The sequence below is a fragment of the Telopea speciosissima genome, chromosome 4 (assembly GCF_018873765.1).
Source record: "Telopea speciosissima isolate NSW1024214 ecotype Mountain lineage chromosome 4, Tspe_v1, whole genome shotgun sequence".
Classification (NCBI taxonomy): domain Eukaryota; kingdom Viridiplantae; phylum Streptophyta; class Magnoliopsida; order Proteales; family Proteaceae; genus Telopea; species Telopea speciosissima.
In genome coordinates, this window is record NC_057919.1 from 66,776,213 (window position 1) to 67,009,712 (window position 233,500).

At 39.2% G+C, this 233,500-nt stretch overlaps 10 protein-coding genes and 1 pseudogene across 13 annotated transcripts; 6 read left to right on the forward strand and 5 right to left on the reverse strand.

The window, feature by feature from the left end:
• Positions 1-2,225: 2,225 nt before the first annotated feature.
• LOC122659564 (pentatricopeptide repeat-containing protein At5g66520-like) lies at positions 2,226-3,998 on the forward strand. Its single transcript, XM_043854668.1, has one exon. It carries the CDS (start codon positions 2,226-2,228, stop codon positions 3,996-3,998), a length of 1,773 nt encoding a protein of 590 aa, XP_043710603.1.
• A 5,056-nt stretch (positions 3,999-9,054) lies between these two features.
• LOC122660360 (nicotianamine synthase-like) lies at positions 9,055-10,221 on the reverse strand. Its single transcript, XM_043855629.1, has one exon. The coding sequence runs from the start codon at positions 10,107-10,109 to the stop codon at positions 9,150-9,152; it is 960 nt and encodes a 319-aa protein (XP_043711564.1). The 5' UTR covers positions 10,110-10,221; the 3' UTR covers positions 9,055-9,149.
• Positions 10,222-23,711: 13,490 nt separating this feature from the next.
• Positions 23,712-26,324, reverse strand: LOC122659565 (annotated as a pseudogene).
• A 10,958-nt stretch (positions 26,325-37,282) lies between these two features.
• Positions 37,283-44,150, forward strand: LOC122659566 (disease resistance protein RPS2-like). Its single transcript, XM_043854669.1, has 5 exons — positions 37,283-37,803; positions 38,082-38,594; positions 38,928-38,989; positions 39,026-41,265; positions 44,061-44,150. Exons 1-5 carry the CDS (start codon positions 37,283-37,285, stop codon positions 44,148-44,150), a joined length of 3,426 nt encoding a protein of 1,141 aa, XP_043710604.1.
• Positions 44,151-48,762: 4,612 nt separating this feature from the next.
• LOC122659567 (probable disease resistance protein At1g61300) lies at positions 48,763-55,429 on the forward strand. The gene is made up of 6 exons (XM_043854670.1): positions 48,763-49,369; positions 52,143-52,152; positions 52,764-52,957; positions 53,076-53,938; positions 54,227-54,568; positions 54,665-55,429. Exons 1-6 carry the CDS (start codon positions 48,850-48,852, stop codon positions 55,427-55,429), a joined length of 2,694 nt encoding a protein of 897 aa, XP_043710605.1. The 5' UTR covers positions 48,763-48,849.
• A 4,515-nt stretch (positions 55,430-59,944) lies between these two features.
• On the forward strand, positions 59,945-60,530 carry LOC122657454 (calvin cycle protein CP12-2, chloroplastic). The gene has a single exon (XM_043852160.1). It carries the CDS (start codon positions 60,024-60,026, stop codon positions 60,423-60,425), a length of 402 nt encoding a protein of 133 aa, XP_043708095.1. The 5' UTR covers positions 59,945-60,023; the 3' UTR covers positions 60,426-60,530.
• A 2,590-nt stretch (positions 60,531-63,120) lies between these two features.
• Positions 63,121-63,707, reverse strand: LOC122658849 (bZIP transcription factor 53-like). Its single transcript, XM_043853983.1, has one exon. It carries the CDS (start codon positions 63,654-63,656, stop codon positions 63,162-63,164), a length of 495 nt encoding a protein of 164 aa, XP_043709918.1. The 5' UTR covers positions 63,657-63,707; the 3' UTR covers positions 63,121-63,161.
• An 11,322-nt stretch (positions 63,708-75,029) lies between these two features.
• Positions 75,030-80,426, forward strand: LOC122657535 (DNA-directed RNA polymerases II, IV and V subunit 9A). Its single transcript, XM_043852264.1, has 4 exons — positions 75,030-75,105; positions 75,311-75,386; positions 75,866-76,024; positions 80,280-80,426. Exons 1-4 carry the CDS (start codon positions 75,077-75,079, stop codon positions 80,358-80,360), a joined length of 345 nt encoding a protein of 114 aa, XP_043708199.1. The 5' UTR covers positions 75,030-75,076; the 3' UTR covers positions 80,361-80,426.
• A 5,804-nt stretch (positions 80,427-86,230) lies between these two features.
• LOC122657536 (DNA-directed RNA polymerases II, IV and V subunit 9B-like) lies at positions 86,231-92,156 on the forward strand. The gene is made up of 4 exons (XM_043852265.1): positions 86,231-86,289; positions 86,410-86,485; positions 86,964-87,122; positions 92,006-92,156. Exons 1-4 carry the CDS (start codon positions 86,261-86,263, stop codon positions 92,084-92,086), a joined length of 345 nt encoding a protein of 114 aa, XP_043708200.1. The 5' UTR covers positions 86,231-86,260; the 3' UTR covers positions 92,087-92,156.
• Positions 92,157-94,041: 1,885 nt separating this feature from the next.
• Positions 94,042-195,358, reverse strand: LOC122657394 (PH-interacting protein-like). Of its 4 annotated transcripts, XM_043852090.1 has the most exons (27): positions 195,137-195,357; positions 194,856-194,961; positions 191,146-191,151; positions 173,223-173,594; positions 171,386-171,540; positions 170,938-171,174; positions 152,504-152,613; positions 152,328-152,405; positions 152,136-152,242; positions 149,356-149,450; positions 149,142-149,257; positions 148,913-149,016; positions 147,536-147,613; positions 147,325-147,403; positions 146,983-147,151; positions 144,314-144,384; positions 125,547-125,627; positions 125,389-125,459; positions 102,852-102,948; positions 102,687-102,746; positions 100,165-100,219; positions 99,658-100,058; positions 98,831-99,582; positions 97,642-98,596; positions 96,880-97,452; positions 96,631-96,689; positions 94,042-94,368 (listed from the first exon to the last, which is right to left on the reverse strand). In XM_043852090.1, the coding sequence occupies exons 4-27, from the start codon at positions 173,576-173,578 to the stop codon at positions 94,173-94,175; spliced, it is 5,055 nt and encodes a 1,684-aa protein (XP_043708025.1). In that variant the 5' UTR covers positions 173,579-173,594; positions 191,146-191,151; positions 194,856-194,961; positions 195,137-195,357; the 3' UTR covers positions 94,042-94,172. The 4 variants fall into 4 exon arrangements, with proteins under 4 accessions (XP_043708025.1, XP_043708023.1, XP_043708022.1 ...); XM_043852088.1 differs by lacking the exon at positions 191,146-191,151 and having other exon boundaries at positions 173,223-173,593; positions 194,903-194,961; XM_043852087.1 differs by lacking the exon at positions 191,146-191,151 and having other exon boundaries at positions 173,223-173,593; positions 194,903-194,961; positions 195,027-195,357.
• On the reverse strand, positions 190,444-210,528 carry LOC122657395 (DNA replication licensing factor MCM7). Its single transcript, XM_043852092.1, has 16 exons — positions 210,354-210,528; positions 210,198-210,265; positions 210,061-210,120; positions 209,720-209,943; positions 209,184-209,361; positions 208,754-208,876; positions 208,477-208,566; positions 207,942-208,084; positions 206,703-206,880; positions 206,078-206,269; positions 202,865-203,037; positions 202,432-202,635; positions 201,564-201,729; positions 201,196-201,417; positions 199,625-199,737; positions 190,444-190,458 (listed from the first exon to the last, which is right to left on the reverse strand). The coding sequence occupies exons 1-15, from the start codon at positions 210,526-210,528 to the stop codon at positions 199,633-199,635; spliced, it is 2,301 nt and encodes a 766-aa protein (XP_043708027.1). The 3' UTR covers positions 190,444-190,458; positions 199,625-199,632.
• Positions 210,529-233,500: the final 22,972 nt, after the last annotated feature.

A 233,500-nucleotide genomic window follows, 5' to 3' on the forward strand; every position in this document is an offset into this window, starting at 1 on the left:
TAATCTAGAGCGTCTGTTCTTGGGAGAGTGCACAATAACATCTAGAGTACAAATACACATGTATAGATATTCATATCTAACACGTGATTGATCTAGATCATATTTTTTCTATTCAATTGTAGAAATGAAAAGGCATTGACACATAATACCAAGACTTGTCACGCCCCCAATGCACAAACTCGGTGGGGCCTACAGTACCAGATCCGGTTGGGACCGTACAAGGAAAAGACATCGCATGACTTAAACATCTAAATCATATAGGGTGGACATAAACTGCCTAGAACTCCATTCATTAATCAGTCATATATATCAGAGTCATTTGTAACCATGGAACAAAATCTTAGTCGAAATTGATCGAAATTTTGGAGATATCTTTGTATAAGAAATTGAGACGAAACTTCAAAGGAGTTTGAAAAGTTATACGTTTTTACTAGTTTTGACTAAGATGTTGGTAATTTTGTAAGTTTCGACATTTATGTCCATCGAAACTTGGGGAAACCTGGTTCGAAACCAGTACAGACATTTATGTATGTTAGAGACCAGAAACCAGGACATACAATTATTTATGTTCAATATCAGTTAAGTATATGTTTTTGCCGACTCCATTTAGTTGGGATAAGGTTATGGTTGTTGTTGTATTAGTTAAGTAAATGTTTTTATATTTGTTATTTCATTTTATTAAGATATTATTCATAAATAAACAAATATCCTCTATTTGAATCCAATAAAATTAGTTAAAAAATCAAATTCCTAAAGGATAAAAAGTCAACCCTCAGTTAATGAACAAAAATTGGATTTTCAACGGTATTTCCAATTTTCAATTTTCTAATGTTGAGTTTTTTTTTTTTTCTCAAATCTATAACTTTCATAAAATTTAATACGGTAAAACATTGCTAAAAACAAAAAATATAGTGAAATATTCATTTGTTTTGATGTCTAAATTATTTTCATTTAGAGCCATTTTGATAGCATTCGTGTACACCAAATTAACTTTGATCGAAATATAACTCCTTCAATATAAATCAAATTTAAAGAATCTTGGATATGTTGGAAAGCTTCGAATATTTCCTGATCGTCGTTCAAGTTACTATAGGTTTTTGTATATTTTTGGCAATTCTCTTATCTTATGGCACTCCTATCAATTGTTTCTTGTTCCAGTAGTGAAGCTGAGTATCATACGTTTACCGATACTACATCTGGAATAATTTGGCTCTGATGGCTCTTACAAGATACGAGTGTTTTTGTGTCTTCACATACTCCACGTCTCCACTTTACTGTGATAACATGAATGCTATTCAAATCAGTCATAACAAAGAGAGATTGATTGCGATTTTGTTTGGCATCATTTTCGTCAAGGAACGGTTCTTTTGACACACTTTCCCTCCAAATATCAATAGACAAACCTTGTTATAAAGGCTCACACATCTATGTGTCTACGGTTTCTAACATCAAAACTTCAAATGGTCTCTCATGAACCATCTTGAGTTTGAAAAGGCGGCAGGGGGGTGTTAGCTATAGACATTATCTTGTCGCCATATATTATAAGTAGTCAACCTACCTTGTATAGATCCTGCATATATCTTGTCTGAGTTAGCCTATCTTATATAACATACCTTGTATAAGTTATCTCTCCTTGTATTTATATCTTTCTACTTAGTGAATACATACACACAAAATTACAGAAATCTCATATGTTATCATGATTATAGTTTGATAGACACTCGACTAGGATGGTAATCGACCATTAGAGGTAGATACGGACCCATGTGGAGTATGATCTCATTATTCGTCCTTCGTGGGCACTGTAAAAAATGCCCCATTCAAATCTTCAATGTCGAGTTTGAATCCCTCTCTTTAATGTTTTCTCTAATGAATAATAGAGAAAAAGAATGCTTCTTGGTCGTGTGGCTTATGTTGCTTCTTCGCCTAGACCTAGAAGCAAGTGAAAATACTGCATTGCCCCCATAAAACAAAAAATGACACATATATTCATGTCTTTGCGTGTGTTCTCATTGGTATCTGCACTGGTAGAGAGGCTACATGCCTAGACAGCAATCTCTTGCCCGTAATAATAACTTGTGATTTTCTGTGCTGGGCTTGAAATGGGAAGGGCTGATCAGACCCGACTGGACCGATCTGTTGACGACACTATTTAATAATCCGATTATGCCAAGTAGAACCAGTCTCGTCACCGACATCTCTCTTCTTCTTCGTGTCGACGAAAAATGAACGTGTCTCTAAATCTTCATTCCCTAGCAAAACCAGTCCAAAGAGTTGTACTCGGCAACCAGCAACAACTACAATCCCCAGCCCAGCAAAGAGAAAAACGACAGTCGCCACAGAAGAAAACTGATGCCGCCATTTCGCTCCTGCAACTTTGTAAAAATAGCAAAGAACTTGTCCAGGTACACTCCCTCCTCATTAAAACCTCACTCATTCGAGAAAAACATGCATTTGGTCGCCTACTTTCCTTTTTCGCGGCCTCTTCCGAACCGGGTACTCTTGATTATGCCCAAAGGCTCTTTGACAATGTTGATTTTCCGAGGAATTCCTTCATCTACAACACCATGATCAAAGCTTATCTGATTCGGGGTAATCCGAGGATCAGTTTTCTTGTCTACTACCAAATGTTATGCGAAGGCTCCATTTTTCCTGACGAGTTCACTTTTACTTTCGTTTTTGCTGCCTGTTCTAAGTTGTCCTCTGTTTCCGAGGGTAAGCAGGCCCATGCTCAGATGGTAAAATACCCACTTCGGTTCGGAACCCAATCTTGGAATTCGTTGTTGGATTTCTATGCGAAGATAAGAGAGATGGGATCGTTGGGGCAACGATTGTTTGATCAAATTGAGGAACCCGATATCATTTCTTGGAATTGTTTGCTTGATGGGTTTGTGAAATCAGGGGAGCTTGATGCTGCACGGGCGATTTTCGACGTAATGCCTCAGAGGGATACTGTTTCTTGGACCAGTATGCTTGTGGGTTTTGCCAATGCGGGCTTGATGAGCGAAGCTTCTAAATTGTTTGATAATATGCCAGAGCGCAACTTGGTTTCTTGGAGTGCGATGATTAGTGCGTGTGTGCAAATGGGTCGATATAGGGAGGGGTTGGATCTTTTCAAACAGATGCAAGTTGCAGGCATCAAGACAGATAAGATCACGATGACGACATTGCTGTCTGCTTGTGCGAGGTTGGGAGCGCTTGATCAGGGTCAATGGTTTCATGCCTATATAGACAAATATATGATAGAAATCGATGCCCATCTATCTACTGCTTTAGTTGATATGTATGCTAAATGTGGGAAGATTGATATTGCTCTCAAAGTCTTTCGACGTTCAGGACATAAGAAGGTGTTTTTATGGAATGCCATTCTAGGAGGCCTTGCTATGCATTCGCGTGGGAGGGAAGCTGTTGAACTGCTATCGGAAATGTTAGAGGAAGGGATAAAGCCCAACCAGATCACCTTCCTTAGTGTTTTAGCAGCATGTAGCCACTCGGGTCTAGTTGATGATGGGTTGCGAATATTTCACATTATGATGAATGACCACAATATTAGGCTTACCATGGCGCACTATGGATGCATAGTGGACCTTTACGCCCGTGCGGGCTTGTTGAATGATGCAAAACGGTTTATAGAAACCATGCCAATGGAAGCTGATGGAAGTGTATGGAGAGCGCTCCTTGGTGCTTGTAGACTTCATGGTAATGTCAATTTGGGAGAGCACATAGGGAGGATCTTACTTGAACTGGAGCCATCAAATGATGGAAATTACGTGCTTCTATCAGATATTTATGCAATTGGTAAGAGGTGGGAGGATGTTGGTAAGCTGCGAAGGGAGATGAAGGTGAGTGGGGTTCGGAAGATGCCCGGTTGCAGCTCCATTGAGTTAAATGGTGTCATCCATGAGTTTGTTGCAGGTGACGGTTCCCACCCAGAGAGTCTTAAGATTTATAGAATGTTGGATGAGATGGCCCCTTTACTAGGTGCCAGGCATGCATAGTGTGCAGGAAGTATAATGCCTCTACTGATTTGGATGCCAATTGGCTTTCACAGTGACCTCTACTTGACTGGTTTTTCAGTTTACAGGTTGCCAAGCCATATAGCTTTATTTCATTTTTGTTGCTGGATGCATGGGGCTTTAGAAGTTGGTTTCCTGAATGGTGCCAGGATTGTGTGATAGAAAAGAAGAGATGGGAAGCACTCATACTCAGTTGATCTCAAGGTTCCTTTACAGGGACGAGAAGAAGTTACCTGTATATTGTACAGCCCTTAGATCTATATACTGTATATCATAATTTAGAGCTCCTTTTCCAATGGTTCCTCTTTAGGTCTGAGTTGTTTCTGTCACAAGGAATGACGAGGCTTGTCTCAACATAGAAGAAGTAGAAAATTTCGTCAAGACTAGCCCCTGCAGGAAAAAACATGTGAGTTGAAGATGTAATGTAATTGTAATAAGGGTTTTTTTCAATTACCATCCCAAAATCTTTCATATTTATTATTATCCCCCCAAAAACTTTGAAACAACTGTTACCTCCTCTGTTGTATATTAATAACTAATTGGTCTCCACCGTTACATACCCGTAACAGAGGGGGTTAACCGTGAGCATGTACCGTTGTCACATTTTTTAGGACCAAAATACCCTTTTTGGGGTGGTAATTATAAAAAACTCTCACCCCATCACCGTCCCTCCTCCTCCTCCTCCTCCTCCTTTAGAGTCTTGGGAATATTCTGAGATTGAGAATAGCTTCTCCTTCACGCTCAAGAAAGGATCAAAATTTTGAAATCCCGCCCCCCACCCTCACCCCCACCCCCCATTCAAGCTCTTCATCTATATATAAAAACACATCTATCCCAGCCTTTCCACTTCACCAACTGAGCTAATCGTACTGGTTAGAATCACTAACCAACTTCAGAGCAGAGAAAGATTGGAAGAAACTTGGGGTGTCAATACCCAACCCGAATCGATGAAACCGGCCCGAACCAGCCCGAACCACACTGGACTGAACTCTTAATGGTTCAGTTCGGTTTGTGGATCCAGAGAGGCAAACGGTTTGGTTTGGTTTGGGCTAGCCCGACGGTGCATCGTTAGGCCCGAACCCAAACCGAACCGACCTAACCCGATAAATGAGTAAATTAGTAAATGCCTAATGCCCCATTGCCCCCTAAATGTGTTGTGATAGTTTCTCACTTTATCTCATATCCTTTGTTAGTGATTACCCAACCAATTGTATCCATAGGCCATAGGACATAGGATACAAAAATGCATTGTATTTGAAATATTTTATGTACTTATAAGAGAAAGAGAAGAAAAATTAGCACTAACCGAACCTTACTAGTTATATAAAACCGGTACCAAACCGAATCCAAACCGATATCAACCCGTTATCATAAACCGAAACCGACACGAAACCAAACTGCACCGAAACCGAAACCGCACCGAAACTGAACATTTCTTAATGGTTTGGTTTCGGTTTCTATAAAAGTCACACCAAAATCGAAAAGCTCGAACCGAAACCGGCCCGAACCGGCCCGTTGACACCCCTAGAAGAAACTATCAGAGATGGAGGGTAGATCTGGTGAAGGAGCCGTTCAGTATCAAGCCAAGGCACCCAGCTGGATCGATTTGCAGAAGAACAAGAAGAAAGGGTCATCAGTACTTCCACCAAGGAGGAGGTCGGTGAAGAAGCAGATGTATGATTATATAGCTCAAGTCTTGATTTCTGCGCTAAATAGTTCCCTGTCCGAAACAGAGATCAATCATCGATGATTATTGTGTACACTACAGATATGTGAGCAAGAGATTTTGAGAATTTCAGTAGTTATGAAGTGTTAGATTAAAAGAGTCAGATTTCGATTTTCCATTTGTTGTACATAAAGAGATGTAGATTGTTGTATCAGTGAATGTAAATGAAGTGTTTTTTTTCCTTTTCTTTCGTTTTGGCCCATCATTCCCCTATCATTTCCGTTGTGCTAAGAAAAGAAAAGGGTCTGTCATGATGTTGGAACTTGAAATTCTCCCCTGTTTTTTGAGAGAGAAGAAAGAGGTTTGATTGTTACAGTGACCAGAAGCCGCCAATTTGTAGTTGCAGAGTAGAGCTTTAACATTATTTATCATGATGTTGGAACTTGAAATTCTCCCCTGTTTTTTGAGAGAGAAGAAAGAGGTTTGATTGTTACAGTGACCAGAAGCCGCCAATTTGTAGTTGCAGAGTAGAGCTTTAACATTATTTACCACCGAGGAGGAAGAAGAAGAAGGAGGAGGAGAAGAAGAAGGAGAAGGAGAAGGAGATGGAGAAGGGACGGTGATGGGGTGGGAGTTTTTTACAATTACCACCCCAAAAAAGGTATTTTGGTCTTAAAAAATTCGTGACAACGGTACACTCTCACGAGTAATCCTTCCCGTTACGGGTCTGTAACAGTGGGGCCAGTTAGTTATTAGTATGCAAGGGAGGCTAACATTTGTTTCAACGTTTTTGAAGAGGTAATAGTAAATATGAAAAATTTTGGGATGGTAACTGTAAAAAACCCTTGTAATAATGGTAAATATGTACATTTATGAATTAATTTACTTATTATAAGAAGACGCCTCTTACCAGTGGTTTGAGAGATCTGATAGTGATACAACATCCAGTGTTCTAATCTGGTGACTCAACACAAGCTTCTCCATATATAAGGTCCCTGTATAGTGTGGCAAACTTTACCTTAGAGCAGGTCTCCCATACATTCATAAAGGTGAAAGATGATGAAAACATTTAGAAACGTAGTACAATTTGTCGACACCATGTAGTTGAGATTTTCTTGATTTCTGGGTTATTTTCCTTCCTCTTACTTTTATGTTTCATTTTCCATTTTTCACTTTTCTTATCTCATTTCTTCATTTTTATTCTTCATTCCTCTTACTTTCATTTCCCTTTGTTAAGACCTCAGTTTTCCCTACTTTGTTTTTGAAAGGATTCATGTGATTGACCCCATTTAGTTGGGATAATGCTGAGTTGTTGTTGTTGCCTATTGGAAAAGGCTAAGCAGTATATTCCTGTGTTTTATAAGAAAAAAACCTTTATGTGAAACCAGAGAAAGGAAAGAGAAAAAGGCAAGAGTCCTTCACCTGAAATAAAAACCTCTCATGATTCCAGTTTATACTTTGACAAGTAGGCAGTTAAGAATGGGATATGTTAAATGAAAGAATAGGATTTGTGGGCAACTAAAAGTAGTTTTTTGTGAAGCTTAGGGGGGTTGAGTGGAGTTACTATGCATCCAAGTTGGGTGGGAAAAATCTGTTCTGAAGTGATGGGTTAATTGAGATGGATGTGAGAATCGTTTAAGAAGGTCAACCCAAATGATGGTGGGAAGTTTTGAAGATAGGAGTCAGTCTCACTATTCAGAATTTCAGATTCGAGAATTAGGAATATCATGATAGAAGGTAGGGACTACAATTTGATTTAGTTTTTATTAAAGCAACTCAATATCCTAACTACTAGCATCATGTACTGTTAAACAACTTAAATCATTGCACTAATTATGCATTTTTCTCACTATTCAAATCCACTCCATTTGGGCCCTCTACTTGTCCTTAACAGTTTCAAGTTGGACTATATCATCCTTTGTCATTTGTACAGTCATTAGTCTTCATTATACATTATGACTCTCCCCAGGCCCCTTATTGGCAGGAGTCTCGTGCACTGGGTACGCCCTTTTTTTTTTTCCTTACCAGTGCTACAATCTGGTCTGGAAAGAATTCATATATATGGTGAGATCACTACTCTCATTCAAATACTCCTGAAAACTTTCACAATATGCTTGAGAATTATGGCTTCTCTAGTTCCAAAAGGGGAAAAAAAGTATGGCTTTTCTATGGGCCAAATCCCAATCTTTTAAACTAAAAGTCATTAGTAAACTAGAAATTTAGGGAATTATTTGATTTTAACATGACAAGATATCCCTAGTGACTAAGTGCAAAGGAGTAAGGTATGATTAGATGTCTTGATCTACTAAGGGCAAAAGAAAATTTTCTGAACTTTCAGCTCTTCTGCAAATCCACATTAACATGTCAATCATAAATGAACTAGAAAATAGGGTCTGGAACCAACATTTCATGACAGCAGCTTATATGTTTACCAATGCAGAATACAGTATACAGAATGCAGAATGAGCCCCTCTTCACAAACCTACAACTGGTACATAACAGTTACAAAATTTTCTTACAACTATCTAGCTTAGGAGTGAAGTACAAAGGAAAGATAAGAGCTATACTAACCAGAAGAAAGAAAGTGATGTAAACAATTCCTGTTAAGGGTCAAAATCGCAATTAGCAAGTGCGTAGAAAGCCTTTCCAGGGGAGAAATTGCTTAGGACATAAGTAGTCATATTAGGTCATACTATGCTTTTGTTCTTGTGGCACTTCTGGCATCCTGGAAGGCCTGCATAAAATTCTTGAATCCAACAAAATAAACATCCTTAGTGAGTGAAAAATGAATTTGTCAATCACATACAAAGACGACAATGGGAAGTAAGGCTGCGTACATTTGGCCCTCCCAGACCCTGCAATAGTGAGAGCTTTTTGTATTGGGACACTCTTTTTAGTGGGTAAGCCTTGGCGTAAAGGTTAAATTGTGCTATTGCAATCACTAGGTTGTGGGTTTGAAACATGGAAACAACCTCTCCATGAAGTAGGGGTAAGACTGCGTATATTTGCCCCTCCCAGACCCTGCAATAGTGGGAGCCCTGTGCACTGAGACGCTCTTTTTAATACAAAGACAACAACAAAAGAGTAATCATGCAGCCGTAAGAAAGTGAATTCTGTTTGAGATATCTGTAGTCTGATGTGCTTTACAATATTTTGGTTTCATTTTCAGAGTTTCTCATCTCCTCATCTTCATCTAATAATGGGAAAAGAGAAGGAAGACATAGAGATATATATAAATGATTTAGTCATAAAGACTATTCTTATTCATTGAAAACCATGAGAACACAGAATACTTGAGAAGGAAACATTGATGCAAATACATATATAATGAGTCAGGAATGCCTAAAAATTTCTTTTTCTTTTTTGTAAAAAGGGGGGAGAGGGAGGTGAACAGTCAAAAGAAGGATTCATAAGAATGAAGATCATCATGGATGTTGATCATCATGTGCATGCATTCAAAAGATCAATCAAGAAGTTTGCTCCTCAATAGCCAACTCTTCAATCATGTTGCCATGGTTGAGGGGATTAAAAGCTTGAATCTCAGAACACTTGCCAGGTAGAATTATAGGTCCAAGGCCTTGTTGATCCAATGAAAGGACTGGAACTGGGTATTTGCGAGCGATCACCACCGAGTTTATCACTTCGTCGGTTGGATGATAAATCGATAACACCTCAAAGCCTCGAAGATCACAGGGTTCAACAATTGGGTAGAGGAAAGCCCTGGCACCATGAGCACTCCTAAGCATGAGGAGAGCACCAGGAGCCATATGCTTGTTAAGGTGTTCGATGATTTGGGTCTTCTCTTCCTTGTCCATACCCACAAGGGCTGCCAAGAAAACAACTTCATAGTCTCTAAGAGCAGTGGAAACCTCCATGATATCACTAGTATGGAAGAACATACGTTGAGAGAGGTCAGGATCAGAGGAAATCAAATTAAGGGCAAGTGAATTGGCTGAAGCATCAATATCATAGTTATGGAAAGTGGTGGTTCGAAGGTGATTGGAAGCCAAGACTATGGAGGTGAGGGGAAGAGGACCAGAGCCGATGAAGGCAACACTAGTAGGGACATGGGTGAAGTGGTCGATGAGGAGAGTGAATTCAAGGTGACTGAGTTTGAGGTAATTGGAGTAGTAAGGGAAGAGTTTGATATGGTCAAGTGGGTTATGGAAAGAACCCAAAAGGGAAGAGAAATGAGATTCCAATAGACCCTCAGCTTCTCCACAGAGTCTAATGAGTTTGGACCGAATGTGTTGGACATGGTTGGAAAGCTTGGCGACATCGATTGGGATTGGTGGGATACATGTGTGAACAAGCTGTGTGAAGAGCATGTCGACATGTTTTGATGGTTTCAGGGATTCGAGGTTTGAGATGCTTTGGTAGATCTCACAGATCTTCTCTACAACTATGTCTTCATCTTGGCAACCCATGTCGACACTATGAACACACTATGAGGTTAGAAAGTCTTCTTCCCCTTCTCTGTTTTACTTTGAAAGGTAAACTAAACCAGGCAGGACACACTTCAATATCTCCAATGTGGGTCTTTATTTAAGAACACAAATAATGTGGGACCCACATAAACAAAGAGAAAGAGAGATATGATTGGTTGTGTAATTATATAATTATGAGACGAAGCCTTTGTTTATTATATTATGTTATGTGTACTATTTTAGGTCATGACATGTTTGCTTAAAAGAATGAAAGAGAGAATGAGCACATATATATATGTATTTATGATAAAGAGAAATATATTAAAAACAAACTAAACGAAAAATGTAAAGATTTTTTAGTCTGGGCATGCTTCGCTAGATTAAAGGCTATAGTTATACAAAAGTTGTCTCCCTGTCTGTTATAGCATATATCTTGGGATATTAGATATATAAATTAAGTCTTTTATAAGATGCCAAGGCCAAGGAGATTTGGTTGGAGATGGAAGAACATCAGTGATCTATTGGTTGGAGCACCACACTTCTTTTATCTTCAACCCCATACTGATAGCATGGTCGAGGCCTGATCGGATGCTCATTAGTTCTAGTTCCATATGAGTAGTAGCAGTTATATGCCCAGCAGCAAAACATCTGAACTTTCCATCTAACAAAAAGATATAGGACCATCCTGCCAAAGTTAGTCCAGGTGTATGGTATCCTGCACAGATTAAAATAGGAAAGTTAAGTTTTGGTAATGAAGAGAAGGAGTCAAAAGATGGACTTAAGAAATCCTCCTCAGAACTACAATATGCATTATGGGACGAAATTAATGGTGGGGATACTTTCAAATCAGCTAACCACTGTTTAACCTGTTTCAACACCCAAATTGGATCAGGCTTTTCTGACCCAATGACTACCTTGTTCCTGATTGTTCAAATAAAGTAACAAGTAATAATAAAAACACTAAAAAATAAAATCAGAGATTGTTTATCTAAAGTACGGTTGAAAAGGATTGCCAAGCAAAAATCTTTTAGGGATGGATGATCCAAAAACTCAGTTCACAGCCCCAAAGGTCCAGCTACCCAAATATGTTTAACCCAATCGCAAGATAGGAATAAGTGCCATAAGGATTCAACACAATTCCCACATAGAGCACAGGAGGGGTCAATCTGAAGCCATTTGGATAGAGTAGCCTTGATTGGAAGACCAGCATTTAGCACCCGCCAGAAGAAGATTTTAAATTTGGGGTGAATCTTAAGCTTCCAGAAGAATTTCCACCAAGAGGCGATAAAAAAGTAATTATTGGTAACAAAAACAAAAATTAGCTCTTTAGCAGCCAGTTTAGTGCTAAAAATTCCATTCTTGGCCCTGGTACACCAACTGTCCTCAGAAGTAGATGGAATTACCTGTTGAATGTGAGATGAGATGTGCAAAGGTAGTAAATCGTTTAGTAAATCAGATTTCCATCTAGATCCCATGGTAACAAAATCAACCTTCCTAATTCGATCAGAAGGATTAATGGAGTTCAACGGATAGTTTATCAGCCTACCAGGCTGAGAAGGGATCCAATGGTCAGTCCAAAAAAAAGTAGATTTGCCATTACCTATTTTTCGGACCACGATTTTCTCTAGGGATGGAATGATATGAGAGATACTGTTCCAAGTCCAGAAGCCCTTCCTCGCACGAGTTTTGGGATCAAAGATTGAGAGTTTAGGAAAGTATCTAGCTTTTAGAACACGAGACCATAAAGAAGAACAATCAGTGATAAGTCTCCAACCTAATTTCATTAGTAAGGCTTTATTGTGGTATTCAGCCTTATGAAACCCCACTCCCCCCTCTAGCTTTAGGGAGACACATTTTATCCCAGGAAATGAGAGCAGATTTTTTCTTCTTTTTCCCCAAATTTCCCAACCAAAAATTAAGACAAATAGAGTCAATATTACGACAAACTTTAAGGGGAAACAAGAAATAATTCATTAAATATGCTGGAGTAGAAGTTAGCACAGATTGAATTAAAACATTATGCCATGCATAAGATAAAAAATTGGATTTCCATGAGGAAAGCTTTCTCTCCATTCTTAAAACAACTCCACTCAATTCCTTCACTTTAGACCTGCAATGGAAAAGGTTAGTTCCCAGATAAATGGAGTCTTTAGACATTTCCTTAATACCCATTAGAGAACTAAGGTGAATTTTGTCCCTGGAGGAGACATTCCTGCTGAAGTGAATTCCACTCTTGGAGAGAAATGGGGTAGTTTAATTAAGAGGTATGGGCTGAGGGGACATCCCTGTCGGATACCCCTCGAGGTAGAATGAGCACATATTTGCTATAACATGTTTGGTTAAAAGAAAGAAAGAAAGAGAGAGAGAGAGAGATTGGTCCCCACCAATTTTGATCTGAACCATGGTTTGAGGAACCGGTAACGGATCGGTCGATCCGACCAATTTGTATCCGTATCAGTGGAGATCAATACCAATCCCTGACCGATCTCGTATTAGTGGATCGGTATGGACAAGGGTAGAAATGAAAAAAAAAAAAAAAGTATTTTTTTTTATGAAAATAGAGCGGATCCAGGCCGATATAGCCGATCCAGATCGGTTGATCCAAACGGATACAGCCAATCTAGATCGGTATCGACAAAGGCCGATACCGATACTGATACATAAAACCCTGATCTGAATTGGTCCCAACAACCGTTCTCAATTTTTGATAGGTCCTATTCTATTCTATTTTAAAGGAAAACAGATGTGAATGACGACTTGAACCTTATTAAGACCTCCTAGTAGCAATTAGGGGTGTAAATGAATAGCCAAAATCCGTTTCTGTATCCGTGTCCATATCCGTTTAGCACTATCCGAATCCATCTGAAAGCTAAACGGATGCAAATACGGATAGACTATAGCTATTCGAAAAGCTATATTTACATGTAAATTAACAAAATATCTAATCCGTATCCGTGTCCATATCCATTTAGGGATATAACACTATCCAAACTGAATCCGATCCGTTTACATCCCTAGTAACAATGGGCTTTTAAGCACCACAGCTACCATTTGTTCACAAAAAGTATAAGACCCCACAAAAAGGATTGTTTGAGTTAAACAGTGAAAGAAGAGCAGAAACTACAGCCAAAGAGGAAGTTGCATGATATTGTTGACCAATTGGGATCAAACCCATGGGGCCACGAGGCCTCATAACCATGAGACCTAATTGTGTGAAGGGGGCAGTCACTAGTGGCACAGGCATTTTGGGCCTTCAGGTCAATACCAGTAGGGTTGGTATCAGTGAGGATTTGAGGTCCTTGTCTACCCCACTTGTGAGAAAAGGAACCAAATCTGTGAAAAGTATTGAGAAGTCGCTATTTGTTACTCGCTTAAATCTTAAGCCGTCTCAAAAGCTACGAGGACTATGTGGGTTATGCCAGGGTTCTCAACATGTGTCTCCTGCTCTCCTTCCTCTTTAGAAAAGATCTCTTTGTCCTCTTGTGTCTAGTCTTACGATTGGTGTATGCCACTAGTTTACCAAAAGCTGGCAACATGGCCAATCAATAAGGAACCGATTTGGGTTGGTATCGGTAATATATCAGTTTCGATCTGATTTTCTATGTTTGGTTTATTTCTGATTGATTTGGTGCTGTCCCGTTTCAGCCAGTCTGATAAGAAACCGATTCGGTTTGGGTGAATGCTTTCGATCAGTTTGACCGGTTCATTTTTGGGTTTGACACCTCCAGCTAAAACCATCCGGTCTTATATGGATGGTTTAAGTAATCGGAACCAGATTGGGTGCATTGCCCGATTTGGATTTTTTTAAAAAAAATTTGATCCTGATTTGAGTTGATTTTTTAAAATCTTTTGTTGAATAGGTGGTGAATCATGTTTTGTCTTTGTTTTTTGTTATTGTTTCCTTCTTTTATTCGGTATAATAGCAGAAAAACCAACAAAATTTATCTCTTGAAGATTTCCAATTGTATTGAATTAAAAATTTTATAAATACAGAATTTGAAACTTTTTTGTTTGTTTGTTTGTTTGTTTTTTTTTTCTGAGTCCAATTTTTAGGGTTTCAACTGATTCTCGGGTTCTCACTGGCTGATTTGATCAATCTAAATTATTAGATTGGAATCGGTGGAAGTCGATCCAATGTTCCATTCCGTGTACTTGAGCCATACTAGTATGAGGGAAGAAAAGAAAGGTATTTAGGGGTATTTCTATAAAGGTAAAAGATTTGTACAATGCTAGTTTTATTTCAAAATTACATGCTGGCACCCTCATAAGATTGAGATTAACGTAGTACACCCCCTGTAAAATGTCTCATATGCCCCTTATTTTTGTTGTCCCATATGCCCCTCTTCCAAGGCATGAAACAACGCACTGTCTGTGTAGTAAACCCTCTCCCTTCTATAAATATAAATACATCAGGTTGACTAAGGTACCCTTGACACTTCTTTTTTGCTCTTGATATGTTGATTTTAAATGAATTGAAAACAAGTTTTAAAATACCTTTGTTTGTCTTTCACAAATGTTGAATCCACAATCTTCGATGTTGCTTTTAGCAAAGTATATGACTGGGAGAACTTTAGTCTCACATTAGAAATGGAATAGAATGAAGTGAGCTTTATATATTAAAATGAGAACTATAAGGGTAGGGTTTCATGAAATTAAGTAAGGTGCATTATGCTCTCTTATCTATGGGGTTTGGGGTTTATTTCTACATACATGAGCCGAGCCAGGGCATGATGCAGTGTGGTGCTATTGTGTGGTTTCTTTTTTGTTGGCGGTTCAATGCATAAAATTGTTCTTTTTTTTTATCTACATTGGATTTTATTTTTTATACGTTGGCCACAATACGACAACATCAACCAAGGAATATCTCTCCTCTATATATAGAGGACGTCCTTAACACTTTAGATAGAAATTTCTTAGTGCTCTCTCTCTCTCCCCCCTATTGTGTGTGTGCATTCAAGATACACATTACTATTTTCTATTCTATTTTACCAATTTTGTTTCAAAACTTTGTTCGAGCTTGAGCACAACTTTGTAGAACTTGAAGGGAAAGGGGTATCTCTCCTCTATATATAGAGGATGTCCCTAACACTTTAGATGGAAATTTCTAAGTGTTTTCTCCCTCTCTACTCTTGTGAGTGAGTGTGCATTCAAGATACACACTACTATTTTTCATTTTGTTTTGCCAATTTTTTTTTTCAAAGTTATTTTGGGTTTGAGCACAATTTTATAGACCTTGAGGGCAGACACGAGGAGAGTGTACTACTACTTGCAGAAGCCCATGATTGTTTATCATAGAGATCAATTCACACCTATTGTATTTGCACCATTTGGAGCATGTATGATGACGTAACTTAGCACAAACAAAGTTGACAAAGTGACAAAATAACATGTTGGAAAGTCCAAGACTATAGCAGGGTGCATGCAATAAATGAATAGCTAAAAAATTATAAGGGAAGATGACAATACATTGAACGGTTTATAATTGACTTTGAATCGTAGTTGGAAAACCAGGTTTTGATTAGGGCCGAGTCTTTCGAGTGAGTCAAAATATTCGAAAACCTGGTCAAGAGTCGTGTTGATTAGGCTGGGGTAAAAAACGAAAAGAATCGGTCACAACTCATCCAAGTCAAATGAGACTTTGTTTCTTCACCCAAGTCACCAACAAAATCGGTGACTTTGGTCAATTTTAAAAATCCCATAAAATTGTTCTACTTGAATTGAGTACAATGGTAAAAACCCTCAAATCCTCTTGGTCGATAGTTCATTAAGTGAAAATAAAATCCTAAGTTACTCTGCAACTTCTCGACGGATAACAACCGTGAAACTCTTTCCTTTTCTTCTCTCCAATTTATCAAATTATTCTTGAATCGAACAGTATACAAAATGAACCTGTATAGAACTTACACTACAAGAATACATGTCTGTTTAATCCATCACATTGGTCCTCATGAATGAAGCTCCACCCCTTTTTTGGAGGGGTGGGGATGAGGGAGAGGATTCTATTTATGTTTTTCCATTTGATGAATTATTATTCACTTATAAACAGAAAATTTAGATGAACACCGAATTCGTAACATATACAACAAAAGCTTTAAGAAACTTCAACCAAACTTTTCAATGAAGAAGAACAAGTTCATGGTGTGTTTTTTTTCTTCTGGTTTTTTTATATTTTTCATGTATTTTTCTGATTTCTTTTACTAATTTATATATATTTATCATATTTAAAAATAAGAAAAACGTGACTCACCTTGACTAGGTTTAACTGGGCCAAGTGACCAGGTTTTTTTGAAAGACGAGTCGAGTTAGAAAATCTGGTTTTCCATCTATCCTTTGAATATAAATTTAATACAATGGTTAGTTTACCACATCACCCTTCCACGAGGCAGAATTAAATGTGCAGTCTAAAGGCACTCTGTACAACGCTAGTTTTTCCTAAATACTTTTTTTTTTTTTTTTTGTAAAAGATAATTCATTCAAGAGGAGATCAACCTAAGGCCTCATGAACAATAAGTTCATGAAGCCAAGGAACGGAATGTGGCCATTCTATCTTGCACGAAATCGATAGGGCCTTCCTGGCCAGGTTATCAACAATTCCATTACTAATCCTGAAAATACAAAAGAATGAAATTGAATAAAATGTAGCGGCTACAAAAGTTACATCATGGTTAATTGGTGCAATGGTGAGATGAAATGTGCCTTTTCTCTGGATTGGTAATTGAGGAAAAATGTCTCTGAATCAACAGGGTTTCTTATATCCCCTCGTGTGAGGTTTTATTAAAATTTTTCTCTACTTAGAAAATAAATATAAAAAACCCACATGAGGAGGTGTATGAAAAGTTGTTGGTTCAAAGAACTTCTTCCCTAATTTTTTTCTTTTTCATGAGGATCATCCTAAAACGATAAATCTAGGCTTAGGCCACATTTGGTATGATTTATATTTCGATTTGGATTGATTTCATGAAATCGTTAACAAATAGAGTTTTGGTTAAAAAACTGAAATCATTTTGGTTGCATCAATCTTAAATATTTTAAGAATAAAAAATCCATTTGATAGTTCAATTTCTAAGAATAATTCTTTATTTTTTTTTAGGAGAGGTTGATGGTGGTGGTGAGACCATTAAGAGATGAAGGGTGTGGTTTTATTTTTAACATGAAATTATAGTTTCGCCCATCAAATTAACCATGTGCTAAAGAGCAATAATAAAATTAGTTTCAATTTCAAAACAGAAATGGCTCGTCAGCTATTTAAGAATTGTTATTTCTTTTGATTTCTATTTCATTGAAATAAAATGTAAAAATCATACCAAATCAGGCCTTAATGATGGTCATGAAAATGAGATTTAATTGATTAATATATGACATTGTACTTTTAGGCACGCCTTGATGGTATTACCATAGTAGGATTATCTGGGCTTTATTTATTTATTTATTATTTTTTAAAGATGGAAGAACCAAACTAATTAATCTGGACCAGTTTAATTGCCTAATTCAGCTCACATTGGGTGACTTGTTTTAAGCAATAAATTAATGGTAATTAGGAGCGTTTCTAGATTTCTTTGTTTCTTTAACTAATTCTTTTTCATTAAATTAATAAAGCATATCCCTTTCTTTTATTTGGAATCTATGACTTCGTTCACAACAGCTGACCACCCTTCCATGTTATCCATGAGAATATATATATATATAATCATCATACCTAATATCCTGCATTATAACTTGACAAGTGTTGCATTGTGACAGTATTATTAAAAGGGTTTCAAAAAGCGAATTAGAAGAATAAACCATGGATCAGCTTTAACAAAAGTCGTACCAAACAGTTTTAACGAATTTCTTGGGAGTGGAATGCAACTTACGCCACTCCCCCCCACATTAATGGTTACCAAAATTTCGTGTGTGTTTGTAAGTTTGTTAAGAGTGGTATTACTTCTAATACTTTCGCGTGTACGAAATAAAAAGAAAAAGCTTTCTTAATTAAATACAGCCGTGCATGTGTGGTTTTATAAGACGAGAGTAGGCGACAACAAAATCAAAACATGGACAAGTAATATTCTCTCTCTCAATTTGGATCCTTTATTGCCGAGTTGCTCGGTAGGATCGTGTTGTTCAAACACGATATTACATGCAATGATCGTTTTACCATTACTCGGGTAAGATGCTCGAGAAGAGGTAAGATGGACATTATGCATGACACTGTGTCTGAGCAGAACGATCTTACCAAGCAACTCGACACTAGAGGATCTGAATCCTTCTCTCTTCTCCCCTACATCTGGTTCTTCTTATGACTTCTCCTGTGCTTTCATTGGCTTGGTTTGGCTTAGATATTTTATCCCACGATGGCTACATGTCAATTCTTTATTTTATTTTAAGGCTGGGCATGCCATGCACACGCGTGCCACACATTAGTAAGAATTATGTCTACCACCCTCTTGCCCCCTTAGGAATGACCTTGTTCCTCGTATATGATGATTCGTCCTGCACCTTCATTGGTGTCGTCCGCTAGCGTGAGCAAATCTATTCCTCTCCCATATTTAGAGAGAGAGAGAGAGAGAGAGAGAGAGAGAGAGAGAGAGAGAGACTCTTTTCTCTATAAAGGGATGGGGGGAGGGATTGAAAATCATGCACATAATCCAATCATGGATGAATAGTTGTGTATTGAGATTATGGTTTTAGGGATTGGTATTGGATCACCGGAGTTAGGACTACAACAGGTTTGGGTTGGGCTGGGCCTTTTAAAGCCCCAGTTCAACCCTGAATTCCCTTAGCTGAGTCCAAGCCTGATCCAACCTTGACTCAGGGCCAGAAAAATCCAATCTTGATCCGCCCTCAGGATTGGGTCGGGCTGACCCTGATTGGTCCTGACCATGGGAGAGAGGGAGATGCATGGACTGGCTAGGTTGGGAAAGGAAGATGCATGGGTTGGTCAAGCTAGGAAGAAAAAGAAGAAAGAACCAAAAGAAGAAGACAGGGTCAGGTTGGGCCAGATCGGCAAGACTCAACCCAACCCAAGGCCTCAACCCTGACCCAGCCCGACTCTGACTCAGGGCTAAAAATTCCCAATCCTGACATGCCTTCAGGGCCAAGATATCTCAACCCAAGCCCTGTTTGGGATCAGGGTGGGCTTGGGCCATTAGGGCCAACTTGCATCCCTAATCAGAGTTGCCCGATCCGTATTGTTATTGACAGTCAACGATACTAATTCTGGGGTAATCTTCGATAGATCGGTACAAACCAAAGGTAAAAGATTTTAAACAAAATGGTGATTTTTATTGAAAACCAAAGGTAAATCTGTCCAATATGAGTTAATCTAGATCGATATCCTCCGAGACGGATCCCCCATCTGATATTGATTCCTAAACTATGATTGGGACTTGGGAGTTGGGAAGCACTTGAACAGTTGTCTCCAATAAGCCACAAAAATAGGAGTTCAGATCTACTACGATGTGGATTTCACACCCCCATGGAAGGGTCAGATCTATCACCACGCGTACGTCCCCATGTGAGTAGCTGATCCGAATTCGAAAAATAGGTGTCCTTAGACAATCCGGAATGGCCATCTTAAGAGCCCTATGATAACATATTATATTATGTCAACATCTGATGATGTCAGACATGACACCTTACAACATGTCCCTCTAATTAAAATTCCCCCGTACCCCCGCCCCTGCCCCTTCCATCTATCTTCGAGTCCTCCCTTACGTCAGAGATACTGTGATGGTGATGTGGGTGGGGTATTCGTTTACTTATCTAAGCCTCCCATTTTCTTGATTGTTTTGTTGAAGTCCTTAAAAATATATCTACTTTTCCTACCCTCCTCTGTTTTCTAAATTTCAATGATGCAAAAGGGACGTCTAGCAATGCCTTTACACGATTGCTGCCTTTCCACTCCATTTTCCGCAGACCTTGCATGTTTCCTAATTATTTGACTTTTTGAATGAAACCCACCAAATAAAAAGTCTTCCCTTAAGATGTAGACATTTCCGTTTATATATGGCAATGTGTGATGTCATGACATTATATTTATGAATCATAAGTCATAAGTGACTTTTGGTGTGGTCTAACGAGATTTGCCTTGTAATTTTCAAAAACATTACTAGCACATTGATGTTGCTTGTGATTTTTGCATAAAAGAGTGAAAATCAAAATGCGATATTGATAGATTGAGTATCTGTTGGTATTCTGACAATTCACATTATTTGAGTCCGCGTTGTTGGAATTGCAATAAGTTCAATAGCGAAAAAGATCAATCAATACATCTGTTAGGGTTTAGGGCTTAAGCACAAGGTTGCTTAAAGCAATACACCCTGCATATCAAGTTTTGGAATAAGCAGGTTGCTGCTTCCAGCCAATATTTATAGGAAAAATTAGGATTTTAGGTTAGATGAGTTTTATCTAGTGGGACCCACTATAGCCAGATCCTTTATTCAAGTAAACTTATATTAGAACATATATTAGGATTATAGAATATACCCAAACAACATCAAGCATTACACTTAGATTTATTAGGTTAATTTGTTACTACAATATCAGTATCAAACCCGAAACTCTTTGCAAATGGCCAGTAACCAAATGTTATTATGTGAGATTAGTAAACATATTTGAGGAGCAGGACCATTAGGGTTTATAACTGAATATTTAATTAGTAGTTATACTTTATCCCAACTCTTTCATCATATGGTGGATAATTCTTGTTTTTCCAAATCAGACGGTGCTTAACAATACTAGTCGGAATCCTACTAAAGTTCATAATTTGATTTTACAATTTGTGTACATTTCAATACTTTTTTCTACTCATAGTTATAATCCTCTATCTACGATTGATAATGATAAAGATGTATCTTTGTCAGTCAATTCTGGTCTTGTGATACTTGAAGGATTATCATTTGTGGATTGGTTGATTACCATACTTGATGGTAGCTATGATCAACAAACACGAGAGGTTTGCTTGTCATCTGTATTCCTTTATAAGTCTTAATTACTTGTGCTTTTAACAAATTATGGATTTGCAGGGAACACAAAAGATTCAGATATCGGAAGAATTCTGTAAGGACTACAACCGGCCAAAAACAATGATGGAAAGAGGTAGACATTTTTTTTTTTTGATTGAAGAAAGATGTAGACATTTGAACTGATTGTAAAAAGGGAGTTAGTTGATTAACCCAGGAGACTAAAGAGGGATGGATATGATGGCCATGAGATCTTTTTGTGTTGTTAATTGAGGGTGTTAAGACTATGAACTCATTTAAGTCTATAAAATTTGCAAGATGGATAGGTTGCTTATAGATTTGGCTCAAAACTTAACCATGAGAGTTAGGTTAGGTATTATAAGTTAAGCTGTGTATGATGATTTGTATTTAATTTTTTGTCATAAAAAGAACTGTCGGGGTTTTCTACCCCTTCTCACATGAATTTTGTTAACCATTTCTCTTTTTCTTAAAAGTAATGAATAAAAACATTTCATGTGAAAGGGCATAGGAAACCCTTGTTCTAAAAAGCTAGGGAAAATTGTCTCCATGACATGAGTACAATTTTCTTCACATATTTTTCTCTTTTTTGCATTGAATATATGGGTCTCATATGAATGATGCCATTTTAAGAACAAGTATTAGCGTCACATGTAAATTTCTTTCCACACTAGCATTGTTGGAAACTCTCTTCCTTATGAAAAGAGGTTCTCTCAACCATTAAGGTAGGATATACCATCTATTTGTATGTCTATCTTTTTTTCATACATGAAATAATTTCACTACCCTCCAATATAAGATACCATTTTACCACATTTTATTAGTGCGTTCCTGTATGACCGTTGCCCCTTTCTTAAAGTTATATACAAAAAAAAAAAAGTTGAAAAGACAGGTCTCTTTCTTTAGTTACTTTAGTATCCGTATCTTCTCTTCTTGGCCAATACGAGCACTTTCACTCTTTTGGAAAGAAGATTAATGCGACTATTCGACGCTGAGACTCTGTGGACCCCCTTTTTGTCTCCTTAGAAACGGAGGTCAGAGAACCCCTTTTTTTTAGGGCGTTTTTGCTTCCAATCCTTTTTCATGTTTTTTGCTGCCTTATGCTTTAAAAAGCAACGGTGAAGGTCCTTCTTGTTTGAGAATCAATGATTAGCCAGATAAAAGTTTCTAACAAGCACTAGCCACTCAACAAGATCCTGATTCAACGATTCGCCCGAGTTAAACCCGTTGACCAGGGTTTAAATAAGTGGAATCGGCAATGGATTGCTGAATCAGCTTCATCCGTTCCAATTCTGATTTGGCCGAATTGGCTGGTATGGGTCTGAAACAGTGAAACCTGGCTAGATATCTTTTTTGTATTTGTTTATTTGTTTTAGGATGTTTCAACTCTTTAACTCACATGGATACATTTTATAAAAAAATTTAGATTAGGTTTGAGAACTGTGGATTACGGCTCTAATTGTCAAAAAAAATTGAGAGACTATTAATGCACTTGTAAATTAGTTAAGGTCCACACATTTCAAACGATGAATTTTTATAATTTTGACTATTGCAATATTATTGATTTTAAAAAGTCATCTTGATCTGATCATAATATTTTATGATATGCAGAGATCGACTTTACACGAAGGCAAAAGGTTTTATATACGATCGTGTATGTACATGGTCGTGCCTTGAATCGTTAGATGGGGGGGGGTCAAGAGGGGAGGTGTTATCCACCCAACTCCATCCAACAGTTGAAAGGCACGATCATGTACATTTTATTCAAACTAGCATAATTAGGATAATAAATATGAATTTATGATAGTACATAGATATCATTTAAACAAAAAAAAAAAAAAATATAACATAATTAATAGGCCAAATGTTCTCTGTGTAGTAGCGCAGGCTGCACCTAGACACATGAGAGTGGGCGAAATGACCACCCTGCAACCCATGTGTCTGGGCACAGCCTGCGTTGCTGCACAGAGAACTTCCGCCCTAGAATTAGTGATTAAGGATCAAATTAAAATTATAATTATTAATAAAAGGAAAAAATATTCCAACACGCTTCACTTGGAAGTTGATCAGCACGCCTGCTATTTTTTTGGCATGTGGAATAATGATGTGAAAATTATGACCATCAGGTGTTTACAAAATGGCATGGATGGATTACTTGTTAAATTTTATCGAGATTCAATACATCCTCTCATATGCAGGCATACCCTCCCCCCTCCCGTATGTCCATGCGGATCCACATCCTCTACTTCCAAAGTTGGTACTTCCATCCTACTTCCCTTAGCTTACAGTGCACCACCTGGCCTAATATCCATCCAACGGTTGATGTTAAATAATTCAAAATATTTTGAAAAGCACATGAGATGGTTGTTTGAACTACCTTGAACCCCAAACCAAACCCATCGACCGGTTCAAATTCAACTAAACCCATTTCACTCCAACCAAATCCATCAACACTCTTCTCTCTTCTCTACCTTTCTCTGCAATCCCCTGGCGGTGCTACCTACAACCCCTTCTTGCTTAGAATTAACCATGTCAGTTCCTGGGTTCACCGCCGTTAGAGTTCTCCTTCTGTTTCTTCTTTTTCTTCATCCCCAACAGGCGCTTGAACCATCTCATTGCTCTTCCCATTTTCCGAAAAATCTCAATTGAAGAGACCTTGAGGAAGTGCTGGTAGATATTCGATGAGAGCCTCTACAGAGCAGGAAATTAGCTCGATAAGGAACAAAATGAGAAAACCCAAGTCCAGCTTTCCATGTTGCAAACGGGGAACTGAGTAAGCTGACAATTCAAGAGTAGAGAAAAAATTAAATTACGTGCAGCAAAATCTTAAAATAATCAGAGAGAGAAAGGATTAAAAGAAGAAAATGGGAACCCTGCATAATTTTGTGAAGAACTAACTACATTAGAAGACAAAAGAATGTCACGGAAAGATACAGAGACTTTAAAATAAAACCTTGACACTCAAATTAAACAAATGAATTATAGACGAAACCCAATACCCAGCACAGAGAGCCACTAATTGCAGAGAGAAAGACCAATCCACCTTCTGAAATTTCAGGGGTAGAAAAAAAAAATCAGAATTTTTCCCCTTTGTTCAATCCGCTTTCAATCCGCCTGTCTCTCTTTCACCCTCCTCCCCTCACAGTATTCCCTTCCTACACTTTTTAACCCTCAAACTTTCTAGAACGATATGTCCTCTAAAATAGTAAGATACCTCAACGTTCACAGCCACTGACGCTCTCGTGAATCTCTTCAGTTTCTCTATGATTCGCACTTTTTACCCTCTTCTTTTTTTTTTTTGGTTTTCTGGTTTCTTAGTATGTATTTCCTTTTGGGTTTCTTAGTATAATGAGGATCGAGTGAACCCCGGAACTGACATGGTTGATTCTAAGCAAGAAGGGGTTGTAGGTAGCACCGCCATGGGATTGCAGAGAAAGCTAGAGAAAGAGGAAGGTAGAGATGAGTGTTGATGGATTTGGTTGGAGTGAAATGGCATGGGTTTGGTTGAGTTTGAACCGGTCGGGTGGGTTTGGTTTGGGGTTCAAAATGGTTCAAACATCCATCTCTTGTGTTTTTCAAAATGTTTTGAATTTTTTTTAACATCAACCGTTGGATCCATGTCAGGCCAGGTGGCACACTGTGAGCTCAGGGAAGTAGGATGGAAGTACCAACTTTGGAAGTAGAGGATGTGGATCCATGTCCATGCACAACCTCATAATCCCTTATTTTTAAAATACATTGTTTTGCCACTTGACAAACTGTCATATGAAAAGAAGACCTTGCCAATCCCCTCTATCATATTTATGTTAAGGAGAAGTTCTCTGTGGAGTAGTGTACCACCATGCTTAGACAAGGGGTTGAAAAGACCACCCCACCCCTATGATGCCAATGCACATGTTCTCCTTAATCCCCGCATTCACACTAGACCGCGATCCCCCAAAGAGAATGCCAACCCTTATGTTAACTAATGAAAGGGTAAAGTACACATACCCCCCTATAATGCACCCAATATTCCTCGTAACCCCCTAAGCTTCTGATAAGTCCACGTACCACCCCTCACTATTCCACGTACCACCCTTTCTTTACCCCCCTAATGCCATTTAAGTTCACACCAGGTATTAAATGCTATAAAATAACCAAACTATCCTTTCTTCTATCTTTTCTAAAATTTGAAAAGACCTAATTACCCTGACCTATTTGCTAAAATTTGAAAAGACTAAAATACCCTCATCTTCCCCAAATCATCATCTTCTTTTACATACCCACCACCACCACCACCCCCGCCACTATTGTTATATTCTCGCGGATCGAGTTCATTCGGTGCCGTGTAACTATAAATAAAGCGGTAAACTCCGATCCGCAAAAACATTGTCAGCTCTAGATCATCCACTCCCATTTCATGAATCCTCTCACCTTCCCATGGTTCACCCTCCCGCTCTCAAACTCGAACTTCGGTCCTCGCTTCCAACTTATCCCTCCACGCTCTGTAGCGGGGTCGTAATGGGTCGAGTTCATCTGAGCCACAAGGGGCTTCACCAGATTGAACGTAGGAGACGCCGGAGCTGCAGAAGGTGATGATGCTGCCGTTTGAAAGCTGACCCATCTGCCGGAATCAACAGTAGAGGAGTCGGATTCGTCGCATTCGGGAATGGTGGCAGGATGGAAATGGTGGCCACGAGTTGGGCTTGCAGGGGCTGAGGCGGCAAACAGTGGGTGGCGGAAGGAGGCCATGGAGGAACTGTTGGAGAGTAAATCCCAGTCAGGGACGGGTCTCATCTTTGGAGTTCTGGAGGTAGGGGATGAGAGTGGCGGAGTGACAGGTGCGCTGTTGGAGATGCGTAGAGGTGGAAGTGACGAAGGGATGGAGGCCAGGTTTCGGAGAAATGGTAGGAGATAGGAGGAGGACGAAGCGTTGGCATCATAACGAGAAGGGCTTGGGAAGGAAGAAGAAGCTGGGCTTGCATGGTAAGAAGGAACAGGGCTTGGGAATGAAGAAGTTGCTGGGCTTGGTTGGTGTGAAGAACATGGACTGATGTTGGTTGAAATGCCCGCGGCTTCAGTTTGGGGTGGCTTGCATCCCTGTTCAAGAAGAAAAAAAAAACAGAAATTTAAGCAATGTTGTGAGAAGAATAGCATGAATGACTGAATGGATTGTTCAAATGGGTTCACTGATTCCTCCCTTCTTCAATCCCAAATCCTATTAAATTCGGGAAGGAACCAGAGATCACAAACTTGCAGTTCCGGCCAAGATTGTTGTCAGATCCAAAACAGAACACCAAAAAGGGGAAAAAATCATCGGAATTTTCAATACCATCCATTTCAGCTCACAGAACGGACAGCCAAATAGGGATTTTGTTTTCAAGAGCCAAAATATACAAGATCTCCCGAATACGATAAGTTTGCTAGCGATTTCCAAACACCAAAGCCGAAAAATTCGAAGAACACAAGGAGGAAATGTTAAAAAGGGGGAAATTTTCCAACCTCCATAGGAAAACCAATAAGAGATTGGCCAGAAACCATTTCCTGTTCCCAAATTCGAATTACATCTAAGACCTTACATATACACTAATATGTTTTTGCGGATCGGAGTTTACCGCTTTATTTATAGCTACAGGGCACCGAATGAACTCAATCCGCGAGAATGTAACAATAGTGGCGATGGTGGGTATGTAAAAGAAGATGATGATTTGGGGAAGATGAGGGCATTTTAGTTTTTTCAAATTTTAGTAAATAAGTCAGGACAATTAGGTCTTTTCAAATTTTAGAAAAGATAGAAGAAAAGATAGTTTGGTCAGTTTATTGTATTTAATACCTGATGTGGACTTAAATGGCATTAGTTTGGTCATTTTATAACATTTAATACCTGATGTGGACTTAAATGGCATTAGGGGGTAAAACAGGGTGGTACGTGGAATATTGAGGGGTGGTACATGGACTTATCAAAAGCTTAGGGGGTACGAGGAATATTCGGTGCATTATAAGAGGGTAAAGTACACTTAAATGGCATTAGGGAGTAAAACAGGGTGGTACGTGGAATATTGAGGGGTGGTACATGGACTTATCAGAAGCTTAGGGGGTACGAGGAATATTCGGTGCATTATAGGAGGGTACGTGTACTTTACCCTTAATGAAATGATGAAATGACATGAAGTTATGTTAAGTTAGACTTTGGAACAAGAGGGAATGGTCCATTAGATCGACATGGATACAACTATTGCAAAATGTTTAGATTGTGAGCTAATATATGAATTGAAAGATCAATATGAGCATAAAGCAAAACCATAAGCATGATATCGGAATGAAATCGGCCGATTCAATTCAAAATCAGCTGACCACAATTCCTATTATACCCGATTTCTGAACACTTATTTAGATTCAAATTATAAGTACACTTGGATCTTCATTTTTTGCTTTCTTGTTTTTCTTTCAATCAAACAGTAGAAAATCTACCAAACTTACCCTCTATTACCAAATTTACAAATCCTTTCTATAAAAAACAACTCTAAAAAATCCAAATTTATGAAAATTCTTATTTCATATTTTCGATTTCAATTTCTAGGTTTTGGCCAACTCTGGGCCAGTTCCGACTGATTCTAATTCGCTTAAATCGAAATCTATGGAAGCCGATCCCATGACCGATTCCTGGCTTTTAAACCTGCTTGACTACATGTGTATGAGTAACCCAAAAAAACTAACCATATTTATTGACACAGGACCCTTGATATACTATGACAGAGATCAAATGGCCAAGAACCAAGTCTATCTCTACCAGTTGTTACTTAGCCAACATTCGCAAATGAAATTATTATCAGGTGGAGAAGGGGCAAGATTTAAAAACACAGAATCAGGATTTGTAAAGGTCCCAATCGATTATGCTCTGATCCGGATCAAAATCGGCGTGGATTGCCTTTGAAATCGGTGTTTTAATGTCCTCTAGGGTTTTTCCATACAAGGATCAAAGCCGGATCAGTCAAAATTGGGATCAACCTCGACCGATTCTTATCCGAATTGACCAATCTGGCTTAGACTGTCCAATTGGTGCCGCATACTAGCTACCGCACACGGGCGGTAGCTAGTGATGTGACCTAATGACTGAACTAAGAAACGATATTTCAGACCTTCAACAACAATAATCCGTGTTGCACACTTGCACAATGAGGATGGGCCGCTTTGATAAAAAATGGGCTGCTCAAATAAAAATTGGACAAGAAGGTGAGAAGATGATTTGGATAAAGGAGAAGGGGCCGTTTCCAAAGGGAGAGGAGAGAGGATTACACATGCTAGACACCCTAGTGGAGTGCCCATCCTTTTTCCTTGTATTTTTGACATTCATATATGTAGGGCTAGATCGATCAAGGTTCATCCTTAGGTCTCAATCCTGGCCCAACCCAACCTTACCTTACCCTGGGCCTAGAAATCTAAACCCTAGCCCAGCCTGTGGGCTGAAAAGCCCAACCCAAGTATGGTTAAACTGCTTAGAACCTTGACCGTGGAAGCCATTCTGTCGCTATGTGTGCTAAAGCTTGGCAAGAAGTATGTGATTCCACATTTTTTTTACCTTAAATCTTTTTTTCTTTTTATCGTTGGCTTTGGTCATTTACCTTGAGAAAGAATAAAGGCATCACGCCCGCTACATTTTTGAGTTTTGGGCTTAGAGACCTCATTGGATTGGACAATGGGCATTTGGGCTCCCATTGCAATTTGTACAGGATTACGAAGAGTATTGAAATAGGAAAAGTTACTATTGAAATTCAAGCAAGAGTTATATGTGGAGACAGAGGCTACATATGTTTCAAGCGATGAACAAGTGCAAGTCTAAAAAGAAGTGGGTATCTTTCACTTCGTATTTTATAAGTGATAGTAATCTCTTTGAGTGGGTTCTAGTGGTAGGAGAGCTAGAACCGAGTCTATAGGTACTGCATTTTGACACCTTGGGAGACCTTATTTATCCTTTTTAAGCCTGTGCGTAAAGTTTCACCAAAATCCGACACCTTTAATGCATTTTGCCCCTGGTACTTTCCTCGATTTGAGCCAAAACTCTCCATTTAACCTCATATGGCTATTTTAAGCATGTAAAGTTTCGTTCAATTCTGACGTTGTTTGATGTTTCATAAATTATAAATTGACCATATTTTGCCTTTAGTACTTTTCTCGATATCCTTCCAGACCATTGGATGTAACCCTAAACCCTTCGGAAGACCTTATTTGATCATATTAAGCCTGCACACAAAATTACATGTAATCTCGGTACCATTTGGACCTTGATGGACGTAAAACAACATTTTTACTCTTTTCGCCATTTTAGTGTCACTATTCCATAGCATCTGGCCATAGCCACCAAACGGATGGAAAGTATGTGCCGAGAACTTCATGACGACATGTGACACGTCAAAATTGGTCACACGAATTGGGAAAAATTGATGCTTCGTGTCTCATATTCGTCCCAATGTTGGTGATGAGAGTGACGTGATCGGCCATTCTAATCCGATAGTCGACAATCTCTGTGAATGCTATTACGATAGCGTCTTAGGTTAGTTCTAATGTTCGGTCTCACATTACCACATTTTACAGTATTTAATGATTTTTTAATTCATTAAATTTTTCTTAGATATATTTGATTTCTTTGATACACCCGATCTGAGAATAGACCTGAACAAATTCATGACAATGATGATCCTTTTGGCGGATTACCATCCGGTGAAAGAAGACGACAATAGACTCTCCCTGAAGATTCTTATGCCTGGATTGGCCAAGGAACATGTGAAAGTTTATGTGGAAGATGTTAGGGTTAGGGTTTAAGCATAAGGTTGCTTAAAGCATTATACCCTGAGTATCTAGTTTGGAATACCCAGACTGCTGCCTCCAGCTAGTATATATAGGGAAACTAGGGTTTAGATCAGATGAGCTAATTATTAGATTGCCCTTCACAGCCTGGGCATTAACACAAGTAGTATTATATTAGAACATATGAAAAGATATTACATAAATACCCTTACAGAAGATAACACAATCATATCGTTAAAGATGAATCTAGCGGGGAAGGAAGAAGAAAGTATCTCACCAATAGAGAATTTTCCATAAAACGAGAGACAAAACCATTTTGAAGAAGATGAAGTTAAAAGCTGGGTAAACGTGGATGCATGCAAGAAGTAATTTATATAGGGGAAGGAGAATGGATTTTTATTCCCCTACAGGGAATCTCTACAATATTGACGAAATCAAGATGAACATGAAAAACTGGAGATATGAAGTTGAATCTTTCCAAGCTGAATGAGGATCGGAGGATATGAATGAAGTGTAGTACGTTGGTATAATACTATAATGGGTTATTCAGTAGATTATCTAAAACTAACTATTAAACCAATCTAATACGAGGCATTCTCTTCACAAATTATATGAAAATCAGAATATAAAATTAGGAACAAAATCAAAGCAACACACAAAAACAGAAGACAATACAGCAAGCATATATAATACATAACAAGCTCAGAGAATGAATCAAACATAAAGGGAAGAAAAATAATATATTGAACATGGAATGCAGCACAGATAATGAATCAAACATAAATAAATCAAGAGCAGCGCGCATGGACAGAGATTCAAAGCAGAGGGTATGGGGGTCATTGTTCATGAACAGAAAAGGGAAATAAAGCTCAAAAGAGTTTAATGGATTACCTGAACGATTGAAGCTCCTCCTGCTCAGCAGCAAGCTTGCGATGAAGCCCGAAGACAGGCTAGCAGATTGAACAACAGGGGAATGGGGGGTTTATTACAGACCAAATAAACTGAAATCAAAATACAATGTAGCCAAAGAAGAGGTGAGAAGAGATTAGTGGTTGCTGGACAGCTGGAGTTGAATCACCGTACGTCCAGAGTATTCGGGCTTTTGCTGGAGGAGTGAGCATCGTTTTAGTGTGAGTAGCCGAGTATAGGCCAGGTCAGTTTCCAAAATGGGTGTCGTATCAAATATTCGTATTTGTCTGTATTGGCCGTATCAAATCAAACGTTTTTGTCCTTTATCATCTCTGTTATGTGTCTATTTTTATTTAGGTGTAGTTCTTTGTGATTATAGTTAGTTATTATAAATTTATTATTAATTATATGTATATACGGGATGGTGGTTATTTATTATATGTAGTTATTAAAAATGGGATAAGTTTAGAGAGATATTTTAGGAGTTAGAGAGAAATTGTAGGAGTGGGGAAGTGGATAATAAATATTAGCAGTGTATTTATTGATGTATGAAGAAGTAGAAAAGAATGAGAAAAATATTAATTAATTCTTGTGTTTATCTTGAGAGAGGATTGGTGACCTCTCAATTGCGTCAGGAAACCATTGCTTCGTCTCTAAAGCAAAACTCTATTTCAAATTTATCTATCTTCCTCTCTTTCCATCCCTACTATTTCTTTTTTATTTTCAGATTATTTTGCTCGTAACAAATCATCGATCTTATATTGACAAGTATGGCATAGTATAAATAAAATCGATTCAATCTCCCTTTCTTTTCTTTTCTTCTTTTTTTTCTTTTTTTCCTTCTTTTTTTTTGTTTTTTTTTTTGGGGGGGGGGGGGGAAGGTGGGGGGTGAGGGGAGTGGTTGACTTGGGTGACTAGTCAAAAATAGGTAAAACCTGATCAAGAGTTACATAGACTCGATCAAGGTGAAAAATGATCAGACTCAACCTGAGTTTGCCCTGAATCACAAGAGACTAGGTGTTTTTACCCGTATCAACTAAAACCCGCCGAGTCCAGACATCTATCGTGTCTATGTTTCTCTCTCTCTCTCTCTCTCGAAGGGGTTTATGAATAGCAATAAACACAAGGGGTGGGGAAGAGAGAGACTTTTTTAAATAATGAAAACAACAATAAAAGAAAAAGAGAAGAAAAAAAAAAAGGTAAAGGCATCACGCCATTGCCAAATAATGAACCACTTTTCTTAAAGAATGAAAACAACAAAAGAAAAAGAGAAGAAAAAAGAATAAAGGCATCACTCCATTGCCCAAATAATGCCTCTACACTTTTTGAGTTGTGATACAGTCATTGGATTGCACAATGGGCATGTGGGCTTTCCATTATTGTAAGTTCTTTAGAATTGTAGGGAGTGTTGAAACAGGTTGTTACTATTCGAACTAAAACAAGAGGTATAGCTGGACGAAAGAGACTGTAGATGATTTAAGTGATGAACAAGTGCAAGTCTTAAAAGAAGATGGTATCTTTCACTTTGGATTTGGAAAGTAGGAGTGATCTCTCATAGCAGGTTGTAGCGATAGGGGAGGTGGAACCACATCATATCGTGCGACGTCGATAGGTTGTATCAGACACCCTCGGGTGGGGGTGTAATGTAGTTTAGTGTAAGTCGTGCTAGTTTAAATTATGACGGATAGGTTAAGACAATGACGGAGTTTGCAGAATCAACAACAACATTAGTCTTCTTCAGAGTGGCTTACATAATCCAAGCCAATGTGGAGATTGTTGAGTTTTCTATCTTGTAATCTGTAGTGGTCCACATAATTATTGTTGGGCTTGTATTTGTAATTAGGTCAATTTTGGGTCCATTCCATGTATGAGGGTAAAACTGTAATTGTGTGGGATTAGGATTCTAGGGTATTTATATATTGTCTCTGTGTTACATACAAGCAATGTGAGTTTACATTGTCAGGTGAAGAATGGTGTAGAGAGTTTTTTCTGGATTAATGAAAAATCTCTGATACTCTCGGGTGATAAAGGCATTCGTAGCAAACTACGTTAAATTTCTCGTATTTTATATGATTGTTTGCTTGGTTTCTTCTTCGTGCAATTTGTGCATTTGTTCCCCAACCATATAGAGGAGTGGTCAAAACACTGAATTTATCATTTCCTCTGTTGAGCATATTTGAATATGGGCATTTAAAGTTCAATAGTTGCAGAGAATCATAGTGGCAAATATTATAAAAAAAATTGGGAGAATGTTCTTTGTGCTGGGGGCACAGGCTGCACCCAGACACATGGGGGTGGGCACAATGACCACCCTGCCCCCCTGAGTGGCAAGCCCATGTGTCTAGGCACAGCCTGCGCTGCAGCACAGAGAACATGAGCCCAAAAAAATTATACTACTATGACATTGATTATGCGTGTGTTGGTAGAGGCAAGGAAAAAAAAAACCACTAATACAATATTAAATAAATAAAAAAAAATCCTTTGTTCTCCCATTTGACATCTCACTTGTGAATCTTTGTTCCCAATAACTAGAAGGATCTCCTTATAGGGATCTTAGGTTAAACTTTGGCATGACTTGCAGTGTGTTGCTCGTAGGAGGTGGGCCATAGTAATATCACTACACTTCTACTTCAACTTCAGCAATAGCTAGTTTGGTCATGGTATGTTTCATTTTGAATTGGTAAGTGACAGTGATCTCTGCAAGCAGATCGTAGAAATAGGAGAGATGGAGCCACATCACATCGTACGACAGCAATGAGCTATACGGGACACCCGGGTGGGAGTGTGAGCCATGCTAGTTTGGTTATGGCGAATAAACGAAGACGACAATGGAGTTTGTAGAATCAATAGCAACATAAGTCTTCATTAGGATGACTTATAGAAACCAAACCAAAGTGGAGACTGTGGGTTTTATATTTGTATTTTGTAGTGATCCACATAATTATTATTGGATTATATTTGTAATTAAGTCAGGTAATAGGTCTATTACATTTACAAGTGTAAAATTATAATCGTGTGGGGTTAGGATTTTGGAGTTTCGTATATATTGTCTTTGTGTGAAAAAACCTACATACAAGCAATGTGAGATTATATTGTCAAGTGGAGAATGGTGTAGAGAGTTTTTCTGGATTATTGAAAAATCTATGGTTCTTTCGGATAAATTTAAGCATTCATACTGAATCACGTTAAATTTCTTGTGTTGTGTGTGATTGTTTGTTTGATTTCTTCCTCGTGATTTGCATATTTATTTCCAACCATACAGAAAAGTGGTCATAACACTGAATCTATACATTTCCTCTGCAGAGCTTATTTTAATGTGGACATTCAAAGTTCACCAGTTGCCAAAGAATATGGTGGATCAAAAAGTTATATTGAAGTGCAATTTTTTATCTTTCTTATGACATCCAACACAAAGACCACCATGGTTATAGTTGTCTAATTTCTTATTTAAATTGTGGCCATGGATTTTGTTAGAATTGTTTGTTTACTTGCATATAGGTTTAACAATCACAAGTGGGATGGCCCCGCTCTTTGTCTATGGTCTATTTTATCTTTTATATTGAAAATGAAGGCTGCCAGTAATGTGTTTTGTCGGGGAAAAAAAATCAAAAAACAAGTGATGGATAATTAAATGCCTTTTTACACCCCCCACGTCACTTTTTTTCCCCCCTTTAAGATTACATAGCTATTTAGGTGGTCACTCTCTTGAGTTATGCTTAATTTTTAAGTAAATTTCAGGCCAATCATATGAGACTTGTGAAGAAGGGATATAAAGTATTAGAATTAAAGGGTGTTAAACGGTTCGGTGCAAGTTTTTTTAAGGTAAAACTAAAATCAAACTACTTAATAAACAGTTTCACATGTTGAAATTGAAATCATTTATAACTAATTTTGGTATAATCGGTTTTAAACGGTTTTATCAGTTTTTTTTATTTTTTATTTTTTATTTATTCAAATGGCTACTTTCCCTACGTCTCACGTAGAGAATATTTCTTCATTTATTAATTATTTTACAAAGTAGGAAAATATGTATAAATTACCAAAATTTACGAGTGAATCTATAATTTTACTTTACCTCATGGAAATACACGTAAATGACCCATAAAAGAAAAAAAAACCCCAATGATAAAGCTTCTGGTTATCTGTAAAAAAATTTATGGAGGTCTGTCTAATTTACTTTTTTTAAAATCCTTTGGGAAAAAGATCTCTGTCCGGGAGTATGGTCTACATCAGCACTCCCACGAGTCTATCTCTTTTTTTTCTATGTGAAAAAACACATCTGCCCCCTTGTTTTAAGGAGAGAGATAGACACATCGGAGTGCTAGCGTAGGCCACACTCCCGGACAAAAAACTACTTCCCAAAACCTTTTAGAGGTTCCACTCTTTTTCTTAGTTTTCTTTCTAGAGAAAATTTTCATACACGTGCACATGCACGATCATGCCCCCTCTCACACAAAGAGTTGAAAAAGTCATAAACCTCCACCCCCTATTAAATAAGGCCAAAAGGTCGCAGCGCCCATTATAAAATAATGATGACAACGCTCCATCAATCTCAGTCATTGATTTTCTGACATAAAATTTGAGCCATTTAATTTTGTAAAGTACAAACAAAATGGTGACTTATTCTTTACCCACATAAATTGGGTTATTTTCAAATGCTCCCTATGTTATAATGGATTCCAGTTTTTGAACATTGATGGACCATTCTGTCGTTGATAAACTAAAGTGACAAAAATACCGTTACCTTAAAAATAAAAAATAAAAAAAACCCTGCAACTCCTTCCCTTATTGTTTAAGGTTTGATAAAAGGGAAAAAAATTTGCAGGTTTTTAGTTTTAGCTCTTGGTGGTTTCCATCGACTCCATTCTCACTGACTCTGGCCTCTCCTTAAGCCCCCTTTATTACCGTCGCCTTCACCTTTTCCCTCGTCATCAGCTTCGTCGTCCTTCTCACCATCTTTTTCTTCTTCTTCTTCTACGTCTTCGCCTCTTCCCCCTGCGTTGCCTTCTCCGGTTCTGCCTTCGAAGTCACCAATCCACTGGGGGAAGGACGATGTTCAGCTCTCCGTCTCTCCTCTCCATCCGCTATTTCGAGAACTTAATAATTACTGTTCTCTTCTAATCGATTCTTTCCCCTCCCCATCCTGGGCGTTAGCCCTAGTTATCCTTCTCTTTGACGTTGCTTCTGTTGATATCTGCCTGCTCTTATTTTTCCTTTTTTTTTTTTTTCTAGGATTTCAATTTTACTTCTAGATAAGGGTTTCTTCTGATCGGATCTATAAAATCTTAATATGATATTTGATGGTATCATATTTTGCAGCTCGCCTTGTGTTTCGTTTGTTACTTTCAAGGATTGGTGGATGCTGTTGTATAAATGAATCAGTCAAGTTTCTTCTCTTTTGAGTCTCTCATTGATCTTATATTTCTCTTATCTTTATTTTTGTCTGAGCTTTCTAAAAATTCATGCTTTGACAAATTGGGGTTTGGATATGAAACTAGAGATTTTTGGATCTGCAGAGATTGGCCTTCCCTGGGTCACGTTTCTTAATCAGCGATGTTCTGAGACCATCCATGCTAACCCGCTTGAGTGTCCAGCTGTGAAAGATGCGGATGGGGCTAGGGTTTTACGATCTGGGAGACGGTTGTGGTCTGAATCTACTGACGGGATGCCAGGGAAAGGTTCAGAAGCTGCGGTGTGGTTTTGGCTGCTTCATCATTCTGGCGATGTGGATGATGTTCTCTATTGCAAGAAATCCCTACAAATCTAACCAATCTTAAGGAATGAAGAGAATATATTAAAAGAAAAAAAAGAAATGGGTTATGATTTGCAGGGATGATTGCAAATGGGTTCAATTGAAGGGGTTTGCAGGGATAATTGCAAATGGGTTGAAGGTTATGCAACTCATCTTCCACAATCGATTTGGAGAAGATGCGTTACAGATTTTTTTAGTTTACAAGTAAGGGTATTTTTACCATTTTATTTTATCAAAGGGCAGAATGGTTTATAAATATTCAAAAACTAGGATCCGTTAGATGGGAGGGACTATAGTGGTATTTAGTTTGAAAAACAGGAGTGTCCATGAAATTAGGGAAAATTCAGGAAGGCTATTTGGATAAAGAGAAGGTCATCATTTTATTTGTGCTTTAAAAAATTGAACGACTCAGATTTTATGTCAAAAAATCAATGATTGAGATTGATGGAGTACTGCCATCATTGTTTTATAATGAACGCTGCTATCGCTTGCCCATTAATTAATGTCTTGAAACTCCCACCAGCCGGTTATAAAAACTTTCCTGTTTTCTCAAACTCAAACTTAAAAAAGTACTGTATATACTTCTGAAACCAATTTAAAACATTGATAATGATGTTAGGTGACTTTAACCCATCCTTCTCAGTTTTCAACTTTCACATTCGCAACAAAGCTCTGCAACTCTGTTTCATATTGAATTTAAACTGCAACTCTGTTTCAATATACCCCATCCTCCCCCAATAAAAGAAAAAGCTCTGTTTCAGATTTTAATGGCTGCCGCGCCCACTGCCGTCCCGTCTTCTTCATCCTCATCCTCCGTCTCTCTATGGACTTATGATGTGTTTTTGAGTTTCAGAGGAGAGGATACACGGAAAAACTTCACAAGTCATCTCTATGCCGCCCTGGTCAGGAAAGGAATCGAAACATTCAAGGATGACGAGAAACTGCAAAGAGGAGAGCTGATCTCTGAAGCCCTCGAAAAGGCAATCAAGGAATCCAAGTTTTCCGTTATCATATTCTCAAGAAACTATGCTAATTCGAGATGGTGCCTACAAGAACTCGCCTTGATTATGGAGGAATGCTGCAGGGAAAAGCATCATGTCCAAAAGGTTTTTCCAGTTTTCCTCACGGGCGTGGATCCTTTGGACGTACAGCACCAGAAGGGGAGCTTTGGAGAGCCTTTTAGAGAGCACGAAAAGCGCTTCAGCCCTGAGATGGTGGGAAGGTGGAGGTCAGCCCTAAGTGCAGCTGCTCAACTCTCCGGATCCGGATGGAGTTTAACAGATTTTGGGTAATTACTTCGTCGCAGAGCCTCTCTTTTATTTATTTATTTTTCTTTTATTAAAACATAATTTACTGAAAATTAATTCAAGTAGATTTGTCTAATGGGAACTGATTGGAGGAGGGTGGAGGGAGGGTCAAAAGGTAAGGAATGGAGTGGGACCGCGTGTACTGTAAGCAGCTTTACTTTCATCTGAATATCTAAATAAGAGAATTCTGTGAGCCATTTCGATTCAGAGTTCTAAACCTTTAGAATTTTCGGATCAAAGTTCTGCAACTTTGCTTTAGATTGATGGCAACTCACACTGTTATCCCATCTTCTTCCGACTGTGGATGGAATTACGATGTAATATTGAATTACAAAGAAGATGAAGAAACGGGAAACAATTTCGCAAGTAACCTCTACGCTTCCCTGGAGAGGGCCAATTTCAAAACATTTCTCAAGGACCACCATGAGAACTCGAAGAGAGGAGAGCAGATGATCTCTGAGGAGCTCAAGAAAAGAATCAAGGAATCAAGATGCGCAATTATCATATTCTCTAGGAACTATGCTTCTTCAAGACGGTGCCTTGAAGAGCTTGCCTTGATAATGGATTGCAGGAAAAATCTTGGCCAAAGGGTAATTCCTGTTTTCCTCATGGGTGTGGAAGGATCGGATGTACGGCGTCAAAAGGGGAGCTTTGAAGAGCCTTTTCGCAAACACCAAGAGTGCTTCGAGGGAGAGGTGGTGGAAAGGTGGAGATCAGATTTGAAATTAGCAGGTGAACTCTGTGGGTTGAACTTGAAAGACTTTCCTAACGGGTAATTAATATTTACTTATTCCTCCTCCCTTAAGACATTTTTATTATTAATTTCTTCCGTAGTTGTTAGAGATGGAGAATCATGAATATTGTTATATAAATTGGATTCTCATGCATTTGAAGAGCTTAATTAGCTGAAAACGTTTTTAATCGAAATCTTTAGGGAGAATTGAGACAATAGTGTTTTATGTTAAGAGGAGGAAGGAGGGTGGGGGTGAGGACTGTAATCTTTGGTTACTTCAGTTGTTTTGTCTTAATTTCAGCTATGTAATTTTGGCTAATTTTATCTGCTATTTTCGTTTCCTTTCTATTCTATTGTGGATTCCTATTGCAGGGATGAAGAGAAGTTGATTAAAAAGATAGTGAAGGACGTCTCCAATGCGCTGGGTATGATCCCATTTGCCAAAAAAAGAAAGCGAGTGACAAGGCCGTCTTCTCCAAAGCCTGTGATAGAGATCCCAGCCGAGGCAATTATAATCGAGAATCAGTCATCTACTCAACGCACACTACAACAGATGCTTGATTGCATAGGTGATCCTGATCCACGTTTTGGCATCATTGGAGTGTATGGTATGGGGGGAGTAGGTAAAACCACTCTTGCCAAAGAAGTAAACAATCACTTCGAAAAAGATTTGGCCAGAGGATTAAAGATACCTTTTGAGACTGTGATAATGGTCACAGTGTCTGCCATTCCCGACATACGAAGTATCCAAACCAATATCAGTAAGCGCCTGGGATTACAAAATAATAGTGAGGCTGATGCATTGTTTGAAGTCCTAAGGAAGAAGAAATTTCTTCTAATTTTGGATGATGTGTGGTGTGAATTAAAGCTCGAGGATGTTGGAATCCCTTACCCTCCAAACGACAAAGGGAGCAAGATCCTAGTGATTAGTCGGATTCAAGATACTTGCACTGATATGGGTGCTAGTAAAACAATAAAAGTGCATCCATTATCTAATGCCGAGTCGTGGAAGCTCTTCGTTAAAAAAGCTGGTGAACATGTTGCTGCTGATGATATAAAGCTTTTAGCTGAAAAAATTGTTGGAAGGTGTAAGGGTCTTCCTCTTGCAATTGTCACTGTTGCTCGAGCAATGGCAAATCGACATGGAGTTCGGGTGTGGGAGAATGCCTTAAGGGAAATGAAGCAATCAGCAAAAGATCTCCGAGGTATGATAGATAAAGTATTTGTTCCTTTGAAATTCAGTTTTGATAGTTTGGAGAATGATATGGTAAGGAGTCTATTTCTTTACTGTGCCTCTTTCCCTGAAGATTATAGCATATTGAGGAACCCCTATTTCCCTGACCTAGAGGGAAACGAGTTTTTAAATTATTGCGTTGCAGAGGGATTAGCAGATAAATTAGGGAGTTTGAAAGCTGCTAGGGATAAAGTTGAGGATCTGATTGAGAGCTTGAAAATTGCTTGCATGTTGGAAGAAGGAGAGTCTAAAGGCAGTGTGAGGATGCATGATATGATGCGGGAGCTTGCACTTTGGATTGTTTCTTCAGATGCTAATAGTAGCCCCAATTTCTTGATAAGGAGTGGTGCATCAATTAAAGAGGCACCACAAGCTCACGAGTGGCTAGATGCAACAAGGATTTTGCTACTAGAGACCCGGATAGAAAAGTTGCCGGAGTTGGGAGAGACGTGTCGAAAACTAACAACTTTGTTGTTCACGCAGAATAAGAGCCACATTGTTATCCCCCCAACAAATTTCTTTCAACACATGGATCATCTTATCGTACTCGATCTATCTTACTCATTTTTGGAATCTCTCCCAGATTCCTTGTCATGTTTAGTGAAACTTCAGGTGCTTAGGCTACTGTATTGTAAAAGGTTGAGAACATTGCCTGCAGTGGGAATGCTTCGACAGCTCCAAATTTTAGATTTATCTGGTTGTGATATGTTAGACCAGAAAATCCTCGGATCTGAATGCATGCGAGGTGTAAGTAATTTAAGATACTTAGATGTGCGATGGAGCAAGGTTTCTATTCTAGTTGGGGTAATTTCTTGTTTGCACAAATTGGAGGAATTGAGAGTGTGTGGTGCTGATAAAATAAAATGGAGGGTGAGTGTTGCTGAAGATGAAAAGTGGGATGAGAGTGGGTGTAGTGACGATCATCAACCCTCCATCATCGATGTGGGGGAGTTGTCCCAATTGACCTATTTAACATCTCTTTCCATTTCCTTGGAAGATATCATTATTTCTGATTGGTTCAAACCTTTGGCCAAGAAGATTATGTGGTTGAGTCTAACACGTTGCAGAGTCATTAAACAAGAAGCTCTAGAAGCTCTCAATGAAGCCCAAAATCTGCAAGACTTATGCATTGAGGATTGCTCAGGTGTGACAAGTGTGCGCATTGCTACTCTGCATACTACATTGATAAACTGTGAAGACTTGGAGTTGGTGTGGGATCATGGAGCAGAGTTCTACCACCGAGATTCCTTTACAATATTAGCCCTAACAAGATTACCAAAATTGAAAAGGATATGTGTTAGTCTCGCACCACCACCAAATTGCTTTGGCCAACTATCGTGGATAGAAATAGCCCAATGCAATAGCTTGAAGATGGTCTTTATGAGGGGAATGCCACGCTTGTTCAACAACTTAACACACTTTGCTGTTACTGAATGTGATAGAATGGAAGTAATAATTGAAGCAGAGGAAGAAGATGTTAATGGAGGAGGAGGAGGAGGAGGAGGAGTTGGAGGTGTCATCATCTCACCGTTCCCAAGTCTAAAGACTTTAAATCTACGTAACCTACCAGCATTACATGATGTGTGCAGCAGCAACCACATCTTGCATTGCCCCCTTATAGAAAGTGTGACGGTGAGAAACTGTCCGAGGTTAAAGGATGATCCTCTCAACATACGAAATGTGGATGGGTTACTTGTCATTGAGGAGGAAGAATGGATAGAAGGCAATAAGGTCATAGAGGAGGAATTGAATTCTTGATTTACAGAGATAATTCAAGCTCCTGGTTCAGTGCTGTGCTCACCTCACTACATTTCTGTACTTGAACTCTTTTTTTTTTTTATAATTCTTCATTGCAAAATTGTGCTCAATTTTATATGTGGCAATTCCGTCAAGATCTCTTCGTTAGTTGAGGAGATTTTTTGAAGAACGTATCCAGAGAGAATTGACTTCACTATAATTACATTGTTGAGTGACTTGGGTCTTGAAGTCTCAGTATCTGAGTGGGAGAGGCATCTCATTGCACTCATCCTCTAGTTTTATTTTTTTTATTTTTTACTTTTTCTCAATGGCAATGCTCTTGCGAGTCCTTTTGATACTGGAGGATGGAGGTCCACCCATGGTTTTAAAAATCAGGAATCGGATGGGTGAATCAGTCAATTTAGATTGGAATTGATAATCACAGATCCTGATGCTAACCGATTCAAGTCGCTCGTAGATGTATCGGAATCGGATCGGTCAATTTGTTCTCATAACTATTTCATATTATCAATCAATTATCATAATGTGCAAGTAATATAAAAATTAGAATAACATTTATTTCATTAATCAGAAAAGCATAACAAAGATTCAAATAACATTCCCAACAACCAGTTAAATCTTCAGAGATCTCAAATTAAACTTTGGCATGACTTGTGCGTAGTACGTATTTGAATTATAGTAATATCTCTTTAGTTTTACTTCAACTTCAGCAATTGCATGTTGCCGACCTTCCCAGCTTGGCTGACTCTCTGGCAAGCAGAGCTCTATCAGTGATGTGTTGACTTGGCCCATTTTCGATTCGATCCATGGCTTGTTGAAATGTGTACTCTTCAGTCATGAGTTTTCACGTTTCATTCAATAAATTCATCTTACAAAAAAAACCTTCCCAGTAACTAAGTAGGATCTCTTCATCAGAAAGGCATATTTTAATATAGCATCATGATCAAATTATTGCAACATTGGCCAAATTGTGTTGCACACATGTTCTCGCTAGTTTTAGCTTCTTTTTTATACTTAATATGGATCGTAGTTCGGTACGTATATGCTAAATCCTGCAACAACACCTGTGTGCCATAACCAAGTTTCTATTGGATGAGAACCTTAGGCCCTGTTTGTTTTTTGGGGAAGATGGGGTGGGAGACTTATTGAAGTGTGGCCCATGTGTTGATGGGGTCACCAACCGGGACCGGGGTGATGAAGCCAAGGGATATTCCACTTTCCCAATTCTATCCTGTGTTTGATTACGGGGAGGAGGGGGGTGGGAACTTTCTGGAGAGAGAGAGGGAGGGGGCAACAGGGGGGGTTCCTAACAAGGGGCTGGCACAGGGATCAGGTGATATCAGCTTCATTTTCCTATTCGGTCCATTTCCCAAGTTCCTCTAAGTATGATTAAATCTCTTACCATATTTAATTATGATACATTTTACATGTAATTTTAATTAAAATTTTTAAACCAAAAATAAATTTATGCATAGTATAGTGGATAGATACGGTATTTCAAAAAATTTCTTCGGTAAAATATTTCAAAATGCTTTTTTTTTTGGTAGAAAAAATATTTCGAAATTTCAAAATTTAAAAATTAAAAATTTTAGAGGCCAAGAAAAACCTACATGGTCATTGAAGAGGATTCTTCTCCATTAATGCTCTCCTAAGGCCACGTTTCATAGACGTTCAAGGAGACTTAACTTCGTTTCCTCATTCTTTTTTCTTTTTTTCTATTTTTCTATTTTTCTTTTTCCTCTCTCCCGCTTTTTAAGGAATCCATAAAACGTGATGAACTTTGAAGAGGAAATAAGTAATTAAATCCGGAATCTTATCTCAAATCTAAATCTCTCTCTCTCTCTCCTTATGCGAAACAACTCGACAACTCACATTGGTTCTGATGAACAACTACCGATTTGGTCCTGCATAAGGATGGCAAGGAAATTATATTGTCGGAGTGTTTACTAATGCTGGATCGAGTATTGGTCGCTTGAATCGGATTGGGTATCGATCACCTGTAAAATCGATATGATATCGATATGGCATCGACACTGATCGGTTGTATCAGATAACTTTACCCCCTGATTTTCTTTAAAAAAAAAAATTGGTTTTTTTACTACAATACTTTTTGTCTGTACCATTTCACCAATACGGTATCAACACAATATCAAGATCATAGTTTGAAGAATCAATATCGGATTGGTCGATTCGCATCAATATCGATTGAGACCATTACCGATTCCTTGCCGATCCAGTCTCTATGGACTATAAGAGATGGACTTTGGAATGAATTCTCCCCCTTATCGTTTCTTGTGATAAGGTGAGGTATTTATAATTGTATTTCAAATATTTACAACAGCTATCTCAGTTACAGTGGATAAGAATCCCTTCTCATCTCTTCCTATCTTGTAGGAGTGAGTTTGGCTTGAGGAGTTGGGGTGTCTCTATCGGACTCTGACTTGATCAACGTTGTATTTGAATTGATCATGTTTGAATTCAAATTTGAATTATCTGTTACACTCCCCCTCAAGCGAAGTGGCCGCTCGCAGACGGTGAGCTTGTCCTTTAGTAGCTTGAACCATGGTGCTGATAAGCCTTTGGTGAGAATGTCTGCTACTTGATCTTAACTAGGCACAAACCGAACACACAGTCGATTAGAGGCCACTTGTTCCCTGACAAAGTGGTAGTCTATCTCGATGTGTTTTGTGCATGCATGAAATAACGGATTGGATGCTAGATACGTTGCTCCAATGTTATCACAGTATAGAACTGGTGTTGTAATGTTAACACCTAGATCAAGCAGAAGCTGGCGAAGCCATATCAACTCAGCCGATGCATTTGCCACACCCTTATACTCTGATTCGGTTGATGACCGGGCAACCGTATGCTGCTTTTTTGAGCTCCAAGAAACCAAATTATTTCCAAGGTAGATGCAATACCCACTTGTGGATCGTCTGTCATATGGGCAACCTGCCCAATCGGCATCCGTATAGGCATATAGTTGGACTGCTTTTGAAGGGCGAATTTGAATTCCCTGGCCAACAGTGTCTTTTAGATAACGGAGAATTCTCTTGTCTGCGCCCCAATGCTCCACTGTGGGTGAATGCATAAACTGGCATACCCTATTGACAGAGAATGCAATGTCTGGCCGAGTTAACGTCAGGTACTGCAATGCTCCCACAATACTTCGATACTGTGTGGGGTCTTCAAAGGCCGATCCAGTACCGGGTACGAGTGTTGTTGTAGAACTCGGGGTAGGCATCGGCTTAGCAGCAGCCATGTTTGCCTTCTGCAGGAGATCCAATGTGTATTTGGTCTGGGACAAATGTATCCCGTCGGAGGTCTTGAGTACCTCAACGCCTAGGAAGTAATGTAATTCCCCTAGGTCTTTAATAGCAAATTCATCGCCAAGCTTGTGGATGAGATCCTGCAGTTGGGAAGAGCTTGCTCCCGTTAGGATTATGTCATCAACATATACTAACAAATACATGGTATGATTCCCGATTGTGTGAACAAACAATGTCGAGTCTGATGATGATGGGCGAAACCCAATTGAAATTAGAAACGTGCCAAGCCTGTTGTTCCAAGCCCGTGGAGCCTGTTTAAGGCCGTAGAGAGCACGCTTGAGGTGGCACACATGATTTGGATAGGCTGCATCAATGAACCCTTGGGGTTGTGTCATGTACACATTTTCCTGTAGGGAACCATTGAGAAATGCATTCTGAACGTCCAATTGGCGCAAGCTCCAGCCACGTGACACTGCAATAAAAAGGACAGTCCTGATTGTGGTCGGCTTTACCACAGGGCTGAACGTGTCAAAGTAATCAATCCCCTCACGCTGATGAAACCCCTTGGCCACCAACCTTGCTTTGTAGCGTGCGACTATGCCATTTGAATTTCTCTTGATCCTATACACCCACTTGTTTCCAACCAAGTTCATGTTGGGTTGCTTGGGTACAAGCTGCCAAGTGCCATTTTTTAAAAGGGCATGTAATTCTTCACTCATGGCTTCTCTCCAGCGTTTGTCTTTGCTGGCCATGGTGTAAGAAGTTGGCTCAATGTCATTTGGGTGGGCTTGGGCTAGGTGTGCTGATGGGATAGGATACCGGGTAGCAAAAAGATTAAGTTTGGCTATTGGTTTAGTTACACCTGACCTAAGGCGAGTAACCATGTGGTGATGGGCTGGTTTAGGTGGTGGGTGGTTTGATTCGGTGATTTGTGGAATTGGTTCAGATAAGGTAAGAGGTGGTTCGGGTAAGGAGAGAAGTGGCTCGGCTATGGTGGGAATTAATTGAGTTGAAGGCTGAGTGATCAATGGTTCAGGTATTTGAGGACTAGATGGAGTGGGCCTTAATGGAATGGGCTGATTAATTGTTATTGATGAAGGAGTATGGGTCTGCACAATATTGTCATTAGTGACAATAAGTGGTAGGGAAGGCTTGGCTAATGGTGTAGGACTTGCACTTGGTTGCATGGCATAAGGGAAGCACCTCTCATCAAAGGTAACGTGACGTGAGATGTAGGTTCTGCCCATTGAAGGATCGAAGCATTTATACCCCTTGTGATTGTTACTGTAGCCAATAAAGGTGCACTTGGTGGATCAAAATTGGAGCTTATGCCTTGTACGGCCGTAGCCAAGGATAACAAGCGCAGCCATACGTTCTAAGCATTGTATAGTCAGGGTCCTTCTTGAACATCACTTGGTAGGGAGATTGATCATTTAGGACTAGCGTTGGCAGTCGATTTATTAGATACATAGCTGTATCAAAGGCCGAGGCCCAAAACTTCATAGGAACAGAGGACCGTGCCATTAGAGTCAGACCCATCTCTACTATGTGTCTGTGCTTGCGCTCTGCCCTTCCATTCTGTTTAGACGTATGAGGGCAGGAATATTGATGTACTATTCCATTTGCTTTAAAAAACCTGTCAAATGATTGATATTCCCTTGCGCCATCTGATTGGAAGAATTTCAGTTTACGCTTAAAAATATTCTAGACATGAGCATAAAATTGCATAAATATTGATAATGCTTCAGATCGAGCTACAAGTGGGAAAATCCATGTGAAACGACTAAAATCATCAATGAATGAAATATAATAACGAAAGCCCTGAACTGAGGTAGTTGGTGCAGGTCCCCAGATGTCAGAGTGCACAAGTTCAAACGGTGCAGAAGCAATGGATTTATTGACGCCAAAGGGAAGTTTGTGAGCCTTTCCCATTTGGCATGAGACACAAACAGAAGAGGTGGTTGATGCTTGTAGTGGAAATGATGCCTGATGGAGCAAGTGGTTCATACACCTTGATGAAGGGTGACCTAGTCGATCATGCCAGATTGACTTTGTGACTCGTTCGCCAAGATGAACGGTGGGCAACGGTGGTGTTTGTGGAGATGAGGATGGATGTGGAAGCCGATAGAGCCCATCTTTAATCGGTCCTTTGAGCAGGGTGATCCCTATTTTTGGATCCCCGTTTCCAACTCGGACCAGATCTGAACCTGTGTAAGGATGACTAATATTCAGATTAGCCATATCATTTGTGATATGATGGGTTGCACCCGAATCCGGGTACCAAGCTGCATCAAAGGATGTTGATGGAGCAGCTAACAAGGCTTCAGACTGGACCGAACTTTCTGTTGAAGATGAAGGTTGATAATTCTGATTAAACCTGCTGTAACAGGTTGCTGCAGTGTGATTGGTCCTATGGCAGATTTGACAGCGTGAACCAAATTGCACTTGGCTGTTGGTGTAACCTCTTCCACGACCTCCATTGTAATATGAATTTCTATTACCTCGACCTCTGTGGTAGTGGTTATAGTGACCACGGTTTCTTCCATTGTTGGAAGAGTTGTTGGCTGAACTCCGAGATATATTATTGACTTCTGCAGTTGGAAGATTGAGAGGAGCTGATCGTTGCTCTTTCAAGATTTCTTGGCTAAGGAGTAAGCCAGTGAAGACATCTAAAGGTAATGGTTCCAACCTAGTGGTGATGGAGGTGGCAAAAGACTCATACTCTGGGCCAAGCCCTTGAAGTATACTAAGTATAATGTCTGATTTAGAGACTGGTTGGGCGGCAGCGGCAAGGTTATCAACCAAGCTTTTGATGTGTTGCAAGTACTCCACCATTGAAGAGGTGCCTTTCTTGAGTTGTAAAAGCTGATATTTCAGCTGCATCACTCTAGCTTGAGAGGTTGATGCGTAGGTCTTTTTTAGGGTACTCCACGTAGCATGGGCAGAAGTGAGGCCAACTATTTAGGCCAATGTACTCTCAGTCAAGGAGGAGATGATCCAGCGTAGTATTATCTGGTCTTGTCTTCTCCAAGCTAGGTAGGCTGGGTTAGGTGTGGAAGGATCTATGGAGGTAGATGTGGGAGAGGGAGATAGGGTTTGAGGTGGAATAGAATGACTACCATCAACATACCCGTAGAGATCATGGGCATGAAGAAGGGGTAGAAACTGAGACTTCCACAGGAGATAATTATTTTTGTCCAGTTTGACAAGGAGATGGGTGACGATATTGGTAGGAGAGATTAGGGCATTTGGAGCGGCGGTGGTTGCAGCGGTGGTGGTTGAGTTGTTGGAGTCACCCATTTGATCGTGTTGGACGTTAGTCACTGGCCGATGATACCATATAAGAGATGGACTTTGGAATGAATTCTCCCCCTTATCGTTTCTTGTGATAAGGTGAGGTATTTATAATTGTATTTCAAATATTTACAACAGCTATCTCAGTTACATTGGATAAGAATCCCTTCTCATCTCTTCCTATCTTGTAGGAGTGAGTTTGGCTTGAGGAGTTGGAGTGTCTCTATCGGACTCTGACTTGATCAATGCTGTATTTGAATTGATCATGTTTGAATTCAAATTTGAATTATCTGTTACATGGACCACTACAGACAAGGGTAAAATTTTAAATTGGATTTAGAGAGAAGAAATTATATTTCGTCTAATCATCTCTGCCTTTGCTTCATAGAAACACTAGTTGATCTTCGCCGAGGTAACTGGCTTGCCGATTCCACTTCCATAGCTCAAAGAATAGTCGATCGTCTCTATATCTGCAGGGCAATACCTGGTTTCTTCCTCGCTTCGACTTCACCTTAGAGTGGTTCCTCCCCTTTTCCTCATTTTCTCAAAGGTGACCCCGGGAAAAACAAAAAAATTTAGAAGGAAGTTGCCAAGAAGGCAACAAAAAGAAAGAATACCCCCACCCATATATAACTCCACTCCACTCCAAGTAGGAGATTGGCTTTCTCCCAATCTTTCTCAATTCTCAACTTTCACACTTTCTTCACAGCAAAGTTCTGCTACTCTCTGTTTCAGATTGATGGCTACCATGCCCACTGTCGTCCCGTCTGCTTCATCCTCCTCTGGATGGACTTACGATGTGTTCTTGAGTTTCAGAGGAGAAGACACCCGCAAAAACTTTACAAGTCACCTTTATGCCGCCCTGGTTAGGAAAGGAATCAAAACATTCAAGGATGATAAGGAAATAAAAATAGGAGAGGTGATCTCTGAAGCACTCCAAAAGGCAATCAAGGAATCAAGGTCTTTCATTATCATATTCTCGAGGAACTATGCTGATTCGCATTGGTGCCTAGATGAACTCGCCTTGATTATGGAAGAATCTCATGGCCCAAAGGTTTTTCCAGTTTTCCTGGAGGGCGTCGATCCATTGGAAGTACAGGACCAGACGGGAAGCTTTGGAGATGCTTTTGGGGAGCTTGCAAAGGACTGCGACGGAGAGACGGTAAAAAGGTGGAGGTCAGCCCTTAGAGCGTGCTGCTCAACTCTCCGGATCCGGATGGTGCTTAAAAGATTTTTGGTAATTACTTTCCTCTCGCTATGTATGTGTGTTTTTGTTTTTTTTTTAAATAAAACAGATTTTATTGAAAATCAATTCTAGTAGATTTGCAAATCCACCAACCTGCCTACTTTAATTTTTTTTCGCCAAACAAAAAAAAGTGACAGAACCAACTGACGCCCACTTCTTCCCTGTCCGGTCAGGTTCGTAGGTTCCTCTCATAGGGGATTGGAAATGATGACCTCACCCCCTACCCGAACATACTACCTGAGTGAGGTGAGATCATCATTTTCGCCTTCCATATTTGAGGAACCTACGAACCTGACCGGATAGGGAACCTGAGAGGAGAAAAATTCCACTTCTTTGCAAAAAAGAAAGATAAAGTAGAAGAAAATGAGGAAGTGACTGGGTACCAGTAGGGGAGGGTCAGAAGTTACGGCGTTATTTGAGGTCCAGCTCAAAAGTTGAAGAAAATTGAGTAAGCTTCTTTACATTAATGTTCGTTATTTTGTTTTTATTTTTATTTTTTTTGATGAACGTGTAATCACACAAATCACACATCAATCCCAAAAGGTTAATGATTTTTAAGATAAGACCGTGGAATGACGAATATATACAACACACATTATACTCACACACCCGATGTGGGACTAAACCCCTGTTCGTTATTTTGTTGAACTCGCCTAGGGTTTTTTTATCAATAAATTCACTCCTTATATTCGGGGTGGGTCAAAAGTTACGCATTATTCGAGGTTCAGTTCAAAAGTTGAAGAAAATTGAAGAGTTAGTGGTAGGTTAGGTGGGGGTTTGGGGAATAGGGTCAAAAAGGTAACGCGTGCAGTACTGAACCACGTATAAAGTATTAGGAAGTAGTTTTCTGTCCGGGAGTGTGGCCTACGCCAGCACTCCCATGTGTCTATCTCTCTCCTCCTCAAAATAAGGGGGCAGAAGTGTCTTTTCAAATGGGGAGGAGAGAGATAGACTCATGGGAGTGCTGGCATAGGCCACACTCCCGGACCATAGTTAGTAAGTTCGGGAACGGCAATAATACGGGAACGGATACGTACGACAGTCAAACGGACTATACGACAATAATACTTTTCAAAAAAATCCGATATAATAATACGGTACGGTAATAATATAGTACGTGTATAATACGGTTGCTATGTAAAAATCCGGGAACAAAAATACGGGCATATATTCTCTATGCAATAGACATGTACACCTAATAAACACAATAATAGCATTTACTGATGTGCCTAAATATATAGTTTGATTGGTTAACAAGCCTAGATTCATTACATTCTTTATTGTAGAGATTAGAATGACCAATCAAAAGGGATGATTGAAATGAATATTGCTTATAAAGAGTCTTTTTAGCTTTTATGTACCAAATAAGAAGTAAGATAACATGACTTCTTTTCATTCATAAAATCTTGTCGTCTCTGGAACAAGATAAACGTCTCTCCCGCAGCACTCTCCCCCCCCCCCCTCTTATATTTTTCTTTCTAATTTCTTCTCTAGTTTCAGATTCTATTTTCAATTTCTAATTTTAGGTTTCGGTTCTGCTGCTGAATTGAGTTTTGTTATTAAATATTAACTAAATCTGAGTTTATTTCATGCTTCATGGGTTTTGGACTTTAATAAATCCCAAAGTTTGTCTCTTTGACCGTCAAAAACAGAAAGAATGGATGGTTCTGAATCTATAGTGATGGAGTTTTTAGCTAAGAAAAGTTTTGAGTTCTCACAGATTGTATATGTTTCGTTTGGTTGGGTTTCTTGAAAAAATCGAACGAGTTGTCTTGTGTTGTTGTTGGGCTTCAATTTCTAAGCCCTCCCAGCAATTCTCCTCCATAGAATGGATGGGAAAAGGTTTCTGAAAAATACCTTAAGAACTGTCGCTTCAAGTGCACTGCTGCAATCGCCGGTAGAACGCAAGAAGTGGAAGAAGAGAAAGAGGAATGGAGAAGGGGAACCAACCACTTGAGGTTTGGTTTTCCGCTGGAGAAGAAACGAGGGTTTGGTAGATTTTAGGTTTTTTTTAATCTAACGGTTAGTATTAGGAATTGGTTTAACGGTTAAGATAGATTTTAGTTTTTTTTTTTAATATATATGTAAACGTATTATACGTATATTATATGCATTTTATTCAAGTATCATACGACGACCCTTAAAATACGTATATTTTACCGATTCTAAAGTATTATACGCAATACGGAGTTTTTTTCATTCATACGTTCCGATACACATATAATATACATATAATACGTGTATTTACTAACTATGTCCCGGAAAGAGAACTTTCTCCCAAAGAGTACTGAATCGCGTGTACTGTACTGTAACCAGTTTTACCTTCATCATCTGAATATCTCTACCTACTGAAGAGGGAGAAATCTTTGATCGATCATCTCATCGAATCTCACTTCGGAGAGTTCTAAATCTTCTTGGATCAAAGTAATTAAGTTGTGCAACTTTGGTTACTTCAGATAGATAGATAGATTGATGGCAACCCACACTAAGGTTATCCCGTCCTCTTCCACCTCTGCTGGATGGAATTACGATGCAATATTGATTTACGGAGGAAGAAGAAAAAGGGAACATTAATTTCGTAAGTAAGCTCTACGCTTCCCTGGAGAGGGCCAATATCAAAACATTCAAGGACAATGATGAGAACGCGAAAAGAGGAAGAGGAAGAGGAGGAGAGCAGATGATCTCTCCGACGATCGAGTAAGGAATCAAAGAATCAAGATGCGCAATTATCATATTCTCGAGTAAATACGATGCCTTGAAGAGCTTGTCTTGATGATGGATTGCAGGGAAAAGCAGGTTTGCCAAAGGCTAATTCCTGTTTTCCTCATGGGTGTCGAACCTTCGGACGTAAGGCATCAAAGGGGGAGCTTTGAGGAGCCCTTTCGCCAGCATCAACAGTGTTTCCAACCAGAGGTGGTGGAAAGGTGGAGGTAACTTCTCAAAAAGGCAGGTGAACTCAGTGGGTTGGTATTGAATAACTTTCGGAACCGGTAATTACTTATTCCTTCCTTAATTACAAAGATATATGTTTTTTTGATAGAATCCGTAGTTGTTAGTTGTTAGAGATGGAGAATGAATGATTATATAAATAAATTGATATAATTAAGTTGGCTTCAGAGATCATTCGTGGAAGAGCTTAGCTGAAAACATACAATTTAAAAGTCGAAATCTTTAGGGAGAGAGAGAGAGAGAATTGATAGAATAGCGTTTTTGTTAAGAGGGAGGGGAGCCGTAGGATTTCATGTTAGGATGACCAGCTAATAGCTATATATCAAGATTATTTAGGCCTTTTCTAGCTGCCGTTTGGATCAGTTGGTGAGTCCGGTCCCAGTATTTTGGTGTCCTTTTTCTATTCTATTATTTATATATATATATATATATATTGAATGTGTGTCTTTCTATTGCAGGGATGAAGCGAAGTTGATTGCACAGATAGTGGAAGACGTCTCGGGTGGGCTGAGTGAGATCCTTTCTCCAAACCCTGTGATAGAGATCCCATCGGAGCCAATTAAAATTGAGAACCAGCCATCTACTAAATCCGCGCTGCTACAGATGCTTGATTGCATAGGTGATCCACGTTTTAGCATAATTGGAGTATATGGTATGGGGGGAGTGGGTAAAACCACTCTCGCCAAACTAGTAATTAAACAATCACTACTTGGAAAAAGATTTGGCCAGAGGAGTAAAGATATCTTTTGAGACTGTGATAATGGTTACAGTGTCTGCCACTCCGAATTTGAGAAGTATCCAAGACAGTATCAGTAAGTGCCTTGGATTACCAGATAATAGTGGGGCTGATGCATTGTTTAAAGCCCTAATGAAGAAGAAATTTCTTTTAATTTTTGATGATGTTTGGTGCAAATTAAAGCTCATGGATGTTGGAATCCCTCACCCAGTTCTAAACAACAAAGGAAGCAAGATTCTTATAATCAGTCGGATTCAAGATATCTGCACTGATATGGATGCTAGAAAAACAATAAAAGTAGAGCCATTATCTGATGCCGAATCATGGGAGCTCTTTGTTGATATAGCTGGCGAACATGTTGCTGCCAATGATATAAAGCGCTTTGCTGAAAAAATTGTTGGAAGGTGTAAGGGGCTTCCCCTTGCAATTGTCATTGTTGCTCACGCAATGGCAAATCGACATGGAGTTGGGTTGTGGGAGAATGCCTTGTGGGAAATGGAGCTCTCAGCCACTGAGATTCGAGGTATGAAGGAAGAAGTATTTGTTCCTTTAAAATTCAGTTTTGATAGATTGGAGAATGATATGCTTAGGAGTCTATTTCTTTATTGTGCGTGTTTCTGTGAAGACTATAATTTTGAAATTGGGGGATACGAGTTGTTAGATTATTGCATTGGAAAAGGATTAGTAGATAAATTAGGGAGTTTGAAAGCTGCTAGAAATAAAGTCGAGGATCTAATTGAGAGCTTGAAAATTGCTTGCATGTTGGAAGATGGAGATCATAAAAGTAGTACTGTAAAGATGCATGATATGATGCGAGAGCTTGCATTGTGGATTACATCTTCAGAGTACACTGATAATAGCAGCCTCAACAAGTTCTTGATAAGGACTGGTGAATCAGTGATAGATACACCACAAGCTCATGAGTGGTCACACGCAACAACGATTTCCCTAATAAATACCCGAATAGAGGAGTTGTCGGAGTTAGGAGAGAGGTGCCAAAAACCTAACCACTTTGCTATTCAAGGACAATTTTCCAAATCTGAGGAACAAAATTCACAGTGTTATTCCCTCAACAAATTTCTTTGAATACATGGATCATCTTAGTGTACCTGATCTTTCCAATACATGGATAATGAAATATCTCCTAGATTCTTTATCACGTTTGGTGAATCTTTGGGTGCTTAGGTTACAGATTTGTTCAAGGTTAAGAGAATTGCCTGTACTGGGAATGCTCAGACGGCTACAAGTTTAGTTCTGTTTTATTGTGAAATGTTAGATCAACAAATCCTCGGATCTGAATGTGTGGAAGGTTTAAGTAATTTGAGATACTTGAACCCGGAAGGTACCAATGTTTCTATTCCAATGGGGATAATTTCTTGTTTGCACAAATTGGAGGAATTGAAATTGAGTCGAGCAAAAAAAATAAATTGGAGGGTGAGTACTGATCGTAAGGGACAAAGGGATGAGCAGGAGAGAAGTGGTGGGTGTAGTAGTAGTATTGATGACTACTCCATCAGTATGATTGATGTGGGGGAGTTGTTCCACTTGACCAATTTAACATCTTTTTCCATTTCCTTCCAAGATATCATTATATTTGATTGGTTCAAACCTATGGCCAAGTAGATTGTGGGATTGGAGCTGAGACGTTGCAGAGTAGTAAGACAAGACGCTCTACAAGCTCTGATCAATGAATCTCAAAATCTACAGTTCTTAACTATTGAGGATTGCCAGGGTGTGACATGTGGGCGCATTTGTGATACCGGTACTAAATTAATAAATTGTGAAGACTTGGAGGAGGTGATGGATGGATTAGTGGTCGACCACCAATGTCCCAATGGATTGTTAATACTAATAGAATTGCCAAAATTGAAGAAGATATGTGTTGGTCTCGCACCAATAAATTGCTTTAATCAACTAATGTTGATAGATATAGAGCGATGCCATAGCTTGAAGATGGTCTTCACGAAGGAAATGCGACGACACTCGTTCAAGTACTTGTACAGTATTCTTGTTAGTGATTGCGAGAGAATGGATGTAATAATTGAAGCAGATGATGATGATGCTAAGGAAGAAGAAGTTGGGGAGTTGTTGGAAGAGAATAATAATAATATTAATGGTGAAGTCATCTCACTTTTTCCAAAACTCAGATTTTTCATTCTAGTAAATCTACCAACACTAGCAGAGGTGTGCACCAATCACATTTTGCATTGCCCCCTTATCAATGAAATGAAGGTGAGAAACTGTCCGAGGATAAACAAGGATCCTCTCCCCATACAAAATACGGATGGTTTACTTGTCATCATCGAGGGGGAAGAAATGTGGAAAGAAGGGAGCAATAATAAGGTCGTGAAGAAAAGGAAATTTAAGGAAATTCAACCTGGACCCTAATCTTCTACAGCTCAGTTGTCCGAGCGGTCATAGCAGTGCAGATCATGTGAGGCGTGCATTTATCGCCTTACCCCTGTCCAAGCATTTTGCCCGAGCAGGGATAAGGCGGCCATTTGCACGCCTCATTGTGCCTGCACTGCTATGACCGATCGGGCAGCTGCGCCGTAAAGGATCTGTTTCGATTCAACCTTCTATGTGAACATGCATCACATCACATCACATGAGAGATACCAATTCTGGGTGAGTCCCACATCTTCTTGATTGGTTCCCTGCTGTATTGTGTGCTCACCTCTCTCTCTCTCTCTCTCTCTCTCTCTCTCTGTATTTTACTCTTTTTGTATTGAATTTTTTTTCCATGCCTGTGTACTTATATATGTAGTTATCTATAAATATCTATTTTCTTTTTATCCTTCTTAGATTTATTTATTGTATATACATATTTTGATTATTATATTTTGACTTAACCAATCCATCATCACCAATGAATGGGATGAGGAGGCAATGAGGAGCCAGATTACGTATGAGAATGACTCGCAGCCGTTTAGGTGGAATCCATTGTGTCGGATCCACATTGAGTAGATTCCATCTCAACGATTGTGAGTCATTCTCATACATGAAATTCTAAATTCCATATAAGTAACAACAATATTGTTAATGTTATCCATTGTAATGATGTTGGGGTAGTAATCTCATATTACATAACTCAACTATATCTTATAAATCTAATTTTTGAGTAGGTGGTAGCAGAATAAAGCAGATCATCATCCTCTCCAGTTCTCTACTAGGCTCAGTTCCCCCAGTGCCTCTAATAAGGGGGACGCAATGACCACCCTACCCCTGTCTGAACACTCTGCTCGGGTGGGGTTCACACCCCCTTATTAGAGGTACTAGGAAACTGGAGGTGATAATATTCTGAATAAAGCTGTACCATGTTTGCCTTAAATCTTTTTCCCTTGTTTTTTTTTATCATTGCCTTTGTTCATTCTTAAGATCGTGTCTCTTTAGGGAATGGAAAATAAGTAATTTGTTTCTATTTGGCAGGTCAAATAGGGCCAGTTAAAATCAAAATGATTAAAATAAAATAAAAAAAAAAAGAAAACAAAGAGGAAAACCCCAGACACGAATACGTACAATAAGGATGTTGAACTATCATTAATCAACAATTAATCATCATCATCTTCTTCTTAAATCCAAACCAGTATTAATCCAACTATGCAATTCCAATATATCCAAGCTCACATCTTCAAACAGGCCAAACTGAAGCTAACCAGCAAGTACTCAGAGTATATGTCAAAAAAAGGGTCGGTGGTAGTGAAACATGACAAGAAATGATTGTTCTCAGGGGAAAAAAAAACACTTACAAGAAAGAGTGTTGGTAAAAGACTGCGAGACTAATAGGGACAATATGGAGTTACAAGAGTTAGCGAATGGAGAAAGTTAAAAATAATGGAATAGGTAACATCACATTCTCGGAAAATAAATTCACCAGAGAAGTTAAAGAGACCAGCTGGTTATTGACTATTAGATTCATTCGATGTGTAGACACCTCATTTTTGTTACCCCAGAGGACATGCATAACGATGATAAACAAGTCTAGCTCCATGAACGTGGTTTAGGCTTTGGTTGAGTAATTTTATGTTCTCCTACGCCACAGACTTCACTTACAACATCTTTCTGAACATTTTGCATGAACTATTGAAAATGCCCTTAGCAGGGGTTGTCGGATCCAAGCTAGGTTGGTTGGTCAATGTTTTATATATTTTTTAAGGGTAGATTAAACATCACCCCTTGGTTTTCAAATGAAACTCAAATCAACCCCTGGTTTTTGAAAATACTCTTCCGTCCCCCTCTACAGTAACGGTGTTAGTCTGTTGTTAGTTATTGGGGTGAAAGGACTATTTTACCCTTGTATTAAAACATTATAATTAAATTTAGAATACTATCCTTCAAAATAAATGTTTGGATGTCAAGGGTAGTTTAAGGATTTAAATTTATTTAACTAGCTAACATCATCACTTAACAGCATAAAACTAACGGTACGAACTAATTTGTCATATTGGGGTCTAATACAAGGGGTGATTTGAGTATTTTAAAAAATCAGTGGATGATTTGAGTTTTGTTTGAAAACCAGGAGGTGACGTGTAATTTACCCTTCATTTTATAAAACTAATCATTTTCATCCTAATTTGATAGATTATCCTGGTCTAGCTGGAGTCTGGACCTACAATAAGGGGGTTCAATCCTTGGAATCGACATGCAATAACACGAGAATGGATCATCTGCACGTACCAACAGGTGATCGACATACGATAAGGGGGTTCACTGTTGATACGTCCAAAGGAACCGCTTGTCGACATCCAATGGAGACTTGTCGACCTCGATTGAAAGCTAGCCAACGGCCAATCGACGTCGACTAATCCCCATCCAGTGCCGACTGTCTACCCAGGCATTTTTAAACATTCAAAATGTTAGAATTAAATGATCATGTAATGGTTAGTGTTGTAAAAAAGCTGTTTTATGATGTTATGTTCATAAAATTGGATTACTTCTCGATCGACAAATCACCCAAAATAATTCATACTTTCCATTGTCATGTTCAAGAGTTCATTTTCTTGAATTGCAGGCCCAACCACTCAACCAGCAATGGTAGGATTCTTTAGGACAAGTAAATATTGGATTACTTCTCGATCGATACACTCAAACCTGAATTTGCATGTCTATGTTAATTGTCTTGTGTACATGTTCTCTCAGACATTTAGGCTGCATTAGGTATGCATTCTTGGTTGACTTTGCCTTTTGAGATGGGTTTTAGTTGCGCTGTTTGTTTCGATTTTTGCACAACAAATTTTACATGTTGAAAATTTTTTTAATATTTGTTTTCATTAAAAAACAAACATTGGAACACTTTTCAACGTTTAAAATTTTACATCTAAGTTTTTTTCAAGTGAAAATTTTCAAATAAAATTTTCGAAGTAACGAGGAAACACGGAGAATAGAGGAATAAGATAGATTTTCCCCTCCTTTTAGTTCTTTGACTGAGGTTGGTTTGGGCCTTGGTTTGGGCTTTCACTTGGGTTTGTTGGCTAAGATTTTAATCTACAAACGGGGATGAAGCCAGTTTATTTTTTTAATTTTTTTTTAGTAAGGCGGGTAGGATGGGAAGAGGCCTTGGGTTGAAGAAGAAAAGAAGTTTTCAACTGTTCCGAAACAATCGATTCTAAGGTTTTGGGATTGGATCGTTGGGTTTTGGATCTGTTAGAGCAAAACACCAACCAAAGCACGAAAAGAAACTAAAACATAGCAAGATGACATAGAGATTTAATGTGGTTCACACACACCAGTATAGTGTGCTACATCCACGAGCGAAGGCAAAGCTGTTTCACTATGTAAATCGGAGAAAATTACAATGGAGAACTCTCAAGAACACCCAAAATGGTGCTGCTGCTCTCTTCCTGAAACCCTACAACGAAAACCCCCAAATCTTACTCTCTTTACAATAAAGCGGGTAAAGAACATAAATACTCCTCCATCAGATCCGGGACAATCCATCTGGTTGGGTCAAATTGTACCACGGGAGCTTCGCCCCTGCACCCCCAATGAGATCAGTGATGGGCTCCGGGCTTCCAAGCCCTCCGCTACCATCACAGATCTCAGAAAAAGTTCCATTAAGGTCGCCACCAAAAATGTCGAAGCGGGTCATTCTTCGAAACAGATCCAAAAATTCGAGACATGTACAGAACAGGATCTAGTAGGCTGATTCTAGGTTTTTGGGATTGACTCCAGTCGATTCCATCCCCGATTCCAAGTTTAAAATCCTTGCCAATGAGCCATGTGTAGGCATTGTAAAGAAATGTTCGGTATGTGAGTGAGATTGGTAGGGCTTTTTTTTCTCTTTTTCTTTTTTGATGATGAATGGTCATACTATGGACAATCTTAAGGGTGTGAAATATCAGTTCAGCTTTGTTATTTTGTACTGTAAGCAAGACCCTCCATTACTATTTGGATGATCTTCTTACGCCACAGAAGTCTGGAAGGCTGGGACTCCCTTGATAGTTCATCCTGATCTTCTACTGCCGAGCTGCCCCGCAGAACCCTACTGCCAAGACACAGAAAGGTGGTAAATTACCGTCTTACCCCTGCCTGAGTGCCTTGTCCGAATGGGGGTAAGACAGTCATTTACAGCCTTGCTGTGACTTGGCAGTAGGGTCCTGCCAGACAGCTCGGCAGTAGTGGATCCAAATTGGTTCGAACTTGCATTTTCATTTTACGATGACTAAAATGTCCCTGTTTAACAAAACAAACAAGGGTGGGACAAATGATACAGCCAATGGGAGGTTAAGGGCAAGATGGGATTTTCACTTAGATGAGTCTGTGGTGTTTAGACTTGCCAACAATAATATAAGAATAATATATATCTTCAAAATGGTCAACACGTGGAGGTATTTGGTTGGTAATGATCCGATAAGAAGTGTGTGTACATAGAGGAAGGAGACGCAGCTATATTGCTAGCTTGCTACTTTCATCTCATCAAAACAATCTCAATTTGATTTCAATTAGAAGAGAAAGAAGAGTAAGAAGAAAAAGAAGAACAGAAATGGCAACAACACTAGGTGGTATAAGTCTATCTTCCACTAGAGGAATTATGGCTAAGGCAGATTCACCCAACAAGACCCAAAAGATGGGAATTTCCCCATGTTTTGTGAGAATGAACATGATCAACATGAAGCGAAACTTTGGAGGAAGAGGATTAGATCGCATGTTAGTGAGGAGTGCACCAGAGAAGATATCGGAGAAGGTGGTGGAGAGCATAAAGAGTGCAGAGGAGACTTGTGCAGGGGACCCAACGAGCGGCGAGTGCGCAGCGGCTTGGGATGAGGTAGAAGAGGTGAGTGCAGCTGCTAGCCATGCTAGACAGAAGAAGAAAGACTCCGACCCTTTGGAGACCTACTGCAAGGACAACCCTGAAACCGTTGAGTGCCGCACCTACGAAGATTAATGAAGGATTTAATCTCTCCTCCTCCTACATGGGTTTGAGGGTTTCCCTTCCTTTTTCTTGCTTCTTCTTCCTGTAATCATTTCTAAGACTACTCTGATGGATGACTTTATCCTTATCTGTTAGATTTGCAGTTTTTTTGTTTTTTTAAATAATTTTAGGGGTCTTAAAGTGTAGAGAGGAGATCACTCAAATTGAAATCCTGATAATATGATTAAGTGATGTTGGTTCGATGCTGTAACTGTACTGTGTTCTTGAAATGTTGAATTCCCATAAATATAAATTGAAATCGGTGATCCCTTTGTGTGTAGTGTGATTAGTGATTAATAATTTCTTGAGCTAAATTTCGGGTTTTAACTTTAGATACCACTACCAGTATGGATCGGGCTGATTCAAAATCAAAAATCCATTTTTCAATAAAAATTTATTGTTGCACTCTAATTGTAGGATGGTTAATTAAGGCCTTTGTGTTTTTTGTTTCTACGTACACAGGGTTTTAAAACAAGGAATTGGTATCAGAATCAGGTTTAGCGGATTTTGGTTAGATTCCATTTTGAAACGGCCAGAATAGATTGGAACAAATCATAATCCGTCAGAATATGCCTAAACTTTAGAAATGCTCTATTAATCATCCCTTGCAGGAATTGGGATCAGGTTCTGCCCATTCATCTGATCTGATTCTGATTTTTAAATATGTACCTTTCAAAAAAGGGATGGAAAATTGAATAAACCAAGGTGAATTTGTAAATTTCTCGATTAACACATCATCAAGCTTAAGGTATAGGAATTGAGAACCGAATGCTGATTCTGATTTGATTCCCATTAGAATTGACTAGAATCACCTGAATCCTATAATTCTCATCACAAATTAGTATGTATCAGCCGTGAATTTTAATTCTTCAAACCATGTTCATTATAGTGGAGTTTTTTGCTTTAGAGAAGTATACCATCTCCAACAAATATGCTTGCTATTTGATTTTGAAAAAAGAAAACGATCACTTAATCAGTTCAAATGTTTTAATTGGATTTAAGAGTTTATTAATATTTGTAAAAGGGACTACAGCAAAAATCAGCACCATTTTCTATCTCACTTCTTTGATCGAGATTTATTTCTAGGAATCCCATCCATCATTCAAACAAAGAGAAATACTAGTCACTGCTATGGGTGGTTTACGATATTAATTAGTTGTAAAATTCAATTGATGCACAATAAAACTTTTTGGAAATGTGTTCTTTGTACGGGAGTGTGGCCTCTAGGTTAGTAGGGGGCCAATGGGAGTGCTAACAAAATCATCAATAGCAACAGAATTTTCACTTTTCATGGAGGTTAGGCAATCATTTCACCCCATCTTATGTCTGAACGCCAGAGCCACACTCCTCAACAAGGTCCTTTTTCTCAAACATTATGTATCCTGATTGAAGCTTTCATATTTTAAGGAATTCAGATAGAAGGTTAAAAGGGGCTTCAAATTAAAAGTGGTCAATATTTAATGAGAAACTAAAATATTTGAATGGAGAAATGACCATCCTGTTTCCAATGAAATGAAAAATCCAACACTTTTGGATCCCGCTCCTTGTTGGTACAGAGGTCACACAGCCTGGTAAGGATCTCCTCCCTAATTTTTTAAGGGGAAGGGATAGGCACGAGAGCAGCGTGCCCATCCCGTCTTTCATTGGGGAAGGAGAGGGAGTGAGTGAGGATGTAACCTACCCACATGTTTAGTAATCGAATGTTCCAGTTTCAAGCTTTAACCATTCGATTCAAATGGGGCCTACTGATGCAGGCCACCTTTAGATACACCTACAAGTTGGTACGTTCTTTATTAAACTCTATAAACACGAATCGTTATCCCCTCCGATTCTTCACATGGGGCAGAAATGATTATCCTACCCCTTGCCCGAAAACACTGTCCCAGATGGGATCCCCTCCCCCTATTAGAGGAATTGAAGGTGCCCACCAATTGGGAGTAATAATTATTCCTATAAACACTGCCGGGGTGTATAGCTCACTTACACTGTCTCTCCATCCAAAATTCAAACTTAATTACCATGGGCATGGGAGATTCCACCCACACCGGATCCAGCACAGAAACTACAAACTGAACCCTAATCTTCCAAATTCCAATGATCTTCAACATTTTAAAAAAACCACATCAATGAAACTCTGCAACTAACTATTCCATACAAAGCCTGCCTGATTCAGTAATTAGGTTTTGAAAATAAGAATCTGCCAAATTAAATTGATGCAGCAAATCTCGACAAGATTCATACATAAAAACCTACTTCATCCATTGATAAGGTCTTATACCAACAAGATCGATTGAAATCTCCTAAATCAAACAGCAGAAGAAGCCACCCAACCAGACAATCATCATCAATCCATCCATAAACTCCAACACAAACCCAAGTAACTCAGAATTCCAATTTCCACCTGTTTACAAAACCACTTGTACATATTTTAAGCAAAATAGTTAAAAAAAAAACATTCCATCTCCATAAACAAATGATCATTAACATCTAAAACACATCAATGTATGAAACCAGGAAGAAGGAAAAAACCATAATTAAATGTTAATACGATCTGGAATCAGAGTTCTGGATACAGAAACCATAGATCCCAAACAGTTAGAAACAGAGTACCAGAACACCTAAATCTACTAATACTATTCACATTAAAGATGAACAGATCACTACTAAACTAAGACTCGGACTATATATTCTCAGAAGCTCATTTGTGCACTAGAAAAACATTGGACCCATATCAGAAGAAGCCATTATTGGCTGTGATTGGCAGGGAAGTTGCCATGGTTTCAGCAGAGGATCTGATACCTCAGGCGTGTTCATGAAGAGATCCCCTGTATCCTCCATAAATCCGAGGAAAGAATTGAGATATTCCAACCTATCATTTAATTCCGCCATACGAGCCCTCAAAACCTGGTTCTCAGACTCGACCTGGTTGTAGCGTTGCAAGGTTGTCTCGGTTTTCTGCGCAATCACACAGTTCTGTTTCTGAAGTTCGCTTACTTGGCCTATCATATCATCCAAATGCTTCTGCTTCCTTTGTCGCGATCGCCTTGCAGATTCGCGGTTCGAAAGCATCCTTTTCCTTTTCCTTTCATCGACCCCTGCGTACTGTGGATCGCCTTCGGATCCAGAGCTTGTGAGTGGTTGCGCAGATGACATTCCTCCCTTGCGTCCGTTATTCTCCGTCGAAGAAGTCGGAGTTGGAGCCATGTCAGCGAGATGAGTCTTCTCAAAGAATCAAACTTTTTTCAAAGGGTTCGGAATGCACACTTGATTTTCGACAAAAATTGGGGAAAAAAAAATCGATCAATCAGAGAAGAATGAGATCATGAGACAAAATAGAACCAGTAGAGGAAGACAACGGAGAAAGACTGGAGAAGACCGAGCCTACGCAGGAGGGTCTCGTAGCTCATAAAGCCTAAAGATAAGATTTCCGCAGAAGAAAACCTAAATCGATCGATTTCATGACAAAAAAAAAAAGCAATCCAGATATAAAAAAGAGAAAATCCTAGCGTTAGAATCAGAAAGAATACACAGGGTTATCAAACTAATCAAGCCTCGATTTAAAGCACCCAAATCACAAGAAAAACAGAACCCAACGAACAAAATTTATGAAATAAACAAGGAAATCAAACGATCTCTATTGACCAAAGAAAAACCAGACAAAAAACGAAGATGGAGGCGACGAACGAGCGAACGATTGGAAAGCAAAGGAGAAGAAGAAACACACACGCGTATGTGAGTTGGGGAAGGAAACTTATGAACTCTGGTGCAGCATTTATAGAAGGAGAGGTGTAAAACGAAGAAAATGAGGTGGCTTTCCTAAATTATTATTCTAATCCTAATCCTAATTTATTGTAGAGATTCTCCGGAAGCTACGAGGGAATCTTCCAACCAAGGGGAGAGAGAGAGAGAGAGAAAGAGGGAGAATGGTCAAGATTTCGGAGGATAGCGCGTCCGATTTGGATGACTGGTTGGTCGCTAAAGTTTAGCAACCTCCATGATTATTATCTACTTTGGATTTTTCCCTCCCTCCCCCTCCTGTGAGTTGTGACCCGTCTGTCATATTTGTTTTGGTGAAGACCCGTCTGTCATATTTGTTATTTCTTAATCACTTTAAGGCAAAAAGATTTTCTTAGATTTTCTTTGTCCATAGGGAAGTAAGAATTCCATTTTGGAAAAAGTTTCCATTCAATTATACATCCATAAAGTTGTTATTAATGTCTCCTATTTATGAATGGTTGCAAATATCTTTGTGATATGGGGTTGTAAACGGATCGGATTTGGTTTGGATAATATTATATCCGCATATACATCCGCATTCAATTAGCTATCGGACAGATTCAGATAGTACTAAACGGATACGAACACAAATATGGATGTGATATTTTATCCGTTTATATGTAAATATAGTTTTTCGGATAGCTATAGCCTATCTGTATTCACATCCGTTTAGCTTTTGGACGGACACAAATAGTGTTAAATAGATACGAAAATGGATTTCGACTATTCATTTACACCCCTACCTCTAGACACCAGTCGAAGCCCTCGGTCACATGATCGTTGCTAAATAAAAATTCGGTCCTTTCCATTTTTTACAGGTGATCTTGTGATTGGACTCTTAGGTCATTATCATATTTCTATCCTTTTTATCGAGGTTGAAACTACCCTCCCCTTGGCTCATTTGACCATATCGATCCCTATGACTGGTGAAGGCACACATGGTCCTATATGATATATAAAATAGTTATCAATATTACAGATCATGAATACTTTTGTATTTTAAAAGGATAAGTATAATTTTAATATGTTACGTAACAACATATAATAAATTTAAGGACAAAGCATATCTGGTTGGGCCAATAATATAAACTTATCAGTATCATTCCAATAATCTACCATGTGGTCTATTGATAGATTTTTTTCCACTCATATTTCAAGTTTTTTATTAAACAAAATTTGTCAAATGGAAAAAATAGAACTTTGAAAAATCTAAGAATATGAAAGAATGTATTGTAATGATTGGTACTTAGACATGCATGGACACCGAAGAATGCATTAAGTGATCCGTACTTCGGCATGCATGGACATGGAGATTCATGCCAATATGTGGGGAGTATATGATTGAATTTGAGTTTGTGACAACTGGCTTATTCAAAATGTCCTTCTATGAGGCCATGAAGTGATCTTTTTCCCTAAATATAGTAACTATTTAATTTCTTTTAAATTACCATATATTATGATTATTATTATTATATTTTCTTGATTAATATTTGGAATTATTGTTAACCAATATCTCAATGACAAAATCTCAGATGGATATTTGGCCTAGAATCCTCTACAAAATCTTGAACGTTTGATTGATCTTTATACATTGGTCTTCATAAAGTAGTACTAATTAGGTAATGAGGCATTTAATTGTTTTCAAAAGGCATCATAGAAATAGCTATGAAGGATTCCCCTTGATTCATTAGAGACACAGATTGATAATGAACTTTAAGGAAATAGATTATGAAGAGACACACTTAACTTGAAAAGATGGATTAAAAAAGAAAGACAGGGAAGATAATGGATAAAGTCTAAAGTTATTCCTTTTTATATGGCAGCCTTTACACAGTAATCCCACTAGCTAACTTGTCAATTATCTCTGTTTTTCTTACCTCAGCCCTTGTGAAACATTTTTTTTATTTTGATGTTACTCCAATGTATACTTAGAATTGGTAAAACAAAAATCGAATCATTTAAATAAATGGCCAAATCATTTATAAATGGTTTCAATTTAAATCGATTTTATAAGGGGTTTTTTTTTTTTTAGAATTCAAACGGCTATTTTTCATTACATATCTTTTAATTTTATTTTTTTTTGAAATGAAAGTATGAAGTATGAACTAAATACTTATATGTTTTCTTTAAATAATAGTTTATTTGTACCATTATATATTTATTAATTATCATTAATGCTTAATTGTTGTCATTATATTTTATTAATATTTGTTCGATTTAAACGGTCTCAATTTTAATATCAACATTAAAACTAAATCATTTATTAAACATTTCAAGATTTTGATGTAAACAGTTCGGGATTCGATTTCGATAAATGATTTTGATTTGATTTTGACACCTTTGAATTTTTTAGAGAAAATAAGATTCGAAATTTTTTTTTTACCTAAAATAATATTTTATTTTGATACGGTCGATCTGATCTCGTTTAATAATATTTTTTACTTAAAAAATCGCATCCATATCAAATCAGTCAATCTATATCAATCACATCAATGCTAATAAGGAGCGACCGATATGAAGGGTCCGATATAGATTCCTAATAAAGCTGTCGGTGTGAGTGTTTTTTTTTATGAATCTACCACAAATTTAATATGATGCGAGAAGTAAAGATCAAAATGGATCTTCACTTTGCTTTTACATCTGTTTGGGTTGATTAATCTAAGGTTTGACACTAACCATAAGATCAGAATCCCAATACCGGCATAGATATTCCTAAAAATTTGATGTTTAGGAATTCATTGGTATTCTCTATCGAACCCCAAATTATCTCCTCCTGTTCCTTGTTCGGTGTAGATCCTTGTTCCCCAATGCCTCTACTAAGAGGGAGTGGATCCCACCCAAGCAGGGGTGGAATGATCATTGCACCCCCTTGTTAGGGGTATTGGGGAATTGGGTTGGGCAGGGAAATGGAGGGGATAAAGATTCATCCATGCGTCCATGCATAGAATGACTTAAGTGACAACTTAAGGTTTTATTTATTTATTTATTTATTTTTTTAAGATATCTTAATTATGTATTTCAAATTTATTTGTAAAGTAAATGAGAAAGAGAATACTACCTGGGTGCATGCGATATGCTGTCCTACACCCAAACACAGGATAGTCAAAATGACCCCATGTTCTTAGGAAACTCCGCCTTTCCATGGGGGTTGTTGCTGTCATTTTCTCTGCTCCTATGTCTAGGTGCAGGGCACTTCATTCACTGAATGCGCCCAAATAGCATTTTTTTCTCCCAAAAAAGATATAAAAAAACGTGGATTGACTTTTCTTTCATCTAATAGAAGAGAGAAAATCTTTTTAGTCAAGGGATTTAACGTATTTCAGACCTTTAGGTGGTAAGAGTTAATGATGAGACTTGCTAATCCAAGAGTCCAATTATTAGCATCAAATTACCTTGAATAAGGAGATTTTCTCTTCACCTTAGGTGTTGAATAACTTGTGCCTAAAACATTGGTTTATTTGTAAGAGTGTCAATTTAAACCAGAATCAAAACTGATCATTTAAAATCGAATTGATAATTCAGTTTGATTTTAGTTTTAAGACGTGAAATTTCATTCAATTTGGTTTTAGACTTAAAAAATTTTGATTTTACTCAACCAAATATCATGTAAACCATATAAACCGAACCGAATAACATGTAAACCATATATACCAAACCTAAATCATAGTAAATTTTGTAATCATATGTCCTTATTGAGTTGTGTGAAATTATCTACAATTGATTTTTTTATTTTTTTTGTCATTGAATTGGGTAAAAAGTTGAAAAATATCAAATTTGACATCGTGGGATGAGACTGTATTCATGAGGTTGTAATTTATTTCTTAACTTTATTTATTTCAGCATCTTATATCCACTTAAATCGAATTTGAACCAAATTATCAAAATCATTCACTAAACGAATGAAACCAAATAAAAAAACCGAGTAAAATCGAAACCAAATAAAAACCGAATAAAATCAAATCGTTGTTTCAATTTTAGTTTATATATATTGTATCCTAAACTAAATCAAAACCCATCAAAAAAATTGAAACATAACCAATTGACACCCCTTGTTACTGAAACCAGCTTTCAAAAATATTAGTTTTTAACTTTTTATTGCAAGGGTTCTAACAACAAAAAAGCTTTTTATTGCAAGGGTAGCTTATGAAGTGATAATACCTTTCAATAAAGGGGCTCTGCTTACTATGCTGTAGCGCAGGCTGTGCCCAGGCACATAGGGGTGGACGCAATGACCACCGTGTCCCCGTGAGTGACAAACCCATGTGTCTGGACGTATCCTGCGACACAAAAAACATTCTCCCTATCTTCCAAGATTCTTCGGAGACTTTGGGCTCATCCCATCCACTAGCTTTGCCTCTTTAATATTTGAAAAGGCGCAAGACAACAACCCTAGCTTCAGGATAAACTAGATTTTCATGAATTTTTAGTAAGTTACATCATGTCTACCTCACAGATTGCCTTACAAAACTACAGATGTCGTGCCGAGTTTACTAAAGTCCAAGATAATTTCAGCTAACATTATCTTACTTAGGCTAATACTAATATCTAATTGATTAAATTATTGGATTTTTCTTATTTTTTTAGATAATGAAAGCACATCTTTAATCCCGGCCCAAATGGGACCACAATGAGACCAAACCAAATTGTGATTGTGATGCTTTAATTATCTTCAAGATTATATATTATTGATGACTCTATTATTCAATGTGTTTGATCATTGATGTTTGTTAACAATTAAATTATTAGTTTTATTAAAGTGGTTCATTTCATTATGCCACATGGAATGATATGTGGTTCTTTTCATTATATATGTTTTAGATCAGGCACATGTCAAATTTTAGAGTCTAATTCAATCGAATTTCTTGTTGTGTATTGATATGTATATCCATGCACACTTACAGTATTTCGACCGCTCATGTACAATCTCCCATAATCCTGATTTTAAAATCTCTATTTTGTAATATAGAAAACTCTCTTTGATTTAAAATTTTACATGTGAGTATGAGACCTTAGGATCTATTTGTCCACATAAATTTTTTTTTTGGTAATTCTTGTCCACAAAAATTTAAATCTCATCAGGTCTGTCATGTGACAAATATTTGGACTGAAAAATATGAAATAGATATCGTTTTTTACACGATGGTAGAAGAACCATTTCTTCCGAAGTCCACCACTTACTTTGAATCATGCATATCAAGGGTTTTTATTGCCTATATTAGATAGATAATATACCAATGGATTAATCACTCGTCACAGTTTATAATGTCATTTAAATCATATGACTTACTATGTAATAGACCTTTATCAGATAATTTGGATCAATAATTAAATTGGCCAAATTTAAGTTTTCAGTACTCATTTTGAAGCTTTATATTGTCATTTGAAAAATTCCAGAAGGTCGGTCACTAAACTAAACTGTCACATGACATAAATTTTTTTTTTTATATTTTAATACTTTGTGAAGAAAATGTTAACCACACCCCTAATATAATATGTTTAACAAAACACACTCAAATACGACTCTCCAACCATATCTAAGATTTTGAAAAGCTACAATTAATACAATATACGTGCAGAGATTACTCACGACATAAGAATGAGCAATCACATCAATAAGAGGGTGAGAGACAAATTCATTTAATAGGGAGCCCACATTTTATCTGAGAATAAAAATCCTCACTCTAATGTTATCGGGATTTTCTTTATAAAATATTAAAAACAGCTGAGTTGCCTTTGGTATTAGATTGATTATTAATTAATTTTTATAATATGATTTTTATGCACTAAGAGCCGGCAAAGTGACCTACCCACCATGGATTATGTTGGCCACCATCAGCCTCCAAATTGATTATAATGCTTTGTGCAATAGTAAAACCATGGCCTCCTCTAGGAATTGTGAAAGGATGTTTCAACTTCAATTTTCAATACGAGTAAACTAGAAGAACTTTTTAGCTTTATAGATAAAGGTACAAATTTCTTTTTGAGTCCAATTTGGTCCAATATGGAAAGCAATAAGGATCGTGATCCTCTATGGTGTACTGTCCATAGTGGTTTGAGTGGTGTATAAATAAGACAAGATGCAATGACCGCCTTACCCTCACTCGGGCAAAGCGATTGGGTAGGGGTAAGGCGATCATTGCACCACGCCCTGTTTGTCCGCTACTCAAGCCGCTACAGGCAGGCATGCCGTAGAAGATCTGGATTGAAGCAATAAACATGTCAAAAACAAATTTTCTACCTCTCAAAGTCTTGAAAGCAGCCAGCCACCTTAGACATTAATTGGCCATATTCAAATGGGTTTTTTGCTAGTCTAGCTAATAACAAGGATTACAAGGTCAACTGACCCATCTATTTGAATGAGGAGATTTAAGTTGCATTTGGTATATATTCTTAGAATGTATTTTAGGTTTATAATGTATTTTAAGAAATCATATCAAATAACTTATATTTGATCCTAAACATCTGGACCCACTATTTAGTTGAGGCATATTTATCAACTCATCTTTCCAATTTTAGGCACCTAGTTTGCTGTTCCCATCAATCCAATTTTATCCCTATGCCCTCCTAAGGATCTCAACATTAAATTGTGGCTAAATAGAATGAATTATTCAATATACATTGAAAACTTTTGAAATCATGTAACGGACTTTTTGAAATTAAGACGATGTTTGGTATGATCATATTTTGGGACGTATTATTGACCTAGGAAGCATTCCAAGAATGATACATATATGAATTATAATTTAAAATTTATCTAAGAGCGGCAACTTTGTTTGAAAATGTGAAACTATTAATGATAGAAAGAAAAAACACTATACATGAATGAGTTATAGGCTAACTAAATGTTATTGGTGAAGCCTGATTTTGGTCCAGAATGTGTGGTTGAGATCTTTGGAGGACCATTTCGGTCTCGAAACAATCTCGGATTACCAAAAATAGCGTACATCATTGCCGAGGGCAATGTGTTGTGTTGGGCTCATCGAGATCTTCGAAATGGTATATTTTAGAATATATGTTATATTTTTGTCCGACCCTATCCAGTTTGATAATTTCTGGGTTCAGGGGGTAGTTCTGTACTTCCTTGGATTAGGGCTTCTCTATATAATGTTCTTATCTCTGAGATGACTGTAAGAGTGATTTTGTAACATTTTCAGAGAATAGTGAAATTCGTTCTGTTACTTGGCCGTAGATGTAGTTTCCATTTTGAGAGTGAACCCGTAAATCCTGTGTGTTTGTGTGTGCTTGTTCTTCTCTAAGAGGGCGTCGTTTTTCTTAACAGTAAAAGGCTCTCTATCCATCCATCCAATGTTCATACAAAAAAACTAAAGATTAGTCCATGAGTTCACTGGTCAGAAATCTATGCCTCAACTAGACATACTATCAACTAGACCTTGGTTGGCATCAATTTGTAATTTATTAAATAAGATAGAAAACAAAATAATAAAGAAATCCATCACTATTAGATTATAAAGAAGTGCAACTAGCACAACTATACACTTACCCACTATGGATTATGCTGGCCGCCATCAACCTGCAATTAGATTTTAATTGTTTGGGCGATAGGAAAACCATGGCCTCCTCTAGGAACTGTGAAAGGATATTTCAACTTCAATTTTCAATATGGATAAACTAGAACAGCTTTTGAGCTCTAAAGATAAAGATGTAGCTTTTTTTGAGTCCAACTTGGTCCAACATGGAAAGCAAAAATGCGTACTTTTTAAAAACAAATTTTCTACCTCTCGACTATTGCAAGCAGCCAGCACCTTAGACACTGACCATATTCAGATGGATTTCGTTAGTCTAGTTAGCTAATATCAGGGATTACAAGGTCAATTGACCCATCTGATTTGAATGAGGAGATCTAGGCTGCGTTTGGTATGCATTTTTGGATCAATAATGCATTAATTTCAAGAAATTATATCAAACGTAACTTTGGATTTTCACCCATGACCTTAAAGATCCACTATTTATTTAGTTTATATATTTGTCATCTCAACTTTTCAACGTCAACATCTTGTGGGTCCTGGGCACTCCAACTCCTGAAGATCTGAACTCTAAATCATGTCGATCCAGGGCTTGTCCTGGCGGTTCGCTACTCCCTTGGGAGAACTGCGTCAGGCGCTTGATCGGTGGTTCAAGTCTCCATAGCGACACCTAGTCCACATTTAATTGCTTTCCAAGAAGTGGATCCTTTGGGTACCATATTTGACCCCTTGTGGGTCCCCTCATTGCCTCCTTGTGGGGTCCTGTTGAGGTTGATGGTAGGTGGGCCCTTGAATTGCACCCCAAAAAAAAAAAAAAAAAAAAAAAAAAACTCTAAATCATGGTTAAATAAAATGAACTATATAACTCTACTTTGAAAACAATTGAAATCATATAGTGGACTTTTTGAAATTAGGGTGGCGTTTGATATGATTTCTTTTGAATGCATTATCGATCTAGCATGCATTCCAAGTATCCAAACCAAATGTAGCACTAGAGTTTGACTAGATTTTACTTTAAATTGTTTCTACCAAAAAAAAAAAAAAAAACTTTAAATTGTTAGTTCTAATCTTTTAAAAAAACTTTAATTTATATTGTATTTTTATTAAATCTAATAATGATGCATATAGTTTAAAATTTATCCAAAAGAGATAACGTTGTTCTTCGAAGAATGTGAAACTATTAACAATACAAAAGAAAAATCGTATACATGATAGGGTATAGTGTTATACGGTAAAAATGTGTTACTACCACACATTCCCTAACTAAGGACTCTCTATCCATCTTTGTTCAGAACAAACTAAAGATTAGTCCACAATTTCACTGTATAAATATCTATACTTCAACTAGACATACTATCAACTACATATAAAAATTCTTTGTTGTAATACAGGGTGTGCGATGCATATTGGCACACGTGGCCTCTGCTGTGCCATAGAATGTGCACCACACACCCTGTAGTACAATAGAGGATCCGGATTCATCAACTACACCTTGGTTGGCATCAATTTTTAAGTTATTAAATTATAAAGTAATCCATCACTATTAGTTTATGAAAGAAGTCCAACAAGTACAACTATACATATTAATTTACAATTCTTGCTTAATTTTTTAAATCCATCCACTCTTGTTTTTGTTGATACCAACTAATTGTTTTTTTTTTTTTTTTAAATTAAACATAAAAGTTGGGGGAGGGTTCTTTGTCAATCATAATTGCTAAAAATTGCCAAAAGGCATCTTTAAAAAATACTCAATTTTGGTACATGTTTTCCACAACATTATCTAAGTACGAGTGATGATAGACAATTTGCTTTCTCCATGTGTTCTTACTGTGGTTCTATATTTGTTCGAAAAAGTTAATTCTTTATGGGCCTATATACACAGCTAGGCCCATTCAAGGTTTTAAAAAAGGGAAAGCCTCATACATAGGAATGCAATTGGGCCAGGCTGGTTTTGAAACCCATGTCCAAGGGTTCAGCCCAAGCCTGGCCCAACTAGGTTGACTCTATTTTTGTCATTTGCATGTTATTGTGTACACAGTAAAAGGGAAAAATAAATATTTATATATTTAATATATTAAATTAATAATATATGATACTTAACCTTTTTTTTTTTTTTTTGATAGAAATATATGATACTTAACCTATGGCCTTTATTTTGCAAATATACATAGGGGTGGGCCAGGCCCGGCCCAATTAAGCACTCCCTTGCCCAGTTTAAAATCTTAAGACGGGCTTTGGGTGGGCTAGATCTCGTTGGTCCAGAAGACCTGAGCTTAGACCCGGCCAGCCCTATCCTAGGCCTGAAAATCCCAACCTTGGTCCAATCAGGAATGAAAAAACCCAACTAAGCCCTTACTTCAACAGATACGTTCTGCAAAGTAAGCAAGTTGATTTCTTCACTCACTCTTTCTTGATTAAAAGTCAAATTCAATTCATTTTATGGCACGCCTACGCATCTTTAACTCGCGCCATCAATGTCAAAAAAATTGGTGGAAACACCTTTCCCATTCTAATCCAAAGGATTAGTTGCCTTTAGATGTAGAGATTCTTTCTTCACCGAGTACCAAGGCATTGGAAAAAACCCACTCTTTCTTGATTAAAAATCAGATTCAATTCATTTTATGGCACGCCTGCGCATCTTTAACTCACGCCATCAATGTCAAAAAAAATTGATGGAAACACCTTTCCTGTGCTAATCCAAAGAATATATGTTTTTAGATGTAGAGATTCCTTCTTCATCACAGGTATACAGAAACTTGGTTCTGTTCCAATATGAATTCTAAAAAATCTCAATTTTATAACACTCTACGGAAGTACAACTCTAGGGTTTTTCCTCTAGTCGTGGTAGAAAGAGATTCACATCTCATAAACCCCTGCTGCCCAACATAACATACGGGCAGAATATGGGATTGATCTGAGTCACCACTAAACTGTTACTAATTACCATATTCTCATTTGCGCCCCCTATGGGAAGATAAAGATCCTCAGATCGGGTGTAACCTAAGAAAATCTGGAAGGTGAGGTTTTCGATACCTCGAAGCAGCTTGAATCGGAACAGAATCGGAATTGGAATCGGGCTCGATCAATTCCAATTCGAATAAGCCGATTCGCCACCGGTTATAATTTATTTGCATCCTCTCAAAGCCAATAGCCGTTGGTCGCCCTGCTGAAACCTGAAACACTCGCCGCACTATACCGCTAAAGAGTTGGGAGGCTAGTAGGAACTGAGAGTTGAGTTGGGAAGGAAGTAGGAACTGCAGGGCTTGGTGGGAACTCGATAAACTTTATTAAGAGGGGAGAGAGAGTCTCAGATTTCAGATTTATTAACGCTCAGACTCAAACTCACACAACAAATCGATCAGAATGAGTACTATGAAATTTTGTCGAGAATGGTAAGCCACATTTCCTTTCCTTTCCCTTTCCCATTCATACCTGCATCCATTCCGGTATGCATAATGCGTATGTATTCATCCATAATTCTTCACCTTTGGATTGGGGAATTACAGTTAATCTCTTTCTTTCTGTCTTCTTCTTCTTTATTGACATTACTATTATTAGTATTGGTATTCTTGTGATTGATTTGATATCTCTTATCAGCAACAACATTCTCTACCCAAAGGAAGACAAGGATCAGAAGATCCTCCTTTACGCTTGTCGAAACTGCGATCACCAGGTTCCAATCTTTCTCTTTTCCATGTTATAGCTTTTCTTTTCTTAACTCCCCACCTTCTGCTGAAAACATAAAATCGGATGATATTTCTGCTTTGATTGGCCGAGGCATTAATTTACTTGCGCGGGTTTTTAACGGAATTAGGGTTTCCTTCTGTAATCTTTTCTCTACTCCATACTTTCCTTTTCCCCTTGCTTCGGGAGTTGTAGAGAACCCTAATTACTGTAGTATCTTTGCCAGAGGCGTGCCTGCCACAAAATTAGTTACTTTACTTAATAATATTTGATAGTGAGTCTGCCTGGATTTATTTAGTTGCCCCACTATGCTAGTAAAACAAATAGGCTTGGAAAGAGAATAGTTTACTGGGAAGCATGTTTTGCAATAGTTATCAGTATGCCCTCAATGTTTTTACTCAGTTGTGGGGCAAAATGAAGAGTCTGAAAAAGGAATCAACCCCCCCTTTTCTTCTTTGAATTGTGCAGGAGGTTGCTGATAACAATTGTGTGTATAGAAATGAGATACATCACTCTGTTGGTGAGCGCACTCAAGTCTTGCAGGATGTAGCTGCTGATCCAACTCTACCTCGAACTAAATCTGTTCGATGTACTCAGTGCAACCATGGAGAAGCTGTGTTCTTCCAGGTGATTTTGAACTTCCTATATCCTAAAACAGGATTTTTTTTTTTTTGTTTTGTTTCGATTACCAATTGATTGATTGGATAACTCACCTCAACTAATTTGATTTATTTTTTAAGAGGGGGGGGGGGGGGTCGGGGGGGAACCAATGTGAGGAAAAATATCTTCCTTTACAAACTTAAAGACCTAGTATTATAGAGGTTTGGAAATAACTTGCAAACCAGTACTACACTTGGACTCCAAGTAAGATCAAGTGTCGGGCTTGAAGGGATGATGTCTTGCTGCAAGTCTGCTGTAATTTAGATGGACAGAAGTGAAGTTATGGGGGTGGAATGAAAATAGAAGGTTTCAGCCTGTGGAATGGGGTGGAAGTGAGGATAGAGTGGAGGGAATGAATGGGGGATGGTGTGCTTCAAAACCCATCAGATTGTGATGTATGGTTGTAAAGTTATGAGGCTCTGAAGTTGCAGCAACAATCAACTTGGAGGACAGGAGCAGTCTTCAATCAAATGGAAGTAGCAGCAGCAACAGCTTTGTATATGCTTGGAGAATAGCAGCAGCCTTCGATGGATCTTCACAGTCCTTGTGTTAATCACAGGGTAGCAGCAACACAACAGGGGATCGATTGCAGTGGAGGAGAAGATAGAAGAGAAGGGGGTAGCCGAATGGCTCTCTCAGCCTGGGTCCCTCACAGCTATCCCAGCTATTGAAACAAGAAGGTTCTCCTATACTTCGCTGGCAAGCTTGGCCAGAAAATTCTATTCTCAAAAATTGTGTTCGTTCCTTACAATAAGAGGCCTATTAATAGCTTAGGCAAGCTTACAATAAAAATAGAAACTACTACATCCTAACTAAAATAGAAGGTAACTAAAATTAGAAACTGTTAGGCTTTGTAATTTAGCTACATGCAACAAAATTAGAAACTAATAAATATAGTAACTACTAAAGTGCACCAATCCTAGTTGACTGGTCAAAGGAGGATCTATCAAAACGTGGGGCATCTTTGGTCCCTGTTTGGCTGGCTCGAGTTGGTCCTGCTGGGCGTGATCGAGCTGGTCCAGTTCTGGCCCAAAAAAGGAACTGGTTCAATGGGTCTTTTGCTTCTTCCTCTAGCTAGAATCTACATCAAAAGTTCTATAGGATTGTTGTACCGACTATGATGTATGAGGCAAAATATTGGGTAGTTAAGAAATGTCATATTGAAAAGCTATGTGTGACTGAGATGAGGATGTTAAGATGGGTGTGCGGAAAAAGTAGGAAGAAATGAACGTATTAGAGCTGACTTGGGAGTTGCCCCAATCAATGACAAGCTCCGAGAGTAATGTAGATCATAGTTGTCACGGCGTCTAGGCAACCCAAGGCGTTGGAGAGGGTAAAAAATCAAGTCGACACCAATTAGGTGAACAAAGCGTCCAAGGCGCCAAGTTGACTGAGGCTCCTGCATGCCTAGGCGACGCCTTGACAACTATGATGTTGATCGAAATATGAAGAAAAAGAAGCCAAAACACTGTTCATGTTACTGTTCATGTGAACAGTGTCACAACTCCTTATTTTGCCTTGGTGAGAAAATTATTAGAAGATTCTGTGGGGCCCAAGATCAGATTGTACGGTGCTTTATGCGCGGGGATTTAAAAGTTTAGTTTAGTTTCTAATTTCCGATTTAGAAAATAGGTTTAAGTTTCTATTTTATAATTTCTATTTTGAACCTTTCAACTTAGAGTTTCTATTTTAGTTTCATTACTTGTACCCAAGTCTCAGCCTTATAAGGGACTTTCTAATTTTTAGTTTCTATTTTGAAGCTCAATCCTTGGGCCTTTACATATTGTAACCTGCCCATAGAGGCACCCAACGATTTGAATAGTTGAATGAAAAAAAAATTGCTTTGAAGCAAAAGATTCTCTTGTCCAATGGCTGACATGAAGGGCTGGGAGGCCTGGCTGAGAGAGCCAAACTCCTAGGGCTAATAGGAGCCTGGCTGTGAGAGCTGAATCCTCCTATTCCTTTCCCTCTTCTTCTCCTATCTTCTCTTCTTGCCCACTCAATTCCCTTAACCTGCTCAATATCCTTTGCTTTTTTGTGACTGCAACTGCTGCAACTGATCACTACTGAAGTCTGGAAGCTGTTTTCCAAGTTCTTGGCTGTTGCTGCTGCTGCTCCCTGCGAATCAACTTGATTGCTGCAACTTCTGGGTTCAATATCTTCACATCTACTGGTCAGAATAAGCCAAGATTTGGAGGATTTTCTCACTGGCCCTGGACCTCTACTCGATCCTAATTCCAGTCCATTCTGCTGGCTGGTTTGGCCTGTAGGCCTTAACCTTCTATTTTGGGTGCAACTTCTATATCTCTCAAACCTCTCCATCAGAATTGATTGAAACTTTCAGCAGTGCTTCCCCTCTATCAAACACCACTCGACCTGAGTTTGGTCCCTTTTCAGTGGCTGGTTTGGTTTTTATCCACTGATTTCTACTTTCTAATTTTGTGGCCTGTTGATAACTTGTGATCTGATCATCCTATTCTGTCCCAGTTTAGAAGGTTTGCTGAATACCCTAGGACCTGCACTCGACCTTGCTATCAGCCCTATTGAGTGGCTGGATTTTGGATTACAACCTAGGCCTTATATCTGAGTTTTGGCCCTTGCTTAAATCCTGCTGTTTGGTTATTTTAGTTGACTGCTGTGAATTATTGTGGGTTTATTTGGGACTAAATTAACCTGATTTAGTCTTTACATTAGAGAGAGTCCTTTGAGGTGGTATGGTCATGTCCAACGGAGGTCTAGGGATGCCCCAGTAAGGAGGAGTGATATGGTCCTGATTGAAGGAGCTAAAAGAGCTAGGGGCAGGCCTAAAATGACCATAGGAGAAACTGTGAGGAAGGACGTGCATAGCCTAGATCTTTTACTAAGTATAACCTCAGATAGAGCCTATTGGAGGGCAAGGACCCACGTAGTAAACCCCGTTTAGCTGAGATTCTCCCGACTTGCTAGGCTGTGCCTCTTTCCTCTTACTTTCTTCCTCCATCTTTAATTTTTCTTTTTATTTTCCACCTTTCATTTGTCTTTTTCCATTTTTCATTGCACATCTCATCTCTCATCCCTCTTTTCCCCATCTTTCATTTGGCCTCTGTTTTCCCTACTTTGTTTTATTTGGATCCATGTAGCCGACCCCATTAAGTTGGGATAAGGGTGAGTTTGTTGTTGTTGTTTTGAGAACTAATGAACATAAAAGACCCCTATCACCCCCTCCTTTTTCTTTTTCTTTTTTCATTAAAGCCTGAAGAAAATATGATCAGTCCTGAAATTATGTTTTGAGTTAATATTTCTAGAAGCCAGAATATTAATACAAGCAGGAGGATTGGAGTCCACTCTCCTTAGTATACTGCTGCTTCTTCATGGCCAATGGATGTCCAGTAATGGTAAAGTAACTTACTGATATAACAAGTACTTTTGGACATCCTTGAAACTAAACATATCATTTCTGGGATCCATGGAGTACAATGTCATATTCTTCTGTCCATGTTGACAGACAGAACTCATCTGTTATGCAGTCAAAACATTAATAAAAATTGGACATGCAGTGCTGTACCCAGAGAAGCTCCTCCTGGGGCTGTGCACCAACTGCGGCCCATAAAATGACATTTAGGATCCATGCACAGGCTGGACTGCTTCATCATGCCCTTTGATAGACTTCATCTAGTAGAAATACAATTCCCATGCGGAAAGCCTTATTGATGTGGTGCATCACGTACCAACATTCAATTAGGTCCATATTCTCTTTATATTGCTTATTGTGAGTCATTCCATTCATGCACAGGCAGTTGATATAGAACCTTCTGAGCAAGATTCAGCATTTATGTGTTATGCCATGGCAAGGGTTAAACTCTTAGATTTGTACGAGTAGTAGCACTTCTGAGTTTGTTAACCCAAGCCTATTCGGAGTCATGAATTGATCAAGTTGTGCTTTATTTCCATATTCATATTCGACTTCCCCGCAAGCTGAATTCTGAGAATGATTTTTTTTTTTTTTTTCCCGTAGCAATTTGTTGTTATCAAGATCTAAAATTTCCTGTACTGAAAATTATGTGATTTGAAAAATAATCTGTTGAACTTCTAGAAACTCAGTTGGAGGTGCTTATATTTGTTTCTATCCTCTTTTCATATTGGTATCAAATTCATATAGATATCTAATATAGGCATACAAGTCATAAATCTAATCTCGGTTGTGCTGTGCTCATATTGTAATCCTGTTGATGCATATATGCAGGCAACTGCTAGAGGAGAGGAAGGAATGACACTATTTTTTGTTTGCTGCAACCCTAATTGTGGCCATCGTTGGAGAGATTGATTAACATGTGGATGACATTGACCGAGGTTCTTAAAGTGGGTGGACGTGTAAAGTTTTAATTTGATAATGCATTTGTCTATTGTCAGTACAACGAAGTGTATGCTGTATTTCGATGGTCATAATTTTTTTTTGGGAAAATATCACGTAACTCCCCTGAGGTATGACTTATGTACACTTTCATACGTGAGGTTTGAAAAATTCCATGTACCTCCCTTGCTTTCCAAACTAAGTAACAAAAACACCCACTCCGTTAATTATAGACGTTAAACGTTAGACTTTTGATTTAAATGGCCAAATTGCCCTTGGATTTGAAAAAATATAAAATTCAACCATCTTCCCCAAAATAGATCAAAATGCCCTCATCTTCGCTAATTTCCCCAAAACCTGAAAACCTAAACCCATTTTAGGATTTTAAAATGAAGGCAAAACCAGAGGGCCGGAGGTTTGGATGTTACTGGCGAAGGATTACCGTGCCTTGGCGACTGTGATGCCGGCATCAGATGCTCCCCTGCAGATTCCAAAATTGGTTGGCTTCAACCAATTTCTGCAAAATCTTCACTCCAACATGGCCAGAAAGGTGGCCAGAAAGGAGAGTGCGCCAAAGAGATTTTCAATTCTCAAGCTTTTGTTTTACAGATCAATGGTCCCACCTTGACGTTCATTTAAATCCACTCTCTCTTCCTTGTTCTCTTTGTTGCCCTGCTTTTTTTTTCCCCCTCCTTCCTCCACTTCTACTCACTGAACTTTAAACAAGGAAAATTGGGTCTTTTTTAAACAAAGCAGAGAAAGCATTATTTAAAAAAGCAGAGACTCATGCACATGGCCACCCTCCGGTCTGCGCAGCCCTCTTCCCTATTCTCTTCGAAGACGCCAGCCATCAGATGAGATGCTTTTGAAGTCTCAGATCTATTGCCAACGAAAGTGAGAGGAACCGGAATGGGTTTAGGGTTTCAAAATTGCAGGTGGAAACCTGTAAATTGCAGTTAAACGTAGCAGCCAAATGCTCCACAACTTCCGGTGAACGACCTCTAATGTCCAACGATTAAAATTCTGGCCTGTGATGCCGGTATAACTGATCGGCTACTGTGAATCAGGGAAAAAAACCTTTTAGGGTTTTCAAAAAACAGAACTAGCTGCCTCTTGCTGATTCTTCTTCTTCTAACTGATAACAGCCCTTACCAAATTAAGTTAACGAGACTCCAGAATGCCGAGAAGGGAGTGAAGAGGGTGGGAAGTGAGAAATTCTCTAAAACAAAAAGTACTTTGGTGGAGATCCAGCGGGAAAAAGGAAAAAATTGTGTACTTGTATCGCTTTTTTCTTCTTAATCCTATATTTAAACATCTTTATTTACGCTCTCACTCCATTAATCATTCCTTCTTATTAAATTGCTTCTTCCTATTCACATTTCTGAAAATTGAAACTCAAAGAGACTCCATTGTATATTTGTATTTGTCGAAGGAGAAAGCAATAGGAAGATTCGCTCACTGAATAACCGCTTTATTCTTCTCTGCAACATCTCTTCGGTATTTTGATTCAGTTTTTGGGGGTGGGGTTGGGTTGTAGGAAGGATACAGGTCGCTGGAACATGGTTATCACTCATCGGGGATCTAAAAGTCACCCGTGAGCTAATTTGGCCGTGGCTGGAGCCGATAAGCAACGATCAAAGGGGATTTTCCCCTATTTTCCTTTCTGGTTCCTTATTTCATGTTTAGGATTGAAGGGTTTCAAACCCTAATTTGGGGAAGAAGATGATGGCAATTTGGCCATTTAAATCAAAATTCTAATGTTTAACGTCTACAATTAACGGAGTGGGTGTTTTTGTTAGTTTGGAAAGCAAGGGAGGTACATGGAATTTCTCAAACCTCGTGGGTGAAAGTGTACATAAGTCATACCTCAGGGGAGATACGTGATATTTTCCCTTTTGTTTTTTTGATAGATGATGGTCGTAATATTTGGTTACAAATTTCAAGAGAAACCATCAATATCAGCCTTAAAGTAGTCAAAGCCTCTAAACATTAAAATGACTGTTATGAGGCTACTTCTACACATGTAGGAAGAATCGTTGTTGTCTACAGTAGGAACCAGTGTGGTTCCCTAGTGCCTCTCACAAGAGGGGGTGGGACCCACCTGGGGCACCTGACCTAACACTTTGCCCAAGTGGGGTCCACCCTCCTCTTGTGAGAGGCACCTGGGAACCGCACCGGCCAGGGAACCGCATACGATAAAAATTCATGGAGTGTGTGTGTTATGTAGGCAGCATTCCTTTAAAGCGACTGTTCTAAGGTTACCTCTACACATGTAGAAGAGAGTGTGTCATGTAGCATACGTGTGTGTGTGCGTGTGGGCATGGGCATGGGCATGGGCGTGTGTGTGTGTGTGTGTGTGTGAGCTGTTGGTCCTCCTCTCGCCCTCTCTCTCTCTCGCTTTTCAGTTGGTGAAATTTCTCTTTTTCCACCAGTTATGAGTTGTCAAACATGTTATTTCTCTTATGAGTGAGCATTTTCTGTGGGGGACCGCATGGGCCGCACGTGTGGAAACCAATGAAAACGCACACTCTGGCATCTGGGGTGAGATTTCTGTCTTTTATGGTGGCGGGGAGATTATTTTGCAAATTTTGCCCCCCATTGTGTCTGGGCATGGCCATGTTATTTCTCGTAGAAGTGTGTTCTTTAATAGTAGAAATTTGCAAAAAATCCCCTTAATAAGGAAACATGAAATTATTGCCAAACGCAGCCTAAGTTTCCTAGAACTATTCCTGAATTGGAAACCTGATCGAAATTCCAATTATGAATCGTAAACCCAAATTCCAAAAAAATAATTGTCTTAGAAATGAGTCAAATGTGTTTTCCCATGCGCGAATGACACTTATTAGGAGAAGTAGAAGTGTGTCAAACGATAAAAAGTGAATGGCCGTAGAGTTGGTACTTGGATCGGCTGATTTCAATACATGTCCGATACTATATCAGGGGTATCGTCGATATCAGGAAGGGCTGATTTCAATACATGCCCGATACTGTATCAGGGTATTGTCAATACCAGAAAGGCTCAATTTGGTTGCAAGGGGAATTAAAGGGCAGTTATGGAAAATTTTTCAAACCTAAAAAAGAAACTTTTATAATTATTACCCCATGTGGTTGTATAAATTACTTCAATTTCTTACCATATATAGTAAATATACATTTTACATGTAATATTTATTTTATATTTTAAATCAAAGGGGATTAGATGCAAAGTAAAGTGAAATTTAATAACCAAATATGGAATGATTTAGAGTTATTGATATTGTCACATGGTGTCATATGGGATAATGATTATAAAAATTCTTTTTTTAAGTATGAAAATTTCTCTTCCCTTCCCTTTAATTCCCCTTGCAACCAAACGAAGCTTAGTATTGGGTAAGAGTGTCTCATCTAGGGATGTAAACGGATCGGATTCTGCTCGGATAGTGCTATATCCGCATCCACATCCGATTAGCTTTTTGATGGATTTGGATAATGTTAAACGGATACGGATTGGATATTTTATCCGTTTACATATACATATAGTTTTTCGGATAGCTATAGCCTAGCAGTATCTGCATCCGTTTAGCTTTTGGACGGATTTGGATGGTGCTAAACAAATATAGACACAGATACGGAAATGGATTTGTTGGGTAATTGTATTACAATTCCTTACAAATAATTGAAACAACACGAATTGCAATACAATAGATTAAGCAGTAGAAACTAGGCTTGACCTTTGGCTGAAATGAGAAGACCAAAGCTTGAATTTGATGTAGAACCACACCCGCAACAACTTGAACAAGCTTGAGGTTGAGTCACACTTGTGGTGCTGCCTTTAAGGTAATTGATGCCTCCTACTGCCAAGGAGTGTTTTGCACCACTACCCCAAGATAAAACAACCTCCAACTAGAAGATGAAGCAGTCCTTCTAGTCCCTTGAAGGAGCCAAGAGCTTCAACACAACAACCCTCTAACACACTTAGAAGAAAAGAGAGAGAGAGAGAGGATAATACTCCTAGTGATTGCTAAGTATGGGCATGAACATGTATCCAAAGATGTCTCTTACAAAGCAATTGGTTGGGTTTATATAGGCCCAAGACCAATCCTTGCATTCCCTTAGAATTCTCAAGAATAACCATCCACTTATGACCAAATTGAAGAATAAGATTTATGGGCATGAATATGGACATGAATTGGAGGTTAATTCCAAATTCATGGTCATTCCCCACTAAGGGTCATGAATGACCTTAAAATTCATTCATTATCCACTAAGACCATAAATGCCTTAAAACCCCAAAAATGGTCATTCTCCACTAAGGACCATAAAGGCCTTAATACCCATAAAGGGAGAGACATCACCTATGGCCATGAATTGAGAAATCAATCTCATTCAATATCCTTGACCCACCTTCCCACTCATGATAGTGACCATGAATAGACTTTAGGGTACCCATAGAATGTTACAACCTTTGGAATTACTTCTTTGATCACATGGGTCCCACACCATAACAAAGCAATCAAAAAATTTTGAAACTTAAAATAAAATAAAATATATTTTAAATCTAACAGGATTTCGGCTATTCATTTATATCCCTACTCTCATCTGACCTGATATGATCGATCCGTATCGGTGGCATCAGTCACTCGATCCAACCCATTTGGTAATAGTAAAATGTAGAGATGTCAAACTTTGCCCGAACCGGCAAAGCCGACCAAAAAATCCGATCCAAATCGAATCGATATTATCTGATTGGTTTTTGGTTGGGGTATGACGGGACTGTCTGAAAACCAGATCGCATCGAACTAACTGTTATCCACACCGAAAATTGAATCGAATGAAACCAACAAAAAATTATTGAGTGTGAGGTTCTTAATAGGTGAATTGATCATGCATTGATTTCAATATTATTAATGAGAAGATTTCAAGTTATAAGGGGAATTGTTATAAATCAAGTATAAGGTTATGAACCAAAAAATTATTTGTAACAATGCTTCCATTGATGTTATAAAAAAATTAGTTGGATAGTTAAATGAATGATTTGATAATAAGGTTCATTTTGTGATTTCAATATTAGTTATTTTATTTATCAAAAAAAAAAAATAGTTATTTTTTCATTGGTTAGTTATCCATTAATTTCAATAATAGTTATCTTTCTCATACAATACAATGATAAACAATGATTTCACTATAAATTCTATGTATCTATTGATTTTAATATTAATTATCTTTCCCTTGCAAATATATCTCTCTGTGTTCTGATGAACACATCAAATCAACTTTTAAATTGTCGTTTATTTTTTTTGATTTGGAGAAGATGATTTAAAGAGTTTTTATTGAATCTTTCCTTGGGAGCTATGAATGTAAGATTTCATTATAATTCAAGTTCGAAAACAAAACCAAAAGCAAAGCTAACCGAAAACTGAAGTTCCTAACGGTTTGGTTTTATGTTTTGGTCTCTTATTCCTAAATGAAACTGATTCATGAGCCAGAACCGATCGTTTGACACCCCTAATAATATGGTATGTGAGTGGGTTTGATCTAGGTTTGAAAGCCGGAGTTGGCTTCGAATCGGGTCCAGTCGTCTCTAATCCTATTCGGATCGAAATCAGTCCAGAATCCAGATCGACCAGAATTGGATGAAACCGTCAAAAAATCTGTACGGAGAGGCCATTTGATTATTTGAAGCGACTTGAATCAGAATCGGGGATCGAATCGGCTAATTCACCCAATCCGATTCCCTTTTTTTTAAACCCTGCTAAAACCCGAAACGTACACACACTGCAGCGCTTGCTGGGAACTTGAAAAACTGTACAGAGGGAGAGAGGGAGAGAGACAGAGAGAGAGAGAGAGATTCAAGTAAAATTTCAAGCTCAAACTCACACAACAAATCGATCAAAATGAGTACTATGAAATTTTGCAGCGAATGGTAAGCCACATTCATCCATAAATTTTCATGTTTGGTTTGGGGAATTACAGTTAATCTTTTTCTTTCTGTCTTCTTCTTCTTTAACGTTATTCTTGTGATTGTTTTGTTTTCTGTAATCAGCAACAACGTTTTGTACCCAAAGGAAGACAAGGATCAGAAGATCCTCCTTTACGAATGTCGAAACTGCGAGCACGAGGTTCCAATCTTTCTCTTTTCCATGTTTTGTCTTTTCTTTTCTTAACCTCCCCTGTTGAAAACATCAAAAATCGGAAGAAAATTAGGGTTTTCTTCTGTAATCTCTTCTCTACTTCATACTTTGTTTGTCTCCTGCTACCGGAGTTTGTAGAGAACCTTAATTACTGTGGTTTCTTTGCCAGAGGCGTGCCTCCCACAAAACGTGTTACTTTACTTCATATTTGATAGTGAGTCTGCCTCTCTGTGCTAGTAAAACAAAGAGGCATGCAAAGAGAATAGTTTTTTTGCATGCTTGTATGGTTGTACCTTCCTCATGAAAGAGCCTCCAAGGAAGGCGACTCTCCCCAAGTTTACTAGGAAGCACGTTTTGCAACAATTTTCAGTATCTTTTTTTTCTCACTTATGGGACAAAAATGAAGAGAATGAAGAGTCTGACAAAGGATCCCTCCCCCGCCCCTTATCTTCTTTGAATTGTGCAGGAGGTTGCTGATAACAATATTGTGTATAGAATGGAGATACATCACTCTGTTGGTGATGGCACTCAAGTCCCACAGGATGCAGTTGCTGATCCAACTCTACCTCGAACTAAATCTGTTCGATGTGCTCAGTGCAATCATGGAGAAGCTGTGTTCTTCCAGGTGATTTTGAACTTCCTGTATTCTACTGATCCTTGGTGGTTGCATAAACAAGGAGCCCCGCTTATTTTTAATATTGTTTGCAAATAAAACAGGATATTCTGTGTTCTAATTATCAGTTGATGGATTGGATAACTCTCCTATAATTTGATTTATTTTTCTACATGGACTGATATAGGCATTGAGGATGGTGAAACAAAGTAAATAAAATCTTAGTATAAGTTTGTTGATTAAATGGCTTGTGTGGAGTGTGATATTTCCATGAAGGAAGAGTGGGGTGGGGGGAACCAATGTGAGGTAAAATATCTTCCTTTAAAAACTTAAAAGACCTAGTATTCTGAATGAAAGGAATTCAAATGTTGAAGCAAAGGAACTGAATTTAAGAGTGTTAGTTCGAGTATATTATAGAGCATGAATCTTTCAAGCATATCCTAATGACTTGGGTTTGTCCTTTTTCCACAACCCACATATTTCATTGCATTTTCTGTGAACCACGTGCCCAGAGCTAGGCAAGATTGGTCTAGGAACAGAAATTTCGAGGGCTTGAAATCAATATATGTTTCTGGATGGCTTCTAGCTGTTGGGCTAGGTATTATCTTTGGTCCAACTACAATAAGTTCTAAGGTTATCTGCCTGATGCATCAGTATTGAAGACTCTTGTGTTTATGGTTTTTTTTTTTTTGGGGGGGGGGGGAATGGTTGGGAAATGGGATCACGCTGTCTCCTTTTCTCTTCCTTCTTTTCATAATAATTTAAAGGGAAAATATCATCCCCCTCCCCTCTAAGTTTGCCTAATATCAATCCAGTACCCAAGTTTTTAAAAATATCTTCCCCCTCCCCTACTTTATAAAGTTACTGTCAACCAAACCCTAACCATTAAAATACACCATTAAGTGATGACGTGGCATGTATAAAATTTTTAAAACCCCAAAATACCCCTAATATAATTATATTTTAATTTATTCCAATTTTGCCCTCCCCTTCTTCTTCTTCCTCCGCCAGCACCACCATCATCACCACTTCTTCTTCCCAGCACCACCATCATTGCCACCACTCTTCCACCGCCAGCACCACCGCCACCACCGAAACCCCTTTGCGAAACCCCTCTTAGGGATCAGGTCTGCCCACCTCTTCTAAACTTTCCACCACTTCCCCGCTTATAAATCTACCCTCTCCCACCCTCTTTCATCCTCTCTCTCTCTCTCTCCCAAATCCACCCTGTCTCGTAGCCCTGCCCCACCACCTCTGTCCATTATCCCCAACCCAACCCGTACCCCATTACCTCCGCTGCAACAGTACTCCCATTCCCTGCCACTCCTGCGAGGAACTGCGACCCACAATATACCCAAACCCTCCTTCGTAATAGGCCTCTATTGGAGTATTTGGCGCTGATGGCGGTTCCGGTGTCGTGGAGAGTCCACCCAACTTAGTCTCCTGGTTCTGAGTTCTTGAACCGCCGAGTCTACGGTTTTGTTGTACCTTCACAGCAAAACCACTTGGGAATATCTTTCTACTCTGATCGTGAATGTTGTAACGAGCACTGATATATATTTTGAATCATAACGGGCATTTGCTACAAATCACAGGGGACTGTGTTGCGTAAGAGTCTCAAGCTTCCCTTGCCTCTTCCCCTGCCTGTGCTTCGCCATTGTAAACTCCAACCCGCCACGGAAGGAGGAGCACAAAGTTCGCCGCTGCGCAAAACCCTCTCAGAACTAAATTTTCTTCGCTCCAACGGGTCGGTTTTACCTCCACCATTGGAATCTCATTGGTGTTTTTTATTCTAAAAATTGATTTCTTAGAAAAAATATACTTGTTAGAAACCCTTTCCTTTCAGTAATTGCACTTAAATGCTTTGAACCAGTTCTTCGAAATTTCGTATTGCTTTATTCTGAATCAGTTCCTGAAATGCTTATGTGATTTTTTGCCCTTCTATCTTGATTATGTTTCTGTTTCTTATTGTTCTTTGAAATTTCATTTTTTGTTTTGTTTTGAGTCTTTTGACTGTGCATCTTCTATGATGTTATGAGTCATTTTTTGTGATTCAACCGTTAATGCTTTTTGATTAGTTTTTTTTGAAACGACTAACCTGTGTTTATTCGAAGTTATTTGTCGATTAATGTTTAGGTGGCACTAGTATTGGCTTGAATGATCGATCCTTCACTCTTCAGACCTTGCACGAGAAGGTAGGTAGGGGTTGCAGAATGATTGCTTGCTTCTCTGCTTCCATACAAAATTTATTTTCCTTGAGAGAGAGAGAGAGAGAGAGAGAGAGGAGAGGAGAGGAGAGGATGAAAGAGGGGTTTCACAGAGGGGTTTCGGTGCTGGCGGTGGAAGAGTGGTTGCGATGATGGTGGTGCTGGCGGAAGAAGGAGGGGGAAGGGAAAAATTGGGAAAGTAAGGGAAGGCAAAATTGGAATATAATTATATCAAGGGTATTTTGGGGTTTTAGAAATTTTATATGTGCCACGTCATCACTTAATGGCATTTTTAACGGTTAGGGTACAGTTGATAGTAACTTTATAAAGTAGGGGAGGGGGAAGATTTTTCAAAACTTGGGTACTGGATTGATATTAGGCAAACTTAGAGGGGAGGGGGATGATATTTTCCCTAATTTAAATTAGTTTCATTCATTGCATTGCAGTTGCGAGTTGACATCTCTTCCGATTTGTTGACATTGGGTTTCATATTATAATTTTTAAGCAATACTAAATAGTAAAGTGAAAATAAAGGAATGACAGTAATCCAACATCTTTTTGATGTAGGCATTAGATTCTTAATAAAATCTTAGTGAGAGGTGTAAATAGATTCCTGAAATTGAAACTAGGAGCATGGTACTTCAGATAAAATTATATCATTTATTTGTCTGAAGAGAAATAACAAGTAACTTTGGTCATCCTTGAAACCAAACAAATCATTTCTGGGATCCATGGAGTAAAATGTCATATTCTGCTGTCCATGTTGACAGACAAAACTCATCTGTTATGCAGTCAAAACATTAAGAGAAATTGGACATGCAGGTTAATGTTGTCCTAGATAGGTAGGAGACCTACTAGGAGCCAGATAACAGGATCAATAGCAAAAGGGGTTGCTGGTTCGAATGGACAGCACTAGGTTTTAGGTTAATTCTAGGGTTTAGGATGGGAATTTGGGAATGGGTCTTATATAGGTTTAATATGCAAGTCTAGGGGGTTATTATGGGATAAAAATAATTGGATTTGGTTAAGTTTGAAAATCTGCAGAATTAGGGTTAGGGTTTCGGGTTTTAGGTTTAAGGATCTAGGCTGAAAACTAGGGTTTAGATGGTCAGATGGGACTCAAATTGGGATCGAGTGTAGGAGGGAGAGGGAGGGATGTTTGCTGGAAGTTTGGCACAGATCTGATGGTTGGAAGGTGAATGCTTAGGGATCAAGCTAAAATTTAAAGGAATAGTTGTAGGTTTAATGGATGGAAGGCTGGCTGTAGTGATGTGATTGGGTCGATGGGAAAGGATGGATTAGGTTAGAGGATGAAGAGGGGAAGGATATATGTAGGAAACTAAAATTACTTACTGGTTTGATCTCCTTCAAAGGTAGTAGCAGCAGCTTGAAGAAGAAGAAGAAGAACCTCCCAGTACTGGACAGACACAAGGAGTCGTGAGAGTCCACTCACCCTAGCACCTTGAGATCCACAAGGCAACATTCACACAAGGGAGCAATAGCAGCAACAAAGGCAGCAAGCATAAAGCTGAGTTTTTATTAATCAAAATTCGTCTTCAAGGCTTTGCCCCCTTACAACCTTATATAAAAGACTAAAAAATAGACTTCTACTCTAAAAGGAAAGCCCTAACCCAATCCTTAACCTATTAGGTAACTTAAACTGACTAGAAAACTAAAATACTAAAAGAAATAGACTCAAAATCTGGCTGGACTTATAGAGTCCTAATCCAGCCCAACTTACATCACATGACCACTTAACCAAGTCACATGATCACTTAAATTGAACCAATTGGATGCAACCAATTGAACCGGTTCAATTAAAAAAACATAAAAATAAACTAAGTGTTGGACTAATCTCGTATGCAACCTATATACCCCTAGTTTAGGTTCATTAAAGTAGCCTATTACATAGAAAACCCTAAGGATCAAAGGCCCAACATATATATATCCCAACCCTAGACTTGTTCCTAATAAAAGAAGCCCAGTTTGGTGATAATTCTGCATCACAGGTGCTGTAACCAGCGAAGCCCCCCCTGGGCTTGTGCACCAACTGTGGCCCATTTTATGACATTTAGGATCCATCAGAGGCTGGACTGCTTCATCATGCCTTTGCTAGACTTCATCCAGGAGAAATACAATTTCCTATGCGGAAGCTTTACTGATATGGTGCATCACATACCAACATTCAATTTTGGTCCATATTCTCTTTATATTGCTTATTGTGAGCCATTCTATTCATGCACAGCCAGTTGATATAGTACCTTTTGAGCAAGATTCAGCATTTATGTGCTATGCCATTGGCAAGGGTTAAACTCTTACATTTGTACAAGTAGTAACACTTCTAAGTTCGTAACCTGAGCCTATTCAAAGTCCACAATTGCTCAGGTTGTACTCGATTTTATATTTGTAGTGTACTTTCCTGCAAGCTGGATTCTGAGAATGCATTTTTGTTTTTTTCATAGCAATTTGTTGTTATCAAGATCTAAAATTTCCTGTACTTAAAAATTATGTGATTTGAAAAATAATCTGTTGAACCTCTAGAAACTCAGTTGGAGGTGCTAATATTGTTTCTATCCTCTATTCATATTGGTATCAAATTCATATAGGTATCTAATACTGGCATACAAGTAATGAATCTAATCTTGTTTGTGCTGTGCTCATATTATAATCTTGTTGATGCATATGCAGGGAACTGCTAAAGGAGAGGAAGGAATGACACTATTTTTTGTTTGCTGCAACCCTAGTTGTGGCCATCGTTGGAGAGATTGATTGACATGTGGATGACATTGACTGAGGTTCTTAAAGTGGGTGGACGTGTAAAGTTTTAATTTGATAATGCATGTGTTAATTATCAGTACAACAAAGTGTATGCTGTATTTCGATGGTTGTAATATTTTTTGATAGATGGTAGTCGTAAACAACATTTGGTTTCATTCTTCAGGAAGAAACCATTAATATCAGACTTCAAGTAGTCAAAGGTTAAACTTTAAAATGACTCTTCTAAAGCTGCTTCTACAAATGGAAATATCTCTCTGTGGCTATCCAAAGTGAATGCTTATCGGTAGCTTCAAGTTCTTTTCGATGATATCATCTTGGTCTGAGTCTCATATAATCATGGAAACTGAATTCTGGTTTGCCAAGTTCAGGTGTTTGTGGTATCTGTGGCATATTTTGACCGAAATACTGAAGTCTTTGTTTAACTACTTTGTCCAATCCAGGATGTCAAATTTGATAGTTTAAACATGTGGCAAATCCAGGGTTATGAAAATCAGAATTGGGGAATGGAATTGGTCAGTACCGACCGTATTTTCTTTGAAATTTGGTGATACAATCATTAGGAGAACTCATCCCCAAAACCGGCTTATAAGGTGAAAAAACCAGAAAACCCAAAACCCAAAACCACATCAACCCACACTAAATCTCGTAACAAACCATCACTTTTCCAGACCAATGTCCAAATCAGGTTTACTCGAGTGTAGGTAAGAAAGCCGATGTTTGTTGTGGCAATGGTACTGGATCCATGACAGCTTTATTCGAAGGTATAGGCAACCTTGCTTCTGACTTCCAAGCCAACATCCACTGTAGTGAGAGTATTGATATCCAGAAGTCGGGACTGCTTTGACGGAAAATTATCACCTCCAGTTTGCTGACCGGCCCAGTTCCCCAGTTCCTCTAATAGGGGGATGGTGGACTCCACCCGGGCAGGGTGTTTGGGCATGGGTAGAGAGGTCATTTCAGCCCCCCTTTGTTAGAGGAACTGGGGAACTGGGCCGATCAGCAAACTGGAGGTGATAAAGATCCCTGCTTTGACATCACTAGTTCGAACCTTAAGAGAACTTGCCCGTTAAAATCAACTTATCAACTTATAAGGTGAGTGAACCCAAAAACATATCAAATCTGTTAACCAAACTAAAATGGAATCCAACTCCATTTTAGATTGATTGATTGATTGATTGATTGTAACACTTGGTGATCCATGCCTCCACACCCACCAACCCGCCATTTTGTGGAATTGGCTCAAGTCACAATCCAAGCGATTTTGTCAATACAAGGGCCAATATGGTCAAGGAGGAGAGTGTCAATCTGATTCCCGAATGGTCAGGATGTGATAGAGCTGTTGGCATGGGATCCTTTTCCCTTGAACATATCCATCAAACATATTTGCATTAAATACATACCCTTTTACTGGCCATTTGGTTTGATCAGATAAACAGCCGCCCTTGGGTGTTCTACAGATTTTATTGGGGGTATAATGTCAACATTATAATCATGGTTCAAGTAAGCAGAATCGGCATCCATGAATTTCGATTTTGATTTCGATTCTGAATCAGCTGCAATTGACCAGAATTGGTCACAATCACTCTGAACCCTAGAAATCCAGGACGAATAAGCTGGAATCACAGTCAACCAGCAACACTAGCCCTTTTTGGCTGGGTCCAAATCCTGAAGGGCTAGAAGCCTAGAAAATGTTAGTCACACATCATCTGAATTGAGATTGAAAAGAGAGGATATGAAAAACACATAGCACGCAAACTAGAACTTGGAAAAAAGTATAATCCTGGAATTTTTTTTCCATTCTTTCTCTTGTTATGGTATAATGACGGAAGTTCTGTCTATACATGAAAGAATGACTGGTGGGTGTGGTTTTCCACTACTTCCTCTTTACTCCAGAGATCTCCCCCTACCCCCTAACAATCTTTCAAAGGAAAACCAAATCCCCATAATTGGATCAATGGGTGAAAAAACCTTCAATAAATAACAACAAAAAAGAGATATATACAAATGAAACCAGAGAGGGTTCATTCAAACCTCCTCCCAGACTTTTGAATCTTCTACAAAACTGTCTGGAGAAAACCTACAACGATGGCAGCTTCCGTGAGAACCAGTCTCTTAGCCGCCTCACCTTGGTCAAAAGCTCTATATTTTTCCCAAAGTAGGATTCAGCATTGGACAGCATCACTAAAATATCATGCCTCATAGCCTCCAAGCTACGATAATAGTTGTTCTGCAACCTTTCCTGGACCACTTCCAAAGACAGCGGAACTGGAAACCTGCAACAGTTCCATGAAGCTAAAATATACAACCTCATGATGCATTAAACTATTTAAAAAAAAAAAAAAAAAAAAAAAAAAAACCTAACATTTAAATTGGCATGCAAAGTAAGTTGTTTGAGGTCATTCAAGCAAATCAAGTTTTTGTAAAATTCATCCTACTTTTTTTCTTTTGGGGGGGGGGGGGGGGGTGAGGAAGGAGGGAGCGGGGTGGAATCTTATCCATGCTTTTGATCTCCTAAACATTTAAAAGACCTTGAGGACCATTGTACTTATTCCTCACAGTGCATCTGAAACATGGTTATGGGAAATTGTGCAGTTCCATTACAAAATGTTTCATACATATCACAGATTTCATGATGGACTGTACAGCAACTTCAGCCTTAAGGTTCCACTTGTTTTTAGGTAAAACTCTAATGAAAGAAAAGTTTTCAAGTAAAATTTTAATTTTTCATACTGATTTTACATGATAATTTCCTTCCCCATGGCTTCTACCCAGAAACAAATGGGAGCCCAAAATACAACAGGATGGAAATTTTCTATCCATTACCAACAACGATTGTGCAACTTGAAAACATACTAGACATAGTAACTAGCTTTTACTTCACTATCCAACCAAATTACCTAGATTTCGTATTAAAAGCATGACAATCCAGAAATTTTGCTCCACTTTCCAACTATTATCGAAAACATAGCTGTTTCTTAACTTTTAAGAGGTAAAGGAAGGTTCCACCAAGTTTACAAGATGAGTTTTCAAGATGTCCAGGCAACCTTTGGAAATTTCTTTCGGGGTTGGGGCAGGGATTTAAAAATCAAATCAGAATCGGATGATATGGATCAGACAGATCCCAACTGTATCGGAAAGGTTAGGGATCTACAGGCAGATTCTAGGGTTTTCCAGGCCAGCACCAATCTGGATCCCGATTCTGGGTTTTTTAACCCAGGGTTTGTTGTTTGGGGGGGGGCATCCCCATTGTACTAAACATCCAAAGCTTGATCCATGAACTCAGACCTAGTTCTTTTGATTCATTTTAAATATATTACCATTCTTGATAATTGATACAGTGGAATAGAAATATACCTCTGCAATATATTATATGCAAAGAGCGTCCAACCTAAAATGATAATGTAAATACGGACATATGATATCACAACAAAGCATTCATATCATATATCATATACTTTCTATAAAAGTACAAACTGCCTTTTGATTGTTTGGTATTACTTTTTTACTTGTCAGAAATACCCCTCATAATAACATATATCATTTCCATGTCCCTCTTAGTATTTCACTATTTTTTTTATTAATTTAGATAGAAAATGAAAGCTACACATCCCTTCTCACTCACATTCCTCTGTCCCTTTCTTCGTTCTTATTTGCCTATTTTTTCGAGATTTAGATACGCAAGGAAACCCTACTCTTTATCGCTCCATGTTTCCTCTCCTATCCCACTTTCCTTTGACTCCCTCGGCACCAACTTTCCTTCGACATCCAATCTCTCTCTCTCTCTCTCTCTCTCTCTGCACTTACCCAGCACCTATAATTGCATAAATACTCCTAGGCGAAGTGATAACTGACCCATTTTTTACATAATTTACTATACTAATTTTGAACAATAAAAGATATGTTCACTTGTGATTGCCACCACTGCATTGACTTGTCCAATTTCACAGCTAAGGATATCATATCCTATAGGATGAACATGTCCAATTTAAGAGCCCCTCTGAACCATGTGATGCAAACTACAAGAAACAAGGGTGAATCCGTGTATCCAGATCAATATCCAAAACTGATTGGGTACCAGATGCACTTATTGTTTGGGTATAATACTATAATGCACTGATTGATTGGGTACCCATGCATTTGGATCCACATCCAATACAAATCCCCAATGGCATTTGGAATAGGCTTGGGATTAGAAAAAAAGAAAAACAAATACACGACATCAACTGAAATACTGTACAAAATGCAATGGAAAACAATAGAGGCACAAAAGCATATTGAAACCAATTACCTAAAATAAGCAAGGCATGTATACAAAAATATATTAAAACCAACGACCTAAAATAAGCAAGGCATGTATACAAAGCCCCCCTTCCAACATTTGACTACACATGCATGCTTGCTAGTCACAAAAAAAGGAGCATATGCAAACATTTTATCCACTGGGTGGTTGCTTAATGCTATTCAAAATGACAGCCTAGGCACACATCTGGGTGCCTGAGAGAGTCTGAATGCAGGAAGTCAGGACAAAATTATACCTGTTTAAATAATCTGACTTCTGGCCAACCTGTTCCAATTTTTGAATCCCATAATAGTCCTGCAATATGAAGAACTAAATTAAGAAACTCACTTATTACAAACTTCATAGTTGTCTATTTCTACTTAAACTAGAATACTAAACTTCCATCTTTAAAAATCCCTACCTCTAAGGCATTGACCAGAAACAGTAGAAAAAAAAATATATATGGAAACTTCAGTGCAGGGTCTAACAAGAATATACGGCTCACCTCTTTTCTACAAGCTGATTGCTCTAACTTAATGAAAGAAGTCAACAGTTTTTCTCTGGTCTCATCATCAATATGTGGGTGTTCCCATTGGATATCAGGATCGTGCAGTTCCCAAGGGCAATGTAGATGCTGGCCGATAGGATCACCCTTGTATGAAACAACACATCTTTCCCATGGACTGTCTGGAAACTCCGAAGACTTGGGTTTTACAGCCAGAACCCGACCTTCCCACCAACTCCCACCTTCTTCATTCTCGTCTCTCCAATAAACCTGACACTTATCCCTATGTGTCCAGTTTCTCTTGATTGCAGCATCATACCGCGTTCTTTCAACAATAAAGTCTGGGAAATCATTCAGTTCAGGCAGCGTCAACTTGAATGTTCTACCAAAAACACTCGAAGTTGAATCTATGAATTTGAGTGTGATTTTACAGCAGCTCTCCCCAGATCCCGGACGGGTGGAATAATCAAGTTCATTAACTTTACAAAGTTCCACTGCTCTCACATTTCCCTTGATTGATTTCCACGGAACTGCTTCTAATGAATGATACATTTCAATATATTCTTGATGGCCCTGGAAAGAAAGTGAAGCCTTGTTTAAAAGCTTTTCTTTGACAAGCAACCCTAGGATTAAACTATTGAAAATAATCACACGAACCACTTAAAATAAAAAAAAATAATAATTGAAATCATTCATTGAAAAGGGAGGGAGGATAGCACTAATCAGATTCAATATACATCATGAAGGATAGTTTGCAGTTACCTGTCTCAAGTATATGACTTCATCGCCCAACTGAGGAATGTATCGATAGCCCTCTTCATGCTCTGTTAACATTAACCAAGAGAGTTTCCCCACTGAATGATGTGACTTCCTCTTACCTAGACGATTTATGTCACCATCGTAATGGCTGCCTCTCCTGTTCCTAGCAGACCTTAAACCAACAGGCATTTTTGAATGTGATCTCCACTCTTCACATAGGAGCTGCTCATGCGTGTTCCTGGCAAACTTGTCTGCACTTTTTGATGTTTCTGCTGACCCATATCCTTCCCTTGCTCTGACATTATGGTTCAGAGTATTATTTTCCCCAACGGTTGCATTCATCCCCATGGATCTTGTTCTACGGGCCCCATCAGATGTATCTGCTGGGAAGTCCATCCTTCGGTCAAGATTACGGTTGCTTGCATTAGAAGAACTTTCTCCCATACCACCACCATCACCTTCTGAATCAAGTCTAGCCTTATATGACTTTGATCTCTTATAAACAACATGGCACATCTTATTGTTCGAATCTGAATGCAACCCCTTCGAGTCTTGTAAAACAGATGATTGAAAGCCTTTATCAATTAAAACCTCTGATTTCCCTAACCCATCCAAATCATGATCTGGGTTGAGTTCATTAGCACCTTCATCCTCACCAGGCACTCCTGAAATTAGGTTCAGTTCCATGGGAGAAGGATTTTTGGACATAAAATCACATGCAGAACTTCTCCAATCCTCAGTCCCGGTAGCATGATTTTGCTTGTGAGGACTTTCAGGTTCCCTCACACTCCTTTTCGTTCTTATCCTTAACTTGGTAGAACTGAGTGGAGGCTTTTTCTCTTTTGCTTCCTCAGAGTGATTGGTTCCATTCTTAAGGCACAAGTCCAAAGATTCAATTTTATCTTCTATTACCGTGTCATTATAATCTCTGTATTCACGAAGCTCAGATTGGCCATCAGTACCCATATTGACATATCCATTACAATTAACTGGGGATACAACTCTTCTCTGTAGGAATTCATCAGGGGAAGAGAGCTCAAACATTCCAGATTCATGTGCTAACACAGGAGGAGCAAGCTCTATATTTCTTGCACCACCCAAACCTTCTGAAGCACAAGGAGATGTCATTCCCTCTTTGTTTTCAGGTTTCATGTGTTCATCGACACTATTTCCTAATTCCTTGTGGCCATCATGACTCACAACAGATCCAGGAGCATCAGTTGGCATGCCTAATCTCAAACGCTTGGATGTGCGTGCCTTGACCTCACCCCATTTAATTTTGTTATCCTTATACCCTGCAGGCAAGTCCAAATGGTCCTCAGTCCTTTCAGATAGTGTTTTCACTCTAATTTTACTTCCGAGTACAGTGTCAATTGCATGGCCAGAAGAAGAACTTGGATCTTCAGAGCCTAAATATGCTTTAATAGTTTCCGGAGGATATTTGGATGATGAACCCACTAAACCAACCAGTTTTTCAATATCAGATCTTGTATCCACTGGAGGCTTCTTTGATATTTTCAGGACTAACCTCTTTCTGTTTCCTGTATGCTTAACAGATTCAGGAACTTCAGGAGGTTCGCACACATCTTCACTCTCATGAAAAAATGGTTCTTGCTCTCTAGGATGTTTTTGCTGTCCGTTCTGCGTGGATTTGTCAGATTCATAGCTCTGGCTGTTCATTGATTTACTTTCTGATGAATCACTGTCTGAACGATCTTCATCTTCTCCATCACTGGAAGCTCCAGTGATTCGAGAAAACAAATTAAGAGCATTCCGTGCAGCAACTCTACGGGGACGTGATGATTTTGAAGTAGAGGATTTCCACCTTGAAGCTTTCTGGCCATTTCTTGATTTCTTAGCTCTGTTAGTCCTAGATAGAGTACCATCTCGCTCATCCAAATTCCTCCTCTTGACACGCCTCCCAGAAGAAGTCATAAATTCAACCTGAGTAGTAGAAAAAACTTTGGTAATAACTAGGCTCAAACAATAAGAGATGGAAGCTTTGGAAACATCACTTACTTCTTTGTGTTTCTTTCTTTTTGATCTGCGAAGGCTGTCTTTGTGGCTGTGCTCAACCTCACTGTCTTCTCCACTGCACTCTGGATCACTCGAAGGGCTGGTACCTAAGCTTCCCTGCTCCCCTTCACTTGAATATTCCTCTGCTACATTGTATTCTGAATCAGCATCATCACTTTGGACTTCATTTTCTGGTTCCCAATCCATTGCATCTATGAACTCTGGTAATGGATCAATCATTCTGTCCAAGTCTGCTAATGGCAGCATTTGGTAATTGTGGAGTCCAAGATTGATATCTGCTCCGACAGCATATTTTACAGAAGGAGGACGCCACTCCAAACCAAAAGCACCTAATCGCCGTTGCTGGTACATACTCTGATAAGGTTCCGGATAAGGAATTATGCCTGGCATGATCCAATAACAACCAACACATTATAAATGTGACAGATCACAGATTAATATCATAAGGACAAATGCTAACTGAGCTGTTGAAAAGAGTCATTTGCATACTTGAATCGCAGAGGAGATCCTGCATATTCCTCCGATAAGGAGCAAGTTGAGTCTCCTGCATCAAATTTAGCAAGGATTTTCAATTTTAAGCACATAAAATACTGAAAAATATGAAACATCTCACAAATTACGAAACATGGATAATCTCAATCAGAAAACAGACTAACATCTGCAATTCAAACTGCAGTATCCAGCATGTGTGCACCCAGTATCTAAGTGACATTAGACCTGAAGCAGAAATTTTCAATTGCACTCTAGGACATAGTTTGAGGTCTTGTTGGGATCTCGGAATTTTTCTTGGTTTCGACAGCTAACGAGTCGAAACCACTATCGAAATAGAAAAAGTACAAGGTTTTGGCCGAAATTTTGGTCTAATTTCCATGAACAACTCCTAGAGCAACCTCGAACTATGCTCTAGGAGTTGTTCATGGATATGTCATGCACCAGTGAATCCTTGCTATGAGCAGCGGATAATTCTCATGACTGGTAAATTTGGAACTGCAAGTACAACAAGGTATAGATGCACTCAACTGGCGTCGGTACTCTTATGACCAGAAATTTGGAACTGCAAGTACAACAAGGTGTAAAATGCGTTTGACTGACATTATTCTTCAGAGAGTTGCTTGTCAAGAGAAAGTAATGAATGATTATGAAATGAAAAGGGTAATGAAGAGATGAGGTAAATGAATGAAAGAGAAGTATGTATGTATGGTTAATGGTAACGTTGTAAAACATCCCTGTGGCTACTGCCCCTTTCAAGTAGGGGTTTATGTACTAGACGAGGGCCTTATGACGAGTAGGACCATTGCCGCCGCAGGGCTCCGGTCGCCTGGAACAAGGTATAGATGTGGCCTACAATGAACTAGAGCTTGTCCTCCCCCAAGGCTACGGTGCTTGGACACATGGGAGTAGACATGTCTAGTATGATGTTTATAGATGAGGGTTCCTCCCCCAGGGCTCTGGTGCCTGGATACATTGGAGTAGAGCCCGTCTATATTAGTATGATGCTTATTCGATGAGGGTTCCTTCCCCAGGGCTCTGGTGCCTGGATACATGGAAGTAGAGCCCGTCTAAATAGAATGATGTTTATTAGATGAGGATTCCTCCCCCAAGACTCTGGTGCCTGGATACATGGGAGTAGAGCTCGTCTATAATGCTCACCGTATCATCCTCCCTAGGGCTGTAGTGCCTGGGAATATGAGTAGAATAATGATACGAGGTCGACTACCACCCTTAATCATTTGTGCACTTCGGTAGTTCACTAAATGGCCAAGACCTGACCTAACTAATTAAGGAATGGATTTCTACGGTTTGCCATTTATGTCTTTGTAATCATTATTGTATCTTTAAATGCTTGCATGTATAGAATCATGTGTACCTCACTGGGCGTAAGCTCAACCCATTTATGTTGACATTTTTCAGATGAGGAGGCTTGTGCAACTCTAGTGTATGTGAGTTGAGAACCCAAGGTTAGGGCCCAAAAGACATTTCATGATGTTAAGAACAGTACACTTTTTGAATTGTAAATAACACTTTGGTATGTTTGATTCAGACTTTTGTATAATGCATAAATGTAGTTATTTGCCACCAGTGCATAAATTAACTTTTAACCTTTATGCTTCCACTGTGTTGTATGCGATACTGGGAATTTTGCTACTACTTTTACATGCTTATTAGACCTTTTGGGTCAGCGCTTGAGACCTTCTGGGTCAACGCTTGCGAGAGTAGTGCCTTGAACCCTGTCTGGGCTGGGGATGTTACACCCCTTCCCTGGTATGGCCTGGGCCTGTAACGAGTGCTTTTTTTTTTTTTTATAATTAAGAGCATGTTGGAATACACAGCTACTAGAGTTTATATTTTAAAATTACAACATCAAAATAGTGAAAATCAGGGCTGCAACTTGCAAGAATCTAGACACAAGAGGTGGAACTCAATGTGCTAAGAAGACTCAAACAAGTCATTCAAGGACTTGTCTAAGAATAGCATTTACGAATAAGCACTGATATATTCGTAAATTGTGTCATTTTCTATGTATCTAATATTTCACCTTGAAACTTTTTATAGGATAATACAAAATTTAGTATATGCTAGTTGTTAGATGTTCATCTATGTGAAAGAAAAAGCCCAAAGTAGGAAAGGAAACAAGGAAGTGTCACCCACGGATTTGTGGGGTCAGAAATCAGAATCCAGCTTGTGGCTGACACAGACATGTGATTCATTAAAAAGCGGACATGTAACACTTGTAAAGATAAAAGAAATGGAAGACAAAATGCATATCTTTCTTCGCAATGTTTATATTGACTGAAAAGTAAAGATTTAGTTCCAGTTGGACAATTTAAGATAATAATGTATAAAACAAGAACAGATTAGACTATGCTCGAAGTTTTAAGAAAGTTTCATGTATAAGCCTTGCCATCTAATTTAAGAAACTTATATAACAAATATCTGTGTTAATATGGAGCACAGGCATATGAGTACAAATATCAACAAAACTAATATGAAACAAAGAACAGTCAACCAACCTGATCAAGAACATTCCCATGGGTGTCTTGGATAAGGGGACGATAATCCCCAAGGAAGAACTGTTAGAAACATTAAACACAAATAAGCATTGCAGGTAAAATTTCATGGAACCGAATGTGCTAATCAAAAAACAGAAAAGGTTGAAATTAATTTTGTAGTAGTACCTGATCATATTTGGCATCCTTTTGGGACTCCCCTTGGCCGGTGTTTAATATGTAAATTTGCCCAACATCATCTGAAAGTACAATTGACGTCCCATCCCTACAATACAAAGGGAAACATTTCACTAAAAGCCAAATCTACAACCTGAGTAACACAAGTGTGACACAGGGACATACTATTTTGTGGTAGAACATAGACACAACCATGAAGGGTAACTCAATTTAAAAATATATGAATAAAGTTGCAGCACTAAACTCCAAAGCAGTATCTCAAACTGTGAAATAAATGAGAAAAATCCCAGTGGCCAAAATCAAGACAATGTCATTCAACTAGGTAGCAACTTGTGTAGGTATGGAGGCCAGCCTAAGCCCAGCCAAAGGGTAGCCAACCAGATCTTAGGCCTGTCTTTTCCAAACCAAACATAAGTAATGTGGGTTGAAGCAGGCAGGCCCAACCCTAGCACTGTGATGGGTTACGGCAGGTTCAGTTTAAGCCATATAAAATTGAGCTAGTTCCAAGCAGATCAAGGTTGGATACAACAATCCTGTTGCAAACATCAATGCCAGCTAGAACAGATCATTATGGATCAAGCCAGGACAGTGATCATCCGCAAACTCCTTCCAATAGTACCCCATGAAAGTGGTATAGGATTTATAACCCTACAATTGGTAACTAAAAATCATTGGAAGCAAAGAGGAGACATCCATACCTCTTTTACTTTCTCTGGGAAAAAGAAGGAAAAAAAACTAAACACTACCTAGTTGACCCTAGGTTTATTTTAAAGGTTAAAGAATGATTTTTGACAGAAAAATTAGAGGCGAAGTGAAGGGTTCAATATTTTAAGACTTGGTCTTTGGAAAGGTTTAAATTAGAGAAATCAAGGAAAATAAGGCCAGAGATATCAGTCGGAGGTATCACATTCGGGCAAAACTTGAACTAAATTGCATTGGGTAGTTGGTGTTGAACTAAGATGGTCACTAAAAGGGGAGGTAAATCAATGGTGTCCAAAAACCAATCCCAACTCATTCCTTTCCTCAACTAACTCGTTGGTGTCACAAGCTGTCAAGCACGTACCCACGTCACAACACCCATTCATGCAAATACCTTGCAACCATATCACAGTTTTCATGTCGTCACGGCGGTCCAAGTCGGTGGAGGGGTGTCTAATCGATATATCGACAAGTCGCCCGCCATGGCGATCATGTCGACCATTTTTTATGTTTTATTTTCTCTATTTTTAATGTCATTTAGTATGCTATAATATATACCCTATAACATAAAAAATCAACATGAAAGTGACTACAAAAGTAACAAAACAAAAAAACAATTAAAAGAACAAAATTTATATTGAGTGAAATCAGTGAATAAACCAAATAAACAGTCCATCTAAACCAAAAAAAAAAAATGCCGATGTGAATATGCGCTTGCTGCTGTTGGTGACTTGGTGAATATGTGCTTTTATCTATTTATGTCCAGAAAATGCAAGGTGAATGTAACGGCTTGCCCATATGCATCGACAGAAAAAAATTGCTCTCTCCCTCTCTGTCTCTCTCTATGTGTGTGAGTGGTGAACTACTACCTTTATTAAATCCCTCCCCCCATCTCTGTCTCTCGACTCTCTCCCTCTGTCTGTGTGTCTGTGTGGCTGTGTGCAAGGGAAGAAAGAAAGAAAGAAAAAACCCGTGTGTGTGTGCAAGGCTGCAAGCCTGCAACGGTTGCAAGGCAAGAAGAAGAATAATGAAAAAAAAAAAACCCTCTGTGACTGTGACACTGAGCAAGCCTGCAACTCTGCAAGGCAAGTAGAAGAAAAAAGAAAAAAAAAACCCCTCTCTGTCTCTCTCTACGTCGACTGTGAGAGACTGAGAGTGGCCTTGGCCCGTGGCTGTGTTACGCATAAAAAAAAAAACAGAGAAGAGGAGTCTCCGAAAGTGAAGAAGACGACTCTCTCTCTTTTTGTCTCTCGCTGTGTGTGTGTGTGTGTGTGTGTGTGTGTGCGTGAGTGAGTGAGAACTGAAGAAGAAGAAGAAGAAGAAGAAGAAGAAGGAGAGAGTTGCTTGCCGTAGGACTGGGAGGAGAAGAATAAGAAGAACTACCAAATAAAAAATAAAAAAAAACAATTACTTACCTGCTGGGAGAATCGCCGGAGCTGGGAGAACTTGCCGGAGCAGACGAAGGAAGCCGATAGTCGCTGGACTGGAGGGGTTCGAAGTCTCGAAGAACTGAAGAAGTCATCTGTCTCATCTCTCTCTCTAACGAGCCTCTCCTTCTCTCTTCTCTGTTAAATCTAAGTCTTTTCGATTTCTATTAGGGATTTAGGGTATAATCATTAGTTGTTTTTTTATTTTTTGTATGTTAATGTGTATTGCAGGTGTAACTTGAAAAGTTACACCTCCAATACACATTAAGATAAAAGCATCTTTTAAAAGGTTAAAAAAAAAATTAATTATTAGAAACTAAAGTTTTATACCCTTGAACAAGAATATCGGCCGATATGGCCATATATCGTGGTATGGCGTCCATGTCGGCGCCATGGCGACACCATGCAGGCCATATCGGTCGATATTCTTACATATCTCATATCGGTGGTTGATATGCCTAGTAATCCAGCGATATGACGCCATGGCCATGGTGACGCCATGACAACTATGAACCATATGCACTCACAACCATGTGGCTAGGTCTACCAAATATTCAATTCACAATCATTCAATTGACCCTGCAGAACACATCCACAAAACCATAAAAGCACACACAAGACAAGGCTTATGTGATTACATCCACGGTGCAAATGGTAGCTTGTGCTACAAGCCTACAACCCAAATCCTACCTCTGGTATAATGTACAATACAGTTCAATTTGGAAGCACCCACTCCCAGGAGTACTGATCCCCAATTTAGGTAGCACCCACTACCAAGGAGCACCAACCCTCTCTATCAAGCACCCACTTGACAGGTCCACAATATAGAAACAATGGGTTTGTATTGAATGCCCCAATTATAAGCTCAAAACATACAAATCCCACCCAATACACTACAAGTATTCACTTAAGCAGTTTATCACGCACCTAGCCTAGAGTGGATTACAATACAACAAAGGGGATTTGCTAAATGGGTTACCTAAGCCGCTGAGTAACCGCCAGAGGTGCTGCCGATTGGACGTCTCCAATCAGTGAAGCTCTCCTCTGACCTCTTCCTCCTCTTCTTTCACTTCTTGTTCGTTCTCTCAAATTTTTGTTCTTCTTTTCTTTCCTTTCTTCTTCAACCCTTTTAATTATTGCACTCAATGCTTCATCAACCTCCCATGAACATTCAATGGAGTAATCAATGCATGGGAGAGGTAGGTCTTCTAGGGATTAGAGGTGGGAGACTCAAAAACAAAAACAAAAAAAAGGGAAAATTTTACGGACACCCCCTGTAAGTGAATTGTATGTCACGGACACCCCAAAAAATCCTAAAATATCAACCTTCCCCCTGACGTTAAGCACAGTTTGAAATGTTCATTTTAACCCCCTTAGTCATTTAAATAAAAACCTCTCATTCCATCTTCCCTCTTCTTCCCTCTTCATACCGTCATTCTCTGCAACTTCGCATTCATTCAATAGCGTAAAGAAAGCTCAAAATCCTTGCGTGTCCGAAACCTGTAGTAGGAGAGAAGAAACAGACAGAAACATTTTTTTGTACGAGCTTTGAACCGTATCTCCGTCACAGACTTTTGGGTGTGCAAAGATCAGTTACTATTATGTAGTTCTTTCATGTTTATGAGTGATTTCTCCCCTCGTAATCCTGGGAAAGCCTGGAGAACTCACCGGTGGTATCTTCAACTGCATCCATGAGATCACCGCTGCTCTCGCCTTCGCTAGGATGAGCGACTCCACTTACAGAGTCGAAACCACTTCGCATCTCGCTCAATTGAATTTCGACAACTTGGTTCTTTCACCTACAGAAAATCCGATCCCTTCAAGATCGGAAACTGGAATTGGTAAGTTTTCTCACTCCCAAATGTTTAATTTCTTCTTAATTTTCTGCTCGTTCTGCCGATTCAAAACATTCTCTAAGATAAAATATCATCTTTGATAGTTCCTCTTCATCCGCTTCGTTCTCTATGATCTCTTCTTTCGATCTCTTATTTCATTCCATTTTCTGAAATGAGCAAGAAATCATTTGCAAATCCCAACCCAATCCCACTTTTGATTAAAAAAGAAAAGTCAATTCCTTTTCAAGATTCTCTCTTTTCTTTTAATGGCTACTCTACTGATAATTATTATAGTATTTAGAGAAGATAAATTGGACTGATTTTCTTTGTCTTATTTGAAGGCATTTAGCGGTGGAGAAGAATCGAACATTGTCTATTAACTTCCCCCACAGTTTCTCCTGTTATCTAATAAAACAAAAAACCCAACATTTTGATAACACCATGCAACACTGGATTAGTACCGCAGGACAAAAGGGGAAAAACATACCGGTCTTGGTGTTCTTCCTTCTTCCGCCTTCAGAGCATGGAAATGGGTCAAAAAATGGCATCGATTGCAGGTGGAGAAGTTCTCTGTTCTTGCTTCTTCCACCTTCAGCCCAGCAAAAAGATAAAGGAAGAATGGTGTTTATATTTGGGGTTTTACCGTTGAGGGTATTATGGGGAGTTAACCCTGTTGGAAGGGTAATTTCACCATTATTAAAGAGTTAACAAGGACTTAACTGCTAAGACCTAGCGGAGTGGACTAAGTCGACATAAAATAAAAAAATAAGGGGTGTTTGTGATATTTTAGGAATTTTTGGGGTGTCCATGATATACAATTCACTTACAGGGGGTGTCAGTGAAATAATTCCCCCCCTCCCCAAAAAAAAAGAGTTCCACCTGTTTTCCTCCATAAATCCCAAATTTAATTTTCCAAACCCGAGCCTCATTTCCGCCCCCGGTTGGACCGCCTTCTGCACACTTGCAGAAAATAGTGATAACTCCCTTTCCCGATATCGGATTGACATGATTCCTGTGCCATTGGAAAAAGGGGTCAAGATATCTTCAATTTTCATGTTTTGAGCTTCTACTTATTTTACAAGTAGGACAGCTCAAAAATCCCATGAAGTCACTGCATGTGCAGAAACAGAATTTTGGACACTATGCGCTACATCTACGTTCGAGATCATAACTTCCTCGTCCGAACTTAGATTGACCTGATTCTTGAGGCACTGTAAAGCTTACTCATAAAGCTAAAGTGATGCAGGAGCAATCCTTTGGACCGGCCCAAACCCGTTGGGGGACCCACATGAAGATGAACCAGGTCGAATTGGGTTTTTGGATTCAGTAGGATATTTAGTTATTTATTTATTTAGATTTATTATTGGGATTTTCTCTTGTAATCTTTTACTTTGAATGGGTTATCTATTGGATTAAAATCCTCTGCAGTGCGGTCCTGAGAGCTTGACATGTGGAAGAAGCTTCATCCAACGGTGCAAGCTCAATGCAGGGCAGTTTTTTTTCTTCTTTTCTTTCTTTTCGAGCTCGGCACCGTTGGATGTCGCATCTTCCATGTGTCGAGCTCTCAGGCCTGCACTGCAGGGGATTTTTTTTCCTTATCTATTAGCGGTAGAGTCCTTTCTATGTTTTAATAGGCTAATTAAAGATAAGAGTTGATTTAGGATTTAATTTCAGTTTTAAATTACTATTAGGAGTCTTTATTTCTTCTTTAAATACAAGGTTGTAACCTACGCAACACTCAGGTTATAACCTCTTTAAAAATTAAAATTAAGTCCGTTGGTTGTAGCCAAGAACCTCTCTCTCTCTCTCCAGTTTAAACAAAACATCTCTTTATATTAAAGAGACAGAGTTGGTACCAGGTATTAGTACGTAAGGTTTCTGAGAGCACTTACAAGGCTTAACTCGTCACAAGACCAGGCCGAAAACTTAATAATCAAACATCCCTCGCGTCTCTATTTTTTTCTCTCTTTACTTCTTCTGCTTCTTCCATTATATTTTCTTTTGAGTTTATGAACTTCCCCATATGCTGTTAAGTTCCAGCATAACTGCGTTCAGATTTAGAGAGTTGATCTCCCTCTTTCCTTCCTCCTTTTCTCCCCATCTTCTTAGTGTAGGATCCTCTCCTCTGGGCGACCAAACCCCGTGAGTTTCAGTCCCTAATCCCTGCCTGACATTGATAACCAGACCTGCAAGGCTGCAACTAGGTGGGTCATGAGCCTGTCCGCCAACAGCAACTTAATCCTTGCAATCTCAGTAATATGATGGTCAATAGGGTTTCTGTTGGTGTGTAATCCAGAGGTCTATCCATCATCTGCCTCCCCTTAAAATCCTAGGTCAAACAGAGCAGCACTGAATGAATGCTATCCTTCAAAAGCCTGCTGGTTTTCCGCCATTGACTGTTGCGGAAGGTTGAAGACAACCCGAAACCCAAATTGTGGGTTTTGTTATAAAGCCTTACTTCTTAGTTTCCAAAATCACCCCCTTCTTATTCCTTTATTCTGTTAGAGTTGTTAGTAGATATGTAATAGGGGTAGTTTGGGAACTAGACTTTGAACTAGTTGCTTTATTATGTATTTTATCTTGTTTGTCTTTTTTACCTTGTACCTCCCTAGGGAGGTGGATGTAATAACTCCATTAGTTCTATTCAAGTAATATAGAGTGTGGAGAAGTCTCTCTAACACATAAGATTACAACCCAAAACATTCTCTTCTCTCTTCTCTCTTCTCTTGCCATCTTCTTCCTCCTCCTCCAACTTCTTCCTTCTCTCTTACTTACCTTCTTAACCTAAAATCTAACTTGGTATCAGAGCTTTAGGGTTTGAGAGTCTAATTCATCTTCTTGCTTCCATTCTTTCCTTCTCTTTGAAACCCTAGGGAACAAAGGGTTTCAAGGAGAAGCTCCCTATGTAAGAAATCTGTTGAAAGGAGCATGAAATAGGTTTAATATAACCTATCCTTGTATTTGCAACTGCTGTTTGAGCTCAGATGAAGCTCTCTTGATGATTTGAAGCCTCTCTATCCACTGCTAGAGTTACCGCCAGCTCCAGCTTGAAGTTTCTGTATCTCTCTCTCTCGGCATGGGTTTGAGGCTTGGAATGGAGCACTAGAATCGCCCAAGGGTGCTTGTCAAGGTCCATGTGTCCCTTCTTGCTGCTTGAAGGCTCTATGTGAGCACAACTCCTTTTTCGTGGAGCTCTGTTTTCTGCCTAGGTACAGCCTGTGACTGCTGCTTCCTTTTTTCTTGCATTTGGAGTACCATGGACTCCTCCCTTGGTTGAGAAGTGTTTATGGATACCTTGTTTAAGGTCTTAGAACTTGTTTGAGTGGGTTTTGCTCCTTGGAAAGTGTTGGGTGAAGTTCTGTCCAGATTTTACCTGTTTTTTTTTCCTGCTGGAATTTACTTCTTGTGATTGGAATCCTTATTTGGGTTGCGTGTGTACTCCCCACTTTGTTTGGAGTTTCTTGTGTATGGTTAAGTGTCTTTTTTATCCCCATAATATGGCTGAATCTGATGCCTCTGGGCTTGGCACGGCAGAATCACAACCTACTCCGGCAGCCTCACAGTTTGTCTTTGAGAACTCACACCCACAGATCTCCATTGTGAAATTAGACAACACCAATTATTTGGATTGGTCCCACTCAATGAAGCTTTCCCTTAGGAGCAAAGGAAAACTTGGGTATATTATAGGTACCATTACTGCTCCAATTCCTAGTTCCCCTACTTATGAGAAATGGGAGACCGAAAATTCCACAGTCATGACATGGCTCATCTTCTCCATGAAGCCTGAGATTGGGAGAAGATTTATGCGAAAGGAAACTGCCAAGGCTATTTGGGACAGTGCCTCCCAGACAATTGACAGGGTGGGTGACTTCGCCAAGGTTTATCAACTCCACCAAAAAATTAATGCAATGAAGCAGGGGGACAAGACTATTTTTGAGTACTACAATGCCTATATTAGTCTTTTGGAGGAGTATGATCACTACAGGGACCTCCAATTGACCAACCTAGTGGATGAAGCAAAGGTGTATCGTGCTCTTGAAAAGGAGCGTGTCTTCACTCTTCTTGGTGGCTTGAACCCTGATTATGAACCCATCAGGCTCTAGATTTTGGGTCGGTCTCCTCTTCCATCTCTTGATGAGGTTTGCAGCTATTTACAGAGTGAGGAGACTCGGCGTGTTGCTATGGTACCAGCTCCAACATCATCTCTTGAGAGATCAGTTCTCAATTCTTCCTCTTTCCGGGACACCCGTGGTGGTGGTAGAGGCCAGGGGCCTAATTATGGGGAGGACAGAGCAGTGGAGACAGGTGGTGCTAGTGGAGGTGGCAGAGACAGGTTTAAATGTGATCATTGTGGGAGATCTGGGCACACCAAGGATAGATGTTGGACTCTTCATGGTCGTCCTCCTGGTGCAAGAGGTGGGGCTCATGGTGGCCGTCGAGGGGGAGCTCGAGGTGCCCACTCTGTTATGACTGAGACAGATGCTACACAAGATGACTCTACTCTGGTCGATGCAGTGTTCTGCAGGGTCATGTCACAGCTGAGCACATCTCCTACACCCACAGTAGCTAGCTCTTCATCATCCTCCGCTTTGCAGGTTTCCACCTCAGCTTCTACTGCAGCCCAGTCTTGGGTCATTGACTCTGGTGCCACTGACCACATGACTGGTACGTCCCATTATTATGACTCCTATAGCATTTGCTCCGGTAAGGATAAGGTTTGGGTGGCCGATGGCTCCCTTTCCTCCATCTCTGGTAAAGGCAGTATCCCTGTTACCTCATCTATTTCTCTTACATCTGTCCTTCATGTTCCTAACCTTACCCTTAATCTTCTCTCTGTGAGTCATTTGACAAAATCTTTAAACTGTTGTGTCACTTTTTTTCCTTCTCATTGTCTTTTTCAGGATTTGGTGACGAAGAGGATTATTGGTAGTGGACGTGAGGAGCAAGGCCTTTACCTTTTTGAGCCTTTTTTGCCCACAGCTCAGTCCTATGTGTGTGAACGTAATGATAGTAGTTCTGTGGAGTCTGTTATGTTATGGCATCGTCGTCTTGGCCATCCATCTTTTGTTGTAATGAGGAAACAATTGCCTCACTTATTTTCTTCTATTGCTTCTTCTCATGTTTTTCAATGTGAACCATGTATGTTTACCAAACATTGTCGTTTGTCTTACCCATATCATGGTAATAGAACTGCTGCTCCTTTTCATATTGTGCATACTGATGTTTGGGGACCTTCCCCTACTACCTCTTAATTTGGCTATTGTTACTTTGTGTCCTTTGTTGATGATTTTTCTCGTGCTACTTGGACTGTTCTTATGAAACATAAAAGTGATGTTTATGATGCATTTAAAACCTTTTATCAGATGATTCTTACTCAGTTTGATACTTGGATCAAAATTATTCGATCTGATAAAGGGGGGGAATACATGTTTGGTGACCTCCAAACCTTCTTTACTGACAATGGCATTCTCCATCAGCTAGCGTGTGTTGACACACCTCAACAAAATAGGGTTGCTGAGAGGAAGAATCGCCATTTATTGGAGGTCACCCGTAATCTCTTGTTTGGCATGCATGTCCCCAAGACCTTTTGGTCTGCTGCTCTTCTCACTGCCTCGTTTCTCATCAATCGCATGCCTACCAAACTTCTTGCTTTCAAATCTCCCTTGGACATCTTATCTTCCAAGGCTTCTACTTTCTCTCTCCCTCCTAAAGTCTTTGGGTGTGTTTCTTATGTGCATGTAAACAAATCTGCACGTACTAAACTTGATCCCAAAGCCCTCAAGTGTCTCTTCTTTGGGTACTCTTCTACTACCAAGGGTTACAAGTGTTATCATCCTTCTTCTCGTCGGTGTCTTATTTCCAAAGATGTCACCTTCCTTGAATCTGTTCCTTTCTTTGCCCCTTCTCAGCATCATCTTCAGGGGGAGAATTGTGGAAGTGAACAGGCTGCTGATTTCCTTTATCCTCTACCCATCTCTCCCTTTACACTTGACATTGGAAAGCACAGGGCTGCGGATGTGAATGTGAATACAGATTTAGTTGTTGACGGTGGTACAGATTTAATTGTTGACAGTGGTACTGATAAGGAGAAGGATTACCATATTACCTACAAGAGAGGTGAAGGCTTGCATAATGAAGGAAAGAAGACCTACCAAGAGTCCTCTTTGGATCTAGATCCACATCCTGAGATCCATCCTTCTCAGTCAGGTGACATCCCTTCTCCTCCATGTGATTTAGACCTTCCTATTGCTATTAGAAAGGAGGAAAGAGCTTGTACTAATCCTATAGCCCAGTTTGTTTCCTATGATGCTCTTTTTCCTACAAGTATTGCCTTTATTACTGCTCTTTCTACAGCTTCTATTCCCAGGAATGTTAATGATGCTATGCCTGACCCAAAGTGGAGACAAGCTATGTCTGAGGAAATGATGGCTCTTGAGAAGAATGATACTTGGCAATTGGTGGATCTCCCTAACGGACGTGTCCCAGTTGGATGCAGATGGGTTTATACAATTAAGTACAAATCTGATGGTACTGTGGAGAGATACAAGGCAAGGTTGGTTGCCAAGGGGTACAGTCAAGTCTATGGGATTGACTATCAGGAGACATTCACTCCTGTGGCTAAGCATAACTCTATAAGAGTTCTTTTATCACTGGCTGTCAATAAAGATTGGTCATTATATCAGTTAGATGTGAAGAATGCCTTTCTCCATGGTGACTTGGAAGAGGAAGTGTACATGCAACCCCCACTAGGCTTCAAAATGCCTTCAGCTGAAGGGAAAGTGTGTCTCCTCAAGAAGGCACGATATGGTCTCAAACAGTCACCAAAAGCATAGGTTTGAATGCTTCCGACAGGCTATTCTAAAGAATGGATATTCCCAAAGCCAAGCTAATCACACACTCTTTACCAAGCGGGGTAATGGTACCATCACTGCTCTCATTGTCTATGTGGATGATATTGTGGTCATAGGAGATGATATAACTGAGATTGGTACACTGACAAGCTACTTGGCACAACAGTTTGAGATCAAAGATCTGGGCCCCTTGAAGTACTTCTTAGGAATTGAAGTATCAAGGACTAAGAAATGAATCAACATATGTCAACGGAAGTTTGTTCTTGATTTGTTGACAGAGAAAGGGATGTTGGGCTGCAAACCAGCAAATTCTCCTATTGAGCAAAATTACAAACTAGGGGAAGATTGTGGTCCTTCTCTGGTTGATGCAGGAAAGTACCAAAGGCTTGTTGGGAAGCTCATCTATCTTGCTATGACACGCCCAGATATCTCATATGCAGTGGAAGTGGTGAGCTAATTCATGCATGCTCCCAAAAGTGGACACTTGGATGCCGTGTATCGCATTCTTAAGTATTTGAAGTCTTCCCCAGGGAAAGGAATGTTGTATGCTAGACACAATCATTTGAGAGTAGAAGGTTTCACTGATGCAGATTGGGCTGGCTCTATTACAGACAGGAGATCTACCTCCGGCTATTGTACCTTTGTGGGAGGTAATTTGGTTACATGGAGGAGCAAAAAAAAGCACGTTGTAGCCAGATCCAGTGCAAAGGCAGAATTTAGAGCTATGGCTCATGGAGTGTGTGAACTCATATGGTTGAAAAGACTTGTTCAAGAACTGGGATTTGACACTGAAGGCCCTATGAGACTCTTTTGTGACAACAAGGCTGCCATCAGTATTGCCCACAACCCTGTTCAGCATGACAAAACTAAGCATATTGAGGTTGATAAACACTTCATCAAAGAGAAGATCGACTCTGGCTGCATTTGCACTCCTTTTGTGAAAACTGGTGACCAGCTGGGAGACATTCTCACCAAGGCCCTTGCCTCTCCTCAGTTTAGTTCTCTTCTAAGCAAGCTAGGAATGCATGATATATATTCTTCAGCTTGAGGGGGAGTGTTAGAGTTGTTAGTAGATATGTAACAGGGGTAGTTTGGGAACTAGACTTTGAACTAGTTGCCTTATTATGTATTTTATCTTGTTTGTCTTTTTTACCTTGTACCTCCCTAGGGAGGTGGATGTAATAACTCCATTAGTTCTATTCAAGTAATATAGAGTGTGGAGAAGTCTCTCCAACACAAAAGATTACAACCCAAAACATTCTCTTCTCTCTTCTCTCTTCTCTTGCCATCTTCCTCCTCCTCCTCCAACTTCTACCTTCTCTCTTACTTACCTTCTTAACCTAAAATCTAACTTATTCTAGTTAGTCCATATTTTACAATCCCTTCCAAGATTGTCCTTGGACAATAAATAGTAAATCCTCTCAAGTCCCATTGCTTCTTAGTTATCAATAGCTTCCTGAAATTCCTGGTATATTAGATTTGAGCTACTTGTTGATCGGGTGGGCCCACAAGCAATCCAAATCAGGTTTCGGAACCCCGGATCCACATCATAAAGCCTTTTAGTTTTGAGTTTCAAGTTTTAACCAAGGTGGAGTGAAAGACGTCGAAAAAGAGGCTTATAGTCACTGTATGTGCAAAAACAGTGTTCTGAACAACTGTGTTGCCTTCAATGTCCATGCCAATTCACACTGCCTCCACTCTAAGCTCTATCCACCTCATCAATGCCAGCTCAACCACACAACTCACCATGTTAGCTCACAGTGAAACTCAGTTGTCCAACTGTCAATGCCAACTGCCACTGTCACTGACCGCCACTGACAACTGTAAATGATGCCCAAGATGACACTGCAACTGTTCCAGGCTTCCAACCTTGCTTCCATTGCTCACCAGCCCATTGCTCTGTACACTCACCACAGCTCCTCTTACTCTGTTGATTCAGTGTGTTGAACAATGCAAACATCACACTGGTGCGGCCAACATTTGGTAGGGCATATGGATCACATAACTGATTTGTTTAGACTCTACAATGATGTCTCTTTGCTTTAGTGCTGTTCTTGGAATAGATTAACAATAAGGGCCTGCATGGTAACACTTCTGTTTCTAGACCATGTTTCTATTCCAGAAATTACTTTTCGTATTTCTGTTACTGGGCCAAATTTCTGGGCAAAAAAACATGTTTGGTAACCCAAAATATTTTCTATTTCTTAGCCAGAAAAGAAACAGATACACATTTGTTATGCACAATCATTTCTGTTTCTAGAACTTCTATAAACTTTCAAAAAAACCATTGAATGCCCAAAAAATTGGTGGAGGTGGTAATGGTGGTGTCGATGGTGGAGGTGGTGGTGGTGACGGTGGAGGTGGTGGTGGAGGTAGTGGTGGTGGTGGTGGTAGAGGTGCTGGTGGTGGTGGCGGAGGTGGAGGTGGAGGTGGTGGTAGTGGCGGAGGTAGTGGCGGCAATGGTGGCGGTGATAGCAACGACGATGGTGGTGGTGGTTGAAGTTGCATTGGAGATGGTGTTTTAATTTGAACATGAAATTACTGCTTTGCCCATCAAATTAACCATGTGCTCATTAAAGAGCGACTCCCCCTTATTTCTTCCTTTTAATTTTGGGACAGAGAAGATTCAAATTTGAGCTTCTTTTTTTCTATTTCTCAACAACTTTTTTTGTCCTGGTTCATTCCCAGGAACAAAAAAATGAACGGGTGTTAACAAACGGATTTCTCTTATTTATTTGTTCCCAAGAAAAAAAAAACCAGAGAAGTAGAGAAACAGAAGTGTTATCATGAAGGCCCTAATTGGCTGCTAGGGATGGATAGCCCAAGGTTTAAAGTATCAGTATCGGGTATCGTATTGGAAGGGTGATTTTAAGAGACATATCGTATCGTATCGGGGATAAGTATCGTACACTACAGATATGCATGGAAATGGTCAAGATATACATGGAAATACACTTTTGGAGCAAAAAACAATATAAATAAGCAATATATAACATGTATAATGCATAAACACTAAAATGGAGAACAACGTATAACGAGACAAGAGACTTTCATCGATTTGAGTACAAATCCTTGCAAATGATCAAGTTTGATGCAACAACAAACTTTGTTTTATCTAAATATTGATTTATATTAAAACCATGATTTAAACACAAAGATCAAGTTTTTTGAAGCCTACATTTTTCTGTAAAATCTATTTTTTCTATGAAATCTTCAGCAATCTCTGATCTCAAAAACAAAATCATAGTTTGATAGTCACATGGGCCTTTAATGGCCGTATCAACGTGTATCGGTTGGTATCGACCGTATCGGTATGTATCGATCTGTATCGAGTTGTATCGGTTTGAATCGAGCTATATCGGCCGACACCTACCGATACGTATCGATACTCTCACAAATCTTTAACGTATGTATTGTAAGTATCGGTATGTATCTATCGGTATCGTATCATATCGTATCAGTATCGACCGATACCGATACATATTGGTCTGTATCGTATCGGATCGGTTAATACTTTAAACCATGGGATAGCCTTTAATTGTTTGAATGCTTGTATTGACAGAATTTTTTGGGGAGACTAAAAAATTCATTACCAAAGAGAAAAGGGGCCCTAAAGAGGAAGAAAATACAAGAAAAGAGAAAAGCCAAATTACAACAAACCCACAATAAAAGCTAGCAGGGGGGGGGGAGATTCCAAGATGTTACATTATGTCTATTTTTGAGAAAGTAAATAAACCAAAGAGGCACCGCAAACAATTTGCTTCTGATGTCAAAGGAGATGGAGTCCCAAATCTAATGGAAGGATCTGATGTTGGATGCTAAAAGCAATTTTACCAACACGATCACAAACTAAGGAGCCTCCAAAAGTCATGTCAACCCAAATCCAATCTCGCTAAAGAGGCAGGATGCGCCTTCTGACAGGCATAGTTCAAAAACTCTTCTTGACTCTGTGTCTCGACTAGGTCGAGACAACCGAGATCTCGACAAGTTTTTTTTTTTGGTTTCGGTGGACAAATGGCCCCAATTGGCTCCGAAACTTAAAGGAATCTTGTTTTAGGCTTAATAAACATATTTAAATCTTCAAATTGTAAAAGAAAACACCCAATTTGGTGTTTTAGGTTCACATCCTTGGTTGCTAGTAAGCGCCGAACCCTTAATGTAAAATTGCCTATTCTACACATTGTCTGAGTACTATGAGACATAATTGGCAAGTAAATTATGCAATAATAATAAATGAAGACACATAATATTGAATAAGTATTTAAAAAATAGTTTAAGACTTAAAGTTTCTACAATAAACTCCACGTAAAGTGTTCACAACGCATATTACATAGACACCCAACAGTGAACAATACATTAGTCATAGACACCCTACTTCACTAGTCTTCCATGTCCCAACTCCCAACAATACAATCGATCTCTTTGTAGTGATGTGGCAACCCCCAATAGTGTAGACCAGTTGTATTGAATGATGATGAAGCCAAAAAGTCAAGGCTATATTTTGTTTCACCCTTCTCTAGATGAAAAACCCCTTCTCTGTCGAGTAACTTCGAATTTCGAAGTGTGCTCTCGAGTTGATGCTTTTTTTTATAATGTGGAATGTAGCAATTTTCCGAAATTTCAGCGAGACAGTACAAAGTACCAAAATCTCGCCAAAATTTCGGTCGAGATATTCGAGTTTGTGCATATTATGTGTCTCGTACATAAACTCGTCCTGAGAAGCTCAAGATTCTCGAGTTTTCCAAGATCTCGCCGAGTTTTAGAACTATGCTGACAGGCCAACAATGAGCAAGAAGCCAAGACCAAATCCTAGAAGAAAAAGGGCAGCTGAAGAAGAGATATCTTCAAGCCCATTCCAACATAGAATGTGTAATAATTGTGAAGAAGAAGAAGAAGAGAGGAGGAGGAAGAAGAGCTGCTGCACAATTAGGAGCTACAGCCGTTAAAGAGACTGCTCCTAAAACAATATATTATATAGGTTTAGACAAATAAACTGCAGAGACAAAAATACCCCTACAAAGAAGAATCGTGAATTAGAGCTGACGCTAGCTAATTCACGATTCCTCCCCCTTACATAAATCAACTCCTAACAAAATGCATGGAGGTGTCATCGGGATGTGCCTCCGAACGAGGAAAGAATGTGTCGACATGCAATACCTAAGGGCCCTCCAAACCATGAAGCTGTGATAGGGAATATGGCTAAGAAACAAAACCAAATTGAGTCAAGTGACAACCGTGCCCCGAGATCTGAGGAGGTGCTAAGCAGACTCCAAACTGAACAGACCCGAAGAGGAAGCAGACCAAGTAACCAGATCACCCATACCAAAAGGTCTCCTAGGAATACCCAAGAGGGCATGCCAAAAGGGGCCCAAATGGGGGAAATTGATGGAATTTGAGTATGTAACAAACTCATAATCTGGACCCAGTACCTGCAAGTAGAGAGAGAAGAGAAAGAGATTCACAAAGAAGAAGAGAGAAGACTGCTAGAGAACCATATAATCAGCGATACAAGAGAGCAAGGACTTTCTAAGTCCTTGGGATAGACTAAAGTACTAAAATAGTAACCTAGTTCAAACTAGGAAAGATATAAGAAATTGAAATATACTATTCTAACTAGGAAGGAAATAATGTATAGACACCCCAACCAACTATTTCAACTAGCAACAATTACTGCTAAGACCCCCACAATACCTCCTTACTGTGGTATACATCAAATACCCCATAATATATATCTTTAACACTCCCGTCAAGATGGAGCATATAAATATATCAAAAGAAGGCAAATATGAACTATTTTCTGAGAACAGGCAGTCCAGCCTTGTCCTCCCGTAGAATTCCCTAGAAATCACCCTTAGACAGACAGCCTTGCTGGAAAGTGATAGAGGACCTAGAATCACAAGCAATATTAGCCAACCAATCAGCCACCCTGTTACTTTCACAATAAGGACACGTAAGCCCGAGTAGAAGAAACTAAGGCCAAAACCTCTTGGAACCAGTACCAACCCTTCCATAAGTTACACCTCTTATGGTTAACCATTCTGACAGTGGATGCGGAATCCGAGTTAACCACCAAATAAAAAAAAACCTAACTCCTGGCACATGAGCAAACCATCCCTCAAGGCTCTTAGCCCTACAATCGAATTAGTGCAAACACCATAAAAGTTAGAGAAAGCCGCCAAGACCACACCATTTGAGTCCCTAATGACCCCTCCACTCCCCCCCCATAACTCGGATTACCCCTACTAGCACCATCCACATTAAGCTTTACTGAGGCGAAAGGCGGACACCAATAAACTGGGAGAGGGCGTTTCGGCTTGGGTGTTGGAGCCAAGAGGCCAAAACACTGAAGTATTAAGCACTCTCTAGAGGACCCCAACCGACCAACCTTGGAGGGTAACGGAACATCTTTTACCCAGGCTTTAATGCGCTCAACTATTGAACCAGCAGTACGCCTATTAAAAGCAACACCAATCTTGAACACAAATAGAGCAATCATAAATGCCGGTGAGCACAGAGAGAACTTCATTCTGGTGGCAATATCAGCTCAAGCACACCAATCATCAACAACATCAGTAGATAAAAAATCGTCGTGTCGAATAAACCCAACATAACCATCATCAACGAACAAAATATGTGGTCGAGAACACCAATCCGCAATCCAAAATATCATATCAGTAACAACATCATAAGCTCTTCCCAAGGAAGGTAAGTAGTAAGTAGCAATCTTCTCAACAAAGACAGATAAAAGTGCAGCATACAACAACTACATCATAATCTCTTCTCAAAAAAAGGCAAACAAAAGTGCAATATACGATATTACAAACCAAGATTTGATTAGTAAAAATCAGATTCACTCCTGCGCCCCAAACAGAAGTCTCATATACAATTGCAGCATTGGTTGTTGCGAACCAGCTATAAGCGCAATATAGGTCAATGTGAATCAAATAACTCAGCATCAAGTTGCTGGAGACCAAATAACTCAGCATCAGGTTGTTGGGAACCACTCAGCATGAGGTTGTTGTAGATCAAATAAGTTGCATAGTTGTTGAATAACATCTTCATAGATAAATAATAATAAACACGAACAAATAATCTTCAATTGATGACTTGCGCAAATAATAATAATAATAATAATCTCCAATCTCCCCCTCACGTGTAGCATTACACGTGGACAAATAATGCAGAAGATCCAATAAAAAAAATATTCCATCAGCTTACGGCAACAATAACTAGCATCATGATAAAATAATCAAGAGCAGTTGTTAATAAGATCCCAATAAAATAATCTCCAATCTCCACCTTATTGTAGCAAATAATCTCCATGCAAGTACCAATATTCAAAAATTGCAACCCCAAACTGATGTGATAGATGGTCAACCATAGCAATAATATGGCAAACATATATATTCCCAATGGGAATTCTGTAAATTCTGGTCACACTTATGAGAGCACCCAAGCAAATATACAAAATAATGCAATCCGAGGTTCCAAAACCATAGTTCGAAAACTCGGTGAAATTTTGGCGAAATTTCAAAAATTTCGAAGATCTCAACCTGCTCGAAACGAAATGATATACGATATATAAGTCATGCATAGTTTTGACCGAAATTTCTGACTTTTTGGCGAGATTTTGGTACTATTTGTACCATCTTGCGGAAATGATACAAAGCCTTGTATAAAAAGGCATGGTCTCGCTTTTGACAGAAACTTCAACTATTTCATTGGTTTTGACCTAGAGAAGGGGAATTGCTAGAATCCTGCTTTATTTGCCACATCAGCCCTCCACACTATTGGAACACACTGATGGGGGTTGCCACATCACTACAAAGAGATCAATTGCTGCTTGCTGGGGAAGATTTGACTACATTCAACTATTTCAGGTAAACTACCTTTTCCTAAAAACTAATTTTTGAAGAAAAAAAAAATATGACAAATACTTGTTGTATGGGGGTAGATATTTTACATGTCAGACATCGGAGGCCAATCTACGACTTCACGGTGTCAAACTTTTTTTCTTTATATATATACATATGGGAAAAGAACGCTATCTGTTGTTGTGTGTGGATGTGTACCTGCGCCCAGACACAGCCTGGCGCAAAAAGACTGCCACACCCCCTGGAAAAGTGGAAAGGTCAAGGGGTGCTGTGGTCTTTTCATGCCGGGTTGTGTCTAGGTGCAGGTACACACCCACATACAGCACCGCTTAGTGTTCTCTCTCTCTCTCTCTCGCGCGCTATATATATAATTTTCTGGTGAAAAAATGATTTTCATGCAACAAAAATGTGAAAAAATTAGTGTTAATATAAACTGGATGGGGTTCAATTATATATATGTTAATCATTGTTGGCCAATCTACGGCCTCACGATATCAGAAATTATTTTATGGCGGTAAATTATTACTTTTAATTTCCAAAATTTTGAAAATATTAAAAAAATAAAAAGATAAAGAAAATATTCTTCTTTGTAAAAAAAAAAATAAAGGAAATTTATGGTATAGCATATGAAGTGCATATGAGGCTTCAAATGCTCGGAATCACTAGATTCACCACTATATTGCATTAAAGTGCTTTGAGACGAAAAGGCCAAACTCAAAGCTATGTTTGCATCTAAAGAATGGTTTGAATAGAGGGAGTTGAGTTCCCATAGTGGTGAAAGTGTTAGGACAGCACAAGCCACTATCGCATAGGAGGAGTTTTGGATCCAATTGACTAAGGTGGAGAAAGTGTTAGGCCCAGTTGTATCGGTCTTGAGGATGGTGGACTCTACTTTCAAGCCCACCATGTCATAAGTGTATGTTGTTGTCGATGATGAAAGGAAGAGTCTACAATGCGTTGCCACGTGGCAATTGCTCCTTGAAGATTATCAAGGACTGCTAGGAGCTTCAAACTTATGCATTCACTAATAAGGTTGGTGAGTATTTTATTTCTCTGTGTCTAATTCCCATTACATTTTATTATTTATAGAATATGTAATACATTGACAATATCTATATGTCAATTTTCCGCATACTACCTAAACCTCAAGTATCAATATAGCCATAGACATGGCATGAATTCGGACCTTGTAAAAGCAATGAAAACAATGATTGCAAAGTTGGATCCAGATAAATGCCAACAAGTTGTTTGTAACAATGAGGTAAGTTGTGCAGTTCTTTACGAATACAAAACGTAATTACTCCAAATAGGTTCCTAACATATACAATTTTCCAAATGGGTATAAAAGTTTCAGGGATGGATTGGAGACTTTAGGAACCTCCACCATAGAGGCTGGCCGAAATGGTAGTGATGATGGTAAGCAATTAAGTAGTATATTCTCTAACTTACATATATATTTAAACTTATGAAATGCAAATAAAATGAGTTCATGTTGTAATGCAGCTGAATGATGGGTGTTGTATGGGGGTTCGGCAGAAAATTCGAGGATAGAAATCAAGGTCCTATCCCAGACATGTTTTGCCTCTGGCTGTGAGCGAAACTGGAGTATGTTTTCACTTATCCACTCAAAGAGGACTTTGAGAGGAGTATGACCAGGTAGAGGAGAGATGCAGGAGCCGAAGCTGGTTTGATTCACTGGGGAGACCAGTTTGATCATGCTACACTAGATACGGACCACGAAGCACGCCCAGCCACTTGTGTAGGCTACACGAGAGGGTATCGTCGCCGGTTCGGAGCAGATGAGCCGGATGACTGTATTGGCGTTCATAGCTTGTCTAGCACTCTGGGAGGGATGAGTATAGGGGACAGTAGAGGAAGTGGGCACACCACCGGAGAGAGCCCCCTCTCAGAGTAAAGTCCATATGGTCATTTCACTAGCGTTGGGGAGAATGCATCTCCTTCATATGTTCCCAGTTTTGATTATGACGCCAACTCACAGTCACAGGGACATACTAGATCGTCCTTTGTCGACAACTTCTTCTCCTACCCAAACCACTAGCCATACATGCATCAATTCCCATCTTATGAAAGTGGCTCAATGGTTGGTTCTTCACATTATAGTGACCTATACCCTAGGATAAGTTATATGCAGTATGTAGATGAGACCATTTATAGGGCAGCTGTGGAGGACTACTCTTGTTTCTTCTCGAACACTATGTCATAGCATGCATATGTCACGCAGATGGAGGACAATGCATGTCAGCTCTCTATTGGACCATGAGTAGACTCGATCCCACACGTCATAGTTCAGATCAGTAGACAGTCACAGACTCACAATACTGTATTGTTGGGACATGGAAGACTAAGGAGTCTATGGCATTTGTATTGTCCACTGTATTTGGGTGTCTGTAATAAGAATGGTTCATTGTACTTTGTAGTTTCCACTTTAAGTCTTTCTTAAATAATTATTCAATATTATGTGCCTTCATCCATTATTGCATAATTTACTTGTTTTACCTTCCAATTATGTCTCACAGTACAAATTTCATGCTTTAGTGTTCAAAGTAAACAAGAAAGCGAGACAGACCCAAATTAAAATGATCCATACCTGTGGATCTAACAAGTGGTAGCACGGCCATCTACTGTTATTGGAAAATTGTACTGAATATAATAATGTGACTAAGAGGTATTTGTTTTTTGTAATCAATCCTAAGCAGAATTTCAAATATGCAAGATACTATAAGAAGAACATAATGAATTCTCCGCTTTCTACAAATGACAGAGAGGAACTAAATCAACTGAAAATATTGTACATAATCTATCATAACAATAAATAAACAAAAATGTAAATTCATTAAGGCTCTCATTGGCATAGCTTATATTTATATTTATGACCTATTTATGAATAATCAATTATGATAATAGGTAATGAGCTATAAACAATAATTGTTTGGTTACTGCTAGACATAATAGATTATATAATGAAACATAGATTTGGCATGCTTAAGTGAAGAATATATTATGTATTACGTTATTTATATATATATATATATATATATATATATATATATATATATATATATATACATACAATATGATATACATCAGGGGTGTCAACCGGTCGGCTTGGACCGGTTTCAGTGTAAGAATTAGAGTCCAAAACATGATCCAATAAGGATGCACCGGTTTCGGTTGGATTTCGGTTTCGTATCGATTTACTATCCATTTGGTTTCGGGTTGGTTTCAGTTTACCTTGTAATTTAAAAGCATGAAGAAAAAAAGTATTTTTAATGAATTTCGGGCTGGTACCGATTTCTGACCGGGTTATATCAGTTTCGGTTCGGTTGGGTGTTTTATCAGGCTTCGGTGTGGTCCGGTTTGGTATCGGTGTCACAAAACATGATCCAATAAGCTCATATCAGTTTTGGTTGGTTCGGGCTAGGTTTTGACACCCCTAATATATGTCAAGAGAGAGGGTGGGCGTGGGGTGGGGGTTGGAGAGAGAGAGAGAGAGAAAACAGAGGTTTTGTTCTAATTTTCATTAATTTTATCATTTTACCCCCCCCACTTAAGTAGCAATTCTGCACATGTTCATTAATGGTACCCTCATAAACCAATATTAACAATTTATGGTGATAAATAACAAACAACTCTCGAGCTGTTTATGAATTTATGCTTTTATTGATTTATTTTAATGAGAAATAGGGGTCATAAATCATACCAAACACATCTATTTATATCTTTGTGTCAGATAAACATAAATTTAACTATATCAAAGAGAGCCTTAATGTAAGGACAAATATAGGTGCTCAATATCCTAAATCCTATGAAGTTGAACTTACGGAGAAAATTTCCCATCTACCAACTTGAAGCGTCCAGTTTCATATATGCGAATGGGTATCCCCTCCCATATCTAGAAGCACAAATACCAAAAAATAATTAAGGAGCACTCAACAGAACAATAGACCATAGGAAGGAGCTATAGAACCAGAAAACTCACATCCCACACTATGGTTTTCCCATCATAACCAGCACTCATAGCCATCCGGGGGTTGAAAGGATGAACATCCAAAACATAGGTCTACCAAGAATAAAAAAAAGAAAATGATTAGAATGCATTATAGAGGGACAAATATGTGGGTAGTATCATAAATATACAATAGTTGAAGCAGATCCATGAGCTAACCAAAACAATATCTGTAAGGGTTACACAATGAGTGACAATTGGACAGCAAAGATAATTTTTCAGGTTAAGAAACCAGGGAGTTGACATGTCAGCAAGTGGTCAAGCAGACAACATCATGTTATAAGAACTCTGCTCAGCAATTGCCAAGCAAATATGAATATATGCATCAAGGTTCAAGGAGAAACAGGAAATTAAATTTCTTCAATAATAAATAGTTATAAACCAAAACCAAAATCAAAGTTTATAGGCACATAATGTACAAACAATTAATTGGACTATCATCATTCCCGAACTAACAGTAACGGAATAAACATATTATGGTATCGTGTCAAAACCATCACAGGGTAGAGCTTAAATTTTAGAAAAAAACTGGGAAGAGTTGCTCAGGGTCGAATTATTGACCAAAATGGACAAACTTGAAAAACTAACAATGCAAATATGTAGAACATTAAAAAAGGGAACAAAGAAAAAAAGAGTAGAACCAAGGTAACAGCACAGTCAAAATGGTAAATTAATATCCTCCAAGTTAGTCATAATAGAATGCCCACGGGATGCCTTCAAGTGATGTAGTTGGTAGTTGGTACAAGGTTTAAAAACTCAGAATTGGATATAGGATCGGTCTCCATTGATTCCGATTTGAATCGTTCCGAAATCATCTGAACTCGGCCGGAATTGGCCGTGGAAGTGGCGTCGATCTATTCCAAATAGAATCGGCCGAGTCCGATCCAATTTTTAACATAGTGAGCAAGGTTTTAAGTATCCTACCGTGTCCACCAAAACGTATCGTATCTTTAAGGTTCCGATACAATACCTTAAAAAAAATATCAATTATATCAGGTTGGTATGTGACCCAATATGGTCGATACATATCGATACGCTCGATACATCTCTGTTGAGATGGGCTACTTTACCCGATAGGGGTAACTTAGTCCTTATTGTTTTAGTTATTTTATTAGTTGTTTTATGCTTTATTTCTATTTCTGTTCTTTCCCCTCTATCCGATCTCTATTTTGGGATTCCTAGTTGTAGTAGGAATTCCTAATAGGAATAGGACTGGGGGGCACTCCTACTTTGATTATGATTTGAGATTAATATAAATAAGGGGCTGGGTGATCGATTAGATCATTCAAGCACTCAATTCCTAAGGCTGTTAACATGGTATCAGAGCCAACTCTGATCTAAGAGCAACTTTTCAGGTTTTCTGGTTCTTCCCCCTCTCGGTTTCTGTTTTTTTCTTTTTTTCTTTCTCTCCACCACTCTCGGCCTCTTTCTCTCCATCAGGGCAGCAACTATGAGGTGATCTAATGCAAATTTAGCTGCTGCCGTCAATGTCACCTCATTGAAGATCGAAGAACTGTGGTGTGACCTAAATCTGCCAGCAGGATTTTTTCCATCCTTGGAGATCGAGCTATCCTTTCAACTGAAGTTTGATTTCTGTTTTTTTTTGGAGTGGTTCCTGCTCTTATTGGTCTACACCAGTCCCTGTTTGAAGACTGCAGAATTGTTTCCACTCTGCAATTTTTCTGCAATCAGATTTTTTCTTCCTAAATTTGTCAAAATTTAGGGCTTTTTATTGGCTCATCAGAAGGAGCTAATTTTTGGAGGATATCTTCCCTACTATTAGAGGGAAACTCAACCTAAGTTTCAGCCCATTATGACGGTTGGAAATTCTGCAATTTCAAAACCCATCATTCACACTCGATTCAAGGTTTTTGAAGATCTGATTTTTCTGCCTGGCTGAATTATGGGTGACTCAGAGATGACTACTGCTACTTCTGGAGATGGTCATACTAGGAATGACTTTCTTCCCTATGCTGCTGCAATTAAACTTGATGGTACGAATTATTTAATTTGGGCCAGATCATTATCCTTAACCGTAGCTGGTAGGGGACTTACTGGCCATCTTACTGGCACCACCAAATAGCCTACTGAAGATAGTGCTGCCCGTACTAAATGGGCTGCCAATGATGCTACGGTGATGTCATTTGTTTTGAACTCTATGACCACTGATCTTTCCAGTCAATATCTCCTCCTTGACACTGCTACTCAGATATGGACTGCTGTCAAGGGAACTTGTGGTCGATAAGGAAGTGGTGCTCAAGTTTATGAAATCCGGAAGACACTCCAAAATACTACTCAGAAGGAGATGTCTGTCACTAAATATTATGCTGCCCTCAAGTGTTTATGGCAACAATTGGATCATTATGCTCAGTTTCACCCTACTACTACTGCTGACATTACTGCTTATCATTCTTATGTTGATCAGTTTCGAGTCTATGATTTCCTGGCTGGACTCAATGATGACTATAAACCTATTCTGGTGCAAGTCCTTGGTCGGGTTCCTTTCCCCACTTTAGAGGAAACTTTTTCTTATGTTCACAGTGAAGAGACACGAAGGGCTGCCATGATGATTACTCCCAAAGTTGAGAGATCAGCCTTACAGACTGCTAGCTCCCCTCCTGTTACTTCTTCTGACAGTGTTGTTGCTACTACTACTACTACCAAAGAGCCTGTTAAGTGTGAGCATTGTCACAAACCTTATCACACTAAGATTCAGTATTGGAAATTACATGGGAAGCCAGCTGATTTTGAGGCCAAACGTGGTCGTGCTAAGTCTAAAAACAAAGCCAATCACACTGAAAGTGTAGCTGCAACTCCCACTGCTGACATCGGTTTCTCCCAAGAAGAACTCCAGGCTCTACGTCGTATGTTGAACTCATCCGCTACCTCTACTACGTCTGCTGCCAATTCAGGTTCCTTCTTTGCCCGTAAAGGTATTTCCTTTGCTGGTCATTGTGCATCAGTAGTTTCCACTCCATGGATCATAGACTCCGATGCTACTGATCACATGACAAGTTCTTCCAGCCTTTTTCATACCTACTCTCCTGCTTCTAGTAAGGATAAAATCAAAATTGTTGATGGGTCCCTCTCCTCCATCTCAGGGAAATGATCCATTGGTTGTTCTCCTTCCCTTACCCTGTCCTCTGTGTTGCATATTCCCAAATTTACAACTAACTTTCTTTCCATTAGCAGTATCACTAAATCCCTTAATTGTAAAGTGACTTTTTTCCCCATTCATTGTGTTTTTCAGGAACTGGACTCGGGGAAGACGATTGGATCGGGTAAAGTGCATAGCGGATTGTACCTGCTTGATGGCGAACCTACACCTACCCAGGCTTTACCTTCGGCATCTTTCTCTTCTAAATTACATAATTGGCACTCTAGGCTAGGCCATCCCCCTTTAGGTATTTTATCACATTTATTTCCAGCATTAGTTAAAGACTGTAATAAGGAAGACTTTTTTTGTGAGCCTTGTGTCTTGGCTAAACAGACACGTTCAACTTATCCTATTTCTAATAAGAGATCCTCTTCCTTATTTCATGTTGTTCATACTGATGTGTGGGGTCCTAGTAGGAAAACTTCCCTGTTTGGACATCGGTGGTATGTCACTTTTATTGACTGCTATTCTAGGTTCACTTGGGTCTACCTTATGCACACAAAAAATGCAGTTTTTCATATTTTCAGCACTTTCATCAATTGGTTAAGACCCAATTTAATGCCACTCTTCAAATCTTGAGTGACAATGGGAAAGAGTATATGGAAGGTCAATTCCAAAAATACCTTGCTGCCCATGGAATCCTTCATCAGACCAGCTGTGTCGACACTCCAGCCCAAAATGGTGTGGCTGTGAGAAAAAACCGCCACCTCTTGGAGGAGGCTAGGGCTCTTATGTTTGCTCGCAATATCCCTTTCCTTTATTGGGGGGATGCTGTTCGTACTGCAGCCTATTTAATTAATAGGCTGCCTAGTCGGGTTCTTCTTTCCAAGGCCCCTATTGAGCTATTACTTGGCCCTTCTTCCTTTATAGTCCCACATAAGGTGTTTGGCTGCGTTTGTTATGCCAGGGATACATGGTCCCCTGGTAAACTTGACCCACGTAGTCTGCACTGCATTATCTTAGGTTACTCTGCTACATAAAAGGGGTACAAATGTTATTACCCTCCTTCACGCAGGACTTTTGTCAGCATGGATGTTGTCTTTCATGAAAGTGTTCCATTTTATATGTCCCCACCTCTTCAGGGGGAGAGTGTTAGTGAAGATGTGCTGACTATTGACTCTCCACCTCCACTTCAGTCTGTTTACCACGAGTCTGAACCAGTTTGGCCTGCCCCTAGTGCTCCCCCTGAGTCAGGGGGAGAGGTTCCTATACAGGGGGAGACTATTTCTATTTAGGGGGAGCAATCTACCCCTGTCCAGATTCCTATCCAGAGTACTATTAGTGAATTTCAAAGGAGGATTGATGATAGTGCTGTGAAGACCTATGCAAGGAAATATAAGCAGGTTTAATCAACTGTTGCTCCAGTATCCATCCAATTGCCGAACCCGGATCCAGAACCTGCCTCTCCACTTAGTAATGTTCCTTCTCCTGAATTACCTATTGCTCTTCGCAAAGGTGTCAGAACTTGCACTCAACATCCCATATCTCATGTTGTTTCTTATGATTCTCTTTCCCCATCCTTTCGTGCTTTTATTTCCTCTCTTTCTTCTGTTTGTATTCTTAACAATTGGCAGGAAGCTCTATCAGATGGAAAGTGGAAGGCAACCATGATGGAAGAAATGGAAGCCTTGAAGAAAAATAACACATGGGAGCTTGTGGTTCTTCCACCTGCGAAGAAAACTGTTGGATGTAAATGGGTGTTTGTGGTGAAACAGAAGGTGGATGGCACTGTGGATAGGTATAAGGCACGACTCGTGGCCAAGGGTGCAAAGTTAAATACTGTTCGTGTGTTATTATCTTGTGCAGTCAACCTTGGATGGGATTTGCAGCAGCTAGATGTAAAAAATGCCTTCCTAAATGGAGCACTGGATGAGGAGGTGTATATGGACATTCCACCAGGGTTCTCTTGTGACAGAAACCAAGGAAAAGTGTGTAGGCTGAAGCATGCACTTTATGGGCTGAAGCAGTCACCTCGAGCATGGTTTGGCCGGTTCCACAAGGCCATAACTTCTGTGGGCTATAAGCAGAGTAATGTTGATCACACACTCTTTATAAAGAGGGCTGGTGAAAAACTCACTGTTCTTATAGTCTACGTTGATGATATAGTGGTTACTGGCAATGATGGTGATGAGATCAGACGGTTGAAGACCTTCCTTGGACAAGAATTTGAGATTAAAGATCTAGGGAAACTACAATACTTTCTTAGGATTGAAGTGGCCAGATCTTCTAAAGGCATTTTTCTCTCCCAGAGGAAGTATGTCCTAGACTTATTGGCTGAAACCGGGTTGCTAGGCTGCCATCCTTCAGATACTCCTATGGACCCTACTGTTAGCCTCAAGGAGAAAGAGGGTGAGCCTGTTGATAAAGGCCGGTACCAAAGACTTGTAGGGAAGCGGATTTATCTCTCACACACTCGTCCTGACATTGCTGTCGTCGTGAGTACTTTGAGCCAGTTTATGCATGATCCCTACTCTTCTCATATGGAGGTTGTTCTTCGTATCTTGCACTATTTTAAGTCAGTTCCTGGAAAAGGAATTCTTCTGTCTATGCATGGTCATCTACGGATAGAAGCATACACTGATGCTGATTGGGCTGGTTCTGCAGATCGCAAGTCTATTTCTGGGTATTGCTCCTTTGTAGGTGGAAATCTTGTCACATGGCGTAGCAAGAAGCAAAATGTAGTTGCTCGTTCTAGTGCCGAAGCTGAGTTTCGAGCTATGGCACAAGGAATTTGTGAGTTACTCTGGCTTAAAGGTTTGCTACAAGATCTTGGTGTTCCTATTCGTCTTCCTATGATGTTGTACTGCGACAACAAGGCTACCATCAGCATAGCACACAACCCAGTACAGCATGATCGTACCAAACATGTTGAGGTGGATAGGCATTTCATCAAAGAGAAGTTAGAAGATGGGCTGATTTGTATTCCCTTTGTGACATCTGCTGATCAACTTGCTGATATCTTCACCAAGGGATTGTCTAGGAAATTGTTTCATCCCAATCTAGTCAAGTTGGGCATGATCGACATCTTTGCTCCAACTTGAGGGGGAGTGTTGAGATGGGCTACTTTACCCGATAGGGGTAACTTAGTCCTTATTGTTTTAGTTATTTTATTAGTTGTTTTATGCTTTATTTCTATTTCTGTTCTTTCCCCTCTATCCGATCTCTATTTTGGGATTCCTAGTTGTAGTAGGAATTCCTAATAGGAATAGGACTGGGGGGGCACTCCTACTTTGATTATGATTTGAGATTAATATAAATAAGGGGCTGGGTGATCATTTAGATCATTCAAGCACTCAATTCCTAAGGCTGTTAACACTTATAAACTACATAACATAATCAAATATTTTTAGCAAAATACTTGATAAGAGCTTATGTAAGGCATTCTAATCAAATATTTTTACCAAAATCAACTTGATTCTTTGCTTCTACTGAAAAAGTGACTCTACTAGTGTTAATTTCATCATGATTTGGGGATTAACTAGTCTGCAATCAAGGATTGAAACTAGTTTTGTGCAAGAACAGTTATCTATCAAAACTTTGAATTTTTGCTCAAATTTTAATTTTAGTATCTTTACTAGATTAGTGAAAAACAACCTGAATGACTGCATCAAACTAGATTTTTTTTTTTTGCAATGATGTATGCATCTAAACCTTAAATTTTCCCCAAACTGAAAATGACATTTTTCGGTATTAGTACATGTAAGAAACCACATCCGTTATACATAATCAATTGAACGCACTTGTCTTGAAGTACTTTGTTCTCCTCTTTATATATGATATATTTTATATATTACTAATTTATAATGTTTTAAGCTTCAAAATTGTATTTTGCATGTATCCTAAGCATTTCCATACATTTCTTGACCATTCCATGCGTATTTGTAGCGTATCTTGTGTCTCTCTGATATAACTCAATAGTACAATACATCTCTTAAAATCACCCTTCCGATGTGATACCTGATACCGATACTTTAAACCTTCATAATGATTTACCATGTGCAGAACAGATCAAATCTTTTCACCAGAGAGGACTTTCTACAGGCTCTAAATACAATATACAGATATGAAGATAATTTGGTGCAAAGTATTGACACCGTCATATGACAGTTTCCCAAAGTAGAATTTAATATAACTAAAGAGGGATAAATCCGCAGAAACTCAAAATGTAATTATGTACTTATATATATATATACACACACACACATATATACAAGTTGAGAAGAAGAGATTGAGAGAATGGATTGGCTTGTCTAGAGTGAAAGAGCCTTTCTTATTTATAGTGTAGAATAGAGATTACAACCTCTGACAAATAAGGAAAGCTCGGTAAGAGTGAGTCAGCTCTTATTGATGTAGGACAGGTTTGGGAAACCACATCAAACCACAAACCAGTCCTATTCTAGCCACAAGTATGATTTATTGGGGTTTAGGGGCTGCTGTATTTGGAAGAACAAATGGAAGGCTCTTGAAAAATGAAAATGGAGGTTGGGAGAAATATGATGGAATAAACAACAATGGATTTGGGGGATCAAACAGGGATAGTTCACTGTAGATATAAAGTTTGAAAGAGAGAAGTAATCGATAGAAGAAGTCTTGGTTCACACCATCTTGGATTTACTCCAAGAATTGCTAGAATCACTCATGCTTTCATTCATTCATTCTCTGTCTTCCCATCATGAGTACAAGGGGCTTTATAACATAACCAAAAAAAAAAAAACTGTTATTCCCTAAAGTAACTACCCATATAACTACATATTAAACCTCTAAACAGTTATTTCCTAAAATAACTACCCATATAACTACAACTTAATAACAATACAACAACAAATAAGATAGTCTGGCCCCACATAAAAATACAACAAAATAATAAAAAGAACTACACATAATGCTGGCCATCTAGCCATAATGAAGTGACATGTGGCTGCATAAATCCCTGAATGATGTCCTCATCACTTATCCTAACTAATGTAGTCCTAGATAGGTAGGAGACCTATTAGGAGCCAGACAATCAGGACCTGTAGAACTACCGGTTTAATGGGGCAGAATTGGAGTTGTAGGTCAAGTTTATGGTTGGGGTTAAGGTAATGGGGTTGTATCTTATATGGTAATGCTAGGCAGGTGTAGGGGTGTCTAATGAAATAGGTTTTATAAGTTTTGGATGGTTAGAAGTACGTTAGATGGATTTGGGCAGCAACTACGGTTAGGGTGTTGAAAGGTAGATGATGATGGAATCTAGGGTTTATAATAACAGGAAATCAGTGGTTGAATGGACTTAATATTTAGGTCGAGTATGAGCAAGGTGGCAGAGAATATATGCTGATAGTTACAGCTAAATCAGATGGTTAAATCTGGAGTTATGGAGGTTTCCTAGTAGAGATAGGAGCAAGGGGTAAAAGTGTAATTTCAAACAATCGGCTGGGTGGATTGTTGTGAAATTTGGATCGAGTCTCTGTTAGGGTTAGAGGAAGATTCGATCAAAAATTTAACAGGTTCTAACGGTTAGATTTGGCTGGGCAGAATTCTCACGAAAATCACCTTGCATGTGACCTTCTAGAAGGGAAGAAGAATAGTTGCAGGTTTTAGGGTTCTAATGGATCAATGGTTTTAATTGTGGATGAGGAAGTTAGTAATGATTGAGTATTGGCAATGGGGATCGATGGGGATGGGTTTAGAGGATTAGGAGAAGAAAGGTGTGGGCTAAAACTGTAAACTACTTACTTGAATGTGCAGGTCTTCAATGGCAACAGCTTGAAGAATAGAAGCTGGTCCTCCCAATCTACAAGATGCAAGGAGTCGATTGGAGATCCACCAATCCCTTATTACAGATCCTCCCGATCTACAAGACGCAAGGAGTCAACTGGAGATCCACTAGCCCCTTCACCTTGATATGACTCACAAGGCAACACTCAACAGAGCAGAGCAGTAGCTATGGCAGCAAGCAAAAGCTTTTTCATTAATCAAATTCGTATTCAATACTTGGCCCCCTTACAACCTTATATAAAAGACTCAAAATTAGACTCCTACACTAAAAAGGAAAGACCTAACACATTCCTTAACCTACTAGGTAACTTAACTGACTAGGAAACTGAAATAGACTCAAAATAGAGTCCGAATCCAGCCCAACTAAACAACTAAAAGAAAAACTAATAAAATCTCTTAAATTGAACCATTGGTTCAAACCAGCTTGGGACCGGTTCAATTTAAAACATTAAAAACATTAAAATAAACTAAGTATAGGGCTAATCCCGTATGCAACTCATGTACCCCAACTTTAGGCCCATAAAAGTGGTCTATTACGTAGAAAACCCATGGGATCAAAGGCCCAACATGTAAATAACCCAACCCTAGACTTATTCCTGATAAAAGAAGCCCATTTCGGTGATGAATCTACATCACTAACATACAACGAACCTGGACAGTCTACTCATAATCCTATCATTAACACTCCCCCTCAAGTTAGTGCATAGATATCCCTCATTCCCAACTTGAATACAATAGGATGGAATGACTTAGAAGTCAAACCCTTTATGAATACATCAGCTAATTGATTTTTGAAGTGACAATGGGATGCAAATTTAGCCTTGTTCAATTTCTCCGTGATGAAGTGTCTGTCAATCACAATATGTTTGGTCCTATCGTGCTGGACAGGATTATGGGCTATATTGATTGCTGCCTATTATCACAATAGAGTCTCACGGGTTCTTCAGATGTCACTCATAAATCACAACACCTTGAACCAGATAAGCTCACACACACCATGTGCCATAGCTCGATACTCTACTTCTATACTAGATCTGGATACCACTGGTTGCTTTTTGGCTTCGCGAGGTAAACAGATTTTCTCCGAGGAATGTACAATATCGAGAAGTACCGCGTCGATCATCAATGGAATTGGCCTAGTTAGCATTAGTAACGGATTCCAACTTTAGATTGCTACTGTTGGAGAATAAAATGCCCTTTCTTGGTGCTGATTTCAAGTACCTTAGAATCCGGTAGACAGCCTCAAGATGATTAGTCTGTGAATCATGCAGAAAACAGCTAACACCTATATCATAAGCAATATCTGGCCAGGTATGGGAACGGTATATCAATCTTCCTACAAGACGCTAATATCTCTCCTTGTCTACTAAATCACCCCCTTTGCAACAGAGCTGATGATTAACCTCAATAAAAGAATCTGCTAGTTTACATCCGAGCATCCCTGTCTCACTGAGAAGATCTAAGACATACTTTCTTTGGGAAATGAAAATATCTTAGCTAGATCGGGCTACTTCAATCCCTAGGAAGTATCTGAGAGATCCTAACTTTGTAGCCAACTAAGTTTTCAACAAGGAGATTTTTGCATCATCATTCCCTAAAACAAGGGGTGTACCTAGTGCACGAGGCTCCCACCACTATGGAGTCTAGGGAGGGCCATAATGTACGCAGCCTTACCCCTGATTTGCAGAGAGGTTGTTTCCAGACCCGAACCAACGACCACAAGGTCACAATGGAGCAACCTTACCGTTGCACCAAGACTATAAGGGTAGTAACCTTTCCATCCTTGTGTTTGACACATAGGGTATGATCAGCATGGCTCTGCTTATACCCAAATTGTTGCATAACCTTCTGGAACCTGTCAAACCAAGCTCGTGGTGACTACTTAAGTCCATAGAGGGACTTCCGTAACCTACACGCCTTGCCAACTATAGATGATGATGCAAACCCTGGAGGGTTATCCATGTATACCTCTTCTTCAAAATCACCATTAAGAAACGCTTTTTTTACATCAAGTTGTTGAAGATTCCATCCAAGATTTGCAGCACAGGATAGCAATGCTTGAACAAAATTCATTTTTGTAATAGGAGAAAAATGTGTCCTGATAATCAATCCAATAGGTTTGGGTGAAGCCTTGACAACCAGCCTTGCCTTGTATTTCTCAATAGTTCCATCTGCCTTCTGCTTTAAAGTGCACACCCATTTACATCCTACTGGTTTCTTCCCTTCAATACAAGGAACAAGCTCCCAATTACCATTTTTCTTCAAGGCATGCATTTCCACCACCATAGCATCCTTCCACTTAGGGTCTGTGATGAGTTCTTTCCAACTCTGCGGGATAGACAAAGAGGACAACAAAGAAACAAAGGCAAAATATAATGGAGGTAATGACTCATAGGAGATAAAGTTAGAGATAGGGTGTTGGGTGCAAGTTCTAACTCCCTTCCTAATAGCAATAGGAACATTATCAATTGAAAAAAGAATGTCGTTACCTGATGTTTGTGATGAAGAAGCTGGATTAGGGGGTGTAGATAGACATGTTGGAGTGGAGATGGGCTTTTACTTCTGTCGAGAATAAGTGACCAGATCCCTTTTTCCACTGGCAATACCAGCATTTGTCCTCTCCCCCAGAATTTGAAGAGTGACAATAAATAGAGGGCTTGGAGAAATATCAGTATTTGTCCTCTCCCCCTCAATTCGAACAGTGTCAATAACCAGAGGGCTGGGAGAAATTCCACTAAAAGGAATCACTTCCTCAATACTATCCTCCTGAAGAGAGGATTGGTAATAAGACTCAGTTTCATGGAAGGTAACATCCATGGTAACCAGTAAGCGACGAGGAGGATGATAACACTTGTAACCCTTTTGAGAGGTAGAATACCAAAGGAAGATACAACGGAGAGCCCTCGGATCTAATTGGATCGAGAGGGAGAGGAATTATGAGCAAAACAAACACAGACGAATACCCTGGGAGGAAGATGAGAAGCAAGAGAAGGGTCTGGAAGCAGACTAACAAGGGTTTTGATGTCCAGAACACTGGAAGGCACCCAGTTAATGCGAAAGGTTGCAATAAGAACTGCGTTGCCCCAATAAAATTTAGGGACATGAATAGTAAACATTAAAGAACGGGTGACTTCCAAAAGATGTCAATTTTTCCATTTCGAAGTACCATTTTGTTCAAGGGTTTGAACATAAGAGGTTTGGGACAAGATACCATATGTTCATCAAGGTACTAACGGAAAGGACCATCGATATATTCAATCCCATTATCGCTTCGTAAAATCTGAACTTGGGCATTGAACTAATTCTGGATCAAGGTATGAAAAGACTGGAAATAGGAAAACACTTCGGACTTGGTCCGAAGGAAATATACTAAAGTTAGATGAGTACAATTATCAATAAAAGTGAAAAACCATCGCAACCCACCCCGAGCAACAGTTCTAGAGGGACCCCACATGTTAGAATGAATAATAGAAAAGGGAACGAAATAAAGGGACCATGTGCGAGTTCACAAATATCGGAAGCAAACTTGTCTGAAATACAATGCTTTATTAAAAACGGAAATAAATAACTAAAAAGATGAAAAGAAGGACGACTAAGATGGTGATGCCATTGATGCAACTGAGTGAGAGCATTGTCTGCATGAAGAATGTGAGTTGAAACAAAGGGAGGTGTAGCACTGATATCTGGATCTAAGTAATACAACACATCACATACCCTACCATATCCAATCGTTGCTCCTGTCCCAAATCCTGAAAACACAATTAGTGAAATAAAAGTAAAGACAACAGTAAGACGATACGAGCGAAAGCTAGACGATTTTCTTCATCGTTCGAACATCAGAGAACAGGGGTTTTTCCAGTACAAACCCCACAGAGCTAAGACCATCAGTACACCAGTAATGGAGAGGAAGCCCCGGCAGAGTTGATGGTGCCATTGCCGGAGAAAAATGGGCTTCTTCCCAACTTGCCATGGACCTCCTTCAAGAAAACGAATCTTGTCAAGATCCTCAAAGAACTTGAAAATGAACAAACCATTGTCCAGAAGATAAATGGAACCGGCCTTCTCTAAGTCCCATCCATCCTTCCTAACCACGGTCATGGAAGCTTGGAATCGGCCTGTTCATGCCTTCTCTTCCCCCCTTATTGCTTTTGCCAGGAAGCTCCGTAATGTGAAGGCTGCTCTTAAAGTTTAGAATTATGACACCTTTGGGAATATCTCTCAGAATGTGTTAGATTGCAAGGAGAAGCTTGCCTCTATTCAGATGCAGCTTCAAACAGATAATCTCAATGGGTCTCTTGCCGAAGATGAGAAAGCTGCTTCTTTATAGCTGTCCCCTTTACTCTCTCAAGAGGAGAGTTTTCTTAGGCAGAAATCGAGGATTAAGTGGCTGGATTTGGGAGATTCTGACAATGCATATTTTCATCGTTCCTTAAAATTGAGGTCAAATATCAACTCCATTTTGTAGCTCACGGCTCCCGATGGTTCCCCTGTTACCAGAGTCAAGGATATTAAAGATATGGCTGTGAACTATTTCAAAGATCTTTTCAGTGGTCCTCTAGCTGATCCGGTCCTATCCCAAACAACTTGCTTAATAAAACTATCCCCAGTGAGCTCATCTCTTCTCTCCAATCCATCCCAAATGAAGATGAAATTGTTGCTGCTATTCGGTCTGTCAAGGTGAATCGGGCCCCTGGTCCTGATGGCTTCAGCATGGGCTTCTTCTTAGCCTCTTGGGATATTATCAAGGAATATCTTATAAAAGCTATCAGGAGTATTTTCCTCAATCCCAGTCAGATTAAAGGGATTAATCACACTTTTATTTGCCTCATTCCAAAGAAGGAAGGTGCCTCGGTGATGGCAGACTTTAGGCCTATTGCTCTCTGCAATCTTCTATACAAATTTATTGCCAAAATCCTTGTAGACTTAAGGCTAATGTGGACATCCTAGTCAGTGAAAATCAATCAGCTTTCATTCCTGGTAGAAATATTTCGGACAATATCCTCCTTTGTAGTGAGATTGTTAGAGGTTTTGAAAGGAAAAATCATTCTCCAGCTACTCTCATGAAGATTGATATTCACAAGGCTTTTGATTCTCTGAAATGGGATTTTATAGTCAAGGTGATGACTAAGATGGGATTTCCACCAGTTTTTATTCATTGGATATACTAGTGCATTTCTTCTCCTAGGTTCTCTATTCTGATCAATGGTAGCCCAGCTGGTTATTTTGCCCCGTCGGTGGGTATCCGTCAAGGGTGTTCTCTCTCTCCTTATATCTTCACTTTGGCTATGGAAATTTTATCCAGGAACATCCAAATTTGTACCGATCAGCAGCTCATCTCTCCTATGCCCAAGTGCAAAGCTCTCAAGCTCTCCCATTTGGCTTTCGCAGATGATCTCATGATTTTCTCCAAGGCCTCAATTAGCACTTTTGAAACTATTATGTACTATCTCCAGCACTTTCAAGAACTTTCTGGGCTTCAGATTAACCCAACAAAGTCTCTTTTTTTTCTAGCTGGGGTCTCTGAAGCAGAAAAAGTTGCTTTGATTGATATCTCTGGGTTCTCTATTGGTCATCTCCCTGTCAAGTATCTGGGCTTGCCTCTGATTCCGGCTAGGCTTTCAGCTCACCACTGCACTCCTATATTAGATCTCATCAGGAAAGGACTCCAACTTTGGAAAGGCAAGCTTCTCTCCTATGCAGGGCAATTGTTTCTCATCAAATCTGTCTTGCAGTCATCTTATATTTATTGGCCTGGTATTTATGGTCTCCCCTTACTCTACAATCAAGTCCATGGAGTCCATCATGTCCTCTTTTCTTTGGAAAGGCTCTGACTTGCCCCACCAGTTGGGCTTCAGTTTGTCTTCCTCTGAAAGGAGGTTTGGGTATTAGGAGAATCAAAGAGGTGAACTTGGCTGGAATTATTAAGCTGATTTGGAAGATTGCCTCAAAAAAGAGAAGTATCTAGGTTGATTGGATTTACTCAGGGTTGCTTCGCTCAGATTCTATTTGGCCAGTCTCTATCCCATCTAATGCCTCTTAGGTTTGGCACAAAATCTTTGCTACTCGCCATTTACAGTCCTTAGAGCTATTTGTTCTCGTATTGGTGATGGATCGTCTACTCTTCAATGGCTGGATAATTGGCACCCTATGGAATACTTGCTCATCCTGTCAACTCTAGAACTATTTATAGTTCTGGTCTTCCAAGGCTTGCTATGGTGGCTAATATCTTAGATCCTTCTGGTTGGCCTCCTCCGACCTCTCTCAACCCTGTGCTCACTAATATTTGGAGTGTCTTGCCTTCTATCGCTAGAAGACCCCCTGGGAGAGAAGACTCAGTTATCTGGTTGCTAAGCTCCACTGGTTCCTTTACCTCCAAAGCTGCTTGGGATTTTATCCGTTCTAGAGGCCCCTTGGCTCCTTGAAGGAACATTCTTTGGTTTAAGCATCACATCCCTAGGCACTGCTTCACTGCCTAGAGAGCTCTCTCTAACTGCCTTCCAACGCAGTCTTTTCTCCGTCATCGCAGATCGCTGTCTCCCCTTTGTGTGGCTTGTGTTGGAATGCGGTGGAAGATATTGACCATTTTTTTTTTCTTTGCCCTTTCTCCGCCTTCATCTGGAAAAGCATCTTAGCAAAATGCTGGCCAAGAAGTAGGAGAATTCTCTCTTTTGACAGAGAATGGATCTGGGTTGATATGACTTTTGCTGGTTCTACTCTTTGCGACTCGGTTGGCAAGCTGGCTTTTTGTGCGGACATCAATCATATTTGGATGGAGCGTAATATCAAGGAAATGGACTTCCAACTCCAGGACTTTGGCCCAGATTTGTGATTCCATTTCTTTTGAAATTAAAGCCAAGCTCTCATTGGCTGCTCCCTCTATTTGTAATGACACCCCAAGGAACAGGATTATTGTTGCTTCCTGGGGTATCCCATCTATCTCTCTTCGATCCTTTACCTCCCCCTTGTTTGAGGCTTTGGTCTTTTAGTGTTTTTGATTCTTTTTTTCTTCCCCTTTCTGGGGCTGTTGTTTTTTCTTCTTCTCTCTGGTAATGTATTATTCTATTCACCCAAAAAAAAGACAATAAAAAGAAAGTAATTTTGCACAAAGGTTAGGGACATAGAGAACGGAGGACAAAGAAACGGTAGGAGAGCATGAAACAGAACCTTTACAAGAGATTGCAGACAGTGACCCATCAGCAACTCGGACCTTGTCCTTAACCGAACAAGGAAGATAGGTACAAACAAGTTCGAGGAGGTAATCATATGATTAGAGGCCCCAGAATCAAGGAGACATGAAGGACTAGAATGAGAAGAAACATTAAATATACTTGATTGGGCTAGATGAGAAGCAAGTGTAGTGGAAGAAACCATGGTAGAGGACGCCGTACCAAGCTGTGTCATCATATATTGGAGAGTAACCATCTGTTTTGAAGAAGATGGAGCTGTAGCAGAGGAAGAACCATCAGTTGATTCAAAAAGATGAGCATGTGGGCGAGAAGACCCTTGTTTCCCACCACGCCCCCCTTTAGGGCGACCGTGACAGTTCCAACAGGTTTCTCTAGTGTGACGAGGACGCCCACAATAATCACATTTAACCGGTTCCTTGGCATGAGAAGCCAGTTTGATGGTGATGCTAAGATCCATTTGTGGGATAGTTTGAACCTGAGGAGTGGTAACAAGTGTTGATCGAGTAGGGGCCACAGAAAGCATCATAACCGAGCAGCAACGTTCCTCATGTTGTACCAAATTGTAAGCCTGGAGCAGTATAGGGAAAGTATCTCGGCCAAGAACTAGAACTCAGATCTGATAATACTCCGAGTTCAACCCAGAAAGAAAATCATACACCCTTTCCATCTCACGCTCTTTCTGAAAAGTACTAGCATCAGTAGTATATGTCATGTGAAAAGCGTGATAGAAATTCAATTGTTGCCATAGTATATTAAGAGTGGAGTAGTAAGCAAGGAGTGATAACTCCTAAGTAGTCTCACGAACTTAGCATCAGAGTTCATAGATTTGGGCATAATTATTTGGTTGTGCATAGGTTTCTTTAACCACATCCCATAATTCTTTTGCAGAGTTTAGCAGGACAAAGTTGGGGCTAATAGTCGGTTCCATGGAGTTCAAGAGAAATGACATGATAAAAGCATCATTGACCAACCAAGTGCTCGCAGCAGTACTCTCAGTTGTCTCTAGGGTGTCACCAGTAAAATACCCCAAAAATTATTACCTCAAATGGTAAAAAGGCAAGCATGGGACCAGGTAAGATAATTGGTTCCATTTAGCTTAGGAGGTCCTATCTGAAGAGAAGAGTTAAGGCCATGGGTTCCAAAACGACCCACCACACTATCCTCTACTCCACTTGTGGAGGTAGCACTACTTTCTGCCATAGAAATAAGGAGGTAATAAAGTAACCAAGAATAGATCAACTAGCGTAACTAACCCTGTGACATAGAACACTAACTTGAGGAAGTGATAAGAGCATGTAAACAATAATGGATTAGAAGAAGAGAGAAGAGAGGGAAGAAGAAGAAGCCGATGGACTGCAATCCTTTGGGGAGAACAATTGATTCAATTGTTCTCCCCTCTTCACCAATATTATTAATAATAGGGTAGAGCTAACACACAAGAGAAATTCCCAAACTGCCCCTGAATAACAACTCTCATCTCTAGTTACTGTTCACGTGAACAGTGTATGGTACTGTTCGCGATACTGTTCACTTGAACAGTACCCAAAGCACATTAACAGAGCACATAAATGGTCGACAGTGATAGACGAGCGAAGGACAAACAGTTGCAGCGGTAGGCCTAGAGGGCCTGGCAACGAGCAAGAAAGAGGTCGGGAGGACCAGGCAGGGAGCCATAAAGGCCTGAGAGACTAGACGGTAACCAGCAGGGGGCTTAGGGGCCTTGGCGGTGATCAGTAAGAGGGCAGGGAGTTCTGGTGGTGATCAGCGAGAGGGCAGGGACCCTTGGCGGTGATCAGCAAGAGAGCAGGGAGCCCTGGCAGTGATCGGTGTGAGGGCAAAGGCCCTTGCGGTGATTAACAAGAGGGTTGGGGCCCTGGCGATGATCAACAAAGCGCCTGAAGCCCTTGCAGTGGTGTGGCAGTGGACCTTGGTCCCTAGCGGAGGTCGACAAGGTTGGCCGGAAGAGCCTAGCCGTAGGCAGAGGAGACAGGAAAAGGCCTAGTGTTGTAGTGAAATAGTGTGATGCTGTGGGGCCATATTGGAGTCAGTGGGTCAGTGAGTAAGTGGAGGCGGCACGTTTTAGGTGACCATGCTAAGCCTTGGGAGGCCGAAGCCTCTATTTCGTAGGGCTAAACTCTTTTTTTTGTTGATGAAAAAGAAAAAATATCCAAAGTATTGTGCTCTGCTACCAAGTTGAGAAAAAGATATTGTAAGAAGAATAGATTGAGAGAATGGATTGGCTTGTCAAAAGTGGCATATAATAAAAAATAGAGTTTACAACCTTTGACAAATAAGGTAAGCTAGGTAAGAGTGAGTCAGCTCTTATCCTAACATACAACAAACCTAGACGGTCTAGTCATAATCCCATCCTTAACAATACACCATACAATATTAAGACTTTAACCAAGGTGACATCATAGTTGAAGTTCATGGGTTCATGTTTTTGTGCTAACTACTCCAAGTGAAATTTATATTTTAATGAAAGCAATGTTTTGTGGCCCAGATCTTTGTAGAATTCCCTTATGAACTATCTTTGTATAGACAGGCCGCCTCCTTTTTCGACAGATCTAAAACCCTTTAACAAAACCTCTTATATGATGTAAATAAAAGCATTAGTTACAAAAGATTATAATACTTACGGATTCAGTATGACCAGTCAAAGAATGGACCAGGCTACCATCAGCAGCATTCCAAACACATATTCTGCAATCTGGAACAAGAAAATGATATCACAGGGTAGGATCAGTGATAAAAGACGAAGTGCCAAGTTACCTGAAAGGCTACAACAACACTACAACAGTACAGTCCTGCCCAGCAACAGTCACTGATGGTATAGTAAATGTTTGCAAAAGGCTTTTTGTTAGATCTGTGGCTTTTTTTCTTGAAGGAATCATTAATTGCATTGCAAAAAAGCCGCATACTAAGGGTGCTATACAACTGACATGGTCCAAAGACAACCCACGACAAAAGGATACCCCCCCGCCCAAAGCTATAACTTTGCAATAGGACACAAATCAAATGTAAACTCTACTCGCTTACAAAATTCTCCAATTTATCCCATAAATAAATAGTATTTACTCCTCTCCCTCCTGAATTCTGGAAATATTAAACACCGGCTGGCCACTAGTCTTTGAGCTTTCGACACAACTATATATTCTGATTTCTCCTTAGATTGAAAGACATAAGATCCAATGTTTTTCCCCTCCCCACAAACTCATTGTCAAGCCCATCAGGGATTTGAGCAGGCTGTAAAACTCTGTTCTAACTTGATTCTTTGCATAAAATGTTTTTTTTTTTTTCGATGGCAGTAGTGGGGCAGGTTGTGACTTGTGAGTAATTCCAAAATAAGCTGATAAACCCAGAAGCACTACCATAGTTGTCAAGTTGCCTCCAAGATGATGCACAGGCACCACCTATATGCAAGGGAGGTGTTGAGTCCCAAGGAGACTGATCACCTTATATGTCAAATCAGCCATGTTCAAGTTGGACAATATTTATCCTCAAAGATTCTACAATCTAATTCCTTCCATAACATTCAACACAAGGCAAAAAGAGTAGGGTTACAAAAAAGTTTACTCTTTTCTCACTTAAATTCCCTTTCTGGTCCAAACATCAATGAGAAATGAGGTCAAAGATAAAATGGCTCACAGACTTTTCTAATTCAAGTAGGCTTGGATTGAAAACAAAAATAATGCTAGCAAAAGCATCAACTTGTAGTCACTTAAATGTCACTGTAGTCTAGGAACTGATGTCACCATATCCTCAGCCTGTACATAGCATTCACCATCACCTCACCAAATGCCAAACAAAAATCTATATGACCCCCCGTATTTCAACCTTAAAGCACATAAATTCATTGAAATTATTTGAATAGATTTAGAATCCATTTTCACACTCTGTAGCCCACCTTTTGTTGAACTGCTTGACCATTCAAGAAGTTCAGAACTATATTTAATATGGTACTCCCATAAATGGGGCCGCCCATTCTTCAGCAAACGCCAAATGCTTTTGCTTAGAAGAACTTGATTCAAGGGCAAATAGACCTAAATCAGGCTTATTGTTAGAATCACTAACAAACAAGAGAATAAAAGTACAATAGAAGTACCACAACAGGAAGTCCCTCAAAAAGAGCTAACCCAAATCCAGAATGCCCATCCAAAAATGTAACAAAATAGCATTCCAAAATATAATCCAGGCCACACAACCCCTTTTTTTGCCTAGTCATCAGCTGCCTCAGTATCTCTTCTTGGTATCTCCATTGGATTGAAAAGCAGAACTGGGATACTAGTACTATCATAGTAAGTGCAGGATGGTCTGATATGATAAGCATACTGCCACAGTTCTTCTGAAAGATCCCTTGTGCAACAAATATCATTTTCTGAATCTCTCTATAATGGCATGAGAAAATTCCCTAATGATTCACTGCTCCACCCCCACCCTTAATCCCCTTAATTCTTATGAAGTCATCTTACCAATAGGACCAGAAAAATTTTGAGTCAGTGTCCAAGAGTTTAATAAATACCTTCAACACTTGAAGTTCCAAGATTCCCTAAAGAACGCCCATCCAAAACATCCCCTCAAGAGGGAGTTGCCAAGTAAGTCTCGCACCCTGTCCACTCTCCTTTGAAAAAACAATCAACAGACCCCAACCCCTGAAAATCTGGCCATTAGGAATACTACCCCAACCCAGGAGGCAAGCCCTATATTTTTGTTTATCTTTTACAAAATAAAGGTTCCAAGAATTTATCCGACCAATAAAAATAAATAAAATAAAGCTTCTTGAAGACTACCTCCTCAGACTCATTATGTTCAGAATCAAAACAGTGTGCCCATAAACACAGTTCCAAACCCTTCGTCTATAAATCTGAAACAATGGTCTTCATATTTCTTTTTACCAAGAAATAGATGGCATACATTGGTTTTCCAGGGGTGCTCATACAAAACTAAGTTATGTAACCATATCATATGGAAGCTGCAGATATTCAGATTTCTCCATTTAAAATAATATCATAGTTCCCATAGTTATCAAGGCATCGCCTATGCAGCCAGGCTCCTTGGTCCCCTTGGGCGCCTTGTTGGTGTCGCCTTGAATTTGGACCCTCTCCAGCGCCATGGTCGCCTTGCCACCTTGATAACTATGATAGTTCCTGAATTTCTTCACGACTCAAGGTCATGGAAAGGAAGAATTCCAAACACCTTGATCATTTTTTAGGTTTCTATAACGCAAATGTCAAGGAAATATTTCATTATGAAAGCATTATATTTATACCTATATCAAACTCAACCAAACAAACAATAAATGACTCACCCATGATGGCAGCTAGCACAAAACGATTATCCAGGCTCCAGACAATCATGTTAACACCACGAGGAGTTGGAAGGAATCTCTGACGTGGGCCTCCACGAGGAGGCTGAGGAGGCATTGGTGGGGGTGGAACCTTCAGGTGATATGCCCGTGTCCAGCGTCCAACTTTTCCCTGCAACCAGGACAGGTAAAATCAGAATCATTATATTATATGTATCTAGCACAGTTGAAAACACAAAACTGAATGAAAACAGCATTACAAAACCATCCACGTGGAAAAATCTTGATATATATCGCACTAAAAATAAAAAAATACAGAATATCTGTCTCAAAATAAGAGCTCACATGAGATCTACGTGATCTTGGAATCCAGATGATAGCACTTCCATCACGAGAACAGGTGACTATATTGTCATGAGTAAACCTAAAAAGACATTAACACAAACCATGCATTGGCACTGCTGTTTCTACATAATATCAGAATTGAACCACCAGAGAAAAATATAAATGGCCTAAAGTACTTAAAAATTAATATAGAAATGGAAAAACATCACACCAGGAATTCTTAAACTTCGGAATGTTCTCCTCCTTCAAAGCATCAATTGTAGAAGATCTTGATGGCACAGCGCAACCACTGCACAGGGACATGGCAACAAGGATCAGAAGGTTAAGTTTCATACTAAATAGCTGTCTATTAGTTATAGTTCGAGATTTCACCGAGATTTCGCAAAATATTTCGTTTTGACACTGATATGCGATACCTACGATAGTCCAAGTTTCGGTCAAAATTTCGACGAAAATATATTTCATTTCAGTGAAATTTCGGGTGAAGCGTTACTTTGCCTTTACAATAAAAGCAAAGTATCGATCAAAATGGAACAAAATTTTGACATATTTCAATCGTTTCATCAGGTTTTGCCAAGGAAGACGAGAAAACCTAACTTTTGTGATTTCTTGGGTAAATCATTGCCATACAAGATTGCAACAAGTACTTGGGCAGTAGAGGAACACATTGGAAGTGACGATTTACTGCATTCTCGGAAGATTTGTTGGGCTCTCGATTGAGTTCCTCACAGTTCAGAATCTATACCCTAGGTTAGGGTACCACCAATATGTTGATGATTCCATTTATAGGGCGGTTGTGGAGGACTTCGAGCGTTTCTTCCGCCATACTATGAGATGGAACTAAATCTCGGTCGGAACTCGGAACTGACAGAAATCTCCGAGTTGTCTTGTTTCCAGCCTGGCCATAACGAAACCCTGGGTTTCAACCTAGGGAGCCCAGGGTCGAAACTGAAAAACGAGACCGGCACATCTTGGTTTTGGGCCTAACCGAAACCAGATCCAAAATCAAGATCTTGATCCTTGACTATGACATGGCCAGCTTTTGTGATACAATCGAAGGATAACTTGATTCGGCAACAGCAGCAACATTCTCGTGGTTTGATCATGCCCGGAACTTGATGTGGTACTAGGACTCTAGGATGGGCATAGGGGTGACTTGCTTGTATTGTTGACTCGAATATATTTGACTCTTGGTAATGAACCATGTACAATTTATGAAATGGTTTATAATTTTATGTCTATTCATTTCTAATGCATTACATGTGTTCAAGTACTAAACAATATGTGGAATAGGCTATATTAGAGAATGTATACAGCAACGTACAACGTACTACCAACCTCGGGTTTGAGGTCAAACAACCATTTTGGGTGTATTTTTTTAAATCTATGGGTTCCATCATGTTTAGAGGACCAAAAATAGAATTTCCTAGAAGTTTCGAGACCTAATTTGGTCATTTGGGCCTCGAAACCCTTCACTAAAACTTCCATCCGAAATTGTACAGATTTCGACCGAAATTTGGTCTAAGTATTTTGGTCAACCCTCAAAACCGAAATCTTGAACCTTGTCTATTACCCAAAACAAACTTACCTGAATTGCACGTAGTTCACATCGTTTTCATGGCCAGATAGCACATCCATCTCATGATTTGGTTGATCTGAGTCTTCAGTGTAAGATTTACAAGCATTCCACACCTGCAAGTAACTGATCCTTGGTAACAAAGCATCTATGTTTACAGCGAAATTCATATTAGGAATGGACCTGAAAAATGAACTAGCATGCAAAACCCATAACTACAAGTACAAATGCCTAGATGTACCCGGGCTAAAGTGTCCGAGCTTCCAGTTACAAAAACGGTTCCATTAGCATTGAATGCACAACAAAGTATTTGATGGTTCTGAGGGCCAGTACTTGAAGAGGGACCATTGCTCTTTCCTGCAACAAGTTTCATAATTCCCATGTAAGCACCGATCAGCCAACCCCCCCCCCCCCCAGTTAACCAACATAAACAGCAAATGGATAACAAAAACTACCTGCTGTGACTTCCATAGGCCTTGGAACGTAAACTCGTGGGCTGAAGTTAGAGTTTCTGGCATCCCATATCCGACATGTACCATCATCTGATGACCTAAAAAGGAAAAAAGAACCAGTTTAGACTATATTGCATATGTTGAGCAGCAATTTGAATTGCTGGACTATGAAACAGATGCATACAAAAGCAAAGGCTATTTTCTTCGGGAAAAGCAAGGTCTGTTAACTATAGAATAAACTGATAAATATTCCTTTTTTTTTTTCTATTGGATGAGGAAACTACAGAACAAATATAAATAAAATAAAATTTTGACAGGCCTGGATTGCAACAACAACATAAAATGAGAAAATCAAAAGTATAAAAACAAGTTGATGGTGGGTGGTGCAGACCCCCACAGACTTCACAAACTCAACAAACTAGCCATCTTTAAATCACTTGAGTTCCATATTCTTCTCTGGAAGAAGCTTAAGGCGTAAAAATGTAATAGACTATACCTGTGATTTACTATTTCAACCTTGTACACCTATTACATCTTTAGCAAAGAATCCAAAATTCAATTCCGCTCCCCTGATCAGGCCCATAATTATCTGTTTTAATATTCTTCTCTTGGAGGATGAACCCTAAGTTCAGATTACACACCCTGTATTACAGGATCTCAAAAAAAACAAAAAACAAAAAAAACCCAGAATTTAGGTCAACAATAGGGTCAAAGTCTTCCTTTTCTGATGAAGGTCAGATTTTGACCAAGGGTCACCAAATGTTAGCATAAGTGAACCCCAAAATACAGCAATGTTTCAATGGTCAAATTTGAAGAAAACAGTAAAAGCTTGAAACCAGTAAACTAGAATAGGTGATTTCTGATAACGGCAGATCTGCAGGTCTGATCTTCTTAAACTCTGGCAAAAGGTGCCTCTTAGGAGGGCCTTTGACGCCTCAAAAGGTGGGAGTGATCTGTTGGCTAGATCTCTTATGACTCCCACTATCGATCTCTGCAGGATAGGGCCCAACACAGGGCATCCGCCAGGATTTTCTGGTGGCTCTTTTCTGAGAATTAAATCCTGCTTCTAACAGTATGTAATCAGCAAGAAAAACAGAATATAATCCCCCCACACCCCCCCCCCAAAAAAAAATTTAATCCCAGCAAGCACAACAGAATGATGATAACAGTACTTACTTGAGAGGAGAAGGTGACCTATGGCTTCCCACCAACAAACCTGGATCGGAATCCCACAGACCCCGAGGTTTTCCCACCGTTAACTGAGTCACACAGCAGCTCCATTGGAGAAGACAAGAATTCTTTCATTGATAAAATAGTGGGAGCTCTTGGCTCTTAGAACCTTTAGATAAAACTAACTAGAAATTGAGTTTCATACTACGAAACTGATATACAGTTGTCAAGCCATTCGGAAAACTGAAATTAAAATAAAAAGGGACTCTCCAACGTGAGGGACTGAGGGAGTCCTAAAGTATCTTAACCACTAAGTAATAGCTAGGAAAAATAAATAAATTATCTTAATTACTAAGTAATAGCTAAGAAAAAAAAAAGAACTTGAAGCAATTAAATAACTAGTCTATAATTAGCCCACGATAGGGGCTTGTGGACCCAGCCAGAGGCTACTTAAAACAGACTACTAAGGCCTGTTTGGCAGAACATAAGAAAGGCCACTTAAGGCCTGTTTGCCTTTATGTTTCTTATGGGAGTATGTTTTAAACTCCCCTGAAACAATTTATTAAATAGGATTTTTATATGATGTATCTTTCGTTCTTTTTTTTGGGGGGGGGGAGGGGGACAGGGAGGGAGGGAGGGTGAGGGTCATTATTTTTCATGCAACGATGATATCATAGATTTTTCGAGATGAGTCCTCATGGTTGAAAATAGGATCTACAATTTTCAAGTCATTTGGCAAAGGATATACAAAACCTCTTTAATTAGTTCCAAGGCTAAGAAGATACAAAAATATGAATACAGTTGATAACATCCTTCTTTTAAATACATAGAGATACCTTTTTTGAAGACGTATTCCGAAATGTGAATGTCTTTTGAAGAAGTCTAGTATGAACTACAATATCTTGAGTGAAAATGTAAACACAAATACTAGCTGAGAAAAATTGTAAGAATGTATATATATTATGGATAGAATAAAGTTTCCAAACAATGTCTAAGAATTGGGATGCAGGTAATTCTGCTGAAAACCATTATTACAAATCAAACTTACAAATAAACACAAAGGAGAGGAGAAAAAATAAAGTATTCCCAATGGTACACTGCTAATTTTATTTTATTAATGATTCTCTCACAAGCTTTGCCGTAAGCAATGTAAATACATATACTAAAGGAGAGAAATTGTAAAAATAGATATGGCTGAGGAACAGGATAAACTTTCCAAAATAATATAAAAGAAATGGCATGAAGGTATTTCTGTGAAAAAACATAAATACAAATCAGATTTTAAAATGAAACACCAAAAAAAAAACATTCCCAACGAAGCCACTGCTGCAAGATGGTTTGTCTAATGATTGTGGAACAATCTCTGCCCCAAAGCCAAGTTTTTAAGTTCAGCCTGCAGTTGATGTCCCTATTTCACATTCCCCATCTAAGGATACATAATAGAATATACAGCCAACAATCCTAAGACAAATAATCAGTCTTCCAATATTAAAACATCAAGAAAATAAATTATTGGAAAAGTATGAAGATTACTTAAAACTTAGTAAGAAGACCAAATGGGGGTTCTACAGAATAGAAACTACAAGCGAGTAAACTCAAAGAAAGAGGCTTACGATAAAAGCTGGTAAACGGAGCTAGGCCTAGGACTGAATGCAATGGCGGTAACAGCTCCAGTATGCCCCCGCAAAACCGAAATTGGAAGCCCATCTGGCAAACGCCACTGCATTAGACCAAAAGAGACTGTTAAATCATCAAAACCAATGAAAACAGAAAAAACTGACCACTAAAGGTAAAACAAATCTTACAACTCGAATGACAAAATCATTTGATGAGGATGCCACCAAAGCATTGTTTGAACTGACAGCCAAGTCCGTTATGTCCCCCTACGAAAGATATGTATATATAAAATGTAAGTATATTAGCAAAAGGAACAAAGACAAACTATGTATCCATGTCTAAAACATAAACCCTCTAAACTCACTTCATGCCCACGGCAGCTGGCCAAACAAAATGCAGTTTCCATCGACCAGATTTTCACAAGGCGATCATCTGAACCTGTAATCACATATCTCCCAGTGCGATCGAATGTGGCTACAGGATTTTCCATCAATAAAATCTATTAGGTACCAATCATCCATGCCAAGATTCATACTAAATAAAAAATCAAAATGCACATTAACTAGGAAAACAAGAAAAGAAAATACTGATAGAGGTTGGAGCCTAGAAACTACATTAGAGTAAAGAATGTTGTTCAGAAACAGATGCTACACATGATTCGTATTAAGGTCAGACAAACATACAAACTCACAGTGCAGAACTTAAAAGAAACTAAAAATTGTCACAGAAACTGAAGTCCATAGGATACTGGCACGGGTGTTTATGATTGAGATTTGAGAAATCCAGAGCTGATGTTAAATCATAGGAGCATGATACAGACACACTAGCAAGTGTTTAAGACTGGAATCATCAGTGTAACCAGCACCTTCCTTGATTTTTGGTTTAATTTCCCTAAAATATGTTGACTAAAAGACTAGAAATCTAGTAAATCTTTCTTTTCATAATTAGGAAAGTTTATTTTATTATTTTTATATAGGGTCAGAAAAGTGAAAATCACAATGACTCAGTTTCTGGGCACCTATTTAGCCGATTACCAGATGGACCCTGTCCCTATTAGTAGCATCTCGATCCATTTCAGGCTACCCAAACAATAATCAGTCACTTGCAGAAGCATGTTCTTATAAGTTGTCTCAGCTTTGGATTCATTTTGGCTAACCCACTGGGTATTCAATAATATCTTTCTTCTTCTTGAAGAATATTAATAGGTTGCATTATCCTAGACAAAGTAGGGGGGAATGCATGAGTGTTTCTGACGGGATATGAGCGTGGTACAATCAAGAATACACACACAATTGGACATAACTCTACAGTCCATAGATCATCCATAAAATACATACATATCCATGCATCTTTAATGGAAAACAAGCCATAAAGTTTGAGGCATGGATTCCATAGCTTCCCGGTCCCAAGCTACTTGTCCTCTCAAATGCATTCTGCTCTCCATTTCCACCTTGAAATAATACACCTGACAAATTCTTAATAACCCACGTGATCCCTCCACTCACATATCCATAGATAAGTTCCTGTCTGGGTACAAATTGACCATAGTACCGGAATGGGTAATCACCAACAGAATTAGTTGTGATAGTACAAAGTGACTACCTTTCCTGTCAGACAAATATCTACTAAAATCAAGGTAAATGCAAATAATGACAGAAGAAATCATTATCACTAGACTAGGAAATTGAGGATGGAAAAGATAATAGCATTTGGATTCCATTTACTCGTGGAGGTCACTGGTCCTAAGTATCCCACAGTATAGGGGTTGGACGGGGGAGAGAGACTTGATCACCATCGATCTGCAAATTACTATAGCTGGTTGAAATTTGAAAAAGAAGATGCTTACATAAAAGAGGTAAACTGGTGGTTAGACTTTAGAGTAGATCATATGGACTTGGGACAAAGCAAGAAATGCTTAAATGTTACCTAAGAAGATCAACGTAACCACATCATTGTTTTTAAGGCATCATGGTAAGCCAAGGCGCTGGCCAAACGCAAGGGAGCCTAAGCAAATGTTAGAGTCAGGGACAAAGCAAAGTTGCTTAAAAGTAGTCTAAGAAGGTTAATCAGAATGGTAATCTTAAGCTAAAATAGTGTGTATTTTCAATCGTAACCAGCCCTTACCGCGATCAGGCAGTTCCAATAAATCAAACCCAAGGACAGTTATTAAGCCGCCATGGTGAGCCGAGGTGCTGGAGCTTAGGCAACCAGCAAGGTTCTCTTACATGAGGGATATTAAGTAAATCTATATAGCTATATACATAAAAAGGTCATGTGAAAAGACAAGGCTTACAATGTAAATAAAAGAAAACTACAAGGAGAGAGAGAATTTATCTATTTCCTATACTTATTGAAAAAGCATAATTAGACCTTCTGTTGGTCCAAGCTTTCAAGACTTGCATGATGACATGCAGCGGCAACCCAAGTGCATACATTTTCCTTGGCATGGAATGAGATCTTGGCGATAGCTCTTTTTTTAAGACCCAAGACAAGACGACATACGAATTGAAGAAATAACATCGTCTTGGCCGAGTTCTCGGTGGTTTCGCTGTGTAGTGTGTACACTTCCAAAACATGCTCTTCTTCCCATTTTTTGACGGAAAATCGCCCGATTACTCCCATTTGTTGACGGAAACTCGTGGAAACATCGATCTACAACAAGATTGCAGTGAATTGAAGAAGATTGGAGGATTCCAAGGTAAGCCATTTTTCCCTAAATCTATTTTTTGCAGAAAAATATGTTCAAATCTGAGTGGTTGGGTCTCAAATTTTCCCTATTAGAGACTCTGTACATCGTAGCTTACCAACCTAGGGTCTGAAGTCAAACTTCTATTTGAACTTTGATTTTTCAAAATCTGATAGTGCCATTGTGTTTAAATGGCCCAAAAATAGGCTGTATACCAAGTTTCAGGACCTACCTAGGTCTAAAACCCACTGAAACCAATATTCGAGTTCGAAAAAAAAAAACAAAGTGCACCAACTCAGCGAGATCTCAGTTCATCTCGGTTTTTGGCCTGACCGAAACCAAGACCTTGAACCATGCTCCTTGTTAGCCCTTGCCTCCTCTTCCTCCTCCTCCTTTCTATTTTTCTTTTTCTGTTTTGTTGGTTTAACTTTTCAGTGACCAGGGCGGCTCGATGACAAAGAGATAGACACCAGGAGCATTAGGGAGAGATTTGTTGCCTATGTATTCCCTTGAAAGCTATCAACTAAAATAGCGGTGATTCCAGTGAAATAGAATATCATATCTTAACCTGGGGGAAAAAAACTGCAGTACCTTCTACTGTTCAGATTCCAAATTGCACATAGGAATCAGGATCCTTCCAAAACACACTCATAACGTACTATTTTGTTTTATGACATCGATGGGATTTACAGCTGGTTGAGCCAGAATGGAGAGGCAGTGGTGGGTCAATGAAATGGGATGCCCCTCCACCTTTTTGTGCCACTATTAAAGGAAACTAACCCTTTTTTATTTTTTTTATGGACACTTCAAGACTGACACCAATCTATACTGAGGATGTAAAACCACACTCAATATACATCAATCTAACTCCAAATTACCATATGCTTTTAGAATGCAAGTAGAGATTTTGAGGTGCTGCTTGTCTTGGAGGGTGAAGCATGTGACACAACCAGCAAGAATATATGAGTCACAGCAATGATCTCTGACCCAGATCAGAGTTGCAGGGTACACCAAAGGCCATCCTCATCGACAAAGGCTAGGGCTACCAGTATAAAGAGGAGGAAAACTAAGAATTTCCAAGTAGGTTAGAGAAGACCTACAGGGTTATACCATCTAAAGCCCCTAGAACTTAAGTGAACCTTCTGAGTTCTTTTGAGCATGATTGAAAAGTAGGATGTGGCTACCTGTCATTATCCAACTCACCCATTTGTCACCAAATAGTCATATATAAGAAGCTTGCACTTGACTTTTTCCCCGTCAACTTTGAACATAAGGCCATTTCCACCTTCTAATAGTCGAGTCAATATATTCCATACCAAGCAAAATCCTATCCATATACACATACCTTTTGACAAACACCATTTTCCATGCCAAGTCAGATATTTTCAAAATGACAAGGGCTAGAGTTCTTCCTTCTTGTACTTCCGTCAATTTCGTAATAGAAGTATTTCCACCATCCTGAATGAGAAAAATATCTATATTTCGAATCAATTAAAAGTAAGATCTGTCAAACCTTATCCTAAAGTATATTCTTAAATTCTTTTCAAAATTGGAGACTTTAGGTGGATAGACTGTATGTATTTAGCACCTATTACAGGCAAGTCCAACTATAGTTCAAAATCTTGATGGTTTTGGTTTCAACGGAAGTCGAAATGAAACTGTGTTTGATTCACGGTAGGAATGTAAGGTGTCAAACAGAAATTTCAATCGAAATATCGGTTTCCATACAAAACAATCCATATAAAAGCATTGTTTCAATTGAAATGGGACAAAATTTCAACCCATTTTGTGAGTTTTCGAGTGGTTTTGCCGGCTAGATGGAGAAAAAATTCAAAAAACCAAAGATTAGGTTTTTTTGTGGGGTGGGGGGGGGGGGGGAGGTTGCCAAACCACCTACATTTCTTGGTGGAACAAAGTGCTGGGGATTACTACAACACATCTACAGTGACAATTTGCCGCATTTGAGCAAGATTTGTGTAAGATTCAAACTTCGAGGTATACCCTTTACCCCAAAGGTTTTGAGCCTTCTCGGAACTCAATGTGTGATGCAGGAGCACTTCCATAGATCAACCCGAACCCGTTTGGGAACCCAGACCGAGAACCGGGTCCAATTCTAGGTTTTTTTTAGTCTAGTAGGATAATTAGATATTTGTCTTCTTTAGGAATATGTAATCTTTTAATTTTAGAAGTTTAGCTACGTATGATATTTGGTTTCCCAGTTGTTCTTAGTTTCCTTGTTATAGTTTGTTTCCAAGTTAAATAGGTTTCCTTTGCTAGCTGGGTTTTCTTCTTTTAAATAGCTTATATTTTTCTTCTTTTTTGCCTGCTTAGCTTGACAGCTTGGCTGTCGTCCCCCCCCCCCCTCTTTCTTCTTGTGCGATCTCCTCCCTCTTCTTCTTCTTCTTCTTCCTTATTCCCCTTTCTCTCTCTTTTTTCTATTTTGTTTTTCCTCTGTTACTGTTCACTGTACCAGCGCTATTGTGAACTCTGGTCGAGTTCATTGGAACTCCAACTAGTAAACTCAAATCAACCTGATGCTCCAGAGAATAGGTCATTTCCTGATTTCCTCAACGCGACCCAGATCCCAGGTTCCAGTACCCGTTAGTTTCCCTTATCGTCGGAGTTATCATCTGCAACTGTGGGCTGTTACTACCATTGCCTGTAATTTCAGAGGCTTGTCATTAGATCATTGTGTATTGGTTGGCGTCGATGATCTAGACTTGGTCGAGGAAAGAATTACAAATCTTCTCCAACCTGTTCCTGCAATTTAGAAGCATGAAATAGAGGATTCAAATCGATCTGGAGAATAACCCCTGCGCTGGACCTTCAGGTTCGATAAGGTTGAAGAAGGACTTTCTTTCTTACTGCCTTTAAAGACCTAGTTGCTGTTATTTACATCCAAGCCCCTATAGTCACCAAATCCCTTTTATTTCACTTGCCTTTTGGTTATAATTCCAGAAATACCCCATAAACGGTTAATTATTAAACTTGAGAATTTATTTTTTGTTTCTTAAGCCAAAGAGGCTCGACACTGTTCATTATATTTACAGTATTGCCATTCAACTCTTGACTTGAATTATTAAGTGATCGGGTGGGCCCATAGCGAACCCAAATCGGGAATCAGGTATTTTGAGCCGGGTTCCGCACCAATGTGGTACGGACATAGAGTTGGAGGAATGCTTTCATAGGGGTGTTTTAACCTTGATAGTACATATACTTGTAACATTTTGACATTGTCTACTATTAAATGGTTTTCTTCAAACCTAATGCACATTTCGTTGTTTTCAATGAATTTTATGTATTCTAATACTATATTATGTGCAGAATAGGCTATATTTGAGAAAGAATACAGCAAGGTATGGCGTACACTACAAACCTAGGATACGAAACGTAACTACCATTTTGGGTTTTTTTTTTAATATGAAGGCTCCAATATGTTTTGAAATGCTTAATCAAGGTTTCCTTGAAGTTTTGGGCCAAAATATGGCCACTTGACCACCAAAATAGCCAGCCGAAACATGCAGAGTTTCAATCGAATTTCAGTTGAAACTCGAAATATATCAGCTTCAACCAAGGTCGAAACCGAAATCTCGAATCTTGAGTTCAACTCATTCCTGTTCATGAGATCCACAAAGTACTTCATCCCCGTAAACCCCAATACCCTTTTCCCACTCTATCAAATGACACTGTCAAGGCCACCCTCAACACCCATGGACCATTTCGACATACTTGATATCTTCTAGTTTGCGCTAATATTAAGTTCTGTACATAGTTGTCAAGACAGCAAAGCGACCCAAGGCACTGGAGGGGTGTCTAAGCGCTTAGGCGACCAAGGCGCACCCAAGTGTTATTTTTTATTTCCCCCTTTAACATTATTTAGTATGCTACAATATATACTTTATATCATCAAAAATCAACATAAGCCTCCTCAAACCATCAAAAATCAATATTAAGCCACATCAGTATGCTACAATATTTTAGTATGCTAAAATATATACTTTATATCATAAAAAATCAACATTAAGCCTCCTCAAGTCATCAAAAATCAATATTAAGCCACATCAAGTCATTAAAAATCAACATTAAGTCACATCAAGTCATCAAAAATCAATATTAACCCGCATCAAGTCATCAAAAATCAACATAGAACTAGAAGACAGCAGAACTGAAGAAGCAAGCTATTGGAAGTTTGAAACAATCAAACATACATTTGGTTTATACTAGTCTCACATTTGGTTTATACTGTTCTTAGAAAATATGATCTTATCTATAAGTAATTAAATTGCTCTCGATTTAGAGAAATGTTCTTGTTGTCTAAGAAGTTTGACTAGTCAGATGCTTTTATTTTTACATGAGACTTTTAGTATTCGGTAGAACACAAAACCAACTTTCCAACAAATCCAAAATTGCTTATATCTGATTTATATTGAAGAAGTTATGTTCCGGTCAAACCTTATTTGGTATGTGTGAATGCTGTCAAAATCACTTTGAATGAAGATATTTTTTTAGATATCAAAACTGTTAAAACCCTGTAGAACTGAATGCTTAGATGATTAAAGTCAATCATCCAGACCCCTTTATTTATAATAATCAAAATTACAACTTATTCATAATGAAAGTAGGAATGCCCCCTTGCCTATTCCTATTAGGAATTCCCATTCCAACTAGGAATCCCAAATAGAGATCGGCTAGGGGAAAAAACAGAAAAATAATAAAACTAAAAGATAAAACAAATAAAACTAAAAGGACTAAATTACCCTATCGGGTAAAGTAGCCTATCTTAACACTCCCCCTCAAGTTGGAGCATAAATATCAACCATGCCCAACTTGACAAGAATAGGATGAAAAACCTTCCCATTCAAGCCTTTAGTGAACACATCAGCAAGCTGGTCAGCAGACTGCACAAAAGGAACACACACCAGCCCTCCTTCCAACTTCTCTTTAATAAAATGTCTGTCAACTTCCACATGCTTAGTACGATCATGCTGAACAGGGTTGTGAGCAATGCTAATAGCAGCCTTGTTGTCACAATATAACATCATGGGAAGATGAACAGGAGTACCAATATCTTGTAATAAACCCTTGAGCCATAACATCTCACAAATACCTTGTGCCATAGCACGAAACTCAACTTCAGCACTAGACCTTGCCACTATGTTCTGCTTTTTACTACGCCATGTAACAAGGTTACCACCAACAAATGAGCAATAGCCAGAAATGGACTTTCTATCAGAGGAACCAGCCCAATCTGCATCAGTATATGCTTCGACACGAAGATGACCATTCGGAGACAAAAGAATTCCCATTCCCGGTGCTGACTTCAAATACCGAAGAATCCGGATAACAGCATCCATATGAGAGGAATGCAGATCATGCATGAACTGACTGACCATACTTACAGATACTGCTATGTCAGGTCTTGTATGAGACAGATAAATGAGCTTACCAACCAATCTTTGATAGCGACCTTTGTCGACCGATGTTCCCTCCTTTTCTTTAAGTCTGGTAGTAGCATCCATAAGTGTATCAGCAGGATGACACCCTAGCATCCCAGTCTCAGTCAATAAATCTAGGATGTACTTCCTTTGAGAAAGAAAGATACCTTTAGAAGACCGAGCAACTTCTATCCCTAGAAAGTACTTTAGTTTCAGATCCTTTATTTTAAATTCTTGCCCAAGGTAAGTCTCCAACTGGGTGATTTCATGACTGTCATTTCCGGTCACCACAATATCATCCACATTCCACATAAACTATTAGGATGGTTACCTTTTCACCATTTTTCTTGATAAACAGGGTATGATCAGCATTGCTCTGCTTATAACCTGCAGAGACCATTGCCTTGTGAAATCGTCCAAACCAAGCACGGGGGGACTGTTTCAGCCCATATAAAGCACGCTTCAATTTACAAACTTTCCCGCTGGTTTTATCACAAGAGAAACCTGGTGGAATGTCCATATATACTTCCTCGTCAAGTTCTCCATGGAGGAAGGCATTCTTCACATCTAATTGTTGTAATTCCCAGCCCAGATTCACTGCACAAGAAAGTAGCACTCTGACGGTGTTTAGTTTCGCAACTTGTGCAAAAGTCTCCTGATAATCAATCCCATAAGTCTGAGTAAATCCCTTTGCAACCAAACGTGTGTTGTATCGATCCACAGTGCCATCTACCTTCTGTTTCACCACAAACACCCACTTACATCCAACTGGTTTCTTTCTTGGAGGAAGAACCACAAGTTCCCATGTATCATTCTTTTTTAAGGCTTGCATTTCTTCCATCATTGTTGCTTTCCACTTTCCATCTGTAAAAGCTTCCTGCCAATTTTGGGAAATACGAACAAAAGAAAGAGAAGAGACAAATGCACGAAAGGATGGAGAAAGGGAGTCATAAGAAACTACATGAGAAATAGGATGCTGGGTACAAGTCCGAATACCTTTACGATGAGCAATAGGTAAATCAGGAGAAGAAGGAGAAGATATATTACCTGGAGATTGATCTGGTTCCAGGGCCGACAACTGTGGTGGTGCTGGTGCTGCAGTGGATGGGAGCTGCTTGAATTTGGAATGTCCCCTGTGATAGGTTTTGAGATTAGAGTCGTTAATTTTCTTCTGAAATTCCCTAATGGTTTGTTGGATTGGAGTCATCTCCCCCTGAAGGGAATTGTCACCAATAGGATTTTCAGCATCTTCTAAGTTCTCCCCCTAGGGAAAATCCTATTGGGGACCAGCAGAGACATCGTCTAAGTGCTCCCCTTAGGGAAAATCCGGTTAGGCACCAACAGAGGGAAGAGGGGTGGAAGCAATAGTCGGTTGAGGGGTGGGACCAACAGGTGGTTGGACCCAGGTCTGGGTCTGTACGGGAAGGTCAACCATCACATCTTCACTGAAAGTCTCCCCCTGAAGAGGCGTGGATTGCTAATAGGAGAGAGATTCATGAAAGACTACATCCATACTGGTGAAGGTAGGACGTGTAGGAGGATGGTAACACTTATATCCCTTTTGGGATGAAAAATATCCCAAGAAAATACAACGGACCCCACGGGGTTCGAGTTTGCCAGGAGAACAAGTATCCCGAACATAACAGGCACAACCAAAAACTTTAGGTGCGACGACAAAGGAGGAGGAACCCTGCAGTAAAGAAGCAGGGGTATCAGAGTCAAGGACTCAGGTAGGGAGCCTATTGATGAGATAGGCTGCAGTCAGGACAACATCTCCCCAATATTGGGAAGGGACAGAATGGGCAAACATAAGAGTCCGAGCCACCTCAAGGAGGTGGCGGTTTTTCCTTTCAGCCACACCATTCTGAGCTGGGGTATCGACACAATTGGTTTGATGGAGTATACCATGGGCAGCAAGGTAGTTTTGGAATGGACCATCCATGTACTCTTTACCATTGTCACTCCGCAATATCTTGAGAGTGGCATTGTATTGGGTTTGAATCATCTTATGAAAATTTTGAAAACAAGAAAAAATGTCACTTTTGTTGTACATTAAATAAACCCACGTACTCCTAGAATAACAATCAATAAAAGAGACAAACCAACGATGGCCTTTGAGAGATGGTTTCCAGCTAGGACCCCAAACATCAGAATGAATAAGAATAAAAGGAGAAGAACTTCTTTTATTAGAAATGGAATAAGTAAAACGATGTTGTTTAGCCAAAACACAGGCTTCACAAAAAAATTCGTTTCTATGACATCCTTTAGCTAATGCTGGAAATAAAAGTGATAATGTTCCTAAAGGGGATGACCTAGTCTATTATGCCATTGTTGAAGTTCAGAAGAAACTAAGGCGCTTCGATGTATGGGAGAAGCCAAAGGTGGTGGTGAAGTAGGACTCCCATTATCAAGCAAGTACAATCCACCATGCATCTTACCACATCCAATCGTCGCCCCCGTTGCCAGATCCTGAAACACACAGTGAGAAGGAAAAAAAGTTACTTTGCAATTTAAATCACGGGTAAGACTACTGATGGAAAGCAGATTAGTGGTAAATTTAGGAATATGTAAAACTCACTATTTTAAAAACCGAAATCAGACCCGCCGATGCCGATTCTGGCTGATCAGACTCGGCCTATATTCCCTTCTAAAAACTACTGCTAGGGCATGTTTTGACGACGGATTCTGATTGATTTTTTCACTGATATTAGTATCGATTTGGAACTCGATTTCAGGTTTTAAAACTTTGGTAAAACAGAGGATAAAAATAAGGAAGGAGTGCAACTGATAGAGCCCTTCCCACAGATAGAAGAGAGAGAGCCATCAGCCACCCGTACTTTATCTTTACCAGATGTAGGAGAGTAACGAGTAAAGAGGCTGGAGGATCCAGTCATATGATCAGTGGCACCTAAGTCTATGATCCAGGGAAAGGAGACTACCGATGCACAATGACCAGCAAAAGAAATACCTGAGTGGGCTAAATGTGAACCTGGAGGCGTGGAAGAACTAGCAGGTGTTGATGTAGTAAAAGCAGCAAAAGCCTGTAACATACGACAGAAAGCCTGAAGTTCTTCCTTGGACAGTCCAGTGTCAGTAGGAGGAGCAGGAGTGACAGCCTCAGTATGATTAGCTTTGTTTTTCGATTTTCGAGCAGCACGTTTAGCATCGAAGTTGGCTGGTTTACCATGCATCTTCCAACAGGTGGCCTTAGTGTGCCATAATTTGCCACAATGCTCACATTTAACTGTTGTTTTCTCGGCTTTGGATGTGTCAAAAGTAGTAGAGGTCGAACCAGCCCCAGCTTGTAAAGTTGATCGATCAGTAGGTGCAAAGTGGAGCATAGCTGAACGACGTCGGTCTTCAATGTTAACCAGTGCATATGATTGTTCCAATGTAGGAAAAGGATCCTTACCGAGAACTTGTATTCTTATTGGATCATATTCAACATTGAGACCAGCCAAAAAATCATAACCTCGGATTTTGTCAACATGTTTTCTACAGGCAGCAATATCAGTAGCAGAGGTGGGTTGATTATCCGAGTAATGATCAAGTTCTTGCCACTACTTACGAAATTCAGCATAATATTGAGAGAGAGTTAACTCATTCTGTTTAGTCCCATGAATTTTCTTCCGTAACTCATATACCTGTGCATCATTCCTTACCCGGGAATAGGTTTCCTTGGCAGCTTTCCATATCTGAGCAGCAATGTCAAGGAGAAGATAACCAGGTGCAATGGAAGAATGCATAGAATGGATAAGATATGACATTACCATAGAGTCATGAGGTAACCATTGATTCTGTGCAGGCCCCTCTTCATCAGGTTTCACGAGGCTGCCTGTAAGGTGGCCTGTATAACCACGGCCAGCAATGGTGAGATAGATGGATTTAGACCACATCAGGTAATTAGTCCCATCTAATTTAGTGGGGGAAGCAAACGGAAGATACTCCGAACGAGTGGATCCATCTGAATCAGCTGAAATAAGATCAGACATGATGTCAAGAGTGTATAGTAAACGGGTTTTGAAATTCCCAAAAATTTAGCCGTCAGAAAAGGCTGAAACTGAGGTCGAGTTTCCCTCTTGTAGTGGAGAACAAGTCCTCAAAAAAGGAACTGATTCTGACCAGCCAATAAGAAGCCCTAATTTTTTTAGGGCAAAAAACTGTTTGAAGAGAAATCACAGATCGGAATCTGTCTTGGCTTGATTCAATACTGCAGTCTTCAAATAGGAAGAGGTGTGTGCTAGGGATAGCAGGAACCAATCTCCAGAAAAAATAGAAATCAATCTTCAGCTTTGTGGGAAGAACTCGATCTCCAATGGTGGAGGGAACCAGTCGGCAATAGGCAACACCAGTAATCTTCAATCTTCAATGAGGTGAATGCGAGGGCAGCATCTAAATCTTCATTAGATCACCTCATAGGTGCTGCCCTGAATGAAAGAGAGGAGCCGAGAGTGGTGGGGAAGGGAGAAACCAGAAACCGTGGGAGGGAGGAGAGAAAAAAAACCAGAGAAAACTTGAAAACTTCTTCTTAGATCAGATTCTGCTCTGATACCATGTTAAAACCCGGTAGAACTGAATGCTTAGATGATCAAAGTCGATCATCCAGCCCCCTTTAGTTATAATAATCAAAATTACAACTTTTTTTTTTTTTGGGATGAATAAAATTTAATTACGAAGAAAAGAGAGGGAATATACAAGCCCAAGGGCGAACAAGCCGAAGCTAGAAACTAGTTGGGGCGCAAGATAGAAGTAGGGATGCCCCAGGAGACAACAATGAGCCTGTTCCTTGGAGAATCCTTCACATCCTTAAGGGGGAGGGATCTAACTTTAGATGAAACATCAAAAAAGATGGCCTTCCATATCATGTCGAAAGAGTGGGAGTTGGATGTCCATCTTCTAAGGTTGCGTTCCATCCAAATGTGGGAAATATTGGCACAAAAGGCAATCTTGCCAACCGAGTCGCATATCAACTGCCCTTTGAATGTCATGTCGATCCAAATCCATTCCCGGCTGAGAGGGAGAGGAGTGCGCCTTCCGGGCCAGCAAAGGCGAAGAACACGGGTCCAGATGGAGGAGGCAAAGGGGCAAGTGAAGAATAGGTAATTAACATCTTCAGCCCCATTCCAACAAAGACAGCAGCTGGAAGGGACTTGAATATGCCGATAAGCAAGGAAGGCTTGGGTAGGAAGGCAGCCAGTAAGGGCGCGCCAAGCGGTAAGGCTATGGCGAGGTATGTGACCACGAAACCAAACAACTCTATGCCAAGGACAGGGGGTCCCTCTATGTAATGTAGTCCTAGATAGGTAGGAGACCTACTAGGAGCCAGACAACAGGATCAATCACAAAAGGGGTTGCTGGTTCGAACGGACAGCACTAGGATTTAGGTTAATTCTAGGGTTTAGGATGGGAATTTGGGAATGGGTCTTATATGGCTTTAATATGCAGGTCTAGGGGATTATTATGGGATAAAAATAATTAAATTTGGGAAGGTTTTAAAATTCTGCAATTCTGGACAGAATTGAGTTGCAGGTTTTGGGTTTTAATGGAGTGGAGGAATGGAGGGGTTGTGGAGGAGACTAAGGGCTGGGTTTAAGGTCGAGTGTAGGGATTGGTTTGGGGAATATAAGCTGGAAGTAGGGTTCGAAAGTGATGGCTAAAACTGGAGTTATGGGGGAGTCCTACTGGAGGTAGGAGTGCAGGTTTAATGGAGAATTAGGGTTTGATGGATGGAGGGGACTGTGGATTAGGTCTAAGGGAAGATGAAGGATGATAGAAGAAGGTTTAAAATAAGAAAACAGGTTCAAACTCACTATATTGCAAGACAATGGCAGCAGCTTGATGACTTGAGAGAACCTCCCGATCTTCACAATGCAAGGAGTCGCAGGAGTCCACCTACCCTTTACCACCTTGAGATCCACAAGGATATACACTCACAAAGAGCAGCAAGCATAAAGCTAATTTTTATTAATCAAATTCGTATCTAATGTTGGCCTCCCTTACAAACTTATATAGAAGACTCAAAAATAGACTTAGACACTAAAACGGAATGGCCTAACCCTATCCCTAACCTATTAGGTAACTTAAATTGACTAGGAAACTAGAATACTAAAGGAAATAGACTCAAAACATGGCTGGACTTATAGAGTCATAATCCAGCCCAACTTACATCACATGACCAATTAATTTGTCACATGACCACTTAACCAAGTCACATGATCACTTAAATTGAACCAATTAGATGCAATCAATTTGAACCGGTTCAATTAAAAAACATAAAAATAAACTAAGTATTGGGCTAATCCCGTATGCAACCTATATACCCATATTTTAGGCCCATAAAAGTGGCCTATTACATTAGAAACCCATGGGATCAAAGGCCCAACATGTATGTAACCCAACCCTAGACTTATTCCCAATGAAACAAGCCCTATTTGGTGATGAATTTGCATCACTATGTCTAACCAAATCCCAAGCGGAGTGAGAGCTGAATCTGCCTGCTTGGGAGGGGAGCCACAAGATGGTGTCACCTCTACCTCGATGCCCTAGGGGGATGGGGGGAAGGGTGCTCCAAAGGTCGGCCAGGGGGGGAGGGGAAAGGGGAGGGGACCAGGAGCCACTGGAGATGATGGTAGCAACAGGGGCAAATCTGTCCAAACCAGAGGAGTAGATATCCCTGGGGCTCACAATAGAAGAGAGGACTCTAGAGGGGTGCCATTTGTCCAGCCAAAGCAGGGTGGCCGATCCATCGTCAATCCTGCACGAAATGGCCTCCCTGGCTAAGTGCCTCACCTGAAAAATTCTGCGCCAAACCCAGGAGGAGTCAGCTCCTGGACTAACAGACCAAATAGAATCTCTGCGAAGAGGCCCGGCATAAACCCAAGAAGTCCAGATGGAGGATCTATTGGTGAGGATCTTCCAAATAAGCTTGATGGACCCAGCGATGTTGACATCTTTTATTCTCCTTAGCCCGAGGCCTCCTTCAGATTTGGGGACACATAGGGAAGCCCAGCTCATAGGATGAAGGAATCTAGCTGAGTCCACACCTTTCCAAAGGAAAGCACACAATAGATTCAGCCGCCTTGATGGTAGCCTTAGGGAGGCCAAAAACACCACTCCAATAGATGTAGCAAGATTGTAGCACCGATCTGATGAGCTCTAGGCGACCTGCATAGGATAGGAGCTTGGCTTTCCAAAGCTGCAACCTCTTGCAAAGGAGATCCAGGATGGGGGAGCAATGGTGGGCTGAAAGTCTTACAACTTATTCATAATGAAAGTAGGAATGCCCCCTTGCCTATTCGTATTAGGAATTCCCATTCCAACTAGGAATCCCAAATAGAGATCAGCTAGGGGGAAAAATAGAAAAATAATAAAACTAAAAGATAAAGCAAACAAAACTAAAAGGACTAAATTCCCCTATCAGGTAAAGTAGCCTATCTTAACAAAAACAAATGAACATTTTACTGCACTTTTGGTGTAGCAATGTTTTACCATATTAAGATTTATAGAATTTTTAGATTTGAGAAAAACTCCAACATTAGAAAGTTGAAAATTTCACCTACCATCGAAAATCCAGTTTTTGTTCTTAAACTGGGGGGTTGACTTTTTATCATTTTGGAATTTTAGTTTTTAACTATTTTTATTGGATTCAAATAGGGGGTATTTGCTTATTTATGAATAATATCTTAAATAAATGAAATATAAAAACATTTACTTAAATGATATTTCGCATAAATAAGTGTTTGTTCTGATCCCAATAAAACCAGAGTAAGGCGCCTTGTAATAAGGCGACTGTCACCTAGACCCCTCTACAAAACCGCCTGGATGCTGGCATAAATGTCTATTCTGGTTTCGATCCCAATAAAACCAGTGCAAGGCGCCTTGCAACAAGGCAACTGTCGTCTAGACCCCTACAAAACCGCCTGGACGCCAAGGGGACGCCTTGACAACTATGGTTCTGCATGCAGCTTTATTTGGCCCACACACTGTAGTCAGCATCCAATGAAATCCATTTCTCATTTGCAAGGACCACTGCATTACAAATTGTGAGTAAACACTAACAGTCTCACTGTGTCAGGCCTTCTATTCCTACTAAAACATGAGATGCATCTTATGTTCTCTTGATGCAATTTAAGGGCCTGTTACACTGTGACTGCTGAAGTGAGAGAGACACCTAGTTCCTTAATATTCCACAAGATCACCTAAACAAGGGGGTTGGGTGTACTTCACCTCCTCTTCCCCGCCCTCTTAATTGATGTAGCTTCTCCAATGGAGCTGTCTTTCATATTCCATTGAACCTTAACTTCCATCAGAGTATGAGTTGTTGCATCCTTTTTGCTCAAGGACCAGATCATCCTGGTTTTCTCATTTCAGCTTTTATAAAGAGAAAGTCGCAAACTCTTCCCTTAAAATATAGAACCTTAGCTGTTTACTCATTTTAGCCACATAACTAATGTTGGCTATCAGCCTTCTGGCCCTCAAAAATTATCCAACTGCCATTTCTCGTCACTGTAAGTGGGATTTCTCATGACTATTTGGAGATATCTCTGCTCAGATGCATTCCTACTTTTTCTTTTTTAACAGATGGGAGCCACATTAGATCCTCCAAACAGTTGAAAGTTTATCCTAATTTATGTGAGGCATGCTGGAGACTCGAAGCTGCTCATTAGAGATATAATAATTTTCCCTGCACTAGATCACCCAATCTAGTTAGATTTTACCCATTTCACCATCCAAATCAGTTTAAGACATTTAGCCTTCTACTCTTCTCTTATCATGTCAGGAAAAAGCCTCTCTGCGAAGGTAAGGCTGCGTACATTATGACCCCTTCCCCAGACCCCGCAGCGGTGGGAGCCTCGTGCACTGGGTAAGCCCTTTTCACTCTTCTATTATCATGTCCCAAAACTTCCCAGCACCAAACAAAATAATTGTGCATGTTGCGCATCAAGCACCATCAGTAACCAAGTTATATGATGTAGATCGAAGCATGAAGAAGACAGACAGAATTCAAAACCCAAAAAAAAATACTGTTCACATGATACCACGAGTTATTGTGAACAGTTATTTGGGGTTGATATGGACTGCTGGTTTGAAGATTAGGTGATGGATGTGCTGGTGGAATATTCTATTAGAAGCAGCTATTAATAGACCTAGTTTCTATTTTGTTAGTTATTTGTTTCTAAATTAGAGTAGCTTAGCTTTTATTTAGAAGTTTCTATTTCAGTTAGTTTCTATTTTAGTTTCATTGCTTGTAATCCAAGACTCGGCCTTATAAGAGACTTGCTATTTTATTGTTTCTATTTTTATAGTTTCCAATTTTAAGACTTGTCAAAGTTAAAACTTTCTAATTTTTGTAACTTGAGGAGCAAGTCATTGCTACCTATTTATATGTAAGGCTTTCAGTAGCCAAGGGGACGATTTAATGAAGTTGATCATTATTGCTTTGAGCAAGTTTTCTCTTGTCCATGTGTGTGACATGAAGGGTGAGAGGGCCTGGCTGAGAGAGCCGAAACTCCTTATCCCCTTTTCTTCTTCTTCTCCTGTCTTCTACTTCTTCTCTTATTCGATTCCCTACCGTTCCTGCTGTTGTGTGACTGCAATCAAGTGCTGCTACCTGCTACTACATCTGTGAAGACCTAGAGAGCACCCTAAACAACAACTGAATCTGATGTTGCTGTCCAGAGGCAAAGAAGACCACTTTCCACACTTGCGACTGCATCAGTTCCTTATTCATTGCTGCTGATTCAAAGGTCTTGATCTCAGCACTCTTCCTCCCAATCAGAGTGATACTTGGAGGACTGCTTCAGGCACCTAAGGAGCCCACTAGACCTCAGTCTTGAACCCTGCTGTTGTTCCTTTCATTGTATCGATCCTGCTGCAATCGATCTCCCGCTGGTTTCCGTGGTTCAAGGTCGACTTCTTGCATTATTATCAAACTAAACTTTTTGTTTAGGTAAATATCTTCAATCAATGATAGATCCTAGGCCTTCGAAGATGGGAAAGATGGCATACTATCTTCTATAATTATCCATTCTGTGCCTTTGCACCCTCCCCATTAAACTTAAGTTTACTACCAATTTACTGTAATCTGTCGCATCTTACAAGGTCTTTGGCAGAAGCCACAAAATATGGCTAACAGAGTAGGAAGCAAATGTCAGAAGAGAGACTAAGAAATCACAATTTAAGAGTACTACAACAGTGCAAAATAGAGAAAAAAAAAATTGAGGCCTAGAGAAATCCCAATGCTTATTTGAGGAGAGAAACATAAGAGAAGTATTATAGAAAGTGAAAGAGAAACAATGAATGAGAAACATTTAAGTATACAAAGCAAACATTAGGGACTGTTAGGAGAAGTCAAAGAGAAATGACTATAAGTGGAAGCAAAATTATTAGATGATCAGCTCTTGTTTCTATGTGCCACCTCTAATTCTTTTAGAAGAACATCAAAAGTAGCACAAGTCCAAATAACTACCCAGAAGTTACTTGCAGAAGATACCTTCAATTAAAAACAAACAGTTAAGAATTAATTCTTTTCCTCAGTCATTTCTCTTTGAAAGTTTCAAAAGCCTAGGGAATGCACCTAAGCATACAATTGCTCATCAACAAATATGGAACGTTGGTTCCAAATCCAGATTCCAGATGCATATTACAAACTTCAGAGTCAGAAATAGCAAATAGTACCACAATAGACAGCATCCCGGTGTCCCCTTAGCTTCTTTATATTTTGCATCTTTTGCACCATAGTTGATGGTTTAGCAATGGCATAACATGCTGCACGAATGGATGGAGCACGATGGTGTTTTGTGAAACCACCTCCAATTTCCCTCAAACTTAGACCACGCACCTGATCAGCCTGCATGTGCGGCCAACGCAAGTAGCTAGGCAGGTGGTAGATTTGCTTATCTTTATTCCTATCAGCTGCACACAGAGAGACAAAGCATCAGAAATAGGAGACTCAAGGAAATAAAGTAGTAAACTGGTTTAGTAGAGAAATATATAGGATACTAGAAACAAAATGCAAAAAATGAAACCAGGTTTTCCAACAAGGACTGAAGTAGTTGACTAGTATTATTCAAAAAATTACAATTTCTGCCACTACAATAAGAAATGCCAAAAGTAGACAAATTACATTCCAGTAGTGAGAAGGAACCAGATCCTAAGAGTGTTGGAACATCAGCTGCGTTTGGTGTGTTTCCCCCAATCATACCATGCAATGGAGGGGCTGTATTCAGTATCAGTTGCTTTAGAAGCTTTACCAAATGATCCTTTTCAACGTGAGGATACCTAAAAATACAATAAAAAAACCCACTAAATAAATCCAACTATTTATGTTCCAGAAATTTTATGATGAAACAAATCTGGGAATAAAAGTGACAGATATTGCTTGATGCAGAAGCCCAAGCAATATATGTTTGATATGATGATATCCACACAACGGGATCCAACCATGTTTGTGTATTGGTGGTTTACTGAAAGGGTTGTGACTTGCAGAAGCCATTACATAGGGATTTGACTTTTGTGATTGCAAAATTAAATTCCCCTTTATGTTGGCCACCCAGGTAGTTTGTCAATACGGATTTTTTATTTTAAAATATTTAATTACATTGTCGGCCTTGTTTAGACAAGAAAAAATTTTATTAAAAAAAAAAAGTCTTAACTAAGGGTTTTTAGTCACAGGGTACAACTCCTACAACTTCACAAGTTCAAACATGCTTTGTCATCATTGTAAGCTGGGTCCAGGGGTTCAGTCAGGAGTTTTGTTACTTGTCAGTTGAAAGCAGTCACCAATAGACAGAAAAATCTCTTCTTGAAAGACAGCGGGTGCTAGGAAGTGCCTATAATGGCACAACCTGGTTTAGCTTTCTTAAAGCAAGGATACCCATGCTAGTAACTATATATGTCAAGCATCTGAAAATCAAGTGATCTGGACTCTTTCTCTTCAGAAAAAATCAATGACTGAAGATTACACTCTGACACATTTATTTGAAGATATATAAGAGCTTGGAAATTGAACAGGACTCTCTGTTGCAGCCATGTCACAGTAATGAGGCCATCTTCAGCTCATTCCATTCATACTTCTCTTTGGATATGGTTTAGGAGAAAGAATAGTCTTTTTTTTTACGGTACTGCAGTGCATTACAACCCAGAGTTTGTCTTCTCAACTTTAAATTTTGGAAATTTGTTATGTGTCCTTGGAGAGTGAAAATTCTTCACAACAATATCCAAGTGGGCCCCTTTTGTTTAGAGGGGACTTAGGTGGGGTGGGATAATGCTGATGTGGCACTTCAAAATCCCACTCCAACCGTGTTTGGTTTATTTGGGGTGATGAACTTACAAAAGTTCAGGGGACATCATTAATTGCTTTGTCTGCTGATGTGGCACATCAAAATCCCACCCCTTTGCTGTTCAAAGTCCCCCCAAATTGGTGGGACTTCGGTTACTATTCTTGGGAAAAGTAACTTTACCTCAACATTTCCACCCCAACAATACCCCACCAACATATGGGTCCCACATTCCCCTCTAAACAAACGGGGCCGTATGATTTACTTTCATGGATTTTATGCAAAATCTTATGGCTGGATTTCCTGTGTTCTTTAACTAGATCATTTTGTACCTTAAGAGTTACTGGAGTTTGATTCTATCTTGGTCCTACGTTGAAAAGGGAAATTCAAACTTTCAGGATAAACAGTAATTGGGGGAAAATAATTTACTCTTGCTTAAGGTTTTCTGTTGTCAGCTTAGCAAATAGGCCCATAGCCGACAGGAAGCCTATTGATCCTGAAGCACTCAGTCGTCTCTTTGATATAGTAACTTGGTAAGTATCAAAGTGCATTTCAGAATGGGAGAAAAGAATCCCATTAGTCAACCAGTTGATAGTGTTGGAATAAACTAACAGAGATAGAGTTTGAAAATCTCAAGGAAACCAAAAGCAGGCAGACAATCAAACTCTCAAGCATATGATGTACCTCTCTACCAATTTATTGTAGCTCAAGGGGAAGGACTGCCCATCATCATTTTCATCCCCACTGCGTGTACTACTTCTTGAATACCAAGCATGATATCTTCTAGGTAGAAGTTGATGTTCCAGGAGCTCATTCCAAAACTGTCCGTAAGTTCTATGGCATGGCCCAGCAGATAGAAAATGCATTATCAGAAAGTAAACTTCTCTGAGGTCAATATCTACATCAGCTTCCACAGGAGGACATGCAGCTGGTTCTGCCTCTGCATATTGAGCCTTCTCATGCACACTATTTGAAAAATTCAATGGTGCCATACTAAGAGAAGGTGCATCACCAGCTGGGACATACTTCCGTAGGGCCATGATTTGTGCAAAAGCCTGCCAATCATAGGGGGACGGGGAAGAAAATAATTAGAGTTATTCCAACTTCCATGTAAAACCAGGAGTAACAGAAAGAGCATATAATCACGACTTTCACGTGGAACACACAGCAAATCCAGTAAAATTTGAATTTCAGTTGGAAGTTTTTGAAAGGTCAGGCTCTGGAAAAAAATTGGAACTACATCCTAGTTTGGATGCATGGAAAAAAAATTATCACAGCAAAAGTTTCTAGTTCTAATTAAAGATAAAGAAGACAGGCAAGATGAAAAGATAATACATAGCTTCAAACAACAGTTCCTAACTTCATGCTAGAAGAAAACATCTCACTTACAAGAGGGCAATGTTCCATGCAACAAAGCAAATTTAAAAAAAAGGATCATTCACTAAACTTTAAATGAAGAGTACATAGGGTGATTAAAGAATTTTTAGCTCATAACTACACACTTTCTGTTAAATTAAAATCCCATCATGACTCATACCGTGCCAGTATTTTGGCTATAGTTACCAAGAGAACTTCATAGAAAGCATGCACGAATACCAAATCCCACATGCCCCCCCCCCCCCAAAAAAAAAAAACAATTCAGAAAATCACAAAATCATTGCTAGCCTTCTATCGGGTGAAACTGGAATAGTTTCAGGCCAAACAAAATCCAATTGATCTGAATTTTAGGGTTTGATAGATTACCTGCATGAAGACAAACCACAACCACCTCCTACCCTCAAATTTGTGAAAAAATACAAAATCCTTGCTAGAGTTTCTGATGCAACTGCCGTGATTTTCATGCCACATAAACAGGTTTTGCTTTACTAGTTTTTTAAAAACAAAATCAAAATATCATCTCTTAATTACAACAACAAGAACTCAGCCTTATCCCAACTAAACGGGGTCGGCTACATGGATCCTTACCCTCCAATCAGCTCTATTTGAGATCATACTTGATACAAGGCCTAAGCTATCCATGTCCTCACCTAGAGTCATTTGAGGTCTGCCCCTAGCTCTTTTAGCTCATTCAATCTGAATCAAATCACTCCTCCGTACTGGAGCATCTAAAAGCCTCTGTTGAACATGGTCATGCCACCTCAAACGACTTTCTTGTAGCTTATCATGTATCGGCGTTACTCCCAAATCAGCTCTAATTTGTTCATTCCTTACTTTATCCTTCCTAGTTTTGCCACACATCCATCTCAACATTCTCATCTCAGCTCCACTGAATTTATCTATATAATGTTTCTTCACAGTCCAACTTTCCGCACCATACATCATAGCCGGTCATATTACGGTCCTATAAAATTTTCCTTGTTTTAAAGAAATATTTTGATCACACAACACACAAAAACGCACCTCTCCACGTCATCCATTCTATTTTAATTCTTTGTGAAGCATCATCCTCTATATCACCTTCTCTATTTATGATTGCGCCCAAATACCTAAAATAATCACTTTGCAGAATCTCCCTCTCATCAATTTGCACCACCCCAGTTACACACCATATACTCCGTCTTCGTTCTACTCATCTTAAAACCTTTTGATTCCATGGTTATTCTCCACAACTCCAACTTGGTGTCAATCCTTGCTTTTGTCTCATCCATCAAAACAATATCAACAACAAAAAGCATACACCAAGGAACCTCATCTTGAATGTCTCTAGTTTAATCATTCATGATAAGCGCAAATAAAATTGGGCTTAAAGTTGATCCTTGATGTAACCCAGCTGCAATTGGGAATACACTATAGTGACCACCCCCCCCCACAGTTCTTACACTAGTCACCACACCATCATACATATTGTTAACGTGTATCAAGTACATAGGAAAGGGTAATCTCGATAAGAATATTCCAATATTCTAGTCGAGAATCCCCCCCCATGTGTCTCTCCTCTTTATGGTTTATGATTAGGATTTAGGGTTACCTAGTCCTAGTTTCTATTCATACTGTAACTAAGACTAGGATACCTTTAGTTTCTATTTTCCTATTGTAACTAGGATTCCTAATTATATTAGGAATCCCCCCCTTTGGCCGTAATCTATAAGTATAAATAAAGACTTGTGAGGGAGGCTGTTAAGTTCGATCTACTCTTGACAGTCCTCCACTCTTCTTCCCTCTTCATCTCTTCCCTTTCTCCTCTTCTCGGTTCTGATTCTTCAGCATATGACCTAGTTATATGATATCAGAGCACAACCATTAATTGGTTGCTTCCATGTGATTCTGGTTTGAAGGTTCTTTCAAGGTTTTCTTGAAGGGGTGCAGCCCCCTATGCTGCATACTTCTACAAATTAAACCCTTGATGAAGTTTTCAGTTGAAAACTAGAGGGTTCTTCTGCTTACCTAATGTGCAAGATTGATTGGAGATCATCAAGTGCAAGCTGTGGTTCTTCTTGAAGACCATTACCATTCTTATTTTTTATCCAGTCAGTGGATCCTTATTGAATAATGAAGATTCAACCTATTCAGGTGATTTGAATCCCTTTTATTTTATCTAAAATACCCTAGTTAGGGTTTTATATCAAAAATCTCTCCAATCAATCCAGTAAGCTGTTGAAGTTTTTGGGATTTAATTCCCCTCTTCCAGAACAGCACTCGACCTCCATATTCTGCTGTTTTTTAGGTTTTCAAACTCTAGATTTGATTATTGTTGAGATTTTGGGTTCTTAAACCCTAATACTGGAACCATCATTACAAATTTGGTTTACTTCTTCCAGAACAGCACTCGGCTTCTCTTCCCTGCTGGTTCTTGGGATTTTCAAACCCTAGATTGGATTATTATTGAAGTTTGGGTTTTTAAACCCTAATATTGCCCATTGTGTCGCTGCTGCAATTACTTTGGGTTGTTTAAAACCCTAATCTGGTTCTATGTGAGAGCCAATTGATTTATTACTGCTGTTGCTCCTTGTGATTACTCTATTCTTCTAATGGCTGATCCTAAACCACCAACGGACAATGTCCAAGTTCAGATCACTACTATTAAACTCTTTGGAGTTTCAAACCATCTCTTATGCCCCCAGGGAGTACAAGCGTACATCCATGCCAAAGGAAAACTGAAATATATTACTGATGATCCTCCTACTGTTGATCCAAAGGAACCTGCCACAGTCACAGCTCATGATGAGTGGATGCATGAAAACTCTATTATTAAAATATGATTATGGAACAGTGTTGAGCCTGCTATTGCCTCTAATGTGATGCTTCACACCCTTGCTAAGGATGTCTGGAATGATTCACGTGAAAGTTTTCACAATGAAGGACTATCTCCCGTATATATGATCTCTATGAGAAACTTTTCACTTTCCAACAGGGAGAATCATTGAATGAATACTTTGCAAGCTAGAAAGGCATGGTTGAAAAACTTCAAATACATCAGCCTCTAACTACCAGTCTGGATCAGTTGAAACCACAACGAGCTGAGTTCCATGTTGCAAAATTTCTAGTTGGACTACATCTTGACTATCAATCTGTGAAAAGTCAATTGCTCAGAGGGGAGAAGGTTCCTTCTCTCAATGAAGTCTTCTCTCGTATTAATCGCCTGGCTAATCCATCCAAAACTGATACTACAGCCAAGGACAACTCAGCCTTTGTTGCCAATCATGGACGAGGACGTGGTCGTGGCCAAATTAGAGGTAGTGGCCGTGGCACCGGTCGACGAGGTAATAGTTATCAATCAATTGACAAGTCTTCCCGCCAATGCTCTTATTGTGGCAAACTGAATCTTATGGTGGATACCTATCGGGCTAAACATGGAAAACCTGAGTAGGCAAATGAACTTGCAAATACAGTCGTGTCTGGCAATACTACTGAGAAATCTACTGGTGATATGACCCAAAGTTCTAGCACTTCATCCACTGTGTCCCGTGATGATTACAACCAGCTCGTCAAACATCTCCAACAACTTGAATCTGCATCTGCCTCTACCTCTACAGTCACTTTAGCCTATAAATGTGTAGAAACCGCTTCCTCTAAAAGGCCGACCTTTTAGGAAAGGGAGGAAACAATATGTATATCATACATGAGTTTTTAACACGGCGGACTATCCAAAGGGGGACACGGGTGGATAAATAATTTTTTAACACCTACCCGCTCCCAGGGGGACTCGATACTGTGACCCCCGCCTGCTCTAATACCATGTAGAAACCACTTCCTCTAAAAGGCCGACCTTTTAGGAAAGGGAGGAAACAATATGTATATCACACAGGAGTTTTTAACACGGCGGACTATCCAAAGGGGGACACGGGTGGATAAATAATTTTTTAACAAAAGGTAACTCTACTTTTCATCCCACCTCTACCTCATAGCTTATTGATTCTAGTGCTTCATGCTATATGACTGGTAAGTCAAGTGTATATTCTTCCATGAATCACGTTCACAACTCTTTCAATGTCATCCTTGTTGATGGTTCCTCTACTCATGTAATTGGTCATGGAACTGTTTCTCCAACATCCTCCATGACCTTCTCTCTTGTTCTTCATGTTCCTACATTACCTTTACGTCTTTATCTGTCAGTCAACTTACTAAATCTTGTAATTGATCTATTACTTTCTATCATTCTTATTGTGTATTTCAGGACCTTCAAACAAGGAAGATGACTGGTGGAGGGCTTGAGTACGATGGGCTGTATTACCTGGATGGCACGGGACCTTCTACTGCTGCCACATCTAACACTGTATTGTCTCCCATGCAATGGCATTTCCTTCTTGGTCACCCATCACAACCTAAATTCTAATTAATGGTTCCTAATTGTAAATTTTCATCTCACCTTGACTGTGAAGCCTGTGAATTGGGAAAACATCACCGTGCCTCCTTCCCTATCCGTACTATACCCAAAAGTACTTCATTGTTTTTTTAGTGCATTTTGAAATTTGAGGTCTATGTAGAGTCAGTAACAAATTAGGAGATTCTTATTTTGTTAGTTTTTGTGGACGATTAGTCCCGTTCCACTTGGGTTTACCTATTGAAAGATAGGACTCAATTTCTTATTGTATTCAAAAAATTTTATTTTGGAAATAAAAACTCAGTTTGGCGAGTCAAATAAAATTTTTTAGTTTGATAATACCCTTGAGTACACTCAAACTGAGTTCTCTGATTTTTGCCTCACTCATGGTATTATTCACCAAACAAGTTGTTCGTATACTCCACAACAAAATAGGGTAGTTGAATGCAAAAATAGGCACTTACTAGAAGTTGCCCGGTCTATCATTCTCCAAATGCATGTCGCCAAACGTTTTTGGTGTGATGTTCTTACTGCTTGTTACATTATTAATCGTATGCCATCTTCTATTTTAAATAATAAAATTCACTTTTCTATTCTTTACCCTGATAGTTCTTTGTTTGCTTCCCCATCATGTGTTTTTGGTTGTGTGTGTTTTGGTCACATTCTTCAACCTGCTATTGATAAATTATCTCCTCAGTCTATTAAATGCATTTTCCTTGGTTACTCTAGGACTCAGAAAGGATATAAATGTTGTGATCCGGTTTCTAATAAACAATTTATTAGTGATGACGTCACATTTTTTTTAAACTAATCCTTATATTTTCGGTTCTTCACTTATGTGTAATGGGAACAATGAAGATCTTCTTGGTCCTTCCCTACCAGTGACCATACCCATTTCATCACCTAAGCCAGTTCAGGTCTATCGCCGATGTCGACCACTTGACTTACCATCCACCACTACTATTGCGTCGGCCAACACTATACTTGATGCATTGCCTTCTACGCCCAGTGTTCCGGAGCTGCCATCCACTACAGCAAACACCGTTCCTCCATCCACTCAATCTGATTCCTAATGCTGAGGTCTCCCTCGACTTACCAATCATTGTCCGTAAAGGTACTCGTTCCTATACTCAAAAGTCATTCTCCATTTCTCATCTTCCACCCTACTATCACCCACTAGCTTCTGCTTTATCAACTAACTTTGTTCCTAAAACTCACCGTGAGGCTTTGCCTCATATCCTGGCTAGAAGGAGGCAATGGACACAGAAATGGATGCTTTATTATCCCGCAACACTTGGGCTCTAGTTTCTTTACCTCCTGGGAAGGACCTTGTCAACTGTCGTTGGGTTTATACTATCAAATACAATCCGGATGGTTCTGTTGAGCGGCTTAAGGCCCGCTTGGTTGCTAAGGGCTATACTCAGACTTATGGTGTTGATTATTTGAGACCTTCTTACCTGTTGCTTTTTTTTTTAATTCTGTTCGGGTTCTTATTTCTTTGGCCGTTAACTTAGATTGGCCCTTATATGATGGATATTTAAAATGCCTTTCTTTATGGAAATCTTCAGGAGGAGTTTTAAATGGAGCAACCTCTAGGGTATGTTGCTCAAGTGGAGGATTATACATTTATACCAAAGTACACAAGCTTCATAAGGCACTTTATGGGTTGAAACAATCTCCTAGAGCAGGGTTTGATAAGTTCAACTCCATTGTCACTCAGTCTGGGTTTTCTCAATGCTACTCTGACCATTCCGTCTTTGTTCGTTGTCAAAGTTCATAGGCGGTTGTAACGGTAGTTTTTGAGGATGACATTATTATATCTAATAATGATGTTTCTGGTATCACTCAAGTTAAATCATATCTTCATCAACATTTTTAGAAGAAAGACTTGGGTGTTCTCAAGTATTTCCTTGGTATTGAGGTTTTGCGTAGCATAAAAGGTATTAGATATCACAAAGGAAATATCTCGATCTCCAATTTGAAACTAGAATGCTTGCTTCCAAACCAGCAGATACTCTCATGGATCCCCATCAAAAACTTGGATCCATTGAGAGTGAGAAATTTAGAGATGTAATCGGTATAGGAGATTGGTTTGGAGAACTCATTTATCTTACTGTGACTCGATCAAATATATCCTTTTGTTGTTGTTGTTATTAGTCAGTTTATGCAAACACCAAAGAAGATTCACGGGGATGCTGCTTGTGGTGTGTTATCGTGATCTTAGTATTAGCGCAAGAAGCTAATACCGAGAGCACAGTGAGGAGGGTATTTTAGTCTAATCAGCCATTAAGTTGTTTCTTTTATTTTATTTGGATGTTTACTGTTTTACCTTTAAGTTATTTACATAATGAAGGTTTAGAGGAGAGTAACACATATCGTGAAACTCTCACAGTTCTGCAGATTCTCGCCTCCTCTTCTCTCTCGGCTTCTCTTCTTCTTCTTCCTTTTTCTTAATTTATTTACATGGTATCAGAGCTGTAAGGACTGCTATAAATTTCGTGGATCACTGCTTCCTTATCTCCAGCATTCAATTGAAGTTTCAAATATTTTTTTTTTGAAGACTTGAAGCACTTGCGGTTTCTTCTATTTTTTGTTTAAAGGGGTGCAGCACCCTATGCTGTTTTTTGGATTTGTTTAGAGACTAGTTCATGCTATGAATTAAGAACTAGGCCTCTCATTTTGTTTGAGGAATATTTGAAGAAGTTTTTAGATGAAGCGAAAACTTTGTCAGGGTTTTGGTTGAGGAGGTCGATTGCTGCCTCCATTGTTTGTATCGGATTTTGTCAGGGTTTTATCTGAGGGGATTGATTGCGGCCTCTATTGACTTCTATTGATTGCGGCCTCTATTGACTTCTATCAAGGTTCTTTAGTCTCTATCGATTTCTGTCCCTGTTTTCAGCATTCTTCATTCTATTTTATCTTCACTTCATCAAGTAGACCATGGGTGATGAGTTGAAATCTGTTGAAGGTTCTACGTCAATAACCACAGAGATTTTTTCTTCCTCTTCCAATCGTATTACCGAGAAGAAGTTGGAAGGGGTTACCAATTTTTTCCAGTGGAAGAAAATTGTTCGGCTAGTGTTAACTGGCCGTGATCAGCACAAGCACCTCTTCGACACTAAGCCTGAGAATGACCCTTCATGGCAGACAGTTGATGCTCGAATCTTGGGACAGATGCTGAATTCTATGAATCACCAAATTGTGGACCTGGTGACACACATTGACAAAGTGAAGGAGTTGTGGGAGTATCTTAATGTTTTGTATTCTGGACAAAACAATCTTTTCCACATTTATGACTTGTCCCAAGAGTTCTACACGGTTGATAGGAAGGATCGTACTTTGACCCAGTACTTTGCTGATTTTAAGAGAATGTATGAAGAGCTTAATTCCTTACTTCCTATCACTGCCAATGTGGAACAAATGCAGAACCAGCGGGAACAAGTTGTTGTTATGGGTTTTTTGGGAGGTCTTGGGAAGGAATTTGACTCTGTTCGTTCCCAAGTTCTTGGTGGTGACAAGGTAGCCACTTTGTCTGAAACCTTTTCCAGGGTTCTTTGTGTTTCTCGGGAACACACTACTGATGGTGATACTTCAGCCCTGGCTTCTTTTCCATCCAACCGTGTGCCCAACACTGGGGCTGGTAGTGGTGGTAATGTCAGTTCTGGTGGTGGTGGTCGTGGTCGTGGTGCTAGTGCTGGTGTTTCTAGTAAGGCACCTACCTTGGGTACTCAGGGTACCTCTGATGTTTCTGGTGGTTCCGTGCGCACTTGTCATCATTGTGGTCATCCAGGACATATCCAACGTTTCTGTTGGAAACTACATGGCAAACCAACTCAGCAATAGTTTGCCAATTCTGCTACAGCTGATTCTCCTGTTTCTCCACAGCCAGAGGATAAGACTGTGAAGATGTCTGATGATGAGTATGCCCGTTATACATAGTTTCAGATTTCTCAACCAGCCCAGCCTCCAACTGCGACCTTTGTTCAGACAGGTAATGCCACTGCATGCCTTTCGACTATATCTTCCCGTCCCTGGATCATTGATTTAGGGGCCTCCGAGCACATGACTGGCATTTCAAGTATACTTTCTTCTTTTCAGCAATCCTCTTCGAGTGTCACTTTAGCTAATGGTTCCTTGGCTAAGGTGACTGGTACTGGTACTGTCCATATTACACCTTCTCTTTCTTTGTCTTCCGTTCTTTATGTTCCTGATTTTCCATTTAACCTTTTCTCTGTTAGTCGGTTTATTAAATCCCATAACTGTTCTGTAACCTTTTCTTCTGACTCTTGTGTATTTCAGGATCTTTCGTCGAAGAGGATGATTGGTAGAGGTCGTGCATCAAGGGGACTTTGCATACTTGAGGACACTTCATCTATAGCGTGTACCGGTGAGGCGTCACCCCACCAGATTCATTGTCATTTGGGTCATCCTTCGTTGGAGAGTTTGAAGCTTCTTGATGGTCGTTTTAGGTTTATTTCTAGTTTTAATTGTGAGTCGTGTCAGTTTGGGAAACTCCACCGTGTGAGTTATCCACCTAGAGTCAATAAACGGTCTGACCAACCACTGTCTTTAGTTCATTTAGATGTTTGGGGTCCATGTCCTGTCGTTTCCACTTTGGGTTTTCGTCACTTTGTAACTTTTGTTGATGATTATTCCAGGGTTACCTGGATCTATTTAATGAAAAATCGTTCTGAGTTATTTTCTATATTCTGTGCATTTGTGAATGAAGTGAATAATCAGTTTTCACACTCTTTGCGTGTTCTTCGTAGTGATAATGCTAAGGAATATTTCTCTGCTCCTTTTGCTGATTTTATGACTCAGCGTGGTATTATTCATCAGTCCTCTTGTGCCTACACCCCTCAACAAAATGGTGTGGCTGAGAGCATAGTTGTCACGGCGTCACGGCGATCCAAGTCGGTGGAGGGGTGTCACGTCGATATATCGACATGTCGCCCGCCATGGCGTTGCCATGGCGAGCATTTCGACCATGTTTTATTTTTTATTTTCTCTATTTTTAATGTGTTAATAGATGTATACTCAAGCCATGTTTTATTTTTTCTCTATTGTTTCTCAAGTTTTAAGAAGAAAATTCAGAAATCGAAGAAGAAATCGAAGAGGGAAAGAAGAAATCGAAAGAAATCGAAGAGGGAAAGAAGACAGGAAGAAGAAATCGAAAGAAATTGAAGAGGGAAAGAAGAAATCGAAGAGGGAAGAAGAAATCGAAGATAGGAAGAAGAAATCGAAGAGGGAAAGAGAGACAGGAAGAAGAAATCAAAGAGGGTCGCCATGGCGTAGGTCGCCATGCAACCCTCTCCAGTGCCAGGACGCCATGGCGACGCCATTACAACTATGGCTGAGAGGAAAAATAGACATTTGATGGAGGTTACTCGTTGTCTCTTGTTTGAGATGAAAGTGCCTAAATCCTTTTGGGCAGATGCTGTTTTAACATCGTGTTATCTCATTAATCGTATGCCTTCTTCGGTCTTACGTGGTGGTATTCCTTTTTCTTTGTTGTTTCCTTCTGAGCCACTGTTTGTTTTGCCACCACGTGTGTTTGGTAGTGTTTGCTTTATTTATGATCATCGTCCAGGTGTTTCCAAGTTGGATCCCAAGGCTCTCAAGTGCATGTTTGTTGGTTATTCTCGCACTCAAAAGGGTTATCGTTGTTATTCTTTTGACTTGCGAAAATATTTTGTTACCGCTGATGTATCTTTCTTTGAGTCTACACCGTTCGTTCATTCTTCTAGTACTGTGTCTGACTTGGATGATGATATTCCTATTACTGTTGTTCGGTCTACTGTTCACCATGCTCCGCAAGCTGCCTCATTACCGGCACCTCAACCTAGTGTGTATCAACGTCACCAATGGAAAGTATGTCCTTGGACCCCTGCTACATCAACTTCTACGCCATCTCCTACTTTGCCGGCAGATCCTGTGATAGGTAATGATCCTCCTTCTTTGGAACCTTCTTCTGATCTTGATATACCTATTGCTCATCGTAAGGGGGTTAGGGCTTGTACCCAACACCCCATTTCTAACTTTGTTTCATATGATGGTTTGTCTTCCACCTTTCATTCTTGTTCACATACTTTTGAGAACCATCCTGTTCCTAAGTCTGTCGCAGAGGCATTGTCTAGTCCTGGTTGGAGGACTGCTATGGGTGAGGAATTATCGGCATTGGCAGAAAATCAGACTTGGGATCTTGTTCCCTTACCTTCGGGGAAGATTGCTATTGGTTGTCGCTGGGTGTATGTGGTGAAGGTGAATCCTGATGGGTCCTTGGCTCGCTTGAAAGCCCGTCTAGTTGCTAAGGGGTATGCCCAAGTATATGGTGTGGATTACTTGGATACCTTTTCTCCCGTGGCAAAGCTTACTTCTGTTCGTATGTTGATATCTCTTGCTGCTATTTATCATTGGCCCTTATATCAGCTTGATGTCAAGAATGCATTCTTGCATGGTGATTTGCATGAAGAGGTTTATATGGAGCAACCTCCTAGGTTTGTTGCTCAGGGGGAGTCTGGCTTGGTGTGTAAATTGAAGAAATCTCTCTATGGGCTGAAACAATCCCCTAGAGCTTGGTTCGACAGGTTTACTGAAGTTGTGTTAGAGTTTGGGCTAACACGGTGTGATAGTGATCATTCTGTATTTTTCCGCTGTTCTGGAGGTGGAAAACTGTTTTTTGTGGTTTATGTTGATGATATAGTTATCACAGGAGATGATGTTTCTGGAATTGATGGTTTGAAGGCACACTTGCAGCAAAAATTTCAAACCAAGGACTTGGGAAAGTTGAAATCTTTTTTGGGTGTGGAAGTTGCTCAATCAAAGAAAGGGATCTCGCTCTCACAGGGGAACTATGTTCTTGATCTTTTGTCAAAGACAGGAATGCTAGGTTCTAAACCTCTAGATACTCCTATGGATCCTAACTTAAAACTTGTTGCAGAGGATGGTGAGATTTTAGGTGATCCAGAAAAGTATCGGAGGCTTGTTGGTAAATTGATTTATCTCATAATGACTAGGCCCGATATAGCTTTTCCGGTTAGTATGGTGAGTCAGTTTCTGTCTGCTCCTCGGACGACTCATTGGGAGGCTGTTGTGCATATTTTACGCTATCTTAAAAAGGCTCTTGGACGTGGTCTTCTCTATAGTGATCATGGTCATGAGCGGATAGTAGGTTTTTCAGATCCTGACTGGGCAGGATCTCCAGTTGATAGGCGATCTACTACAGGTTACTGTGTCTTTGTTGGTGGAAATTTGGTGTCCTGGAAGAGTAAGAAACAGACAGTTGTTGCCCGCTCCAGTGCAGAGTCAAAATACAGGGCTATGGCACATGTTACCTGTGAGTTGATGTGGGTAAAGCAATTAATGACTGAACTTGGCTTTGTTGATGGTGCTCCAATGAAACTGTGGTGTGATAATCAAGTTGCTGTCCATATTGCTTCAAATCCGGTGTTTCATGAGAGGACGAAACACATTGAAGTTGACTGTCATTTCATTCGAGAAAAGTTACAACAAGGTTTGATTTCTCCTAGCCATGTCCGTACAGGAGAACAACTTGCAGACGTGTTCACAAAGTCATTGGGAAGTGCAAGAGTGGATTATATTTGTAACAAACTGGGCATGATTGACATCTATGCTGCAGCTTGAGGGGGAGTGTTATCGTGATCTTAGTATTAGCGCAAGAAGCTAATACCGAGAGCACAGTGAGGAGGGTATTTTAGTCTAATCAGCCATTAAGTTGTTTCTTTGATTTTATTTGGATGTTTACTGTTTTACCCTTTAAGTTATTTACATAATGAAGGTTTAGAGGAGAGTAACACATATCGTGAAACTCTCACAGTTCTACAGATTCTCGCCTCCTCTTCTCTCTCGGCTTCTCTTCTTCTTCTTCCTTTTTCTTAATTTATTTAAATGGTGTGCTACGCTACCTAAAGGGTGCTCCTAGTAAGGGTCTCAGTGATAGTATTACTCGAAATGTCTCCATTTAGTAGGTTGAAGAAACAATCTTTCCATCTCTCCTTAATGTCCTCATCCCTTATTAGTACATTACCAGCTTCACTTTTAATACATCTATCATGGTCGAAATCTCTACTCTTCCTTTCCCTCATTTTAGCTATCTTATAGATAGTTTTTTCCCCTTTGTGCTCAAATTGTTATAAAGATCTTCATATTTTTCTCGCCCTTGCTTTTCCCACAATCTTCTTAGCTTCATTCCTGGCAAAGAAACTCTCTAGTCTAGTCTTGCTATTAAATATCATCTCTTAATTAATGGGAAAAAAAAATAGTCTAGCGAGACTAGAGAGTTTCTTTAGTTTGGCAACAAGTTTTGCCATGTGATAAAAATACAAAATGATGTGGCAATTTCGACCTATGGATTCTAGGAATTTGGTTTGGATTGGCCGCCATACGCCAAATTTCAAACTCAAATTCAATCATATACACTCCCATGCATTGGCATATTCCCCCATATTTTCAGTCATCCATTTATTTTTAGAAAAGCTTCATCTTTCCACTGGATTTTCAGGTCTTCATTTCGTTACTTGGGCAACTCCAATTTGGTTGAAACTCTAGTGAGCAGGGGCTTTTGGGGTCTACCAGTCCACAAAAATTCAGCAATCCAATCTCCCACATGGCAAATGTTAACATATGTACTGCGGTACTCTATTTGAATTAGGCTCGCTGTTGTTGGTCACGATAGGGGGAGTGTCCCTATCGTGATGTGGTTATGTTTCTTTATTTTTCCTTATTAGTTGTAAGTTGTAACTAGGATTGTGCTCTGAGTAGGATTCCTACTTAGAGTCGGTTAGCTGTTAACTGAATATTATAAATAAAGGTGAGCACCACGATAGACAAAAATTGAATCTATCGTGGTTCAGCAACTCTCCTCTCTCCTTCTCCCATCATTCTCTCCCCTCTCTTCTACTTGGCAGGTACTGGTTTCAGATCCTGATTAGTTACATTGTATCAAAGCTGTAGTCAGTACTTAATTCTACTTGATATCTGTTTTGAGAGCCATGAAGAAGGGAAAAAAGAGTGATTTTTCCCTTCGATTTCTTTTTCTTCTAGTTAAAAACAAAAAAGAAAATAGGGTTTCTTACTTTTTTATGCACTGGTATCGATTTTGCTGAATCAATTTTGCAGCATGGTAGTAGACTCTGCTGCTATCATGAGTTATTTGCCGCTGAACCTGGCATTGATTGTTGCTGCATACGGTACCTTTGTTTCCCCTTTGCTAGCAACACCATGACAAGTTGAAGGAGAAGCTTTCTGGTTTGTTGCCATCGACTTACTGGTTTCGATTGATTGTTGTTGGTTTTTCTCATCAGTCAATGAGAAGAAGAAGAAAAAGTATTGTTCTGAAGGTTTTCTTCTCTGATGTTGCTGTCGATTCTTTAAAATTGCTGCCCTTGTCAATATTCTGATGGTGTCGATTGGGAACCTGTTTTCCGATGGTGTCGATTTGCTGAAAGAGGAGATGATGGTTTCTTCAACTTCGATCATGATCTCTATCAATGGATTGAAGAAACAGCGTCGATTGAAGCCCAATCTGCACCGCTTGCTAGATTTCCGCTGTTTGCATGGTTATCGCCTCGATCACTTGCTAGGTTTCCACTGGTTCCGTGGTTATCGCCTCCTCTTGCGAGGTTGAAGTAGTCGATGAGTTTGCTCATACGTGACTGTCAAAGAGAAGAAGACAGTCACATCACCTCTTTTAAGTACTTCTTTCCTTAATTTTATTAATTGATTTTCCATTCATGCTCCTTCCATCTTCTTTTATCCTCCTTTGTCCTTATTTTACTTTTCATTCCAAGTTTACCCTTTGGCCTTGGCTTGTGCTTATAATTGATTTCAACTGAATTATGACCACGTCATTCCCATTTTAGCTTTGAGATATTTGAAATTCTGCCATTCCTTCTCTTTTATCCATCCAAGGGCCCCTTGCACATTATGGTCAATTACCAAATTGTCATTTCTTCATTATAATTGAGTTTCTATTGCCATTTGTAGGTCCATAGCACCCAATTTAGGGTCTTGGACCCCTAGATCACATCAGTTTGGGGTTGCAAGTTTTGCTCTATTTGGGGTTGCAACTGTGAGGGGGAGATTGAAATTATTTTATTGGGATCTTATTTACGGCTGCTCTTCATTATGGTATTTATGTGATGCTCATCCTTCATGATTCTGGTTATTGCTAGAATATGATGGTGGATTACTCTCGAGTACATGATCTGCATTATTGGTCCACGTGTAATGCTACACGGGAGGGGGAAATTGAAGATTATTATTATTATTATTATCTGCTCAAATCATCAGTTGAAGATTATTATTATTTTGTTTGTGTCATCTACTCTTGTCCTCCACAACAATTTTATCTATGAAGATAGTGATTTGTGGTATTCAGCAACGATGCAATTTATTCGGTCCACAACAACCTTATGAATTATGATGCCTAGTTCACAGCAACCTTATGCTGAGTTATTTTGTTTCTAGCAACCTTATGCTGAGTTATTTGGTCTCCAGCAACCTGATGTTGCTACTTGGTCTCCAGCAATGCAACCCAATGCTGCTACTTGGTTTGCAGTAACCTACACTGCATTTTAGCTGGTTCGCAGCAACCTATGCTGCAATTTTATCTGTGACCTCCATTTGGGGCTCATAAATGCATCGTTATTTGTATTTTTATTTGTCTTCTTTGAGAAGATTACTACCCGTCTTCCTTAAGAACTCATGATGTAGAAGTTGCATGCTGCACTTTTTATTTGTCTTCTTTGTGAAGATTACTACTTAATACTTGCCTTCTTTGAGAAGGGCATATGATGTTGTTGCTGACTTGCTGCTGCTATGATATTTTGGATTGCGGTTGTTGTTCTCTACCGCAAGTTTAGTTTGTTACTGGCTGAATTTATTTGACACGAAATTTTTCTCTAACATTGCTGCTGATTTATTGTTGTGCTTGAGTTGATATTGCTACCAGAATAAAATTCTTTGTGCTCACTGGCGTCTATGAATGCTATATGTTTTAAGACTGGCGTTGTTTTTGATATCTATTCTTGTTGTTACAAGCTGGAGCCTTTGATATATATACTCCAGCTTGAGGGGTAGTGTTAAGATATGTATTCTGGTACTCTATTGGAATTAAGTTTGTTGTTGTTGGTCACGATAGGAGGAGTGTCACTATTGTGATGTGGTTGCGTATCTTTATTTTTCCTTACTAGTTTGTAACTAGGATTGTGCTATGAGTAGGATTCTTACTTAGAGTCGGTTAGTTGTTAACTGAATATTATAATTAAAGAAGAGCATCACGATAGACCGGAGTTGAATCTATCGTGGTTCAGCAACTCTCCTCTCTCCTTCTCCCATAATTCTCTCCACTCTCTTCTACTTTGCATGTACTGGTTTCAGATCCTGATTTGCTACAGCAGATAGTGATGCTGGACTAGAGAAAACTCTTTAGTCTTACCAGACTAGAAAACATTCTCTTATGAAATCATTAGATTCCAATCACTAACATTTGCAAAATTAATCAAGATCTGACCACCAAAATAAGAATTAAAAATAAGAAAACCAAAGGAAGTTTTATTTGAAAAAAAAAAAAAAGCAATAAAAACAGAAGAGAACTTCAATTACAGAAGCAAAGCAGCTAAGCAATTGCAAAACAGCATCCATTTAGGGCTTAAAAAAACTCCCAACAATCAAGACCTCCCACTCAGACACAGGAAGTCTCAACAATACATTGACAAACCGCCCAAAAGCCTCCTTTACAAGCTCTCTCAACTAAGACTCAAACTACTAAAATTTGAATTAGAAACATCCTTGGACTAATATCTCCCACCATCCCACTCCACTAGACATAGCCTCTAACTTGCACATAAATTGCTAATTTTTAATCCAAAATATGCTTTTGAGCCTCACCTTAAGCATTCTGGTACTCCCAATTAATTAAATTCTATTATTTGGCCTGAATTTTATCAAGCCAAAGCTTGCATATTTAGATCACTATTACTACAGCGACACTCTCATCGAAATTGTTATTTTTTATGACTTCAGTCATAATCATAATCAATACGAGACCAAAATGTTTCTATGAATTTCAACCAAGGTTTTCAAGTTTATACTGTAGTGTTCCTCCTCGTGATTTCTATAATAGTTTCTCTCCAAAATTCAACATCAACCACTGATTGATTCCTAAGGCCTCGTTTGGTAACCATCTCAGGGAACAGATCTTCTGTTCTTCTGTTCTGCAAGAACACAAGAACACCTGATTTGTGTTTGATAAATCCGGTTTGTTCTTCTGTTCTCACAGAACGAACTGGCACAAAAATGCCAAGAAGAACAGGTTATGCAGAACCAAAAAAAAATTCTTCTGCATTGTTTGAGAATAGGGTGAGAAGAACAAATTGGGGGGGAAAATCCCCCGTTCCCAATAAAATACCCATCACGACCCCGAGAACTCTCTTCTGCAACCTCTCCTCACTGAAGAAGATCAAAGGACAAAATAGAACTCCACCAGGTATTGCGACCTCTCTCTCTCACAGTGCAACAAGCCACAACTGCAAAGGTGTATAACACTCAGTGAACCTACAACAAGCTTCCTTCATCGCAGTGAAACGAAACTCGAATGAACTCCACCAAAGCCCATCCTTCTCTTGCTCACTAAAGAAAGACATGCAAAGGTACTCTCTGAAAAAACCCTACATTTTTCTTTATTTAATACTCTTCCCTTGTCTCCAATTCGAATGATGTTAGGGTTTAATTCAATGTGTCTTTGTTAGATGAGGATTTCTTTCCTGAATATTTTTTAGGGTTCAATATACTCACAGTTGAACTGCAAAATTTTGGGTTCTTGTTGTTAATCTTGAATGTTTAACTGCTTCATCAGTAAAGTACAATACTTCAGGCATTTTAGTTGGTCAAATGGTATAATGCATCACCATTGTCTCTACTGCGCTGCTTCAGGTTTGGAATTGGTTGACTTCTCTTCATTCGAACTGGATTTTTGTTGAATTGATCTTTTTTTCTAGTTAGTTCTAGTCATGTCTCTTTCTCTCCCACTATTTGTAGCACTATCCTCCTAGTCATGGCTTGGATCCCACTCGCCTGGTAAGTCCTCTGCTCTTTCACTTGTTTAGGTAGGGCTTGCGGTCTATTATGCTCTTTTCTTGGTCTGATCTTGCTTGGTATGGTCACTTTACATGTTTTGCTTCCGTCTCCCCTCTCGCCTTCTTTCTTTCTTGTTTGCTTAGCTCTATTCCCTTTATTAATCTTCTGTAGCTGGTCTGCTCTAGCATGTGTGTGTTGTGCTTCTTGTTATTGGCTTAGTTTTCCTCCTATTTTTGCTTTCTCTGTTCTCTTGTTTCTTGTTCAGATTTCTTGTCTGTAGCTTAGTCTATGCTTGGTAATTGTAGCTCGCGGTTTTTGTTTTTCTCATCTTATGTAGTTCATTAATTCTTATTTTGGATCTTGTTTCTCTGTTTACGGATCTTGTTTTTGTTTTCTTGCCTTATAGTTCTAAGCTTTTGTTTGGTAACTATAGTCTTTGTTTTATTTTTCTGTTTCTTGTTCTGCTGCTTGGTTTTCTTTGTTTTTCTTCTTTAGTGTCTCATCTGTAGATCTTAGTCTTTGTTTTTAAATGTAAATCTAACCTCTGTATTTGTTAGTAGTAGAGACTTTACCCTTATATTTCTGATCGTTTTGGTTGTTAGCTGGTTGAATTCTCTCTGTTTCTTTCCTTCGCTCCAAATTATGTGTATTCTACATCTTGTTTTATGATCTTGTAGCCATTGTGATGTTTTAAAATTATTTATGTGAGATGCGTTAATATAATTGTGTACATATTGAAGTTAACATTACATTAGTTCTACTACAATGTTAAATGGATAATATTTTCCAATCCCCATTAATACTTGTAAGCAAGTATAATGTTGTAGAATCCGGATATGCATATCAACTTGGATATTTGACACCATTCAGAGGTGAGAGGCATCACCTACAAGATTGTAGAGGGGGCAGATCTCCAAAAACAGCTAAGGAATTGTACAACTATAGACATTCCTTAGAGAGGAATGTCATTGAATCATAGTTGTCATGGCGTCCTGGCGCTGGAGAAGGTTGCATGGCGACCTACGCCATGGCGTCCCTCTTTGATTTCTTCTTCCTGTCTCTCTTTCCCTCTTCAATTTCTTCTTCTTGTCTTCGATCTCTTCGATTTCTTTCGATTTCTTCTTTCCCTCTTCGATTTCTTTCGATTTCTTCTTCGATTTCTTCTTTCCCTCTTCGATTTCTGAATTTTCTTCTTAAAACTTGAGAAACAATAGAGAAAAAATAAAACATGGCTTGAGTATACATCTATTAAAACATTAAAAATAGAGAAAATAAAAAATAAAACATGGTCGACATGCTCGCCATGGCGGGCGACATGTCGATATATCGACGTGACACCCCTCCACCGACTTGGATCTCCGTGATGCCGTGACAATTATGCATTGAATATAGGGTTTAGGGTGTTGAAAAATATATTCCAAATTTTAAGAAAAAAGTTTGGTTACTCCCTCAAAGACCAAAGCTACATTGTGATTGTGTGGTGTGAACTTCATAACTTCATCCTAGAAGAACAATGGGTACATGAAGAATTTGAAAGACCAAAGAATGATGAAGCACCTGTAGAGCTGGATTGCCCAAATGCCCCTCCCGAAGATGTTGATACTTCTACAACAAATCTACAGGGGACAAATAGTCAAAGGGAGCGACCAAGAGAGATGAATAAAATTAGGAAAAAGATTGCAAACCAGCTGGCAAGATATCATAGATGTTTGAACATCTTGAGAACACAACACTTTCAAAACTCATCCCTCTACAGGGTGCAAGTGATGTTGTTCCCTGTATAGCATTATGGTAGGGTCGTACTCTAAACAGATTGCATGTGATGTTGTTCCTAGTGCATTTTAGAGTTCTTCATCAATCACACAACAGAGACCCATCACTAAATGAGCCATTGGAAAAGCCCATGGCAGTTTTCAAGTTAAAGTTTAAGAAAGTAAACCACTTGTGGAAACTAATTCATGGTAGTTCATAAATGCTATCGATTCATTCTTTCCTTCCTATACTTGAGGTATTCTGAACAATATTGAACTTTATCATGAAAAAGCTGTTGCATCCTCCAATAACCTAATATAGAGTCTTTTGAAAATCAAGTTATCAATGAACATTCTCATTCAGTCAATTGAGGGATGCAATTGTAAGTTGTGGAAGCATTGAATAATTTGAAAATCTTGAACAAACACGTGAACTAAGGTATTCAGTAATCACCCACACAGTTCTTTAACCAATTACTTAAGCCACGTTATGCTTATGATGTAGATCACAGCTCCATGTGTAACCCCAGGAACAAGGCCCCAAAAACAGCCCAGTATCATTGTGAGATTCAACTGCTATGGGAGACTGTCTGGTCTGCTGATGTGGTGGGTTTTTGTTGGTTTTGATGGAGCATCTAATAAGCAGCACAGTCCAGAATGCGTGGGAAGGATATTAACCAGATCTTTTTGGGGATATTAGCTATCGACCTTTGTTATTTGAAGAAATATATCGACATTTCGAGTGGGGCCCATGGCTAATACATGGAGGAGGCTTGGAGATCTTTTTCCAGCTTGCATGATCCTATATTTTAGGGAAGATATAGTCCCTTGTGCGGGGGTTTATTAGCTAAATATTAGTTTCTATTTTATAGGTTGTTTATCGTAATTAGTAGTTTTCTTTTCTATGACTCTTTAGTTTGGTAATTAGATTTGGATTGGGATAGTTGTAAGTAGTTTCTACTTTCTGTTTAGGATAAAGTTCAATTTGTGAGGGATTCCATTCCACGTAAGGAAGACCCCATTGATGTAATCGATTTGAAGTTTATAAATTAAAATAAAAAACAAATGCTGAAAAAGCCAAGTCAAGTTTGAGAAAACAAGAATGAGTTTGGTTAAACCCATTAATGGCTGTGAGATACATTTGAGAGGGTGAGAGGCCCAAGGGAGAGAATGGGAGACTCAATCCAATCCTATCCTTCTTCTCTATTTTCTATTTTCTTCTTTGTTACTATTCTGGATTTTATTTCCCTGCAAATCTGAGATCAACCAAGGTTCCAAACTACTGTGGGGACTCATTAATTCAATAGACGATTTTGTGCTACCATAGTTGCTGTTTGAAGAAAGCCTCAAAATACCCTGTGGATGCTGCTGTTAATTGAAGAGTTTACGATTCCCCTGTATAATTGGTTGCAGCTTAACTATTCCCCATTACCTAAGCTATATAGAGAAGAAATTTACCCAACGTGACAAATCCAATCCCTACTGAACCATATCATGCAAACAAAACAAATAAATCAAGCAAAAAATGCATTAACAATTCATGCAACCACTACAAAAGTGTAAACCCATTTCTGTACCACAAACAGAACTATAGTGAAACAACTGACAAAATTCTTTTTCAGAACACACAAATTCAACCACAAGTAGGAAAGAAGAGACAGAGATAAAGGAAAAATAAAATCATACATCCAATTCAAACCTCCAGACTTGTGGATGCTCCGAGTACTCTAACTGGATGGGTGACTGCCCAATACCTGGAACTCGTCTCTACGCTTCAAAAACCCTAACATGCCCAAATCCATAATGCCTTCCTCTGCCACAACAAGAACCCAATTTCAAGCTCTTATTACTAAACAGTTTCAATAAGAATAAACTAACCATACATTTGCAAAAAGCAACTGAAAACAATCCGAGATTCATTCCCAGACACGCGATGACCCTATCTGATACGTCAAATTAAGTCTCTTCTCCAATTGAAACTGAAATACCTTAAATGGAGTCGGTTCAGAGACCAAAAAGCAGAGCTATTTTCCTGGGAGTTAAATAACACTGATTTCGATTGGTGAATTGGTAGATGATGTTTAGAGTGGATCAACGGATTGCAGTGCTGCGAATGTGCGGCGATTGTTACATGCGTCACGACTCGCGAGCTATGAATTGAGGTTACCCAAGAGAGAGAGAGAGATCGAGCGAGCCTTGCTTGTCTTTGTATTCCTCTATGCTATTGTTTGTTTTTGGTTTTTCTGCACGGACATAGAGTAGCCAGAGAGAGAGAGAGAGAGAGAGAGAGAGAGAGAAAGAAAGAAAAAGAAGAGAGAGGGCGAGACGGTCGAAGGCCTTTTTTAAACCTTTACACCCACTCTTCTTGAAAGACTTCACGATGGCAACTAAAACAATATATAACCAAAAAAAAAATTTGGTATCAAAATTATATCTTAGTAAATAGGGGAAGTGTTGGGAGCGTGGCTCCTGCACGCTCATGGGGACCAATGGGAAAGCGCAGGAGCATCAAGTGGGATGTCATTTGCACATTTGGGAGGTATCATTTGAATTAGGTTCCTCTGTACATGTGAGAGCCAATCCATATTTTAATTTTGTTTCCATAAAAACCCCTTCCTTCCCTTGCAAATGGCAAAAATAGGACAAGTGGTTGGTTCTCACATGTACGTTCACCTGTTGGTACATTCAGATTTTTCATTCTCATATCACTTCGCCCCTCATGTGTCTAGGTATAGAAACGTAAACTCCCAAATAGAGTTCTTTTTCCCTAGTAAATATTAGTAATTTTAAAAAATGGTAACCTAATCACTGGTTTTATTAAAAAGACAAAAAAATCAAATGATATAGAGGTGGATATAGTCACAATTAGTATATAAAAATGACTAAGATTTTTTTTTTGGGGGGGGGGTGGAACACTGGCTAAGATGATTTAGTTACTTAAAAAAAACAAATTAAATAGGGGCAAAAGGGTAAGTTGTGGAAAGGTTAAAAGCCTAATAGTTGAAGAATACCCTCCAATTTTTAAATGCAACGGCTATGAGTCATAGAGTCTCAGACTCTCAACATGCAAAGGTAAAAAACATAAAAGAGAAACAAATCACAGATCACTCTTGACTTTGGAATGATGAGGGAGAGAGATGTTCTATTTTGCCACCAAAAAGTTGCAGTTTCCTTTTTAAACTGAATTTTTTTCCTCCCACTTCTGAAAATAGATTTAAGAAGTGAGAACTCTTTTATTGAGATTGGAACAGTTAGTGCATTAATCCATTATCAATATACATTGCACCATAGTCTAGGTTTAGACTACTTTTGTATGTTTTATTAGGTTAAAAAGGTGAATATATTGTTAGAGTCAAATAATAGGGGAGTGTTAATAGCACATCCTGAGAGGGCGGGCCTTGGTGCAATGGTAAAGATTGCTCTACTATGACCAAGTGATCACGGGTTCGAGTCTAAAACAGCCTCTGTGTAAAAGCATAGATAAGGCTTTGTACAATATGACCTCCCCCAGACCCCACATGGCGGGAGAATCATGCACTAGGTACGCCCTTATATTAAAAGCACATCCTCGGAGGTGTAAAAGTCATCAAATTATTATGCAATTTACCCCCTCAAATATGTCAGGATCATTTTGAATATAAAAGGAGATAGTAAAAACGAAAAAAGAGGAAGGTAGAAGTTTTCATTCACCACACAATGAAGGATTGTACAGCCACTTTTCTACCCCCTATTTACGAATGGTCAAAATACCCCTTGATTGTGTTACACGATACCTTATGCACACCGTTCGAAGATCTCATATTCTCCCTTGATTTGGCTGAAGGAAAACTCAATCCAGATATTATTTTTTTCCACACAACCGTTTAGGAAAGAATATCATTAACAATAATATTTACTTTTATCGCATTGAAGTGTGATGCTGTGAATTTGACTTTTCGATGTTGAAGATGAAACAAGTCAAATTTTTGCACCAAATTCAATCCATTTTTTTGGTAAATAAATTAAATCATTTGATGCCATGCCCTTTTCACAACATGACCATTTTAAGAGATTCTATGCATTAGCTTAAGGAGAAAGTTTTCTTTTTTCACCCACAATGAAGGAAATACCCATGAATCTAATCTAAGGTCATCATTACTTCCTCATATAAATATAAAGTCAAAAATGCCCTTCACTATTCCCCTATGCCCATCCAATAGCAATGATGGCCATCGATAAGGGAATACCTCCTTCACTGTGGCTTGATGAAAACTCAGACCTAAGCTTAATTGTATAATGAATACAAAATATTCACCCAAAAGGAAAGGCAAGGTCTTATGATTATGCTTGAAAGAATCCTATATTAGGGTAAAGCACATGATCATTCAGTAATTGAACTTTATTTGACCATGTTTTAACATAAATATCCTTTAATTCCTTATCTTGTCGTGTGATTTGGCTAGCTAGCTCAGTAGATAGTGATGTTATCACTCCTTGTTAAAGAAACTTACAGCCTCACTCTTGGATAATTTACCCAATCAGTTTTAAGAGCTTAAAAAAATATTTATGGCAATTTCAGTAACTACATGTAGAGAAAAGTTTTCCTTTACCCACCAGGAATCTATTGTCATAATTGCCTACCTCCCTATATGTTAGATAGTTGAAATGTCATTCATGGTTTCTAAACACTCACAGAAACACATTGATTGTCATTGAAGGAATTCCTCATTTACCGTAGGTGAATAAAAACTTGATCCTTGCAATTACCCACTCATTTATTTATATATATAAATACCTTCAAATACCCTTTTTTTTCCTTTATATGATATGATCAGCGGGCTATCTCTTCCCTTGTTTTTTTTTTTTTCCTTACAAGGGAAGAAGCTATCTCACTCATAATGATGTAATCACTTCCCATCAAGACACACCTGGTTAATCAAGGGCTCACTGTAAATCGGATCCACAAACATTACAGGCCGAACTCAGTGCACAATGCTCCCATGTTTAGTAGGGTCTGGTGAGGATCAAATGTATGCAGCCTTACCCCTGTTTTCAAAGAAGCTGTTTCCAAAACTTGAACTCGTGACCAAGCATTCAACAAATGAGCACTTAACTAACGCGTTGTAACGCCTCAAGGATATGGCCTAATACCGGCTTGCCTGGGAGATCGTTGAGGTGTTCCCACCAAGACACGGCTAAATACCAAGAGGTTTGAGAGATCGGTGAGGGATGCAAACTTAGTCCCACATCAGCTAGGGAGGGAGATCCTAAGCTATTGATAAAGAGTAGCCTCCTCTACATGGCATGATGCGTTTTAAAACCTTGAGGCCCATTAGGCCAGAGAAGACAATATCATGCCAATAGAGGGGCTGGGTCGTTACAGTGGTATCAGAGCAAACTCCCGACACCGATGGTGGGGCCACAACGAGGACGTTGTGCCCGTAAGTGGGGGAGAATATAACGCCCCAAGAATACGGCCTAATACCGACTTGCCTGAAAGATCATTAAGGTGTCTCCACCAAGACACGGCTAAGTACCAGGGGGTTTGAGAGATCGGTGAGGAGATACAAACTTAGTCCCACATCGACTAGGGAAGGAGATCCTAAGCTATTGATAAAGAATAGCCTCCTCTACATGGCATGACACGTTTTAAAGCCTTGAGGCCCATTGGACCAGAGAGAACAATATCAGTCCCGCGAACAATAGAGGGGCTGAGTCGTTACATGCGCCAAGCATGACCTTCTAAACCCACAAACATTGTTCGCCTAAAATTCATAAGATGATTGATTGGTCTCAATCTGTGTACTATATCAACAAGATCAAACAAACATTATAAATTCATTTGTGCACGTTAGACTGACCACAGCCAGAATTAGGCCCCAAAAACCCTAGAGCCGACCCTCAAGATTCTAGGGAATTAGTATCATTCGACTAATCTGATTCTGATTCTTGAAAAGGCACTCCTTATGTGGGCCAAGGCTTGTTCCCATCCTAAACATGATTACCACTCTTGGTATTCAACCCCGGGCATGGGCTACTTGAGAAATGGGACTTTTCTTCCCCCTTTACTCTTCAATCGGTTCCTACGGGTTTCCCTGCTGAGTTTAAGACCTCACAACCCCATGACTCTTGGGAGGAATCCTTGATTGATCAGTGATTGTTTCTATAACGACAAAGAAAACTCTGAATTGCTTAATACATTAAGTTCTTTCTAACATACATACCCTTAAAAACTATACCTGGTGAATTAAAACAAGAGCATGATAAAGAATTCTAGGCGTCTCAGCTACTATAGCCGCAGAACTTTAAGAATGGTTCTCATTATAAGAAGAAAAAAAATGGGGAAAGGGTGGGCAAGCCACCGAAGTGCCAACCCTGTGTCTTGTCTCTCTCCCCTCCCCATGGCAAAGGACCACCCTGCCTCTCCTATTGGGCAAGGCTGCCCATTTGCCTGGAGCGGGTGGCATGTCCAACCCTCTCCCTTAAAAACATTGGAGAGAAAAAATTAAGCATCAATGAAGCGAATGTCAAAGGTATTTGGATGGATCTGCCACACATTTAAAGCTGCATATTCCTCTAAGCACTCCTTCAATTGAGCTTCACTGTATCCCTGTTCACATGCAAACAATGTCCCAACAATTAGATTTTACAAATAAGCATAGGAAAGCTCAAAGTGCAGTTCATTGTTGTTAAATCCTTAACTTATTTGATTGAACAAAAAAAAAAAAGTGACTCCAATTTCATAGTTGACACCACACTAAGCCCAGTCCCACTGAAAGATGATTATGTTGAGATTACTACCAGTGCACAAAAGTTTTGATTGGTGCAGAAAAATTGAGAGATCAAAATTAAAGCCACTAGTGGGAGCTATCCTCCCAAGCTGGTCTCTTTCACAGAGTAAATGCTAATTGGGAGCCACCTTTAATAGGTGGCATTACAAAACAAAAATGTTATAATATCACCATTTAACCAAGTCCATGAATAACTACAAGACACTTTTCTGGATTATATCCAATATGTTTGGAGACACTTGTGGGATAGATCATGAATCGGAAGTTAATAGCTAATCAGTAGCTTGTGTGCCACATGGAGTCACTAGTCGACCTAATCCAGCCAAACTGACTGGTCTAGATCAAGAAAACATCATGCGTATTGTTCAAATATTTGTTATCAAGTAACTTAATTAATATTATTTCCACTGAGTTGGAGAGATAAAATTATTATAATTTATCGAATTTTGCCATTTGGGACTTTGCTTTGTCATTTCATTGAAGCTAAAAACTTGTCTAGCATTAACCCAGAACATTAGGTTGTTGGACTCATTCCTTTGACACACCAATATTACATTTTCTTTGTCTTTTGGTAGAGTTCGAGATATATATATATATAATACATATCATTGTAGATTTGTTGCATTTATTGGTATCTGATACCATCACTTCATTAAAACAAGAGAAAGAAGCACCTTCAGATATAACTTTGGTATCAAATTAGTCAACATATAAGTATTGACCAGTAAATGGATCACCTATAGGGCAAATGGCTTGTTATTGACTAGCCACTTTGACAACATTTGTATGATTAAGGAGAATAACCAGCTTGCAGATTGCTTGGCCTACTAAGGTTGTGGTTTGGGCTTCCTATTAGCTGATAATCTCAAACAGAAGGTTAAAGCTAGTTCTTTTTTCAAGCCCTGGTGCATTAAATTTTTGTTTGAAATTCTTATTGTATACGTTTCAAGTTTGACCTCCATTATGCTGTAAATTGCTTGTTTACTAATTTAAAAAAAATGTCAGGCTCAAGGTCTTGGATGACATTTGCATTTTTTGGACTTTTTGGGAGTGAAAACTGATATTTCAGATGCTGAGTTGTTATCTGTTTGAACAGTCTTCTGTGCAAGCAGTTGGCAACTCACCATGTGATCAAAAGGAACTTGGGGCCATGTACCATTAAGACCAGCCAGCTTGACCATTGAGTTACGGCAAAGGAAACTGTAGTGCAACCTGTTTCATATGGTTTTCTTTATTTTTGCAATTAGTTCTTCCAGCATTTACAAACAGCAACTAACCTTTCTGGAGATCCAATTGAGTGCATGGGCATAGCTCACATCCAAACGGTTCATCCTTGCAGCTTCATCTCGCAGAATTGAATAGATGTCAGAAATGGCATCCAGACCAGATTTCTGACGATCTTCTGAATATAGTGAGAACTTTGACATCTGCATTAACCTCAGTGCCTCGTCCACATCACTCTGAGCCACAGTTTCTGAGAATCTGAGCCTTGCTAGCGCCTGTTAGCAACTCAATCAGTGATACCTTTTACCGATATATGAACAAAGGATAAATGCCATGGGTACCTTTTACTCCACCAAACATTTGTACACATAATGACTAAGAAAGTATCCGATTATCTAAAGAGAAAAAAAGAATAACTCACAGTGGATATCCGGAGAATACTGAGTAGGGTCCGCACTGTTGTGTAGGAATGAGGAGCATTTGATTTTGCCTCGTCCTGCCGAATGCCAGTGTATGCACTCGCTATGTACTCATCCAGCTCCTTTGGCACGTACGGAGACATTCTTCTTGCAGCTGAGATATATGACCTGGAAATCAAGGACAAAAATAAATACAATAAGAGAGCTAGTTCTAAAAATAAAAACGTGAGTACATTTGTAGGATCAGAATGACATTGTACTCCCTATTCCCTAACCATATGTTATATAAAATCTTGAATAAAAGGATAACATGGTCAAACATGGTTAATCTACGTGTAAGCACTTTTATACTTATGGTACATAAACCATAGCTGCATATCTATTTGCATCTGTCCACAATGTTAAAATGGTTTTAGTACGTACTAATACAAAAATACATGATAAGCATTACTCCCTTTTATTTTAATACATTCATTAATAATGTGAAGAAAATAGGAGAAGACTAGACCTAATATATATTAAATTACTGTTCTGATGCCAGTAATCCTCCAACCTGTGGTGTCAAACCATTATACCGTGCTGATGCAGTGGCGCAAATTCATTTCTTTCATCAGCATTGTTTTAGTACCATAAAGCTAATAATACAGATTCACAAAAGTAGCCCTCAAAAGATATTAAAGAAAAATGAACCAGGGAGGGGAGAATATAATGTAGTCTAAGTCAAAGAAACATACTCTCATAATTGTGAATCATCACATGTTTTGTTCATAAAAGCAAAGTTGAAATCGGGACCAACATATATCAAAGCCAACTGCAACTTCTTAAAAAGAAAGACTAAATTTCAACTATAGGTTGATAAGTGAGAGTTACCGAAGAACAGATGGGTCAAGCGGAGTGAACCCAAGAGCAGGAGATTCTTTGTTTTGGTGGACATACAAGATATGCCTTGCCATTTCAAGGTCACTGTCCATATCTGCCCGATCCAGAATCAGCCATAGGAGATCAAAACGTGACAGAAGGGCCGGAGGGAGGTTAATATTTTCAGCTGGAGTTCTCCGTAGATCATATCTTCCCCTTCAATATCAAAGTTAAGTCTTTACTTCAGATGCACTATTCTGAGAGACCAACTAATTATACAAGAACCGATCAATCCATATCCAAGCCTCCAAGGGAAAAAGAAACTTGTACTTACTCTTCACAAAGGAGATAGTACCACTTCAATCCCCACTAACTTTGAGAAGCAGTGGAAGTTTTATCTTATGAATGCATGACAGAATATTAAAGAAAATGAGTAGCTCTGTACCAGGCAGGGTTTGCAGCAGCTAGAACAGCAGTCCTAGCATTGAGAGATGTAGTGATTCCAGCCTTGGCGATGCTGACTGTTTGCTGCTCCATCACTTCATGTATCGATGTCCGATCAGATTCATCCATCTTGTCGAACTCATCAATAGCACATATACCCATATCTGCAAGCACCTGCAACATAATTCTTCCTTCTTGAATCTAGAAAGAAACAATGAACTAAAAAAAGACACTTGGAAATTTCAGTAATATGACTTTACAGCAAAAGATCATATTTCCTAATAAATGAAGTTTAACCTAATGATTATATTCTATTTTATATTTGTGTGACTCAAGTGAAGCATTGCATGCCCGAAAAGATCATAGACGTCTACATGCTCTAGCTGGTGGGGGGTAGGTAGGATGAACCCTAGGTTCAGGCTAAACAACTCCAGGATAGGATCCCAAGCAAATCCAAACCGAAAAAGGTCAACCATCTCAGATGAAGGTCAAACTCTGACAATCAATCACAAATAAAAGAATAGATACTCTTCAGAAGATGGCAATGATCCAACAGTTGGATTAAGAGTAATTAGAGGATATTCAAATCTGAAACTGAAACCAGAAAATAAGAAATCTCTAATTAATCAAAATCTGGAAGTCAGATTAACCTAAGATTCAGGTAGAATATCACTCTTGGCAGGATCATTCAATCTCCAAAATCAAGGTACTAAAACTCGGAACTCGGTACCAACTCGGTCCCTTGAAAAACTGAGTCGAGTCGAGATCTCGCCGAGTTGGTGCATTTTTTTTTTTCCGACTCGAAGCCTCAACTCGGTGGGTTTTAGACCTAGTTTGGGTCTGAAACTTGGTATTCAGCCTATTTTAGGCCATTTAAACACAATGACACTATCAGATTTTGCAAAAACAAAGTTCAAATAGGAATTATGTACCGGTCAAACTTAATTTGGTGTGCACGAATGCTGTCAAAATCGCTCTGAATGAAAATATTTTCTTGGACATCAAAATAAACGAATATTTTACCGCACTTTTGGTTTTTAGCAATGTTTTACCATATTAAGATTTATGAAATTTTTAGATTTGAGAAAAACCCCAGCATTAGAAAGTTGAAAATTGCACCTACCGCCGAAAATCCAGTTTTTGTTCTTGAACTGGGGGGTTGACTTTTTTTCCTTTTGGAATTTATTTTTTAACTATTTTTATTGGATTCAAATAGGGGGGTATTTGCTTATTTATGAATAATATTTTAAGTAAATAAACATTTAGTTAAATGCTATTAGGCATAAATAAGTAGTCAGTATACTGAGGTTTGCATAGATAGGTGTCTGTATACCAAGATTTTCCACGAAGATCTCGAGATCTAGCACTCATATAAAGGAGTTTGGGTCGAGATTCTCGAGAACTCGGCGAGATCTCGATATCTCGGTCGAGTTGTTGCACTTTTGCAACTCATATGCCAACTCGTCTAGGTTTCTCAAAAAACCGAGAAACTCGCCGAGATCTCGCGAATTCTAAAACTATGTCCAAAATATGAGTCAGATCCAAGGCTTGGATCTGAAAATATGAATCAGTCCTACCAGTACTAGGATAGGGGTAAATCAGTAAATTAACAGCTCAGACTGAAATTCAGATAACAGAAAAATAATGTCCAATCAATTCTGAACAATGGACATAAAATTCAGCAATAACAGATTGTTAAAAGCAGTAAATCGATTAATTCATTCAATATTCAGATGCACAGAACAGTTATTAAGATATAAGGGCAGAATTGGAAATCAGAAATAAAACCAGATCTGCAGGTCATATCATGGAGGAATTCTGGTTGAGTTCTTCTTTTAAGTTTTAGAACAACTCCTAAAAATTTGAGAGGATTCTAATGGCTGGATCTTTTTAAATTTAATTCATGTCAAAAAACCCTTGCAGATGAATCCGAGATTCAGATCTTGAGTTGCAGAAAATTCAGAACTGTACTTACTTGAATAACGGAAAGGAAGAATGTGACCTTTGGCTTCCCACCAACAGTCCTGGATCAGAATCACACTGATCCCAAGGATATCCCACCCATAACTGAGTCTCACAGCATGCATACTTTCTCAGCAGCGAAAGAAAAGGCTCAAGCCAAAATCTCATTAATCAGATTCGTGTACAAGGATGTACCCCCTTACAAACTTATATAGAAGACTCAAAGACAGACTCAAACATTCAAAAGGAAAGGCCTAACCCAATCCTTAACTAATAAGGTAACATAAACTGACTATGAAAAAATAACGAAAGAAATTGACTCAAAACAAGATTCAAACTAAACTAATGAAGTAAATCCTGTTTTCTTACTTTATACCCATATTTTAGGCCCATCATGGATGACATGGTATAATTTTTTGACAGTAAGGATTAAGAACGTCCGGACAATATTATCTCAACTGCATCATTTCCCCTTTATAGATTCTTGCATGTCCAAGCTGGACGCTTGTTTGGACGCAACTAGACATTCAGTGCTGCTGTCTTTTGTATATAAGCTAGCTCAACATGATCCTATTTTGATGTTATCTTCCTATCATAGGTTTCTTGTTCGTCATATCCTTTGACTTGCTTTACTAATAGCATTAGAATACACCTAAATCCATGCATCTATATCTGTTGCCTTAGTTTTATTTACTACTGATTTACCATTTCACCCATATAATATCATTTTGTCTACTGTACAAAAGAGCAAAAGAGCAAAAGAGCAGAAGTAAAGGGCATACCCAGTGCACAAGGCTTGTGCCACTGCAGGTCTGGGTAGGGTCATAACATACGCAGCCATACCCCCGCGTTGCAGAGAGGCTGTTTCCCGACTCAAACCCGCGACCTCTAAAGTAGCAATGGAGCAACCTTACCGTTCCACAAGGAGCAAAAGAGCAAAAGTACCCTAACATAATCTAAGCATCAAGACAGTCGCAATATGATTACCTATTTCGGAGATTTAAAATGCTTGTGAAGCATAACTCATTAATTATATTTACAAAGATGTGCCCCCATTTCTGGATTTTTTGGGGGGGGGGGGAGTTTCATGGCCATATCTACACACCATATTTCTAACATTCTACAACACAATCAGAAATGTTGTAACATAAGTAGAATATACGCATGTCAAATGCCATTTTATGTTTCATGTGGATATGTTTGGATGGAAAGATGACTGTGCTGTAGTGCACCTAGTAGTTAGAAATCTCACCAAGGCTCCTCCTTCAAGGACCATCTCATTTGTTACTGGATCCTTCTGAACAGCAGCAGTTAGACCAACCCCACTGCTTCCTTTCCCTGTGGTATACACTCCCCTGGGTGCAACATTGATTATGTGCTTGAGAAGCTGACTTTTTGCAACCCCAGGATCTCCCATCAAACAAATATGGAGGTCTCCTCTGATCTGCGCTCAGAAAGAGATATATTCATGCAATTGTTATGATATGATGAAAAAAATGACAGTCGCACCTTTTTAGTTGATGATAAAGAATGAGCTTAGTCTTGCTAAAATTATGAATGGACACACAAGTTGATAAAGTAAAATATGATAGGAAGGCTGGAATATCAGGTTAATTACAATCCTATAACCAGTCTTAAGTGACTACCACAAGCTGAATATTTGATACCTATTACGAAAAAGTCAAAGTCCCTAATGCAGATGCTAAGATGTCAACAACCTGGTTGTACATCAAGCACATGAAATAGACCCTAGCTTACTCTGACAGTGATACATCTTGGGATCTAGCATTTCTGAAGTGAGAAGTGGAATCCTATTTGATGCCAAATATTGTAATCAAAGAAATCTGGTTTCCATTAAATGGCCTTCATGCCATTACCTTCATTCCATCTTTCAATTTCCTGTGAGGAGCACCCACAAGGAGGAGAAGAAGAGCTTTTTTAACATCTTCATGGCCGAAAATTTCAGGTGCTAATGACTTTGCCAACTTATTGTAAATATCACCATCCTCAGCTAAGCGTGTGATTTGCTCCTCTTCATCATCTCTAAGTTCATACCTGTAAGTAGGGAGCTATTAATTAAAGTCGCCATCCTTCTATAATTTGGCATCATCCAGATATCTTAAATTTTTATCTAGATGGACAACAGAAGATATCCAAATAATGCAGCTAGAATGAGTTGATGAAAAATGAATAACTTAGGTTATGGATCTTTATTTGATTATTTTAGACAAAGAAAGGAGTTTCATTTGCAAATACATGAGGTGCCCCAAATCTCTAGAAAAGTCTTTCTGTTATATACAAGACCAATAGAAAATCATGGGAATACACAAAACAAACAGAGGTACCATTTGCTGTACTGATAATTTGATTCCTAGAAGGTCCCTTAAGGGACATTATCCCAAGGAGAAATTGATGACTGTATTTGTGTGCAAACAGAAAGCAAATATGACAGCTTAGGTGTTCCCCCTTTCAAGTACCCAAAGAAAAGTTTTTTGTTTAAACTGAAAGGAGGGGCTGTGACCTGGTCCAAGGACCAAATCCCAATGTCAGGGTCCTGGGGATGGACAAGGGTCTGTCCTAACATTTGGCAGTTTTTTTCACAAAGTGGCATCCCTCAGACTCAAACCCATGTCTTCAAAATGGCAGGCCATGTTGTAACCATCACAACAAGTCATGACCTTTCTTGTTTGAATCGAACCTCCACAGATAGAATTTGAAATGGTCCGAAGAGCAAAGAATGCCCAACAAATTTGTCGGAACCAAGAGGATTTGTCAACATTCTACAGAACTAAGGATGGATTGTTGCCTTCTCTCATTATTCCAGTCCTTAACTCCAAATGATTATATTTTCAATTACTTTGGGTAGCTATAGAGTATACTCCTGCATTCTCATCTTACTGAAAGTATCTAGGTCAGATTTGGCTCTTGCCAAGTACAAAAGAAATTCATTCCTAAAACCAACAGGGAAGAGACAACAAAGGGAGGGGCACGCACTTCACTTGTTGGTACATTAATAAAACGAAAGGAAATGAAGTAGGAGGAATGCTGCATATGTGTGAAGTGGTATTTCGGTTATTTGAGTTCATATGCTTTCCTATGAATAAAAAATAACTTACTCCTCATATTTTTTCTTGAAATGGGTAACGGACATGGCCTCCAAGTATGTATCTGCAACCAAGCCTGCCCGCATTGCTCTAAATCCTGTGTAAGGAATAGGAAGAAAAATTCCTGACAATTCAACAACATCACCTGGGGCTACCTGGTGAATACCACCAAAGAAAGAAAAGAAAAAAAGGGGGGGGGGCACAAATCAGTAAGCATCATGTAATTATGGAAACTTGAGGGTTGAGGAAACCTCCCCAAATCCCCCACCCAAAAAAAAGAAGAGGGAAAAGATAAGAAATCCACATTCATATTCTCCTAGGATTTAAAGCATTGTCCCAAAATCTTGTCAATGTTCCTACTTCCTATGACTTGAAAATTGAAATTCAACCCCCCACCCAAAAAAAAAAAAAACATAATTTCTTCAATTTCCACTTTTAATATGACCAGTTTTAAATTCTGAAATTATATGTGCATGTACTCTGGACAGGGAATTTGAGATGCAGTCCCCATCGTTCCTCAACATTGTAAGAAAATATATCAACAAACCTTCCTAGTGAGATCTCCTCTAAAATGAATGGTCATTGCCCGTGGTATGTGACCCTTTGGAACATGTTCCGCTAATTCTTGAATTTTTGCCTGCATAAATAAATCTTCAATGGTTTATACAATGCAAAAGACGAAACATCACTTGATGTATGACATTATTAGGATAGAATATAAATCATAGATAATGTTTTGCACTACGAAACCATGTAAATAAACTTCTGGTTCACTAAACATCCCATGAACTTGAAGCTCTATGGAAGAGGAGTGAATAAAGTACCTCCTGAAATTTCAAAAATTTTGATGCTCTAAGCTGAAGGATGAGATTCCCTCTAGTTTTGTTGATTTTACAACGGTTGGATGGGCACTCAAACAGAGGCATGAATACTCTGGCTGTTACTTCCTGGTTTTTCAGAAGCAAAAAAAAGGAGAAAATTTAATCATTATAACAAATCCAAGATTTGGAACATGTGAATATCATGGTGGAAAGAAGAAATTAGAAGTAATGATAATCCATCAGTAACTATGTGCGTAAGATACAACTCAATCAAGCCCTATACAAACTCATTCTACACAAATTATGCTCTTCCATTCAACTTTTTCTAGGAATATTTCTGCTGTAAAATAAACCAAGTGCAATTCGATTATATGAAATGATAAATCTGATGAGGTTAACTAAAATGCAATTAAGGCCACCTAGGATTAAATACCTGGTAAATTTCAAATCCGCACTCTTCACATGTATACACAGCTACCTGCATCAACGGCTTAACATCCGAACATCGAGTTATAATCCCAGAAATCCTTACAAGCTGGCCAATATTGGAAGCTTTAACTTCTCGAAGTGAAAATGGCCTTTCTTTAGACGAAGCTTTTATGTAGACTTCGCTGCATTACAAGATAAATGAGTCAAGAGGACATTCACATCTCATATACCATATTAAAAGCTCTGAGTACTGAATTCTGTTGAAGGGTTGGGAGGGTGAGCATCAAACAAACAAAATCAATAGACCAGTTTGATTGACATCCATTTCAATAAAACAATTAGCATCTTGGTAGAAATCACAGTTCATGGCCGACCTGATCTAAAACGCTCTACAAGACCAGCTATCAAATGACAACAAATTTTTCACTAATATGTTATAATTACTAACAGTTTACTTGAGAATAATTTTGTTAAAATAGAAACAAAAAATTAAAGCATAAAGTGCGATGGCAGTCGCAAAATGGTTGTCCTTAGACTTACTAGAAACGCTTAATCTCTGGGGGCATCCTCTGGAATGGATCCGAGCCATCTGCGTTCTCAGTCCCTTCCTCCGTCCTCTGAGTCATCAGGATATCATGGTCGTCATCCGGAAATGCCTCTGTTGGCTGTGGAACGAGCTCATCAATGGCATCGGCGAAAATACAGAGATATCGACGAGTATTTTCAGTCACCCTTCTAAGGAACTCCTCGTCCAAATCCTTATACTAATGAGGGGAGGGAGGAAAAGGAAAATAGTAGTACCATTAGGGTTTTAGCAAAACACGATCATAAGAAGCCCTGAAAGAAACGAAAATATTAAGATGTAAGGGAGAGAAGCTTACGTTGAAGAGATCCTCGAGGTCAATCTGGACTGCTCGGATTTTACGGTTGGCAACTTCTTGCTGAGGAACAGTGAAAGATATCAGGTGTTAGGAATCCCAATAAACTCTTGTTTCGACTGAGAGAGGAAGAAACTTACGAGGATGTTGAGGTATTTGGATTCGCCATGTGCATCGGCGAAGTTGGTCAGGAAATCCTTTGCGAGGACTGCAACAGATCAATGGCTCGGCTTGAGAAATAGAGAGGAAGTGGGAGATGAATAAGGGAGATGTGATTTATGACGCCGTACGCTTACCTTTGTCGGCATTGAAATCAAGATCCTTCATGCTTCTCCGCTGCGTCCGTCTGTGTGCGCTGCGTGAGAGAGGGAAGCGTAGAAGAAGAATCAGACTCAGAGAGCAAATTTGAGGATGACCTTCAGTTTTTGGCGGGAAATGCTGGGCAGCGTTATGCGTTTTGGCGGGAAGCATGTGGGATCAGGGCGAGTGGATGACTATAGGTTATTAAGCTCAGAATCGGGAGGCGGCCCGGGTCCTACCCGAGTCATAATCGGGTTGGATCGATTAAGAATTGATCAAAATGGGCCTTTTCAAGGTAGACTCACTAATGCTCAAGTCAGAACTCCAACAATAACCAACAATAATAGCATGAATTGGGTATAGAAAGAGCAGTAATTAAGACAGTAATAAATGAGCGAGTGTTGTTTATCTCATACCTCAACTCCCTATTTATATGAAAGGTGATGGAAAAGTTTGATTCTTCTTAAGAACCGAAAAAAGAAAGGTTCCCTCGTGGAGAGTCCCCTAGTCACTATAGCAATCAACCGGCAAGAGAGTATAAATTTCAGTGGGTTACAGTAGCTTTCACCTCAATCTTCCACTTTGATTGGATCTTATGTCACATGCTGAGCATCCATCGGTAGATTGTTTGTTTTTATGCATATCATGCACCAAGTTTTTCCACACCAATATTTTTCACCAATATTAATATCTAGAATATAGCCTAGATTGACGACACAGCCATAATTTAAAAATATGGGTAACTTACACGTCACCCCTGGTTTTCAAACGACTCAAATCATCCCTTGGTTTTTGAGAAGGATCACTGTCTCAGAGATTCGATCGTAGTTGAGAAAAACGGGGGAGACCTAGAGTTTGGATTTCATACAATCTGCAAATCGTTCAGATCAAATAACATTAAGAGAAACAAAATGAGATCGTTAACATCATTTAACCTAACCTGCAAAAACCAAGGGATTATCAGGTGTGGGAGAAGCACAAACAGATTCACCACTCTATCTCTGACTCTTCCGACAGAGAAAGCATTCCATTCACTCGTTCACCATCTTCATCAGGCCATAAAGTAATCACTTAAAAAAATCTCATAATCGCTGTTCATATCGACCAAACCAATCCAAACACGAGAAATGCATCACGGTTTAGGGAAGGTGCGACTCCCTGCCAGGAGTACGCAAGGGAGCAATGTGCAATGGGGTTGGGTTGCGTGTGGAAGATGGATTTTGGAGAAGATGAGGGCATTTTGGTAATTATGCCCTAGCAAGGGTATAACTGTACATTACATTATTCAATTTCAAATCCATTAGCATTTAACGCCTGAAATTAATGACGTGGACTTAGGCTTTAGGTTGAAAAGTAGGGGGTGTACATGGAATTTTGAAGGGATGCGTGTGGATTTGTCAGAACCTTACGGATGTGTGAGAAATATTGGGTCCATTTTAGGGGTATGCGTATTTAACCCAAAAAAATTTATGCCCAACTAACCAACTCTATTGAATTGAAACTTAACATACTCTATCTGGATACTAAATTGTTTTGCCGGTTAGAGACATGCTCTAGACATATTATACCAGAAGAAACTTCTACCACAAAATAATCCATATGATTCTCAAACAAGGTTTCAATGAGGGCAGTTTGGGGTTGTTATTTAAAAGAATGTAAATATCAATATAAAAAACTAGTCTGTACTCAGTCTCATATAAAGCCCATTCCTTATCAAGTAAAATTTTAGATAAAATCAATTGAGCTGAAAGCTTGTTTGAGGATTTTTGTTTTTTTAAAGATCATTTGCCAAGCTTGGGTTACTTTATTTATTCAAGCCCAACCCATCAACAGTCCTTGATATTAATAAAACAATCATTGTTTATTTGGAGTAGAATGACAAATAAATGAGGGGAAAGTTTTCCTTTGGCCATGGTGAAGGATTCACTCATGAATCTAGTAGCATTTCCTATGATGGACCCCTTAATGATATCCAAACTGGAGAAATGAGAGTCTTTGAGTTTCAGTAATTGAGTAAATGTCTCGGCCAATATTAAGATTAAAAATAAAATAAAAATTGTTGAATCATAATATCCAGTTGGCCAAAAACCTATCTGACTTGCTGATCGGACCTATATCAAAGAGTCATTGCATTGTTGGGCCGAGACACTAAAGAGCTAAATCAATATTTCAATTTCTGATTGATATGTAATATATTTATAGTATTTCTAACCGAAATTAAAGCTTGCTTAAACATTACTCTAGCTAAGCTTGGTTCATGATGAACCAATGAATTAACCCTATAAGTCAAAACTAAATTGATGCTTGTTTGAACCATGCAATCACTTGTTGACTAATCAATTTTATCCATCTTGACCATCTTGCAGACTTGAAACTGAACCATTAAAGAAGAGAGTGTGAATTCTCCTGATAAAATCATCAAATCTAAATTAGATTTTAGGGAAAAGGTCCCTAATAGCTATTTAGAAAAGTATGGTGAAAAAGAAAAGAAGAGAGTGTGAATTCTCCTGATAAAATTTCTAGTTTTCTATTTCTGCAAAAGACAATAATGGTGATCTACTTATGCTCCCTACCTTCAAACCAAAGAAAATCAATTTACAAATTCATCACCCTAATCTCATCACTTTTGATTCACTCTATTGGAAGGATGAACACATGCAACATCTTCCATTACAGGATGGAGACGAAGGACATCTTGTGAGATTCATCAATGGATTTTCGCTATAACCTTGTGTAGGCAACGAATTCAGTAGCTCTAAACATAGAGAGTCATTGCCACCAATTGATTGCTCCATGTTTCTAAGCATAATGTGATTGTTTGATTTGTAATCTTGGCCTCCATATCCTTTGCATTTCATATCAGTGTCTAAATGTTTGTTTAAATTCCCCATCGAGAGTGGTTCCCTTGACATGTCAAGAATGTTACACATTGACTTCACCTTGGCCAAAATTCTTTGTTCATCCGAACAACCCATTGCAAATGGGTCGTTTAGCAAATGATCGGCAATCTCTTTTAGTAATAAATTGTCTGGAGGAGGATGGTTATTCACTGATTCATCTCCATAAGGCAATTGCCTGTCTTGTTTAGTGGAAACAATCAAGGGTAGTTCTCCAACTTGTTCTCCCTCTCTACTGCATAGATTTTGGTCATTGATCATTCCTTGAACCCAAAATGGAGCCATTTGATGCTGTTGTTTGCAATAATTACTACCTGTGAGGAAAGTCCATAACTGAGTTACCATAATGAAGGCCAATATTAATGAAGAAGTTAAACAAAATATGAAAATTATACCCGACACTGGTGAAGTTGAATCATTTACAGCAAGGGAAAGTCTGGTTGTTTCAAAATTCCGAAGTTGATGCAGAGGCATTGCATTAGAGCTAGGAACACTCAAAGCGAAGTCTGGGTACCCATAGAGATTTGAGTAGAAGTATGGAGAGTTTACTGTAGGGAAAGGCTTCTTGCTCAACATGAACAACCGGTTGTCACATTGCAAGAGCTTCTCATAGTGCCTCTCAAAGGTTCCTCCAGGGAATTGGACATAGTGCCACCTGCAGACAAAAACAGAGACAACAAATTGAATGGTAGAGACAATTGAACTCTTTATGATTCTAGAGATTAATAATTCCTTTCAAGTTTAGAGAAGTGCAATCTGAATATCAAGCTATTACACAAAAAATCTAATAAACTTATTACACAGAATCTGTGTTTGAAAGAAAAGATTTTCTTTTTGGGTATTGGAAAATCACTACACACCCCCAACTTTCCTTTATCTTCTGTTTCTTTCCCTACCTTCCATCATGAATTCTGTTTATTTTTCTTGTTACATAAAATTATTTTTCCCACAATCTAGCTAATCTAATTCCAATCTCTAACTACTATTCTTATAATTATAATGATCATAACATCATACATCATACCTGTATATGGGGGCCTGACCTCCTGTGAAATCCGATGTAGTTTGCCAAAGAGTGTGCTTTCTGGGCTGTGGGTCAGTCTCTCTGAAGAACATTGGCGCACGGCATAACTGCAAAAAAACGTATCCTTCATTAGTTATTGAACAACAAAATAGGATTAAAACAGATTTCATTATTATGATTTTTCTGCATAATAGTCAAGACCCTTCAATTATAAGTTCCTCCCCAACAGAAAAAGAATCAAAAGAAGAAAGAAACAAATATAACCTCGATTTCTAGTATGTCAGCTTCGTCCTTCCGGAAGATTGATCTAATGGCAGAAATGTCCGACCATTGGATCTCAATCTTACTCTTCAATCCATGCTCCAACACTTCCCAAACCAGTTTACGCTTTGCATAGTAACACTTAGCAACCAAGTCACCTTCGTGTATAGACACTCTCTCCCAAGTGCCGATTCTGAGTAAATTTACAGGAAAATTGGAAGCTTTCAGCTTTTCCGAAATGGGTTGTGACGAAAACTCTTCGTTTCTTGCCCTTCCCTTCTCGGAATCTACGTTGCTTCGACTAAAATTCCTTCCCCGAGACAGCTTCATCTCTATAAGGTCTAGAAAGGACGGAGTCTTCCTGAGTGTTAACCCCAGAGGACTGGATTGTTCAAATACATTTTGGGCTTCAACCTGCGAAAATGGAGGATTTAACAAGGAACAACACAAACTAATTACGAAGGCATTAAAAGAAGAAAGATACTGTTTCTTCTCCTCTGTTCGAAGAACGATCAAACTCCGATTTAACACAGGTAGAAAATTCAAACCCAGATTCACAGAACCCACGAAGAATCATTGAATATCTTCTATCTTTGCTTACCTTATGATGGGAACCCATTAACTTTATACGCTTAAAATTATCTTTGGAGCCTTCGAATCCCTTAGAAATCTCCTCGTTGCCGTAGACAGAACCAGATTGAGAAATCTGAAGGCCATCCAAAGTGGTGAGCTCATCACCACCCCCTTTTTCATCTACCCAAAAGCGAATCTTCTGAAACGCAGGTCCCTGAACCATGGTATTCTTTTCTTTTTCTCAAGCTCCTCTATCCTTTATATGTTTTTGTTAATCAGACCGAAATGGTTTTTTTTTTCTAAATGGAATTCAGATGCCAATACAGAGGGGATTGGATAAGAAAGAAAGAAAAACAGGGGACGCGGAAACAAAAACAGAGCAGCAGAAGAAGAGCCGAAAATAGCAGAGAAGGCGGGAGAGGGAGAAGAGACGAAATGGTTTTGTTGACGTTTTACACCGTTCTATCCATCTTTGGAAGTGACGGGTTTTAACCGAAACTCCATGGCTTCCCCAGTTCCTCTGTTCGTCAGTACAGCTTGACCACTACACTACGTCACAAGCTTCTTTCGACGTCAATGTCTGATACGTGTTAATTCCATATACCTTGTTGGGTACTACCTTATTTCTGTTCGGACAAGACGGTCGGTGAACGTGGCTCTCATATGTACGTTCACCTGTTGCTACGTGTAAAGGACTCGAACTCAAACTTCATTCTCTTTCCATCCAAAAAACATGGGCAATGGTCTTTTTTTATCTTTTCGAGTGTTGAGTGAATGGCTAGATTCATAAGTGTGGTGCCCTGCCCGCCCTGCCCACTTGAGAGGATAAATTTGCATGGGGTATAAGATGGGGGAGGGGCTATGATGTGTGAGGGCTTTTAATCATTTAGACGGTTAGATCCCTATTGTGAGAGAAGAACACGAGCATGTTAACGTGCATGGCCCGAAACTTTTGGCCAATACGATATATTTCATGACAACTTATGCATAACAGGTGAAGACAAAAGAGTCAAACCCATGAGTTCATGAAATTGCATTCTATTGTGAGGGTATCAACCAATTAACTTATCAATTATCTTCAATAACTATGGATTTTGTGATTCATAGTACTTGACAAATTGCATTGGTACAGAACTTTGAAATCTCTTATTCCTACACAGATGTAATTGAATTTATATATATATTTTTTTATGGGGAAATGGTTTAAGTGGGGGGAATATAGCGCCTACACCAAACACAAAGAGAACGAAATGACGTGGAAAAACCCAACTTGTTGATGCTTCTGCTTGCGCTCCCACTGGCCTTCGTACGGGCGTAAGGGCCACGCTCCCCCACAGAGAACTCTCTTTTTTTTTTTTATGAAAAAAAAGGGAGAGGATTCTATGAGTAAGTGGCATAGGAAGCACAACAATGAGAAGCAACAAAATGGACTTGTACATAGAATGACAACAAGATCATTTCATGTGAGGAGGAGATCGATCAACAAAAAAATGCTAGTATATCTCTTCCCGGTGGCTCATAAAACGTATATTTTTTCAAAAAAGAGTTATATTGAATTGTCGATGTTAATTTATTCAATCTGTTTGGGAACAACATAAGCAATTTTTTTTTGTTAAGAATTTCTTGTTCTAAGATCAATATTTGAACCATTTTAATTTGTGAGAACATAAGATTGAATTGGAGTTGTCAAATACATTTCTGCTCCCACATTGAGCATGAAAAGTAAAACTCAACAGAATCACTACAGTGGAATGCAACAAAATGTAGCTTTACTATATGTAGTCTAATCCAATTTTTGTGGTTAGTAAATATATTATGGGTAAAGAAGATTGAAAGGCTTAGTGGCCCTTGTGCCTGGACATGGAAGGGGGCGCAATGACTGCCTCATCCCTCATGAATGGCAAAAATCCCATCCTTATTGATGTTTATACACGCACTCTCATTGACCCCGTACTGGTGCAAAGGCCACACTGCCTTTCAATAACTCTCTCATATATTATATTTTCCTTGGTAACACTTTTTTTTTAAAGGCTAACTCCATATAACTATTTGTTATATGGAGCATTCATGGAGAAAAGAAAAAGAAAAAAGAAAAAGACAAACATCATTTTTGACGTAAACCTTATACCAAAAAAAATATTGACATAAACCCCAATTTTTGAATACAAAAAAAATAACATCTATCGTATTAAGAGAAATAATTAATAAAAATAAAAAGTTGATTATATTTTGAAACATACATATCATTGTAAAAAAAAACATGTTTAATGAAATTATTGGAGCCAAACATCATGTCGATTTGTTGTGAGAATGTTGGGTAATTAGTGTTTTTTGATTCGTTAATGGGGATAGTAAAGAAAAACTTGATTAAAGACAGAAACAAAACAACGTCATCTACCTTTAAACAAAGTTTTTCATTCCTTGCCCTCACTACTAAGTCATGGACCAAAGAAATGATACAAATATCTTTCGTAATAACATTAACCAAAATGAAATCATTTATTATATTTTTAAGATCTAAAATAATAGAAAACAAATCCATGGCCATTCTTCCATCTCTTAATCCAATACCTCTATCAAGTTTTGACAATCCATCTAAATAGTAACGATTTCAATACCTAATTGTCTTGTAATCCTTCTAATAGTTTCCTTACTTCTATTTCCTATGTGTATCTTGCCTTGTGTAACTAACTATAATCCAAAGAGGCAATCACAAAATTCTTACCAAAAGCAACAAGTGATTGCATTGAGCCTCAATAGATTCATTAGAGTAACTCACGTCACAAATTACAATATTAAGTGTTAGGTTGCAAGCATGGTTTTAGTGCATGATATCGGAATGGGTATCAGCAACACGTAAAATCGATATGATATTGATATAGTATTGGTCTGAATCGACTATATCGAACAAGAATACCCTTGAATTTCTTAAAAAAACGAGTTCTTTGACTATTTTACCTTTTTTCATACCGTACTATCGATATAATATTAACACGACATCAGTATCGATGACTAACAAAACTAGTACATATCACTTGATATAAGCGATACGATACTGATACTTAGAACATACTTAGAACCAGGTTGCAAGGCCAAAAATAGAAGAAGGTAAAAAGAAAAGGAAAAGCAGCCACAAGATTGCTTGTTAATCATTAAACATCGGATTCCCATTGCAAGCCAAATAATATAAAATACAAAAAAAGGAAAAAAAGTTGTAGTCCACGGGTGACTTTCACAAAAGAAGAGTTAGGATAGAAATATAAGCACGTGGGACTTTGTGATTGGTTGCCACGTAACAGCGCCTCCAAACTTAAAGGGCAAGAGCCGTCGGCAATCAGTGTTGTTAGGTAAATCTGATGATTGGGGAAGCCGCGTCGGCGTCGCCATGCGCATCACGCATGCTAATTCCTAAATTAATCCTCCCCGTGTTATCCGCTTCTTTCTTTCTCTCTCTCTCTACGTCAAAACTTTTTTTCAAGTATCAAAGTGGACCCCAGCCACCCACTCAGACTAATCGAAAGAGGTCTTATCTTAGCCACACTTGGAAGAAGGACAGGCACTTTAACGGTGACGTCGTGATTGATATGTTGACATGCAAAGTGCAATTCACAAGTCATGAGCCAATTGATTCGACACTTAAAAAAGTAGCATTGCCAATGGACAGACCCCACACCTGGACGGGTTGGATTCCACTGATCAGTGAACATCAAACCAAACTCTTTAACCTAGCGCATTTGGTTTGAATTTTTATCATGTTCGGTTTCCAGTAAAGTATAGTTGTCCAGTTTCACTCATAGGGAGGTGGAAATGACGTCTATAGGATGCATTTTAACTTCACTCGGACAGTGTATTTGAATAAGGTCTTTGGTTGTCATTTTCGGCCCCTTATGAGAGGAACCAGACAATTGTTCTAGGCAGGAAATCAGAGAGGATAATGATTCATTTGGTTGTGCCAGTCGTTCCCTGCCCAACGCTCTTGGTCTCGAGTTCGAGAAAAACCCTCCCCCCCTCTCTCTCTCTCTCACACACACACAATGAGGCCTGACTTGTGCCTCATTGGGCTTCACTTCACCTCCATGATGTAGGACATACCGTCCACCTCTCCCTTCAATCCCTATCACAGACTCTTCCCCCCTCCCCCCTCCTCATTTAAAAAAAAAAAGAAAAAAGAAAAAAGAAAAAAGAAAAAAAGCTTACATTGGGGGATAGCAAAGTCATTTCATATGAAAATGAGAGATAAGTAGAGAAATACTAATGTACCTGCCCTGACGGGCGACGACATACATAACCGTTTGCCTTCCATTAGGACTTTCACAAGTCTGAAGCGTGCATGTAAGAGTGTCAATTTTGGACCAGAACCGAGAAGTAGACCGAAACTGACCCACCCAATAGTTTCTTGGTCCAATTCCGAATCTATGGATGAGTTATTGATTTATTGGTCCGGTTTCGGATCTACCAATTAGGAACCAGAATAAATTTACATCCTAACCTTATGTATTATATAATTTTTTAGACTCAAGGTCATGAGAACTAAGGTCAAACCCTTTAGTTTTTTTAGTCTTTCAATTTTGGCTAGTACCACTTGTCTCAGATACTATTTTTATCAAAGATTTGACTATAAATTTAAAGGTTTATATGGGAATGTTAACTTAAAAACATACCTTAAATCCTAACTCACGAGGGTAGTGGTGTTCTGTATGGAAGTGTGGCCTACGCCAGCACTTTCATGTGTCTATCTCTCTCTTCCTTAAAATAGGGGGCATAGATGTCATTTTATATGGGGAGGAGAGAGATAGACTCATGGGAGTTCTGAAGTAGACACTCCAACACTCATTATTTAGGTCTTGGATCTCAAATTTGAAATCAATTAGTTTATTGTTTTAGTTTTAGTACTGACCCCTTAGGGTTGGAACCGTTAAGAAATTGGACCGATAGCCCTAGAGTCGGACGAATTGACAAACCTCCATGCATGTGAGACTATTTGATGATATCAGGCTTATCAACTGATCAATGCATTGGCTTTCTCTTTCCTCATTGCTCTTCTTGTTTCCTTTTCATAGTTCATTCCCGTGGACTTGGCACGTCATCGTAGGGACACTTAGATGCACGTTCTCTTTTTTTTTTTTGGCCGCGTCACTGAACACTGGACGATGCATACGCACATAATGACAACTGGTGACGTAACGCCACGTCATCTTTGATTATGACTTTGAGGAATGGGAATAAGTGAACAATCAAACTTTAAGACGATCTGATTAATCATAAATGACGGCTTAAAACTATTATAATTAAGATTTAAGAAATAAGAACCGTGATCAAGTTTATAATGATTAATGAACAAGAACGACCATTCAAACTATTATTTATTTATTTATTAAGAGAGGGTTTGCCGACAGACTGTATGGCCCCTGCACTAGCGGAAGGCCAACGACAACCAAGGTGCACATAGGGAAATTCGCTGTTTCAAAAAAAACAAAACAAGAATCGAATTTGTCAAATTGTCTGATTCGGATCGAAATTGGCTGTGACCAATCATGATTCTGTGCATTCCGAATCATTCGATTCTAGGGTTTTTGAGACTGCATCATAGTGTTTTTATATCTGAGGGGTCAATTCTAGGTTTTTTAGATTGATTCCTATCAATTTTGATCCTAGTCCAATCAGAATCAATCAGTATAAAATTCTTGATCTGATTCGGATGAGGCGGAATCGAGACTGGCCCAGATTGTATAATTTAAGAGCGTGCTCAAAATATTTGTACAACTTGGGTTTCCGTTTCCTATATGGCTCACATAGAAGGTTTCTTACACGGAGGGATGTAAATGGGTCGAATTCGGTCGGATAGTGACATTATCATATTCGTATCCAATTATATTCGGATGGATTCGGATAATATCCTATCGGTTTTTTGACGGATTTGGATAATTTTCGGATAGTGATTTTTTGAATACATGTTCTCCTAAATGGATATGAATACGCATTGAATACGATATTTCGACTATCTATTGACATATATACCTTTTTTATGATCAGGGTTAGGGTTGAGACTTGAGAGTTCAGTAACTACCATTTCTTCTACTTTTCTTAGTCTTTTAATCTCTTACGTTTTTTACTTTTGATTTTTTAATAGATATGTAATTCCATGTATCACATTGCATAAATCAATATATATAAACCAATAGTAAATCTAGAAAAAGAATCATATTATCTTAACTTATAAATTTATGAAAATAAGATAACAAAATCCAATAAGGTAATTTAAAAAGATAGACAAACACAGAGTTATATTTTAGATATTTTATTACCGTTAGACTGCTAAACGAATCAGACAATAATCGATCGGATAGGGGGATTATCATATTCGTATCCGATTAGTTTCGGACGGATTCGGATTCTTCTAATCGGATATGAATGCGAATCGAATATGGATTTACGAATATCCATTTACATCTGTACTTACATGACGCCCAATATCTAATCATGTAGAAATAAAGGTCCTAGGTTGGGATAAGGCTAAGTTGTTGTTGTTTGTGTCAAATAGAGTCCAAGGTCCTTTATGCATATGTCTTAGTTTCAACCCCAATGGAGTTTACAATGTGATAAAATAGAGCTTTGGGAAACTATTATATGGGTTTTTTTTTAATTATTGAAAAAAAGGCTTGAAAACAAATAAACAATTAAAGAAGAAGGAAGATCCCAATACGTTGTTGTTTGTAAAGAATCGAAACTAACTATGTAATTTGATACATGTTCAATCTTGACCCTGCATGCCCTACTACCTATCAATAAATAATAAGATTTACTACATCATCCTTTCACTAGTGGAAGGCCAAATCACAAAGGAAATCCTTCCCATGTTTTATTTAATAAGATTTTGGATAACTTTCATAAGATATGTTCGTTAAAAGAACAAAAAAAAAATAAATTCACAAGATATGTTAATGGAATTTTATCAGAAAGTACATGGAAATAGGAAGGGGAGTCAATTTAGATCCTCCAGTGTCTAGCTGCCCCGTAGGACCGTGTTGCCTAGACACGGTGAGGCCTGCAATGACCGTCTTACTCCTGCCTTAATGCCTTATCTAAGTGGGGGTAAGGCGGTCATTGTGCGCCTCACCATGTCTAGGCAACACGGTTCTACCGGGCAGCTCGGCAATAGAGGATCTGGATCAAAGGGGAGTGGAATTAGTTTAAATATATATACATATGACAAATGTTCTCTGTTTCATGGGCCAGGATGCGCGACACATAGGGGTGGGCGAAATGACCGCCCCATGCGTTTGGGTGTAGCCTGCACTTCCAGAAAACAATTACCCACATATATATTAACCATGATTGTGTCATTATCTTAAGATTGTTAATATCGAAATAGAACTTTTCATGTAGAATCTTTATTTTTCTTCTTAAATCTAGAAATTTAATTGCAAAATATAGTAAAATTTTATTAATAAACCACATTTAAAATATTTTAGAATTAGTTGTATAATAATGTTATGAAATGATTAGAAAAATTCCCAACTTAATTTTACTTTTTTTTTTTTTTTTTTTTTAAATAAAAATTTTGATTACTTGTTTGTAATAAGGTAAAACAAAAAATTAGGTAGGCGGAGGATGGTGGGAATTCATTAGCCACAATTCTTACTTTCTTGCTAATTTATAGGTGTGAATTCATTAGCGCATTTTAAATTGTTGAGGTCCCAAACGGCTCTAAGTTGAAAGGAAAAAAAGAATTATTAGATGTGACAAAAAGTAGGCTTCTTTTTTTTTTTTCGATGATACAAGAAGTAGGCTTTTGTCTAGAGAAAAGTCGCAGCCAAACGTGCTTAAATGACTTAATGAACCCAACCAGATTCAATGGCTTTCAAGCTTAAAAGCGTCTCTTTATTCATACTCCTTTTGAGGTCCTTAAATAAGTCATTTCCATAACCATAACCAAAACCAAAACCAACAACAACAAAGTAGACAAAATAATAAAAAAAACCTGGAATGTGTTTAAAAAAAAAAAGATGATCGATGAATTGTGGCTGGAGAAAAACTTGTCCTTATTAATATGTTCAGGTTAAAGTTGAATTCAAATTAGATGTATCAACATCGATTCATACTTGATGCTAAGTTTCAATAGTTAAAAAAAATAAAAACTTGTTTGAATCCGAATCCCTGAATGAGAAAAAAGATCCAATGCTAAGTTAACATTTTCGTTTTTGATAAATGTCAAATTTAATTTGCACCAAATAAAAAACCCACGTTGTAATGGTCCCCATCAATTGTAAGATTTTGGTGAATCTTCGGATATATATTTCATGCGGGAGAGTTCTCTATGCTGCCGGTGTAAAAAGAATCTCTAACGTCACATAAGTTGGATTATGCAAAATAATCGGGTCCATAATGGTCAGGAAAAAGAGAGAAAATAAGTCAATTGAGATTTACAAAAATTTTAAAAAAAAAAAAAAGGTGTACCCAATGCACGAGGCTCCCGCCATTGCGGGGTCTGGGGAGGGTCTTAATGTACATAGCCTTACCCCTATTTTCAGGTAAAGACTGTTTCCAAACTCGAACCTGTGACCACTTGGTTACAATGGAGCAACCTTTACCGATGCACCAAGTTCTTTTTTTCTTTTTGTTTGCTTGTTTGTTTTGTTTTAGGATGAACACCTGCAGTTTAGAAGGGCATCAAAATTTTAGTTTTGTCGTTCCAATTTGATCAATTGTTTCTGAAGAGAATACTATACAGTCAAGTAGGGCTGCAACAGGGTCGGGTTAGGCCGGGCTTTATAGAACCCTAGCCCAACCCTAAGTCCCTTTAGCTGGGCCCAGGCCCGACCCGACCCTGACTCAGGGCCAGAAAAATCCAACCCTAACCCACCCTCAGGGTCGGGCCGGGCCGGGCCAAGCTAAGCTCGAGGCCTCAACCCTAACCCGACCCGACCCTAACTCAGGGCCACAAATTTTCAGCCCTGACCCGCCCTAAGGGCCAAATATCTCAGCCCAGACTGTCACACCCCTATCCCGACAAGGGATAAAATACAATATCAGGGTGTGATTGGGGTGACACGCGTCATCCCACCTCACCGCCAGGATCTTGATGCAGTGGCCAACTCACAGTCATAAACCAATATTATAATACAATAATATCAGAGTGCGAAAGATAAAGGAATATTACATTTCCAACGATCATAAAATAAGCGAAGCGTTCTGATGAATTACCTCATGTTCACGGCTAAGTGATACATAAATAGTTTGGATGGATATCCCGAATGACCATAGCATAACTACCCCAAAACAAGTATAATAATAAATATTTATACAAGGCACGTGGCCCCAAAAAAAACAAAAGAAGGGAACAAGTCCCAAGTATCAATACAGCCGTAGGCACAATCATCATGGGCAACCATCGCCATGATCCTCGATCCACGGTCTCGGCTCCACGGTAATCATCGCATCAAAATCTAAAAAGAATGTGTACATGGGGTTAGCTCCAGAGCTAGTGAGAGAGAAAAGGGGATGCACAATCACACAATCACAAATAGTCCATGGTGCATGCTATTATTAATTCATTTACCACCTAACACACAATGCTAAGTCAATGGGTATATCTACTGCAATAACTTCGGGAAGACATTGTGGATCCTTCCATTCTCACCACAATGCAACCTCAATTATTACTATGGAGCCGCGCCGGTCGTAGTCATCACCACCCGAGAGGCGGACCCGATAACCATTACTACCCTGGCCTGGCCTCTCTAACTCTCCACGGCAGCAGGTGCTGCGGCTACCCAACACCTAAACCCCTGTTGGTAAGGGTCGTAGCATAGGGCCGAGCCATTTACCACCTAACACACAATGCTAAGTCAATGGGTATATGCTATGCAATAACTCGGGAAGACATTGTGGATCCTTCCATTCTCACCACAATGCAACCTCAATTATTACTATGGAGCCGCGCCGGTCGTAGTCATCACCACCCGAGGCGAGACCCGATAACCATTACTACCCCTGGCTGCCTCTCTAACTCTCCACAGGCGGCGAGGTGCTGCGGCTACCCAACACCTAAACCCCTGTTGGTAAGGGTCGTAGCATAGAGGAACTGAGCCTAACCACGAGATATACTACATGAATCCTATCGTCTTTGAGAGGTACATCCGGGTGTGTCAACGTCCCATTCCATCTAACACCGGTACCCCACAACACGCGCATACTGAGGCAAGAATGAGATGCAATATACAATTCCCGTAATACGGGGGTTCGGTGCCATACTTCACAGCACCGTAACCCAACACAAATCCATATCATCCAAATCATCATCATCGAATAAGAATAAATGCAAATATGCAATCATGCTTGAATGATAATGTCACAATATAATTCATAAATGCATGAATAAGCAATAGTAAACAAGCTCAACAGTCACCCAAACCCACTCACCAATTACTTCAAATGGAATTTGTATAAGCGCAACGATTCCGCTTAAAATCACCCCATTGCACATATGTTGGCACCTATGGAAGTGAATAAGAGTGTGAGAGAGTGTAGGGGAGGCCTCATAGAGAAACCCCACCATTTACATAAGTTATAAGCCTTAAAAGCGCATCGGAGGCAACGTCGGACTCGCGAGCTGCCTCGACCTTGCCTCCGACCTTCCCTGCAGGCTCGGGACACATCGGAGGCAACATCGGAGGCACACGAGACTTGCCTCCGATGCAACCTAATGCGATTTCAAGGTCTTAAAAGCCCGGGGTTGTCCCATTTGGTTCTCTAAGCCTCAAGGGACTAGGGAGGGGGTGTCTTGGAGTCTATTTGGGTCTTAGAAACACCCAACATTCAAAGATTTAAGGGGGTTTAAAGGATCAAAAGCTCAAAAATCCAGATTTGGGGTTTTCTTTGGTGGTTGAAGCTTTAGAATCAAATAGATTCAGCAAGAGGTCAAAATAGAGGTCTTTATAGGATTGTAATGAAAATGGGATAGCATCCTACAAGGGAAACTACACATGGCTCGAGCTAACCCTTTGGGTTTCCAAAAGAAATCCCCATCTTGGGGCTGCAACCAACGAACCACCCAAGCTCAAGCGAGCAAGGGAAGAAGAGAAAAATGGGGGAAAAGGGCACTTGGCTTACCTGGTTTGAGGTACACACGATGTACCCTCTTTAAAGCTCCAAACCCAGAGCCATTTCCTTCTTCTTCTTCCCTTCCTTCTCCTTCTTCTCCTCCTTGCCGCCTCCTCTCTTCAAAGCTCTCCTCTCCTTTCACGATTAGGTTAGGAAAGAGAAAGAAAAAGAAAGACTAAGGAATAGTCTTACCCCTCTCTCTCATATAGAAAATCACTATTAATGGCCTATAAGGATAAGGCCTCATAAGTGCACCCTAGGGTCTATTTGGGTAGGGTCAAACATGGCGGGGCACCAATAGCACCTTAGCCACGGTCTCACCCACAAGGGTCCTTGTTAGCGGCATTGGATGGGGTCGGGCGGCAGCCGTAACCTTGCCTCCGATGCGAGTAGGAAGGTGGTTCCCACCATAAGAGGTCGGGGCCTTTGGACCACACTTCGAGGGCTTTGAGAGGGCGTAAGCACACAACAAAATTTGGTCAACTACTTACCCCGACACGTCAAGGTGCAACCTCCGTGGTCGACTAGTTTCCACAGGCAACCTCGTATTATGGTCAATATAGTGGGTTTGACCACCGGTGAGAACAACTCACCGGCATACGTGGCGTGATAACTACACGTCACGGGGAAGAATTAATAATTAATTATACTCCTGGGGTGCGGGTATAACATTCTCCCCACCTTACAAGAAATTTCGTCCCCAGAAATTTGAGGCGACTAGGGTCTCAAGTGATAAGGGCGTTGGATAACAACATCCCAAGTCACCCACATCTTAAACTAAGTCAAAGGTCGGGTCAAGATCGGGCGGTGCCTACATGTCGCGCACAAGTCGGGTTCCACAATTCTCTTTTCCTTACGGTCACATTACCACCGGGTGTGGTTCACAATAACCCTAGGAAAACGGGGTTCCAACTACTAAGTTAAGTCTCAAGGAACAAAGGTTCCCTAGATCTTCCGGATCGGGTGATACCACTCTAGCCTTGCACTCTGGTCATTCTTGGGTTCGGATTTAACTGTCCATGACCCAACATAGGGTTCACATTCGAAGGCTTTCACATCCTGGTTGTCTCATTACCTAACCCAACTTTAGAATGATTTGGAATATTGATGGAATCTCCTATTGTTCACTCCCAATACGGAGGGAACGCATTTGGTGATCCATTACCCCATTCATATCCGTCGTTGGAGAAGGTTTTGTTACATCCTTCGATTTTAGCTTTCACAACCTTTAAACCTATAACACAGTTATCCCACAGGAAAGAGTCCACATCGGTCCTCTTTCGAGAACCAACAACCTTTACTAGCTTTTGTCCAAGTCAACTCTTCAACGGTCTCCATAATTTAACCTATCCGGTCATTAAATTCATTATTCAATACCCTAAGGTTTGGTCAACCAAGGTCGGGCTCGCTAGTTTCACAAAGGTCGAGGTAAGTCATACTTGTAGTACCGGAGAATCACTCGTCACACAAGTCCAAGGTTCTAAGGGATATCTATATATATTTATCACACCAATATGTAGGCATAGATTCAATAATTACATTCAAATCCCTATGGACATATCGTCATCTAGGTCAATCCACAAGAACAAGAAGTTCTCGAGTACGGTTCGCTAAGTCCTTTCTTTGGAAAATCGAATCACGGTGTAGGACTTTCTCTATGAGTCTAAACAAGGTTTGGATGGACCAAGTAAAGTCCAAATAGAGTCATCACTAGCTTGAGGTGTTATGAGTGACTTCCAAATACACGTGACCTTCATGGCTTACTCAAATAAACAGCCCCAAACAGCTTATTACTTTCCTTTCCTAGTACCTACCCACGGGTTTAGATTCTACGCACCCCTTAAGGGTCTCTACCCGCATAGATTTAGGTTTCCCTATCCATAAGGTTTGAGTCCTTACATTCATAGGGTCTAAGGATCTTCATCCTCAAAGGTAACTCTTCTTCCTTTATGTAAGAGAGGAGTCACAAAGGTTACCAATGCCTGCTACTTTTTATTAGCTGGTCCGATCGGGTACAAGTCCTAACCTCTTTCAATTCGAGGTATTGACTAGACTTAGGTGGTTCCCACCAATGGGTCACAAGCGGTGTCCGATCTAGGGTATAGGCACATAATCATCACATATAAGTGTGGTCAAAAGGTCTCCAAAATAGGCTCAAAATCTTAAAAGAAAATCGGGTGGACTCACGCGTCGACGCTCAGCTGGTGCGTTCATGGCTCCTCCGTGAAAATAGGTAGAGCGGATTAACGGGCGGATGTAGAATGCAAATCCGTTCATTCGTCCGGTCTCGAGAAGTCTCAAAGGCGAGAGAGTTGAAGTCAAGCGAATCTATGGATAGCGCATGAGTGTGGATCCGTTCGTTGATCCATAGATTTTAAAATGATAATTTCAAGTTTTGTGCGAGGCGGATTCACGACAAGTGGATCCGTTCGTTCGTTTATTCGTAGAATTTTAACAAAACAGAGCCACGAGTTTTAAAACTCATTTTTGGCTTCAAAGAAAAGGACATAATCATAGGGAGAAAAATCTCTACAGGGACTTCCGTTTAAGCTCCCCTTAGGTGGTTTCCTTGTAATCCTAAGCCTCAAGGTTCAACTCTTACTTGTTCAAGATATGGCTTTCTTCCCATTCCTACTTTCTCTTTCTTGGATTTGGGATGAATCATCTCAAGTTGTGATCATGTCTTGATTTTGCTTGTAATCCCATGGCCATGTACATCAAATTCATACCAAACCGATTGGCCGAAACTAGGGTTTTTAGGTGTAAATCAAGTCCTATTTGATCGATGACACTAAGTTGTTGGATCTTTGTTTGATTATTGCATCTTTTATAAATTTTCAAGTCTTTGCAAGCATTTTAGAGACTGTTGCTATGTTTGTCAAGTCTAGTTGAATTTTACTAGGATTATGTTCAGGTTTTGATTGTGGTAAAGTTATCAATTCACAATATTTTGGGAAAACTCTCCAAGTTCAAATCTAATTCTTTTACATGCCATAAAATCTCATAGAAAATTATCACATTGTCTTATCTTCAAACATATTTCCTTGTATACATGATTGTTGATAAAATCCTTAGAATCTTTCCTCTTCTCTTTTGCCATATTTGATTCGGTCTTACTAGATAGGGCTTAGCTTACATTCTCGAGTTGTCACAAATCATATTTACTTGTTTCCCAAGATTCAAACTTTCAACCACAAAATCTGAAAATTTTCTTTGAAGTTCAAGGCATGCTCCATGATTGAATAAACCCATTTCTTGCTTGAACCCACTATTTTGTATAAAATATTACTTTTTAGGCATATTATGACCATGAATCTTCATTATTTATCATGTCATTCACATAATGGCCATGCCTTTCCTTTTCTCCAACTTCTTAGATCACAATTTGATAAAAATCAGAAATTTCTAGCCTAAGAATCCTGCTGTAACTTAATTGCCTTGGGAAAAGAATCAAAGGCTAGGTTTTAAACCCCATAACCTTACATTGATCATCTACTTAGGCCTTAGCATTCAAGGTATTAATTTGCTATCTACTTGGCTTTTAGCTGGGTTAAAACAATCAAAGGCTCCAAGAACACAACGTGCATGCGTTGAACAAATTGCACCAACTGTCCTAGATCCACTATGGTTCCAAAGATAGAGGACCAAGAGCTTTACCGAGACTACTTCCGCTTAGAAATATAATGGAAGGGTGGGATGTAGTGTTGAATGATCTCAAGCTTACAAGGTGGGGCGAGATTTGAGGCATTGAGGTGGACCAACATTCACAACCTTCCGAACCATGCTACTTGAAACTCATTCGCCATTTCTAAACAAATCGGACACCGAGAACCGGACATACAAAATTATCGGGTTGTCTCATATGTCAAGGGGTTCCTATAGCCTTCCGCTGCGCACGGTTGGTCGGCGTTATCAACATGTCCATTGGAGGAGCAAAGACCTATTGTTCACCTAGAAGGAATCCCTATACCTTCATCGGTGGGAGGTATTGACATTGACGACCATCGGCGGTTGAACCTACGAGTGGTGGATGGCTTCGATGAGGTCACGAAGCAACTCTTCGACGGACTCGGCGCCTAGAGGGTATCGAGAGAGGGTAGATGACATCAACACCTTTCTTGGTCGCGATGGTGGCGGTGGTGCAAATGACTATCCCAACTTTCTCTCAACAAATTGAAGTTATCCCGGATCGAGTTCTTCTAGTTCTTGTCTTAGGATGAACAACTGGGAACTTTTAGAAAGGGTAGACTTGTATATTTAATCGAGATAACCGAGAATCAAATGTTTCAAATTGGAACAAATGGGGTCTTGCATTCGAGTTGGGAAAGGCTCGATTATGTCCAAGCAGAGAATCGGAACAATTATGGTGTTTAGATTGGTATCTCTTGATTGAGCGAGGATGGAATCATATGTTTTTGTTGGAATAGATGAAATCATGAATGTTGAAATAGGAAGAATATGATTGCCTCCCAAGAAGATTTAGAACAATTGGATATTTGTAATTAATCTTATATGTATCTCGATGTATTTGCTTAATTCTCTCTTGTTTAAATCATTCGATAATTGTGCTTAGTTATGATTGATTCATTAGTGTTTATGAATTATAGCATATAATTTCCCATCTATGACCTACTTAAGACTCAACCAAGCAATTACATTGTTGTAGCTTAACACCTATGGTTCAAGTCCTAAGTTCTATGTTACCTATTATCTTCTAAGTCCTTGTTTCACCACAATCGGTCTTCTCCTATTATGCACACAATCATTTATGTTCTTGAAGATTTTTAGTTTAGAACCTAATTGTGGAGAGTAAATCAAGAGTTCGCAAGCGTGTCGGTGCAGAGCATCATTGCTCACGATACCATGTTGTCACACCCTATCCCGACAAGGGATAAAATACAATATCGGTGTGATTGGGGTGACAGCGTCATCCCACCTCACCGCCAGGATCTTGATGCGATGGCCAACTCACGATCATAAACCAATATTATAATACAATAATATCGAGTGCGAAAGATAAAGGAATATTACATTTCCAACGATCATAAAATAAGCGGAGCGTTCTGATGAGTTACCTCATGTTCACACGGCTAAGTGATACATAAATAGTTTGGATGGATATCCCGAATGACCATAGCATAACTACCCCAAAACAAGTATAATAATAAATATTTATACAAGGCACGTGGCCCCAAAAAAACAAAAGAAGGGAACAAGTCCCAGTATCAATACAGCCGTAGGCACAATCATCATGGGCAACCATCGCCATGATCCTCGATCCGGTCTCGGCTCCACAGTAATCATCGCATCAAAATCTAAAAAGAATGTGTACACGGGGTTAGCTCCACCGAGCTAGTGAGAGAGAAAAGGGGATGCACAATCACACAATCACAAATAGTCCATGGTGCATGCTATTATTAATTCATTTACCACCTAACACACAATGCTAAGTCAATGGGTATATGCTCTCGCAATAACTCGGGAAGACATTGTGGATCCTTCCATTCTCACCACAATGCAACCTCAATTATTACTATGGAGCCGCGCCGGTCGTAGTCATCACCACCCGAGGCGGACCCGATAACCATTACTACCCCTGGCCTGGCCTCTCTAACTCTCCACAGCAGCAGTGCTCGGCTACCCAACACCTAAACCCCTGTTGGTAAGGGTCGTAGCATAGGGAACCGAGCCATTTACCACCTAACACACAATGCTAAGTCAATGGGTATATGCTCGCAATAACTCGGGAAGACATTGTGGATCCTTCCATTCTCACCACAATGCAACCTCAATTATTACTATGGAGCCGCGCCGTCGTAGTCATCACCACCCAGGCGGAGACCCGATAACCATTACTACCCTGGCCTGGCCTCTCTAACTCTCCACAGCAAGCGCAGGTGCTCGCTACCCAACACCTAAACCCCTGTTGGTAAGGGTCGTAGCATAGGAGGCGAGCCTAACCACGGATATACTACATGAATCCTATCGTTTGAGAGGTACATCCGGGTGTGTCAACGTCCCATTCCATCTAACACCCGGTACCAGACAACACGGCGCATACAGCAAGAATGAGATGCAATATACAATTCCACGTAATACGGGGTTCGGTGCAGTATTCCGACCGTAACCCAACACAAATCCATATCATCCAAATCATCATCATCGAATAAGAATAAATGCAAATATGCAATCATGCTTGAATGATAATGTCACAATATAATTCATAAATGCATGAATAAGCAATAGTAAACAAGCTCAAGCAGTCACCCAAACCCACTCACCAATTACTTCAAATGGAATTTGTATAAGCGCAACGATTCCGCTTAAAATCACCCCATTGCACATATGTTGGCACCTATGGAAGTGAATAAGAGTGTGAGAGAGTGTAGGGGAGGCCTCATAGAGAAACCCCACCATTTACATAAGTTATAAGCCTTAAAGCGCATCGGAGGCAACGTCGGACTCAGCGAGGCTGCCTCCGACCTTGCCTCCGACCTTCCTGCGGGCTCGGGACACATCGGAGGCAACATCGGAGGCACACGAGACTTGCCTCCGATGCAACCCAATGCGATTTCAAGGTCTTAAAAGCCCGGGGTTGTCCCATTTGGTTCTCTAAGCCTCAAGGGACTAGGGAGGGGTGTCTTGGAGTCTATTTGGGTCTTAGAAACACCCAACATTCAAAGATTTAAGGGGTTTAAAGGATCAAAAGCTCAAAAATCCAGATTTGGGGTTTTCTTTGGTGGTTGAAGCTTTAGAATCAAATAGATTCAAGAAGAGGTCAAAATAGAGGTCTTTATAGGATTGTAATGAAAATGGGATAGCATCCTACAAGGGAAACTACACATGGCTCGAGCTAACCCTTTGGGTTTCCAAAAGAAATCCCCATCTTGGGGCTGCAACCAACGAACCACCCAAGCTCAAACGAGCAAGGGGAAGAGAGAAAAATGGGGGAAAAGGGCACTTGGCTTACCTGGTTTGAGGTACACACGATGTACCCTCTTTAAAGCTCCAAACCCAAGAGCCATTTCCTTCTTCTTCTTCCCTTCCTTCTCCTTCTTCTCCTCCTTGCCGCCTCCTCTCTTCAAAGCTCTCCTCTCCTTTCACGATTAGGTTAGGAAAGAGAAAGAAAAAGAAAGACTAAGGAATAGTCTTACCCCTCTCTCTCATATAGAAAATCACTATTAATGGCCTATAAGGATAAGGCCTCATAAGTGCACCCTAGGGTCTATTTGGGTAGGGTCAAACATGGCGGGGCACCAATAGCACCTTAGCCACAGGTCTCACC

Excerpts from the sequence above, each read along its gene's own strand:
- LOC122659564 (XM_043854668.1), top strand. The coding sequence starts at position 2,226 with ATGAACGTGTCTCTAAATCTTCATTCCCTAGCAAAACCAGTCCAAAGA.
- LOC122660360 (XM_043855629.1), bottom strand. The coding sequence starts at position 10,109 with ATGGGTTGCCAAGATGAAGACATAGTTGTAGAGAAGATCTGTGAGATC.
- LOC122659566 (XM_043854669.1), top strand. The coding sequence starts at position 37,283 with ATGGCTGCCGCGCCCACTGCCGTCCCGTCTTCTTCATCCTCATCCTCC. Across the intron at positions 37,804-38,081 it reads TGGAGTTTAACAGATTTTGG|ATTGATGGCAACTCACACTG; the intron begins GTAATTACTTCG and ends ACTTTGCTTTAG. Across the intron at positions 38,990-39,025 it reads CAATGCGCTGGGTATGATCC|CTTCTCCAAAGCCTGTGATA; the intron begins CATTTGCCAAAA and ends TGACAAGGCCGT.
- LOC122659567 (XM_043854670.1), top strand. The coding sequence starts at position 48,850 with ATGGCTACCATGCCCACTGTCGTCCCGTCTGCTTCATCCTCCTCTGGA. Across the intron at positions 52,958-53,075 it reads TAGCATAATTGGAGTATATG|TGTCTGCCACTCCGAATTTG; the intron begins GTATGGGGGGAG and ends TAATGGTTACAG. Across the intron at positions 54,569-54,664 it reads ACTCCATCAGTATGATTGAT|ATTGTGGGATTGGAGCTGAG; the intron begins GTGGGGGAGTTG and ends ATGGCCAAGTAG.
- LOC122657454 (XM_043852160.1), top strand. The coding sequence starts at position 60,024 with ATGGCAACAACACTAGGTGGTATAAGTCTATCTTCCACTAGAGGAATT.
- LOC122658849 (XM_043853983.1), bottom strand. The coding sequence starts at position 63,656 with ATGGCTCCAACTCCGACTTCTTCGACGGAGAATAACGGACGCAAGGGA.
- LOC122657535 (XM_043852264.1), top strand. The coding sequence starts at position 75,077 with ATGAGTACTATGAAATTTTGTCGAGAATG. Across the intron at positions 75,106-75,310 it reads ATGAAATTTTGTCGAGAATG|CAACAACATTCTCTACCCAA; the intron begins GTAAGCCACATT and ends ATCTCTTATCAG. Across the intron at positions 75,387-75,865 it reads GTCGAAACTGCGATCACCAG|GAGGTTGCTGATAACAATTG; the intron begins GTTCCAATCTTT and ends TGAATTGTGCAG.
- LOC122657536 (XM_043852265.1), top strand. The coding sequence starts at position 86,261 with ATGAGTACTATGAAATTTTGCAGCGAATG. Across the intron at positions 86,486-86,963 it reads GTCGAAACTGCGAGCACGAG|GAGGTTGCTGATAACAATAT; the intron begins GTTCCAATCTTT and ends TGAATTGTGCAG. Across the intron at positions 87,123-92,005 it reads GAGAAGCTGTGTTCTTCCAG|GGAACTGCTAAAGGAGAGGA; the intron begins GTGATTTTGAAC and ends ATGCATATGCAG.
- LOC122657394 (XM_043852087.1), bottom strand. Across the intron at positions 152,243-152,327 it reads ATGATTTTGTCATTCGAGTT|TGGCGTTTGCCAGATGGGCT; the intron begins GTAAGATTTGTT and ends GGTCTAATGCAG. Across the intron at positions 125,460-125,546 it reads GGAAAACCATAGTGTGGGAT|ATATGGGAGGGGATACCCAT; the intron begins GTGAGTTTTCTG and ends TTGTGCTTCTAG.
- LOC122657395 (XM_043852092.1), bottom strand. The coding sequence starts at position 210,528 with ATGCTTCCCGCCAAAACGCATAACGCTGCCCAGCATTTCCCGCCAAAA. Across the intron at positions 210,121-210,197 it reads CCAAATACCTCAACATCCTC|CAAGAAGTTGCCAACCGTAA; the intron begins GTAAGTTTCTTC and ends ACTGTTCCTCAG. Across the intron at positions 206,881-207,941 it reads TTCAAGAAAAAATATGAGGA|GTATGAACTTAGAGATGATG; the intron begins GTAAGTTATTTT and ends CCCTACTTACAG.